At 42.0% G+C, this 229,840-nt stretch overlaps 5 protein-coding genes across 13 annotated transcripts; 1 reads left to right on the top strand and 4 right to left on the bottom strand.

Annotated features, from left to right (window-relative positions):
- Positions 1–14,309: 14,309 nt before the first annotated feature.
- On the bottom strand, positions 14,310–32,351 carry ghdc (GH3 domain containing). Of its 2 annotated transcripts, none has more exons than XM_061222921.1 (10): positions 31,694–32,351; positions 29,912–30,211; positions 29,372–29,568; positions 26,208–26,522; positions 25,444–25,741; positions 23,795–23,984; positions 22,760–22,831; positions 22,499–22,632; positions 20,744–20,832; positions 14,310–18,000 (listed from the first exon to the last, which is right to left on the bottom strand). In XM_061222921.1, exons 1-10 carry the CDS (start codon positions 31,839–31,841, stop codon positions 17,779–17,781), a joined length of 1,965 nt encoding a protein of 654 aa, XP_061078905.1. In that variant the 5' UTR covers positions 31,842–32,351; the 3' UTR covers positions 14,310–17,778. The 2 variants fall into 2 exon arrangements, with proteins under 2 accessions (XP_061078905.1, XP_061078906.1); XM_061222922.1 differs by lacking the exon at positions 31,694–32,351 and adding an exon at positions 31,484–31,663.
- Positions 32,352–33,873: 1,522 nt separating this feature from the next.
- Positions 33,874–112,032, bottom strand: stat5a (signal transducer and activator of transcription 5a). Of its 4 annotated transcripts, none has more exons than XM_061222915.1 (20): positions 111,914–112,032; positions 68,428–68,490; positions 64,043–64,180; positions 62,841–62,997; positions 61,765–61,854; positions 60,375–60,549; positions 58,698–58,828; positions 58,268–58,419; positions 57,577–57,732; positions 51,408–51,587; positions 50,304–50,391; positions 49,724–49,846; positions 49,352–49,444; positions 48,802–49,008; positions 40,831–40,925; positions 40,114–40,256; positions 38,733–38,888; positions 38,468–38,519; positions 36,220–36,327; positions 33,874–36,094 (listed from the first exon to the last, which is right to left on the bottom strand). In XM_061222915.1, the coding sequence occupies exons 3-20, from the start codon at positions 64,168–64,170 to the stop codon at positions 35,971–35,973; spliced, it is 2,358 nt and encodes a 785-aa protein (XP_061078899.1). In that variant the 5' UTR covers positions 64,171–64,180; positions 68,428–68,490; positions 111,914–112,032; the 3' UTR covers positions 33,874–35,970. The 4 variants fall into 4 exon arrangements, with proteins under 4 accessions (XP_061078899.1, XP_061078901.1, XP_061078902.1 ...); XM_061222917.1 differs by having other exon boundaries at positions 111,973–111,995; XM_061222918.1 differs by lacking the exon at positions 111,914–112,032 and adding an exon at positions 78,737–78,757.
- Positions 112,033–117,744: 5,712 nt separating this feature from the next.
- On the bottom strand, positions 117,745–148,753 carry LOC133112898 (signal transducer and activator of transcription 3-like). Of its 2 annotated transcripts, XM_061222919.1 has the most exons (24): positions 148,608–148,753; positions 142,075–142,224; positions 138,324–138,567; positions 137,453–137,545; positions 137,105–137,186; positions 136,810–136,907; positions 136,280–136,431; positions 135,045–135,203; positions 134,132–134,224; positions 133,415–133,474; positions 133,190–133,213; positions 132,961–133,054; positions 131,490–131,537; positions 129,330–129,413; positions 128,631–128,729; positions 127,716–127,851; positions 126,080–126,132; positions 125,883–125,977; positions 124,064–124,203; positions 123,282–123,491; positions 122,716–122,758; positions 122,099–122,179; positions 120,362–120,423; positions 117,745–119,270 (listed from the first exon to the last, which is right to left on the bottom strand). In XM_061222919.1, exons 2-24 carry the CDS (start codon positions 142,200–142,202, stop codon positions 119,215–119,217), a joined length of 2,334 nt encoding a protein of 777 aa, XP_061078903.1. In that variant the 5' UTR covers positions 142,203–142,224; positions 148,608–148,753; the 3' UTR covers positions 117,745–119,214. The 2 variants fall into 2 exon arrangements, with proteins under 2 accessions (XP_061078903.1, XP_061078904.1); XM_061222920.1 differs by lacking the exon at positions 122,099–122,179.
- Positions 148,754–155,031: 6,278 nt separating this feature from the next.
- Positions 155,032–177,391, bottom strand: LOC133122416 (caveolae-associated protein 1-like). Its single transcript, XM_061232377.1, has 2 exons — positions 176,566–177,391; positions 155,032–155,818 (listed from the first exon to the last, which is right to left on the bottom strand). Exons 1-2 carry the CDS (start codon positions 177,031–177,033, stop codon positions 155,039–155,041), a joined length of 1,248 nt encoding a protein of 415 aa, XP_061088361.1. The 5' UTR covers positions 177,034–177,391; the 3' UTR covers positions 155,032–155,038.
- Positions 177,392–183,595: 6,204 nt separating this feature from the next.
- Positions 183,596–216,547, top strand: LOC133116699 (V-type proton ATPase 116 kDa subunit a 1). 4 transcript variants are annotated; one of them, XM_061226586.1, is made up of 22 exons: positions 183,596–183,734; positions 186,526–186,704; positions 187,045–187,123; positions 187,252–187,349; positions 188,501–188,629; positions 191,709–191,791; positions 193,218–193,344; positions 194,748–194,830; positions 195,499–195,592; positions 198,284–198,496; positions 201,775–201,925; positions 202,353–202,492; positions 202,862–203,025; positions 203,145–203,235; positions 203,526–203,644; positions 203,852–204,068; positions 204,179–204,286; positions 204,743–204,850; positions 208,333–208,350; positions 209,662–209,779; positions 210,380–210,551; positions 215,076–216,547. In XM_061226586.1, exons 2-22 carry the CDS (start codon positions 186,588–186,590, stop codon positions 215,167–215,169), a joined length of 2,523 nt encoding a protein of 840 aa, XP_061082570.1. In that variant the 5' UTR covers positions 183,596–183,734; positions 186,526–186,587; the 3' UTR covers positions 215,170–216,547. The 4 variants fall into 4 exon arrangements, with proteins under 4 accessions (XP_061082570.1, XP_061082550.1, XP_061082578.1 ...); XM_061226566.1 differs by having other exon boundaries at positions 204,653–204,850; XM_061226594.1 differs by lacking the exon at positions 208,333–208,350.
- The last annotated feature ends 13,293 nt before the right edge of the window (positions 216,548–229,840 follow it).

Below are 229,840 nucleotides of genomic sequence, written 5' to 3'. Positions count from 1 at the left end.
GAGGAAAACCCAGAGAAACACAATGGAGATCATACATACATTCTCCAAAGAGACTCGATATTGAGACCTTCTTGCTATTAAGTGAGAGTGCTATCCACTGCACCACTGTGCCGCCCTTAGTTAATCATAAACTACACAGTCCGCCTTTAGTAAGAGGGACCTCTTGGTTGGGTTTCAATCGCTTCTGTAACGTCCCTGTCTTTTGACTGACACGTCTTTTGACTTTCATAGATGCAAAACACGGAAGTTAAATAGCAAACAGCAGAATTATAGTGGCTTTTAATTTATGGTGTCATTTATGGTATGGAAAATAAAAAGTCAAATGGACTTTACATTTAAATTTGTCAATTTGACAAATTATGTTTCAATAATGAAATCTGAATGTGCGATTACTCACAATTACAGGTTTTCACAGCTATGCAATGTAACATTTTAAATTGCATGATCAATGTGATTAGACGAGGAACTGCAAAATGCATAGTAACTCCTTGGGTAACTCTCACAGCTTGTAAACACTAACTGTAGGTAGCTAGTCTTTCAATTCTCACTTCTCAAATCTCTCCACATATTTTCAATAATATTCAAGTCTTGAGACTGTGGTGGCCATTTCAAAACCTTCATCTATCTTTCCTGGAGGGAACTTCATGGTTGGTTTGAGGTATGCTTTAGATCATTGTCTTGCTGGAATAGTCAACCTCTCTTCAACTTCAATGTCTGGACTGACCTTTAAGCCTCTATAATTTCTTGATATTTGGTGGAATCCATTCTTCTCTTGCACAATAATACCTCTGCCCCCAGCTGCCACACAACCACAAAGCATAATGTTGTTGTTTCTCCAAACATACTGTCTTTGGTGGTGGCCAAAAAGTTCCATTATGGTTTAGTCAGTCCAAAGCATATTGTTCCAAAAGGCTGCAGGTTTCTCAACATTTTCTTTTGCATACTACATACTACGCTTCTGGCAACTCTGCGTTCTTCTGCCAAGTTGGTCTTTGTTGATTAAAGTATGTCGTATTGTTGTCCTGTGAATACCTAGACCTGTGCTACTGTTTCTTGCAGCTCTTTTGTAATGTGTGGGTTCTTCTGATCATTTATCACCAGGCCTTGTGCCATTCTATCTGAAATCTTTCTTGGTCTTCCAGACCTTGCCTTGACTTCAACTGTCCCATTCAAGTTTTTAATAATGTTTCTGACAGTGGAAATGGGCAGCCCACTGTAAGAACATTATGGGTGTTACCAGGGTGATGCACTTGCTATGTAAAAAACTGCTTTTGTTACAGAGTATCTAATGGAAGATTTACGGTATACCTGACAAAGGTTATCCTTAGGTCGCCGGCCAGATATACTGAAAAACTGAAAGAGGGAGGTTCAGGCAGCACTTACTGAGGCACTGACTGGAATGTATACACCACAAAGGCCAACTGCCCAGAGCACCACTGGCAGTGACATTGTACTTTGTAGACCTGTGACAAGGAAGCACAGTAACACATTCAGCACACACCACAAAGCACATTAACACGCTCAATACTGACCTCACACACCACAAAGTACAGGAACACATTAACAACGACCTCACAGACTGGAAAGCACAGTAACACACTTAATACTGACCTCACAGACCGGAAAGCACAGTAACACACTTAACACTGACCTCACAGACCAGAAAGCACAGTAACACATTTAACACTGACCTCACAAACTGGAAAGCACAGTAACACACTCAACATTGACTTTACAGACTAGAAAGCACAGTCGCACTTAAGGCTGGGAATGGAGCAAATTCCATTCATGAAACTGCAACTCAACTCATACATTTTTCTATGAGGATTTTACAGCTTCCCGAACTGACTGATTGACTCGCAAGGCCTGACTCATAGACTGTTTTATTTCGGACAGCAACAACTTTATGAGGTCTACCCAGCTCTTCTCCAGCTCTGTCTGTGGCTGGTGCAAATCCTCAAATTGAAAACAAGGAATGAACATTGAGTTCAACGGGTCTCACAGGCGCGAGTGTGTGCACTCCGGATTAGTACATCTGTTAAAATGTTAAATGTAAATATCTACAGGTATATACAGTATGTCTATCAATGAATGTGTCTGTCAAAGGTATGTACTGTATTTACAGGAAACATCTAATTAATGTATTTGCCTTATAGTTTGTGGCAAATGTAGCCTGTAGGTACTATCTTATTAGAATAAAAAGAATTTTGCCCACAGCGTTTGTGTGTGTGCATGTGCACATGTGCGTGTGTATTCAATTATAGGAGACGTGTCTCTTAGATGTCATTAGGTTTGCAGAGATGGTCTGCTTAGGGGTCTTCAGCAGGCTGCAGACATCTGCAGGGGGAGACGGAGAGGCAGGAGGCAGTCAGAAAGACCACTTGAGATTAGGTATTTTGAAACTGGGTGCCCAGGACTGGGGATGGCAACCTATAGATTAGAACTTTGAGTAAAGCATTTCATAGAAATAGGACATTCACAGGAATGGCTTTTGACTTTTGCCTACTGTTATTTGAAAATGGTCTTGTTTAACTATTTCCCAATGGCAAAAATGATAAAAATAGACATACAAAAATTTGTAACCTTTATATTGAACTGATTATACTGATGGTAATACACATATGACATTATTACATAATTATCTTTACAAAGTCATTATGTGACAGGGTTGAATCCAGTTTAACAGGCTTAAAATTTATAAAAGGGTTGAAGGCACAGTCAACACTGTCAATTCCAAAAAGATTCAGTTAATTAATTACATTTCCCCAAATCTTTTGCGAAAACCAATATGAAACCATTGATAAAAATTATAATATTATGTCCTCACAGCCTTTCAACTAATTGAGTGAAAACACAATGGCCATTGTATTAACTCTCGTAAATGAATTTATATATCTTTACAATCTTTGAGATTGTATCTTATAAGATGGTATGAGGCAGGGCTGGGGGTGGCCATTGCTCATGTGGTGAACAGAATACTAAAATGTGCTTGGCTTAACGCCGTTTATTAACTAAAAGACACAAATAATCAACACAAATCCTTCAAACATAAAATAACGTTGGCTCGAAATCCAGTGGGGAAAAGGGAAGCAAAAGGTTTAACAAAAACAACAACCACAGAAGAGAAACCAGTTTTCCACTTCCAGTCAGTCCCAAGAATGTCTTTTTAATATAGAGTAAAAAAAAAGAAGTACTTATTCATGCGATTATCTAATCAGCAATGGTGTGGCAGCAGTGTAATGCATAAAATCATGCAGATTTGGGTCAGAAGCTTCAGTTAATGTTCACATCAGAACGGGGGAAAAATAGGATGTCAGTGATTTTGACCGTGGCATGACTGTTGGTGCCAGACAGGCTGGTCTGAGTATTTCTGGATTTGCTGATCTCCTGAGATTTTCATGCACGACAATAAACAGTGTTTAGTCAGAATGGTGCGAAAAACAAAAAACATCCAGTGAGCAGCAGTACTGTGGATAGAAATGCCTTGTCGATGAGAGAGGTCAAGGGAGAATGGCCTGACTGGTTTGAGCAGACAGAAAGGCAATGGTAACTCAGATAACCAATTACCTCCGTACAATTGTGGTGAGCAGAAAAACATCTCAGAATGCACAACACGTCGAACCTTGAGGTGGATGGGCTACAGAAGACCGAGTTCCACTTTGGTCGGCCAAGAACAGAAAGCTGAGGGTGCAATGGGCACAGGCTGACCAAAACTGGGCAGTTCAAAAACGTAACCTGGTCTGATGAATCTCGATTTCTGCTGAGGCATACAGATGGTAGGGTCAGAATTTGGCGACAACAGCATGAACACCCCAAACCTGCCTTGTGTCAACAGTCCAGGCTGGTGGGAGTGGTGTAATGGTGTGGGGAATGTTTTCTTGGCACACTTTTTATTCGCTTGAATGCCACAGCCTATTTGACCATTATTGCTGACTATGTACATACATGGCCGCAATATAACCATCTTCTAATGGCTTCTTTCAGCATGATAATGCACCATGTCACAAGTCATCTCAAACTGGTTTAGTGAACGTGACAATGAGTTCAATGTTCTTCAGTGGCCTTCCCAGTCAGTTTTTTGTATAATTTGTTGACAGTTGAAAAGTTGAGCTTGACAAGTTCAGTCTGACATGAAAAATAGTATAAATAGAACAAAATGAGAAAATAAAAAATGAACTTATTTCTTTTTAACCATTTTCTTCAAAAGACTTGAATGATGTAATTTCCTCAAGAATGCTCTCTAATGGGAGATGGCCTAAAATGCTTTTTTTTTTTACATTTAAGCATTTACATAAATGATATAATGGTTATTAAATATTACATTATGAGTTTTTATTCAAAGAAATTATTATATTAGGCCGTTGCTACATTAACAGTTCCTACAATGCAGGGGCATGTCCATGGGTGGACTGGGGTGGGATAAGCCTTGCCCATCCAGAGGAATCATCTGTCTATCCAATGAAAACACTGAAAGAATCTGTCACAACGGCGGAGCAGAGGAACCATGCGCAGACACTGGGATGTAGAAAAATGGCAGGTTTAATTGCAGATGAAGGGGCAGACAGAGCGTAATAAAAAAGTTCTAAAACCAGGAAGTCAGTCCAAACAAGACAGAGGTCCAAATGTATGATCCAACAAGAAGAGTCAAAAGAGCAGGCAGGGGTCATAAACAAGAAATCCAGAAACAAAACAAAAACCAACAAGAAAAACCAGGACAGAATGCCACAAGGGCAAAGGCTCAGGAGCAAGGAGACTAGAACAAGAGGGAAGGAATTCAAGGGCTCGGGACTCAAAAACAGGACAAGACGAACTAGCAAGGTGCAACTGAAAAGGACAGGTATAAATACACAGGAAGATGAGACAAACTAGGCGGGACATGGAAGTGAGGGCGGTCTAACAAATAAACATCAGGTGAGACATATGAAAGGGTAATAATACAATAATGAGGGGGAAACGAAAATGCGGACAGGATTCACAAAGACACACATGTAATACAAATGGCTCCGGACTAGGGAGTAGACAACCACCCGAATAGTGAAACACGCAGACAGGGGAGTGACTCGGTATGCGAAAACATTCAGACACAGACATCACAGGGGATGACGAGTACAAAGACTTCTGAATGTAAACAGAAAACCAGACATGAATATGGAAAATGAGAAATTTACAAAAATACCAAATAAACTTAACAGACAGAAATCAGGATCATAAGAGAATCACCTTTATAGCTATGTTTTGAGCGTTTATAGTTTTCTGTAATTTTGTCATTGCTCATCAAAATATGTACTGCTTTCCTATTGTCCATTTTGAAGGTGTGTGTGTGTGCTTAGTCAGTGCTCCTCCTTTACACTATCGCCAAACTTCTTCACACATGCAGTACAGACATGGTTAAGTGAACTGCAAAACCTGTTTGTAGCTAACTGCTCTGAGCAATCCAATTAAAACTATTAATACCTTTGATTCTTGTTCATTCTTTTCTCTGATTCTTATATGTTATATTAGTAGTCTTGTATAGTTTTACAGTTGAATGTGCATGTTTTGCAAGCGGCGTGTTTCTTACCAGCTCACTTGGTCGCATTGGTTTAGTCATTAGCCAGCTAGCCAGCCAGCTCCAGCCTATAGCTGATTTGTTGCTAGTCACTCACTGGAGTTTTGGCTTGTTGGGTATAAAATCATTTTACAGAAGGCTAACATGATGAGTTTTATTTAATTAGCTAGGTAAATCTTTCAGCATGAATAGGTGGCTCATTAAAAAAACAAGCACCCTCAACCCCAGTGCATGCTGCTTCCACTATCGAGGGGGCAGCTAACTTCTGTCCTCCACAAAATCATGCCATCTTCCAGCTCTGCTGTGTCCACTCCTGACTTAAATATGGATCGCCCATCCCAGCTAATTTTAATTAGTTAATATTATTCCAAGCGCCCATTTGGACAAACTGCAAGAAACTTTACTGCAGACTCGTACCAGTCTCGACCATGGCTAGAATATTCTGTCTCGCGTGATGCCTGCTTTTGCTTTGCCTGTTGCAAATTTGGTGTTTCCAATTCAGAATGAGAGGACTTATTCAGGAAACGTGGATATACCAATTGGAAGAGAGCGCTTGAATGAGACGGTGGTTTCAAACCCAGATAGAAAATAACAGTTACTATGTTAAAAGCAAAGCCAAATACATACAGGGGATGACAGTGCTCCTTTTGATCTCAGTACAGAGGCGTGTGGTCTTTTGACACAGCTAAACAGACAGAACTTCTTTGACATTGGCAAATTTCTCCTCTATGTGCTTGGTGTGCTGAAGCCAGCCAACTCAATTCTGCAGTCACAAACATTGCACTGCAGGGGAGGTGGTGACTGCTTCACTGGGGACATTGAAGGAGATGAGATGTGACTCTTTCTGGGAGGAGCATTTCTCTCAATGTGGAAATACCAATCCCCCCAAAGAGGAGGAGAACTCACAATTTGACAATAGTGTTGCCTTGTCAACTATTGGGCATGGTGACTCCAAATCAGTCTTTTAAAAGATGCTTAGCATTCTTGATTTCTTTCTACCAAAGAAATGTTGATTTCTCTCCTGAAGCAATTTCAGGTGCTTGCAGGCACAGAGCAAAATAGTATGAGCTTGCACAATGAAAGTAATGCTCAACAAACAACAAACTGCTCACTGATGCAGACCTTTCTACAGTATGCAAATGCATCAGGAGTACAAAGAGGCCTTCCCCATGTTGCATAGGCTGTATGTCACAGCATTCATCATTGGTGTGTCATCAGCTGCTTTTTCTACCTTGTCCTGCATTCTCACTCATCTCTGCAGATCAATGCTGCATTCATGTAAAAGATATTTAGTATTCAAGAAAAGCATTACAAAAAATCTGGACATGAATCAATTTGTTTCAGAATTTGTCAAGGCTAAGCGCAGACTGGTCCTGGAATTAATTTCTATACACTGGAATCCTAGCTTCCTATAGAAATTACTGCATTGAGCTATTCTTACTGTTCAAGCTCCTCATTGATAATTTACTTAACATCATCTTAGAGCTGAGTATTCAGCAAGTAGCCTGTGTGATTGAACATTTCTTTATACTGTCTCCATTATAGCTTACTCACCTTTGTCTTCTTTTACCTATATTGATGTTTACCTTAGCCAACTATGAATTGCATTCTAGAGGTTCTATATTCCTTTACACACACAAACAAAAATTTATTAAAAAAAAAAAATTAAAAAAATTAAAAAAATTAAAAATAATAATAAAAGGAATGCTGAGATTTCATAGGGGAACTCTAGGCTTCTTTGCCGGGCAAAATGGTTCTTGTCTGGGAGTTTTCACACTTCACACCTATAATAGTTCCATAAAGAACTAAAAAGCAATTGAAATTGTACTTCCCCCTAGGGTCTTTCAGCGCACTTATCCCTGGTTATGGGTATGCACTTTGTTGTACGTCGCTCTGGATAAGAGCGTCTGCCAAATGCCAATAATGTAATGTAATATAATGTATACTATCATTCAGCGTACTTACTTATGTGAGCAAAACATATGATTGATTTTGGGACATACTACAGTATTTCTGTGACAACATTCTGTAGTATGTCCCAAAAGCAATCATATGTTTTGCTCGCATAAGTAAGTACGCTGAATGATAGTATACATTGTTGTACCATTTACAATAACAGAAAAAACAAAAACAGAAAAAATATTTTAAATATAAATAAATATAAACTTTTTACTAAGCATAGTGAAAGGCTACACATATAAATACAATTCTTTCACTGCTTTGGCTTGAACTGCCCTCCATTATTATTAGTTGAAGTCTGGTTTCCTGGGTCATGAACTATTGGTGTGGGATACTCATGCGAGTTTAGTGTCCAGAGTTTGCATACAATAATATTTCACCAGATGTAGTATGATATCCTGGCATCCTATTTGCATCCTATTTGATACTTTCTATGATTTTGGACAGAGGACATTTTTTTGGCATAGTATGAGGTCTTGGATGCAGCAAAACAAATGTGAACTATCAGGCACTCAGAACGGGGGATCCAATAGCGAGACCACAATGAAAGTTCTTTAGAAAATAAGGTCTTTATTTTCTCAGGGTAGGTTGGTACAGCAAGGGTCAATAGCCAGCAAACAGTTATAGCAGGGATAAGGCAGTTCGTAAGTGATACTCCAGGCAAAGGGTCAGATCTTCAGCAAACAGATGTATTGAGGATAATCCAAAGAATAGTCGCGGTCATAGACAATGGGTCAAAACCAAACGGGCTAATTAAACAGAAACACAATCCAGAAATGAAAGTCGATAAACAGAAACAGGTCGAAAAACTACTGGTCAGAACAAGACAGAAGGAATAAGCTACACTCAATGGTCGGGGACGAAACAGGTATCAATACGAAAACGCTGGAGAGTATGGAATAAACACATAACAATCTGGCAACTAACTGCAGAAACAGAGGGGTTTTTATATGCAGGTAATGAGAGGGAATGGGAATTAGGTGGGGAAACAATCAGATGAAACAGATGAAAAAGGTGAAAAGAATGAATGAAGTGACAGGGAGACTACGGTGTGCATGGAGGTAACAAAAACACGAAAATGCTAACAACATAGGCATTCATTCATTCATTATCCTAACCCGCTTATCCTGAATAGGGTGGCAGGGGGGCTGGAGCCTTTCCCAGCATACATTGGGCAGGAATACACCCTGGACAGGTCGCCAGTCCATCGCAGGGCACACATACCATTCACTCACACACTGAGTGTGAGTAAACCGGAGTACCCGGAGGAAACCCACGCAGACACGAGGAGAACATGCAAACTCCGCACAGAGAGGCCCTGGCCGACGGGGATTCAAACCCAGGACCTCCTTGCTGTGAGGCGGCAGTGCTACCCACTGCACCATCCGTGCCGCCAGAATACAGAACCTGAAAAACACAAAACCTAACAGTAAACACAAAAGTTATGTGTCTGTTCAGCCCAGCCGATGTTCACCGGTCATGTCTGCTTTGTTTGCTTTCTTTTTCAGATTTGTAGTTTCCAGAGGCCTCCTTATTGTCCGGCTGGTCCTTCTGTTAATGAAATAAAACATCATACGAGGGATGTCTGCCTTGCTTCACTGACAATTCGTTTTTTGGCCACCCTTCCTTTCTCAATGACCATTTCCATCTTCTCTCTTTTTTCTATTTAGTCTGCACTGACAACATGACTGGCAGCTCCATACAGCTAATGGCCAGGGCTAGGTCCACAGTGCAGGTGATGGTAGCAAATGTCTCCTCTATGCAATCAATAGAACCAGCAGCTCTGTGCAGTTGATGGTAAGTCAGTATCGTTGCCAGAAATATTCATATTGTCCGGCCTGCATAGAACTAGGTGGGCCAGAACTACCAAGGTGGGCATTCATGCCTCCCCTGCACAGTAAAAGGCCAGTTGATAGAAAGTGCTGGCTGTGCTGAACAGTTTTTAGGGCCAAATCCTGCTCAGTCTTGTTGAGTCCATTGTTACTCACAGTGTAACGCCCGGGTTGATGCCAGTACAGTTGATGGTACAAGATAGCTCTCCGGTGTAGTCAATGGTAAGAACTGGCTTGTCCGTACAGTGCTCATGGCTGATACCTGCACTGTGCATTCAGGGTTTAGGGTCTATATCTGCACTGTGCATTCAGGGTTTAGAGCCTATATCTGCTCTGTGGAGTCAGGGTTAAGGGCCTATATCTGTCCTGTGGAGTCAGGGTTAAGGGCCTATATCTGCACTGTGGAGTCAGGGTTAAGGGCCTATATCTGTCCTGTGGAGTCAGGGTTAAGGGCCTATATCTGCACTGTGGAGTCAGGGTTAAGGGCCTATATCTGCACTGCGGAGTCAGGGTTAAGGGCCTATATCTGCACTGCGGAGTCAGGGTTAAAGGCCTATATCTGCACTGCGGAGTCAGGGTTAAGGGCCTATATCTGCACTGTGGAGTCAGGGTTAAGGGCCTATATCTGCACTGTAGATTCAGGGTTAAGGGCCTATATCTGCACTGCGGAGTCAGGGTTAAGGGCCTATATCTGCACTGTGGAGTCAGGGTTAAGGGCCTATATCTGCACTGTGGAGTCAGGGTTAAGGGCCTATATCTGCACTGTAGAGTCAGGGTTAAGGGCCTATATCTGCACTGCGGAGTCAGGGTTAAGGGCCTATATCTGCACTGTGGAGTCAGGGTTAAGGGCCTATATCTGCACTGCGGAGTCAGGGTTAAGGGCCTATATCTGCACTGTGGAGTCAGGGTTAAGGGCCTATATCTGCACTGTGGAGTCAGTGTTAAGGGCCTATATCTGCACTGTGGAGTCAGGGTTAAGGGCCTATATCTGCACTGTGGAGTCAGGGTTAAGGGCCTATATCTGCACTGTGGAGTCAGGGTTAAGGGCCTATATCTGCCCTGTGGAGTCAGGGTTTAGAGCCTATATCTGCACTGTGGAGTCAGGGTTAAGGGCCTATATCTGCACTGTGGAGTCAGGGATAAGGGCCTATATCTGCACTGTGGAGTCAGGGTTAAGGGCCTATATCTGCACTGTGGAGTCAGTGTTAAGGGCCTATATCTGCACTGTGGAGTCAGGGTTAAGGGCCTATATCTGCACTGTGGAGTCAGGGTTAAGGGCCTATATCTGCACTGTGGAGTCAGGGATAAGGGCCTATATCTGCACTGTGGAGTCAGGGATAAGGGCCTATATCTGCACTGTGGAGTCAGGGTTAAGGGCCTATATCTGCCATATGTGGTCAGTGTTCAGGGCTGATCCCTGCTCTGTGCAGGCAGTTTTCACATCATACAGATATGTAATGTGGCATCATTTTACCATACCTTAATATATCTTAATATATAGTTACCTCTGAGATTAGGAAATATACTCACTGTGATCTTGCTACAGTATATAAAAAACCTGGGGGTTGATGAAGACTCAGAAGATACCCTGATCTGCACTGCTGTACTGACTTGTGAACAGCATGTGTCTGGGAATTGCTGTGGGGGATTTATTGCTGACAGGCCCACCTGCAAACAAAGATTTCTTATAGTCTGACAGCATAAGAAAAGGAACAAAAGCCAGCCATCCTCAGTTGTTGCATGCGTGTTTTGAAGAATTGGACACATTTGTTTTTATCTGTATTACTGGCTCTTTGTCCTGACAGCCATTTTCTTTTAGGTTTCAAATTCAGAGAATGAGGCCAGCCTTGTATTTTTCATCAAAACTCAAATTCAACTTTTCTATTCCATGTGTGTTTCAGCATGAATGTAAATGAAGGGGTGGTGTTTATTAAAAAGCAACATACAGAAAGGGGACTTAAATCTTGCCACTTCTCCCTGCTTCGATTTTTGCTGAAATTTCAAGTATGGAAATATATCCATTTACTCATATCAAGCTTTAAACCTGACAAGGGAATAGGCACAGTTGCAGTGTCATTGGACATACACCGTAGCCATTGAATCAGTATTCTTCTAGCATTCACAGAAGCCATTTGAGGACACAGCTTTAAGCTTACAAAGGAATTCTAGGTGAAGCTGTGCATGAAAATAGTTTTTTATACGCTCCCAGGGACAGAAATACCATTTGCATAGGCTTATCAATTATGCCTATCAATTACTTCATATTGAAGTTAGTACACATTTCACAAATTGCCATTTATATTCCTTAGTTGAGAGGCTTTGCCTTTTGCTTTTGGTATTTGATTCATTTTCTAAGGTAATTTAATTTTCCAGTTTACTTAACTGGTAGTCATTCTGTCACAAGTTTTACAACTCTATTTTATAAAAGCAATCTTTCCACTTCAGTCTTTCCTGACTGTGGGTAGATTATTGTATATTTCATGTATTAAGCATAGCATTGAGAGGATAATGAGTTGTAAACGATACCCTGTGAAACACAACAGAAGACTAATATACATATAGTGGGTCCATAATTTTTGGGACAAAGACATACAGTGTCATGAAATAGTATTTTGATTTAGCATATTTGCATATTTTGCATATAATATAATTGCATATTTGTCACACTGAATGGTTTCCAATCTGCAATATTATTACAAAGGGAACCTGAGGAAACACAATACAATCTATGGTCAACTCTATAGACTAGTGTGCATGAAAATCCCAGGACATCAGCAGTTTCTGAGATACTCAAACCACCCTGTCTGCCAACAATCAGTACACAGAAAAAGTCACTAAGATCACATTTTCTACCCGTACTGATGGTAGATGTGAACATTAACTGAAGCTCCTGACCCCTTTCTACACGATTGTATGCATTGCACTGCTGCCACACAATTGGCTGATTAGATAATCGCATGAATAAGTTGGTGTAATGCATATAGTTTAGAGCAACAGACATATCCCTAGACTACACAAGACAGGCTCTGGTATGTGTGCGTGTATGTGTGTGTGTCTGTGTGCCCACACTATACCAGCTGTTTTCAAAGAAAGGGAAGCAAAGTCAAAATCTGGATCTGGCAAGAAGAAAAAGGCAACTAAAATAAGATAAATAGACGACTCATAATCAGAGGAGTGCTTCCGCCTAGTCTGTATGGAGCCATTTTCAAACAGCCACCCAAAAGAGACTTGGGTGCAGTGAGTGAGATGCAAGGGGGCCCATGACGTTTGTACCTCAGGCCAAGCAATTTATTTGTGCCAGAACTGTGGGTCTGAAGATGAGTCTGATTAGTCAGATACCGATAGGCCTATATTGCAAATCAATGAAGAGATTCATTGTGCATTAGTGTGTTTAAACACCATGTCTGTTTTGCTAAGACTTCAAAAGTTTAACACATTATCTGTGTTACATTACATTCCGATTCCAACAATTACCAGGGATCTAAGATTCAAAGTTGAAAGTATTTGTGCTCTGTCAACATTACTGTTTTGATTGAAAGGTATGATTTGCCAGATTCTCTAAGCATGATTGTTTTCATTTGGAGTTCTTTAATTAAATTTAATGTGGTTTTGAATGAATAAAAAATAAATAAATAAATTCACAATTAATTATTAGTGTTATTTGTTGATAATCCAATGTGACAATTTACCCACTGATAGGGTAAGTTGTCACATGTGCACACTCTCTATTTAACTGTCTACAACGCCATACTGAAATAAGATATCCATATGTATGAATACAAAATATGTGCCCAAGACTTCCTTCTTTCATTTCGTATGACATTTATACCATTGTAATGTATTGCAGTAAATGTAAGACAGTGAAAAGTGACAACACAGCCCGCTCTCCCCATTCAACTCCCAACCAGTTTGCAATCGCAAAATAATAATCCAGTTATTTATCTTGAGAAATCTTGCAATACCACTTGTCAAACTCAACTTGTCAAACACTTGACGTGTCATTTATCATTGTCATTTTTCCCTTAAAACCCATCTCTTGCTGTTTTTCATTTTGTTTTGCTTCAAAAGTAATAAAAAAGTGACGTTTCTGATTCTAATCAGATCTAAGATGAGCTGTGTTTTATTCGGCCATGTGCCTCTCATCTATGCTGTGAGCTTGCAGCACTGCTGTTTTAATTTCCCATCCATCAACATGTTACGGTCACATTACGGCCACCTTGCCTTGTAAGGGAGTTCAACTGTCGGTGGAAAAAGTAACGTCACAAACAGCCAGATGGTCAGATTTATCTTCCCAACTTTATCTTTGCTGTAGTCCGTTCCTTCCCAACCTGCGCTGTAATGGTGTGATGGTTGTCACGTGTTGGTAGTCACACTGCCTATATCGCGCTCCCTAGAAGGCGCTGTACAAAGATTTTTCCCTAAGCAGTACCTTACCTTATTGAGAATTTTGCTATGAAAGGTTGGTGATAAAACTGTTTCATTTAAACAGTCAGTGTGTTCTAAATAAACATCTTTGTAATAAATATTTAAAATTGCTACAAATGTAGAACTTATTTCTGCAATATTTATTTACATTTTTACTGAAAACTCTTTATCTTATATTAATCCAAGAGGATAAAATGTATGCATACTATTACCTAAGTCTTAAATGGTTGCACAAGTGTTGAAATGACTCTTATATGACATGCTGAAATTCAGTGAGTCACAAGTGAGTAAAAAGTGTGAGAACCATTGCTGGTCTATTCTTTTTTTTTTTTTTTAGATATTTTTTAGGCCTTTTTCAGCTTTATTGGACAGTATACAGTATAGAGAGACAGGAAGAATGGGAGCGAGAGAGAGGGGAAGACATGCAACAAATGTCAGACGGTCGGATTCGAACCGCTGACGTCGCGGCTCGCAATGAGCAATGATCTACAGGCTGCGCCACCGAGACACCCCATTGCTGGTCTATACTGCCTCAAACAATTACATGGGATCCAGAAAGCTTTTATTTAGCTGAACAAAATCATACAAGTCATACAAGTGATCATACATCATCACTATCGTTTTCCTTCATCGAGACACTTGTTAGTGTGCTTTTGTTGCTCGCTAAAAAATGTAATTGTTAAACCCAAGTTTCATGCTACATATTTTACACTGAATATTTGCAGATTATCCTCTTCTAAACATTTTTATAAATGTTTTTTTTTTTTTGGAGTTAAGTTAATTATAGCTCCAGCAGGTTTGGGTAAAAAAAGAAAAGAGAAAAAGATTAAGAAGTTGGCCATTTCGGTCAAGTGTCCATTTCATTGTGAAGCAGCTGCGTGTTCATTTCCGATTGATTAGCCTGAGCGCTAGCAAGCTTGTTAATCAAGGGAAATCAATGAAAACAGGTTGAGATTAAGTTTAGAAAGTTTTGTCAAAAAAGACCTCTACAGTTCATGAATAATAATTCTCAACATAATGAAGAAAAACCCCCAAGCAGCTGTCCGACAGATCAGAAACACTCTTCAGGCTGCATCCTGTGTGGATGTGTCAGTGACTACTGGCCACACTTCAAAAACAGAACTACAGAGGCTACACTGCAAGATGCAAACCACTAGTTAGCTGCAAAAACAGAATGACCAGATTAAAGTTGGCTAAGAAGTACCAAAAAAGTATTGTGTTGTTAAGAGCAAATTGTCGAGGCCAAAAGGAACTGCCCAAGATTAAAAGCATGTCCATTCATTTCTTAAATATGGTGGTGGGGCTGTGATGTTTTTTTTACATGTGGCTGCCAGAGGTACTGGCTCACTTGTCTTCATTGATGATGAAACTGTTCATTGCAGCAGAATTTATTCTGAAGAGTACGGAAGAATGCTATCTGCTCAAGTTTAAGTAAATGGCGTGAAACTCATTCGATGGCACTTCATCCTACAGCAAGACAATGATTCAAAACATACTGCTAGGAGAAGATTTTTGTGTGAAAACATTGTAACAAGACCATCGTAAATCCCTTCCTATCACCAACCAACACTCTCTACCAGAACACTGCATAGCTGTACAATAATCCAAGCTCATTGGTTGGAAATTGGTTCTAATTGCCAGAGCTAATAGCGTGTGTATGAGTGGGGGTTCACAGAGAAGGGGGAGGGATAAACAGTGTTGTGATTTGAGGGTGTTTGTTGCCGCAATTCCCTTCTTGACTGTTAGAAGTCTGAAATTACCTATTGTACCTTTAAGTCAACTACCCCAAAACCAAGCAGAAGCATCATCATCAGAAAATATACTCAACACCTGGTGATGTCTATGGGTCACAGATTTCAAGCACCAAACAGACTACTTTCACAACATTAATATGTTGCAAACAATACAAAGCACGCATGAATCCCAAAGTGTCAGTTACAGAGCCAAATCAAGAAAAATGTCTTTGTCCCAATTACGGAGCTCACTGCATTTTAAAACTTTGAAGTCTCCAAATTGGGAATCCCCAATTCTTATGTTAGTCCTCATCACTTCATTGTGTGGCTTGTGCAGACAGACTGCGGGATTGATCTCAGGGGGATAGCTGGTAGGCAGAGACAAAAGGTCCCACGAAATTAAAGGTGTCTATTCCTGTGCGATGCTACAGCCAGTTAGGTGCTACCCTGCAAGGCAGCCAGCCACAACCAGCACAGGCACTGTCCAGATTCGATAGCACCATAAGCACTAGAGCGGTGCATTAATAGGATGAGACACCCAGCAGCCTAGATTACTTTTTTATGGAAGTGCCAGCTGGTGAATGCATGTCAATTAAAAAAAAATTAAGGGTATCAGCCTTTTAAAAGACAGTGGTTTTTGTAACATTGCAAAAACACTGCAATTTAAAGCATGAAAATCCAGAAACATAAAACTTTAATTAACTCGAGCCACTCTGGCAATAGCACCATGACAGTGCCCTGCGGGATCGCCCTCCTGATGAGAACAAATCTGTGAAGACATTTCTGCCAAAGGACAGCTCAGGTCAACTGGCAGCTGATGCCAATCATCTGGGCAGGCAAGGCCAGTAAACTGGGGTAAAACCCTGGGGAGGGGGGGTTACCAAAAAGTGTGTGTGTGTGTGTGTGGGGGGGGGGGGGGGGGGGGTTAGCTTCAGGTAAGATTTAAGCTTAAGTCTAGGCGGCCATTGGAGAATTACTGTACTTGCCAGATTCATGACAGCAAACCTTGATTAAAGGGGAGTTCATTATTGTTTTCCACTTTGTTCTCATTTTCACAAAATCAGTTGTCAGCTCTAATTTAAACCACTTCCCTCAATTCTTTCCTGCTGCAGGACTGTTCAGAGATGTGGCAGAACGGGATGTCACAATTTGTGGCCAGAGAAAACAAATGTCTGGGAAAGACTACCCAACGGAAAACTGCTTTTACATCAGCAAAGACTACACTTCCCCCTCAGCAAATAATTACCGGTGTCAGCAAAAAAACAACAAAATGTATTCAGTGTGGTTGATGCCCACATTTGACTATCAGTCAATCAGCTGGGAAATATAAGAGCAGAGATCAACCTTGACGAACCTAAGGCATATTATCATTATGTGCTGTGATTTTATTGATCCATACACATGATTAATGATTGCTGTATTTGGAAATGTCATTATAAAGTTCAGCTTGGCACAAAAAAAAATTGAAAGTGATTGCAAAATAGGCAAAGTCCAAATTAAATCCAATTAATATTGGAATCATATGATGGAGCATGGCCAACGGGTATGACCTGAACTACGATCTTTAAGACCTTTGCACCCTGCCCCCATCCTGATTTAGGAGCTCAACCCTCTAAAATCCTCTGCGGTTCCCTGGGTCCTGCTCTTAACAACACATCCCCAGGGGTATGCTGTAACTTATTCTCTGCCTTCGCTGTGAGTCTGACATCCCTCTCCCTTCCCCCCGATTTCAATAAGCTCTCATCTGTAAAGACCTCAGGACTCCCGGGAAAGCATACTTAATACTCAAATATTTTTTTAACTGTGAAATTTAATACACAGTTCCCCGTGGCTGCCACTTTCCATTATCTTTGAACTTTCGATATATCCTTGCGTGCCTTTTACTGCATGTTGGGTATCATCTTTAAGGCGGAAGATGATACAGAATCGCAGATATTGTTGTCCCCATAGTAACCACTGAAATCGTGCCTGGCACGTACAGCATGCGATGGAAAACCGCGCTGCAGTCCTCAGCGAAGAGGAGGATGCACATTCCCGCCGCGAGGGTACGGCTTGACGACAACGAGAAAAAGGACGAGTCTGCCTTGCAGAAGTGCAGCGCGAATAAAAAGGCGACCTTAACAACTTGATTTAAAGGTGGCTGGGACCTTCAAAAGAGGCCCCCTGAGGGGGGCTTGGCGTGAAACCCACAGTCAGGGTTGGGCTCTCTCTTGTCGCTGCCAAGCTTACTTAGGCAGGGGTCCGACTGGGGCCGGTTCCCACAAAGAGCTTCAGAGAGCTCTTAGGAGATGATCTTTCCCCGCAGGAAATTGGCGTACTCCTTCCTGTGCAGCACGCGGTGCATTTTGAAGGTGTTGGGCGAAGCTTGGGAGAAGGCCAGCATGTGTCCGCGTAACTCCTGGAAGGCCCCGCCACCCACCAGCTGCACCCTCATTGGCCCAATGCTGCCTTTGTGCCTAAAAGATTTATAGACGGCCGAGTCTTCTTGGAGACAGTGATCCAGCTGGAGGAGAGAGAGAACGAGAAAAAAGAAAAGAATGGGGGAGAGGGGAAGGGAGAGAGGAGTGCGGAGGGGAGAGCCAGAGATTCAGAGAGGGAGCCCCCTGGTTCATGCATAATGCATCCTCAGAAATAATTCACACAATCTCCAGCTTTTAAAAGCCTCCCTGCCTCTCTGCCTGTCTGTCTCCCTTTAATGTGCAAAATACAGCCTGTCTTGTGGCACAGGAGGATATTAGTCCCAACTCCAAACATGCAGAGTCAGTATATAGAAACTACTGTGCATTTAGTTTTAACCCTATCCTGAACTCCTGCTTAACATAACTGCATGTGTTATATGCTGATCTCTGCTGACAAAGCTTTTGAAAATTATCATGGGAGGAATACATTAGTGTGCAGTGATGATTATACACTTAACACAATGAAGATAAATCAGAAACCAAGTACTATTCAAGTATTTATTTCATGCAATATTGGCTCATGTAGATGAAAATAAGAAAACAGATAACAATATATTGTGAAAACAAAAATAAGTATTTTTTGGAGAAAAACGTCAATATCTAGTGTGGCCACCCTGTGCTCTGATTACAGCATTTAATTGTTCACATATTTTTTATTTCTTCACTCGTTAGTTCATTCCAAAGAGATTCTTTCGATGTTACAACAGATTTATTTATCTGGGAATCCAGCAAATCCCAGATTTGCTCAATCAGATTAAGGTCTGGACTTTGAGCGGGCCAAGTCATAACTTTTATGTCACCAGATGATTCTTTTCATCAAGTGACCAACCGGCATCATGTAAGGCTACAATGTGGCTACGAACAATCTCAGAGAGCTCCTTCCGTCGTGCCATCTTGTTTAACACTGTGACACCGCTCAAAGTTTGTGTTACCTTAAATACTGGAACAATTGACCATCAGAAGTAATTTTGCAGAATAATGTTGCTTCAAACCAGTTTAAACAAATTGTTTAGCATCAAAAATGATGGAATGAGCCTTCAAACATGCATTCATGCTATGCAAAAGTTAAAAAATGATGTGTTCAGTGTTTCTGTTTCTTAGCCATACTTGTACCCAAATGTAATTTTGGGAATTATTTTTTTGTTCTCATTGCCTACAATAGTATTTTTCAATGCATTTTCACCCAATTTTTTTAAAAGAAGTAATATATTAGGACCCCTTTTAGACAAATGTGGTGGTGTATAATCATCACTGCACACAACTGTAATGTTAAAAAAATGGTCTGGATGCTAATGAGAAAAAAGTCGTAATACTTTACAATAACAGATATGCAATTCTCTACATACAAAGCAGTATAGTACATAGACATACTTGCAACATACATAATAAAACAAGCAATTCAATAATACATGCAGAGACAAATGTTTCAAATGTCAAACAGCTTTCTTTGACACGTCATATTGAGCATCATATGCCACATGTTGCCAAACAGTGGGCTCCAGAATTATTGGCATCCTTCATAAAAATAGCTTATGATAAACAACATAGATAATGATCTATATTTTATGTTCAAACATATGGGGTAACTATATACTATTATTTCAATACACAAATATTGTAAATATAATCAAACAAAGTGAAATTGGCAAGACAATTTGACTTTAATTTAGTTCATCTCAGGCTAAAGGAACTATATTGTGTCATTCCATCACTTCCAGTTTCACTAGAGTAATGGGGTAACAAGTAAATGAGCTAACAAGCATGCAAAATGCCTTTGTCAACCATCAGCATGGGAAAAGACTCATCTTTGCCAATAGTGTTTGCACAAAGTATTAAACCAGGGGTGCCTAAATGTGGAACCCATTTTTTGGGAAAATATATTTTTTATAAAAAAAATTAGGTTTCTTATCTTCGCCTGGAGCTTTGATAAAGAAACCATGGTAAAGAAAGTAGTAAGCTAGAAATAAAGACATCATGCCATTCAGGCAACTTTCAGTCTTAAATCAAGGCTGGCAGACTCATTTGCAGTTGTGTGACTTCCTGTGGCAGGAAGTGCAGTACACTTGAATGTTACTGTGAGCTTTCCTGTCTGGGCCCATCCCAGAGTGGCAGACACCTGTCTTTCCTGTTACCCGGGTGACACTCAATACTCCTATAAAACCACACCAAGGGGTTCCACTGGGGAACGTGTCTCAAGACGCTGGTCACATTCAGCTGTTCTGAAGACACTGAAACACTGATTGCGTTGTCATTACACCTGATTCAGGCACTGCCATAAGGATGTAGGAGGCTGGTAGAGCAACCTCTAATATACCTATTGATTCAGTGTTTTTTTTTTCCTTTCCAGGTTCCGAGGTTCTGGCTTTAAACACCCTCTCTAATAGCTATATACAAGCTAATAATATAAAGTATACGGCTTTAACTAGCAAATGTACTATTGTTGAAAAACCAGGTGACCATTCCTTCCTCTACAACAAGTATGACATTTAAAGAGTCAACTTCCTCCACACACATTACACAGCATGAATGGCCAGCGGAGGAAGAGAGGTTGTGGAATGTGCTGAAAGACATGAGTCAGCCAAGGCTTATTTTCAGAAACAGTGACAATCTCCTGCTCCATACTGACTCAGAAGGGTGGTGTCAAGGGCGTTGTCTGTTAAAACCCAGACCCATAGCTGTGGTCCTTGGTCATATGACCGAGTCTGAGGGGGAAGTGAAAGAGCCCCCCCCCCCCCCCCGGCAGGGTTGGCTGTGCAGTGCCTGTGTTTTTCGGAAAGACTTCCTCACCTTGTAGCGCTGCTCCTCAGTCAGGTTTCTCACCCCCTGCAGCTCCAGAAACACTTGATAGTGGGGGTCAGAGCCACCGGAGGACTCGCCTTTGACACAAGAGTTGTCAAATCAGAGTGATTTTACAGCAAAGAGTTAAAACCGTGAAACTGCGTGAAATCTACAGCTGGCACTTACATATCTTTTCTGCCCGAGCAAGAACGGTAATACTCTCGCATTCCACCACCTTTGAGTACTTTAAAAAATATATACAGTGCAGTATATACTCCAGCACATTGGATTTGAAATTAAACAATTAATACAAGGTTGGACTGTCACCTTTTAAGTTTGCAAGGTGCAGACTTAGAAGCCAACTGTCTAATTACTTTTGTTCCCCCAAGATGGGCGGCTATGTATTAAAAAAAGAATATAATTCCTACACAGATAAAATATGGATGTAACTAGCCTCAAATTAAAGGTGACAGTCTGCACATTAACCTCATAGTCATTGTTTCATTTCAAATCCGATACACTGGAGTACAGAGCCAAAATAACAGAAATTGTGCCACTGTGCAAATACTTACGGATTGCACTGCAACAAACATATCGAAGAAGTTTGTGGATATACTCATTCTAACATTCTAACTCATCCTAACATCAACAGCAGAGAAAAGGACACTGAACAGGATGCTGGCAATCATGGACAATGACCGCCACCCACTATATAACACACTAAACCAACAGAAGAGCATCTTCAGCAGCAGACTCCTGTCTCTGACATGCTCAACAGACAGGTCAAGAAGGTCCTTTGTTCCATGGGACATTCATTTATACAATACACAAAACGGGAGGAGATAACTGGACTTTTCACCATGAGTCTCTTTCTGCTCCTTCCACCACATCACGCTGTCTCTACTGTTTACTGTTTACTTTGTACTTTTTGCACTACCATCTTTGCATATTTATTGGATTGCACATTTATTTAATTTAACATAGCACCTTATTTTTTTTATTTATTACCATAGCACCTTATTTCAGATTTTTTTACTTTTGATCTTTATGTGTGTGAGATATGTCTGTATATATGTGTATGTATAAGCTACTGAATGACTAAAATTTCCCTCGGGATGAATAAAGTATCTATCTATCTATCTATCTATCTATCTATCTATATCTATCTATCTATCTATCTATCTATCTATCTATCTAACTCTAAAACCCAAGTCAAAAAAGAGCTGTGTCTGAACTTCCAGCATGTGCTTGTGCTCCAGACAATCTCAGAGGTTTCAGAAGAAATTAAATAAGTCTATGAAAACAACAGACAATCAAGTTTTTAGGACCAATTCCAAAATAACCGGGCTACATCCACTGAGAGTGTAAAAACAACATTTTCAGAGACAACATTTTTGACAGTTTAAATGTAAATGGTGTTTATGATATGAAGGCTAACCATGTAATGTTGTGCAAATAAGAAAAACTTTGTTCTGTTTGAATTGCTCATTATAACGAGGTCTGGGTAGAAAAATAATTTCGTTATGGTTCAACTTTATGATGTTTTTCTGCCAAACCGACTTGTAAATCTTAAAACAACCTATTCAGGAAGACTGCCTGCACATAGGTTGTAAACACTTCTCTAATTTTGTTGAGGTTTCCTACCAATTCCCTGCATGCTTCTGTGCAGACCTGTCACAGCCCTGTAGTATGAATAGAGTATAAGTCTCCTCACTTGACCTTTTTCTTCTTTTAACATCGAGCAGCCAACCAATTCCATCTTACCCAAAATTCCACTTTCTGCACAGCAGTAGTCCACTAGCTCCGCGCCGGGCCACTGACGGACTGCTCTCATCAGGGCTGCCAGAAACATGGCCTCAGACACTTTCTCCCCTCGAACGTTCAGCATTTGTCCACGCCTGTTGACATATCACACACAGACACAGAGGTCCAGACACCTGACACTGCATAGGCCTACAGTAGCTATAAGCTTTTATATACTGACAGTGATTGAGCCACATACAATAATTAAGGTCTGTACTATACCTGTACTGGAATTCCACCACTGGGCATTGATTGTGGAATCCAACCACTTTCACCACATCTCCTATGCGGTACCTAGGAAGACAATAGTAACAGCAGATTTGTAGTACATTTCTCTCCTTGTCCCAACTAAAATACTGGCGTTTGTATGCCTTCATATAACTCAGTTCTATTACATTAATCAAATATATTCTTAATCTTCCATTCTAGTAAGAGGAAGTTAGTTAGTCTAGTTAGAGCAAAGTGAAATAGGCTGAAGACCATGAAAACTCTTATGACATCTAGTGGCCACCAAATTAAATAAACCTAAAATGCTTTTTCAGACACTGACCCTCATCTGTACTCAGATTTACAGTGATTAAAACAACAGTGAAGTGTCAAAAGTCTCAATAATATAAGTAAAACTTACACTACTCAATAAGTAATTTAGAAAGCTTTATGATACTAAGATCTTTGAGGACATCTAATGTTAAGGTAGAAGCAAATGTTTGGAGAGCTGAAAGTGGGTAGATACTAGACACTATTGTGTATAATTATAATCCGAGTTGCTGTTCTGAGGCATCCTCAAGAGACAGTTAAAAGTATTCGCCCAGTTATAAGTTGATTGACACCAACAGCAGGGGATTCATGCCCCTGTCCAATCAACAGCTCAAATTAAGCAATGATGATCCAAGTTGGAGCAAGGAACAGATGCATATCCATATCCATTGGTAAATGGTCAAATATTTAGGCTCCCTGTGGTATGAATGCACAATCTACAACAGTTACATGTACAGTATGCAGACCTGGATCAAATGTGTAATTATTATAGATTCTAATATTTTTCTGTGCTCAACTGACCTTGCCTGGTGCGATTGAGCCAACCAAGAGGACCAGAAGGTTGGGGTTTGCACTTTTCGAGAGTATTTATTTGGTTTCAATACACCAGACAAGCTCAGGAAAGCATAGGAAAGCATTTGAATCCAAAACGGTTACATATTTAACCCAGCACAGAGACATTACTCCCAGTCTTCCCAGGAAATCATTAGGGTGTCAAACCTGAAGAGACCAGATGCGTTGGTGACCACCAGCTCGTACGAGAGCCCCTTCTGGACCTGGTCCATCAGCAGGGTTTGCGGCTGCTTCTCATCCAAACTGGCCTCAGGCAGGAACTCACAGAACATGGAGCGTGGACAGAGCAAGTACTGCCGCTGGTCCTTCTCTGGCCACAGGTTTACCCCAATGAGACCTGCTCAAACACACAAACCCTGAATTACATTTTCAGATTCACCCGCATGCACACACACACACACAATGTGTACACACACAGGCATGCGTGTACACAAACACATACAGTCATGGGGCACTTAATTCAAATCTCCATCGTAGAGACATATGAAGCACGTGTCCCCCCAAATACCGATACTTTTCTCTGCAATACATGACTGTATTATAGTCATAGCTATCACCGAAATATACTCCAGAGCCCTGTTACTCAAATCACGGGCTGGGTTCCATTCCAAATTGTATGCTTTCATCCTGATGTACCCTTCCTTCAAGGGGGGAATCCCCACGATGCCTGGATGAATATGCCTGGATATGGAGGCCAAGCCAAATCGGGTTCGCTTCTGAATTATGAAAGGGGAGGGGGCAATTATATTCCCTTTTCCTCCCTCCCACCAAGGGTATAAAATGCAAGCTTCCAGCAAGAGGGGAAATCCAAAAATGTTCTATGTGTGAAGTAGAGAGGAGCAATTCAGTGCGCTCTCAAACAGAAGAGATGTTATTTCTTTGTTGGAGTTTGGGAATAATTCATGAGGGCATATTCAGGAATGGAAGGGGGATTACGAACTGGGAATTTAACTTTGTCAGATACTTCAGCCTACAACATGTTTTTGTTTGTGTTTTTGAGTAAGGTTTAATAAATACTCACTAGTGTTTTATAAGACCGGCTGGTGTGTTTTTATTGCCACTAAAAATAAGTTATGGTGGTTTTTATTAATTATTCATGAACATTCCAAAGTCACCTGACGGAAAAAGAAAATGCTTGTGCACGGAGCATGCTCATCGCCTATGCTCCCTGGCAGAGCACCTGCTAAGTTTTGTTTGTTATACATCACACATTTAGTTGGTAAATACCTCCCTTGAGAGAACACAGCAGGGGAAGGGAATGTGTTAAAGTGGAATCAAACCCAGTCACAATCCTCGAGGGCCAAAAACTGCTAAAGTAGTTTTCCACCATCCCTATACCTGGGAGTGAGGTGTGAAGATACTCTGGCCAATTAGTCGCACTAACAGTTCAGTTAATTACCTGGAAAAAAATAAAACCATGCCAAATTTGGACTCAAGGGCCAGATTTGAGTATCCATTTTCTAGAGTAGGGATTAGCAACTAACGGGCTATGAGGTGCAGGTTTTCCACCCTCCCTATACCTGGGAGTCAGGTGTGAAGATAGTAATTCGCTTATTATCCGAACCAAGCAGGTAAAATAATTCGTATAAGTATAATAATCAGGTGGTGTAGCACACAGTTGAAACAAATTCCTGCAGACAATGCGGCCCGCAGGACGTGGAGTTGAGTGGCGCTGGTCAACACTGACACAGGGAATGGGCTCACGCTAAAGACGAAGTCATGAAACACTCTACTGCATGTCTATCCGTTTGACATTATAGTCAGACTGTGTACTTAAGGTGGGGACGTGGCCAGACCTTCAGTAGCAGCATAGAATGGGGAGTAGAAGGGGACGCCCCGGCAGTAGTGCTGCCTCAGCAGCTCTCCGTAGATGTGATTGGAGCCGGAGTCCACGGCCAGCACCAGGTTCAGCTGGGGCCACAAGCGGAGTGCGATGCCCTCGAAGCCCTGCTGGAACTCGGCCTTCAGCCGGGCCGCCCGCTCTGGGTCCTGCGTCAGCAGCCGGTCCAGGCCGCGCCGCACCCCGTCCTCGATGGCCAGCCGGGGGCTGACCCGGCCCAGCTCCACATCCTCCACCAGCTCCTGCCACCTCTCCTGAAGGCAGAGCGTAGACAGAGAAACATCACAGGGCTGCTTCGGTCTTTTTGTTCAACTGCCCCTGCCAGACATAATTCTCAACCAGCAATAACTGCTTTTATGTCTATATACTGTAGACCAAGGATCAGCGACTCACGGTCCGTAAAGGAACTGCAGTTTTTTTTCCTGATATAGACGAAGCATGGAATCAGTACACCCACAAAGCTTTCAACGGCATCCCATATCTTAGCAATGTGTTTGAAATGACCTGATATGACCGAATTCCCACTAGTGTTCTGCCTGAGCAAATACCACTGCATGATAATTTCGGTGAATGCCAGGTCAAAATGGACATATCCACAAAAGCACAGAGCCAAATTCAAATGAACTCCAAATAATTCTCACCCATAAAATTGAACTGATATACACATTGAATTTGAGTGTACAGCAATACTGCTCTTGGCTGCCTTCATAAGCAGTGTACCTGCATGAAACAGAAGGCGTAAAAGACAGAGGCGGCAAAGTTGGACTCCAGGGTGCCCACGCTGCAGTCCTTAAGGGCGAAGAGCAGGTGCAGGTAGAGAGCGTCCGGCTCACTGGACACCTGGAAGGCAGGCGCAGGGGTGGTGTATAGGGTTAGCATGTGGCGGGAGGAGGCAGGGGTGGAAGAGTTTGGTCCAATGGGGATGCCTGCTTCTGACTGGCGCAAAGTGGGTGTGTAGAAGAACTTGGTGGTGCGCTGTAGGCTCTCGCTGGCGGGAAAGGCCTTCCTCATGGCATCCAGGCACACAGCGACACCCTGCATGGATACGCAGGGCAAAACAATGCACAAAAATTAAACAATGAAATTATTCATATGAACTCAAAATGCCAAGATATGAAAAATACAGTACTTTATTCATGTTTCAATGGAAGCAACCAACATCATACATTAATTTAATAAAAAATAGATTCTCAAAATCAAGGTTTCATAATGCAAGGCGTCTTTCTCTGTAATGCTAGATAAGGTTATACATTTGGATGGATTTTGAACCATTCCTCTATGCAGATCCTTTCAAGATTCTTCACATTCTGCACACTTCAGTCCAGCGCACAGGTTTTCTTGTATGGATTGTTCTGAATCACGTGACAATTTCCTTGATGACATTTTTGGCTGTGTTGGAGGACAAGCGGCCGTAGCAACTGGTCGCAACTCGTTCACTTCAGTAGTCAAACACAGGAGTCAAACTAAGCCTAGATGAGACGGCTTCCATTATGAATTATTATGGTGGCGCCCAGTCAATATCAGTTTTTTTTAGTTTTTTTAAATAATGGTTTGATTGTGTAGGGGTCCTCGCACGGGCCGCCGAATAACGCAGGGATTTTACTCTCTACGAAACCGGGGTTAAATGTTAAATGTTGTGTAGCAGTATAACTGCAAAAAGTAATCAGTCTCATAAAATTACTATTATCAGAAATATCTAACCACAAATTTAGTATTTTAATTAATAATTAAAATAACCAATACTAATGATTAAACATACCGATAACCTGAAGGTTGGAAGTTCTTCGAAAGACTGCTTTAACTCTGCTCTCATGTCTATGCGATTCCAAAACGGACACCGGGGTTTAATAAAATATTTATTAAACAAACATACAAACACATAACAGATAAACTAACGGGAATTAGTAGGGGAAGTTAGTAGGTTAAGTTAGGGCGTGTATGTGTGTGTGTGGGCGCGCGTTGAACAAAGGAAAGGTGGGAGTAGCTAGCTTGAGTAAGCTTGAGTTCTGGCTGTGGTAATGAGTTAGAGTTAGCTGTGAGAAGGGACTACTTGCGTAGTTTTACTCTATATATGCGCAAAAGACGGCGAATCAATTCACGTACATATATGTAGCTAACCAAACACATTACAATGGTAGGATGGTAAACATCGAAAAACAGATTCACAAAAACAGTTAAGACTAAACTAAACACTGGCTATGCCTGAATGTTTGTTTTCTCACTGAGTCCATACGCATTGCTGGATCCAAAAGACATGCTGTCCTTGTAGAAGCGGCATGGTGCTGTGAATGGTGTCCGGGAGAGATGCGCAGGCTGGGGTGTTCCCGTCTTAGCAGCGCATTGTCGTCTGATCCGCTGGTCCTTTTCCAGGTGTAAAAGTTCGTTGCGGTTTCGTTGTTGAGCTTTATTGGGGTAAACTGATGTAGCGTTCCGCGTACAACAATTTCCACTCACTATAGGCCACGTAGTTACCGCGAGGTAACTGGGTGTGTCCGTAGGCCTGGTAGTGCGCTGTGCAGCATTCAGCCTCTGTCCGAGTCTCGGAGCAGATGAGCTGAAGCGAATGGCCAAAAAGGGTGCGTCGAAGAGAAGAAGCAGAAGAAGCAGAAAAAGCCGAAGAGAGATCCCAAGAACGTGTCTTGCTCTTATACGGGACCGTTTATTGCTCCCGCCATTACGGGATTGGCTGAACCAAGTTAGACGTCATTCGTGGTGGACGTCGCAGAATTTTCCTGTGAGAATGTGGAAGTTGTAGTCCCTACAATTGTTAACCTGTAACAGAAGAAAACAAAGATCTTCACTGCTGCAGCAACCATCTGTGTGCCGTCTGTAGGACTGGGTTGCACCGGCTGTAGGTTACTTCCATTAAAACATAGATTGAACGAATGTGCTGTGGTCAGATGAGCCCAAAATTCACCTTCCGCATGCCTTGTCCTTCCTCCTTAACCAAAGCTAGACACTCCCCTTCTCTGCTTCCTCAGCCAGCTCCCTCACCACCTTTCTCAGCCTGGGTCCTTTCATTCCATGCTCTTTAGGAAGCACTGGGTGGATGTTCCCAAGAAACCTCTGCATCAAATTTACATAGGTGACCACTCTCCACCCTGCTTCCCTGAAATCAGCTGCCAGCTCTGAGTACCTTTCCATCTTCCTCTTATAGGGTGCCTCAATCCCTTCCTCCCATGGGACTGTCAGCTCTGCTATTACCAAAGATCTGGATGTGGTGGACCACAGCACGATGTCTGGCTAAAGAGTGGATGAGGTGATCTTGGTTGGAAACTTGAGTTATCAGTGTCAGGGCAGTTCTCTCTCCCTGGATGATTTTCTGTACTGCATCACCTTCTGTCACAAAGTGGATCAGCCATGGTCGCGCTGGAGGGTGGCGTTTGTTCGCTTCCACCCTGCCTGCCTCCAAGATCTCTGCCAGCGCGGTCTTGCACATAGACAGGATGTGCTGTAGACTCGGATTTGTGGCTATTCTCCTTGGAGCTGCACCACAGGCACAGGTTACCGGAGCTTGGGAGAGTGTCCTAAGTGGACCTAATGAGGAAACTCAGCCTGGCTTGAGGCATCTTCCACAGTCTGTCCAACTTATGACCGTTGTCCACACATTCCCAGGTTGTACAGCTTCCTTGTTGGCACTGCCTGACTGCTTTGATCTTGTACTGCTCCTCTTCTGTCCTGACAACTCCTGATTCCATATCAGTGGAATACACCGAGAACCTGACAGACTCAGTAGTACCAAAATAGTATTAAAAAACAACATGCTGTAGTCTTAACTATTATGGTGCCATTTATTCATGTGGTAACTTACAAGAATTAGGAGACACCTGAGGGAGAAAAGACTGAATGTGAAATGCCATCTGGATCCCAGTTCTGACACTGACCTGTAAGAAGAACTCTGTGTTGGTATCCTTCGTGCTGAGCAGCATACTGCTGGCTCCAGATGTGCCAGAAGTCATAGCCAGGATAAGGGGTCTCCCAGCGATCAGCACCCCCTCTGCCCCTGCAGCTACACGCTTGACCAGGTCACGGTAGTGCTCATACTCCGTTAATGGGTGATGCTGGCAAAAAGCCACAGAGTCTAAAAAAATAAATTTTTATGATTATAGGCTTAATTACTTTTTTTTTTTTAATACAGTGGTCAATCACATTTGTTTAGTTTAAGGCATTCCATCATCTAAATGTACATTTCTGTCATTTCCAAAGGTCCAGGGGTCAGTGCGAGTTATTATGGAAACCATTAATCTTCAAATTATTCAGGGAAATATGGTGAATGGACTATGTTCCAGTGGAAAAACAAAGCAGTATTTTGTGTAGTCAACTCTGTCACCTGCTATTCTGAACTTAAAAAATATTATTTCTAAGCACATTTCCTCACAGATTCCCATGTTTGATACACATGCTCTGGTTAGACCTAACATTACCTTTGATTGCACTGAACTCGTACAGACGTCCATAGTATGTGTTTGCATTTTTGCGCAGACGCTTGAGTAGCGTTTCCTCCTGCGCTTTCCTGATGTCACACGTGTCTGCTTCCAGACGTTCCCTCTGTCGTTTCCCCAGCCAACCCACGACTTTCATGGCCACGTATTGAGTGAGAAGGCTGCCCACAGATCTATTCTGCCCCTTTACCCTCCAGTCAATGTCTCTCCACAGAAGCGCCATTCCACCCACAGAGAAAACTCCAACAACGATTGAGACAGGAGAGGGTATCCCAAGAAGTCCTGTTACACAAGGCATGAGATAACAGACACAATCATAGGAAGGCACTGATAATCGCTTCATCAAGAAACACATGATACAGTGAGCTCCATAACGTTTGGGACAAAGACACTTATAGCTCTGTAATGGAACAATTTACATGTGGTTAATGTGCAGATTTTCAGCTTATATGTCAGGGTATTTTTTATACATATTGATTTCACTATGTAAAAATGACAGCACTTTTTTTTGGACAGTGCAGTGATACTACGTATAGTGCAGACCGTAAGTATTTGGACAGTGGTACAATTTCTGTTCTTTTGGCTCTGCCCACCACCCATGCTGAAAAAAAACAGCCCAAGCTAGGTTAAAACCACCTACTTAAACCATTGCTTTCATGATTAAAAATGCTTTAAACTGTATAAACGTGTCTATAAACACTTAATATGTGTACTTATATAAGCAGATAATCATAAGATAATTGCATTGAAAAGTTACATTTTTTTATTCTTAACTTTTTAAAAGTGTTATGACATGTTATGATTAAAAACTGGTAATTTCTGCATAAAAATACAGTGTAATAAAGCAACCTGCACTTGGACCAGATGTGAATTGATTAAACATCTAAAATCGTGAAATAGCTACACAGCCAAAGAAAGATGAACATGTATTTGTCGCATGTATGCAGTTAGGCAGAAACATTTTCAGCATTTAGGACTTCAGCATTTGGGTGTGCACAATGACATTCATTCTCATTTATATATATTTCTGTAAGCAGTTGTTAAATAAACAAACGCTAAACTACCCAATCAAATACAATTAACATCGCCTGCCACGATTAGGAACGAGTTGCCTCGCTGTGGTTTAACTTACTGAGCAAGCGAGTAAATAATAAACGCCCTCAACAAAGCAACTTTTACGTTAGCTAACCTAGTAATGTTAGCCACTGATATCAGCGCTATTCTGATAGTCGGCTTTACTTTATTCTATTTTAGTAAATTGGTATTGATTGTGCAGGGTAGTGAGTGTATTTCAGAACACCTTCATTTCAACATAGTACCTACAATTTAAGTTGCCAAACGTTGTCGTAAAATTTCCTATGACCGTGAAGATTTACATTATGGACAGGTGTGACTGCTAGCGAAATCTATTTCCATCGCAGCAGTTTCGACACAAACAAAGCTGGTCCTAAAACGTCCTCATTAGCTATTTAGCTTCTGTGTGATCAGTGCGGCACGAGACATTACATTGCGTTATATGTAATTTGGCAGACGCTTTTATCCAAAACTACTTACGGTTGATTAGATTACGCAGGAGACAATCCTCCTCTGGAGCAATGCAGGGTTAAGGGCATTGCTCAAAAGCCCAACGGCTGTGCGGATCTTATTGTGGCTACACCGCCCCTACGGTACAGGGTTACGACACATACCTTACAAAGGTTGTTAGTTCAGCATAAACAGCTAGCTAGTAGTCTAGCTCATGTGCGCGAAGTTGTAATGACGTACCGTAATTATGTCCAAACACAATCAAGGTGATAACCAGTAGCGTGACGATAAAACATACATAACTGGTCCGTTTAATGCGACGTTGTACTGTTGCCATTGCAGCGAACGAGTCATCTAACCTCGTTTTTTCCAAGGTAATTGTTGCCATTGACAGGAACACGTTTCTTATCGTAATAGTAATGTTATGTTACGGTAGCTACTGTAGCTAGCTATCTTAGTCACAAATACAAAATATTGCATAGCTAGCTAGATAACTTCGCTAAACTAGCTAGTCTATAGTTACAATTAGCTAAAGCATTGTAGACTAACGGCATGCAGGTCGTGGCGTAAAATATCGTTTATTTAGCCAAATCCCAGAGGCCTCTGTCGACCCACTTTATAAACTTTTTCAGCCCTTCTCTATTGCTATTTAGCTAGCTAGGTAACATCAGCTAACTGGTTTTTTAATAGCGTACTTCCTTAGCTAACTTTAGCTTGTCAACATTGATGTCCACTGACACAAGTGAACTTTAACCGTTTCAAATTACGATGATGTCACTAATTGTGTAACGTTACCAGCAAAACCCCCCCAACGTCACGTTCTTGCAATAACGTGAAAGATTAAAGCAACGGTTAGGCCTACGAGCTAGATGTCAATGCGAGTGAAACGTTACAATACAGGCAGACATTGGCACTGTTCGCCTACAATTCGTCAAGATCATGCGCATTGTATGCATGGTAATTCGCAACTGTACCACAGCATTTCTATTGCAACAGTTGTTGTCACATCTTGTTTTGCACAGTAAAATAAATAAGTCGAACGTTATTTATGCAATAGGCTATGTTCTTATTTGGCATAACATTCTGCCACACTGCAATACTTCTCATACAGCACCATTTCTTCATTTTTTTTTTGAACACTGCTTTTATTGTTTTTACTGTTATATGAACCAACGTGGCTCATCCATTTGCATGTTTCTGGTATCTAAGCACTTTGTTATGTTCTGTAGTGTAATGTATTCACATTTATTTTATGTGCTACAAACGCCCGATAGAGCCACAGTAAAAATTCTACTACACGCTGATTGGCTTGACTGGCGGACAGACGGGGTCCAGACCAGGTCCAGACGCCTTCTGTTAAGGGCCAACCACAAGAACATTTAAAGAGATTGAATTCCTTGCCTAATCTATTCACAGTTCCCTTATGTTACGCAACATTACTTACGTTAATGTCACATGCTCATTACCAATAACATGAATAATAAATTATGCTCTTCAATGCCACATTCTCTAATATGAATAATTTAATCAGTGTTCTGCTTTAAATCAATTTATAGGTTGGTTATTAACAGTCATTCAACAATTCAGCAAGCAATCACCTGGCTCTTATCACGGTCTGTAGTTATTGTAGCTATTAATGTTATTAATGTATATTTTAAATGATGTATTTAAAGATACAAATGACCAGAAAATGAAAACACAGCACAGAACACAACATAGGTCTACTTCAGCCAGAAGATGGCAGGAGTGACCTTCTCAGTGCCTATCAAACAAGCAGAAAAGATGAATGTTTTTCCTCTTTTTGGCTTGGACAAAATCCCCAAAGGAAATGAAAACCTTAGGAGTCTAATTCTAGACAGATTTCAGCCCCAAACTCAATAACAACAACAAAGCTCATCTTCAAGAGAGTTGCATCTCACAGCGAGGGAGACTTTCTGCTCATTTTTTTCTGGCATCTCAACTGGAGATTTACCTTTTTTTTTTTGCACTTTGATCTCCTTTGAACAGATAGACGATGAACAGTAATACAAAATAATTATTGAGCCTGCTACAATATGAGCTTAAAGATAATTCTACATTCACATGGTAATGTTAAAATTTTTAAAAGAAAGCAATTTTGGTTATTGTGGTCAATTGTATAGAAAGGTACACATAATAACATGTAGTCATGTCTGGCTTTCAAAAATACTGCCATCTAATGAGCTGATGCTGATAAGCAATTTTTTTTACTATCAATATGTCACTCAAATTTGCTACTTTGAACAAATAAGGGGCATGATTTTCAGATCTTCTAACGGTATAACATGCAAGTGGTCTGCACATCATGAATGTTCAGCAGTCTTTTTCAACTAACTTTTTTCTGCAATTCAACTAACATTGTTATTGACCCTGACCAACATTTCATTTGAAGTATAATCTCCTTTTTAATGTTAAAATTATTTATAAAACTTTATTTCCAATTGTTTCCTCTCAACTTACATCCAGGTACTAAAACCAAACACAAATGAAGAACAAACATGAGACAGACTACACTCCATCGACAAGATATTTGAGATTACACATAGGCTAGGTGAGACAAGAGAACGATCAGAATTTAAAATAACAATAAAAGTAAAAATTAAAATAAAAGGCATATTCTAACTTCTCGTGTCACTTGACCCTCTTTCAATCAGCAAACAAAAAAAAAAAAATCCTTTACATGAAAGAAAAAAAAAGTTTCAACGATGTCTGTCAAACAAACAAAAGCACCAAATCTTTATTCTGCTACTGATTCCACATTGACTATCCCGCTGTTTTTATTTCTTTTGATGAAAATCCAAGGTTGCATTGTTGGCCATTCCCCCCTCATATTTGTAATCTTGCAATAGATTTACATGTTATTAAAATAGCATTATCTTAAAGAAAACTTCATATACACATTTTCTCCGTCTCCTTTTTTTTGATACATCCACCTGTCACAGTTCTGTCCAGAGCCCTTATGGCTTTTATATGATTGTGATCCGCAGCAAGCGGTGGGAGGGAACTTTGGGACGATTTGGACTCACTGAAATGTGCAATTGTCTTTGACGATAAGATGCAGGTGTTTTACACTTCAGACTCAGGCCAACAAAGGGTTCCAGCTACACATGCTCAGTATGAACTGACACAGAGATAAGTCCAAGTCCAAACACAGACCATGATTGCAAAACAATGATATCACCATCACTTCAAAGACAAAGAAAAAAAAAAAAAAAAACAAACAAACAAAAACAAACCTTACAGGTCAGCAAGAGAAGCAATGTTTGTAAATGTAGTCACTGCTTTAGACATTGTAAACACTGATGGATGGTAAAACGTTTGGCTAATATAGTCAAAAGGACATCTTTGCGTTTTTGAAAATTCAGGCAGTCACATGAAGATATTGTACAGAATGCGAGACGAGAGGCGTTAACAGCGCTGCCTTCACGTGTCATACTCCTTTGTTTACTTCACTTGTGTCTACTTTCTGCTCTCGCAGCTGCGTAAGGTAATCGCTGGAACTGGACGTGTGTTGGTACGGAAGGGGGGGGGGGGGGGGGGTGCACAGAGCAATGGGGCCACTGCGTAATTCCGGGTGCATCACAGGCCTTCATGTGCACATTTAACAACCATACAAACACAACACACCTCTGTTAACACTGACGGTGGCACAAACACGAACAGAGCAGACGGCGAAGGACATTGCCGTGAGGTGCAACGCGGCAAGGGGCCGAGGATACAGAGGAACACTTAACCTAGACGCGGTCAAGTGTTAGTGTACTACAGGGATGAGATGGGAAACACTGGAGGGGTCTGGTGCCAGAGCTCAGGTTGGCCTGAGGCCTCCAGTCGCGTGAGAGTCGCATGAGTCTGTCTCCACACAGGCATGGGCACCCTGGAACAAATACAGGATTTGAACACAAAATTCACCACCAAGTACTGAGCACTTGGAAATAATTGTTTAAAAAAAAAAAACCAAAAAAAAAAAACCAACAGCCTCAATTACATCACGTCATCATGACACAATAATAATGATGTCATCTATAAGGCAGTTTTTCGAAATTTTGATACAGCTTCCGAACCATTAAATTAAAAACATCGACCCACATTTTTTTCCTTTTTAGATAGCATTTTCTTTGTTGTTGTTTTCCCATCCCAACGTGTGCTTTTCAGTATAATAATAATAATATTATTATTGTTTTATTATTAGTTTCAAATTTGACTGGGGAAATATATTTAATGTTTTAGCAGTATTGTTCAATTAATTTTTTTCTGTTTATCTCTTTAACAGGCACATAGGGGATAGAATCTAAGACAAAGTCCTATCGCCACTTGATGAGCATGATTATAAGAGAAACCAACAACAACAAAAATACTCTGATTATCAACCATTATTAACATTTCACATTGTGGTTATTTGAAATAAACAGAAATAAAAACAACAATGGAATCAAAACATCAGAAAATTAAAGGGTGCTTTCTTTTGGTGCGGTATAGGGTCAGGGGTCAGAGGTCAAGGGTCATGACTGTTGACCGCTCCACTGGTTTTCCATTGGCCGACGTAGCAGTTCCTCCACGTGCCTGGCAACATCCATGGTGTCTTCCAGGTCAAACTCCCCATCTCCATCCAGCATCGAATCACCCCTACCGGAATACAATGCAGACTTTACACATAAAACAATCTATATGAGCTCGCACAGAAACCTGAGACAAACCCCAGGTCCAGTTCACATATGCTCAGGAGTATTCGCCGGTGTTATAGTACTCACATGGGAGGGTAAATGCCATAGTTGTGAGGGTGACTGACAGATGGGGAGGCTGCATGATCCATGTAGGTGGGGTTGGCTCCAGATGGGTCCGGACTGGCTGTGGTGAACCTGCATGCGGAGGTACAGACAGAACACCTTTTTAGTCACTACCCGCTGCATAGAAACTTGCACAGTCCCCTGAAGACACGTGATGTTACTGAGCTGAAAACAGACAGGACAGAAAACCTCCCCTTCAAATGATTATTGGTCTAAACCTGTTTTCAATCATTTTCTTTGATTAACAATACAAAATACTTCAAGGTACACTAAGTAAGATTTTTGTGTTAAAACATTGTTACAAGGCCATTGTAAATCCCTTCCTATCACGGAAAAAGGCTCACTGACATGTTGACTCTCTGCCTGCATTTATAGTCCTTAAATTCAGGTTTTAAAATATACAGTTGAAGGGCCGGCACTCTACCAAAACATTGTACAGCCGTACAATAATTCAAGCTCATTGGTTTAAAATTGGTTCTAATTGCCACAGCCAATGGCCTGGGGGTAGGGAGAGGGGGCTTATTCTGAAACATGCACAAGCATAAATCTTGCCCATCGACAATGGCTACCAGCACCACCAGAGTCTACCAGCTAGCGATCCTTAGATTCTACATCTCCTGTGGTTAAACCAAAGAAAATTGGACCTATGTGTCATGTGCATAGCGGCAAATCAAGTTCAGCAAACAAAATGACCTATTGTACTTTTCATACATCATATACAGTCAGTCCTCCTCAATTAGGCTAATATTTCAAAATTTCAAAAGTCTTTATTTGCATCGCCAAATTTTGCATGTTTTGAAACACTATTTCAAAGGATGGATACATGTGGCTGTTCTATGCACTCAAACTCAGCGAACATGCATGGCAAAAACCGACAATTTGTAGATTTTGTCATTGAAAAGATCTTGAAGCACACGTATTGTTAGATAGCTTTTACCATAACCTGCAATAAAGGCTAAGTGTGGGGCATCTTTTTTCTTTTAATGTATTTAGTAATTAAAACAAATTGTCTACATTGAATTCATCATTTCAATTCGTTCTACACAATGTGAAGACAATGTGTTACCTGCCAATTGATTATTTAGATCGCTGGTGAAGTTAATTATGGAAACTTGAAATGAAATGAATCAAAACGGGTCAAGACCAATGCAGTTTCCTGCCCTGTCTATTTCCAGCTCACCAGGCTCTGCTGAAAGGCCAGTAGTAATGTGATACTGTTGGTACCAAATTAAAATGCCATATTTTACTTCAGGAAGGTTATAACATTAGTTTACAAAAACAGCCTTTGAATCTTTCAGGCAAAGATTTGTTTACCCCTTATAAAGACATTTGAGGGCTTTAACTCACTCATGCATTTCATTCTATGTATGACGTAGACCAGGGCTGCCCATCTCTGTTCTTGGAGATCTACCATCCTGTAGGTTTTCACTCCAACTGTAACAAGTCGCACGTCATTCGACAGCTAGAGATCAGGTTGAGCTGTTTATTTAGTAGAATCAGGCATGTGAAATTAGGGTTGAAATGAAAACCAAGCGGACGGTAGACCCTCCAGCAGCAGGGTTTGGCAGGCCAGAACATAGACAGTGCTCGGTGTTGCTGCTGTCATACACGCAACGAGAGGGAGCCGAGCCGAGCGCTCCTTAGCAACAGCGGTCTCCCCGCCACGCTGGAGAAGGGGCCGGCGCTTTCCATGTGTTCCCGCTCCGCTAATGTGTTAACGGGCTGACGGTATTAATGCGAGGACAAGGTGCTCGCCCTTAATTGGCAATTAAAGAGGGGGCCTGCCATCCGCAATGCCCTCAGCCATTAACTCCCGGGCGTCGTGGCCGAGAAGGCCCGAGAAGAATTAACGCCCTGTGCGGAGAGGGGAGAGCGAGCGGGGAAGGGGCCTTCGGACGGCAGCTTCGGCGAAGGACGGCAGCCGCATACCGAGCCGCCAGTTAACGTCGCGCTAACGAAACAACGGGGAGAAGACTCCGCCAGCGTGACGGGCCAGGCAATCTTCCCATCGTCGAGCAAAGTGCTATTAACGGCTCTCAGGGTCGCTCCGGAGCCGACCGAGAATTTGAAGGGTGCAATTAGCGGTAATCAGCCCTTTCCTGTTATCCTCGGTCTCCGCGGCGAAGCGGTCGAGCAGGCCGCCGTCTCGGACGTGACGGCGCTCTCCACGGCGGGGGTGGCGGGTGTGGAGGAGGGGAGCGGCGGGACTTACTCTGGCACAACTTGTTTGATCTGCGGTTTGACGTAGCCGTCCACTGCTTTCGCTGGAGGGGAGGAGAGAGGTGGGCGGAGAGGAGGGTCAACATCCTACAATAGCCATCTGTTTAATCTTCCAAAAACGTTTATCTTCCGTGGGTGCACAGATAAAATTGGCAGAAGATATATCACTATAACCATCACAGCACTGGCTATACCACAGCTGAACAACGGCTGTTGCTGAGATGAAGGAACATGGGGCGGCGCATGAGGGTACATACAGTGAGGAGGGGTGTAATATTTGGAGAAGACCTCATCCTTGGGCCGGTCGGGGTAGAGGAACAGCAGGTGGTTGAGGTCGCTGATGCGGTCGGCCAGGGAGCGGATGGAGAAGTCTTTGGTTGTGTAGGGCATGAGGTTCCACACCATCCTCTCTCCTGGGCCCAAGGGGAAAACAGACATAGCTCTGTCAGCCAACAAGCCTCTGAGCTGCTATTCAGGAAGGGGTTGCCATTTCTGGATGGAATTCTCTGGCTAGTTTTGGCAGTCATAAGATACACATCCATACCCTCATACCCCATGCACACAATCAACAATAGAAGATGAGAGAATGTTCCATGTCTGTTCAGCAGAGTGAACAGAAATAGTTAAGAGCCAAGAACTGTAGAATCTTGGTTGGGTATTGGTAACAATTATACAATATAAAAAAATACATAAGATATTTTACTCAGACTATTATGTTAGTTAGTTAGTTAGTACGCTAACTGTTGCTACTTAAAATATTATATTATACGATTGATGACACATTTCGTATGAAGGCCTAAAGCAATTTATAGCCAAGAGCTTATTTTATTAATTTGTTTTACTACAGACAATTTCTCTACAATAAATGTATACTGGTTTAATACAGCCTAGCCAGTAGGGCTACTCCTGCCCACTTTCTATTGAGCGCATGAGAAAACACAGGAATCCATATAAGTTTAATTCTGAAATCAATGTCCTAAAACCCCCTTTTCAACAAATACCCTGCCACAAGAGCATACCTCCAACCCTGGTGCTAAATGCAGCAAGATATGCAAACTTTATTCAGACTAAGTTAGAATACCCAGACATTCATTTAAAAACCAAGCAGTAGTTTTAATTTGTCTTGTTTTAAAATGTCTAATTCATTTTTTTTGTAAAAAAAATACTGCTAAAACATTTTGTCTCTTGTAGGAAAACAACAGTCCAGTGTGCCCTGGCTTGTAAGGTAAGGAATGCTAATAAATCACCAAGAATTGCATGTTCGTGCTAGTTAGGAGCAACAGGCTTGATGAGCTGAGATAGCACTTAGGAAGAGTAACACACAAAAATAACCAATGACTCTAGCTAGCCTCAACTAAGAAAATCCATTGCAACCAGCCGGTCTAAAGCCAGATTCATGCTTGATGCAACAGCCTCTGCATGGGGTCCGTACGGTACTGCTCCTAGACTCCGTACGGCGGTTGCCAATCATTTCAGTCCATTCCGGAAAGCAGAGCTTGCAACAGAGACAATGAAATAGCTTTGTTCTACAATCCAGATCAATACGGAGTACACCGTATGGGTAAACATGAGTCTCCGTTTTTGCTCCGTACGGACCTCGGGCTTTAGCGGACGTGACCCTCGGTCGGTGGACCATACCTGGTTTGTTGGGGTTCTCGGCCACCCAGGCGATGGTGATGCCCCCGATCTCAGAGTCGCTGAAGCGCAGCAGGAAGGTCCCGTTGGGTTTGGACATGAGCATGTCCTGGGCCTGCTGCTTGTTCACAAAGCCCAAGATGGCCCTGCCACATCACAGACACACACACAGACACGGTCAGGCGGGCAGATAGGAGACACAGGAAGCAGGCACCCATAGAAACAAGCAACAACACAGAGGTAAACAGATGGACAACACTGATAGCGTATTGTTTGCTTTGCCGAATTAGATTTTCATGTGTCTGGGTAACACCCGATGTAATGTTAATTCAACTCCTCATGAATTAATTTAATCTCTGATCATCAGAACCTGTTTGTGATGATCACACTGTCGCTATGGAACGAGTTCAACATCAGCAACAAACCAGAATGTGATTCCAAGATAAAAACAACTGTCCCACGTACGACAGTGCAATCTTTTTTTCCATTTCAATTATTGCTGAAAAAGTAATATGCCATTTCCGCCCTCTCCCCATTCCTATTTTTACACTGACCTTTCTTGCAATGAGAAATTTTCAAAGCCCTGAAATGTCTTCATAGATGAAGATGAAGGTGTAAAATAATATAGTCACGACAGTAAGACGGTAATGACAGCCTTGCAAATGATCTTTCGTTTCCTCTGGAACACAGGGTGGATGACAGACAGCCGCTCTCTCCTACCCGTCGTTCCAGTGTGGCTTCAGATGCTTCTTCATGAGCTCCATCACCCCGTCAAACCATTGCCAAAACGTGAAGTTCCGACCGGGTAAGCTTTCCTGTGAAAAAAGAAGAGTTGGGGTAAAGACACTGGTCATTCACATTCACAATGTGCCTTTTTAATATTACATGTTCATTGTTCTAAGCGTATTTCCTTATCCTGGAAATGCCTTTACATTTGCTCAAGGGTATGAAAATAGTGCTCTGTTTTGGAACTGAAAACGTGGCAGCCAAAAACTCATAATTCATTATATGTACATGACTGAATATTACACTTACATTACAGACTGGTATTATCCAGAGTGACTTGCACAGCTTTTGCATACAATTTTTTACACTGTATGATCCATTTATACAACTAGATATACACTCAGTGACCACTTTATTAGGAATTTAATTTTTTGACTTCTGCAAAAAGAAGACTGCTTTACCAGTACTGGTCAGAGAACCTCATAGCTGGGCTAATCATGTTCCAGAGAGCCTATACAAAACATATAGCACATAAGATATTGTACATAGAAATAGCATTCCTATGTACACGTACCCAACAGTATGCAACAAAACAAAACTACAGAGAAATTCTAAGTAAATAATGGACATTATATCTGTAGTAGTTAGCATGTGTTTGGAATTAGAAACTATAATGGATTGAAAAGTATACCAAATGTACCCTGACTCATGTCATTCGTGGATTTGCAAAAAGCAGAGATGGTGATTTGCCCCCACACTTGTTTTGGCACCACGCGTTACAAAATAAGCAACGGTTGTCGATACCGCGAAAGCATAAGCATCGCGATATAGTTTACAGATAGAACCATGAGTTTTAATTTTAGCTTTCAAACAGTATATCCTGGGACCATAATGATTGAAAAATTCACCCTGCAAGAAAGGGAACAAATAAACCCACTCAGATCCAAATACGGGCCAGTGCGACTTGGGGTTAATGGTTTGTTCAACAGACACTGCATCAGGCCGTGGGAAATACTTATGCAGAGAGATGGGAGAAAGCGTGATATTCAAGACAAAGCAATTGTGTGTTTTGTGTACAGAGCCATCCCATAATTCTCTTATCAGGATGTGAAGGACATTTTGTTCCATCATGCATTTCAGTGCTGAAGGAACCGTGTGGAACAAGGACAGCAACATCCTTTAAATTTCAGTGACCGTAGGGCCCTTAATTGAACAAATGCCCCTAATTGAAGGCAGGCTACTCAAGTGCTCGCTGCCATTAGAAATCAGTTAAGGGTGACCTGGAATAGGAATCACTGGGGGCAGGGCTGGACAAACAGAAAAATTACGGCTGGGCTTTCTTGTCAAGGAAATGGGTAGCAGCTTAAAGGGGACGTTCACTGTGCAGGAGGAGTACTAGTAAGGTAGTTGTGACTGAGACTGCATTGCAGTACAATGTGTCAGAGACAATACTGTGTCTGAGATTATGGTCTGAGACAATACTGTGTCTGACAGTACTGTCTGAGACAATACTGTGTCTGAGAGCACTGTCTGAGACAATACTGTGTCTGACAGCACTGCCTGAAACAATACTGTGTCTGACAGCACTGTCTGAGATAATAACTGTGTTTGACAGCACTGTCTGAGACAATATTGTGTCTGAGAGCACTGTTTGAGACAATACTGTGTCTGAGAGCACTGTCTGAGACAATACTGTGTCTGACAGCAGTCTGAGACAATAACAGTGTCTGAGAGCACGGTCTGAGACAATACTGTGTCTGAGAGCACGGTCTGAGAGCACTGTCTGAGACAATACTGTGTCTGAGAGCACTGTCTGAGACAATACTGTGTCTGAGAGCACTGTCTGAGACAATAACTGTGTCTGAGAGCACTGTCTGAGACAATACTGTGTCTGAGAGCACTGTCTGAGACAATACTGTGTCTGAGAGCACTGTCTGAGACAATACTGTGTCTGACAGCAGTCTGAGACAATAACTGTGTCTGAGAGCACTGTCTGAGACAATAGCTGTGTCTGAGAGCACGGTCTGAGACAATACTGTGTCTGAGAGCACGGTCTGAGACAATACTGTGTCTGAGAGCACTGTCTGAGACAATACTGTGTCTGAGAGCACTGTCTGAGACAATAACTGTGTCTGACAGCACTGTCTGAGACAATACTGTGTTTGAGAGCACTGTCTGAGACAATACTGTGTCTGAGAGCACTGTCTGAGACAATACTGTGTCTGAGAGCACTGTCTGAGACAATACTGTGTCTGACAGCAGTCTGAGACAATAACTGTGTCTGAGAGCACTGTCTGAGACAATACTGTGTCTGAGAGCACTGTCTGAGACAATAACTGTGTCTGAGAGCACGGTCTGAGACAATACTGTGTCTGAGAGCATGGTCTGAGAGCACTGTCTGAGACAATACTGTGTTTGAGAGCACTGTCTGAGACAATACTGTGTCTGAGAGCACTGTCTGAGACAATACTGTGTCTGACAGCACTGTCTGAGGCAATACTGTGCCTGAGAGCACTGTCTGAGACAATACTGTGTCTGAGAGCACGGTCTGAGACAATACTGTGTCTGAGAGCACGGTCTGAGAGCACTGTCTGAGACAATAACTGTGTCTGAGAGCACTGTCTGAGACAATACTGTGTCTGACAGCACTGTTTGAGGGAATACTGTGCCTGAGAGCACGGCCTGAGACAATACTGTGTCTGACAGCACTGTCTGAGGCAATACTGTGTCTTACAGCACTGTCTGAGGCAATACTGTGTCTTACAGCACTGTCTGAGACAATACTGTGTCTGACAGCACTGTCTGAGACAATACTGTGTCTTACAGCACTGTCTGAGGCAATACTGTGTCTGAGAGCACTGTCTGAGACATTACAGTGCTTCAGTGACAGTCTCAGAAAAATACTAATAAAATAAAATGTAGCTCAAACGCTTTACATTAAGCCAATTACAAAGAATTACAATGACAAGACATTGTAGACAAAAGAATAAAGAAATAAACTAATAAACAATGTGATTGTGGAACACTTTGTCGCCACAAGTGGGATGACACAGTTTGTGGGAATATGTACTGTAATTCCACGAACTCCTTTCCCCTGTGCCTCCCTCAAGTGGGACCACACTGATTGTGGGAACATGCCATTCCCAACAACCAACTGACAAATAACAGTGTACTGTATACAAAATAGAAACAGGGAGAAAAGGATAGTGCTGCTGGACATAGCACAAAGTTAAAAGCAAGAAAAAGATGTTAGATATACAGTCAGGTCCATAATTATTGGGACATCGACACAATTCTCATCTTTTTGGCTGTATACACCACCACAATGGATTTGAAATGAAACGAACAAGATGTGCTTTAACTGCAGACTTTCAGCTTTAATTTCAGTTTCTATATGTGCCTCCCACTTTTTAAGGGACCAAAAGTAATGGGACAAACTAACAATCATAAATCAAACTTTCACTTTTTAATACTTGGTTGCAAATCCTTTGCAGTCAATTACAGCCTGAAGTCTGGAACGCATAGACATCACCAGACGCTGGGTTTCATCCCTGGTGATGCTCTGCCAGGCCTCTACTGCAACTGTCTTCAGTTCCTGCTTGTTCTTGCGGCATTTTCCCTTCAGTTTTGTCTTCAGCAAGTGAAATGCATGTTCAATCGGATTCAGGTCAGGTGATTGACTTGGCCATTGCATAACATTCCACTTCTTTGCCTTAAAAAACTCTTTGGTTGCTTTCGCAGTATGCGTCGGGTCATTGTCCATCTGCACTGTGAAGTGCCATCCAATGAGTTCTGAAGCATTTGGCTGAATATGAGCAGATAATATTGCCCAAATATTGCTTTTGTCAGCAGTCACATCATCAATAAATACAAGGTAACCAGTTCCATTGGCAGCCATACATGCCCACGCCATGACACTACCACCACCATGCGTCACTGATGAGGTGGTATGTTTTGGATCAGTTCCTTTCCTTCTCTATACTCTTCTCTTCCCATCATTCTGGTACAAGTTGATCTTTGTCTCATCTGTCCATAGGATGTTGTTCCAGAACTGTAAAGGCTTTTTAGATGTTGTTTGGCAAACTCTAATCTGGTCTTCCTGTTTTTGAGGCACACCAATAGTTTACATCTTGTGGTGAACCCTCTGTATTCACTCTGATGAAGTCTTCTCTTGATTGTTGACTTTGACACACATACACCTACCTCCTGGAGAGTGTTCTTGATCTGGCCAACTGTTGTGAAAGGGTTTTTCTTCACCAGGGAAAGAATTATTCTGTCATCCACCACAGTTGTTTTCCGTGGTCTTCCGGGTCTTTTGGTGCTGCTGAGCTCACTGGTGCGTTCTTTCTTTTTAAGAATGTTCCAAACAGTTGATTTGGCCACACCTAATGTTTTTGCTATCTCTCTGATGGGTTTGTTTTGATTTTTCAGCCTAATGATGGCTTGCTTCACTGATAGCCACAGCTCTTTGGATCTCATATTGAGAGTTGACAGCAACAGATTCCAAATGCAAATAGCACACTTGAAATTAACTCTAGACCTTTTATCTGCTCCTTGTAAATTAGATAATGAGGGAATAACACACACCTGGCCATGGAACAGCTGAGCAGCCAGTTGTCCCATTACTTTTGGTCCCTTAAAAAGTGGGAGGCACATATAGAAACTGTTGTAATTCCTACACCGTTCACCTGATTTGGATGTAAATACCCTCAAATTAAAGCTGAAAGTCTGCAGTTAAAGCACATCATCATTCATTTCAAATCCATTGTGGTGATGTATAGAGCCAAAAAGATGAGAATTGTGTCGATGTCCCAATATTTATGGACCTGACTGTAGATCAAAGTGATATCTAAAAAACTAAACAAAACAAAAAGGGAAAATAAAAACAGTGGTAAAAATAGTGCTGCTAGATATAAGCAGAATTCTAAGAATTAAAACATAATAAAAATAAGGAGACAATAATAAAAGCAGTGCTGCTAGATATAAGCTAGATAAAAAATTGTTTTCAGTTGCCATTTCTTCCGGTATTAATTGGCAGGGTGTTCCATAATTTAGGGGCATAATTTAATTATTAAAAGCGACATGCCCAATTTTCTTTTGCAAACCATGGGGAATAATTAATTAACCAGCTGCAGATGACCTGAGGGCTCGTGAAAGGGACATAAAACAACAGCAACTTTGAAATGTAAGGAGGAGCTAAACCATTAAGAGCTTTGTAGACAAGTAAAAGAATCTACAAGATACAGGGAGTCAAGGCAGTGCAGCTAAAACCGAAGTAATATGCTCTTGCTTCCTTGTTTTTTGTTCAGTCTCGCAGCAGAGTTCTGAATTAATTGTAATCTTTCAATTGACTTTTTTGGAAGACCAGTAAAAAGAAAATTGCAATAGTCCAGCCTACTTACTAATTTCTCAGAATCCTGACTTGATAAAAATGGCCGTACCCTGGTAAGGTGAAATCAGGCTTGGTCACCTTGTTAATATGCATTTTAAACTTACATCCAGGTCTAAAATTACACCCTGGCTTCTGACTTCTGCTTTAACCCGGGGAGCCAAATTTCCTAAACTGTTAAAAAGTGTGCGCCTTTTGGCTTTGGGGCAAACTAAATGTATTTCTGTCTTATCTTCATTTAACTTAAAAAAGTGTAGCTCATTCATTGATTAATTGCAGACAGACAGGTAGTCAAGGAATATAATGCATTCGGAATGCAACTGCAATATATAGTCATCAGCATAGGTGTGGAAATTAACATTGTGTTCTCTGATGACATGACCTAAGGGAAGCATATATAATGAAAAAATAAGGGGACCAAGGCAGCTCCCTTGTGCAACACCCAAAGATGTCATATTTTTCTGATGTGATTTATATAAAATTGTCTCCCTGTAATGTATGTTTGGAACTCATTAAGAGCGCATCCGGTTTTCAAGGCTATTGATTGGAATACTGTGGTCAATTGTGTCAAAAGCTGCACTCAAATAATAAGAACTGAAACATCTAAGATCTAAGATCATTAACTACCTTATTAACTACCTTAGTTAGAGTGGTCTCTGTACTGTGATTAGAATTAAAACCTGACTGGAACTTCTCTAAAGTACTGTTTTCATTCAGAAAGATGGTAAGTTGATAAAAACCTACCTTTTCAAGTATCTTGTTCATGAACGGTAAGTTGGATATACTGTAGGTCTGTAGTTGCTTAGGACACGAGAATCTAAATTTGATTGAGGTTTCACAACTGCAGTTTTAAAAGCCTTGGGAAAAATTCCAGTCTCCATGTGTTGACTATCTTTAGAGCAGTTGTGGAGACGCTCTTAAAAACATTTTTCAAAAATGTGGTAGGAACAGGGTCAAGATGACATGCTGAAGGTTTACTCTGTGCTACAATTTTACAGAGCTCTGCCTCAGAAATTTTTGTAAAGCTTCAATAGTGGCTGGCTTGTTACAGGGCAGATTATCTACATTGCCAGTGTTTCTAACAATAAAATGCTAATTCGTCACACTTCGAAGGGGAAGCTTGAAACGTGAGCTCAGTGTGTACACCATTATTAAAGTTAGTAATGCATTCCTTGCAATGAACCTCTAGTCTGGTTGTACTCCATTTTCTTTTGGCTCGTCTTCATAATTGCTTCAGCTCACGGATCGTGTTATTTATCCATGGTGTCACTTTATCACAGAGCTTCTTTTTAATCTTGACTGGGATCAACCATTGAATTTATTGAGCGGTTCTCAGCACATAGATCAGAGGATTTCACAAGCTCTGAAAACGTTTGTTCTGCTGTAGGATCTAAATATCACATTTGAATTATTTATTTTTTGTTACTTGATGCATTTAGAAGAACATCAAAGTACATACAGTAATGATCAGAAGCAGTATATCCCTTCTGAAGCTACCAAGTCAAGTATATTACCATGCTAATGGGTTGCTTTGGTGACATTTTGAATTAAGTCTAAATTGTCTAATAGATTCATACATTTCAAAGCCTTGGAGTCGGCACTATTATTAATATGAATATTCATGTCCCGATTCGGTCAAGAGCAGAATGGACATAAGCTCAGAGAACTCAGGAAGAAATACTGAGGATAGCTAAGGAGGCCTATATGATGTTAAAATAAGCAGGACTGGGTAAGCCTTAAGCACAAAGGCAAGATATTCAAAAGATGAAAATGTACCTAAATCAATCTCAGTGCAGCTAAACTGATGGGAGAAAATAGCAGCCATTGCACCCCCTCTTCTACTCCGTCTTACTGACTGGAAAAAGTTAGTTTGGGGGACAAGCTTCGAGAAGTGTTGCCACACCCTTGTTAAGCCAGGTCGCAACAAGAAACATACAATGCAAATTCTTATCAGAAACAATATGATAAATATTTGTGAGTGACTTAACATTAAATGATAGGGGGGGGGGGGGGGGGGGGGTATGTGCACCTGAATATGTGCTTTGCTGAGAGAGCTGAGTAGGATGCTAAAGTTTTCATTTAAGTTTAAGTTCAGATTGTTGCTTAGGAATGTCATTAGCCCCTACATGTACAATGACTTTGTTAATGGTTGGGTGATAAATCAAAATTTCATCTTGTGATAAAAAAAATCCAATTGAAGTGTTCTGCAATCCAAAGTTTGGCAATCCAAAAATTTGGCAGAGCGTAAAAAGGGAGAATAATTTAAATTAAATATAAAAATTTAAAATAATAAATAGAACTGCGAAAGAAGTTTGCGAGTAGAAAGTAGATCAAGTTGCAGGAGCTCACGGAGACACGTCTGCTCTCCCCAGAGTCCAAGCATAATTATGAAGCATGGCGAAGCAGATAAGACTGAAGCATGGTGCTCAGGCACTGTCCTACTGTGGAACCCAACTAAGACAGGACGTTTGGGACAGGGGCACAGTTGGCTTCCTCTGGTCGTGTAAAAATCACACCAGGAGTTTCCACAACGACTATACCGCTACGGCGTTAGTCCTCTGCAGCGCCAAACTCACCCTGTTGAACTGTGACCAGGACATGGTCATGTTGCGGTAGTCTTCGGAGTTGACGCTGGAGCTGCTGAAGGCCTTCTGAGCCAGGAAGACCAGGTTGTCCTCCGACAGCCCCCGGTTACTCTGCACCTCGGCCTTGTACTTCATGTTGAGCGCCTCGCACAGCTGTGGCCACAGCACCTTATCGGGAACGATGAAAGGAACCCGACCCTGAGGGAGCATAGATCTGGATATAAAACTTATCCACGACACTTGTGACCTCACAAAGCAGCCTATGCACATACCTTCATCATCCCAGCCCAATCTAAGCCGGAGATCATCTTCAAGGTTAGAACGCCTGTTGCCAAGCTTATGTTAACATTTAAACACCCTTTGTACCAGTCTTTGTATCAGTATGAGTGGATTTGCATTTCAGAATCTGGGATATCTGAACTGCTGGCCTGTTGGCCTACAACCAAAAGTAGCAATAAAGGGAGGGTAAAGCTGCAGTCGGTAGTTGAAGAGCCATTCTGAACTGATGGTAATGATAGGCAAATAAACAAATAACACTCACCGGCTCAGCAAAAGCATTGTCCCATAGTACTGTTGCTGTGGCATTGTTGTCTTGGCTACCGTGGACAATCACAACCACGGGAAGTGATAATGTCTAAGTGAGGAGTGTGGCAAAGACAGAAAATGCTTTCAGAAGTGAGAAAATGGAGGCTGAAACAGAATATGTAGCATACCCCACAGAACTGAGGAGAATGCAAACACAAGATCAAAAGAGTACAGAAAAATATTTTAATCCAAAACAATTACGTTACAATATGACTCAGGTCTGAAAGGGATGCATCAATTAATTAATTAATCCATTCATATATTCATTCACACTGGTATCTGCCGAAAACAGCAAAATACTGATTATATCCTCGCTCACAGTATTTACCTTGACTTGAAATACTAGCTCGTTGCCTCCCACACTGAACTGCGACTCGAACAGAATGGTGAATTTCTCCTCCGTGACCGACTCCGCCCCACGCCTGTCTGAGCGCTTGATCCGCTTCAAAGACTGCACCAAAGACAAAGGCAATCACGATGGGAGGAATACTGGAACAATCTTCAACTACGACTCTTTTATAGGCCCGCTTAGCACCTTCACTTTTTCATTGGTCTGCAGTGAATTTCCATTCATTTTTTGGAATTAATTCATTTCAAATAACATAACTGGCACCCAAAGTGGGGCTGAACATATCCAATTTCCACTGGAATTTGAAATGTTAAATTATCTGCAACCACTGCTATATTCAAATTCAAAGAAAGTTTCACTTGTCAAGTAAAAAATAACCTAAAACAAGCCGATATTTCCTACTTGAGAGAGAAAGAATCAAGATTGAAAGTCTTATTACAAGGCCAAAACACTTCTTTGTGTTTTGTAGTGTAGCTGGAGTGCTCACTTATCGATAGCGAAGCACAAAACCTTTGATCTTCAGTAGATACCCTATGAGCCAAGGATCCCCAGCACTCACCATGTTCCTGAAATGGGCGCTGAGTGTCCCAGTGGTCTGGTGGTACTCCATTACGCAGTTGTTGTTGAGGATCTCACCACTGCTGTCACTGAAGCAGATGGCAAAGACTGTGTTAGGTGGGCAGTAACCCAGACATAGAATGTGCCTTAGTCCATTTGTCATCACTGGATGTTTCAAATAGCATCTGCCTGACTTCTGAATTCATTCCTGCTATAATGTTCTGTGCTATCGGTAGGGCTGGGGCGATGTCTATAAAAATGATATCATGATACAGTCATGTGAAAATCGTGATATACAATACAATCCCCACTCAGCGAATCACCTCTGTTCGTTGGAATACAGTAGAGCCTCTACTATCTGGCAACCACAGGGAATCGGAGGAAAGTTGGAAATTCCAGAAAGAATGAGCCCCAAAATTAACAGAGGCTATACAGTATTGTTGTAGTTTAAAGCCAATGTATTTCTAAAATGTAAATTGGCTTTGCGTGTGCTTCTATATATTTAGATAAATAAAGAGCCAATTGTAATTAATGTATAAGGTAGAAGCAAGAATATGATTTAAAAGTTAATTAAGGTATAATATAGAATAAAGATAATATTATTGGAGTTCTCTCCACAGATGTGGTTGGTGAGGGTTTGGGGAGGGAGGAGGAGAAGGGCAGAGATAAAGAACAAAATAAAATAAAAATACTTATTTTTTGTCTATGTTTTTTGTTTTTGTGTTTGGGTGGTGGGTAGAAGGATTCATGCACACACATATGTAATCACTGAATTAACAAAGTTAGCAGGATTATAAAAAAATGAAAGAAAAAAAACCACTTCGAGATACCATGATAGTCCATTATTTTGGTATTCAACATCCTATTTTCCTTGATAATATCCTAATCTAGCTTCCTCAAATGTCGTCAACTGCCTTACAGATGTAACCACGACATGCATTCAATTTAAATTTCTGCACCATGCTTTCCCCTACCCAGCTTGTCAATATCCAGCACTCCTTAATATTCCACTACGATTAAAGATGAGAAAAATATTTTGGATCTACGGATCTAGGCCCGTTGCGTAACAAACTAAAAGATGGGGAGAGGCAGGGCCTGGACCTACTTCCTGGTGTTCTCGTTCTTTAAGAGCGCCTTGGCCTGCTGCTCGCTGATGATGGTGGCTTTAACCTGAGGGGGGTTCATATGGACGTTCAGCTTCCCCCCTACCAGGAGCCGCACGGTGGCGGCAAACTTTGTCTGCGTCTTCAGGACCTGCGGGGGCTGCTTTTCGATGATGAAGGTGCTGGGGAAGAGAGCAACATCAGAGGATCAGCTTCTTCAGTCCTGCGTCCAGAGTGTTCGGTGAGTGCAGACACACTCAGTGACCGCTATATTAGGCACGCCGTACACCAGCTCTTTAATGCAAATATCTAATCGGCCAATCATGTGGCAGCAGCGCGATGCATAAAAAAAATGCAGACATGGTCAAGAGGCCCAGTTGCTGTTCAGACCAAACATCAGAATGTGTCAATGTGACTTTGACCGTGTAATGATTGTTGGTACCAAACAGGCTTTGAGTATCTCAGAAACTGGTAATCTCCTGGGATTTTCATGCACAGCTGTCTCTCAAGTTTACAGAGAATGGTGTGAAAACAAAACACACTCAGTGAGCAGCAGTCATGTGGGCAAAATCCCCTTGTTAATGAGAGAGGTCAGAGGAGAACGGCTAACAATGGTATATGTCTCTGAACACAAAACACGTCAAACATTGAAGTAGATGGGCTACAGCAGAAGACCAGCCTAAGACTAAATGGTAAATGGTAAATGATTGGGCCTTTCTCCAAAGCACTGTACAATTGATGCTTCTCATTCACCCATTCACACACACTCTAATACCAACAGCATTTGGGGGTTAGGTGTCTTGCTTAGGGACACTTCCAACACACCCAGGGTGGGATCGAACCAGCAACTTGAAGTGATGCAATTGTGATGATAGGTAATCAGTGTAGTGGCCTTTACCTACCTAAGGTGAAGTGAAGTTTACTCTTATTGATTATAAATGGAAGGCCCAATGCCTTCTTGGTGATAATGAGATCAATAGGCTAACCAGCTAACTCTAGCAACACAATAAAATGGCAGTGACCGTGTTAATGCCAGCTAGTTAACTACCTAGCTATGCACACAAGAACACACAATCTTGCAAGGAAAGGTAACTTAATATACAAATACCATGTTGATGGCAGACAGTTGGCGTTTCCTTAAGAATTGACTGAAGAAATGTGTTTCAGACAGTAGAATTATTGTTGAAATGGAAAAGAATGACACAAACTGTACTTTTAAATTGTGCATCATTGTGCATGCTAGCTAACTATATAAACAAAACCTTTGATTGAGAACTTGCTTCAACCAATAAAAAAGAAAAATACCAATGACCACTTTTTGCCAGTAGATGACATCTGCGTATAACAAAATGGGGAAGGTTACATTTAGCTAGTGGGCCAAATATATTCTTTAAGCAAAGTTCCCAGCCTTTATTTTTAATGGATATCAAGTATTAATTGAACCTCCCATTGTAAAAACTAAGGAAATGAAACGTTCTAAGTGAAATGTTTGCATTTGCTGAAAGCCATTAATTAAATTAAATTGATCAGCCTGCTCTCCATTAAGGTATCAGCCCTGTAAGTTTATATTCAGTTTGTGCAGGACAAGACTTTCTCATTTATACCCAATTATTTACACAGCATTAACATGGCAGCATATTATTATCTTGATACATTTAACAGATAAAGAAAATAATGCCATGACTTTCTTTAATAGGTCAATTACTTTTGAACAAATATTAATAATGATGTATAGGCCCATATATGTACATACTGTAGGCTCTATATCTGCTGCTACACTTTTATCCAGAAGGACATACAGTAGGCATATATGAATGAGATCATATCAATATATACTCACAATATATACTTTATTGCAAGATCTATCAATTAACCACACTAGTTTAAAAACGGTATGCTATGTACCAACAGTTTGTGGGAAAGCTATGTTGAAAGAGTGATACAAGATATGTGGTCCCAAAGGATACATTGGACATGTTGGAAATAAATTGTGTTGTAGAAAAGTGCAAAATAATTATATTGCCTCTCACTTTAATAAGCAAAATTGCCAATACACTTTACAGTGCACTACTCTAAGTTTATGAATTCTTTGAGAGGTTTGAATCTTAAGCAATCTGCCCAGTGGTGAGCACGTTGTTTGACGTGGAGTAGACATTGTACATGGCTATAGCATGTTGTCAGAGATCTGTGCTGATACCTGATGTTAGCATTAAGGCTGATCAATTTCATTTCCTGTCTTTTGAGGCTTTCAGCAAATGCAAATATTTCACTTAGAACCTTTTTGTTATTAATTATACCATGAGTGTAAAACAAGCAAAAATAAACGCTGAAGCATAAAGAAACTCAATAGTTGGGAAACTGCTGACCTTGGTAAAAATGAAGAAGTATGAAGTTTGTCAAAAAAAATCAACCATAAAAACAAATATAACAAGTTGAGCAAGATAAATAAAAAACAAACTGAGAAAGGATTATCGTAGGCCACTGTATGTTCTCCCTTTTTATAGCCCACTAAAACAATATATACTTCTGCTTTTCTTTGCCACATACTGTAGCCCACAAAGCACAAGCACTAACTGAATGACTCAAAAGGGAAAAAAAAAAAGTCTGTTCAAAGAAGAAGTTGAGCTACATGGGAGGGAAACCCATACAGTACAGTTAATAATTGATATTGATTAGACAGATAAAATGGGGGTTATTTAGAAAACCAACAGTAAAGGCAGATTGTTGTCATAGAATTTGGCTTGTTTGGGAAGAGTTCATAGATTACATTATATGCTTTACAGGTAAACAAGCACTGATCCACGCTTCCTTTTGGTAAAAACAAAACTGTCAATGGAAGAGAACAGTAATAAAGCTTAATATTTATATTTAGTTCTTGTGGTGATAGGACAGAGCAGTATGCAGACCCAAAAAGAGTGGTGTTGTGCAGATATGCAGAGGAAGGAGGGTTTTGTACATAGGGAGAAAGTCGGGCTGTGTCCACACGGTGAGGTTATGCAGCTATTGACACATAAGGTTATGTAGATATGCAGTGGAGGGTGTGTCGATATGACAGTGGAGGCTCAGTAGACTGAGACTGGGGAAGGGTTGTGGTGAATATATATTTTTTAAAAGATCAAATATGCACAGTCGGCATGTGACTACAAGAATCCCTGATCCCGAATGGGGCATGGCCAGTACCTCCAAAAGGAAAATGAGTAATGCCTAATGTTACATGGCAGAAATTGTTAATAGTATTCTCTGTTGCTTTCCATTTTGGTTTGCCCTTCCCAAACAAACAAACCTTTACGGAAGAATCGTGTTAGTTCAAACAAACTAAATTGCAATTTATCCTCAACTTCCTGTTTAGCTGAAAGTACAGTGTCCCACAGTGCATTTCTTGCCAGCAACAATGATAATACTGTGCATGGCCAGTACCTGGGAAAGGGAGGCCAAAATATTGATGGTGATACAATGTAAATTGTGTAAAACATCCTGAACAACCAATGCACATACCAAGAAACTGCACTGCAACCAATTCAAAATGAATTTGTAAAACAGACAGCAAATGCCAGTGATCCATACAAATTAATTTCCGTCCACACTTTTACAAAATCAACATACAAACAATATACAGAATTTGCAGACTGCTATCCAGGTTGCAATGTCTTTTGACTGTTCTAATACATTAATCACTTCATATGGAGACTGAATTTCTGTAGTGCATTTGCATATTTTTGGACAAACTTTTCAACAAATTCAGGGGTGCACAACAATGGCTGATCAGTTTCAGGATTTCATGCCAACTATGTATTGACACCGGCTGCAATTGCAGTTTGCAAGCTTATACGAAAGATTGTACTGTGCTCACGTAAACCAGGGCAGTTCATAGAGCTGTCAGGAAACCAGGACCGGAGTTGTGCACCCTTACAGTTAGGCTGCCTTGTGTTCTTCACTATGTGCAAATATGTTTACACTCTATTGTTAATATTAGGAGATGGAGGTTAAAGTGGTTTTTGTTTTTAAAAAAGACAGTACAGATTTCAAACAATGAACACAAACTGGAAGTGAAGTATTTTTCAGTGGTAATATGAGTGCAGTAATATGTATACATGAGTTGCAGTACTGCAGTTCTGTTCAGAGCCTGTTCAGAGAACGTGTAGCGAGAGGCACCATCTATTCCCTCATCTCCAAGCTGGAGGCAGCAAAGACTGCAAAGACTGCATTGTTATGGCAACCACTTGCCCTTGCTCACAGTGCCTCCCTCTCTGTAGCAACAGCTAGACAGTCTGGGTATAATCTCAAATCTTGCGATTTAAGAGAGGAAAAAAAAAAAAAAAAAAATTCTATTACTTCTTTCTATCTTTGATAAGATAGTTCTATCTTTGTCTTTTATTTACTGTGTGCTCGACTGATTGAAAAAAATGTCTAATCTCATTCTGTGGAAAAAGCCCCCCTCAAACTCCTCCATCATCCAGAGCTACCGCCCGGCATCTCTTCTTCCTTTTCTACCCAAAACAACTGAACAAGCTGCTTCTAACCAACTCTTTTCTTTCTTTTCCAAGAACAATCTGCTAGAACCCCACCAGGCACAGCTCTCTCCTGGCTGGCCTTCCAGCGTCCGCAATCAGACCCCGCCAAGTCATCTAGAATGCAGCAGCTTGTCTGGTCTTCAACCTTCCCAAACACTCCCATGTCACACCCCTGCTTACTACCCTGCACTGGCTGCCTGTCATGGCTCGCATCAAATTCAAAACATTGGTGCTAGCTTTCCAAGCAGTTAAGAGGTCAGCCCCAGCTTACCTCCAAAAGATTATCAGACCCTACACACCAGCCAGACTTCTTCATTCAGCCACCATAGGAAGCCTGGTGCCTCCCCCTCTCTGCACTTCCACCTCCCAGTGGTGGAACAAACTCCCCGTGGAGGTCAGAACAGCCGAGTCTCTGACCACCTTCAAGCGCAGACTAAAAACACATCTCTTCAAGCTGTACCTCTCTTATATTTCATATGGAAGTGTATATCATTCTATTGTGTTGTGCTGTATGAAAACAGTTTTTAAATATAAATATAATATAATATTCATTATTGACTGTAAATACAAAACTCATTAGCTGGTGGCCCATTATTGGAGAAAACCTTTGAAACACCTCTGAGGTAAGTAAGATAGTCTACCCAAAACGACCACATAAATGGAGCCCTGTATGAGGAAAGTCAAGAATGAAGTGGCCAGCTTCGTCAACAAACCAATTTCAACAGACAAAATGAGATGTGTATTGAATAAATTTCCTCAGTTCCTCCATATGAAACTTTACTACAACGGCAAAAGCCAGAACACTCGCACACCAGGAGGCCTTCATCAGAGCAGCCCTGCAAGACGGACACATCCAGTACAAACAAAAAAAGAAAGGTTGGCAGAACTACAGCCCAAGAGTTTGGAAAAGTACCCCACTGACTGTTAAATTAGAGGACATGCTTGTGAATGCTACATGCTTGTGAATGCATGGACGGCAACATTTTAAAACGTTTTGAATACTATTACCATCATAAAATATAGCACAATGAACCGTTGATTATATTTTCTCTACTCCATCATAACTGCTATGGAAAAGTTAACTGGTTTTCACCTGCCTATTCCTCATGTTCTAAGCCAGCCATCATCAAATCAGGAGCTTGAATCCAAATCTAGTCCTGGTTTTGTTAACTGCCAGATAATTAGTTGAACAATTAGTGCTACTGGACTCCAGAGATCTCTAATTATCAGAATCATGTGTACCATGTATTTGGGGTTAAAATGAAAGCTTACAGCCCTGTTAATGTCCTGGAACAGGGTGGTGCTGGCGGTCTGGAACGCAGCAGGAACACGTTTTGTGCAGCGAGAGAGCTGTGTGTGTTCAGAGTGGGTAAAGCAGGGTGAACAGCTCCGGTCCTGGAGGGCCGGTCTGCGAGCTGGTTTTTGTTCCAACCAATTACCTTAAATGTATTTTTCGGACAGCTCTAGAAATGATGTTGGTTCACTCCTGTACTTGAGCACAATAAAATCTTTAGGATACACTTGCAGTCTGCAGCTGTAGCTGATGCATATACAAATGTCTGATCAAGACATTTGAATATGTCCTGAAGCGGATCGGGTGCACCCCTAACTTAAAGACTGAAGACCTGCGTACTGACGCAGGCCACACTTCCTCACAGACCTTGTGACCAGTGCTGAGATGATGTCTGTGATGGTGCTGTTCAGCTCGGTCAGCAGCTCCTCGATGGGGCCGGGGATGGGCAGCTGCTGCCTCAGATGCTCGGCTCTCCGGATCTGCTGCCGGTTCTGCCAGATCATCTCCGCCAGCTTTTCACACCTGGAGGCAGGAAGCGCACCCGGGTCAAATATGTAACCGGTTTGGATTCAAATGCTTTTCCGTGCTCGACTGGTCTTGCGTGGTGCAATCGAGCAAACCAAGATGACCACTTTCAGAGAGTATTTCAATATTACATTTCATTACATGTGTTTCTTATCCAGAGCAACGTACAGTTTATTAGACTAAGCAGGAGACACTCCTCCCCTGGAGAAATGCAGGGTTAAGGGCCTTGCTCAAGGGCCCAATGGCAGTGCGGATCTTATTGTGGCTACACCGGGAATCAAACTAGCGAACTTGCGGGACCCAGTCATGTACCTTAACCACTACGCTACAGGCCGCCCTACACCAGACCATTCTCCACAACCTTCCTTCTCATCAGTAAGGAACCTCTTCATACAGTCCTCTGCAACCTACAGATATGGCTCAGGGAGCTCTTGCTGCTATGGTTTGACCAAGAATCCCATCTGAAGTATTGCAGGGATGTCACATGATACCGGAGGACCAATCGTGGCTATTCTCTTTGGTGAGGACTCACCAGGACTGCAGGACGTCCAGCCCCCCCTCGGGCGGACCCCCGTTCCCTGCCAACTGTTGGCGCCTCTTCCACTGAATCAGCTCGTCATCCAGGATGATGGTCTGCTGCTTCCGGAGCAGCTGTAGGGTCTTTTGGTGTTTCTCTGCCAGGTCCTGAATACACACACACACACACACGCACACACGTTACCAGGACAAGCCCACAAAGACTGCGTCACCTGTCACCAAGCATTCCTCACATAGCTTTTCACTGACAGCGTACAGTATCTACGAATGCTCCAACTCACACTGAGGTCCATAACCATTCCTATGCAATACTATAAAAATGTTGCGCATGAGCATGTGTCTTTTAATGAAGAATATCTGAACTGACATCCTCTATGATGGCTATAATTAGTTTTTTTGGGGGTGAGAATTTGGGTGCAGCGTACCAGTCTGTATTTCTGTAGTGTGTTGGCCTCCCGGGTGAGCCAGGCCTCCACGGTGGCCCTCTTGCTCTGCAGGGTGGGCTCCCTCAGCAGCCGGTCGGCCGGGGGCAGGGTGGACAGACTGCTCAGCTGGGCTGGGGGAAGGAGGAGGGGGAGGCCGAGGAGAGCGATCAGCCACTTTCCGTTCACCCCGACCAGGGGACGCTGGAGCAGAACTCGGGCGAACCGAACTACGCACACAAGTAACACACGCATCCCAAACCATATGTACCTGAACTGCTGAGCCGCGTGGTTGAACTTACACTCGAGTTTCAGCATTTAGCAGATTCTGTTATCCAGAAATAAGTGCATACATAAAGGGACAGCTAGTGCCAAGCAGTAAGTGTCACAGTCAATTGTAGTTGTTAATACCTAAGCCTACAACATAAAGTTAAAGGTACAATGGATAATTTCGGACTTCTAATGGTCAAAGGAGGAACAGCGGCTACAAACACGCTCAAACCACAACACTGTTTATCCCACCCCTTCTCTGTGAACGCTATTGGCTATGGCAATTAGAACCAATTTTCAAGCAATGAGCTTGGATTATTGTACAGCTATACAATGTTTTGGTAGTGCCAGCCCATCAACTGCATATTTTGAAACCCGAATTTAAGGACTATGAACACAGGCGAGGGTGAGTCAACTTGTCAGTGAGCCTTTTTCAATGATAGGAAGGGATTAACAATGGTCTTGTAACAATGTTTTAACACAAAAATCTTACCTATTGTACCTTTCAATAGTGTATTACATTACATTATATTACGTGATGAACGCATTATATCCGAGTTTGTGTTATTGTGGAACTGAATAACGTTATTCAACCCAATGAAAGAAAGCAAACAAAACAAAGGTTAGCTAGCATCTGGGAACCATGTGCAAGGTTTCTGCTGTTCTGACTGCTGTGTGAAGCTCATTCCACCACCAGGGGGCCAGAACAGACAATAGACATAACCTGGACATGCAGGTATGCAGGGTCGAAGGTGCCAGACCACCAGAGGTAGCAGGTGTGTAGGGCCTGATGGCCACTTGAAGATAGAATGGAGCTGTCCTTGCCTTATAGTTGGTGAAAGATTGATATTGTGAATGTACAGATTTAAGTAGACGGGTTCGATGGTGCAGGATTAGACGTAACATAGGGGAGGATATTAAAGGCCCACACCCATGAGTGTCCTCTTCTTGGGTTTAGTATCAAAAGCCCCCACAAAACATTTGCAAAGAGCAGTGACATAGCTTTTTTGAAAAGTCCCTAACCCTGCCCCCAGAGCCAAATTTCCCCTCCCCCTCTGTCTCCTGTATACAACTCCCTGTGTTAAGATTTAGCAACATGATCCGATAATTACGCAAAAACACACGTTGTGTCACGCGGGAAATGGTTTCACAAAAAGCTTGGAAAAATTGCAGTTGGACCCTAAAATATGCATACAAAATTGCAATCGTTTTATTTGGATCAGTACGGAACACAAATCAGAACCTCCAGGATGAAATGAAAAGCTAAAAAAAATATGCGTTGTGGGCCTTTAAAACCATCATAAATGCTTGTTCTAAAAATGAAAACAAACATTTGGCTCTGCTGTCCTCAGTAGGGGCTCCGCAGGTCAGGAGCGTGGAAAGGAGAAGCGGATTTTGAGAAAGGCTCACCCTGAATTCGCAGGCTCTCCTGGTACTGGATGATGAAGTACTCCTGGTTGTGCTGCAGCTTGCGCAGGTCGGTCTCCGTGTCCTGCGTCATCACGCGGAGCTCCTCGAAGGCCTGGTTGATCTGCTGGTACTTCTGAGACATGGTGTCCAGCATCCCGCCCCCCGGGGAGTTGGACTGCAGACAAGCAAGAGCGCAGGGATCACGCATGAGCCCGCGTGCTCTCGTGTCAACACGTGTGAACCCCGAGGCGGGACGAGTTGACCGTTCCTTGTGACACGCCTATCGAGACATTTTAATGTTGATGAATCAGTCATTAGCTTTTGCTTGTGTTTCTGTTATATATGTGTGTGCGTGTGCTTGTATGTGTATGTGTAATGTGCATGTATAACAGCAATCCCAATATCGAACAAAAATGCATTGTCACCTGTTGGCAGGGTTTTTCCTGGCAAAAAATAAGGCAGAGACGGTACTTGTGAGCATGACCATGTGATCAAATTGACCAAAACTAGTTAGTAATACGAATTATACTTTTATTTACAGTCAGTAATGATCAGATGATGGCTCCACCTTGGTAATGAAAACAAAAACGATAATGTCTCCTCAATATAAGACCTGTACTGATGGCTTACAGAAGTTGAGATGCAGCATAGGAGCGTTCAAAAGAGACTAAAATCAGTGTGTCGAAAGCCCACTCTCATCTTGTGCACATATGGAAAGGGACTGAGCAGAACACATAGTGATCTATTATGTTTAATATCAACCAGAAAAATATTTTGGCTTCATTCTGAAACTGTTTTGGGGCAAATTAAACTGGTGGGCTGCCACAATTGAGTTAATGGGATTTTTTCCTTAAGTTTATTTTATCTAATTCAATTCATGTGAGCTTTTTAAAAAGGGACGCCTGACCTTCCCTGAGGGCACAATGGTTGCCATGGCAAACCAGTTGGGAGACGCTGTTCTACGGGACATATCTGCAAAGTTGAAAACATAAAACTACCAGGATGTAATTTCTGAAACTTTTTGGAAAATATTGAACCTCTTTGGGAACAAAACCCAAGATGTATCTGTCCGAATGCGGCGAACGTGGCAATGTCTGATCATGCGGCTGCTGTATCTTTCTTCTCTTCCTCGGTCGTGTCTTTCCAGGTGCATTGTGCTGACGCGTAATGGCACTACTGCGGTTACAAATCATAGAAACGCACTGTGCGCAACCCTTGTATTTATGTTTTTGGACACCGGTCAGAATTTTGTGGAGGCGGCCCAAAATGATAGAGGCAGCCACTTGTTGGTGGCTCACGCATTCTATCCAGCTCTTGATGAAACTGACACTGAAGGGCCAGAAAGCCACAGGTCACAGAGGCTTATTTTGAACAGGGGTTCTTCACTCACATTTGTGGCTTCCCGCACCAGCCTCTGCTCAGTGTACAGGATGTGTTTGATACACCGCACCAGCTCCAGCGGACACCGGTCATACGTGCTCTGCAAGAAGAAACGGCACATTTGCAAAACAAAACAGCTGAATGAGCCCACACACAGCAGGCACACACGCACACATACACACACACACATACACACACACACAGCGGGCACACAAGCGCGCGCACACACACACACATATGCACATATATACACACACACACATACACAAAGTCTTTGTTAGGGTTGGTACCGCCCGCCCGTAATAAAATTGCATTCATCCGTTCTGTGCAGAATCTTTAATAGGTGCATGGGGCAGACAGCCCTTAGGACACGGCCCCAAATCTGTCTGTCTGCGTCAGGCTCACACGCAAGTGGGACCAGACTCAAGATCGTATCTTCTGCAAGTTTTACAAGAGGGTTGGGATTCAGACTGGGATTTAGAGTGTCCAAGACCAGTTTCAAGGCCAGTTTATAATTAGGCGATGTATGATTGGCCGATGGATGTTGCCACACTGTCATACACATTCCATTTTGCTCGACTTATGTTGACACTGTCACTCAAGAACTCAGTACAAGAACGCATCGCTAAAGTGACACATGGAAGCTATAGTTGATGATGCTTTGCTGAAGATAATTACAAGAGATGAGAACATTCTATAAGAATGTTGTCAGCGATGGGGTCAAAGTTCAATACAATTTAAGTCTTCACGATGGCCACAATAACGATAGTGAAGACGATAAATCGTCCATCGCTCATGTCCAAGCCAAAAGTCCAAGCCAATCATACATCCCTTAACTATAAACTGGCCTAAAGGCAGTTTGTCGACCTAGCCCGAGGATTGCTTTCTCACCTCAACAACCTCTTATTCCCTTTAGGAAGCAGATGACCGTGAGCAGAGGGTGTGCGGTAGACCAGTCAGAAATATCACCACCTCAAGTGCTTTCCTATGACCGACTCCGCTACCTCTGCTTTCCTTCTCTCGGGGGCAGCTGAACCCACGGCGCACTTCTCCGGGGCAGCGGGAGGGCCTCCCGGGGCAGCTCACCTTCAGCTGAGTGGCATAGTGGCCCAGTTTGATTCTCAGCAGGAAGCCGTCCTCCCCCATCTGGTGCTCGGCCTTGTTCTGCAGCTCCTGGATCAGGCCGTCCAGCATCCGCTTGGCCTTGAACTCCTCCTGCGGGTTCTCCAAGTCGATCGAGTCCCTGGAGCGCGGCAAAAACACGCATCGGTTGTGGGCGGAATCCTCAACAAGCCTTCCTCAGCTGAAGCCAACGGCGGAAGGTCGCGGACCGTTCATCCCGGGGATGAACCGCATTTGTCAGGGACACAGGCTAGGGGTATTTCCATAAACTCAGAGCACCCCGACTAGTCACCTGGTCATGCAAAGTGTTATCAAATTCACAAACAAAGGCATTAATCCTTATGGAAACAGTAAAAGACTAACTCCTGTGGTCCGTAGCCGTTATCGCTTCAGTGCGGAACAGAAAATTGCTCTGAGCAGCAATTACTGAATGGGCTTGACTCAAGGTTACCCAAATTCGAATTCCAGGAAAGGTGTTGATCACATAGTGACCTGGCTGCTTCCAGCCAGGCCCTTCAGATTTTACCTTGGCATTTCCACTAAGGTGTGTGCCAAGGTTTTCACAGGACCCAGCCATAATCTGTGACAGTATGCCACGTCTCAGCCACAACTGCAGCAAAGGTTCTGGGAAAATCTAACAGCCAAGACGTGTGACTGCTATGAAAATGCAGGATACCTGCCTGCCAGAAGGATGTTATCCTCGATACAGCCTCTGTTACACAGGCCTGGTGCCATAGACTGGCTTATGCAACCAGCCAGCTTGAATTGACATACATTTTGCTAAAATCTCAAAACTGACAACAAATCAGAAACCACTCGTGATGGTGAAAGGCAAAAATGTTCGGGCCTTTTTGCTCCTTATAAGAAATCAAATAGACTGCAGCAAGGGTGGAATGTTAAACTGAACGAAATGCAAGCTTGGGAAAAAGGTTAATTTAAAGGATGTCCTGTTCAACTCCCTGATGTTGTACTCCCGTTGGACAGATCATTGGATGAATAACTAGTGTTTTATGCACTGTAGTCCATATGGAGAGAATGAGGCAGTCAAGAAGCTGGACACCTACGCTCCAGACATGCCTCTCTGAGAAATGTAGCATTAGCCTGTGAGAGCAGATGATGTGAGGGAGAGGGGAGGGCTGTGTGGAGGAGAGAAGGAGCTTACGCACCACAGCTGGCCCTCGATCCACTGGGACAGGTAATGGCGCACCTCGATGGGGAAGTGCTGGCCGTAGAGGGACTGCATCTGGTGCAGCGCATCCCCCTGGAGTTGCTGGGCCTGGATCCAAACTGCCATCTTCAGCACCCTGAAGACGAGGGCCGCAAAAACAGGAGAGAAAGAGACAGGCTTTTAAACAACCCCCTCTATTTAACAAGTGTCAGGTCATGACATGCAAACCGAACCAATAAAAAGTGTACAAATATCAGAACCAGACAAAACATAGACGAAAACAAGACAAATAAAAATGGTTTAATATAAACACGACATAAATAAATAAATAAATAAATATGCCACCCAACAGATTTAGGGAGGGTGAAGTTATGCAGTGTTCTGACATTTGGCATATATTTGATATAATGGTATTCATATTCGCTGCAAATAATGTTCTAATTTATTCTTTAACCTGCCAAATATAAACAAATGAATTATGATTCCATCCCCCTGCCAAGGTACATACTCAGCTGCGATCCCTTTTCTAACTGTAACTGTCTGAATTTAACTAACAAATAAAAACAGAGACAGCTCTCTTTTTAAAAAATAACATTTGAGCAGAAAGAAAAACTTCAAGCAGAGACTGGAGATTCGGGATACACTGATATATCAGTAGAGAATCGGAATCAGCTGATTTCAGCTTTAAAACGCATCAAGCATCGGATCAGCAGATTGTTTTCTACCATAGATAATTGAAACCGATTGTGTAATGGGCTACAAAGAATATGAGCCAAGTGTTTAAATTCGGCATTTCATTCCCAAGAGGGGGCCCTCCATCTGCCTAAAAGAAAGTTATAGAGCAGTATGGAATTCTGAGAATTTTTATTCATTTCTTAATAAAAGTCCAGTTAAAGGGACTGCATAACAAGGACAATTTCATTTATTACTGTGTTGCAATTACATTACCTCTTACATTCAAGGTGTCACTTTGTGTAGACATGTCTAAAAAGCTTAAGCTCTTCTATCTGAATTGGCACAAAAATTCTTTAAAAAATTGGCATCGGCAGATATGGGTGGGGGGAAATGTGAGATCTGCATTGGCCTTAAAAAAACGCATCGGGGCATCCTTTAGTTACTCAGATGCTCTGAGAACATTTGATCACTTTCCTGAACCAACCATATGCACAGTTGACTAGAGTGTAGGCATAGGGAAAAGAGAGACAAATAAACAGAATGTCAATGCAGTTAGTGCGTGTTTCTCCCATTAAGAATAGCTTTTTTTGTTTTGCTTTCAACCATAAAACTGCAATGGCCCCAAACCAGCCCGTCATTCTACATGCTATCAGTATCTAAACAATCTGTCATCAAACACAAAAACAATCTGGCCCAATGGGAAACACAAAGTAAATCTCAAATAATATAAAAAAGAGTTCAGAAAGCCGAAACCCTTTTAATAATGTGATAAATTCCACGTCCAGGACTCACGTTACTGCACAAGCATCCCTTTGCACTCAGGGTGGGGGTGAAGTGTTGTTTCAGCTGCCCATTTTTACAAGTTGCCAACTTGTAAAACCCCAAACGAGGCAACTGGTGGGATTTGTCATCTTGTAAACCCTGAAATAGGCAACTGGTTGGATTTGCTCTGAGAAGAGGCAAATTAAATGCTCCTGTTCCTTGGTGTCTACCATGCCCAGTACAAACCGCTGAGGCACGGGAGAGAGAACTGCGCGTGAGTAGAGCCAAAGTCGCCATGTTCACGCGAAGCAGAAGTGCACAGGGTGAAATGAGGGAAAGCAATGTGGAGCCAGATTAGGGAAAAAAAAGAAAGAATTGTAGTTGAAACTGAAAAATGATAACTTGATAAACCAAAAAATATTAGATGGTTGAAAACATGTGTTTGTAATCGCCCAAGTTATTTTTTTCAACGACAATTCTTTTTTGGAGTCTCTAACCTGGCTCCAAAAAAAACCACACGTGCAAGCAAATCAGCTTGGCCAGGTTCAGAGATCTTTGTTAAAGAAATGAATGAAATTGCAGACTTAGACTTAGAGTACTTGTGAGGCACAAGAAGAAATTCAAGCATGCATACCTACTGGAAGGTGTTCTTGGAACCCATAAGAACAGTGAAACCAATGAAGAGGGAATACTGATTGTAACAAACAATTCAGCTCTAAATGACAAATCCTCTTACTATAAAACATTCATGAACCAAGCAGAAAAAAATGTCACCAAAACCTATTGACCAGTGCCAAATCTATGCCAATAGTATTTCAAATAAATTGCAAAAAAAGGAGCATTCGATTTCCCACTTCTCAAAACAAATCCCACCAGCTGCCTCTCGCTAGAGCACCAACCGCACTCATCGAGCCGGATGGCCAAAGGCCTGTGGCACGGAAACAAACGTATCCTTTCAAAAAAAAAACAAGAAACGAGAGGCATCTTATGATACTTATCTGGAGTTCACCCGAGGCCGGAGAGGAGGACTGAAGAAGAAAATAAAGAAACAGAAGTGGCAGTCTTCCCCGGTCGGTTGGTTAAAACAAAGGAGGCCATTATACGGCACTGGCTACGAGGCTCTCCCGGGAGGCCCCGCTTTAAGTCTTCTTTCATCCCTTCAGTTCGAGCAGTCACTTTCACAGGGGAAGTGAGAGCCGAATGTAGTGTCTGGCTAACTTATTAACTTCCACTCCCCGTTTCACGGATCGGTCTGAAGCAGCCGCCGGTAGGACAGGCGTACGACCGATCCTAATGAAGGAGAAACGCCACCATACACTTTAAAACAACTAGAGCGCAAACCCGCTGACGTGCACAGAAAAGTCCAATACGGCATTCAGAACGGATGCATTTAAGGAGGACTTGTAACTTGTTTATTATCATTATTTATGTTTTATATACGAGGGGCAGACATGCGCATTGCGCAATTGATTTTGCAATATTGCACCGTAATGTTTCTAGCTTTTGCCAATTCTTTTTTTAGGGAAACTTTTCCTGTTCAGTATGGCTGACCAGATCAAGTTCCTTCAAGCATTGCCTTCAATGGAGTGTCTAATTTAGCACCGGGTTTATGCATGGAGGTGACCCTTCAAGATAAACCACAATAGAAATCGTAAATGGGAAAACGTTTGGACTGGCTAACTTACTTTGCACTTCTGCAAAGAAAAATGCATCATGATAAGAGAAAAGGAAGAAACAGGCCTTAAAAAACACAAACAGACGCCCACCTTCACGCAGCAAAGGGGTTAAAAATGCACATTAGAATTAGAATATCTAGCTGATAGTCTTGTGCACACAGTGTACAGTACCACATCATTTGCACCCCCCTGCAGACCCAGTGGGTCCTGCTCTAACCAACACTCAAAAAATGTTTGCCTTTTGTTACACATTAAGTTCAAAGGCGAGGAGAAATGAAAACAGAGAAACGTGACATCGAAGTTGAGCTCCGGAGGTGGAGCATATTTACTGCTCCCTTTTTCAGGGGTGACCAGAGAACGGTCAAAAAAAGCCAGCTGGCGTGAAGGGAACCATGCAGACGTACCAGACTCCCCCGTCACCTACAGCCCCCCACCCCTCCTCTGTCTGTCTGTCTCACTGGGGTGAGGGGCTGCTTCCAGCGCGATCGTGAGTGAACAGGTCAGTACCGGGCAGTGCTTTACACCTAAAGTCAGTAATGTCTGCAGCAGCAGCTGCCTCAGGCTTCACACCCTTTTCCTATAGAGCAGCGGTCCTCCTGAGCCGCAGGGTGTGCTGGCTTTCCATTTAATCCGTTTAGATCCACTTAATGGATCTATTACAGCTGTTAATCACACAGTCAACTCATCTCACCTGGAATCTTGGGTCTGAATCAGTTGCTGATATTAAGGCAAAAACAAAAACCAGCACACCTGCGGCTCTCCAGGCCCAGGAGTGAGGATCTAAGATGTGTTCTAAGCATATAGCCGGTCTGAATGCACTGTCCCATTGAAGCTGCAGGACCTCACAGGCATAACCACAGCATATAAAGCAGTCTTTACATTACTCTATAGAGCAACGCCAAGCCCCTGGGCACTACTACACTTTTCAGCCCCCTGGACATCCACATCTTTATTCCCCATACTGTCACTAAAGTGGAAATGGGAACTACTCAAAGGAGTTTTGCTTTATGGTTTTACATGGTTGTTGGCCATATAAATCTGTGATTGGTTTTATGCCTGCCTTAAATTAGCTTTATTGAAGCAGCACTTACATTGACTGGTCTGGGAATGTTTTTAGCTTGGTCCGGCACAGTTACTGATATAATGCATACTGTATAAGTGGATGCACTTATGTTCTCTTTCAATGTAAGTCGCTCTGCTAAATTAATCAAATGTACTGCAATATAATATAATGCACACAAAATGGAATACATAGAACTCCAGAGCTTACCTCTGTCTTCAGCTCTCTGTTACCATGTAAAAGCAGGATATTCTGGAGAGGAAAGCCACAAACCTGGAAAGAGAGAGACCATAGAATAAGGGTTTATAACTATTGAAGATATCAGAGAAGACAGGCAAAAACATTTCTAGAGGGATCACAGCAAAATGATATATTCCAATATCGAGCCTGGTTTTGACTTTGACCCAAATACACAACATCATTAGCCCAGTAACATACAAGATGCGCATTAAGTTAAAGCAGTATCACAGGAGCTTTTACAGCAGTTTTGAAACTGGATGCAAGGTAGACAATTTTAGAAGAGTTGTAGCGCAGCTCTCATCTTTTTAAGAACATCAGTGTCAGATGCACTGTTGGGCCTTTGAGAAGACCCAGAGCACAGGGGACAGAAGGCGTGCCCCAGACACGCAGGTACAGAATCATAGTCTCCGCTGAATCCTGCTGTTGTACAGACACACGTCTTTTGCACATTTTGAACGCTGATTCAGAATTCTTCACCAACAATCACAGAATTATTTTTCTGAAGACAATGTTATTGAAAATGTCAACAGTGACTAGCCAATAGTCCATACAGACAATATCCTCATGATTTCCAAAACAGTATCTGTTTCATATTAAACGCAGGAAATACAAAAAAAATTATTATATTCTCTACTTTATTTAAACAAATCTAAAGCTTTAGGAGAAACATCTCAAAGCTTACAGTAGCTCAATATGATGTGTTCTAAGCATATAGGTATATCCTTAGACGATAGCTTACTACCATATATCATGCAGTATAGCAATTACACCTTTTGAACTAAAACAGACGAGGGATATTCAACCAGGCTCCACGGGGGTACTGCTTAGGGACTGCAACTGTCTTTAGATGTCTAACAATTTTTTCGAAAACTAAAAAAAAGATATATTTTAGACAAAAAATATATATATTGAGTACACTCCAACCATGATGTATTGCAGCCTAAGATATGCTACGTGAACAACTGTCATCAAAAAAGAGTTTTAGTTGGCTATCTAGCAAGCCAAGTGTTGACTAAAATACAGCTAGCTAGGTGCTAAAATGAATAGCTAGCCCATAATAATTGGTGTTTCATGCACTGTAGGCAGAAATAACAATGAGACGTGTGTGTGTGTGTGTGTGTGTGTGTGTCTGTGTGTGTTTGTGTGCGTGTGCGCGTGTGTGTGTGTACTGTATTGACAGATTATCATTTTGGAGCATTACAACAAGTGTTTGAGTCATACTGTTTCACATATGATTAACCAGTTCGCTACAATTTAAAAAATGCATGACTCTGAACTGAAGGGCTACACAGATACACAGAAACCCTGATACTGTTTACTGTTTTTAGGTCCATCCTGACGTAACAAAGATTTATAAACGAGAGGCTGTACCTTTAACGATTCGATGTGAAAAGCAAAAGCAAAGGCGGCAGTTCGTAGGACCGTTTGAAAGGTTTAGGCCTACCTTACCCAAAGATGGCAGATTTAAGGAGACCATTGCTCTCGCTTTCTCTTCTTTTCGCACAGATGCCACTTCCTTTCCGTCTATATTCAGAGCTGCTTCTCTTTCATTTTCACTGGCACACGTGTACAGGAAAAAGAGGCGCAGAGACTTGCTGCGCACAGGAAGTGACCTCATGCCGCAGTCCCATATCTCAGCTGACATACGCGGGCAGGAGTTGGCAGGACTTGCCACATGCTCTTCCATTTAGGCCACTTCGGAGGCTGGACAACAATATGCCGGCATTTCTATTTTGCGTACTTTAGATCTCCTGAACACCCTGCCCTGGGTCTAGTAACAGAGAGGTGACACTGGTGCATAGTGTAAGAGTGTTCATGAAAAATAATTAATCACTGGAACGATAAAGATCATTAAAAACACATGACTGCATGCCTTATCGTAAAAACTCCAACGTATCTGAAATCATTTGATGACAGAACATTATCCGCACAAAGGTTAAGCTCAGGAATGTTTAAGCCAACTCATTTAATTTAATATTTAAATTCACAGTATCGCGGTTTTCTAAGGCAAGATTACAAATTCGGCCTACATACAGGTGAAATGCAGGGAATTTCATAGGAAATAAAAATGCGGCACAAACTAATTGACACAAACTAATTTGTTTCATACAGGAGAGAAGAGATGTCTGAGACCGAGGTGAAGAGCAGGACAAGTGGGGTGGCGAGAGGCCGTGGGAGTGAGATTCAAACAAAATGGAAGTTTGATGGGAAATCCCTCAGACCAAGGCGTAGGTAAGTGAACAGAACTGAGATTCTGAGAGACTGTGCGATTCGACGAACGGGAGTAGCCTAATGAACAACCACGCAACCACGCTCAGGGGCAGGGGAAATACGACATCAAAGCCACTCTGCTTCGTACGGCACCCCGTCCCAGACGTACCAAGAAGAAGGTAAATAAATACTGCAAATACAAAGAAAAGCAACAAAGAGAGACTGCCAAGACTGACAAATCAACCAGCCTGTATCTATAAAGGGAGGTTAAAGGGTGTACAATTTCACAGAAACGCAGACGATGTCTGCCGACCGGGAAAGTTTACAGCGATTGGAAGGTGACCTTTCATAAAGGAAGAAAAAGTGAATGAAAGACAAAAATAAATTGCTGAAGAAACCATTGCTGATAACTAAAGAGGTGGGCTGAGCGCCAGGCAGCCTTGACATGGGAGGCTGTCGGCTAGTACAGCTGGGGGAACTGCATATAGCTGAGAGGGCTCAGTCTGTCAGCGGAGCAGCGGTGTGTTATTTTAGCTTCGGCCACCGCTGCCGTCTCCTACGGTCATTCAGGGCTGTGCACAGCGGGCGGCGGGCTTCCGGCTGCTGGTGAGGTATGACCAGCTAAGATGTTTTCTGTCTGCTTTAAGAGAGATGGTCGTCAAAGGCTGGGACTCAACTGACTAACAAAGGCCCACACACACACTTTTGCGTTTCAAATCATCCTGGAGCAATTTGCATTTCGTACCGATTTGAGTAAAACAACGGCAATTCTGGGAGAGGTATTCGTGTTTTAGGGTCTAACTGCTGCTATTTTTCAGAGTTGTTCGTAAAACGATTTGCCACGTGACGTGACGTATGTTTTCGCATAATTATCGGATGATGTTGTTAAAGCGCTGACCACAGCAGACAGAGAGGGGGATTGGGCTCTGGGGGCAGGGCTAGGGACCTAAATTAAAAAATGTCAGAGCTCCCTAGTTCGTGGGCGTTTTAGATACTGAAACCTGGAAGAGAACGCTGATGCGCGTGGGCCTTTAAAAGCAATATATTTTTCCCCATTAACTTGGTATGAAGAATTCAGTGATCACTGAAACAAAGTCATCAAACTGAGTTCAGGAAGAAAAACGTGCAAAATATATATTTTTGTAAAGTTAAGGACAAATGTTGATTGAATACAGTCAAAAGAGGAAGCCAACAGTAAGCTGAGTCATTTCTGTAATTGTTCAGTTTGGATCTAGAACCCTTCGCTCTAGGGCTGGGTAATACAATCGTTTCATACTTATCGAATATTTTTTAGCACAATGACAGTCGTTGCCATTATGCGATGCTTTGCCTTGCCTTACTGCTTCCGGAAAACACCACTGACTTCTATTGGATGTTAATAAGAGAGCCAATCAGCAGCAAGGTCATACAGCTGTGATGTGTTTTTATCAATCATATCGAAGCCGCAAGGCCTTGCTGCTGATTGGCTGCCTTATGAAAAAGAACAAAAAAACACCAAACAACAAGCAATATATGAACACAACATTTGCGGAGCGAGAGATTGAGGTCAGTGCATCGACAACACATGGAAACTTTCTAAATGAAAAGGCGAACGGATCACAAGGGGAAAGCCCAGCCACTTCATCTCATTTCAACATTTATGTCACCTAGTGATTGGAATAGGCTCTGTCACCGTTTCCCCCACGCTCCGCCGAGCAGTGAACTCTTCAGACGCTTGGAACCACACAACCAAAATGGGTGAGAGGGTCGCCCCCCCTATCCCTTTAACCTCCAAACCCTGTTGCAAGGCACGGGGGCACTGATGCGCAAAGGAGAGGTGCTATAGATACCGCTTAGAACTAAATACAGGGTAGAAAAAAAAGGCTCAGTGAGTCAGAGCCAGAAGCAAACAGCAAAATGCTGTTGCACTTCGTACCAAAAAAGAAGAAAAATAACTTTCCCTCTTTTAAAGGAAATAACCTCACAAAACAAAGTCACCAAGGAAATATCAGGGCATCGAGAGAAACACAGCCCTGGTCTTTGAGAGCCAGAAGGTCTGCTGGTTGTTGAGTCCACCGTAAAATCTGCACCCAATTCAGATCCAAGTAACCAGGTGAAGCAGGTTAACTGCGCCATCAACTGTTTTATTATATTATAAACAGTGGGCTCCAGAATAATTGGCATCCTTAAGAAAAGAAGGTTATGTTCAAACATACGAGTGAACTATATACTTTCATTTTGATACATTTACTCTCATGTTTCAGTGTTTTTTATTTAGTAATCTCATTTTCCCTAAAAACCACAGGTGTAATAAAATCAATCATTGTTCATTTTAATTTAACTTAAATTAACTTAGAATGAACTTAATTTAGTTAATCTCAGTTTAAAGGAACTATATTGTGAACCAAATGTGTTCCCTAGCCTTATCACAAATTAGAGGAAAAGACTCATCTGTCATCTTTGCCAGTATTTATTTTTGGGGGAAAAATATGTTTTTTAATAGAAAAAGACTTTGGTTGATTCCACTGAATCATTAATAAAGCGCATTACTTCACGCTTGTTGGAAAATAAAGCTTATGACTGAATATATTTTAGTTTACAGCTTTTTTCATGCATATTTATCAAGGTGGAGCCCACTGTATTTATTGAGCGCCAAGCAAGAATGGAAACCAGCAGACCGTGTGAGTGTCCAGGGTAGCGGACCACTGGCCTACAGGTAATGGGACGTGTGCCACAGAAACAGAAAAGCCAGGGTTGAGGAGGCAGTAAAAAACGTGCATTCTGTTGGAAACAGGATGGACCTTTCTCCCCTTTTATCTCACATCCCTTTGATGCTGGTTAAGAGAACATTTCAGCCTTTGACAGGAGTCAAGATTCAGGGATGTTTTTCAGATGAAATGTTGTACAAAGTTGTACAACTTCCTTCAAAAAAGACAGCAAATTGCTTTTAGCTGCAAATTGTTTAAGACCAGCCTCTCGTTTTTTATAACTCTTATCGGTTTTGTCTGTCTGAACCTACAGAGAAAGCAGAAACAAGAGGTTCTTGTCGAGATCAGTCCAGTATCAGTATCATATTCCAATAAAACATGTATTCTATGTCTTTAATCATACATCTCCGCTACAGAAATAGTATAGATATGCTTTGAAATGTCCCTTACATCCACACTAGATTACTGTAGGCATTAGATCAGTGTAAGCATCACCACTATGATACCCACCCGCACAAGCTATCTATCGCATTTCTACAGAGCTTTGAAGCAAAGCAAGATTTCACGCTTTTATTTAAATGGTAAATGGTTGGCATTTATATAGCGTCTTTATCCAAAGCAACCCTTTGACTGCCAGACGACTGCTCTTACCGCCTGAGCCAAGTATTCATTAGAACATATGATATCAAAAGAACGGGCTGTTCAGCTCATCTTAGTCATCTTAGGAAAAAAGTTGATTCTTAATTTTACCTGACCACCTATTCCAGAAATGTTGCACGCATGCAAACACGCATACACACGCACTCACGCACGCACGCACGCACGCACGCACGCACGCACGCACACACACTCACACACTCACACTCTCACACTCTCACACTCTCACACTCTCACACTCTCACACAAACACACAGATACACAGATACACACACACATACACACACACACACGCACGCACGCACGCGCATACACACACACACGCATACACACACACACTCCTTTGGCAGCTAATAGCTGTAAACAGTTGTGCAACAGAATAGGCCTGGCAGCTATGCGCAAACAGTGTGAACCCTTCAGCAGGAGTTCAGTATGTACAAAGCCGCGTTAGACTGAGCAGCCCCCGCCCCTGTCTGAATCACATTTCTGGCGACGGTGTTTGTGCACTGTGTGAAGTGCAGCTGTGCATGTTGCTTTGGCTAAAATGACGAAGCTCTGAATCGCAGCTGATGGCCAGAGACTGCGCAGGGCTCTACGCTAACTGGCTCTACGCTAACTCTACGCTTGTTTCCCCAAGGAGCACATGTGCTCCGAGTTGAAATGTATAGGAGCAAACTAATGCATCCCAATTAGAAGATTATACATCCCAATTACACTTCCAGTTAGCTCACATCAATTTTCAGGAGCAAATGCTCCTAAAATAGTAGCACTGAAGAGCCCTGCGGTGTTGCAATGGGCAGCCCGTCTTCGCCAGAAGAGGCAGCAGATGTTGATGACTCATTTAGGTCTGTTATTGCTTTTCAACTGGGGGGCAAAGGCACTCTCTGTTTTAACACTACTCTTATGGATGCCATTTCTGGGCGTAGCGATGCACGCGTGATCCGCGGTTGGGGAGTGGGTCCCCCCGGCTCCGCACCGGCCGCTGGACCCAAAGTAATCGTAAAACGCGCCCTGGCCCTGGTAAGCTCGTGAGAATAAACGGCTGAGTCACGGGGTGCAAACGTTGTCGGGAAATATGTGGTGCCGCAGCGTTTCTCTGCAATGGGAGATTTCACTGGCAGGACAGCAAGTCCTATGAGGGTCCTGCAACTGTCAAATCAGGTAGCCATGCAAAATAAAGACCTACATTCTTCAGACGGCCTTCGACAAAGCACCAGACCGGGCGGGAATACCGTTTCTTCCAGACGCGACATTCACGAAAACTGGAGGGAAAAAATGGCATTGTTTTGTCGAAAGACCACACAAAAACGCAATACCTGCTTATCGGAACTAATAGGAGTGAGTACGAATTCGACATGGGCTGTAAACACCGTCCGCATCCACAACCGCAGCTTGAATAAAACGGAATAAGCTACGATTAAGGCAGCAAAACAAGTGTTTTACCAACTACGTGATAAAACAAGTCACGCTCGGTTTAGAGCCTGTAACTACCGTACTGTTTTCGATAATGGCTCTCGCCGCATTAGCGCCGGGGCACAAAACCATAAACAAGCCAGTAGGGGAGAGGCTGGGACAGGAAAGGGCTCAGAACCATTGTTTACTATTAATAAAAGTGCACAAAGTTCAAACCGCTACAGCGACACCCTGGGAACGGGCGGAGGGCGGCTGGGGTTCTGTTACGCGGCTGCCCTTTGCGCGAGGTGCCTGGTGGCTGGGGGGTAACCCCACCTCCTCCTGCGCCCCTCCCGTGGCCCGCGGGCTATGAATAGCTTTGGCTGTGTGAAAGGTCGAAAGGTTATTGCCTTCACCTACATCCCCAGCGACAGGCGTGCCGTTGTTTCACCCGGCCGCCCTCCCTGCCCGCGGTTCAGAGCACGAAGGGCGGGACACTCCACGGCGGAAAACACACCCGCCGGGCCCTTAGGATGGGGCCGCGGCTGTACCCCGAGTGGTTTCACCAGCTGAGGTGTCGACCTGCCCGTGAGGAGCAGCCCCGGGTCAAATACGTCATTGTTTCGGATTCATATACCTTTCTATGCTTTACCGAGCGCGTCTGGTGTGTGGGAACCTATGAAGTGCTCTCAAACCCCACCTTCCGGTCCTCTTGGTTTGCTCAATTTCACCTGGTCAGATCAAGCGAGCGCAGAAAAGGTATGAATCTGGAAAAGTGACGTGTTTGAGCCAGGGCTGGTATGCACTGAAGGCGCGAGGCGTCATGAAGCTATGCGGCTGGTAATGAGGTAACGGAGGTCAACTTCACGCGCACCCTGCAGAACTCAGAGCGCTTATGTTCCCGGCGCTTTGCAGCATGCCGAGAGAAACCCAACTCTTATGTGAGTCCGGGAGGCCTTCCCAAACGGCCGGGAGGCCAGTTCTGCGACCTGATTTGGACCCTCGTGGACCAGAAGCAGGGCACAGACCTCCACGTGCAGAGCATCGCCGAGCGAGGGGGTTTGCTGTGTTTTCCGGCAGCCTTGTGGAATAGTTTGGGCAGATGCGGCGCAGAAGCCCACCCCAACCCCCACCCGCCTTTTTCACACCAGATTTAGACAGGACCTATGAATAGAACTGAGACACAGAAACAAACTGGACGCTAATACTGTGTGACACGCATCACAGTGAGAATGAAAAACCTTGAACAAGCCTGTTGAGCAGAGGGCCGGTGGGGGGTTGTGGTGGGGCAGGGGGGGCACGAGTCAAAGAGAAGGCAGAGATTTGGGAAGGGGAAGATTGAGTGGGGGGAGGTGGTCGAATGGCAGTCTAAAAGGAGGCCTTTGCACCTTTCGACCCCAACGAATATGTTACGGTAATGTCAGAAATGGATGACCCTGAACTTGCACTGGCTATTTATATAAGGCATGAGAAGCATGTCCCGGCAACGTGTGGGCTTCAAAGGCCGAGAGCAGAAGTCAGCACAAGTGCGTGGCCGGGCTCCGTGGCCCAGAGTCCAGCGGCTGTCTGTACCGTGGGCTGGTCTGGGGAAATGTCCGCTGTAAGCAGCTCCTCAGGGTGATGGAGTGCATGGTCAGCCACACCTGTACAATCCTGAAGTTGTTTTCAACACAGATTTAATGTCTGACTTGAAATGTGTGTTATTATAGTTATTTGCAGTACATTACTTTGAATAGATACTGGGCGGATGTGGAGTGGATACATAAAAGATGATAAACCTTTAATTAATTTTGCTTCGAACATAAAATACTGAGGAATTCAAATTAAAATTGAAAAGTGTAAAAGTTTAGTTTAAATGCCCATCCCTGTTTGAGGGGTTGACTGCCACTTTGCCATAAAAAGAAAAACTCTTCCCAAATAAAGCATTGGCAGGAAAATGTACCACTCTGGAACCTTGGTCCCAAGGTTGCAGTCACAGCAGGTCATTGGGCAGTTTCCCTGTCACACACAATGATGGCTATTGGTGGACAGCCATTCACGTCCGTCACTTGAACACAACGCCCCACATTTGGTGCCAAAAGTTCTTTCAATCTGCTTTTTCAACATTACAGCTTTCTTTCAATTAGCTTTTTCAACACTACAGCTTTCTTTCAATTTGCTTTTTCAACACTATAGCTTGCAATTCCAAAGAGTACCGAGTGCATTGTTCAAAACGGGCAACAAAACCACTTGCAAATGTAAATGCAGGTCTATGCAGAACAGTATTTCTGGGCCTGATGTGCAGAACAATTATGGCAGATAAAAAGATGTTTGGGTAAAAAACAAAAAAAACGCTTCAGTTTCTGTAAAAAACGGAAGAGGTGCAAAGAGTTAACTGCAAGTCTCCTTTACATTACATTATTGGCATTTGGCAGACGCTCTTATCCAGAGCGACATACAGTTGATTAGACTAAGCGGGAGACAATCCTCCCCTGGAGCAATGCAGGGTTAAGGGCCTTGCTCAAGGGCCCAACGGCTGTGCGGATCTTATTGTGGCTACACTGGGATTAGAACCACTGACCTTGCGTGTTCCAGTCATTTACCTTAACCACTACACTACAGGCCGCCCCGTCTCCTAAAGAAACAGCATATTTTTGCTCCTCACCAGACGTATCGCTTAGATAATGGGCACAGATCGCTCCTGGGTTTTACGTAGAGGAGTTGGCTTGATGGCCCGTTCAATAAAGCCATGTCAAAGCTAAGAAAAATCATGCGCCACTTTTTGTGCCATAGAGAATGTGTATTAGCCTATCGCTCAAAGAAACCTGTTGAAAACCATTTATAAAGATCTAAATTCAACTTTAACAAGATTCTTAGGCCATTCAGGACCCCTGGTTTTCCTACCGTATGAAAGGCACTAAGAATTATTTTGATAATCAAGTATTCTATCGATTATTCTGATGTTTAATCGAGTGGATTGGATAAGGAAAAACTGTATGATGTATAAAAATACCAGCAGAGTAGCTGGCAGAAATATGCTCAGAGTACTGAAATGGTTAAAAAAAAAAAATATTTTATTGTGATGACACTGAAACCGATGCAAGTCAATGCAATGCTTAATAAAAAAAGAACACGATATGTTCAGAAATAAGTTATACATTTATTCTGAGTGCTTTATGACACCAACTGGAGCGATCTATCAGGGAAACACAGATTGTATTGATGTCTATGTCATGTAACTGGTAAGTTGTCAAAGGCTGAATCTTTCAAAAAGTCAGTGTAGGTATTCCTCTCACATCTCACTTAGCCTATTCGGAAGTTAGCTAATGCTCGCGGGTTAACGGAAAACTCACCTCTTGATATTGGTTGCCTCCATGAATTGATGCTTTCTCTTTAGCCTTGATGTTGCAGCACTGATGTTCTGCTTTTGCAGAAAGAAAGCTCAGCATTACAGTTGCGGTGCCACAATCAATGCACTTTCAGAAGGTGAGTCAAACGAAGCTTTGATGCAAAAATGTCTCATTTCGTAATCGAGAGATTCAAATTATTTGATGAATTGTGACAGCCCTAAACTGGTGAAGTCAGTGGAGGAGTAGAGATGGGTTTACAAGAGGAAACACGCCCCAGAAAATGACATTACATTACAGGCATTTAGCAGATGTTCTTATCCAGAGTGACGTACAATGAAGGGCAAATCAAACCCGGGGACAAGTGCGAGGAGGATCCGAGAGGAAAGTACAATTCCCAGTCCTACCACGATCACATAGATACAACACGAACCCTTGAAGAATACATCAACTTACCAACTATACATCAGTGCTATTATAATCTATGGCATACACAATGGTCAAGGACTCGGCTGTTCGGACATCCACAGGAAGGTCATTCGACCACCGTGGGGCCAGAACTGACAGCAGTCTGTGACCGAGAAGCGCAACAAAATAAAACAAGAGGCATAAAGAGCAGAATTTGGCAGTGTAAATTCCAGGCAATAACTCAATGTGCATAATATGCCACAATTTCAAGAGGTGTGGAACAGGGCCATTTTCTATCTGGGCCCAGGAGAAAGGGTCCCCTTGTGAGGCGGGCACCCTCATGATTCTTACGGGCAGATGCGATGTCTCCACGGACGCCACTGGAAAGGTTTGGAGGGGTGGGAGTGGGGCTGAGCGCTGGACCCATAAATACAAGTAAAGACACAAGCCCCACAGCACTTGACACTGACTAATGAGGAACCTGTAGCATGATCAGGGGATTTTCTGACCTGCTGGTCTAAAACAAGACACGGGCAGATAATACAGTGGGGAGAAGACAAAATGATGTATCACTTATTCTTTTCAAAAAATTCTCCCCAATTTTGAATCCTTAGTTGTATTCATAGGTCCACTTCATTCCACTTTCAACATCGTTAATTATATAGGAAAAAGAGAAACAGAAATATGCCCTCCTTATACAGAGCATGATGCCATGATTCATCACACTGTGCAGTCAAACAGCTGAACAGTGGACTCACGGCACTACAAGTCCTGGTGGTTTTTCAAGGTATACAACGTTGGTTTTTCCGTCACATGCTTTGGTATAACCCTAATGTACCAATAGTGAGATCCATGTATTGGAAACACTAATGCTTTTATTGATTTACTGGATGGCACAGAAGGGCTGAGATGGGATGACCAGTTGAAGAAAAATGTTGCACAATCAGAGAGCAAATGGAATTTATTTCAATTATACATTCAATTATACATGTTTTGTCTTAGCTACATATTGTACACATGGACAAGAAATTGATTTCTTAAATGTCCTTGTACATGTCCATTTACAATTCACAAGTAAAATTGTTCTTTTTTCTAGTAAAACCTACCATTGATATATTTAAATGTTGCTAAATCTGACAACAGCATAGTTTATTTGGGAACAGGGGCTTGCCAACTAGAGGACCTTAATTAGATCCATTCCTGTGAAAGACTGGCTGATTCAATGCGATAGCAAGACATCCTAAAGGCCATTGCTTTTTTGAAGTTTCCAGACTATTCTCCAGAAGAATTTTCCAGAAGAACTGGTGTTCATCTGTCTTATAGCAGACTGCATTGAAAATGTGAAACTGGCAGCCAATCAGCAAAGACTGCACAGCACAGTCAAACAAGGAGGGGGTATTATGTTAACAGTAACAGACAATATGATACACAATATACAAGAAATGTAAGAAATTCAGGTCAAGACCCTTACTCAAGGGTATAAAACAGCTATGCTCCATTTGGGAATTTAACCTATAACCTCAAAGTTACAAAACCAGTTGCCTAACCATTCAGCTATGCTGCCGTGCAAACATATTTACTAAAACATTTCATATGTTCTAATTATCCATGAAGGTACATTTGTTTCTGGGAAATGCAACCTGAACCATTGCTATTACTCTACATAGTATGAAAATATAACCACATATTCTAGGGTGCATGATATGAGACAAATGCAATCATTGGTCCACAACAAAATAAAAGGCTAGGCTATAGAAGAGATATTCAGGGAAGAAATCATTTCATATTAACAAAATATTAAAGTGGTCGGTTATTAATGTAAATTAAAGAGTACACATGCTTAGCCTGAGCCTAAATTCCGTGTGTACAAAAGCATTAAGGCATAAAAAATGGATTAAATCTGGGCTACTTTTTGCCAAAGCTGAAACCCAATGTTGCAAGGGAGAGTGTAGTATGGCCATTTGCTATTTGAGGACAATTTGCAAGCTGCAAAAGGCTACGCATTTTGATGCTACTTAGCGGTAGCCTAATGGATAAAAGTGTCGGGCTGTCGTAACTGTCACACTGCTATTGCTGTGAATCCCAATATTCTTCAACATCAACGGGTATTCAACAGAAGCAATCTCGCCCCATGCTGGAGTGGGAATTGTGTCATTTGTGTCTGTTGTTGCTGCAGGATGTTCAAAGACAACAACAGCAGTGAACGGAAAAATGCTTTCAGTGCATGCTGTCCTTTTACAAGCCTGTGTAGGCTGTACGATGAGAGGAGCTGAACAGATAAAAACATTGAAAAAGGACGCATGAAAAGATGCGAAAGAATGGATGTTGCAAAAGTTTTTCGGGAACATGACACTCAGGGGTCTATATGTGCACCTGCACACGCGCGCACAGGCACGCGCACATACACAACAAGCACAACAAGGCTATTGCCATTATCCTACAAGGCAAGATTCTATATCTTCTATAACTAGGAGGTTTGTGTGTTTTTGATTTTGTAAGGAAGAATCTTTCTATTCACTATATATACCCAGAGAGCTTTATTAGGTAAACCTGTATACCAGCTTGTTAATGCAAATATTTAATCAGCCAATCATGTGGCAGCAACTAAATGCATAAAAGCATGCAGACGTGGTCAAGAGGTTCACCTGTTTTTCAGACCAAATAGGGAAGAAATGTGATCTAAGTGACCTTGACTGTGGAATGATTATTAGTGCCAGACAGGGTGGTTTGAGTATCTCAGAAACTGCTGGGATTTTCACACACAGCAGTCTCTAGAGTTTGCAGAGAATGGTGCGAAAAACGGGAAATATCCATTGAGCAGCAGTTCTGCGGGAAGAAATGCGTGAGAGAGGTGAGAGGAGAAGGGCCAAACTGGTCAAAGCTGACAGGAAACCACACATTACAACAGTGGTAGGCAGAAGAGCATCTCTGAACACACAACATGTCAAACCTCTAAGTGGATAGGCTCCAGCAGCAGAAAAGCAGTAAGTCAAAAATAAATAAATAAAAATCTAATAGATACCTAATAAAGCGCTCAGTGAGTGTATATCTGACCTCATGACTTCAGTTGCTTCAGAAGGAGCCCTCAGTAAATAAGTGAAGTATGGCTGGACTCGAGTTTCAATCACACATTCAATGTGATAGCAAGGTTCGGCCCTTACCACCTTCAAAGCGGAGGAATTTAATCACAAAGGGGACGCAGGACGAATGCCGCAGGACCACTCAGGGTTGTGAGACACCAAGGCCATGGCTCTCTGAAGTCAGGAGCAGGTCTGTGGTTTAGAGCTCTGTGAAGGGCTACCACTGGCCTTCAGTGAGCCCGACGTCCAGGCAGACAGTGAGCGGACACAAAGCAGACCGCTGAGCTCTGCTGCTATCACAAAGATAGCTCTCACTCTGCAAGGAAGATGGCCTTTCCCAGTCAAGCTGGGAAACGGAGCGCAGGGAGACTACTCGACGTAACCTACCCTGCCAGTTATCATTGACACCGGCTTTTGTTCGCTTGCTAATATCATAGTCGAAGAATCCAAAGACCAAAGTCAAAAGAAATGCAGGTTAGGGACTTAATTAATGTGTTGATTAATGTGCACTGTCCCTGGTAATTAAATAAAATAAATAAAATAATAGTTGCCTATGGTCATAGATGCAACTGTTGACTGTCCACATAATATAATGATTAGTAGCAGATTGGCTCAGGAGGTAAGAGCAGTCGTCTGGCAGTCGGAGGGTTGCCGGTTCGATTGCACTCTGGGTGTGTCAAAGTGCCCCAAAGAGCAAAACACCTAACCCCCAATTGCTCCTGACAAGTTTGGTTGGCAGCCATTCGTCATTGGTGTGTGAGTGAGTGTGTGAGTATGTGCGTGAATGGGTGAATGAGAAGCATAAATTGTACAGCGCTTTGGCTAAAGGCTATATTAATGCCAGGCATTTGCCATTTTACCATTTACCAGATACATGAAACATATTTAGTGGCAATTACAACACAATATATTGCGCATACAACATACAACATATTAACAGCACACAACCAGCTGGAATTGAGGAGGATAACAAACAGCTGAAAAAAAAAATGACATGGATGAATAATTTGAAAAATATTTTCCATTACAGAAATATTATTCCATGTGATGAAATCAGTCAGCTTTCCAAAAGGAACCGCAGTATAAATGGACAGGATGTAATAACACGAGATGCACAGATGGAAAACTCTGCTAATCCAACACAAGCAAAACAAATGCAAGGGTTTGAACTCCAGAATAGCCTCTTTTGTATACAAGCGTATCACATTGGTTTTACACACAAGATGCTTAACCAAAACATGACAGACTATCTTAAGGTTAATTGTTTCACGTCACACTAATTACATTCTTTGCATTTCATGACTCATGTAAAGTGCTACAGCCTATCATAAAACGATCATCATGAAAAGGAGCTAGCAATATCACGGAGGATGAACCCACAAATGAAGTACAGCGTGTAAAAAGAAGTGTGAGGCTAAAAACCTCAACCAAAACCCCAGTCTAAAACACAAACAGTTCAGATTCAAACAGTGCAGACCTTCAGTTGAGTTGTATACTGTGCATCCTGGCACAACAGCCTGCCTTGAGTATTCAGAATAGAAAGCAGAGACACTGGTTTTATTGGATATTGCCTTAGGAATCCACACTAAGAGAGCTCCACTAAACCTATAAGGCAGGGATCTTCGAATGCAAAGCCAGCCCTGGTTTCTTTTCTCCTGGGTAATTAACTGAACACTTAGTGCCACTGATTGGCCAGACTGTCTTCACGCCTAACTCCCAAAGAAAAGGAGGGTGGAGAAACTGAGGGCCTTCATTTGATGATCCCTGCTAAAAAGGAAGCTGCCCCCTCCGCAGATGAAAACACACTCAGGACGGCATCCGCGGCCCATCCATGCAAATACCCCGGCAGAAAGGGAATCTCCGCCTTCGGACCAGCAGAGTGTCGTAACGCGCTGTAAATTCGCCACATTTGCGTCTATGACACTTCCCTCAATACAGATCAAAGCCTTGGGCCCTAACGTCAGTGGCGGTTTCTTCATGGCCCCGTCACCCCTCCACAAACCCCCCCACCCCCGGTCATGGTCTCTGCCTGCGTGACTCACGCTTCACTCCTCAGGTCTCCTCACAACCAACAGCCTTGCCGAGAGCTTGCTCAACTTCCTCTATCCTGTTTCATATGTTCCTGTAAATACCTTGAGGTGTGTCCAGCATATTTCTGGCCTATGGCCTCGGAAAATAAAAGAAAAGGACACAAGGAGGCACGTACGTACTGTATCAGCTAGCCAAACCATAGCGTAAGCCAGAGGGCCGCATTCCCGCTTATTAAACGCCACTGTAAAAACCTCAGGTTTATGTGAAGGATTTACAGAGTAAGGCTACGTCTTACTGTCTGTATTACCCTAAATCTTAAAATCCTAATGTACGGTATTCGAGGGAATTTTGCCAACACTCTCGGACCGAAAACTACTGACTCACATAATAAAATCACAGCTGCATGCACAACAAGAAGCCAAGCTATTTAAAGCAGAGGGGTGAAAGGTAAACAGGGTGGCTATTGGCAGGCTGCAGCTATAAATGCACCACGACAGCTCTGGATACGGCTTGTGTCCAGGGCTGAACAAAGTCAACTCTCTTGCACAATATTTCTGCAAAGAACAAACCTTGGATGTGGCTGGGATCATGGATCTAGCAGTGGAATCTGGGGGTCGGGGCATGTTCAGCCAAAAAGCAGTGAAATTTATTTCAGTTCGAAACCTTTGCTGATCCAGAACGCACACAGGCTGCACCACTATCCAACCCTTCGCAGACAATCAAGACAGATTATGTAGGTCAATTTCAACCCAGAAATTATCCCCCCTGCGTATTTCCCGCATATTCTCTATAGCTACCTCTTTGAACAATAATAACCCTGTCCATTGAGGATTTTAACCAATAACTGGACAAGTAATTCAGGGAACCATATAGGGAGTGTACAACTGGTCTCATAGCTCGCTCTCAATGAATGGTAGACCCAAATACACTGGGCAGGCTGGCTGCCAAATAATTAGTGGGAAAACAGCCAGTTCCAGTCAGTTCTCACAGCAAGTTCACTATGGAAGTTTAACGAGTAAAGGAAAGTTAGAGGCTTGTGGGTACAGTAAGTGCCTCACACCACTATATACAGAGTAGACACAGTAACAGAAAAAGCTCATCAGGCCAGCTTTAAAATAAGAATAATAAGCAAATTGGTGTTCGTTTATTGGTCCAGATGTGGCCAATCATGAAGGATTTACATTTTTCTGAAAGACGCAGCAGATCCTGTCTATTGTTGACAACTGTGACAAATGCTACACTTCTTTAACCCTTTCCACTTTGTCCACCTATTTTGTAATAGTCCTATATATGTGTCAATATCAATATATTAAAGAAGAGGCTTGTACCATTCAGACATTTGGACAGAACAAATTTATGTCAGAGTATGGACATACAGTATACATAAAAGATTTCTAAGTCAAGTACCAACCCAGAACTACTTTATATTTTGTGTACAAGATATGGTATGATATGGACAGGCATTGAAAAAAACTGCACCCAAATGTCCTCAAATGTCCCCAAATCTCTCCAAATACAAAACATCAGCTTCTCTTTTTGTTTTTTAAATTAAAACTGATGTATTGATAGAAAAACTGTTCTCACTAGTAGAGAGTCTTTTTATTTTTTTTATTCTATAAATATGAACACAACAATAATTTGGTACGTTGACTACTCAACCACAAGAGTTAATCTCAAAAACTAACACATTACAAACTGAGGGTTATCATAAATAATATAGCCAACTACAGAGAAACTGAAAGCTATCACATTACATTGCTTTAGCTGATGCCCTTATCCAGAGCAAAATACAGTATAGAATACATTAGAAGTTGCGTTAACACAGATAGCACCAACATATTCCACAACATATTCTACCACCTGCAGCCATCCCCCCTACAATCATCTCTCACCCCCTCCTTCCCCCTCAGGAATATCTCTGGCAGGCTGAGAAGGACCGTGGCGGAGCTGAGTGACATACTAGCTGATACCGCCATCGTCACTGACAAGAACAGGCACAACAACCAGTCTGCCAGTATCAAGTGATGCCGCCAGGGTCCCTGCCTATGTCACACCGGTTCCTCACATTTTTATATCGAGCCGGGACCCACTGAAAATCTCACTGGCTCCTCCTAGAGAACAGGATGTCCTACTTTGAACTACACTCACCTGCTCTCATTCTTGTTCATACTACGCTGTCGTACTGTGCCAATAGGTGGCAACACATCTACCAGCTCAGATTTCAAATAAGCTTAAGTGAAGTGAGCTTAAAGTTGGGCCTTTGTCCAACAAAGGTTTTATCAATGACGTGATCTCAGAAAGCAAATAGAAATGGGATATTTGTCATATGCAAATTTAGCAAGCCTTACTGAAGCTTCCCCACCAGATTTTAACTTCTTGACTTCTTGCATAGTACAAGAAATGGCAAAAGAAGAGGTTGGGTAGCATGTATTTACTCAAAGAAATTTGATTGGCATAAGATTGACCTCAGGGAAAATGTGTTCTATACCTGAACCACAATAACAAATAAAAAGAACATAGGCCATTCCCCACTGTTAGACTCCCTGCTGATGTCAGAGCAAAATCGCATCACATTCAAAAATGGATTAAGAGAGAAGTCCCCAATTTTCTCTGTTCTGTTCTGTCTCAATGTTTTCACCAATATGCAGAAATTCAGACTATCATTCATAAAAAAATTCAATTCACATGTCAACAAATCTGCCTTTTTTCCATCTCAGAAATATAGGTAAGACATTTCTTAACGCAGCAAGATGCAGAGAGGTCGGTACATAGCTTTGTCTTTAGCCAACCGTCAAGCTCTTTTAACTGGCCGTCCCAAAAAAACGAATAAACTGACTTCAATTGACACAAAGAGTTTTAACCAGAGTAAAGAAACAAGATAATATCACACCTGTACTACAAACCCTGCACAGGCTCCCTGTACCTTTTAGAAACTGTTTTTACTGGGTTTCTTGCTCAGGTTAAATTAATCTGGTTGCTACCCCCTCTTATAATAACAGCTAAAAGAAACACAGAGGCCAGCAGAGACTTCACAGAAGAAAAGGATATTCTGACTGCTGATCTACATTAAACAGCTTCAAAACCTTTGCCCTGTCACTACTAAACAAATTAAACAAGCCCAGAAATAATTACATTTATAACCCTGCAAAATAAAATCTGACAAATGAGGACACAGATGTAAAACTGCAGTTTTTATGAGCCGGTGCGTAAAATGCTTGGCAACAGTTTAGTGAGCAAGTATAATCAGACATGAAATATTAAAAATCAATTCAGGCTACTGAAAGAGCCTCAAGCCACGGGAAGGGAAAGCTGTGGCTATTTAAAAATCAATATGAATGAGCTCACTGAAAATGTATTTGAAGCACCATGATAAATACTCTCCTCAAATGCCACATTAGCACTGTCCAACTCACCCACACACTCGTATTATGGCACATCATTCTTCGTCACTTTACTGTTAAAGTTGGTCAGATAACATTAATAATCTTATCAAGTTCAAAATAAATAAATAAAATAAGGGCACTGTTCATGTCACCGGACAGCCCGGCCATTTTGGATGCAGAGCATGCAGTACAGAGATTAAGCACTGCATCGTTAAAAATGAGCAACAAAAATACGCAAAGCCAAAGATTTCATAGACATCTGGGTTCAAATACAGATTAAAAATCTGCTAAAACAAGCAGTGTATTTAATTTAACCTACAGTATGTCAACAAATGAAATCCTTTCATTCTGATTAATCCCCCTCCGTAATAAGTTGTCCAGGAGGTGTGTTGTAACAAGACAGGAAATAAATTGATTCAAGAAGAAATGTTGTGGGTAGCCCTCTAAACCCAAAGTCTGGCTAATTGGAACGTACACAGGGCAGAAAGCACATCAAGGTTCAGAACTCTTCTACAGAGCCGGATGGTTCCGTTTGACTCGACTGACTTAACTGTAGACGCCTGCTTTGCCTGAGAAGAGCGGTCTGACCTCATTGAGCTGGTGTCTGTGTGTGTCAATCAGTCTAAATCCCTCTCAGCCTGTATGTCTGTGGATATTCCAGGGGCCATCTGGCACAGCAGCTCAAACAATAAACAGAACAAAAGTAGAAGGATAAAGCAAGACCCACTTGCGTGAATCTTCTGTAAATAGCCATTATTTGTAAAATATTTTTTTTAGTTATGTGCATGCTTTGTGAACAGAATTCTAATTTACCATTCCTTTGTACCGGAACATGTAGTTGCGGCTCAATGACAAAAACGGCATGAAGCAAAATTGTTTAAACAAGCTACCCTAGTCTGCCGTCCGCATGCATAGCACAGAAACATAGCACAGAAACTGCCCTACTCATTGCTACTTATTGGATTTAATCATTTTCAGGTGGCGTATTTGTGTAATGAGGGAGGGTGTGGCCTAATGTGATTAACGCCTTAAATTAAGGTGTGGATAATCATTAGGCAGCTTCATTACCTCAGATAAAAAGGAGCCGTAACTGACAAGTCAAAAATTGTAAAATGTCTTTCAGATGAATGCAACACTCTTGAAATAGCTAAAAAATCAGGGTTTCAAAAAACACATGGAGAAGAAAAGGTGCAAATTAACTGCAGAAGTCAGTCACCAGCAGGGTGGAGGAGAGGTACTGCTATGGGCTGCTATCATTAAGGATGAGCTAGTTGCACCTTTTCCGGTTGGAGATGGACTGAAAATCAACTCCCAAACCTAACGCCAGTTTCTGGAAGATACTTTCTTCAAGCAGTGGTACAGGAAGAAGTCCAAAGCACTCAAGAAGGCCATGGCCTCAACAATGACCTGGCCCCCTCCTGACCTGGCTTAAATCCTATTGAGAACTTGTGGGCCCTTTTTGCAGTGAGGGAAGACAATACACCTCACAACAGCATTTGGGAGGCTGCGGTTGCTGCTTCAGCGAAAGTTGATCATGAACAGATCAAGAAACTGACAGACTCCATGGATGGAAGGGCTCATGACAGTTATTGAATAGAAGGGTGGCTATATTGGTCACTAAATATTTTTTAAATCCCAAAAATGTTATTTAATTGTCATTCTGTGTTACTTATTTGTTACACTTACTCTAAAAACTGAGAATAAACAAGAGAGTTGGGAAAAATTGTTTAGGATTTTTTTTTTTTATCACAAACTTTAACTGGTTAAGATTTCAGTCGAGTGTCTATTTCAGTTAACTGGTCAATCTATTAACCATGCCCATCACTACTACATAAATAAAATGTATTATTATTATTAATGCAGGATCATAGTTAAAAGTTAAAACACGGAAGCACAATTCCTTATGACACTCAGGCCAAAGTCGGTTCAACTCCCTACCATATATTACGCTTAGACGTATGTCCCCAAGTTTGAGAGTTAGATATAAAAGATAACCCTGGTGCTACACAATGCTTGTATTGAAGCATGCCCGTGTCATGCCAATCAGGAGTCAAGCAAGTCACTAAGCATGTTGATCACTGAAATACCCTACCACATATGCCTACAAATGTAAAAATTCAACAAATAACTTTACTTTATGTTGTCTGGGAACCCAGAGGAAGTGAGCGGCTTTGCCGTCACCCTTTCTAAAGCTGAATGTATGGAATGACCGCTGGAAGAGCTCAGGCAGTTTGACCCCCTTTGAGGTAACTCATTCCCCCCACCCCGTACCCCCGACTCAAACTCCGCTGAGAGAGAGGGAGGGAGGGAGGGGGAGCACAAGGGCTAGAGCGAAAGTGAGTCGAAAGAGCTGTTGGAACAGGAACATGGAACAGGAAGAGAGAGGAGAAAGAGAAGAGGATGAACAGAGAGAGGAGAAAGCAAAGAGCATGGAACAGAAAGAGAGAGGAGAAAGAGGGAGAGAGGAGAAAGAGAAGAACATGGAACAGAAGGAGAGAGGAGAAAGAAAAGAACATGGAACAGAAAGAAAGATGAGAAAGAGGGAGAGAGGAGAAAAAGAAGAACATGGAACAGAAGGAGAGAGGAGAAAGAGAAGAACATGGAACAGAAAGAGAGGAAAGAGAGAGGAAAAAGAGGGAGAGGAGAAAGAGAAGAACATGGAACAGAAGGAGAGAGGAAAAAGAGGGAGGAGAAAGAGAAGAACATGGAACAGAAAGAGAGAGGGAAGAGAAAGAGGGAGAGAGGGAGGAGAAAGAAAAGAACATGGAACAGAAAGAGTCAAGCTGTGCACAGTGGAATGAGGAAAATTGGTGGAAACCACAAGAGGGCAAAATAGAAGGCAAAGGCAGAGAACAGTCAGGAGAACCTTGTACAATACAAAAAGGATAGTGGAAAAATGCATTTGCAGAGACAATAATTCAGCCGATACCTGCATCCTATGAAACTACGCCTAGATCACAATAATTATGCCCATTTCCTGACTGGAGCACTAAGAAAGTGGATTGTGGTCCTCCGGGTCAAAACCAGTCCGGCAGCCACAGAGAACAGAATCCTGAATGTAGCTGTCTTTTTGCTCTTCAGCGGCAGTGAAGAGCTGGCACCATGCCGAGAGATGACTTCAAAAACCAAAACCAAGAGATGTCAACAAGGCGGGGGGGGGGGGGGGGGGGTGTTTTTTCTAAATTAATCAGCTATGAGGGAGCTTAATGCTTAACCTACATCAGAACTGGAAACAAAGGGCAAACCAAAAAGGTAAAGTAGTCTATGTGGGCTTACAAATCCGTCAGCTGCTAAAAAGGCACTAATCTGCTTGCAAAGGGTGGCCTCTTCCTACTGTCAGGCTTTTAAGCCTGAACTGAATGCCATCTTGGAGAAACTGAGTGAAAGAAGCACATGAATTGGTAGTTTTGGAGTCATTATGTTCATTCATTTGCCTTAAAAGCATTCATCTGCCCTCAATTGAGAAAAATAGATGATGAAAGAGCTAGACGCACAGTAAGAAGTGCTGTTGGTTATCCTTTGAACGTGAAGCAGAACTTACAGTCACTGAGCACTTTATTAGGAACATTTTTACTTTATTACACATACTAATTAGACTATATAATCAGCCAATTGTGTGGCAGCAGTGCATACTATTATGTAGATACGGATCAGGAGCTTCAGTTAATGTTCACATCAACCATCAGAATGAGGAAAAAATGTGATCTCAGTGACTTTGACTATGGAATGATTGTTGTTGGCAGACAGGGTGGTTTGAGTATCTCAGAAACTGCTGATCTCTTGGGATATTCACATGTACTAGTCTTTAGAGTTTGTAATGAAAGGTCTGAAAAATGAAAGACAGAAATGCCTTGTTAATCAGAGACATCAGAGGAGAATTGCCAGACTTATATTACTTATATTACTGTTGCCTTAATCATTAAAGACTTTCATACAGGCTAGCCATAAAAGTTTCAGTTAACAACCAATAAGCACATGTACGTGAGTCACAGTGTAACTAATATTTTTTCTACGTTGGTTTTCTGAAGGATAGGCCTTCATCTATTTAAAATGCCTTTCCCACAGTGTATTATAGGCATAGTACAAAAACATGGCCCTCCTCTAATTCTGTAATCGTTTTTAATGAATTGAATGTCTGAAAGAGTGTGTTCTGTTTGGAAAGCCACCTCTTTGCCCAAGTAGGCAGCTGCCTTCAAAGGCATCAAGTTAATCTCTCGCAAATTGAACAGCCTATGAAGTCAGAATCTACATTCAGCAATGTACCTGTGATTAGCTATTTGACAAAATTAATTATTTTGAATCAGCACTTTCTGCCCATTCTTTCACTCCTAATCATATTCACTCTTCAATGCTCAGTTCTCCATGTCTACAATGACACATTTGGGAACACTCTACTCAACATTAGGAGTGCAAGATATCATACAGCAGAGATCGTAAGTTATAACCGACAACCACACGTCATTACGTGTATAATCTGCACTCCAAACAATTGTTTTCCAATTTTTAGTCCAGTACGTCTAACTGAGCCTAGCCTTCCCCAATTCATACCAAACATATTCTGTTACAATATCCATCCACAAAAATAACATCAACCTGATCCAAACACTCACAGCCAAAGGTTAGTTACGATGATTCCATGATGACTGGACTCAATCAATGATTTACTGCCATGTATGTAGGCTTTTATGAAAGACCCTACACTGTCACAGGGAACATTATCCTACATTTTTTGCAGTGTTCAGGGCTCATAGAGACTTTCAACACTTTACCAAACAAATAAGCAAAACTGCTTTCCTTTGTTAGCAGCTAGCAATTATAAGAAGCTTCAATTCTGAAGAAAAGAGTCTGAAATCCAAAGCTTAAATGATTCATGACAAAGGGCGCATGGCCATCCTCTGACAAACAGAGTTGGGTAGCAACAGACTACATTTTATTACATCACGCAACCTAAAAATATGAATGAAATAATACTGCTGGCAGCAGTCTATAATGCTACCAGCTCCCATCGAATAAGATAGGGGGAGCAAACCCAACACCATGCCACCACAGGGCACCTCACTCCATATTCTTAAGCCACAGCGCAAGAGAGCAAGGCAGCTCCTCGCATGAATTGTAATGAGGCTGTTCCTTTATTTTGATGTTTCATATGAAGCTGCTCAGAGGTTCTGCGGAGGTCTGTGCTGCCTTCAAGGCGGGGGTGTCCTGCTGAGTAATCCGCTTCAGTGAAATGGACGGAGGCCTTCAGGAAGTAACTGGATCCATAAGCCCCTGACTGAACACGGCGGGATGCTTGCTTGCCCTGTGCTTGGCAATCTCCCATCTGATCCCCAGGTCACGATTTTCAGCCGCACATATGACGCACACCAGGAAACTTGCGTTGTACGTATTAAACCGGCGCACGGGGCTGGAACTGCAGCATGCGTGTGATCTAGGCAAGTCATCGCACGCTGCGCTTCTCCCATTAATGCGTATGCAATTAAAGGTGGATGAGCAAATAAAGGGTGTAGATATTATGATTGATCGTTAATGATTGCAGCCAAGGAATAATAAAGGCTGTGTGTTTGTAACAGGAAATATTTAGAAAAGAATTTATGAAATTAATCTCATGCGAAGCTGTGGGAGATGGCTGAAATAACATGCTCAACCATAGTGACAGTAACAAGTGTTTGAAGTTTCAAAAAACTGTTGCCGCAAGTAAAAAAAAAAAAATAGGCTGAAATAGGCTGAATGTATTGATATGTTGCTTTTAATCACTTTCAATCATGGAAAATAAACAGATTTATGTGACAAACAACCAGCCATACAAATAATTGTGCTTCTGGGTATGTCATGGAACCTTCAACACAACGTTCCCATTCTATCCTGGTAATAGTCAAGCTCATTGCAACGTTAGATCTCACATTTAATTAAAACGTCAATAGCTGCCACAGTTGGAATATTTACTAATTTTGTCCTGCACTGGATACGCTTTGATGTAGCAGTCGATACGAGGAATACGCCACAAGCAGTGAAGATATTCAATGCACTAAACATGTGTTTTAACTGCGCTGTTTAAGATATGAGTCTTTCACAAAATGCAGTCCCATTCGTTGATAGCGTAATGAGCTGTAGCCTTCATAAATAAGACATTAATTTCAGGCAGACAGCGACTGCACCAACATACCAGGCTGCATTTTGCGTTGAGAGTTTGATGTACGTAAATCTGGCCCTAAGTGTGGTCTAACGAGGGTATTGTATAAGATGAGTATAACTTCCTTAGATTTATACTCTATACTCTTGGCTATGTATCCTAGCATCCTGTTGGCCTTTTTTACTGCTCCCGCACATTGACTAGAACCTGAAAGGCTTTGATAAACTATTACCCCTTACGAATATCTTTATTCAACCACTGTGTTTTACACTGAGCATCAAGTATAACCCTTTTGAACCTGCCCCACTTTTCATTCACAGTCCTGTAATCAAGAACTCGCTCCCAGTCTATATTACTTAAATTTGATTGCAACTTTTTTAAATCCTGGATTTAGAGGAGCCCCTCTTAATTTGCCAAAATACATCAAAACGTACTGTGGAATGATCACTTGTCAATAAGCTTCATCCAAATATCCACACTAGGCAGGACTTGGCCAATTTCTGGAATCTCCTGCACATTAATTTTCTCTTAAATAAAATTCCACACACCGACCCCCACCTCTCTTACTGAATCTGACCTTCCTAATAAGTTTATACTCCTCAATATTAGATTCAATGTCATAGCCCCCACTAATAATAACAGCCTCAAGCCTCAAAATATTTATACTTAACAAAGACATTTCAGCCCGTTGCTTCTACACATCCTCTCCTGTTCCCTCACTCCCTGCTGTCCCAAGCCACCATTATTCAAATTTTGCTTTCCTCCCTGCCCCACCATGTCCCTAGTTTAAATAATCTTGTACTCCCCTAAGCATACGCTGACCCAGTGCAAAAGTTCCCCTCCACTTCAGGAGCAGCCCATCACACTTGTACAGCTCACCCCTGTCCCAAAAAGAGTCCCAATGCCCCATAAACCTGTACCCCTTTCTCCTACAAACATTTTGTAGCCACATGTTATGCCTCCAGATAAAGTTCTGCTTCCCTCTGCTTGCACGTGGTACAGGGAGAATTCCGGAGAAGACTACCTTGGAGGTAGTCCTAATCCTTTCTGCTACTTCCTCAAATCTGTCTTTCAGAACCATAAACCTGCCCTTACCTATGTCATTGGTCCCTACATGGACCATGACCGCTGGATACCTCCCTGCTCTGGCCAGGGACTGGTCCACATCCTCCAGGATATCTGAGCACCAGGCAGGCTGTGAAAGATTCCTTTTTGCGTGAGCAGACTATGCTGTCTTGATCTCTATTAATTGAGTCCCCCACTATCACTAACTCCCTTTTCCTGGAAAATGTGGCCATCGAGGTGCCCTGAGGTTCATCAATTCTCCCACTCTCAGGGACAGGGGCCAGGTCCAATTCCTGCAAGGGCTGGAATCGATTGGACACCACCACCTCTGGAGATGCCATCCCTATGTGGTGTGCACACCCTTTTCTTCGCTTGCGCCCTACTGTCACTCTATCTGGTCTGAAGTCTCTTACCCTCCCAGCTGTGGTGTGCACACTAACTGCTTAAAGGACGTGCTATGTACTAGTTCCTGGAACTCTTACAATTCTGAACTATGCAGTCAGCCAGCGAGCTGACTCTCCTGTTCTTGCTCGGGAGATGGTCGACAAGCTGACAATGATGACGGACAAACGGCTCAAGAAAATAGTTTTTCAGCAGAGTGATCATTCTACACCCCTCGCATAGCTTAGGCCACACTTTTACCCCTAACTATCACCTTCTCTCTCCCGAAAACAGAAAGTTACTGAAAAACAACAGTTTAAAAATGTGTGAGATGGCTCCGAATTCCACCTTTTTAGCAGAATTTGACTAATTTTGTAACAACTTAATGGTAAATGCTTGGCATTTATATAGCGCCTTTATCCAAAGCGCACTCACACACCAAGGGCGATTGGCTGCCATGCAAGGCGCCGACCTGCTCGTCAGGAGCATTAGGTGTCTTGCTCAGGGACACTTCGACACAGCCCGGGCGGGGGATCGAACCGGCAACCCTCCGACTGCCAGATGACTGCTCTTACTGCCTGAGCCATGTCGCCCCCTTAGATGAGTGTTGTGCAGCTTCAGGGCTAAAAGGTTCAAGGCAAGGTCAGCTAACTGAAGGGTTCATGCTAGGTGAGGTCAAGCATTTCACTATGAGTGATGTAGCTCAGTGGAAGTGGAATGTACGGTAAATGTAAAATAAATACTTATTCCTATGCTGCCTTTACCTTATTGTAAAGTAGGCCCATAGTAGGAGAGGACAGATCAGAATAGAAAAATAAATTCCACTGCACTCACCTTTCATTGCCCTTTAATTTGCCAAGCAATTTGTAAATGGTCACAACATCTTCTAAAACAAAACAATCACCATTTATCCAACAGTAAGGTGAATCTTCTGTCACAGACAATGTTTAGCCCATTATTAAGTAAACAGGTGAAAAAAACAATGCTATCCTTGGCTGGGCATAGAGCTGCATGCTGAATCTGGAGATTGCTCTTTAACCTGCTTGTACTGCAACATGCAACTAGTCTTCGTGAGGGCTCTGTGAAGCAAATGCTGCAGACAATTTTTTGAAGCTGAGCATATTTCAATTTATTTTCAGTGACAAAAATGTCAAAGAAATGTCAGAAGTAAGAAATTCACTGTAGAGAAAAGGTAACAATTTCTACAAGAAAAACTGAACTGTAGCCTAATTGCCTCTGCCAGATTATACATAGTATATCAATGAAACTGATTGCTTTGACCATCTAGTATGACAATCAATTGAGGCTCATACCAAATTTATATCATAGATTGTTGGTGGCATTTCCCTGTGCCCCAAGTAGCCAAAAAACGAGAGATTTCCGATTCCATTTTTTCCTTCCCGAAACCGATTCCGATACCTGAACTTGCGTATCGGCCGATACCAAGCACCAATCCGATACACGTGCATTAAAAAAAGAATGAATTATTATTATTCTTCTTTTTTTTTTTTTTTGCCTAATTGCAGGGTAACCTCACAGTTGCAGAAATCTGTAATTAAATCCCTGTGGTTTATGTCCAGGCATGCTGGTCGATCGTGTGTCATTTTTTCTTTTTTAAATGCATCGGTTAAAATGATAATTCCACATGTTTTCACCCCTTGGCTTCTGCCTGATAGACTTGATTGGCATGAAATCTGTTAATATGCTGCTGTTAAGAACTTTGTTACAGTGGGGTTGTGCACTCAAAATGTTGTGGTCACGTGATATTTGCCCGATATAATATGATAAAACCGGGTATATTTTATTTTAAGCTGAGTTTACCATTTCAGCTTCCGAAAAAAATGATGGTTATCGGTTAGCAATGTTTTGTAAACGTTTACAACTCAGTTTCCCTTTGCCTTGGTGAACTCATCGTGCTCTTTCGCATGATGCGGCTTCAAACGCTTTAGAAGATTGCAGGCGTTGAAAGCCTTGCACATCGCCATTTTACTGGTGGGATTTTCCAGGGTAAAATACTGCCAAATTGCTGACATTTTGCCAGCTCTGACTAACGTAGAACTCTCCTAGCACGTGTGTTGTTTGTCTGAGGAGCATAAATGATAATGCTATCATCACATGATAAATTATGTGGTATCGGATCGGTGCATCACTCGACATAGACTCACTTACTCGGCGATACCCAATCCAGCATTTTGGGCAGCATTTTTTGCAACCAGGTGCAACAGTACCCTCCTGATACACTGCACACTGACAAAGCAATTACTCTGCACAGTTTGCAACTGCAACATATACAAGAAAAAGATCACTTGCAGAAGAAGTGAAAAAGCGGAATTTCACAGCACAGTTGGTATCTGAGATTTCACAGAAGCTTTAAGTGCAAACTTTCTGCTTGGAAAAAGATGAAAATGGAAAATCTTTAAACATGCATGTAGGGGTGTTCCCTCTGCGAAACAACTTTTGAAGAAGTACACACAACTGGTTGCTGACACACATACTGAAAAGATAAAGGAGCTGGTCAAGTCAGCTGATGCCATGTTTGTGGTTACAGATGAGACAACAGATAGCACAGACAATTATGTTCTGCACACTGTATTATATTTTGCATGATAATTTGATTTAAACCTTCTTTCAGGCCAACACTTTGTACTTTGATGCTGTACAGCTCAGTTGCGGAAGGTATCAAACAATGGCTGTTGAACTTGAGGTTGATTTCAACAATTAGAGCGCACCTGTTACATGTTTGGAAGCATACAGCAGGGCTGCCGTTAATGTTGTGCCCTGTAATGTTTGCGATACGATATGACCACGTTGCTAGGTAGGTATGAAGCAAGATTGCAAGCTTGCTATTGTACAACTATGACTACTTATGCTCTTAACCTACTTAAACTCTTAAACTAGCAAATAGCCAATGCCTAGGAAGCACACTTACTACAATGACCTATTTCACAAGCAATTCACCTTGATAAAACATAAATTAAGTACCAGAAAAATCCTCTTCATTGAGACTGCTTGATCAGAACCGATTTGGCATTCTGAGCTAAGTTACTATTTTTCACAAATTGCTATCTATGTACGATCATGTATGATCATTTAAAAAAAATACCAATAAGGTTTTATTTGGCTGTCAAAGCAGCTTGATTTCCACATTGAGTTCAGTGGATATGAAGCTCATCTCAGCATGCACAGCAGAGCGTGCTTCCCAGGCCTTCCGTGTGCTTCCCTGAATGGCCCCTCCCACCCTCACCAGTTCCAATAGGCTGAGGCTCAAGTCTGGACCCTAACCCTAACCCTAACCCTCCCCCCCGTTTAGTTGTCTTTTTGTCCTGCCCTCTTTTTTCTTCCAATAGGTCCAAAGTTGCAGGAAATTGGTCCTTAACAAGACTGACATCTTCCTCACATGGCCCTGCTATTACCATCTATTCTCCAGCAATTTGTACACGACACAGGGGAGACACAGAGGAGGTACTGTAATGAGGGTGCGACACCCTGCAGAGAGACTTAGCAGGACTACCCTCATATCCGAACTCTGGCAGAACAGAGTGTGCCTGCACTTACGGTTAAAGGGCAAGTTGTTTATAGGAGCTAAACGGGCTGAACTGAGTAAGCCAAACACACAAGTATTATGGTTTCTGATCCTCAGCACACAGACTGACCTAATAGCCCACTCCAGCGATGCGAATGCAGCCCTAAGAGACCGAGTGGAAATGGTCACAGCTGCATTTTCTTGTGAGCGAAAATTGACAAGGACAATGAGAGGCTATGAAGTGGGGTAATGACTCAAAGAGCTAGGCGAACCAGCCGGGGAGATAACTAGCGACAGCGCCTAATAAACGCAGACTTGAGATATTGGAGTCGACCGTTTCTGAAGACAGACACTAATTCTCACTGATGAATGCAAGCTATGACAAGGCAGGAAACTCAGTGGCAAGATCAGGCTCACAATTATTTGAAGTGAGCCACAGTAAGAAAAGCTCTAACCATGTTAAGTACCAAAGCAATACAGACACTGGCAACAGTGCCGGGCTCAAAGAAAAAAGGCACAGGTGACAATCCAAAGGTGCAGGTAGCAAGCTCCAAGTCCTTCACAGGGTACGTGGGCAGTCTAAAAGGAAACCCGAAAAAAAGCAAGTATATTTCCGATACACTGCGACACATCACGACTGGAAGTATGAGTTGTTAACACTATAGACTGTTTACACAGCTTGACCAGTGGCCTGCTCTTACCGTTACGACCCCTTATCTCCAATTTGAGATTGGTGAGGAACTTCTTGTAAAAAGATTGGCCTGCCACAAAAAACAGAGGTGGATTTTTTATTTTTCCTATAGAAGTGAAGAGCCTGCACAGTGGCAGGGAAGTGCAGCATACTGTCAGCATCCTGTCAGTAACTTCCTTAAGCTGCTGCAAGCTTTTGCCTCGTCATTCAAATTCCGTTCTGGACTGTAATGTCCTCAAAGGACAGGATTTCTTCAGTGAACACAAAATACAGGCCCGGTGTCTACTCTGTGCTCAATTGTGTTTAATGTGATCATCCCTTCCCTTACGGAAAGTCCCTCAGAGAAGGTCAAGGCAAATCTTATTAGTCAAAGAAATATAGCATAGCACAGCAGACGAAAGCCTTTCAGAAGGCACTCTGATGAGTTACTGAAAAAATACAGACCTGCTCACAAACTGACCAGTGGTGGCTCTAGCTTTGGATTGCTTTATTCAAAATGCAGGCAATGAAAAATTGTGTTATGTCCAATTCATCTGCATTTTAAACAAACTATATATTAGTAGCCTAATATTTATCCGTTACTAATTACAGCATATACAGGGCTCAACAAAATAGTTTAAAGGTGCAGTACCCAAACATTTTTTAGGGTGTTTAGGGTGTCGCAGGCAGGCAGACTAGGATCAAACTTGAGTGGTGGTGATGGGATATGGTGGAATGAAAAGTTTTGTAGACTGAGGGCTGGGGTAACCACTAGAATGCTTTCTTCAGCATAACTTTGCGCAGTCATCCATTAAACAGTAACATTGTGGCATGCAAATCATAATTGCTGTTTCCACCAGTTTTTGGAAGCTTTTAATTTTTTTCATTTGCACAGCTAAAGCAAATTCTAGACATGCTGACATGGATTTGGGAAGTGAATCATGGGGAAACATGAACACTAGGATACCTATGAACACGGTGAATACGTATTAGTGTTTGTAACATTTCAATTATTCAAGCTGTGTCATATTGTTATTTGCATTGGCCATAATAGCCTGCTAGCCTTAGCTGAGAACACTTAAATACTCCCGCTATGCAGACACATACTGCAGTCAATAAATCCAATTCTATTTCTGGGCTTCGACATTCCCACTGGCCCAACAAAAATGTGTTTCATATCTTCACATAACAAATCATGCATTGAGAAATTCACTCATTCCAAACATGAGCAATTGATGGTAATTTGTCCCAGAAATATCATTATCTTGCAGGACTGCTATCAATATAGCAGGGTGTGCAAAAGGAATATTCAGTTTCTGGGGAACTTCACGAAAGTTACGTGCATGTGTTTTTTGTATGTTGATGATATATTTACCAATGCTCAGCTACAGTAGGGTATAGTCAACATCCTGAGAATGACAGTCACATCCACAGCTTTCCCTGGTTAGCCTATTTAATGCACAGTAACAATGGATTGCACATGGACTCATTACAGAATTATACTATACACAAATTCTGTACTTCATAATTTCAGTCAAAGTGTAAATAAATTCCACACTGCACACAGTGATGTAGATTATGAATCTCTTTGGCAAATAAGGGAAGTACTGGCAGGTTTAGCCTACTGCACTCAAAACAATCTCAAAGAAGAAACATGATATAATGTTAACAATGTTAACTTGGACTAAAGTTTGCCTGGATGAATCATTCTTGATGTTATATGGGGGTCTATATTGTGCTGTATATTGCATACATGTAATACGTTTAGGCCTACTTTCATGACTTACTTACTTATACTATGGCCCTAGCCCTTTTCAATTCTCTATGTGGGACTAGTGCATCACACGCTAGGTGCAGCATTTACATGGACCTGTGTGAACTGTGCAACTTTAGGACAAATGAAAATCTACAGGTCAAAACTTTAAATAAATATAACTTTTTCTTTGGAGCATAATTAAGAATGCAAGTTTTAATTCTGGATTACCTAATGCAACTGTCTGACTGTAAACCATATTATGCCAATAATTACTTAATATGGTTTACAGTCAGACAGTTATGTTTACTTTTATTCTCACATGGTGTTACCATTTGGCAGTAAAACATAAGAGGCTTTAATTAGCACTTTAGGATACGGTCTGGTGATTGATTTGGCCATTCTAAAACCTTCCACTTTTTCTCCCTAATGAAGTCCTTTGTTGTGTTGGCAGTGTGTTTTCAGTCATTGTCTTGCTGCATGATGAAGTTCCTCCCAGTTAGTTTGGACACATTTCTCCGTAAATTGGCAGACATAATGTTTTTGTAGACTTCTGCTACTACCATCATGAGTTACTTCATCCATAAAGATTAGTGAGCCCACTCCAGAAGCAGCCATGCAAACCCAAGCCATGACACTTCCTCCACCGTGCTTCACAGATGAGCTCATATGTTTTGGATCATGAGCAGATCCCTTAGTTCTCCACACTTTGGCAGAGGTTAATCTTGGTCTAATTGGTCCATAAAACTTTGTTCCAGAAAATTTGGCACTTTGTGGAATATATATTGCTGATACCTTCACCCCCACCCTGCAGAGATTGTTTGTTATGTCACTGACTGATGTTTTGGGGTTTTTCTTCACAGCTCTCACAATGTTTCTGCCATTAACTGCTGTTGTTTTCCTTGATGGACCTGTTCGATGTCTGTAACTCTTTTTTTTTTCAGGACATTCCAAGTTGTACAAGCTATCCTCAATGCTTGTGCAATGGATTTACTCTCTTTTCTAAGCTTCAAAATGGCCTCCTTCTCCCAAAGACAGCTCTCTGGTCTTCATGTTTGTTTATCTTTTCTAACACAAATGCAGTCTTCACAGGCAAAACCCAAGGCTAAAACCAAGAGTAGACATTCAACTATTTATTGTTTAACCAATCAATCTGGGCAATAAGGAATGTTCCAATACTTTCTCTCACCTAAAAATGATACAATATAATATATGTTCTAAGTTGTTTAACAAATGTAGATAAAAATACCAGGAAATAAAAGCTGAAGTTTCACCTCAAACTAAATTGTATTCAGTGTATAGCAAAAACAAAGGAATTGACCTTGCTGTTCCAATATGTTTGGAGGGGACTATATATTGCATCAAGTAATGAGATGACATTCACATGTATTGTACATTATTATTAAATATTAAATATTTCTACCCATATATAATATTTCATCAGGAGGCTAGTTAAAGGACATAACTTGCCTTATCCTGCAAGGGCCATCTCAGATGGCAGGTTCAAGTCCCAGAAGGGGGAATTGACCCACCTGAAACAGCTTACTGAACAAGAAGTAGCCCATTGCTGTGATACAAACTCCATTAATGCACAGATTTACAGCACTATTCTGTTTCTATTTGAACAGTGGGATGAATGCATTCTTCTGATTCTCCGCACAGATGGCTTGAGTGTTGAACGAGAAAGCAAGTTGGTACTTTAACAACTTTTGCAAGCTACCTCAGAAAAGGTGTTTATCACCTTTCACTTTACATTCTGAATGCACAAATGGAAACGAATAATTGTCAGATGAGCTGTAATTATGTGTCAACCCATGATATCGGAATACAATAATTTCACAGTTGGTAATAATTGTCTAGCAAATTTAATTTGCTTTAGTGCCTGCAACAGCAGCAGATACTGGCTCAAAGGTATATAGAGGAGAGTAAAATGTAAGAGAGCTGGAGGTTCTTAGCACTCTATTCTATATGGTTTAAGCATGGGCTGTCTCAGACATGGGCCAAGATTGCAGACAGAGGTGGCAGGGCAAAGCATGCACAACGTGGTTGACTTGAAACATAAATGAAGGGACCTGTGAATTGCCATTAAAAGTTCAAAGTTGGCTGGCCACGACATAGGTGGTTACGTTACAAAATTATACTACAAAATATGCGCCCCTTATACCTTCCTGGATTCTTATTTTTGGTGAATGTATTACTTCTGGTAATCCATTAGTCATTGTTTGAAACAGCACCTGTAGTCCTTCGCTAAACAGCTGCACATTTACAGAAAATTACTGTTAAATCAAAATCAAAACTAATAACATAGCTGATGGAAATCATTTTGGAACTGAACAAAATATCAATGAATTTGCTAATCATCATTATATATCATTAGAAATTAAAATACAGCCTAGTGTACATTATTCTCAGATTGTAGTGCACTCTTGCAGGTATACAAGGCTGGTGTATGGGTGGTAGTAACACTATGGGAAAATGCTGCCAAACAGCACCACTTTGGTAAGCAGTGAATTAATGCTCTAGGGATGACTTCCATGAGCAGACACTGGCAATGTTTTTTTCCTCCAGAGGGCACCAGGTCCATAAGATTATAAGGCAATGCACAAATGGCTGTGCAGGTAGTTATTTTTAAAAGGCAATTACGCCCCAAAATGCAGGGCATTGAGGGCAAAGGCTGAATTGCTGATTGTAATTAATGCCCTGTAACTACCAGCAATAACACAGAAATTGCAGGCTATATAGAGTTTAGATGACTAAAAACGTGTATGTGCGATGCGACAATTAAGAGATAAAGGGATTTTATTTTTTCCCCACTACTTAGACTACCCGACTCTGTTTAGGCTACTGTACAATACTTTCATAACCTATGGATGTCAGGAAGCATCTGTCTTTTCTCAAGCTCAATCTCACCATGGAAGTAATCATTTGTAAAACTGCACAGGACTGGTCCCTGATTCAATACCATCACAAATGTTTTCGCCAGAATCTTTGCACATAAAAAAAAGAAAAAGATTAGTTGGCAATTGCCCTTTATAGATTATAACTAGTCTAGTTGATGCCCAGAGATGCTTGTTGTTCACATCTCTAGTTTGCATGAGACTCATAAAGTATTAAGTACAGCAACTGTAATGCAGTGTTTCCCCACCGTTTTTTCCTTTCAGTTAAAAAATTTACTCTCAAAAGCAATTGATGTACTGACATTGATGTGAAAACAGTAGTTCTAAATGTTCTTTCTGGGTTTTAAAGTGTAAATATGAAAGATTCGCGTTTTGGGTTGTTTTAGTGACATCTAAAACAATTTAGATGTCACGAATTGCAAGTCAAATTAGCAACCGACAGTGACATGGTCAGAAAAAAGCCAAAAGCAATAGGCTTGTTTGAGATGAGCTATGGCTGCACAGTTTTGACCAAGTGCACTGCATGACGGATAGAATGTTGTCTGACTTGCTCTGGAAATCCGACGCGCTAGCCGTGGAAATCTCACGGGAGCAAGGTGCTCGCAGTTTTCAGGGCTCGGCCACACAGTAGCTCTCCACCGACTGCACAACTTCATGATGGGAGATGATTTGACACACCATGAGGAGAACATTCTCAACCGGTTGAAAATAGGATGATAGATAAAAAGCTTACTTGTCTAAAACTAAAGAACGGACATATTTAATACTTTCAATGCGTCTCTTCAATGCCATCTTGTGCAAATTTGTGCTAAAAAAGTTATTTACTGTCATTTCGCACCTACTGCACTATACCTAATCCCCACCCTAATTTTGAATGAAAGTAATCTGCAACCGCAGCCGCGTTCATGTGCAAACCCCACTCCACATTTCCGAGAGCGTTCTCCTCAATCCACGGTTCTTGTTCAATACACGCGGTGTCACCAGCTGCTTCATTTCACATGACCACCACAGCCCGGTCCACAGGTGCCCGATTGAATGGCAGGGGGTGCAATGAAGCGTGGACCCCAATCCGACTGAAACCTCCCGTGCCCTGGCAATGCAATCGGCAGCTGCCGCCCCTGTGCACTGGAACAGTCAGACTCGATGTCAGAGTGCGGGCCGCATCCCTACACCGCAGCGGAGTGCCTTAACCAGATGAGCCACCCAGCACTCCCGAAGGGGCTCTTTCTGTCTTGGGCTCAGAGACCGATCCTGGGCCCTGTTAGCACTGCATCGGGTCCCTGATCCTAGATTCACAACTGAATTCAGAAATAGTGAAAAAAGAACCAGATCCTGGGACTAACAATCTGCCAGTGCTGGCAGCTCGCCCAGAGATTCCTGCTCTTGCGAATTGCAACATTAATCCTGGGAAACAGGGCCTCCTTCAGGCAACTCCATTGGCAGTCTGCACCCGCCACACGGGGCAGGACGGATACCCGTTCCCTTTTTAACCAGAAAAGGAGTTGCGAAAGAAAGTGAATGAAGCAATCCACGGGCAGAAAAGATTCAAAGGCACAGGCTCGTTTCTGAGAGGGACAGACACATTACGGCTCGGGGTTTGCGTGTTCCAGCCTGCTTGCAAAAGTCAGAAATCTATCCAATGAAAAAACCGTTCACATACTGTATAAACGGTCTCCCAGCAACACCCCCGTTTGTGTTCCAGGACGGTACTTGCGGGCCTGAACTGAATGTGTGGTATACCCTCCAGAATTGTCCGATTACAGCAACCGCTCATGGGGATAGCAAATACAAGGTGAGAAGGCTTGAATGGGATTTTCGATTTCCCAGCCTCTCAACCTCTGAAATCCAACACTTGAGAGTCAGACATGGTCTTTCAAGGTGTCAACACCGACAGGAGTAATCCCCACGATTCCCTTCTTCCCCCAGTCCCACTGTTGACACAGTATGTAGACATATCCAAACCATTCCAGCTGGCACCATGTCCATGCAATCCAGCTGTCTCATAGCCACATGTTTATAGTTCTTCCTTCTGCACAGCAGTAGAAGGGCAGGTTACAATCCATAGCAGTTTCTATTCCCCAATCAGTTTTTTCTGCAGTACTTCTCTCACTATTGACTAACATTGTACAGAAAAATGAAGAAAGCAATAAAAAGGTTTGCATGGATATTGCAATAACTTTCCTGCAGCAGGAAGTCAGACACCAACTGCCCATTCATCATTTGTGCAGCAGAGAGGAGGAATGTCACGTGTCAGATTACAAACACATTATTATAGGAAATGACAATATACAGTGCCCTCCATAATGTTTGGGACATTTTTTTTTTTTCTTTATCCTCCACAATTTGAGATTTGGAAAAATAATCACATAATCACAACTAGTCAGATTTTAATAAAGGGCATTTTTTTACATTTTGGTTTCACAAAATACAGCAGTATTTATACATAGTCTCCCCATTTCAGGGCACCATAATGTTTGGGATACAGCAATGCAAATTATGCTGATACAGTATGGAACACATCTTGTATAGCAAATCTCAAATTGTGGAGTAGATGCAAATAAATAAATGATGGGTCTTGGGTCAAACATTACGGAGGGCAGGTACACACAAAGTTAAGAAACAATTATACAATTATAGTTCAAAACATTCAAGTTAAGGAACAACATCAATGGTTGTGTGAATGCAGAAAAACATGCATTCTGCAAATATTCCAAGGTCTTTGTTTAAGATTACGTGGGCGATGACCGTGAATTAAAAAAATTAATTGCTTTTTAATATTATTAGCCTGTGAGGCAATATATGTATCTTACAGTATTTCATCCCTCATCTGTGGTGAGTGTTAAAATAGCAAAAGACATACATTGTTAATGCCAATGATGATGAGGGAGAAATGGCTCAAGTGGACAATACCACATGATGAGCGCAACTCTGACCCTCTGCCACAGCAAATTACAAAACACAGCAACAAATCTCAGATCACATTAACAAGTCGGAAAACACAACAGCATATTCATACAACAAATGAAAAACAGAACACACAATATTTCACAAAACCGACGGCTGTGAAACAGAACATTTTACAAATCAAATTGGCAAAACCAGAAACAATGACAACAACATTTCACTGAACACAACGGAGAAACCAGAAAAGGTAGGAACAAGCGTCGTCCTTGCTGATTGGATGTCTACGATGCCACTCTGGGATAAAAAAGAAAAAAAAGAAGGGGGGCTGGCTCCATTAAAGTCATTGTGTTTTCACAGTTGCTCATTAGTTTTAAAATTTGTTGCTGTGTTATATAATTTGTTTCTGTAAGACAGTTGTATATAACACTTCTTGGCCACCGTACTCTATTTCTGTTGCAGTCAATCAGTTGGTGAGAAAGCAAGTCAAACCAACAGAGAACCATGTCAACATAGGAAATTCCACAGGGGCCTTTAAATTATTACAGTCGTTCCCTCCCCCCCCCCCCCCATTTTCAAAATGAAAATGGCATGACGAGCCTCCAGGAAGGACCTTTCGTCAAAGATCAAAGTAATCTGTGACCTCTGTTAATTCCTGCCGTGGGTGGGGAGGGGCCTTTAAATAAACTTCTGCATCAATGGAGCACTCCGCTCTGAGGCCCCTTCTCTGTAGGCTGCCTGTGGCTGGATACATACACATCAAAGAGGACCGACCTCTCTCTGCATTTCACGCAGTATAAGGAGGCAGGTGAAGATAACGCTGACCTAAAACAGACACAATACGCGGGAGAGGGAGTGCAATTGGCTTAGGAAGTAAAGAGATCTCTACCGAGGCTGAGCAAATCGTTTATAATCACACTTCTGGATCCTCGATCCAAAAGTTCAGGATTCTCGAACAGTAACCAAAGGTTACAAAGGTAGATCTAGATACGATACTCATTATGATAGCCTAATGAATGCAATATGACGCTTTTATGAACTGTAAAAAATTATACTGTAAAAAGTGCTGGTTGTGAGAAAGGCTTTATGTGTCCAATAAATGTATCCTGAATGCTTTGTGACAAACTCAAACTTAACTATTCTGAGGAAATTCTTTTAATATTTAAAATCAGATAGGTAAATATATTTCCCTATATTTGGTTTAAATTATTCAGTAATTATTCAGTTTTAGCACAGTGAGTCTGCTTGGAGAGAAAGAAGCCACACTTGGAGAGACATTCTTTGTATTTAGTGAGAAAACAGAGACAGTTTTATCTGGGAGTCTGTTATTTTCTATTTACCTTGGAAAATGTACAGTCAACAGGGAGGCAAACTGTATATTGATCAACCTGTCAGTTACTCAGTCATTACTCATGAAATTGAAGGCAGACTCAACTTTACCCTTGACATTAGGAAGACAGTTTTGTTACTTTCCCTCTGGTCAAAAAACCCCCCCAGTGCAGTGATGGGGACACTGTGCTGCAGGGGACGCCATCTGTGAGATGAGACGTTAAACCGAGGTCCTGACTCGCTGAGGCCATTAAAGATCCCACAACGCTTATCACCAAGAGTAGGGGGTTCCCTGGGGTCCCTGCCAAATTCCCAACCAGGCTTTCACAACCCGCCTCTAAATCATCCCCCAGATTAATTGCAAAATACACCGGTTCTCTCCCTCCCTGGTTCTGGCGCAAAATGACTGCTGTGCATCACCCAGGCGGGTGTTACAGACTGGTGGTGGCTGAGACGAGTTTCCCGCTCATCACTGTAAAAAGCGTTTCGAGTTTTGAGAAAAAGGCTACATGAATGTATGGTATTATTTTTAAAAAAAGGTTCAAAATACATTTGCATTGTATGGCCAAACGGCGATGCATGGGAAATGCACATTGCTTTGCCTCAGACTAGATTAGATTAGATATTTCAAAATATTGCAAATATCTAATCAGCCAATCATGTGGCAGCAACTCATAGTGAAGAGGTTCAGTTGTTGTTCAGACCAAACATCAGAATGGGATAGAAATGTGATGTTTGTGACCAGACCATGGAATGATTGTTGGTGCCAGACAGAGTGGTTTGAGAACATCTCAGAAACGGCTGATCTCCTGGGATTTTCATGCACAATAGTCCCAAGAGTTTACAGAAAATTTAAAAAACCATTCAATGAGCGGCAGTTCTGCGGGGGAAAATGCTTTGTTAATAGGTCAGAGGAGGACAGCCAGACTAGTTTGAGCTGACAGAAAGGCAGCAGTAACTCAAATAACCACGCGTTACAACTGTGGCATGTAGAAGAGCATCTCTGAACACATAAAACCTTGAAGCCGATGGGCGAAAGCAGCAGAATACTACACTGGGTACCACTCGTGTCAGCAGGAAACTGAGGCTACAGTGGGCACAGGTTCACCAAAAAATGGACATTTGAAGACTGGAAAACAGTCTGACTAATCTTGATTTCAGCTGCAACCTACAGACGGTAGTGCCAGGACTTGACAGACACAACATGAATCTATGGATCCATCCTGCATTGTGTCTACAGCGTTAGTGTAATGCTGCGGTGAATGTTTTCTTGGAACACATCATGCCCCTTAATACGACTTGAGCACTGCTTAAAAGCCACAGCCTACCTGAGTATCATTGCTGATCATGTGCATTACTTTATGGCCACAGTCTACTCTTTTTCCAATAACCATATCCAGCAGGCTGGTTCCACAAACATGACATTGAGTTCACTGTACTCCACAGTCACCAGATCCCAATCCAATGGAGAAGCTTTTGCATGTGATGGAACGGGAGACTTGCAGCCAACAAATCTGCAGCAACTGCGTGATGCTTTCATGTCGACATGTATCAATGCCACAAATTAGCCAGGCTGTTCTGAGCAGAAAGACAGGACGTACCTGATACTAAAAAGGTGTACCTAATAAAGTGGCATGTCTGAGTGCATATTTAATCGCATCACGTCCGTCTGGCCTCATGAGGTTTTGCAAGCCCCATCACAGCTCTTCATGAAATATGCAGGGTTCCAAAATATGTTTTAGTCTTACTCATTAAAGACAGATTTTGCAAAAACAAAGAGAAGTTGCTATGAAGATACTAAGCTTAGGCCTAGATGAGAAATAACTACATCATCCATAGCTAGCAATGGGATGTTCCATGTTCAGCACTATCAGAAATGACTGTGTAGGACAAAATCATCTGGACAATTACAAGCTCATCAGGTAACATCAGGGGGAATAACTACAATTTGTTAAACATTTGTGCTGAACTCTGAAGACAATGCACAAGCGCAAACTTAATTTCCTTTGCAAATAGCAATCAACAGATCTAGTAACAGCTAGATAAATACAATGACGAACATGTGAGAAAATGACATTTTATTTTACAACTAATTTACAACTACAAGCTAAAAACAAACTCTTGGTATCTCAATGGGATCTCAATTATGAGCATTGCTGTACTGTTTCCTGCACTCGAGAGTCCTGTTCCCGTAGCAAATATACATGAGCTATCTACAATATATAGCAATGTATCACTAATAAATAAAGCAATTAATGCTTGCAGGGTAAACGTTGGTGGCTACAGAACAATACATGTACCGTATGTCAGCTGAACTCCCTGAATAAGCAATTCAGCAGGAGCATTTCAACAGTAATTCAAAACCTCCTGAGACAGCCGAAGGTTACACTGAAATACTGTGAGAGCTATACAGTGTAGTGCTTCTTTTTGCATATGCAAAGATAACAGTTCCTGCGTTCCCTATTCCACACAACAAAGCAACTCAAATTTCGTTGTTGATTAAACGTATTCTTTATATTTTAAAGCACAATATAATGTACCAAGAGCGACATTATCCGTTTGAAATAGCCAAAAAAAAATCTGAAATGTGTAAAGAACTAGTCATAATTTCTTAGATCAGTCCCCGGACAACTGCACTAAGTATATAGCTTATAATTACGTAGCGGTTCAATGCACAATCTCCTATTGCTCTCCTGTCAAACGTCACACGTGTACATGACTAATGATGTAAACATGTGTCAGCAATAAGGCGCTCTCATCAGTTACTAGAAGTTGTGAAGGTTGAAATGACTGCAGAATTGGATTTTCTCTAATGTTGGCGACTCACTTGCTAGCTAACTTACCTAGCTATCTTAACGTTACTGTGAAAAAAGTTACTAAGCCTGAAATTTCGATGAAAATAAATAAATAAATAAATAAATACTAACTCACAACGTGAATAAACTCAGGAATCTGGACTTTTGCCAGCTTTAGCTGACTTTACGGTCAATTTATTTACTGCATCGTGTAAACTGCATAATAATGTGGCTAGCCAGGCAATAACGTTAGCGAATATTCCCAGCAGTGTCGCCAATAATTTCATATGAAAGTTTGTAGTTTTGTTATGATTTAGCTACCTATGAGAAAACAATTGTTAAATGGAATAACATATATTGGCGAACGCAACAATGTACTCAACGAAATAACCTTATAATTCAAATAATTAAAAACATCTTCCGACCCCGTTGTCACTTGACAGCGCAAAAAAAGAGAAGGTAACGTTTCGCTCGCTAACGTTAGCGAGCTTGCTGGCTAGCTCTTCGCTAGCTAGCTAGCTAGCAGGTAAAATAATACTCACTAGCCAACTGTTTGTGACGTTCGCAGCCTGTTTCACCCAAACCCCCCTTTATGCAGGAAATACCACCTATAGCAATAATATATTATAAAACATAAATTCAACAATATTCTTAAAAGTGACTTTAAACTTCATTAAACCAACAAAATGTAAACAAGTGCTCTCGTCTACTATGCACAGTAACTGCTGAACGGTGTCGTGCAGCGCGAGACATACTTTGTTTACAAAAAAATATTCGCTATAAACAGGACAGCAAAAGCACAGTGTGTCCAAAGTGACCAATTTATACTTTACCTACCTCGTCCGAACGTAAAATTTAGTTTTCTTTTAACATGAAAGTACAGGAAATATCCACACCGTGCATGCAACGCAGAGAGAGTTGCTCTACACGTCCCCTGTCAGATACGCAGTTTTCTCTCTCGTTCTTTCGGTCTCTCGCAATCTAGCTAGCTCCATCCAGCCGCCCACTTCCGGCTCTTAACGTGTGACAGATGCGCTTCAGTTTAAAAGCATTTTATCCGCTTAGATAGCAAGTTCAGTCGCAGCGACGAGAATCAAGTTCCTTTGTTTTCTTTCTAATTTCAAAGCTTACTAGAACTGCCTATTTCTTTATTAAGTTAGTTCATTTGAGAACATGGAGCCTATTTGTACATGGGCTTCAGTAAAGGGAATGCCCATCTGTGCCATGTTGTGTTAGCGACACTTAAACAGACAATAGCCAACCGTAGCAACACTGATTTATTATTATTATTATTATTATTATTATTATTATTATTATTATTAACTAAAATCAGTAGCATATTATAATAGCCTACTTGCTATCATCACTAACCCTCTGCGAGTCTATTCTACTGTACGTAGCCTAATTCTTCCTTTTATGGTTTTAAAATGTAAAGCAGGATATTAATTATCAAATCATTCGACTCGGTGCATGTTTTGTTGTAATGACAATATAACACACTCTGAGGCTGAGATAACTGAGGACACAAAATAAAGGCCATTCATCAAAAGCAGCTGGCTGTAACTGACTAAGGCATTTTCCTGACTTCGCCGTTTGTCTGGCGTTATTTTCTAACCGCGCTGCAATTCAACAACCTGCTATTCGTGGGAGGGAAAACAGGGATGTCCAATGATGGCTTATTTTCCACTGAAATGTCACAGGCATCTAATACATAGCCTACAATAGATGTTGCTCCTCAAAAGTCTGCTCAGCTATCCAGCAATATTATAACCAAACTAGAAATAAATAGCCTCTCAGAACCCTACTTTATGATCAAAAGAGATCAAAAGACCAATTATTTATAAATTTGATCAGTCAAAGAAGCAAACAATTTTTACTTAGCTGCTCCAACTAACATCACTTACAAAAAGACCTTGACAATCCATGTGGTTTCCCCTATTCTATAAATGTACCTATCAAATTCTATTCTGGTCTTGTTATAGAGTAACCAGAGCAGATGAGGGGGAAGCTGCTGAAAGTTAGCAATGTTTTTTCTCACTTGGATCAGAGGTGGAAAATATACATTAAGAAAGTAAAAAAAAAAAAATCCTCTGCAGTAGGAGGTAGAACTAGTTAGTGAAACCAACTGGCTGAGAAAAGTATGGAAAGACTAATTCCATACTTATTTATTTCTAACGGCTGGACTTTCTATCTCTCCTTCAGATGTCTGAAATGTGTTTTACTCCTTCCATGAGCCTACCCTGAATCATGGTATTGCCATGCTGTAAACACAGTTAATGCTCAAAACATGCCCCTTCTGTGTGCATTTACCAGTTTGATTTGAGTGGTTTTTAATTAGAATGTTTAAAAGATGAAAAAAGTTGCACCATACAAATACAGATGGGTATATCATGCTTTTGTCTTGTATTATTTATATTGATCAGTGTACCATACACTCCGGTGTTTCTTTAAGGTCATGTATCAGCTGTGGTGTGTGATGCTTTTAACTTCATCCAAGTGTATACTGCATTTTCTCACTTTATAACTCAAAACCTCAGTGGTGTGATGAATAGACAATATGTAAGTGAAAGCTACAATAGAAAAAGACATCTGCTCAAACATATTGAAACTGCTATTTCAAGATTTAAAATGGCGACACCAGGTGGTTAACTGGCAAACTGACATACATTTGGAAAGCAGTGAGCTAAGCTGCAGTATACCCAGCCAAGAAGTCATACTGGTAGACATTACATTACATTATTGGCATTTTGGCAGACATTCTTATCCAGAGCGACATACAGTTACATACATACTTAGATTAAGCAGGAGACAATCCTCACCTGGAGCAATGCAGGGTTAAGGGCCTTGCTAAAGGGCCCAACAGCTGTGCGGATCTTATTGTGGCTACACCGGGATTAGAACCAGCAACCTTCCGTGTCCCAGTCTTTTACCTTAACCACTATGCTACAGGCCACCCCTAGACTTTATGGCCAAATGATCTTAGATTAACCCTGGTATTCGAAGGCTGATTTTCAATGTTACTCACATTTAATTAATCAATCAAAGCATTAAATTAAACTATTCACCTGGTTGCTGATGAAGGTGAAAGCAAAATTATTCAAGACCAGTGTTTGAAAATCAATGGTCAATAGTTGGCGTTTATATAGCGCCTTTTATCCATGCGCTGTACAATTGATGCTTCTCATTCACCCATTCATACACACACTGACACACTGACGGCGATTGGCTGCCATGCAAGGTGCCGACCAGCTCATCAGGAGCATTTGGGGGTTAGGTGTCTTGCTCAGGGACACTTCAACACAGCCCGGGTGGGGGATGAAACCGACAACCCTCTGACTGCCAGACGACTGCTCTTACTGCCTGAGCCATGTCGCCGCCTAAGATCCTGTCTTGTATTCTACAGACAGAAGGGTTCTGTTGCAGTTTAGGATAATTACACAGCTTTGCTCACATTGTGACCCAACAAAACTAATTTGGATTCATGTGAAAGTCAACAAAATTCAACAAAAAAGCTGCATTATTATAGCAGAAAACTTCTGAACATGTGCATGTTGACCCACCCTTACATACAGTGTAGCCTGTAAGTATTTGAACAGTGGTACAATTTTGTTCTTGCATGTGAAATGAAAAAATGAATATGAAGATAAAGTGCAGACTGTGTCCGTTAATTTGAAGGGATTTAAACCCATATTACAGTCGTCGATCCACGTAAGGCAGCCTGTAGCATAATGGTTATATGCCTGGGACCCCAGTGGTTCGATCCCCGGTGTGGCCACAATAACATCTGCATGTTGGGCCCTTGAGCAAGGCCTTTAACCCAGCATTGCTCCAGGGGAGGATTGTCTCCTGCTTAGTCTAATCAACTGTACATTGCTCTGGATAAGAGTGTCTACCAAATGCCAATAATGTGTGTAGGAATGATGTCCCTTTTTATACATATACCCCCTTCCCACCAAAAGTAATTTGACAGTTGTTTCTGATTAGCCAGGTGTAGTAAATCATTCCTTAGTGCAGGTATAAGAAAGCTTTCAGTAACTAGTCTTCATCTAGGCTTTTGATTGCCTTTGAAGTCTGCTATTGGCATTTCTCAACATGAGGACAGAGTCGTAACAATCACAGTCAAGGAAACCATTTTGAGGCTGAGAAATAAGAAAGAAACATAGGACAGTGACATTGGACAAACAATAGACTTGCCAAAGTCAACTGTTTGGAACATCATTAAGAAAGAAAGCTCTGGTGAGCTCAGTCACGGCAAAGGGACTGGTAGGCCAAGGAAGACCTTTACAGTTAATGACCGAAGAATTCTCACCATAATGAAAAAAAAAAATCCCAATCACCTGTTGGACAGATCAGAGACACTCTTCAGTAGGCAGGCATGGATGTGTACTACTCCCCACATAAGACTTCACAAGCAGATCTACAGAGGATCCAGCTACAAGACTGCAACCACTATTTAGCCGCAAAAACAAGAGGACCCGGTTACAGTTTGTTAAGTAGTACCTAAAAGACCATGCAGAGTTTTGGGAAAAGGTCAAAGATGACTTGTATTAGAGTGATGTCAACAGCGTTTCAAGTGTGGAGGCTAAAAGAAGAGCAAAGTGTGGAGGCTAAAAGGAACTGCCCAAGAAATAAAGTAATCTGTTAAACATGATGGTAGGGGTGTTATAGTTTGGGCATGTATGGTTTTTTTTTTGGTAAGCCTATTGTTTGGCCTATGTCTTTTTCCCCTTATTTCTCAGCATCATTATGGCTTCCTTGACTGGCATTGGCACAACTCTGGTCCTCATGCGGACCAAAGCCAATCAGAAACAGCTGAGAAGCCAACTGTATGCACCAATTACTTTTGGTCCCCTAAGATTTGGGCCTATGTGAACACATACAGTAGAGTTAATTCCTACACAGATCACAAATATGGATGTTAATACCCTCACATTACAGGCGATGGTCTGCATTTTAACCTCATATTCATAGTCTCATTTCAAAGAACCAAAATAATTTGTACCTCTGCCCAAATACTTATGGACTGCACTGTATATTTCCATGGAATGAGAACTATTGTCATCGTATGAAAAAAATGAATGGATTTATCTGTCTCTGAGAAGACATAATAACTGAGGCAATAGGAGAGGAATAGAAAGCCTACAACTGAATTTAATGGACCAATCAAATCAGAGAGCTTGAGGCAGCCAGAAAGAACAAAACAACTCCAACAGGGAGAAATGGTAGAGAGGCAGAGTGCGCATGGTTGCCAAGGTGATTCAGGCTGCCTCTGTCCCAACTGACCTTTCTACACACAAGCAGGTCTTAAAGGTGAATCGTTTCAAGCATGGAAATCTCCCATTGACTTTATGTGAAGAGCATGGGTTCACACAAAATAACTGGTATTATTAAATTCAGAATAATGGTTACATCAAGATGGTAAGTTCATTTCTCTTGAGTACTTTAAAGAGGCATAGATTGGCTTTTAAGCTGTTGCAAAGATTACCTGTTCTCTCTGCAGAATTTAGACACCAAATTAACGAAAGTGGCTAGGGATATCACACCAAAACTTTGCAGCATGACCACACGTCTGTGGCCAAGGCAGACACAAGGCAGGATATTAAGACAGCTTATGTTCACCAGGCACAGCTGATTTGTTTGTGAGCATGCAAAGTTTGTCAGAAAAGCTACTAATAGCATGGCGATGGATGCACGCATACACCAAAAGGGAACTCCTTTTTCATTTCCCTTAAAAGCAGATTTCACAATATTACAGAAAACATACAAACCTTCCTTGCACAAACTTTACAGCTTTTAATTACTTTTAGCAACTTAAAAATAATGAAATAGGTTGACTTTCAGATAAAACAAAACATAAAAAAGCACTTCTTAAATGTTTTGCCTGCTTGTCAAAGCAGCATATCCGTAGTGGCTTTCTAGCGAAACCAAAGCCTCCTGAGGCTATTTGCCATGTTGACATTGTGTTTCAGTTGTGCTAATCTGGTGGAGGACCTGAAGGAGACCATAAAAATCTCTTACTGTACTTTAAACTCAGAAGGGTGACTACAAGTCTATAGATTGTCATTTGGTGCCATGCTTGTCAGACTTCATTAATTAATCCCATCCATTTCAACACATTCATTTGTTGAAGTCAGACTCAGTTTTCCTATGCTAATCTAGTGGAGGTCCTAGGTTGACCATACAATACATACAATTTAGCTGTTCTCTGGAAAGTCCCTGGCCTATACTATGACATGAGTGCCAAAGTCTGACTTTTATTTTTCTGACCACCCTGGAACAAATATAATATTTTTCTGAATGCAAATAATTGAATGAAATGTACCGAAACTCCCACACTTGGTGAACACACATGATCTGAGCAAGGGATAAAATTAGCTTACATAATAAGAGGTGGAATAGCCGTTTCAGTTAAATATCCATGAATAGAATATAACTATACTTTTTGATTATGGAGATTGAAATAAGTTATGGAATATGAATTGAGCATTACCATAAATATTAATGAAATAAATATACCATATAAGGACTAGCTATTGTTCTATGGAACATCAAAGCTTGTTATGTAGCTAATTAGCCAATTAGCTTTATGCACCAAACACTTTTTCTCACCCAGAAAATTGACTACAAGTCTATAGATTGTCACATTTCATTAATAAATCCCATCCAAGTCATTTCAACACATCCATTTATTTTTAATCATTAAACAGTGTACCCACCAGTTCAGGGCAGGCCAATACATGTCAGGTGTGAGTCATCTTTTATTAAAATTACTAGCCATTAGTTTGAGCATAACTTACAGAAAAATGAAATTCCATTGACACAAAAAGCATAAAGAAATACGAAACTCAGAAAGTCAGACTCAGTTTTCCTATGGCAAGTTATGGCAAGTTTTCATAAAATGACTAGCCCCTGATAACCACACATATATTAGTACCCCTCTTTATATTAGCTTACTTTGAGGTATCATCAGGTGCATGTGCTGTTGTAAGCATGTTTTAAATTATGCAGGGAGATGCCAGAGTGAAACTGTCCCCTACTCCTCATACTCTAGGTTTCATCTGCCTAGATAATTAGCAAAAGCATCTGTGCACAAGTTTTTCCAGATCCAGTATTCCGTATAGTATATAAGCTGCAACAGAGATTTAATTGATGAAGTCTCAAGGATCCATTGGAAATTTGAGTTGAATGATCAGAGATTTCAGAGCTGGCAACACAGTCACCAATACAATCCCATTTGTCATTGTAGGCACCACTTTTAATATCTTGCAGTACAGAATGAAAAGGAACAGCTTTTCTTAGACTTCTACTTCTAGAACAATTTGAAACAGAAACCTAATCAAAAGACACATATGGATTTAAACTTTACAGTAAATCACCAATGAGCGACAAATTACCTAAAAGAAACAAGTCACAGTGCTTGTTTTGAGAAAGAGCAAGCAGGTGAGATGTTGATCCTATTTTACAATTGTTATAAAAGTGCATATTACATCAGCCTATATTCAGCAAAAATGTATGTTTCCACTAAGTAATTTTGAGCTGGTATTTATCTATACATATACTATATGCAAAATATGTAAATCAGTTACCTGACTGTTACAATCCTAAGACTAAGCTTACCATTCCACATGTCTTCATGTTGACCATGAAAAGCAAAAAACCCTCATGTACTTTACCTATACATGACTGTACTCCTATTCAGTGGCAAACATTTCACCATTGCATCAAGTGGTTGGGAAAAGAAAGACACAGATTAAAGCAAAATACCACAGAACAAAAAAGACAAAACATTCAATGGAACAAAGGCCAACAACTTTTTGATGAGACTATGCTTCTTGGTTCTTTGATTCTGAGGGACAGCTAGTAAATACAGCTAATACTTGTGATCAGATAAATTTGCAACTGTCAACAGAAAATGATCAGTTTTCAGACTGTCAGTATATGTCAAGGAAGTAAGCTCCCGTGATATGGTGGCGGTGTTTGACTGTCCACAGGATAAAACAAGGTTTCCATTTGGGATCTGGTGGGTGGTGGGATGAAAGGGACCATCTCAGACACCTGCTTGTGGAGGTGAAGGTGGCTGATAAGTACGATGTGAAGGGCGGAGGGATAATGGCCCCCGCCCCCAGGCCCAACACTCCTCATTTGGGTGACTGAGCCACATCTGAGGTGTAGTCCATTTGCGAAGTGAAGGAATCTGGGAAGAGAAATGGCACACATAGAGAGTTGGATGTGAAGTCAGTTGCGGAAGGAAGACAATCTGCTAGGCGCCCCTTCCTGTGAAGATCAGGGCCTTTGAACCAAAATGGACACTGTTTGACTGTTTCTCATAAAGGCAAGCCTGCCCTTCCTTTGACACGTTTTCCACACGCTGTCACCCCCCGTCACCCCACACTCTTTTGGCCGCGCCAACCGAGCAGCGCGGCCATAAGACTGGACCGCACTTAACCACGGGACCTCATGTCACAGTCTGCACTGGCCAAGAGCACATGCTTTATCTGGTCACCCCTTGTAAACCCATTTTTATGACTAAAGAGTTGACAGTCCTGAAGTAGATGTTTAATATCCAAGGAGTAAAATTCATTCATGGAAATTAAATAGAATGATATACACTCAGTGAGAACTTTATTAGGTGTTTATCAGACTTATTAAGTTGCTGCTGCTGTAGCCTGATTTTTTGAAGGTTTGATGTGTTTTGTGTTCACAGATTCTCATCTGCATACCACTGTAATGCGTGGTTATTTGCGTTACTGTCATTACTGTGACTTCACTGTCAGTTCCGATCAGTCTGTCCTCTGACCTCTCTCATTAATGTGTTTCTGCCCATAGAACTGCTGCTCACTGGATGTTTCTTGTTTTTCACACCATTCTCTGCAAACTCAAGAGAGTGTTCAGAGTACTCAAACTACCCAAGTATGACACCAACAATCATTCCACAGTCAAAGTCACTTAAATCACATTTCTTCCCCATTCTGACATTTGGTGTGAAAAACAGCCGAACGTCTTGACCACATCTGCACGCTTTTATGCATTTAGTTGCTGACACATGATTGGGTGATTAAATATTTGCATTAACAAGCTGGTGTACAGGTCTGCCTAGTAAAGTGATCAGTGAGTGTACATCAGACAACCAAAAATTCAACAGCAATAATTTTAGACTTAACAAATAATATACTTAATTGAGCAGACTACTACTACTATACACTTTTTAACGAAACACATGCCATGCATAAACCTTGCCCTTGTGTTTAAACTTTTCTAATTAGGGATAGAGAAGAGCAGTCTTACCAATTTGGCTGAAGTCGATCTCTGGCCCATCACTGTGCATCAACAGAGAATCAACGTTGGTGCTGAAAAAGACAAAGAGCAGCCTTGAGACATACAGACAGCCATGGTCCAAATCATAGTCCAAAGATCCCCTTTAAGAATAAGACTCAAGTTAGTGGAAAAGCATAGGAATGGTTCTTAATGGCTAAAGCTGGAGACAATAAGCAGGGGTCTCTGTGGGGAAAAGTCCAGAAGACTGCTAAAGCCACATCTTTTCATCTTTTCCATGGCACAAAGTAGGCTACAGCAGAAGAACATTATTATAGTGCATGCATAACTGAAACATGCAAAACTCAATGCAATCATGGTTCAGCATGACATTTGAGAATGTAGCTGTTTCCCCTCTCCAGTGTCTTCTCTACCAGTTTTGGGTTTTCAGGTTTTCATAAAGCTGCCGGACCTCATGCTTATCTGCCTGTATTGTCCCCAGAGACTTTCCTGTAAATCTGTGCTATTACACTGTACTGTATATTGTTTATCATAGCCCAACTGCTATGTCTGTTATCAGTTACATGAAAGCAGAATGAGACTGCTTGGGAGTGATGCAATTCCATCAACGCTTGTTTGATGTAACATAGCAAATGTTTTTAAATATTGCTTTCCACATGCAGAACCATGTTGCCACTATTCAGATGATTCTGCCATCACCAGTACGTACTGTTATGAACAGGATATGAAAACAAGCTTGAATGGACCAGATAGTCTGAAATCAGACTGCATTAAGATGACATTTTAAGCATTTCAACTCTCTGTAATTTTAGTGTGGGCTCACTTTAAATATTAAAGAAACTATTTTTCCATTTTAATTCTAATCATATTAACATTAAACAAATGTATGAATACATAAAGTGTAAAATCTAAACTTTAAATATATAATGCATCCAAAGGATCCCTTGATTGTCCCAATTTTGGCAACTACTGCACCAAATCAGTCTCTGAAATTATTATGGCGTGTTAAACCAATGAAACATCAAAGGAACCACAATAATGTGTACCAGAACAACGACATAACTTCTACCTATGAGGATCCAGGGAGATCTATTGTCCTGTAGGTTTTCATTTCAACCCCAATTTGACACACCTAATTCAGCAACTCAGCAACTCAACGGGATCTCCATGGGCTGATTCCAATCCCATGCCCTTTTCTCCAATTCTTTCTATTCCTGGCTCCTGACCTGGAAAAAGTTCCACCATCTCTATGGACGCTACAACCTGTTATATGTTCCTTCTAGGAGCTAGAAGTAGAAGTTAGGAACTCCCAATCCTGCCTTTGAGCCATCTTTTGTGGAAGTACTTTTTCAGAAAGTGTGATGTATAAATAATCGACTTGTGGATCCACCTCTCCCTATCTGCCACGCATCTGCTACATCTGTAATCAACGCTGCTTCAAGCTGACATTTGAATGAGGAAGGAAATTCCATTCGCCTAATTCACAATCTGAATTCCCCCGTCTTCACTTCTTCTTCTAGCCTCTCACAAAAGGGAGCAAGGAAAAAAATGAGAAGAATATACAAGTGGAATGAGCCCTAGCTGTTGTTGCTTTGTTAGGGCTGGAGTGAAAACCTATAGGACGATAAATCTACAGGAACAGGACTGGGCAGCCCTGCTGTGGGTCAGGCCGTGCCCAGAAGACCACGCCAGCAGTCCACAGACAGGCAAGCACACCACTCTCCATGCCCAAGCCCTGCACTGCCCTACCTTGGATATCCATTCACCAGCAGCTCCGGCAAGTCTGGGAACAACAAGGGAGGACACCTCCGCAGAAAAGTCTGTTTCTCACTGCACAGGATTCCACACACACATACATACTTCCTTTAGCAGTCTTCTCTTTCTACTTCCTGTGAAATGGCCCCATCAATACCCATCGCTTTTATCAGTAGAGACTAATGAAGGGAGATGAAATTCAAACTAGGTGGAATTTGTTTAGAGGCATGGAAAGCAGGGTTGCTTCTTTTGGATTTCCATTTTAATCTTTCATCTAAAGGAACAGGTATGATTTAACTTCACGTATACTGTATTTTGCTCAACCAGCACTCAATCCATAATAGAAACAGGAGTTCTTCTTATACAACCTGACTGAGCAATTATGCAAGATGCAGCCAGTCACGTGAAAGAAACCGGAGCATACTGTAACAATGAAGTGGAAATTATGAAAAAAATAGTACTGTAGATACTGCAATCTGTATCTAATTCCCAGGCTTGAACCGAGCAATCTCTTTCACTACACTTCATAAAATAGCTAAGGCAAAGCCCTGGAAAAAATTTAATTGCTTTAGTCATGATCCAATCATCACTCCACGCACACAAATACTTACGGTGTAACGCAGATGAACCTTGTCTTCAAGTATGGTGCACTACCTAGTGCACACAATAAGACACAGAAACACACAGTGAGACGAATTGTCACCTTGAACGCACCATGAAAATGAATAATTCACAATCAAAGATTTAAACAAGAACATGAGGCTAATGTACTGTAGAGCAATGAGGGTGTAACTGCACGTGCTGGTACATTACAGATAAACTGAACTGCCTCTCATTACATTATATTACAGGCATTTAGCAGACACTCTTATCCAGAGCGACGTACAATGAAGTGCAAATCGAACCCAGGGACAAGTGTGATAAGGACCCTAGAGGAAAGCACGGTTCCGAGACCTAGCATGACCACATAGATACTGAACCCTTGAGGAATACATCAATTTGAACCCTTGAAGAATACATCAACTTACCAACTAGCATACCGTTGGCAGCTAGAATACCCTGAGAACAACAATAACTACATATAAGTGCTATTATAATCTATGGCATACACAAGGCATACACAATCTACGGCATTCACGAGTAGCTCCTTTTAGTAGGAAGGAAAATCAAAGACTACCTAGATCACTGATGTCTGGCTCGATGGCTTCGCAACGGCAGTACTTCCCAAAGGCCTCCTCCTTGGGTATATCCGGGAAGAGGTAGACCAGCGGCGAGACCAGGATGTTGGTGGCGTCCATGATCTTGTAACCCATGATGATCTCGGCAAACGACATGTTGCCAAGCTGCTGTTTGGTGTAGGGCTCCACTGACTGGATCTGTGTCTTACCTGGAGGGAGCAGGGAGACAAAGAGTGACAGAGGGAAGAGAGAGAGGGGGATAAGTGTGACAGAAAGAGAGGAAGAAGAGCGAACGGAGAGGAAAGTGGGAGTGAGGGATAGGATGGAGGGATGTTGGAAAGGAGTGAAAGAGAGGAAGGAGAATCAGAAAATGAGGGGAGACGAGCAGTAAAAGACAGAAGCAGGAGTGGTTGGGAAAAAGTTACCGGTACCTGTGCTGTTACACTGTGGCACAGAGGTGAAAAGTCCAGGGGTTAGATACTAAAAGTCCTGCCATGTTTTTCTCCCACCCATCTGCTCAGTTTTACCTGCTGGCTGAAGAACTTAGCTAAATTAGCCAGGTGACTGGAAAAAATGACTGGGGAGGATTCTTACTTTGTGAACCTGGATGTTCAACCGATGCTGGGCTAAACCTACTCTAGATTCGAAAATACCAGAATCCGTAGAACTATCCCCAAGCAGGGCTTCATCTGAATAACAACGATGTTCAATTCATGAAAAGACAGACACGACATTATTCTTTTGGAGTATGTGCAGAAACGGGCTTTCCTCCACGCCTCACCATTGATGTCCTTCTCCACCCAGGTGAAGGTGATGCCGCCCTCCTTGCTGCTCTCGCTGAAGCGCAGAAGGAAGGTTCCGGGGGGCTTGGTGCTGAGGATGGCCCTTTCTCTCTCCTTACTGATGAAGCCTGTGATGAACCTGCCAAACAAACGTCGATACCTCAATACCAGCGCCGTCTGGTGAGCCGAAATGCGGCGGGCCACAAAACATTGCTTCTTTCCAAAACACATCTCAACCTGTCGAGTAACACACATTGGCAAGTAACACACGGCTTCTTCATATTGTGTTAGGGGGATGAAATCATATATTCAATGTATCTGTTAAAATGTGTTTTAATCACTAAGTAGCCTACATAACAAAACCTGCGATTCAAGATGTTTTCAATTTAAGCACTGCAGATGTTTTCCAGTCTATTCTCCGAGGTTGTATGCGAAGAAAGAAGTCTATTTGTCCGCAAAATATAATGATGGAAATAAAACTAAATGTAAAATGTCTGTGCTACCTCATTTGGGAGAGCTGGTTATATCTGATGGTACTGGCTATTTTGGGAATTCATCTTGTATTGATACTCTCGACCATTGCTTAGTGAGTAAAACAGATTTTTCTAAATTGTATTTATTGTCTCCCTAAGACAATGTGAAGAAGCTGTGTTCAAATTTCAGATTGATTAGTCAGATCGTTGGCATGTCATTCGAAGAAAATGAATGAAAATCAACAATTAGTTTAAAGGAAATTTTTTTGCCTCATCAAATTTCAGTGCACCTGTTGCCACTGGTCAAGACACCATAACATTTACCTGCACAGAGACCTCCAGAGTAGAGTAAATCTTTATTGCCCCAACTGGCTTTGACTTCTCAAACATGTACCCAGTTCATTATGCAAGTAGGTTGAAGCTAGTTATACTAGAGGAAATAACATGCAAGCATAAAACCTGCCAAAATGTAGCCGAAATGTCAATTGGCTAACATAAATATAATTGTAAACCATTTATTTTACTTATTGAGTCCGCGCAGAAACACATACAACTTTGGGGCAGCTGTGCGGTTTTGTCTGTGTAGTGTGGAAACTGCCAGAAGGGATAAGTCATCTAAAGACATTTTGCAGGGACACTGAGGGTGGCAGATGCTGTTGCCTATAATAGGAGACTATTTTTTAAAAGAAAGAAAAAACTGCCTGTCGGTGTGGAAGAGATTTGAAATGCTTCAGGCAAACACACGCATAAATAAGATAGCTGAGCATAAATCACTAAATATTTCAAGCATGTCTGGAAGACGTGGAGCCGTACAATCCAAATGCATTAAAACGCCTGTGGCTTTTCCTGAAATTATTGCACACAACCTCTCAGTTCTCAGGTTTTTACATTACGAACCCTAGTTTGAGGACACAGAAAGTCTTTCACGAATGCAGTTAGTCATTTTGGAATGGTGCACAAAAAAACACAAGCCTATATTCTCCTCCAATGCATGTGAAGCCTTCTTATCACACCCCAGTACCACAGGATAGAGGCCCAGGCATTTGGTATCTGACAGATAGACCTGCAGGCACCTGATTGGGTTGCTAGTGTGTGACACTGTACCCAGCACTTGGATCTGCATTCAATACCAGACTGTGTGGCCCATACATGCACTATGGCAGTGCCATAGCAAAAACAAGTCTGATTGGCCAGTGCAAGGTCAAAGCGTTGACCCATCATCAACTCATTAGACAGCTAAACCCTGTGCGTCACATGCAGTGCCCTGCCAGTGTTTGTTAAAATGCCAATACTGATTCAGGCAGACCCCATTTTGATCTAGCACTAGCAATTACCAACTGCTCACCCTTCATTCCAGAGTGCCAGGATATATTTCTTCACCAGGTCGATGATGTTGTCTAACCACACCCAGAAAGAGAAGCCTTTGCCAGCCATGTTTTCCTGGATTGGTGTTAACAGAAATCACACAGTAAGTAAATATTGAGAGGATATTTGAATGATATATGAATAATTCAGATTGCTATGTTGATCAGAAACACATACTTTGCAGAACTTGGCCCAAGTGATTTGGCATCCAGAGTAGTTCACACATAGACCTGTTGAGATGATGGCAACAGGGAGATAGAAAATGATTCTGTGTGAAGTATGGTGAGAGGAAGAAGTGGAGATACAAATAGATTACATAAATCAATGGTATAAGTGAACAAGGGAGACATGGGAGCAGGTAACAAAAGAAGAGTGCAACTATATAGAAAATGGGTCTAATGAAGTAGCATTGTCAAGTTTGCTCAATGGCCTCTCAGTGGATTGAGTATGGTGACTGGGACTGTTAAGTGACACAGGGGGTATGGTGAAAACATGCAAACAGAGAGCATTGTTTTACATTACATTATTGCCATTTGGCAGACGCTCTTATCCAGAGCGACATACAGTTGATTAGACTAAGCAGGAAACAATCCCCCCTGGATCAATGCAGGGTTAAGGGCCTTGCTCAAGGGCCCAACGGCTGTGCGGATCATATTGTGGCTACACCAGGAATCGAACCACCGACCTTGCGGGTCCCAGTCATTTACCTTAACCACTACATTACATTACATTACATTATTGGCATTTGGCAGACGCTCTTATCCAGAGCGACGTACAACAAAGTGCATACCCATAACCAGGGATAAGTTCGCTGAAAGACCCTAGAGGTAAGTACAATTTCAACTGCAATTTCAACTACACTACAGGCCGCCCTGTAGGAGCACAGTCACAGTGTTGGATTGGAGCACAGTCGCAGTCACATTGTAGAGCGCAGTTGCAGTAGGATCACAGTTGTGGTCATAGTGTAGGAGCATAGTCGCAGTCACAGTGTAGAGCGCAGTCATAGTCACAGTGTAGAGCACAGTCATAGTCACAGTGTAGAGCACAGTCATAGTCACAGTGTAGAGCACAGTCATAGTCACAGTGTAGGAGCATAGTTGCAGTCACAGTGTAGAGCACAGTCATAGTCACAGTGTAGAGCGCAGTCACAGTCACAGTGTAGAGCGCAGTCATAGTCACAGTGTAGAGCGCAGTCACAGTCACAGTGTAGAGCGCAGTCATAGTCACAGTGTAGAGCACAGTCATAGTCATAGTCACAGTGTAGAGCACAGTCATAGTCACAGTGTAGAGCACAGTCATAGTCATAGTCACAGTGTAGAGCACAGTCATAGTCACAGTGTAGAGCACAGTCATAGTCACAGTGTAGGAGCATAGTTGCAGTCACAGTGTAGAGCGCAGTCATAGTCACAGTGTAGAGCACAGTCATAGTCACAGTGTAGAGCGCAGTCACAGTCACAGTGTAGAGCGCAGTCACAGTCACAGTGTAGAGCGCAGTCATAGTCACAGTGTAGAGCACAGTCATAGTCATAGTGTAGAGCACAGTCATAGTCACAGTGTAGAGCACAGTCATAGTCATAGTCACAGTGTAGGAGCATAGTTGCAGTCACAGTACAGAGCGCAGTCATAGTCACAGTGTAGAGCACAGTCATAGTCACAGTGTAGAGCACAGTCATAGTCATAGTCACAGTGTAGGAGCATAGTTGCAGTCACAGTACAGAGCACAGTCATAGTCACAGTGTAGAGCACAGTCATAGTCACAGTGCAGAGCACAGTCATAGTCACAGTGTAGAGCACTGGAACCGCTTCTACTCACCCAGCAGCCTCTCAGCCAGAGTGGTCAGCTGTTCCAGGTTCAGGCCTCTCTTGGTGGTGGAGGAGAACTGCCAGGTCAAAACCTCAGCCACCTGGTCCCATGTACCCACGGGTGGCTTTGTGAAAAAGTTGATGTTCTATTTGGGAGGAAAGCGAGGACAATTGTTCACCAAATGTTTAGCACCAACTTTTTTTTTTCATTTACAATAGAAACCCATTATTGGAGACCACTTACATTACCAACTCTGCCCTAATAGTAGCAGCAGCACAATACATACACTACTGAGCAAAAGTCTTAGGCACCTGTATAACATTCTGTACAGATATGATTCTTTCAAAAATAATTAAATGAAAGGATGTAAATAAACGTACTTTACATTTTACATTACATTTTAGTAATTTGGCGGAATACTTAAAAACTGAATCAAATGAATATTTTTGTGACGACCTTTCGGCGTTAAACCTGCAGTTTGCGCATGCTGGAGAGGAGCAGACTTTGGTTGGCTCCTTGCTTCTGATCTCAGACAGCCTTGATCAAGTTTTTATGTAAAAAGTAGTCAATTGCTTACAGTATTAAGTAACTTTTTAAAAATGAAATACAAAAATGTCTCTAAAATTAAATCTTTTGGAAAATGAATAGTTGGAAATCTCAAATGTGTTCTTTTATACTAACACACACAAATAAATAAACATATATATACTAAAGTCTAGGGTCCCTAAGACTTCTGCACAGTACTGTATAGTTTCATTAAAAACATTTTCTCTATGGAAGACAATATCCTTTTCTGAGAAAGTATGATAGTTTGTTCATTCATATCTTTGTTAATAGCCTCTTTAAAACATTTCATGATTCAAAATCCATTTTACACTGTCGACATTTCTAGCAGAAGACAGCCACCAGGGGGCAGTATGTTACCTTTGGATGGTTGGTGAGCATGTTATACCACAGGATAGAGGCCCAGGCATTTGGCATCTGACAAATGTTGGAGATCACAACCACAGGCAGGGAGTGTGTCTAGAGAAAGGAATACACGCTCACTGCCAATCCTTACTATTGTGCAGTCAATCTGCAAACAAGAACACTCAATGCAGTAACAGAAAAAACATGTACACAGGACACAAATAGCAAATAGATTGCAGCTTGGGGGGGGGGGGGGCGGGGGGGGGTGTTAGCATGACCCGCTAGAGGACTCCACACAATTGGGAATCCTGACTGTATTGTTGCCAAGTGCAGTGGGCAGCACCCCAAAGCAGTGTGTGTATTGGAGCCTTGGAGCCACTTGGGGAACCAGAGAGGGATTCAAGTGGCAGGGTACTCCTGCCTCATATGCTATTGTGTTTACGCATTGAGTAATAGCATGTTCAATGCTATGCTGAACGCAAACTCCTCACGTGGTGTGGATTGACAGAGAATTTTTAGCTGGTAGCTGGTAGCTGGTTGACTATTTCAGGCCAGATCCCAGCTTGACATGGTTTAGCTGGTCGACCAGCTCAGACAAGCTACCAGAACTATCAGCTCATACTCAGCTAGACCAGCTAAACAGCAGAAAAGTGTTCAAGTTTCAGGTGAGCTGGTTCCACTTTGAGAGACGGGAACAGCCTGCCACTAGCATACCTCCAGGTCGATCTTCAGGCCTTGATGGTAGACCTCCGTCTCAAACGTGATGAGGTGGAGCTCTTCTGTCACAATCTGCGAGGCCTGGGGATTGGGAGAGGGGCAGGGGTCAGAGCCAGAGTTCACGCCCACTTACATAATTCCCACATCTAGCATACTTTGACTGACAGTCAAATATTCTAAATACAAAAAAACTGCATACAAAAACAACCCCAACTTTATGTACACTACCATTTTAAATTTTTACATTTTAATGTACATTACCATTTTTCTTACCATTCTTACGCCGATGACACCCAACTCTTTCTTTCCTTCCCCCCCAATACCCAGGTCACCACACAGATCTCTGCCTGCTTGGCTGATATCTCTGTGTGGATGACTTCCCACCACCTGAAGCCATCCACACACACAGAGACTGAGCTTCTCTACATCCCTGCTAAATCGACCTCTCACTAATTGTTGAGGACTTTATAGTATCCTCCTCCCATACGGGCAAGAATCTTGGGATGACTCTTGATAACCGCCTCACCCTGGCTCCACATGTATCCTCCACTGCCAGAACCTGCAGGTTCTTTCTGCACAATATACGCCGTATCCGTCATCTCCTGACTGAGAAAGCCACCCAGCTCCTAGTCCAGGCGCTCATCATTTCCCGCCTGGATTACTGCAACTCCCTCCAAGCCGGTCTCCCAGCGTGTGCTATCAAGCCCCTCCAGCTGGTCCAGAATGCTGTAGCCCGCCTGATCACCAGTCAGCCCAAGTCGGCTCATGTCACCCCACTTCTCATTGGCCTCTACTGGCTTCCAGTTGCCGCACACATCCGCTTCAAGGCCCTAGTGTTGGCATTTCAGGCTGCTCACATACAATTACTCCCTTAATCACTCCCTACTCCCCAGCTAGACCACTCCGGTCTGCCAGCTCTGGTCGCCTTATGGTTCCCTCACTACAAGCACCTGGCAGTTGAGCTGCAAGTTCACGCCTGTTTTCCGTTCTGGTTTCTCGGTGTTTGAATGACTTGCCTACCACTGTCAGGACAGCTGAATCACTCCCCCTATTTCGATGCAGACTAAAAACACACCTTTTCAAACTGTACCTTAGTCCTCCCTCCTGATCCCCCCCCCCCCCCCCTTTCCGATATCCCTCTCGTCTAACCCCAAACCCCACTTAAGATGACTTTAAGTTTAAAAGTTTGGGATCACCTTGACTATTTCTTATTTTTCTGATTTAATATTTTAATTTCTGTTTATAATCAAACAATTGATATGTGGTCAAAGCGCATATTCTTTGCATGTCATGACTTTCTGATGTCTGTGACCTACCAACAACATCAGAGTATGGATTTCTTATTTTCAGGTTCCAACAAGCGAAATTAAAACTCTTTGCATTTGAATGCAGCTCAATAGGAATTGGGGGTGGGCCTAGATTCAGTTCATTCATTCATCCATTCATTATCCTAACCCGCTTATCCTGAACAGGGTCGCAGGGGTGCTGGAGCCTATCCCAGCATACATTGGGCGAAAGGCAGGAATACACCCTGGACAGGTCGCCAGTCCATCGCAGGGCACACGCACCGTTCACTCACACACTCATACCTATGGGCAATTTAGACAATCCAATCAGCCTAACCTGCATGTCTTTGGACTGTGGGAGGAAACCAGAGTACCCGGAGGAAACCCAGGCATACACAGGGAGGACATGCAAACTCAGCACAGAGAGGCCCCGGCTGACGGGGATTCGAACCCAGGACCTCCTTGCTGTGAGGCGGCAGTGCTACCCACTGCACCATCCGTGCCTAGATTCAGTTCAAATAATTTATAATTACTATGCTGATACAGTATGGAACACATTTGTTGGCTACATGGCTTTCAGTCATCAAGGGTCCAAGGTATCACATGAGCCTCAAACCATCATGCTGCTGCCAGATATGCAGTAGATACTACAATTATTCTTTCTCCTTACTAATCCTCCTGTTGAACTCAATAGAAAAAATATTCAGGAAAAACTACTTGTAGTATCTTTTGAATGACCCCAAACTTTTTTATGCTAGTGTATTTACAAGATTCAATATTTATATTTTAAACAACATTGAGCATTAAAAATACTCATGACAGAAACGGTACACTGGACTTGTACATCTGGATTTGTACAGTAAATACTCACGTCACTGTTGGTCCTGCCTCCATTCCCACACTTCTGCTCCCTCAGGGTCTGCAACAGACAAGCTCCATTAGACCATCAGCATCATTTACAGCAGTACTGACTACAAAGGTGTGTTATTAACAGGGCTATAGCATCAGGAATAATGAAACAGTACCGACTACAGAGATATGTTATTAGCAGGGCTGTAGTATCAGGAACACTGAAACAGTACTGACTACAAAGGCTGTAGCATTACATTTACATTACATTTACATTTTTGTCATTTGGCAGACACTTTTAAAATGCTGTTCTAAACATAGTTATCATCATAAGTGCAATTTATTTATTCATTTTTGCTTTTTTTTGGGGGGGGGGGGGGGGGTTAGACAAGGATAGGGATATCAGAAAGGAGGGGCAGGGGAAAATCAGGAGGGAGGACTAAGGTAGAGTTTGAAAAGGTGGGTTTTGAGTCTGCCTCGAAATAGGGGGAGGGATTCTGCTGTTCTGACAGTGGTAGGCAAGTCATTCCACCACTGAGGAACCAGAACGGAAAACAGGCGGGAACGTGCAGCTCGACCGCCAGGTGCACGTAGAGAAGGAACCATAAGGCGACCAGAGCTGGCAGACCGGAGTGGTCTAGCTGGGGAGTAGGGAGTGATCAAGGATTGTATGTAAGGTGGGGCAGTCGCCTTAGCAGCCTGAAATGCCAACACTAGGGCCTTGAAACAGATGCGTGCGGCAATAGGAAGCCAGTGGAGGCCAATGAGAAGCGGGGTGACATGAGCCGACCTGGGCTGACTGGTGATCAGGCGGGCTACAGCATTCTGGACCAGCTGGAGGGGCTTGATGGCACACGCTGGGAGACCGGCTAGGAGGGAGTTGCAGTAATCCAGGCGGGAAATGACGAGCGCCTGGACTAGGAGCTGGGTGGCTTTCTCAGTCAGGAGATGACGGATACGGCGTATATTATACAGAAAGAACCTGCAGGTTCTGGCAGTGGAGGATACTTGTGGAGCCAGGGTGAGGCAGTTATCAAGAGTCACCCCAAGATTATTTGCCCTACGGGAGGAGGAAACTACAAAGTCCTCAACAGTCAATGAGAGGTCGATTGACGGAGAGGACTTAGCAGGGATGTAGAGAAGCTCAGTTTTGGCAAGGTTGAGCTTCAGGTGGTGGGAAGTCATCCACGCAGAGATATCAGCCAAGCAGGCAGAGATCCGTGTGGTGACTTGGGTGTCGGGGGGGAAGAGTTGGGTGTCATCAGCGTAAGAATGAAAAGAAAAGCCATGGGAAGAGATAACAGAACCAAGAGACATGGTGTATAGCGAGAAGAGGAGAGGCCCAAGAACCGAGCCCTTATAGCAGTGCTAACTATAGAGGTGTGTTATTAGCAGTGCTGTAGCATTAGCAGCACTGAAACAATACTGACTACAACGGTGTGTGATTAACAGTGCTGTAGCATCAGGAACACTGATGTATTATTAGCACTCACCAAGTGTTTGAACTCTGCAGACAAACTGCCATTGTTAGACTCCTCCATGTTCATCACCTTGGTGTTGGTACCCAGTATGTTAAATTTCCGGGACCTAGAACAAAAAATAGTATTAAAAAGGAATTAATAAATGAAGAAATCTTTCCACCTTTGTCCATTGTCAGGATTTATCAAATAGGATAAACACCTGAAATCCTCAGTCAGGATTCAGGACAGAGAACTCACTTACCCCCGCAGCGAATCCCCTGATTCTCTGTAAAAACAATTAAGTCCAATTAGCCCACAGGCTCACGATTTCAAGGCAGAACAAGTTTCTTACTGACTGTGCTCAGATAGCATTCAAAGGTGATTCTCAGCAATTAAACCATTCAGCTCTTCCACACATGACTTCCTGGTCCTTCGAAAGTGATTTCAAAATAAACACAAAAAAATGTACAAACAAAAATAAACTCACTTGTCCATGCACACTTTGATTTTCAGCTGGTAATTCAGTTCTGGAAATTTGACTAGTAACCTGAAAACAAGAGAAAATAAAATACCCCAGTTTAAAACAAACACAATATATGCCCCTATAGACAAAATCCACAGAACTGTAACCATTCACGTACTGATGTCTTTTGCTCGTTAAACAATGAAGGACCAGACAGGTTAACCTTTATATCATGTTTGGGGTCAATTTGACCCCATTAAGTGCTTGAATCTCTTAAAAACAAGTCAGCATTTTTTTCATCTTGATACTGTTTGATTTTTAAAATTTTTCTAATTTGGTGGGATTAAATAGTAAACATGCAATAAACATAATGCTACGTGTATGTTTTCAGAAGTTCTGTACCACCTTTCCATTTGTGTTGTGTTGGGTTATACTGACCCTCTGTAACTGCATAAAAGGTTAGAAAATATGCAATATCTTTTATTGTTATCTCAGCTGTCTTTGTGGATGATTCTGGTTGAAAATGACATGTTTCTCACATATTTATCAAATTCATGGACAAAAGGCTACGTCATTTGGGAGACAATAAGAAGGCAACACATGAAATGTCAAAATATGTACATTGTAATAATGTTGGTATTTATTTAAACTGCTGGGGTCAATTGAACCCCATACATAAAAGCGGTCATAAAATCTTAACATGAGGGTTACATTTCCTGTGGTGCTGTGTGTGTTGCTCACCTGACTTTGTTGGTGAACTGTACACCAGTCTTGATGACCAGGGGCCTGTCTGGGTGCATTGGCATACAGGGCTGGCGCTCCACCACAAAGGCACTGCAATACCAAGTATACACTCAGTGACCACTTTAGTAGGTAGACCTGTATGCCAGCTTGTTCATGCAAATATTTAATCAGCCAATCATGTGGCAGCAACTAAATGCACAAATGAATGCAGAAGTGGTCAAGAGGTTCAGATGTTTTTCAGACCAAACGTCAGAATGGGGAGGAAATGTGATCTTTGACCATAAAATGGTGCCAGACAGGGTGGTTTCAGTATCTCAGAAACTGCTGATCTCCAGGGATTCTAGGGTTACAGAAAATGGTGCGGAAAAAAAAACCATGGACAAAAGTGTAGAAACCGATAGGCTGCAGTATGTAGGTATATATGGGCCTACCCTAGACATAATTATTACTATTAGTCCAAAAGTAATTGACCAATTAAACAGTCATGGCTAACTACTGTGCATTCACAGTCAACCAATGATGGTGTCACTCACAAATCACTTTGATTCTCATTGTGGGAATAAATATTATGATGTTGTATGTAATATGTGCAATTCATTTTGTATCTGTTGACTATATCAAAATTGTAATAAGCTGCCATGTTAATGCTAGGGAAGTAATTGGGTCTTGTTCTGCACAAACTGAATATTAATGGCAGGACTGTGACAACCAATGGAAACATATAGTGTTTCACGATAATGAAACTGGAATGTCCGTTCAAGTCACATTGATGGCTAGTGTGATTTCAGAGATAGACTGAATTTTTAACTTATTATTTCTGTTTCAACTGAACAGGAAAGTGGATAAGGCTCTGGTACTGGACGGGTGGTTATTCACTGCCTGTGGAATGGGAGGCGGGTGGGACGCTCACCTCTTCATGAGGTTCCTGAAGATGTTAACGATCTTCTCCTCCAGGGCGGGCCGGTGCTGAATGATGGGGTCCCCCTTGTAGGACACCTTCTGCTGCAGCTCTTCCAGCTTATTTATCTGCTGGCGGATTTGCAGCTGGGACTCTGCCAAGGATGTCATCCTGGGAGGGGAGAAAGTCAGGGCTTTAGCCCAACCACAGCACTGCCTAACAGAGCTACTGCCTAACAGAGCTATTGCCCGGTGGCAATAGCAAAAGTCCTGACTCGAACCCAGCAGAGATGCTGTGGGAGCACCAGAAACAAGCAGTTCATGCTCGAGAACCTGACAATTTGTATGAATTAAAGCAGTTTGCAAAGAAGAATGGGCTAAAATTCCTCCACAGCGATGTAAAAGACTGATATATAAACAATTAATAACAGAAAGTAAAATGAGATGCAATGTATGCAAGAAATGCAATGTATGCAATTTTCCTACTTGTGAAATTCATGTGAAAGACTAACTCAACAGCACACATGAAAAAAAAATTGCTTTTGAGTAGGCTGATCATGCATTATTTTGCATGCGAAAGCCCCAAAATAAGACCTGAAACTTGTGGCATAGAACTGGGTTCAGCAGCAGGTGGCAAAAGGGCAGATGGTGAACTAGTCTGACCAGAAAATTGCAACAAGCTACACCAAAATAGCAACAAGCTTCTGGCTCTTCACTGACACACCCCAAGCAGCTGCTCTCCTCCCATTTTGGCACATGGCGAGTCCTGAAATTACCTGAAAGGGCCAGGATTAGCGAAGTCGATCACAAAAACACGAAGTTGCCAGTACGTCGGCTCACAATAGAGACAAATATGCAATACTAGAAGAAATCAGCAAGGGGGCAAATATTTATCATTTCCATGGCACTGTATATAATAAGATGCAAGGTGTTGTGTTGTGATGAGATGAAAATTGAATTGAAATTCATTGAGTTGATCAGAAATATTAATTAATTCCTATTAACTACTAAATATTGTCATTATGATTTATTTATTTATTGTAATTATTTAAAGCACTGAGGAAACAAATTGTGAAAATGTGCAGGTCAAGTTGTGTGTCCAAACCACACATTCACTCACAAATCCACCTGTGAGTGAATTTGTGTGACAACAGGTGATCAATTACCTCCATCAAAAAACAGAATTGTGATTTAGTGCATTTCAAAGAGATAGTGTCTGAACGAAGGGGAAAGTTGGCTAGACAGTACCATGTCTCCAGACGGTCCAAGCAGGTGTTGGGTGTCCCTCCAATGCAGGCTATCTGCTGCCTCCTTTTCCAATCTGCCAGCTCCTCCTCAGTCAGGTTCTTCTGCACAAACTCCATGGCTGAGAGAAGCCCCGCCATCTCTGTTACGATTTGCTGCCAAGAGGGAGCGCAGTCAGTGCCTGTTTGCTCTCCGTTTCCATACTACACATATTTTTACAGATGGGAACTTCTATTAGTTCAGCTACACATGCTGGAACTGGAAAACAAAGCAACAGCAGGTATCACAACAGTAAAGAAGACACTAGCTGTTCCTTTGTACTAAATGGGAAGAGCTTGAACTTAAATCGGTGGTTCTGTTGAGAGTCTTCTCCAAATAATTTAGAAAATAATGAAATTGAATTAAAATTATATAATGAATTATATATACTAAAGTATATAATGAAGTATAAAAATGCATGCTTTCTATAGATTTGAGGAAAAAGTTACACTGAAGCTCCATGTGAAATGAGTAACATTTGCATAATGACCAACCCTTCTGAGCTGGTCCAGAGCAGTGAGCATCTGTTCCAGCTGGCCCATCTTCTGCCTGGTGGCTGCCTGGTTGTTCCCGTTCAGATCCTGGGACATGTCTGCATGAACAGGACAGATTCATTTTGCGGGAAGAAAAAAAACTGCTCTTACGGTAATGTGCTCAGCAGACAAAGAGGCCAGCCATCACTGACAGTCACATTCATTTCATTACAGCAATGAGACAGATATCTAATTTATACACTATACAGTAGTGAGAGCATTAGGATGTCCTGAACGAGCCACAATATAACCTCACCCCCTTGGTTTTTCAGAGTCTTGTAGTTGAAGTCAAAGTCATCCTGCAGGTTCTCTAGCATTTTCATCTTCTGTTCCATGTCCTGGGAGGGGGGGGTGACAGAAATATGTGTAGACATGACATGACAGTAGACATGACATGACAGCCAATAGTCAAAAAGGGACAGAAATCAATTACGCTAAAGCCACAGCAGAGCAGTATCTGAGACCCGTTACAATTACAAGCAGGAAGCTCATCTGTCATAGAAATCTGATACTACCTGTGCCAGTACTGTGGAAAAACTCACTGCTGAATTAGCCTGAAGCGATCGCACTCAATGCTAAAGCAGCCCACACACAGGCTCCTCACCTGCACCCTCTTCCTGACGTCCTGCAGGTTGTGCTCCAGCATCTGCTGCTTCTCCGTGACCACTGCCGCTGACAGGTGGGCCACCTGTCCCTCCTGTAGAGGGGGAATGTCGGTTTGGAGTCAGTCATATGGATGTACATTTAGAGACGTTCCCTAACTCAGAGAGCATTCCTTTTCATGTGCCCGCTTGTTAGTCTGCTGTTGGTTCATCATTTCAGAAGCAGAGTAAATGAAATTAGCATGGCAATGAGACACAGTACAGTAAAATGGAACAGGCAGATTAGAGACTAAAGACCTTGTACACTGCTTCAAGCTAAATTGAGAAAGGTAACCTTTGGGCAATGGCAGTGCATGAAATCTCTGTGTTGGAGAATATGGAGGCTTTACGTGATATTTGAAATACTGAGTTCTACACTGGTAATATTACTCAGACCAGCTTGATTCGAGCAGGCATCCCTGCCGAAAAAACAGCTCAAGCTAGGTTATGAAACAGCTGGTAGCTGGTTGACCAGTTCAAACCAGATCCCAGCTTTACATGGTTTGACCAGCTGAAGTTATGTTTTGAAACAGGCAAGCCACCAGCACTAGCGGGTTCACCTGCTCATACCCAGCTCAACCAACTTCATAACCAGCTTGGCCATGCTGGTTGACCAGCTCATACCAGCTAGAACAGCTAATTTTCAAGCCAGTCAAGCTGGGCAGAACTCAATTTTACAGCAGGGATGAAAAGAAAGAAAGATTACAATGAACTGAAAACTGAACTGAAAAATTCATAAAATACTTGTTTGTCATTTACAAGCAAGCGATGAACAGTCATTTGCGGGGCACGGGGCAGTGAGATGTTCGCACGGCGTCCTGTGAGGCCCTGTACCTGCGACTCGGTGGCGACTGACTGCAGCAGTCTCTGCTCCTCCCACAGGCAGCGGGCCACGATGCGGGCGATCTCCACGGGCTTCTCCAGGTACTTGCTCTGCAGGTGCTGCTTGATGCGACGCAGGTTGTGCTGGTACAGCACGTTGTTCTCCTGCAGGAAGCGACTGTACTGCTGGTCGATCTCCCCCAGAAGGTTGTGGAACACCAGCGTGGCGTGGGACTCGCTGTTGGTTGCATAGACCCTGAACATTTGGGGAAAAAAGACATTACATTGATGTTAAGATGCTGAAGCTTTTTACCTTCTCTATCAGGCAATGAAAGCAAACATTTTTTGTGGTCCTAAAAATTCCTCTTCATTATTTTGATATCTACTGGCAGAAGCACGGTGAGGCTCATTTGATACCCTGGACCCTGGATGACTGATGGCCATTTAGCCAACAAATGTGCTCCATACTGTATCTGCATAATGTACAGCTGAATCGTGTCCCACCCCCCAATTCCCATAGAGATCCATTCAAATGCAATGAGTTTAGTATTGCTTGTAGGACAACCTGAAAATAAGATATACAGACTCTGATGATGATGATAGGTGACAAACATCAGGAAGTCATGGCATGCAAAGAATATGCAACAAAATACTAAACATGACTACTTCAATCTACATAACATTGCTGTGTCCCATTTTGGTGCCCTGAAATGGGGGGACTACATAACACTGCAGTAATTTCTACTGAAACATCTGACACATTTAGCCACATGTAATCTATTTTTATTACAAATCTCAAATTGTGGAGTACAGAGGCAAATAAATGAATGACAGGTCTTTGTTCCAAACATTATGGCGGGCACTGTATATTATCTATCTCAACCACAGCTGGCCTAATCTTCTCTGAATCTGAACAATCCTCCTCAGATTCAATTTGCATGGTGTCATGAGATTCCAGGAAAATGTTAGAACATTTTTGAACGTTTACCAGAAAATTCCATCCCTTACAACTTTAAAGAAAAGACAAATGTGGTCAAATGTACTGACAACGAGGTCTCATAAAGGTTTGAAGATGCACTATAGTTCCATGAATGTAGCAGAGAGTACTTTATCAACATATATAGCATGTGAGATTTAAGCAAAATGACAAACAAATGCCGCATTATTCATAAATTGTTCCTGGTCTCAACTGCACTCTATTTACACTGGTTGCATCTAGGGCATGTTTCAGTTGCAATTGAGCCAAGACAACCTTGACTAAGTGGACAAAGGCCCGGTTATGTCCCTATTTCAGGATTCAGAACAGAGGGCAATGGTGCAAACTCCAAGAGGGACCAGTCTGAAAATGCCCTGAAATTTACAAAAACATTATCGGTACTATAGTGGGGTGCAAGTGGACACCCCTGGTTTACATTGTCTGTTACAATGAATCTGTAAACATGATACCTTTCTGCAAATTCTAAAGCAACATTCCTTTTTATGTTCATGTTTTACTGTTTATAAATTATAAAAAAGGGCCCTGTGCAAAAGTTTGGGAACCCTTTTAGATTATTCTTTGTTACTTAAAAAATTAAAGGGATTACTAAGGACCAGACCCAGGTGATTTACTTGTGAGGGCATCAATTGAGTAGAATTACAGGGCTTTTTAATCTGAAGTAGTTCCATGCCTTCTAAAATATCTAACTGCAGTGGTTGTTCTGTCTGTTGTTAACAACCATTCTCTAAACAGTTGTTCAAGGATTTCAGAATGAAGACGGTTCATTTCCACCAAGAAGAAGATCGCCACAAAAACTCTCCAAGACCAAGAAAGATTTCAGATAGAATGCCTTGAGACCTGGTTAGAAATGCTCAGAAGAACATCAATTATTTTGAAAAAAGGGCTGAATAAAAGTTTAGCAAACATAGATCTACCTATTCACAGGACAATAATATAACATACTTTAAACAACAAAGACCTACATGGCAGAGTTGCCCAAAAGAACGTCCTGAACACAAAATTAAGCGTCTGAAATATGCTAAATAAAACACTGAAAAGGCCAAAATTGGCCACCACCAAAGAAGGTATGTTTGGAGAAAAAAGGGTGAAGCCTTTGTAGAAAAGAAAATTTTGACAACTGTGAAGCATGGAGATGGATCCATCATGCTTCGGGGTTGTGTGGAAGCTGGAGGCACAGGAAATATTGTGTGAGTGGAAGGAAGAATGGATTCCACCAAATATCAAGAAATTCTAGAGGCTAATGTTGAAAGTCCAGACATTGAAGTTGAAGAGAGGTTGGATATTCCAGCAAGACAAAGATCCAAAGCATACCTCAAAATCAACCATGATGTACCTCTGGGAAAGACAGCTGAAGGTTTTGGAATGACCACCACAGTCCGCAGACTTATTATGATTGAAAATCTGTGGAAAGATCTCAAACCGTATATGGCAGGGGTCCACAGAATATTTCTGAACTAGAGGTGTTCTGCTAGGAATAATGGGGGGAAATTCCAAAAGCGAGAATTGAAAGACTTTTAGCTGGCTACAGGAAGCATTTAAAAGCTGTTATAGTTGCCAAAGAGTAGCCTACTAACTAACAAGGTTAAATGGTAGGAATTTATATAGCGCCTTTGTCCAAAGCGCTGTACAATTGATGCTTCTCATTCACCCATTCATACACACTCACACACCGACAGCAATTGGCTGCCATGCAAGGCACCAACCAGCTCGTCAGGAGAATTTAGAAGTTAGGTGTCTTGCTCAGGGACACTTCGACACAGACCGGGCAGGGGATCGAACCGACAACCCTCCGACTGCAAGACGGGGGATCGAACCGACAACCCTCCGACTGCCAGACAACTGCTCTTTCTGCCTGAGCCATGTCGCCCCTGAGCCATGTCGTCCCTGTTCCCAAACTTTTGCACGGGGGCCTTTTTCCTTATTTTATTACTTTGAAACTGTGAAAAATTAAAATAAGCCATGTTTAACGTTATACCATTTAGAGGTCAGGTTCGCTTCTCTTCACTTAGATATTTCTTGTAAAATTGTCACGTCTGTGCTCTTCTATTTTTCCCTTTTCTATGTTCTCTGTATTCTCACTCCAGTCCTTCTTTTCCCTCTCTCTTTATTACATGTCTCCACCCTTCACTTCCTATTTGGACTTCCTTCCTGTCATATATCAATTCCTCTCACCTGTTCCTCATTTTCTGTTCCCTAGCTCCCACACCGGTTTATTGTTTACTTAATTTGTTAGTGCATTTAAGCCTGCTTGTTTTGTTTTCTTGGGGCTAGTTCGTCAATTCTGTTTCCCTTGTCTTAGGTTGTTTTCTGTTTTGTTCCATCTGCTCTGCTCTATGACTCCTACCTGGCTCTTTGGACTGTCTTTCTGGATCACGTTTTTGTACTTTCGCCTGTTTTGGACTGACTACCTGGTTTTTGAACTTTGCCTGTTCCTTGGATTATGCTCTGTCCGCCCCTTATCTGCCTACGTCATTAAACCTGCCATTTTCTCATTACCCGAGTCTACGCTTGGTTCCTCTGACCCCCAAACCTGACAAAAAGGCTTCTTGACCAGGGGTGCCCAAATTTTTGCACACTAATGTACGGACACATCCACTGGGGATCAAAATAGACACAGATAAATAGAAGGATATAGACCTTCCCTTGTATCCTTCCCTCAGCTATGCAACTTTTCCAATGAAGTACATATTAAGGTGTCTTACTTGTGAGCAAATGATCTATCGGGGGAGTACTACAATACCGACCCAGATGTTTCGCTATACCCACCAGTCTTGGCTCTCAATCCAGTGGGCAAGGAACTGCCGCAACTCCATGGGGAAGCTTTCACTATACAGGTGGTATAGCTGCTCCAGGTACCTGGTGTCCAGCTGCTGCAACTGATTCCACAGGGCCATCCTGACTGGTACCTACTGAACCCTGCACAGAAACATGAGGAGAAGCAGAAAAGTCAGTACTCAGAATGGGTGGGGGACATTGTGGAGATGGGACAGGCCAAAAAAAATGACTGTATACATTGTATTTATTTATTTTGATGTATTTGTACATGGGAGAATCATCATATTCATACTGTTGTTGTGATATCAGCTAGCTGCTCAACTATAGAAATATCTTATATCCCATGTTCTCAAACAATATAGATAAATGCAAGACACTTGCAAGAGCAAGATCTGTACAACACAATCAATTACACACTGGGAGACGTCCTGCACTCAGTTGTGCTCAGTCAAAAAGCTAATCCATATTATGCTGCAGTTAAAAACAGGCAATTATGAATCTAAAATTTAAACGCTAATCGTACACTGCAAAATTTATAAGTAGGAGTTTTATTTTCTATAAACAAGGCTGCTGTCCAGGCATGTCAAAATACTGACTTTACCTTTTTTGGTTTACTTCTGCCCTCAGAACACATAACAATAAATATAACTCCTATGTTACATATATAAATGGCAAATGGCAGGCATTTATATAGCGCCTTTATCCAAAGCGCTGTACAATTGATGCTTCTCCATTCACCTAGTCATGCACACACTCACACACCAACGGCGATTGGCTGCCATGCAAGGCCCCGACCAGCTCGTCAGGAGCATTTGGGGGTTAGGTGTCTTGCTCAGGGACACTTCGACACAGCCCGGGCGGGGGATCAAACCGGCAACCCTCTGACTGCCAGACGACTGCTCTTACTGCCTGAGCCATGTCGCCCCATATATCAGTCCTCATTGTATAATCATTGGTGTATTTAAGGTGCATTGGGCAGAACCAACAGCATGAGCATTGAGAAATAATTGGTACCTCTCACCCAGTCTACCATGTACCTCAAAAACAAATAAAACAAAAGCTCAATCAAGACATGGATACCAAACTTCACAGGAAGGAGTGAAGTCCACCCTGTTGTGTAAGGTTTCTCAATGAAATGGCAAGCATGAGTCCATCAAGCGTTTTATATAACATAGAGATCTCAGATTTGCCTTGATCATATGTTTTGAATGACGGAAGTTTTGATAAAACCCTCTAACTAAAGACACTAATCCTGTGTGCTACTGGTTAGAGGTGTATAGCAAGTGGTTCATAAAATGTATGCTGCTGGTTAGCTGATTTCTCCCTCGAAAACATGTTAATTGCATCAACAGATCTCCATTACCTACATACTACACCTACAGCTATTTTGCATATCATATTGCATGTTAAAGACTTGACATTGCAATGGTCAAGGTCAGCTCTGGTCATGCAAGCATTGTTTTCATTACTCAAAATGTACCAGGCATCTGGGCTTCATCGTCAATGTTTCAGACAAGAAAAGAGGTTCTATGTCTGATCTCCATGAGAAGACGGCAAGACTGACTAGGCAGCCTATGTACTGTACAGCACCACCAGAACGAGTGGTGACAGACTGTGTTCATGCACCGTTAACACCGGCACAATGATAGCTTTGGAACAGGAGACCAGGAAAGCCTTGGCCTCGGGAGCTTTGAGGGTCTGTCCACAACTGCCACAGCTGCTCCAACGTGATCCAATTACAGCAGACAGGCTGTTCCACATTGACTGGAGCCCAAATGGGCAGATAGTGTATCGCGCCTTATAGAACACTTCTCGTAAACCTGAAAACAACTCAAGTGGTCCTTCATATCCTGAAGTCTGGGGGGAAATGAACTTCCATGTAAACAATCAAGAGCAAGAACACCTGAACTACCATGAAAAACAGAATATGAGGAATATGAAATTGCGCTCCTCCTAAGGCTAACAAAGAGACTGAATGGTCAAATATTTAACCAAATATCGGGACCACATTTCCCAGGATTCCACTGCAAACTTCCGCCATGTTTACAACACCACCAAGGCGTGACATCAAGTTACAGTTAAACCAATACTGCAATGCAGGCCATTCTGGTCGAACAGGAAGTTTTGACCTACGGGAAAATGCCAGGAATGAGCACAATCAAGTTGCCTGCAATATTCTTCGAACTTCCTTCTTCCTGGATGACCTAAATACATCAAAGAATATTGACTATATACTCATGATTATCAGTTGTACTTAGGACTAATTCACTGTACAATGATACACCTATATGATAACACCTCCAGTTCCAAGATTAGTTGCAAAAAAAGAGCTGCAAAAAACAGTAGCAAACACAGGTCTAGCTGTTCACAGGACAACAAGATAACATACTTTAAACAACAAAGACCTACATGGCAGATTTGCCAGAAAGAACAACCTCAACACAAAATTAAGCGTCTGAAGTATGCAAGGAGGCCAAAGAATAACTAGAGGTGTAACAGGAGGGCAGGGACGTGTCATTCTTAATGCAATCTGAAAAAAGCATCAGATAGCTTGTAGCTACACACAGTCAGTGAGCACTTTATTAGGTAGACCTGTACACTAGCTTGTTAATGCAAATATTTAATCAGCCAATAATGTGGCAGCAACTACATGCATAAAAGCATGCCGACGTGGTCAAGAGGTTCAGCTGTTTTTCAGACCAAATGTCTGAACAGGGAAACGTGATCTATGTGACTGACTGTGAAATGATTGTTGGTGCCAGACAGGGTTGTTTGAGTATATCTCAGTTTCACGCACAACAGTCTCTAGAGTTTGCTGAGAATGATGCAAAAAACAAAAAAAACATCCAGTGAGAAGCAGTTCTGCGGGCAGAAGTTGTGAATGAGAGAGTTCAGAGGAAAAGGAACAGAATGGTCAAAGGTGACAGTAATGCAACAGTGGTATGCAGAAGAGCATCTCTGAACACACAACATGTCAAACCTCTAAGTGGATAGGCTATAGCAGCAGAAGACATAAAAAATAATTCTAATAAATACCTAGTAAAGTGCTCACTGAGCGTATCCTTAGAATAATGTATGTAGATAACACATGTAGTAAACTTGCTATTCATATAGCATGACTGGTGCCAGCCTGCAGGAACTAGGGCGTAACCTTGGCCTTATCAGTCAGCCATACACAGCTTACCAGATTCTGGAAAATGAACTACTTCCTCAAAGAGCTGAACCTGGGTATTCAGGTACCCAAACAATGAAAAAGATGAAAGATATAATCCTGCCTGCTTCAGTTGTGCTTAAGATATTGTTATTACTTTTCATGATACATCAGCAAAAGATCAAATTGCAAAAGATCAAAATCACTACAGTACTGTACAATATGGTCAGTCACTTCCCTGTTCGCTTTGCTTTCCCTGTATGAAAATGGGAACATTGTGCTTTGTTAATCTTTTAGAAATTGCAGAATGTGACATGACAATAGAATTATGTTAGAGGCAAATACTCAGATTTCCTGTGCATCAGATAAACAAGCATTCTCAAATATCCTCAAACACATCATGCATTACACATATACTCATCAAGCACTCTATTAGGAACATTTTTACTTTATTACACCCACTTATTCATGCGATTATCTAATTAGCCAATTGTGTGGCAGCAGTGCAATGCATACAATAATGTAGATACGGGTCAGGATAATAATGTATCATTTAGCTTCATGTGTAACAATGTGATAAATAGATTAAAATATTGTTATACATACTCCACAATGAAAAGACAAATAGGGTTTTATTATTATTATTTATTTATTTATTTATTTTTACTTGTTATAACAGGAATGTGTAGACATTTTTATTTTCTTTTATCTGTACACCTACTTATTCATGCGATTATCGAATCAGCCAATTGTGTGGCAGCAGTGCAATTCATAAAATCATGCAGATATGGGTCAGGAGCTTCAGTTAATGTTCATATCAACTACCAGTATGGGGAAACTTTGACCGTGGAATGATTGTTGGTGGCAGACCAGGTGGTTTGAGTATCTCAGAAACAGCTGATCTCCACACATTAGAACAGTGATATTACAACGCATCATAACTCTAATTGGATAGGCTACAGCAGTAACTGTCTAATAAATACCCAATAAAGTGCTCGGTGAGTGTATATGCAAACAATTTCACATGAATCTCAATTGCAGTTCTAGTAGGTTGTCAGAATTGCACTTCTGTCATTAGTTTTGAGGTGTGACAATAATGCTATCAACCATCAGTCACCCAGCATAATCATATGGTTGCTGATCTAATACTGTACACAAAATGTTTGTTACAATTAATCTATATGTGAAAACCTGAACTCTAAATTGTTAAACATGAGACCTTTCTTTTATTTTTAATGTTTACCATTTTTTCAAAAGTTTTGGAACCCTTTTGGATTATTCTTAGTTACTTTTTAGAAAGATTATTACTAAGGCCCAGACCCAGGTGATTTACTTGTTAGGGCTTCAATGAGTCAGATGAGTATAATTCCAGGGCTAAACCTTTTATTCTGAAGTAACTCTATGCCTTCTAAAGTATCCAACTGCAGTGGCTGGTGTTAACAACCACAGGTTCCTCTAAAGAGTTGTCCAAGGATTTCAGCATGAAGATGGTTCATTTCCACCAAGAAGGAGAAGGCTACAAAAACTCTCTTAATGTTTCAAATTACCTATTTCCACTGTCACAAACATTACTAGAAAATGGAAGATACATGGAAAAAAATCTCAAAGCAAGAATAGAAGCTGGCTACAGGAAGCGTTTACAAGCTATTATAGTTGCCTTACAACTATAGTTACAAAGTAATAACTGACAGGGTTCCCAAACCTTTGCCCAGGTCCTTATTTTATTATTATTCTGAAACTGTAAAAAATGTTAATAAAAAAATCATCTTGCTTTAAAATTTGAAGAAATGTGTCATATTTAATGTTGTACCACTTAGAGGTCAGGTTCACTTCAGTTCACTCAGATATTAATTGTAAAAGGGTTTTTGAACAGGGGTGCCCACTACTGTATGCGGTATGTCTCAAGATACTGTTTAAACAAAAGAAGATGCGGCTAGAGAAGGTGGTGTAAGCCAGAAATAAAGCTATGTCAGTGACTTTCTTATGATACGGGCAGCTCACATTTTATTTTGTTTTAGTGGACTTTGTTACCTGCCAAATACAATCCAACTGTATAAATACTACATAATTTAATATTCAGAATATTGCAATGTCACAGTTGGACCATTAAAGATTTCCCTCCTGAGTACTGAACAAAATGACAAACTAGACTGACCGACGAGAAATACGAAGCCAGAAGAGTCACTTCACAAGTGTGACACTACAATGTCAGACATCAGGAGAAAAGTAGGATTACTAACTGTGTACGCTCTGCCAATACTGCCCACAAACTGTAAAAATAAGGGCAGAAATGTATTGGAAGAACTGCCTGGATGTCCATGTCCATCAATAGATGGAGCAGCTTCACAGGATGAAGTAGAGATAGTCAGTACTGTAGATTCAAAAAACTATAGACTATGAATCAGTGGACCACTGACTCTGCTTAAGTCTATGAGACACCAGCATGAACTGAAATGTACATTACTTACTCTAAACCTCACTGCATACCAGCCTCATGAGGCCAGCAGTTTCTGATACTGCAGAGGCTCTTCATATTACAGCTTTATATTGGAATTAATAACATTGTTTTCTCCATTTCCCTTAATCTTGGGAAATTCAACATGATGCTTGTAAGCACTCAATGATTTGGAAGCAGGAATGTATATGCACCACACATGTACATATACAGTGCTCAGAAATCCACAAAGGTAGGAAGGTTTCAGAGCTGTTCACTTGTAGCCTATCTGTAGGTACAAACCAGTCACTACACTCAAAAAGAGTTAGGCCACCTCCTTTACAAATGCAGGCATTTTCCACAGAGCTGGACTTCCCAGATGAGTATAGCTATAGTATTAACAGCATTATGAGTAATTTCCTTCCATTTGAATGTCATTGCCATCTTGCACATGAGTCTCATTAGGAACTGAGTTACTATCATTTCTCGAGGTTTTTTTTATTAAATTTTATTTTTTAATGAAATTTATATAACTGATTACAAAATGAGACGATTTAAAAATCTATATTCTCATGAAGACATGTTCTCCCGTGTGTGTAAAGTTGGCCAAGTAGTTCACCATTAACACAGCTCTCATTCTTTCACGAATAGCTGGAGAAAATTTAAAATATAATAATAATAATAATAATAATAATAATAATAATAATAATAATAAAAGCAGCACAGAGAGCTAGCAAAATATACACTGTTTGACACCTATCGTTGTAATATAGACAGCTACAGAATGTTAGGCTAAAAATGAGCTTTTACTTCACACAAACAATCTAGCTCAAGATCAAGATCAACAAGGTGTAACAACTTCAAACTTCAACAAATTTAACTACATTGTCACACTGTTGCTAGCTAGTGTAAAGTGTAAATGACAGAAATATAACTTACTCTTCTCTCTTGAAATTCCCGTGTGATGAAACGGGGAGAACTAACACTACCTCCAAGACCAGGAAACTACTGCCAATACACCGAGAGCCTCTTCAAAAGATATGTTAACTTTATGACACGCTCACTATCACAAGCACGCAGATCAACCCAACTGAATACTGAAAAAAAATCATAGACAGCTCGACAAAGCAATGATTTAACAGAACAGAGCATGCCTAATTAATTAATCATTAGGCTTTGAAAGGTAAGCCAATCGGCGATTAAAACAAACCAGAAAGGGGAGGGTTCGGGAGCAAAAGAGGTTTGTCCTGTGCACTGTTTATTGCTTACGCCCCCATCGCTGTTCCGAGAAAATACTACTCCCTCTGCTTTAAATGGAATCTGTCCTTCATAATGCGATTACACGGAGGGAGGAGGTATTTGCTTTAAGAATAGCTAGGCTGGAAGTCATCTGAATTACCGGCAAGGATTGCGTCACCAGCAGTTTTTAATAAGAGAAATGTAAACTGCGGCGGTGTTCTTGAGTGCATCCGAAAGTACCAATTTCCAGGAATAAAAAGAGAACTCAATAGATAGCTTTGAAGTTGGACTTAAGGTTCTTAAAATATTGCACAATTTGAATAACAGTAAAACGCATCACAGCTCAGGGGCGCTCTATTTTCACAGGTGTCCTGAACTTTGGAGCAGGCCAGTTCACTGCACCATAATTTATAATTTAGCTTCATGTGTGATAATGTGATAAATAGATTAAAATACTGTTATACATACTCCATAAAGAAAAGAGAAAAAGGGTTTTCTTCATTTCTTACAAGATGAAATGCTAAATTATTTTCACTTGTTATAACAGGAATGTGTGGACATTTTTCAAGAGAAGGCATTCCAACTCTTATAAAGTATATATATATTTGTTTAATAGACTTATTTTTTAGACTTCTACTGCTGTAGCCTATCCACTTGGTGTTATGATGCGTTGAATAAGTATGAATAAGTATGTGTAAAAATGTTCCTAATAAAGTGCTTGGTGAGTATATATACACAAAACAATATTGCATGCTTAACCAATATATACAGTCCCCTCCAAAAGTATTGGAACAGTAAGTAACAGTAAGACCAATTCCTATGTTTTTTTAATACACTGAAAGTGAAAGTAAATAACACTTTTTCTAGCATATCACTTGCTTGCAATAATTGCATCAAGCCTGCAACCCACTCAAATCACTAAACTGTTGCATTCTTCATTTGTGCTGCTTTTCCAGGCCTTTACTGCAGCCTCTTTCAGTTGTTGGGTTAATTTGGTTAATGGCCAGTCTAAAACCTTCCACTTGTTCTACCTAATGAAGTTCTTTGTTATGTTGGCAGTGTGTTTTCGGTCATTGTCTTGCTACATGATGAAGATACTCCAAAAGTTGGCAGGCAGAATGTTTGCATAGACTTCTGAAATGTTTCTGTCATCGACTGCTTTCGTTCTTCTTGATCGACCTGTACGCCAGTCGTTTCTTTCTCTTTCAGGACATTCCAAGTTGTTGTACAAGCAATCCCCAATGCTTGTGCAATGGCTATGTTCAATTTCCCCTCTTTTCTCAGCTTCAAAATAGCTTTTCTCAAAAGACCGTTCCCTGGTCTTCATATTGGTTTATCTTTTCTAACACAAATGCAATCTTCAGAGGCAAAACCAAGGTTGAAACCAAGAGCAGGGTGCTGAACATTTCCCCCCAAGCCAAAATAAAGCAAATATTTTATTTATGTGTTAGATAGAATTAAACTGCATCACTTGGCATACATACATGTGAGCCTCAAAATTAATTAATTAATTAATACTCTATTTAATATATCCACAGACTATTTACACTAAGTAAACCATGTCAGTTTACTTTTTTTGTTTTGTAAACTATGCCAGCAAAAAGATATTGCTCCCAATATAATTTGTGGCTGACAGTCTGAGTTTATCATACGGTTACGTAGAACGTTTTAGGAAGAGGTGTAGAATCTTCAGCAGTAGTTGCATAGGCAGTATAAGGATAAGAAATTGCAGTGATGGGAGGAGTTGCAGATTCACAATTCTTTACAGGACTTGTTTTGTCTATCACTTCAAACTTTGACTTTTTTCAATTCCAAACCCAATCTTTATTGCCTAACTATATTTGTGAGAACTTTAAAGTTTGCTAAAAAAGGCCTGCTGTCCTGTAAATGGTTGCATACTCAAATGTCGACTGCACATATGACAGCTAGCGTTACGGACTATGACTCATGGACTATCTGCCGATGTCACCCGCAGCTTCCACACACAGTGAGATGAAACTTCCTGTCATCTTTTAAAATGTCACAGCAGATCATATTTTTAAGAGACAGCCAGAAAGCCTGAGTGTGAATCAGGTTGCTTTTATTGAAATATTAGTGGTTAGGCAATGTGGCATTATATGATACAGAAAGCAAATGGCATGGTTTGGGCTACATTACATGCAGTATAAGCACAAAACACTTAAAATACATGGTCAGTGTGGATGGATTTTGTACACCCTCTGTATTTCCCCAAAGGGTTCTCTAAATCACAAATGAATGTCATCCTTTTTGTTTGTTGTGGCTGCAGATAGTTGATATAAAGCAATATGCACAAACAAAAATGAAATATCCCACTGTTGTGAAATCAACAGCATTGAACAGACAGGACAAAGGGAATGAGTTATGTCCCAATCACAGCAAGAACCCTTCACCTACCATGTACAGCTGAAGGGAGGCATTATAAACCAGATTATGTGCAGTTACTAGGTCAATATGGACTCAAATAAGGATAGTACAGTATAGCAAAGATAGTTGCTTTTTGAGATAATATAACCACGCTTAACAAAAGAAAGTCAAGAAAGAGATGGACTCCCATATTAGTTAGATTGGTCAAGTTTTAATGGGGCAATTCACCTAAAAATAAAATAAAGCTATGGTTTCACTTATTCAGACTGCCCTATCCATCCAGATAGATTTGCTGAGATTTGACAAGTTTTATGGACAGCTCAGCCTGATGTAATGGATGTAATTTGTGCCAACATTTGTGGCACTCAAAGCACAAAAAAAGTACATAAACTTCAACAGCAAAAGCGACCAAATATAATGACAGTGTCAACATTGTTAATGTTGACACTGTGCCCCAGAATACTTGCGTGCTTTGGTTGATACTTTGTGCAGATATACTCAGTTAACATACTTTGGTAAAAACTATGCAGAAGGTCTGTGGATGAGTAACCATGTCATTATATTTGGAAAGAGGCATTGCCAGTGAGTTTTTAGAATATATGTTTTTGGTGCTTTGAGTGCCACAAACATTGGCACTGTTGAGATCCCTTATATCAGGGTAAGCTGTAAAAACAACTTGTCAAAACTATCTGGATTGATGGACACTCTGTGTCAGTTGACAATACACACACACACACACACACACACACACACACACATATATATATATATATATATATATATATATATTATTTTTTTATTTTTTTGTGAACAGCCCCTTTAATCTTGATCAGATGGACTGACTTTCAGATGTGGTAATTGTTGGGTCATAACTGTCTATTAATACAGAGTGTCAAAAAAACTTCAGTCACATATTATGGTTTCATGTAGCCAGGTGTTCCATGAAGGGTGGACAGTCAAAGAACATGTTAATCTTTACATATTTACATTAGACGTGAGCAGCCCATGTAAAACTCATTGCTACTATTGCTCTAAAATCTCAGACAAAAGCATTTGATGTTATTATACTAAATTGATTCTGCATTATTAGGTATGGCAGTGATTCACAAGTACAGATACAAATGTATGCCTAAAAATATAAATGATAAAAAATGCAACAAAGTGATTTGCCTTTCTACTGTCATAGCATTTTATTTGCAGCGACTTCAGTGACACACAAAACCTTTTCCTCTTTGCTTTCCGGAGGCGTACACTTCCGCCCTTAAAAGCCATGTCAACATCCTCCTGATTCTGCAACAACTCTTCTGTTGTCCTCGCCTTAAGATCTTCAGTTTCTCTGGCTCACTGACAATATTCTGTCACTTTAACTGGATCATATCGCATATACATATCTTCACCCAGTCCCTACCTACGGCTTTCCAGCTTGTGAGCTGGTAAAAGAGGAATGACTCAGGTGAAGCTTACCGTAAACCTTGTTCTTCTTACCGAGTATTTGCTATTTCCCCGTAAGATAGAAATCGCTCATAGACCAACTTCCTCTTTGGCACTGACCACAGTATGGGAGGGGAGCTGGATCCTCCACTCTTACTTTCTGTGTAATGAGAGCTGAATGAGAGTTCTCATGCGGTAAACATGCTCCGCACAAAAGATGGCTGTCAAATATGTGTTTGTGCTATTTGTCACTGCCCTTACTCTGTGACATAATTGGAACTATTTTGCACAGCTCAAACCTGCTTCAATGAAACAAAACATCTGGTTTTCTCGACAGGACAAGCAGCACCTTTTCATATCGGGAGATGCCATGTCATAATCATTGGCAGTTTGCCTCAATTCAAATGTACAGTATCAGACTGCACAATCATTATATTCTTTTTCTGCAGCATTGAGTGTTGAACATCAAATAATGTGTTTATTGGTTGCTCTACCTGTATACGTAAGGTATTCTAAACGGATTTCCATGTGCATATAGAATAATAATCATTATGGTGTTTTTATGAAGCTGTTAAGCTGACCATTCATGGGACCTTATGTTGTCATATTCTCAAGATGTCAAAAGTGCACTGTAACCAACAGGTCTGGAAGAATTCACATCAGTTAGTGGAACAGCGGAACATGATATCATGATAAGTGTGTGTCTAACATATGATGTTAAAATGTTCTATACTGACAAATGGATGAGGCTTTGAAACTCTGCCATTAGCCATTATTTACAATAGAGCAAGTGAGAAAGCACAAATCCAATGTATGTCTTTTTCAATTAATGCAAGCAATGACTTGCAAGCAAAAAATGACTGACAACAGCCTAAATAACTTCTTCTTTGTTTTTCATAAATTCAGACCAACATTCTTTCTCAAACTGTAAGTTATGACTTTGTGATGTTTTAACAAAGCCATTAAAAACAATATTTCCAGGAGATTTCAATTACCAAAATGTTCCATGTGTATTATTCTATACAAATGGTAGTTGTGTCATCAGTCTCATACAACAATGGCTTCCAGCACACAGACAACATTATTTTCTGTATTCTGTTTATTACACTATATCGTATGTCCAGCGTATAGTAAATGCACGCCATTGGGAATGCATTGCTGTGATTGGTTCATTAGGGCTGTCATTGATCCTTCATTCTTTTCAAATGTACATTCATTTTTTTGTTGTTAATTATTTTGTGAATACTGCATGGACATACATATGACCATATATTTCTGGAAGCTATATGTATGTAATGCCAATTCCAACTTTTGAAATCTCCAAGATTGTGATGTCATTATGATTCTTATTAAATCATCAGTTTCTTCTCTGTGAAACTGAACATAACCAAAACCAGCACAAATTGCATTTTCTTTTGTTTACAGAGTGGCACCAAGGTTGAATAACATTGCATTCTGCTTTAAACATTCAATTTGCAGCTAAGCTGGATCATTTGTTTTTTTGGGTTTTTAATACAGTATATCTGTAAACTATATCATCTACGTATATTATCCATCATATTCTCGCATATATTCCAAATTCTCTTCTTATATTTATTAATCCTGTCATTTAACTGGCAGGAATTCCATATGCTGTCAATCCTCCCAGTCAGAGGTTTACTTTAAGCTTTTTGACGTTATGTCATGCTTAGAGATACAACCCTCATATAATCATGTTTCTATGAAAAACTATTGAAAATATATGATACCTTCACAACCGGGGTAATCTGATACCAAAAAGGAAAAAGAAAGACTGATGTATAAGAACAATAAACCAGAGATACTCACAGTAGTACTGTTGGCTTTCATTCTTCCCCTCGAATCAGCACTCATTTCAACCTGAGAAACCAGGTGAGTGAAATCTCTGGCTATCAATGAACTATTGGGTAGAAAGAAAAACTAGCAGTACTACCAGCCTTGAAGTCCAGATTTGAGTGTGCCTGCGATAAACCATAAAATGCCAAAGGATTTAATATCTTTGAAAAAAGAAGCTTAAAAGAAGCGATAAAATCGACAGAAAGAACAATAATTCGGGTGCATATTTTTCTTTGCTCCTCTGTGGGACTCGGTATGAAGTGAACTTAGGATTCACATAGATTGTTGCAAAGTAAATGGAGAAAGAGTTTTCACTCTAATGAAAGGAAGCCCCGCCCCAACCTGAACCTGTCCTTTGTTCGTATTATGATGCTGCGTTCCCTTCTTCCCGTTTTACCACCCCAACCCCAGCCCCAGCCCCACCCCACCCCAGCCCCCACCCCAACTCCTCCCGGGCTGCACTAGTCGCTGTCTCTGTCGTGGTCCTGTTCTACCAGCACCAGCTCAGAGTCCTCGGCCATCTCCAGCAGCGCCTGCATCTCGGGGCTGTCCTCCGTCAGCATCTCGGCCTCCTCCCCCGCATCCTCCAACTCCTCCTCCCCATCCCCGGCTACCTCCACCATTTCAGTGCCCTGAACCTCCATCTCCCCATCCCGGATCTTCTTCACGTGGAAGGTGAAGGGCGGCACTTTGTAGACGGCCGTCATGGAGCGGGCGTAGACGACGTGGTCGGGCGTGAAGGACTTCTTCACCTTGTCTCGGGAGGACTTGAGCTTCTCTTTGCGCTCGGGGTTGACGCTCATGCGGGTGCCCAGCTTCCCCATCTTCTTCTCTATGTTCAGCCGGGTCTTCTCCAGACTCTCTTTCGTCTTCAGCTTGGATTTTTCAAAGTTCTGCTTGGTCTTCAGGCGCGTCTTCTCCAGGTTGTCCTTGGTCTTTTGCCGGGTCTTTTCCAGGTTATCTTTGGTCTTCTGTTTGGTCTTCTCCATCTTCTCCTTGGAAAAGGCCTTCTTGATGTTGTCCACCCGTTGCATGCTGCTGCGCTTGATGAGCTCGATGCGCTTGGCCCGCGACGGCTCGATGGTCTCCTCGATGTCCACCTCCTCGTCAGAGGAGAGGTTAATCTTCTCTGTAGCCTCCTCATCCTCCTCCTTCAGCTCTGGCTCGCCCTCGCCGTCCACAGCCTCCGAGACCTTCATGGTTTTGGACACAGACACTTTGGAGGGAAGCTTCACTTCGTCCTATAGGCGCAAAAGAGGAAAAACAGGAGGCGTTAGGATCAAATTAAATTCATGTTGATCTACTATTCATTATCAAGTCATTATCAAAATTTTGGAGGCTTTTGGTATATACCAGAGGTGTAATTGTTTGTGTGTGTGTGTGTGTGTGTGTGTGTGTTTATAAAACATTGTTATTTCAAAATAATTATATTATTAGAAAATATACATGAATGCCAAAAGAGTAGTATGCTGAGGCCTGTGAAGAATCATTTGTACTGAAGAATGAGCTATCCCTCTGGCTTTCATTTGAACGTGATACATTCATTTTTGCATGTTGTCAGTGGACGGCGCCCTCATGTGGACAGATCTAAAAAGTTACTCAATAAATGTCTCGACAGGGAAACTAATACATTTCGGTTATTGCCATTATTACAATAATTAACTGTATGTTTACAGTATGTGCAGATGAAAACAGTGTTCCTTACACATGCATTATTTTAATAATCAAGCTAACTTCCATGCATACAAAACCATATCTGAAGTCTTTATCTGCTATATCACAATATGTGTTGAACCAGTTGTATTATTAATTAGTGGTCACAAGCTTCATTGTGGTTTGTATCAAATTACATTGTGCAGTTGCCATGTTATTCTGGTAATTACTCTTTCTAAACCTACCCAAAGTGTCATTATGATGAATGAGTCGATAGAGCATACAATGCTAGAACAAGAACAAACGTTTTACAAAACAAACGCAGCATACATAAGTGTACAAAAGTCAATACTGCAGTACTGGTTGAATGTACTATTGTGTTGTTGCCTAGAACCTGTGGGACTTGGAAGCACATGGGCTCAACAGAAAGAAAGAGTGGCAGACAAGAATGAAGGGGTTTGGGGCCTCATGGATCATCTGTGTGTTTTCAGAAGAGGGTCAAATAAGTAACAGGTAAATAATTTATTTTATGATCAAATTAAAATGTGATTGAATGTGTATCATCTGAAATAGCATGTAGGTTTTAGAAACCATTGTTTGGCCATCTTATGATCCAGCTAGTTAGCTACACACAAGAAGACTTGAGAAGCCTTACTGTTTTTTTTTCCGCAAAGTTGATACCACATCAATGCCTATTTGGTGAATAATGTTGTCAAACGCTGTCAGAGAAAATGCAATCTCGCAGGATGCAATTCACTCTCTTCCTCATTATTTTAAAAATTATTTTTATTTATGATTTTGAAACCCAACATAGGGTACAGCATGTCCAATTACCACCCTGATTTAGAATGAAACCACAGCCTCATCCATGTGTGGACCCCACTGCCAGTCGGGGAGAATGTGGACAACCGTGGTTCTCCTCAAAAACACATAGGCTGTGTTCGAACACACATACTTGTGTTTTTTTGTATGAGTAGAATGCTGGTATGCTGATTCGAATACAGCAATGGTTTGGCTAGTCTGCTTCTTTCCACACTGCAGACTACAGCTATGGTTGACCAGCCGAGGTCGCTAGATAGCAATGAAATGTGGACCCCTAACTGACTAAACCGTTCCATACCCTGGGCAGCTATGGCACATCTGGCTGCAGTTGGCACTAGAAGTCTTGATTCGATCCCAGAATATGGAGCTCTTCCATGCCACAGTGTGGCATCTGATGAGTCACCCAGCAGCTCATAGGCACCATTACTGATGTTAAAATGATTCATAGTTTTTGATTTTTTCATTTATATATGGAATTTAATTGAGTGGATTACGTACATCCATAGTGAGACTGACATTTGCATGCGTCACTGTTTTGAAAATGTAACCGAAAATAACAATATTGTTAAGCAATGTGTCAGGGAACTACTTTGTCAGGGATTGTTCTCAATACACGTCATAAATCTCATCTGCTATGCTGGAAGACAACCTGCCCATCCAACTGAATGTATTTTTCTGCCAAAAATATAGTTTTTAATATTCAACTAAGGTCAACTAAGAAGCATATAAATACAGCGATAACACAGATTCATTATGGTTTATTTCTGCACAGTTCATGGTTGCTGAAATCCAGCTGATCGTGAGAGACAAGTCATTTTTTTGTTTGCCAAAGATTACTACCCACCAGGGAGAAGAGAAGCAAAGGTTGTCAGCAGAACGAAGAGCAAGGTGAATTTACAGTTTAAGTACGCAAGATTTTACACCAGACAAAATGAAACACATACAACTTTTTACAGATCACTTTATCACTGGTAAGTTTACTTTCAATGCATTCTACCATATTCCTCACATTTAAGCTAGCATGAGTCGCCAGTTTAAGTCCAAACTAGCGAGCTACGAGGTACTTTATAACAATATACACTAGTAAATGTTGTGGCACCAAATGTCAGAATGGGGAAGAAATGTGATCTAAGTGACTTTGACTGTGGAATGAGTGTTGGTTTGAATATGTCAGAAACTGCCAATCTCCTGGGATTTTCATGCACAACAGTCTCTATACTTTGTGTCAGGGCACATATTAGCACAAAAATGGCACATATTAGCTTTAAAAAAACGGTGGGAAACATGGAGATTATCTGTGACCCATAATTTTGCCAATGCCTGATGTGGATTTGAGAAATAAACAGTAGAACAAGAACAAATTGAAAATTGAATGTCTGTGCCTCTGTGCCATCTCTGTCTGTGCCAAAGTGTGCCTGGGCCACACAAAACATCTGGATGCTCCTGCAAAGCTGTTGTAGCTCTTTTGGGAAAGAGGAAAGTGAGCTACCAAGGACTGTGTACCTTTTCTTATGGGTCAGCCCAACCTTCCATGGCCCTGTCCCTCCATTTCTCCACCCTGCCCCTCCCCTCCTTCCTCCTCCCACATCATCACTTTTTTTTCCACCCTCCCACCTCCCTCTGCCAAGAAATTAGCTAACTTTTACCGTCCAGGCTCCTTAATGGATCCCAGGTCTCCTCTGCTTTGCCAAAAACAATCAAAGGCCTCTATTTATACTGCCTTAATGGCCCCATTGTTCAGCGTTTCTGCTCCTGATAACAACGCCCATCATGCACTTCACCTGCCCCTGCCCTCTGCCCAGCGAGCATACAGGAGGGGGGAAGCCCAACCTCCCCTTGATTGATAGGGGCTTGCACCAGGCAGGAACTCTGACACAAGGAAACCCCTCACCTTGCCATCCCCAGCTACGACGCGACGATGAGGGTAGTGTTTTCCCAGTCATGTCTTATCTGATTTCCACTAGGCTAGCGCTCCACCACAGGATCGCAGCACGGAAAACTAGCATTTTGTTGTCGTTTCCCCGGCCCCGCCCTTTCCTCCCATGGGCACTTCCCTCGTTCGGCGCATTCCAGGAGTGGAAGCCCCGTTAGGTCTCGTGCCTGCTGCGGGCAGCCGTACACAATGCGCTCGCTTGTTTGTGGAAACGACACATTTTTTCCACCATCCTGAGACACTGAGTCACCCTTCCCCTGCATCCCCCCCCCCCCCTGTGGGTCTCAAGCCCGTATTATGCATTGTTCCCCAAGAAAACAGGAACACCCAAACACATAATTATAAAATAATAATCGAGGCTGCAAATGGGGATACGGGTCTGGAGTGAGTTGGCTGGTTGTTCTCTATTGTCATTTTTACAAAGGTAGCACCTTTAATCGTAGACCGCAATCTGCTTCCACTCCTTTGAGAATAGAAAAATAAAGTTCACAAGGAAAGGGGAAGAACTGAATGACCCTGGAGGACAGTAACCATGTACATTGATGTGTGTGTGAGTCTGTGCACACTATGCATGCCTGTGTCTGTGTGCATGTGTGTGTGTGTGTGCATGTGTAATGTATGTATGTGTGTATACCAGAGTGAGTGTGATTATGCGGGTGAGTGTTTTCATGTGTGAGAGAGTGTGAATGTTTGTGTGTGTGTGTGTTGTGTGTGTGAGTCAGCAGAGATGGGTGGGGGGTAGCTTTTCACACAGACACAGCTCAAAGAATCCCCATATAGCAGCTGCCTAAACACCATTCATGCTCTGAGCTGGTCACTCCTACTTATTCTCCATGAACATGAGGGCAGGGGTCAAGCACAACAGGGGCGAGAAGATACTAAGTGGGAGAGGTGCTGGGATGGTAAGAGAATACAGGATTGTAAAGCATCATAAATTGGTCATATATTCTAGACTGGGGTACCGCTTTCCTGGAAACCACATCACTGCTGATTATGTGTGTTCACTGTCCTGCAGATTATGAGTGAATACTGATATTAGAGAAATTGTTACATTATATTGTAACATTAGCCCATCAGGCTGAGATCAGTCAATAGTTTAGAGAATTAAAGATTTCACGGGACACAAGGGTTATAAGTATATGTTTTTACATTGACTTGAGTCGAAGAGCAAAAATCAGTGATCCTGTCTCAACAGGATGAGAGAAAAACCTCTGACAGGAATGATAAAATCATCGTTTATCATGAAATAGTAAATCTACGGGCAAATGACATGTGTATGTTGCATTTGATGAATGTTCAGCCATGCAGATGGATGGATTTGCTTGGATTTGCTTCAAAAAATATTTTCCTTATCACCCTGGTTACTGTTTTATTTGTTATTCTGTTATGTGTGTTTCTGTTATTTAAGTTCTTATTGATATCTTGGACAATTGTCACCAATTATGAAATACTATTATTATTATATTCTTTCCTTACACAATGAAACAGTTTATCATCAAAAAAGGAAAGAAAAAATAAGCTTACGACTTAATATTTCACTGAAACCTCAATTTCATATAACCGGGTGATATGAGACCAACTTCATCCAGCACTCTTAAACTGTACTTTTGCTTTCATATTTGCTCAGCACCTCAGGTGTCATTATTCAGGTTGACTTAAAACTCTCAGAAAGAAAGTGACGATGATACATTTTTTTTCTTCAAGGATCAAATTTCCCGAATGTACCCTGAAAGTACAGTGATGCACTCTTTGGTACAAATAAGTACAGTAATTTCTTACAAAAAAGGTACAAAATTAATTATATATTGTTTGCTAGGCTTACAATTTTATGTACCTATAGGGTACCACCCCAGCGACAAGCATTTGTATCTTTTTAGGCACAGCCATGCATAGCCATATTACAATTAGCAAACTGTAAAGAACACCATTTCTATAGATAAATATGTACTGAGGCAGTTCAGGGCACATTTATTGCTGTTTCTCTGGCTCTTGAGTGCCACCGCAGAGAGCCACCTGGGGTCCAAGCCTGAAACTGTATGACAGCATTTCTCTAAACATTACTCTCCACAGTTGGCCTGAGTGTGAGGAGCGATGTCATTATATAACACAAATGGCAGAACAGGCAGGAAAATGGAAAAGGTCGGGCATGGAATGGAATCCCGCAGGATATTACATGTTTGGCCTGCTCGCCACCGCTAAACTGCCTAGAATAATTTCCCTTCCCTACTGTTTGCGTGTTGTCATTGTTTGCGGAGGCAAAGGGTGGGCCGGAAAGGGAACTCCAGAGTGGACGACAAAGATATTCGCGCTTTAGTCAGGGAAGGTCTCGGGGAAGGGAAGCCGAGCAGCCAGAGACAGGAAATGCCCCGGTGGACAACAAACCCAACTTTCCGTTCTTTCTGTAAGACTGGGTTGCATACGGCGCAGGTGCTTGAAAAGAGGGAAATCCTTCGTTACAGCCGTGATAAAGGTCAGTTTCAACAGATTACAACGGCACTGAACCATACAAATACAGTGGCTTCAGAAAGTATTCAGATCCTTTCCCCCCTTTTTGCACACTTACCCAATAAGACTCAAAGCTGTAATTGCTGCCAAAGGGGCTTCCACTAAGTACTGAATTATAGGTCTGTTTTTGATTCTGAATACATTTGCAAAAATGTATAAAAAAAGTTTTTACTTTGTCATTATGGGTTATTGAGTGTAGATTGATGGGCAACAATTGCCGTTTTAACCATTTGAAATGAAATCTACAACACAATGAAGTGCGCAAAAAGTGAAGGGGTCTGAATAATTTCTGAAGCTACTGTAACTTGAACTAGAACAGCCTTGCTTAAACCATGTACATCTGTACTAACAGAGTTCTAAATTGGCAAAATGAATATTTTTATGACTCTCCTTGAATTTGGTTAAAGTTTTAGAGAATTTTGGAGCATTACACCACTTAATATAAACAAATATAATATTCATGTAATGGGGACAATGTATAAAATGAGCTGTAATTCCTACATGGTTCACCAAATATGCATGTAAATACCTGCAAATTAAAGCTGATTGTCTGCACTTTAACCTCATTTTCATTGTTTCGCTTAAAATCCTGCTGTATAAAACCGCAAAAACTACATAATATCACAATAAAGGTTATTGCTGTGAGTCAACTGTTTGCAACTTGAGTACACGTGGTAGCATAGATTAACAGCGAGCTGGGAACTACATTAAATCATTCCTTTCCAAAGCCTAAACGATTCCTCTCCAGGAGCATAGGCAGTTGATGCTTGTTCTGTCTCCAGGCACTCTCCAGGCCTGTGGAACTCTCTATAGAAAGGGCTTTGCTTCCTTATCTGGTGCTTTGTGTCATTCGGGCCTGTGGGGGTCACAGTGTCTGTTTATTTCGGGTCCGCCTTCCCTCCTCCAGTCCGGATTCCAGCCAGATTCCCTGGCCACCATCCACTGTCACATTCCGCTCTCCCCTGCGGCAACAGATACAGTACACAGGGCTTGCAGTTGCCTGTGGTAACAACTAAGGTTTTAAAAAAGCACCAGACATAATGAGGCAAGGGCAGCAGCCATGATAGGACTGCCACCTCCTCTCGTTCCTCATAGGCCAGAAATCAGCTCGTCGGACGGCAGTTTCCCACGCATCTGACGGCTGTTTCCCATGAACTACATCCCATGAATTAACAGCAGATCAGATGGGAATCGAATCTACTCTCACAACAATGGAATGCATGCGTATAGCTATTCCCTTCCATTCATTAGTTTCAAGCAGATTTTCAGTTATTCACACACTCCACTGTTTATAAAACAAATCATTTGTTTTCCTGAGGCTTTTATCCAAAGGAACTTAAAGCAATGCTGGTTTAAGGGCCTTGCTCAAGGGCCAAACAGCTATGATCTTATTGTGGCTGCACCAGGGCTAGAACCACCAACCTCCCGGGTTCTAGTCATGCGTCTCAGCCACTAGGTGACAGGTTGTTTATGGGGGATGATCTGTCCAGACCAAGGGAGTCAGTCTGATGCCCCCACATCACTGTGATATGTTCACTGGCCACTACTTCCAGGAGTAGTTTCAATTTCCACCTTGAGGTCATACTAGGGCTATAGCGAGGCATGGCTACTCACCTCATGCCACTCCTAACCAGTGCAGCCCCACTATGTAGCATATCTGGAATGACCCATGCAGTCCTAAACTGTGTCAAACATGGTGCACCAGGTGATTTTTATCATCCGGAAAAAGGCAAACTGTTTGAAATAATGAAAGCCACGTTTGCTCAACCCGTTAACATTTATATAATTTACTTCCCTGTAAAGGTGTGAATATTTCTTCACAAAAACGGATAGCCAAAACCCACAGTGCATGGTCTTCATCAACACTCGAGTGAATACACGGAACAGCTAGTGGTGTAAATCACTGATACTGTACACTGTGTCGCTGCCATGCGGAAACCCTGGGTCTGCTGCTATTGTTTGCTCAGGAGACGTGTTTTCCCACTCACTGTGTTTTTAATCTACACTCAAAAGCCCATTATGTACATGAAAAATAGTTAGCGTGAGGAGCAAAAGGGCCGTGCGGGCTGGTGGAAAGGCAAATACAGAAATGGGAGCTGCAATCAGCACGGGATATGCCTCATTCATCCAGAGAGCATACATCCCTACCGCCCTGGTAATCAAATTACCATCAGGAGGAAGTGATGTCACCTGTACACTTCACTTTAGCTGATTAACAGACAGTGACAGATGACCGAATGGGAGGAATCTACAGGGTCTCTCTGCCGCGCCTATGGAAAAGGCAGGTTTTGGTTTTGGAAGATGGCTGCTGATGTCTTAAGGGTTCCGCTCTCCCTCTCTCTTAGCCTGAGTTTGGAATCACGGCACGCGGAAAGAACCGCCAATTTGTGTGGTGTTTACAGTGCACGGTTACTGTGTCTGAACACAGCCTCTCACTGTGTGTGTCTCTGTGTGTGCATGGTACTGAGACCAGCCAAATTCTGTCAGAACTGCACAGCACTGAGACACCACTGGAAAGCACCAAATAAGGGAATATCTAAAGGAAAATGCTGATAGTGTTCAAAGAATGAAACAAAGCAGCATTATTACATTATATTAATGCATTAGTCATGTATTATATTGTACAAAATATGAAATACTGCTTTACACTCTAGTATACTTTTGTATAATATATAGTTAGTAGCCTACTAATGTATACAGTATATTGATAGAATGAGGTGAAGTTAATAGCATAACAGCATATTATTAAATTGGGTGACTTGAAAGTTGAACACTACCAACAATGAAAAAACATTTCCAGATGAACCATGATTTAATGCATCCATGTATATATTTTAAAGTTTCAGGTATGCAGGGCAAATCACAAAAACTCCCCTCCAAATGAAAAGGTCAGTATATTCCACAGAATTTGAAAAGGGCAGTGTAGAAATTGATTGAGAGTAGAGTGGGGGTGCCAGTTCAGCCTTCACAGGGCTCAATGTGTAAGAGGAAAGGGTATCCATTGTAACCACTCTAAATCCAGCAGTACAGTGCTTTCCTTTTTTATGAAGCCTTTTTTATCAAGTAATTTTGGTTCTGGTTGTTTTTTGGTTTCATTCCTCCACTCATTGTCAGTGGATTATTATCTCTGTTGCTAAAACAAACCCGATCCACCCCTCCCTCCTCTTGTGCTTCCACTCCAAAGCCAATCAAATCTCTCTTTCCCAACCAAAATCCCTTTCAGGGTCCCACATTACTGTATAATAGACGATGTCAGGCTCTTTCCAATTTTTTACAGAAGCTATTTAACCCCTTAAGTATCACCGCTCTTCTTGTTTAAAAATGACAGAACCAAAATCAAATGGTTACTATTTTTGAACCCTTTTGACTTGGATAATCTTGATCTCTACTGAAAGGTAACCCTTTGGGAGTCAGAATCACTCCAAATATTACTAAAATAAAGTTACAGAAGCTCAAATACAGTGAAAGTGGAAGCTTTTTTCCTCACTGAAAAGATTTTCTGTTTTTGACTGGAAACCGATAATTATAGCTGTGGCTGGTGCACTTATAAACAGAATGGAGCCAACACTGCACAAATACCCTTTATATCACCAAAAATGTGCATTCTGCATCGTTTTTTCTAATCTATATCTAGGCAGTTTTCCAAAAAATGATTTAGATGTAGGCATCACAAAATAAATGTTTTGTTGTAAAACGTTGACCTTTTTTAGCATAATATCTCAAGAATCGTTTTTGCCGAAGCGCAACAGACTCCATGTGTGTATTGGAAACACTACAGTTTCATTACGCAGGGAGAAAAAAATGCTGCTTTGTTTTATGCAAGCCTAACAGACTATACACTGTTGGAAACCTAATGTTTCTTACACATGGATGGGGGACATGGATTTTCTCTGCAACTACATTACAAATACTAGTCAGAGACAGTTATTCTTGGGCTCATTGTATTTGAGAGAGCCTAAAAAAAACATAGATAATAGATATTCTCTGTACAATTACTTTTGTAGAACTATACGGAATGGACAGCAATGATAAATTATAAGTAAACAATGGACATTCTATCAATGTTTCTCCAAGTTATTACATTTATTGAATGAAGGCGGCCTGTAATGTAGTGGTTAAGGTACATGACGGTGGTTCGATCCCCAGTTTAGCCACAATAAGCCACAATAAAATCCACACAGCCGTTGGGCCTGCATTACTCCAGGGGAGGATTGTCTCCTGCGTAGTCTAATCAACTGCATGTTGCTCTGGATAAGAGCATCTGCCAAATGCCATTAATGTAATGTAATAATGTAATAATGTAACTGTTGTCACTAAAGCAATGGCATCTTAAAATAGGTTTTACAGATAGAACCGTGAGTTTCAACACTTTCAACGGTATATCCTGTTACCACAGTGATTGAATATTGCGAAGAAAAAAGGAATCAATGTAAAAACAAACCTCCCTTTGACCCAACAAATTGTTACAGTAAGCACATCGTGTGACAGTATGTCCCATGGTATATTGTAATCAAGGCCGTCTGGCAGACTTTGGCACACAGTGAAATGTTCAGTCTATTTCAACATTTTTCAACTTTAATAGTGTTTATACAAGTTCACAGGAGATCAAATGCACTCCATCAAAGTTTATTCAACACTTTACTAATTTGTTAAATAATTAACAGCTTTAATAATTTGGCTTGTACCACCAGATATAAATCTAAAATATCTTCTCCCATCTAATGATAACAGCATACTGGTTCCCGGACTCACAACAACAGTAGAATAGTAGGAAGTAAGAAAGAGTTTCAGAAAGGGGCTGAAAAAGGAGATGAAATAAGAATATGGTTGCATGTATAGACAGATATCATGATACATGCCTCCCAATTATTATACTTTAGGGAGAATGTTTCACCCATCAGTGGGAGAGGATATTGTAATTACAACCTAATTAGAGGAATTAGGGGATTGGTCAGTGGTAGTGTCATGAGCCTTGCAGCTTTTCCTTGTGGCTATAACACCTGGACATAAAAAGTGATGCGCTTGTAATGTGACTTCTTTGGAAAAAAAGTGGGTTAGGACAACAACTTTAAAATATTTATTGAACCACAAGACGCTAACACATTTCAGAGACAAACTTCTTCAGAGCGTAGGTAATGTGACTTACGTCATGTGAGCTAATATGTTTTGCTCAAACTGCAGCCTGGTCGCTTTAACATTAAACATCATACCAAGCACATACAGAGAACTGCTACTAATGTGTACTACTAATACTATCAAACACTGGTGTTGCTGGCGACCCAAAAACAATGGAAAATGCCTGGCATCTGAGAGTGAGACTGGCCACAGGATACCTGCTGTGTTTCTTCCGCCCACTCCACGCTTAGGAAGTATTCAGCTGTGATGAATAACTTTGAGCTCGCTTACAGCACACAGTAATATAGTCAGTGTTAAATCAACTCTTAGAGTGCACATAAAGTCCCTATTCGACTCATAGAGTAAGAGTTCACCGGACATTTACTGTTTGTGATAGACCCATTTACACTGTATTAAGGACGTCTACCCAGCATGGTAGGACATTGTGCGGCCCCTGGCATTGTGTTCTATAGGGATTTGGCCACATAGACCAGGGGCCAGTAGCTGCTTTCAGCCGGCCTGTGCACTGTGTGGTCAGCAAAACGTTGGCAGGCATTTTCAATGGACATGTGATGTTTCTCTCTGTCTCACATCCGCTTAAGCAGCTTCTATGCAGGCAAATATCATAATTCCCCCACTGGTATTCATTATATAGGATGATTGATCTTATTACAACCTCTAAATATGGTTTCAATATTGGTTGCTACCAATGGTGCCACTGGATATTTAACATGAATAATTTTGTACTAAGGTGGAAATTTGCCATATTTTTAATTATGGTTGTGGAGAAAAAAATGTCATTGTGTGACTCTTCAAAAAAAATCACACAGTAAACGTTGGTTTTAATGGTACAATAAAAGACTTTTGAGCTTGTAGATGTCAGTGTCCACAGGTTCCAGTGGGTTATCCATGGAAATTTCTGGTTGCTAAGCTGAGCAGTGCATTACGTGGGCACCCACAGCGTCAGACCGGCGTAGGACATAAGGGGGTAGTGTTTGACGTGGCGAGGAAACAGAGCCTGGGGCTCCCCTGAAACACTCCATGGAAGATTTCCACTAGGCTTCGGCAAGCCTCCTCATTAGTCTCATGTGTGGAGCTCATTCACAGCTGTCTGCTTACTGAGGAATCCCCAAGAACACTGTCTCCCTGTTTCTCTGCAAAGCCCTGCCCTGTGGTTACACAATATTCTTGCTGGAGCCTGAATAGAGGGGTTTTCCACTAAAAAGTACACAGGGAATCCTCATGACTTATCATTTGATACTGGCAGAGAGCGAGGCATGGAAACATAAACAAGCGCCATTGTGTTTAACTGTTATTTCCGTCGTTCACCTAGCCTGACCCCTCCACTTCGATTCAGACAAAAACGTCTGTAAAAGCACCGCCCTCTCAAAGCCAGGCTGGCGCTTCTCTGTGGACACAGTCAAGCAAGGGGTGGCATCGCCATGACACAGGTGGAGAGGCCAAATAAAGTGGACTCAGCTGTTGCCATATGCTGAAAAGAGCAGAATTGAAATGAAACTATTAAATAATAATGAACACAGGCATTAAACACACCCTGGTTTCCTGAACTTTCTAGCTCAACCCAGATGTGAAAATGTGTAGGCTCCAAGCATGGTGCCAACAGTATATGGTGCTCAGTCCTTCCCTGTAAAAATGGCATCTCTCTGCGACAGTGGGATGACAGGACGAACACAGAACACAGAACAGTCCTGGAGCGCAGAACTGCGGAATGGGAAACACATAAGGCCTCCAAGAGAGGGGGGGATGTTAATGTCTCCATGATGTCTCCAGCTGCTCTTTTTCCCCATAATCATTGGGCTGGGAGAAAGGGCTGTTTTCAGTTACGGGATGCCATGGCAACCTTGGGGGACTGGTTCCCCTCTCCCTCAAACCACGGCCCTGTTATTTGGACACCTCATTTGACCTCCACCTTCGAACCCCATGCCTGGCTCTGGGGACAGTGCAATGATGTCAGAGAGATACTCAAGCTCCTGTACATGCAGGCTAGGGACTGCAGATGAAAACTCTGGCTCGTTTACATTGATGTGGAAACTGAAAATGTTGATTAATGTGCACTGTCTCTGGTAAATAAATAAAATAAATATTGCTACCACAGGCAAACAAAGGAACCACCCAGACTGCTCGTAGGTCTCTACTCCCAAACATCATTCCAAGTTTAATCTGCTTTATAGTTTACTTTGTCTTTTTCTACAAGACAGGGCGTGTCACTGTGAAAATGAGCTTGTCTTTGTAGAGAGGTGGATACATTACAGGAAATGATGCCACTTCATGAATTTATATTTGTCTGCTTTTCTTCCAAGGTATGATAGATACCTTGTAAGAAAAGTAGGATTGGGCCCAGCCATGCCATCTGGACACAGTTGGTTGAAATGAGAGAATAATTTATTTAATTTGAGGTGTAAAGTTCTGTTCCACAATCCACAGTCCCACCCCCCTGCTCAAGAATCAATCCCAATGTGCCTGGTTTCCAAACTGCGCTAATTTACCTCATATGCTACAACAAATAACACGCTACAACATATTACCAATAAATTACATTTCACATAGACAAAGTCTGAGGAACAAAGTTCGTTTTAATATTTCATGGAAATGTTTATATTGAAAAATTATTCATTCAATAACCAGTGAAATCAAATATTTTGGTCATAAATATGCCTTTTCAGTATTGTTGAATGAATTCATTTTTGCATGTTCACATTTTGAGATTGTATCAGCTGGCATACTTATTTCACTTTTTACAGGTTTGTCTGAACTTTCATGTATCCAATATAATCTTGTTCCGCTTAAGATGGTTATTTGGGTGTTGTAATGACAAGCAAGAAGCCAAAAGTACCCTTAGTGTACAGGATGTTGTATAGTCAGGACCGATAGTTTACATGTTTGTTTGGAATGCATTCCTAGTTGCCATGGCACTGTGGTTGTGTTTTTTCCCCAAAAATGAGGGAGTTGTGTGGCTTTTGCTTGAGGGTTTACAGCTTCAGACAACGTGTGGATATCCTTTTTTATAGCTGTGCTCAGTGATTCACCAGATTACTGGACACCAAAGGATTCCAGCTGTTCATGTCAGTAGAAATTATACAAATGTTGCATTCCTGCTATTCTAAATAATTAGATAGCCTATTGCATTTCGTATATCCAAAGGTTAAACTATAGCATTTTATGCACTGATTAATTCATCCATCTGAAAATGATATTGAGCATCTAAGAGTTTAACTGATTCCACTGTGCTCTGGAAAGGTTTACCATCTTCCATGAACACGAAACTATCCACACTAAACGAAGCGTCTTTGCTAATGCTGTTTCATGTTTGACCTACCTGTTGCGTAACAGGCACCTTTTCTCTGTAGCCCGAGGCGATGTCTGAATGGAAATATTGAGGCACTGTGCCTCCATTGTTCTCTGTTTTTGTGCAATCGTTAGAGTTGGGGATGTGCCTCAGACTGAAAATGCTCCTGCATTCTCCTTTTTCAGTGAACACCTCATCCCTGGCATGTCGGGGTGTACAGCAAAGCTGGCCAACAGCAGCTCCTAGATTACTTACACCTGGTAGAAGGTAGCATACCAGCAGCCTGTGTGTATAAAATGAGCCTGCTTCCCCACCTGTATCACACATGCAAGTTAGAACTCATTAAACTATGCCAGGTACATAAAGTTCCTGCGGCAGAGCCAGTAAAAATGCCACTGTCATTGAATACCTGGAACGGCGTTGAATTTCTGTTTACATGCAAACGTATACACTGCACGTATTGGAGCATGCTCACTCAAGCTACAATTGGATGTCCAAATCCAGCCCCGCTGAATGCTATGGGATGCTATAGGTGGCATCCTAGACTCCACAGCAGTGGACACTTCTTGTTTTTATAACTGTATGCATTGGCCTGGCTTGGTCCCCTGATTGTGGCTGGCCACAGTTGAGACTGAAACACTGAGAGGGCGCAAGCCCTGCGTTTGAATGTTCTCTCAGTCTGTGAAATGTGAATGCACGATTGTTGTCTTCCCAAAGTCAAGGCCGGCTGACAACATCGCAAGGCATGGCACACATGGGTTTATCTTGGCCTTTATAAATCATGCTGGCCTCTGTCCGCTTGAGCCCATTGACTCCGTTTGAAAACCTGTCACGAAGAGACCAAGGCGGCCTGGAGCGTGTTCAGCACACGACAGCAGGGAGCGAGGAGCGGGATTAGCTAACGGTTACAGGAGGCAGTAGTGTGCGAGTGTGTGAAACAGCACAAGCAACGGATGCTGTTTTTCAAGGAGGGCCCAGGGAGACGTGCCTCAACACACATTTCTCACAGTCCTGTCTGCACAACAACTAGTGGAAATTTACCCTGCCAAAACCTACCCGAAGTGCATAATAGGAAACACTGGAGGGAATAGTGACCTCATAACTGACATCTTTAGTCATAAAGATTGCCCCTTGTGAGACAGCTCTAGGTCCTCACTGTTCTGGGCCGTGGTCCTGTTTTGCTCTCCCATGTGGACCTCTGGCAGAGACCAACAGGAGGGAGAGAAATAAACACCTTTGCAGCGCGGACACAGAATTATTTATGGTTCTGCAGAGAAACCGATACACACGTGTGCACGCACACACACATACTGTAGCAGCATAAACATGTATAAAGACACACACATAGTGGGGTGATTGTGGTGGTGGGACAGTGCAAGGTGGGATGGGAAAACAACTTCCTAATCATCAACTAATAATAACAGTTCAGCAAATAAGATGTACTGCCTGATTCTACTCTTATGAGTTTGCACTTAAAATAAGCTATAATCAGTTTCTGTGAGTGCTAAGGAGGCCAATGAAAACATTTATAATGTAAATGTATAATTTCACCGAGCAAATTTGCCATGTTGAGTTACTGAATTCACACACACACTGTATGTTCCCAGTTCTTTTCTGGTATGTGCTGTGTCTGCCTGACATAACTTTACATTGTGTAACTGTGAGTATTAAGCTTTTCCGATTTCCCAAAAGGGAAAGAGAATAAAACAGAACATTGTTCAAAGGTCGCAAATTATCAAATAAATAAGCCAAAAAATTTAAGAAGAAGGGGTTGTCCTGCTGGAGCACCTGACGCCAGAAGATAGTGCTTGTTATGGTGACTGGCTCCAAACATGGTCACCACACAGCAACACATGACAGAGAGACTGCAAGCAAAACCTCAATCCTGGGTTAAGGAGAGGCCCTCATCAGAGGAATCACGAAAAATGACTCCCAGAGCTTTGCAAAATCAAACAAGCATTTGGGACTTCCTATTTTTAGAGCTCATGCTCCCTTTTCCCCTCCTTGGTGCAAGCCCAGCTGTCTTTTTCTTTTCTTATTTGGCTTTTTCCTCCCATTTCTCTAACAAGCTCTCCCTGGGTATGTGGGGTGAGGCCCTTGAGCTGATTTCATATGCTGGCCAGGACAGAAACCCCGGCATGTTCACTTAAGTAACTTGAGTAATGGGGGTTACGCAAACTGCCTATAAAAAGAATATTTGAGTGAAAAATGAATTTCTGTAACTCCTGCCCTATATGGTCTTGTAGAAAGAAGATACTGGACATGATGAAGAACACTGAAACAATTGCATCTGGCAGTGATGAATGACGGGCAAGAATAAGACTACAGTTTTTTAGGAAGGAGATCCTATGCCCACATATTTTAGTGGAAAAAATGGCACAACAGCACATGCCCCTCCCTAAAAGGGTAACATTCTTGCATGCCCTTATTTGGAGATGGTTGCAAGCCACAGCTGCACGTAGCTGCTTCTGAAATCATGTGCCTAAGACTTTGCTATGGAATCCCATGGACTAAATCCCATGCAGGTAATTTATTTGAGTAAGTAAAGTGATAAGGTAAAAGTAATTACCCTCGGTTTAGCCCCTTGGTAAAATGCTACGTGGATGCTGATATGGCAATGATGAAATGTTCAACCTGTTTAGACTTTGCTGCCCTGTGCCTGGTCCAAGTGCGGGGGCGGGCAAAGGGGAGTGAGGCTGAGATTCGGGGTGGGAGCGAAGGGCGAAGATGCCAAGGGAATGAATCAGCACGCTAACTTGGCTCTGCCGTTTATCAAAAACGCCCAATTCCCTGGAGCACTCCGTGCAAGAACGGACTCTGCCTTCCTCAAGTGGGCTCCACACAGCACGTGGACATTCCTGACTGACCGGACTTGACTGGGAGATGAGTGACTACAAGCAAGGGCTCATGGGTGCCACCTAGGTCAAGGCTGAGCCCCAGGCTGGTGGCTGTGACCGCGGAGAGCGGTGCCCCCGGGCGAGGGGTGTTGCTCGCTGCGACGTCACGCTGGCTAACCACGGCGGGAAAACCCCAGGCTTCCGAGGCTGGCATGGGCAGGGGAGGGCACGGCGGAAAGAGCACGTGACCTTCAACCGGGGAGGGGCCTGGCATGAGGGAGGCTTTCATTTTCATGTTCCCCAGGGGAGGAGAGGGGAAAGGGGGAGGGACCACACCTGTTGCAGTCCGGGGCTTCGGGGGATGGGGAAATGGTGAACGTCAGGTCAACAGCCACTTGCGGGTGAAGACAAACAGCATGTGCTTGCTCATTACAAAGCCCACCAGCTGTGACTGGGGCCCTGAAAAGCCACCTCCCCCTCCAACTTAACAGTCCATACAGTACGTGCTGAGGGATGAGATGACATGGAAACACAATGCTGGTCTCTGCTGTGACTCATGCTTTTGGCTGCACTAAGCAGACACGCTACAGAGACGGCCACGGTTCTCCTTTGTGAGTCATGCTTTTGATCTCCTCTGGGGAGGGCATTCCAGCTGCCCAGGAGAGAGAAGGGAGGGAAAGAGAGAGAGAGAGAAAGAGGGAGAGAGGGAGAGGGAGAGAGAGAAAGAGAGAGAGAGGGGTGGGCATGCCTGCGCTTTGGTGTTCGGGTGAGCACTGTGTGGTGCCATCTTATGCGCTCTGTGAGCTCGGTTGCAAAACATTCTCCTCTGTGAATTAGCGATTTTGGAAGCGTGCTGCTGTTCCGAGCCGTTATGTCATAAACAGCAGAGCAAATCCGCCCATGGCAAAGGCAGGCATGCATTGAGAAACCCTAACCCGAAACCCCCCGACTGCCACACTTTGTCACATTCAGCTCCTTGCTTTGTCCCCCCACAGCCCAGGGTCACCCACTGCTGCAGACAGAGTATACCAGGCCCATCCTTCTGTGCCCTACCCCGCCCCGGCCCCACCCCACACCACTCTACCTACCGCAGGGACAATCGAAACCTGACTCTGAGCCACTGTTGATTCACATTCACTCCTCCAGTGTAATTTAACCTGACACCATGCAGGCCTGGGACAAAAATATCATGGGTCTGTGTGCCCTGCAGAATTGAGGCGGTAGATTGGTCCATCAACTGAAACTCTCACTCACTTCACGTGTGAACACATTGAGTGGGAATCAATACTCATACCACTTTGCTGGGGAGGTGAAGGTGTGCATGCTAATAGCCTAAAGATACAGGAGAGTGCTGTCCTTTTTTTACTAAATAAATATCTAATCTAAGCAAAGAATGTAACCCCCTTTCTCCCTTTTCTGCATGCCGTGACAGCCCTCTGTGGCCAAGGGCTGTTCCCTTTTTGATTAGGATTAGGGCTCTGTGGTTGAGTTACAGGGAGACAGGAGCTCTGAAACGCCTCTGAGCTACTTAAAACAGCCACTCATCACACAGCTGCACTGCATGGGGGATGATTAACTGAAGCAGCTCACAGAACAGCAGTTACACAATCTGCGTGATGTAAATGGAACTTGTTGCTCACCGGCAGCGGTTCTGTTAGAATTCGGCCTCCCAAGAGATTGCACACGGAAAAAAGATACACTACAGCACAGCTCTTCTGTCGTAATGAAGACGTGCATGAAAGATTAGGTAAAATCGAATTCCCTCTCTGTACTTCCGACATAGCATTGAGAAAAGAGTGCTTCGGTTTGGATTTCTGTGAAATGCCTTGTGTAATCTATGATCACTGAATGGGGTTCCAGAGAAGCCATGCATATGAGCTTGCATAAGCATGTCCATCCCAGAACACACCAGCAGGGATTCACTGCCCTGTTAAACTGTTGGTCTGCACTGTCGACAGAACATACAGCCGTACTCAACTGTATAATTGGTTTTGGAGTGAAATGAGAGAAAATTTATTTGAGGAAACTCAGAAGAACACTGCATTCTTTCGTACCCTCGTAAAGGTCTCAACTGCCAGGAATTAACAGCAGCGGGGCTGCCAGCTTATCTTGGAGGGCATTGGAGAGAGATGAGCCTGAGTCTGTGAGTGTGAAGCTACAGGGGGACAGTGGCAGTATAGCCTGCACAGAGCCCCCACCCCTGCTCCCCCTCCCTCCCTGATGACTGTACTGGCTGCAGGGATGGATGGGTGTTGGAGGACTGCAGAAAGCTTTCCTGTGAGCCAGGGTGGAAACTCTGAATGTGTCTCACCACCGCAAAAGCTGCAAGCTATTAGACATTACAGCACGCAGGGCTAAAAAAAGCACAGGCTCTGGAGCCATAACTACAGAGCGTCTTTTCAAACCAAACGTCTGCTGTTTCTTTCTTTCTTCTCCCCCCTGCTCTTGGTACCACCCCCAACCCTACCTGAACCCACTTTTAAACGCACAATCTGCCCTTCTCATGGTATTTTCCATCTTTGTAAAGACTGACTCACAAATGTATTCCTTATGACATTGACGGAAGTACTGCACAGAAATCTGGTAAGAGCTTTCGATTCATTCACGGCAATAAGCAAGTCACACACCCTAAACATTTCCCCCTCTAATAGATCCAACCAATTACTTTTAACTGTGTGAAATGCAGGCATACTGAACACTCATGAAATGTCAGCCTTACAGTGAGACAGAGCATGTGAAAACAAGAAAAAATATATACACATACTTTGCAGCTATGGAGTTGCTATGAAGAAAAAAAACCTTGGGATGACTGGATGACAGTAACCACAATTTAAACTGAATAAACCCATTTACTTTAAATCATAGCTTAACTGAACATTCTTATTTCTTACAATGGTTCTTAGCAAGCATATCTTTCTCATGGACTACAATATGAACATTAACTGCAAGCTTTTTGATGAATTGGACTCCAAGCTGCACACGTAAAATAACTGTTTCTTGCCCCATCTTGTGAACATGTTTACTGTCATTGAAATAATTTGCTGCTGGCGATTTCACTATAACTGATATAGTGGTAGTATATAACATGTGATTATCATTACAGTTTTATGATTATTTACTGAGCTGTGCCTTATTTAAAGCACTGCTTTTACACCACACTGAAGTTTATGGTAAGAGATACTGATTTCGCTATTAATCCACTGCCACAGGGCTCAGTGGTCTGAAATTGCCCGGATTTCCTGTCACATCCACAACCTGTCCTGATTAACCTCAGACTGCTCTGTACACGTGACCTTTCCACATGAGAGATGCTTCATTAACATTTATCAAGTTGCGTTTCAGCTTCACTGTCAAACACATAAGACCTTGTTCTTTCACATGCAAATGAACAACAGAGAGTTTAAACAAATTAACCAAGACGCCTGACAATGCTCACACTGTACAGAGCTCCATCCCTGCTGGAGCTGTGAGGAAGATCAGAGGCTGCCACATGGACACACATCAGCCCTGCTGTCCACATCAGCAACGCGGAGCAACTCAAGTGCAGCAATGACATTCCAACACGACAGACTGCATAGGTCACCGCAGAATGCAGGCGTCTGTATCTGAAGCTCTATAACAACTGACCGTTGGAGGAAACATGAGACGCATTCACAATGCTTAATATAGGGGGAAATACTGCAGCCCACTGTGAAAGGGCAGTTAAAGGCACCCCCTTTCTTTGCCCCAAGTGCCCCCCCCCCCACCACCTCCCACGCCAACCACTCGCATGCCACACCCCACACTCCACGCAAGCGGCCATGTCATCCCCCTGACCTGATATATCATGACTTTGAAGTTGCGCCTCTTGAGGAGCTCGTTCTCGTTGCTCTCCAGCTTCTTGATCTGGCCGGCCTGCTTCTCCAGGGTGGTGCGCACCGTCTTGACGTTGACGCTGACCTTGCGCACCTTCTCCAGCATCTTGTTGACGGTGTTGGAGGTGGTGGTGTGGCTCTTGGAGAGCTTGGTCAGCTCGCTCTGGATGCCGGTCACCGAGCGCTCCATGTCCAGCTGCCTCGTCTCCAGCCCGCTCTGGGTCTGCTGGATCTGGTCCACAGCGCCGATGATCTTGTCCAGCAGAGCCAGCACCATCACCCCATTCATCTGTCCGTCACCCTTCTCGTCCTTCTCCGCTTCCACCTCCGGCACCTCGTCCTCATCGTCTGACGGCGCCAGCGCCACCTCCTCGTTGTCTGACACCTCTCCCAGGGCCACCGGCTCCAGCTGCAAGCTTAACTCTGCCATGGCTGTCAACGGCTTGTTGAAAATTGGGAAAAAATGATTGCACAAAAACAGCACTTAAGGGCACCTGAGGTCCAAATCCAACTTGTTTTTTTCTCCCCTCAAAGATACCTTTTCTCTGCCTTCACACCCACTTCCCGCTCTTGTTCTCCTGTCTAGCCTTCTGCTTTTCTCCCCCCTTCTTTCTCTCCCTCTCTTGCACTCTCCTTCTCTTTCTTTTTCTGCCCTGGGTTGCTGGCCAGCGGACGGGAGTGGACACCTTTGACAGCTGTGGACTGCGCGCCTGGACTCAAATGCCACAGCTCCCCGCGAAACCATCCAGTGAAACTAGCCTGCTGCTCTTCCTTTCCACACCCCTTCACTCTGTGCCTCCCTTTCCCCTCCCAGGCTGAGGTTGACTCCACCCAGCAGTATAAAAGACCCTGGCCCTAGCTGCCTCCCTGCCTGGGCCTGGAGACCCAGCCCCCTCAGCAGAATGGTTGGAATAGTTAGAGTGGAGCTGCCGGAGCACTCTTCACATGCAAGCACAGGCACAGCTAGGAGAGGAATGTAAAGCCAGAGCTCCAATCATTTTTTCCAAGCCCCCCCCCCCCCCCCCCATCCTTTCAGGACATTTTAAATTAAACCAAGGGTGAGGCTGCAGAGAACTGTTAACTGTTTCTCTTGTAACACTGGCCAAACACTCAGTGAAATGCTGAACAGAAGGTCTGGGTAGATGTGGTACTTATTGGTTTCATCAGAGGACCGGATCAGAACTAGGAAGGGCGAATCATATAGAGGAAGAGAGAGAGAGGGAGGGAGGGAGAGACAGAAAAAGAGACTAGGTAGAGCTGAATTGGTTGGATGTTGTCCAGTAACACCTCCCCACTCCATTGTTTTGCAAGAACAAAGGAAAGGATTATTTGCAGAGGCGTACTGGCATCTGGTCAACAAGCACAGATTAATAAAGATTTATCCTGGGTAACCCTGACATGTAGAATTGGGTCAGCCTACAAATACCTGGAATACAACTTTTACAAAGCATCCTAAGAGAACAGCGAGAGTTCTATAAATCTTCACACAGTTTGCAGTACAGTCTGTAGTAGTACAACAATTGAAAATATATGGACTGTAAGTGTAGTCAGACAGTTTTTGATCATTAATATTTGTTTCAATTGTTGTATTCCACAAACTGTATTACATCATTGGGCCAAAGAAGGCACTGAAGTTAAATGTTGAACTCAGCCCCCCAGTGTTCCATCTGTCTTGAACATAATTCTGTAATTCCATGTAAATAGCCTTATTTGCAGTGTGTGTAAATAAGCGAACAGAATTTATGTTCTGCTATTCCCAATGCCTCCAGCAGATGGAACATTTTATAATCCAAGCCTGACAAATGGAACGCTGCGAAAAATGTGGCTTTAATTGACTTAAGTCTCATAACCGTAAGGCAGCCCTGTCGCACCAGTTCAGTATTTCAGTATGTGGTCCACTTTGGCCTTTAGTGTACAGCCTGATACTAAATATACCTTCAGTTAATTACAATGTCGGTGATAGATTCTCTTCTGTTGGCCACTTCCCTGCAAATGCTCTCACATCAGCTCTTAAGGCCCTTAAAGTTATGACACCTCAACATGCCAGTTGTGACAACCTTGGATCCCTCAACAACACTGACAAATAAGCTTCCCATAGTTTTATCTGAGCTGTGTGCAGATTGTGTATCTCCCAAATTACATACAGTATTCATACTGTGTACAGTAAGTGGCAGTTGAAAATTGAGGAGGCAGAAGCATCCCCTTAAACTGACTATTTTTCACATGACCTGTTTTCAATCACTTTAATGAATTAACAAGCAATTTATCTGAATAATCCATTGGCAGGAAAACACAGATTTTATCTTCATGACATGTTAGAGAGATTAAATAATAAATAAAATTGAGAAAAATATGTATTTGAATATTTTAATTATAATATATTTTATACACAAGTACATGAAAAAAGATAGACTGCTCTGTTAACTACTGCACTGCATTGCAAGAAAGCCTATTCAACCTGTGCTTCAAGATTGTTTAAAGTGACTGTAATGGTAAATCTGTGAATAGATTCAGATTACATTGTAAGGGGTAATTTTATGTACCTATAGCCTATAGAGTACCACCCCAGTGACAAGCATTTTTTTAAGCACTTTTCTTACCTTTGACTAGATATTTGGTGAATACGGATATGTAGTGGATAATTTATGGTTATGGCAACTAATCCAAGCTCATTTAGATTGAATGACAAATAATTGCATACTGTAGATCTTTGTCATGAATATTCTAAGCGCGCGGAAATCAAAGAGTAGCTACATGTATCCACAATTTTGAAAAATAACAATCTAAATGTGCACAATTTTGCGTGTAAATAAAAAGGGACCAGGCCACAATCATGGTTTTCTATTATCTAGTGACTGACTTACCTTTTTACAATGCGTATGCATGAGATAGCTTACATAGTACAGTGGTTTCGTGTTTTATTTGGGTGTATGGTTCTTGCTAAATTCCGACAGTTGGCGCAGTCGCGTTGCATTTCGGCCTGTAACAAGCAGAGCAGTCATTTGTAGCAAGAATGCCCATAAGATTGCCCAATCAGAGTCGTAGGTTGGAATTTCCCAGTTGAAAATTCTGACCTCCATACACTCCAGGTGCACTACACAAAAAGCAAACAATGTGGAAAGTGTACAACCACTGCCAGTGTGCATTCAGCACTGACCCAACGACAGAAATATACCAGTAACATTAGGCTACTCTTTAACTGTGCTCACATCTAGCTCTTAATTTGCCCAGCTAACTAACAACATCGGTAACATGTTTTCACATCCATTTACGTACATTTTTATCTTTCTAAAAAGCAAATTGAACGCATTTGTTGGCTAAATGGCTTTAAGTCATCAAGGGTCTGCGGTATCAAACCAGCCTCAAACAACCGTGCTGCCACTAGATATACAGTAGATAGTTCAAGGGTTGTTTCTCCTGAACAATTCTTCCATGGAGTTCAACAGGAAAATGTCCCTTGTAGTATCTCCAGCATATCTGGCAGCAGCAGGATGGTTTGAGGCTCATCTGATACCTTGGACCCTTGATGACATAAATCTAGTCCCACCCCCCAATTCCCATAGAGATCCATTCAAATGCAAAGAGTTATAGTATTGCTTGTAGGACAACCTGAGAACAAGATATCCAGACTCTGGTGATGTTGATAGGTCACAGACATCAGGAAGTCATGCTATGCAATGGATATGCAACCAAATACAAAACATGACTATTTTATTTGACATTATGTTAAATTGTCTCACATTGAAATGGGGGGCTATGTATAAAAAGTGCTGCAAAAAAAAAATACTACATGGTGCAACCAAAATGTATAGAAACATGGTTTAATAAAATATGAGAATCTGCACTTTGACCACATATGAATTGCTTGATTACAAACAGTGGAAATAAAACATTAATAAAAAAAATCCAGAAAAGGGCAAGGTGTGTCCAAACTTTTGACTGGTACTGTACATCATACCAAGCTCATATGGAGGCCGGTAAAAGTAAACAACACATCAGCACTCACTTCTTGTAAGTTTTATCCCATTACTGTTAAGTAAAAAGATGGACAAACTATGTTTTCTGTGAGAAATGTATTGTTGAGTTCACATGCACACAGTGTGTTGAGTGTTGAGATGAGTGTTGAGTTTACAGTGTTGAGTTTACATTCTAAAGCTCCATTTTGCCCTCCCTAGATGAAGTAAACAAACTTTATAATATATTGGTTGTAACATTATATCTGGCTTCAGAACCAAATATCAACAGCTAACATTGGATAGCTAACTTGTTTTAACATTTGTTTACTGAGTATTAAGTTAATGTTTGCAGGCCACTGTTGAGCTAATGTAAACAACATCCTCGTTTCTATAACACTACTAGTTTCGAATACATTGTATTGTGGACTATAAATTGCAGTCTGGACCAGCTCCATCCTGTACCACACGTTTACAATGTAACATATCATTTAAAAAGTTTCAGAAAGAGGGTCAACTCATAGCCAGTACCAGCTTTCTTGGAGTGGCACATAGCAAAGTTGTAAACAGAGAAACTGAGTTGTCAGCCAATACAGAGAGCAAACAGCATGGCTGCATCGAAATGGAAAAGTCTGTCTTTGAATTATACTCGAGCTTATCTGTATATTGTAGTAATCGCTGGGTAGATTTTTGTGGTAGAATGGAATTGTGAATGAAGCAACTTGAATGCATTAACATTAGCTAGCTAGAGAAATAAACATTATTCTTTGGGATTTCTTTGAGATATTTTAGACCACACTTCTGAGTAACGACACATGCCCCTGAAAGTACTGTAGTGAAAAGTAGGGTATGTTTCTATGAAATGTAGCTGAGTGATCACCAAAACTTGAAGATTGAAGATTAGAAAAATATTGCCTATTTTGAGAAATTTCTACTGCAACATGTGGATGGTAGGGTCAGAATTTGGCATAAACATTATGTGGATCCATTCTTATGTCAATGGTGCAGACCGGGGGTGAGATGAAATGGAATGGGATGTTCAGAGCATGATTTTATGACCAGAAATCTGCAGGAACTGTGTAATGCAATTGTGTCAGTGTGGACCAAAATCCCTGTGGACCAAAATCCTGCACCTTGTTGAATCCATGCAATGAGGAAATCAGGTCAATCTTGAGGCCAAAAGGTGTCCTACTTGGAACTAGATAGGTGTACCTACGTGGCTACTGAGTGTATGTCCTGTGTCCTTCGCAAAAGTAGTCCTTAGCTACAGTATGAGGATGTTATACTGCCCCCGTCCCCATTTTCCGGAAATTTCCCCAGCTCATCCACTGCCACCTTCTCTATCACTGCTGTAGCACTATCTAGCACTGCTGTAGACCGTCAAGTGTCTTGTTCATCACAAAGTCCCCGAAGCCTGGCGTGCCATGGACCAGCTGCAGGACCCGGAGCTGGAGGCTACAGGGTATGATCAGTCGCAGACACTCTGTGTTCCCCCTGGGGTCCATCAACCTCCAATACAGCAGGCCCTAGCATAGCATCAGGCAGTCCCACTGGCTCACCAACACATTGGTACCTGTAGAGAGAGGAGAGAAAATACCTGCACCCACTGGGGGACTGGGCCAGCCTCCAGGTCTCCCAACTGTATCTCCCTGAGCTGGGAGAACAGCAGATCTTCAAGGACTGGAGTGGCGGCACAGGTGGTGGCAATGGCTTATAGTGATTTTCTTGCTTCCCCTGCCTTTCCCATTCTCTCCCCCTTCACCCAGTCACAGTGGCAACAGAAGCTGTTTGCACAAGGGTGGCAAGAGAGCCCCATTGTTGTGCTTGGCCCACTGGCAGTGCTCCAATGTGAAGTGCTCACTATAGCATATAGCATATAGCAGTTCTATACAAATATTACATTATATTACTTTTTGATGGATGGGGCTCGTTTGAATTGCTTCTTTCATCTTCTTGGATCCTTACCTTGCATCCTTTCCTTGCTTCCTTGCTCCACCCAAAAAACGACACAAGGACACGAGGACGGAGGAATCAGGGAAACATTATTGTAAAAGTATTTGCCAAATGCCCTTGTTCAGACTCAACATTGCTATGATGGGGTGGGAGGAATTGTCCACAGGTCATTTACCTATATGTTGTGCATTCCAACAAAAATAAAAACTTCCAAGGATGCACTTGTATTTTCTTGCTCAAGAAATGAGCCTTCATGAGCCCTTCAAGAATAATGGATAGGAATGTCCTTAAAGATGGACACAAAGGCCATGTCCAAAACAGCGTACTTACCTACTATTGAGTATATAATTTGAGTACACTGGATGAGAAAGTTTAGTAGGTAAAATGTTCTCTAAATGCAGTCATAAAATCCCTGGATACTCATTTCCTACTATACATTTATTTTCAACATTTCAGTGTCTGAAACAGCCTCCTAACTACTCAGTCCTCAAAATATGCACTGTCTACTAATCATATTGTCTGTTTAGTGGATGTTTTTTAATAGCTATGTGATGTGAAAAATATAATCCACACTATTTTCCAACAGTATGGTGGAAGTGTCGTAAATCATCCACCCTTAACTTTGAAAAGGATCCTAATGACAGCAAATCTTATTTAATGGTTCTCAGCAATCAAACAGGCCTAATGTAGTTATTTATTTTACGGTCGAAACCAAATTCTAAAAAAACTGAGTTAATCTTGCATCATATTTTTTTAAAAGAACGGAATTCTCGACAAATTAGTCTACTCTGACAATTCAGTCGGCCTGTATTTTTCTTAGTCTACGTCGGTTCAACAAAGGTAGGCTGCATTGGATTGTATTTTTTATTATTACTTTATTATTACTTACAACACACATAAATACAAAATTATAATATTGCCAATGTCGGACCGTTTTGGTTTTAATTGTTGAGTAATATTTTATTTTGTGATTTCAAGATTTTACAATCGTGGATGAACAGTTTCACAAGTATATTAAGGTAATTACTCAGCCCACTTGCAGTGACAGCATCATGTGATCAGAGCTGGGAGGATTGCTGACGTCATGTTCGTGCACAGTCCAGCTGATATTTCCTGAGGAGGTTGGAAGGCTTCAATTACGGCAACCGGTTAATAAAATGACAGAAAATTAGCAAGGAAAATTTAGCGACGTTGAAGATTTTTTTTATTGACCCTGGAGCTGTAGGTATGGATGAACGAACAATTTATTTTATAATCGTACATTTGCTTGCTACAAAGCTAAATGAGACATCAATACTATCGATAGTAACGTTAGTCTATGTATTTATCGTTCTAGCGATATAATGTATACTAGCCTGTACATGTGACCATTTGATAATTTGTGTAAGTGTTCATTTTATCGACGGGGAATGCATGCGACCTACCTTGCATATTAAGGTAATGCCGATGTCTCTTACAAGCTAAAGTATTAATTATTTAGCTCTCTTGGCAGCCGTTTATTTTTGGCTACAACTGAATTAGCTGAAATCCCTTATTTGAAAGCTGCTAAACACCAATGCGCAAATATGCATGTTGTCGAACATACGATTTCTATATATGGATGCATCGTTAGCTAACGTTAGCTACATTTGAGGATGCTGCGAATGATCTGAAGCCTTTCTCTGTTGTGATGATGATGTTGGTTTTCGCTTCATAGCTAGTAGGCTATTGATTTAACATAGGCCTACCAGTGTAGTCACGGACAGAATGTGTAGCCTATAATTTATATTTTGTGTTAGGCTTCTCATTCTGTTATGCTTTGAAATTGCAACCAAGAATATATCACAATAAAGCCTAGAGCATCAATAATTTCTGGGTGTAGGCGACTCTACGCATGGGTGACGTCGATATCAAGAAAACGTATTTGATAAATGCTCTCACGTTAATACATTCAGAATTTTCCCATTTAATACATTCCCGTGCATACATCAACGATATATCACACATATTAATCGTGTAAGGTGTTTACATTGGCAGCTTGCTGCACGGTAAAGAAAGCGAGTATAGATTTTTTTATAATGGCGTCCTTGAAAGGTTGAAGTCAGTGCGGCATAATGTCAGGGATGCAGGTTCTCATTCATGCATCAGGGCTGTAGATTATTCGCTCAAGCGAAATTAATGGTATGCTATGTGCAATATATTCTCAAGGGTAGTCAAAGATTTTGCAACTGTTATGCGATTACTTGCATTAAAAAAAAATTTGTTTCGAAAAATGATGCATTTAATGCAGGCCTAGCTGTGAATATCGTACGCATAATCTCTTGGTATGATAGACCGGAAGTCCACATAATTAATTAATTTGTGGACAATATATGTTCTGCATCTTTAATGAGCTTTACATTATTGGAATGTATTATTTATCTTTTAATTAGAATTTAGAGAATTAGAGCCGTTCTCCATTGTCCCTTGACTAACGGAGTCACATAACTATAACCCCCAAACCAAGCCATTTTCACACGGCACTTGGCGCATGTTTCCATACGTCCCTCAAAATATGATGTTAATATATGTTAATAATAAAGTAAATAACGTAGACAGTGTACGCAGTCGGAACAAATATTATTTCTTGCAGGTTAGTCTGCATTTTTTTTTTGATATTTAAGTTTGGTAAAATTAATTAAACGGATCACATTTCATACTTCACTTATAGAGGAATCTTATATTGTTTGGAAATTAGTCCCCAATCACTATTTGTTTTACATGTTTCTTGTCAAATGCAAAGTTTCAAGCGAGGTGATGTTCTTTCAGACATATCACTGTATGTGTTCTATCTTTCAGCCAATTCCATAGCAATTCTTGTAACAGTACATGGTCAAACAGTGATGTACATTGACATTCTTATTTAAACCCTGTGGGGTTAGCACAGGGTTAGTATTTGAATACTTTGTCCCAACGATGGAGAGAGGACATTATACACCCATGACTGCATGGCCACTTCAGACTCTAACATCATTGTGAAATTCGCTGACGGTACAGCTGTGGTGGACCTGATCTCAAACAATGATGAGAATGCCTACCTGATGGAGATCAACCACCTCGAGAACTGGTGCCAGGGGAACAATCTCCTGCTGAACGTCAGTAAAACCAAAGAACTGATAGTGGACTTCAGCTGGAAGCAGCAGAGGAGCTACCACACACTCAGCATCAGCGGGGCTCAGGTGGAGAGGGTGGACATCTTTAAGTACCTTGGAGTACACATCACGCAGGATCTATCATGGTCCTGCCACATCAACTCCCTGGTGAAGAAAGCCCGACAGCGTCTCTACCACCTCAGACGTCTGAAGGACTTCAAGCTCCCCCTCAGGGTGCTCAAGAACTTCTACTGCACCATAGAGAGCATCCTGTCGGAGAGCATCACCACCTGGACGGGCAGCAGCACCAAGAAGGACTACTTGGCCCTCAGGAGGGTGGTCCGCTCAGCCGAGCGAACCATTAGAACCACTCTCCCCAACCTGCAGGACACCTATACCCAACGGTGCAGCTCCAAGGCCAACAAAATCCTCAGAGAGCCCAACCACCCCAGCAACAGACTCTTCTCTCTGTTGCCCTCAGGGAGGCGTTATCGCTGCCTGAGGGTAAAAACAGAGAGGATGAGGAAGAGCTTCTTCCCTCAGGCCATCCGCCTGCTGAATGAGGACTGTGCTTAGCACATACACACACACACACCTACATATCAGCAAAAATGGACTGCCACTGCACTTTGCACTTGCACTTGCACTTTGCACTTTTTATCCTGCACTCACACATGAGTAATTCATCTTTTAATTGCTTGTTGTCTGTGTCTTTTAATTTTTGTCTTTTAAACACCGGACGAGTGCACTAAGCATTTCACTGCACATTGTACCTGTATATTGTGTATGTGACAAATAAAATTTGAATTTGAATTTGAATTTGAATTTGAGGACAACGGAAATTGAATGGAAAAGGGGGTCCTCTGGAATTTCAGCATTTCATCTTCTGTTTCTTGTGTCTTGTAGGGCTTTAAGGGCAATCACATTTTATTTCACCTAAGAACTGAATCTGTACATCTACTGCCACCATGGGTGAACTCTTCAGAAGTGAAGAGATGACCCTAGCTCAGCTCTTTCTCCAATCAGAGGCTGCCTACTGTTGTGTCAGTGAGCTAGGAGAGTTGGGAATGGTCCAGTTCCGTGATGTAAGTAGCTGTTCTGTGTCTAGTGGTTCTCTTTTTAATGATGTGCCAAGAAATTAGTGGGTCCGTATGAATTGCAATGAGCCCGCTTTTATCTACATTGTTTATTTTTGTTACTGTACTTGTTCGTAACATCACAGACTTTGTATAAACAGTTAACTTCCCCATACAGAATAAGGCATACACATGACTGCAGAAAGCCATAAATTTACAACAATACTGCAAAATTGGTCATATGATATCCTACAGTTTTGCTGAAATTTAATCTTCTAGGGGTTGCTTAAAAATTTGACAGTTAATATTGAAAATAATTAGAATGGTTTTGGGTTCTTTTTGTTTGTAGCTGAACCCCGACGTGAACGTGTTCCAGCGCAAGTTTGTCAATGAAGTGAGACGCTGTGAGGAGATGGACCGCAAGCTGAGTGAGTATCTGACATGATAGTCCTAACTAGCGCTTCACACACATTCACATTTGTTTTGACATATAGTATTTACACCTTCGACGCAAGTTAATCCATTTTGTTGGCTCATAAAATGCATTTATCTATAGGGTTTGTGGAAAAGGAGATTAAAAAGGCCAACATCCCAATTGTGGACACAGGGGAGAATCCGGAAGTCCCCTTCCCAAGGGATATGATTGACCTGGAGGTGAGTGAGCAATTATTTTTGTGATGTGTTATGCCGGGGGGAACAGAGGAACCAGAAGCAGACGGGGGTGCAGAAAAATGGCGATTTAATATCAAAAGGGGCAGACAGAGCAGAGTCAAAAAACATGCCAGGGTCAAAACCAGGGGGTCCGTCCAAAAAGGCAGAGGTACAAAAATCCAAAAAAGCAAAGAAGAGTCCAGGGAAGCAGGCAGGGGTCAAAACCAGAAAACCAAACAAAGTAGGGCAAGGACTCAGGAACAAGGGCAAGGGCAAGGCAACAAGGAGGCTAGAACTGGGGGACAGAATCAAGGGCTCGGGAACAGAGACAGGACAAGACGAACTAGTACTGTGCGACTGAAAAGGACAGGTATAAGTACACAGGGAAATGAGACAAACTAGGCGGGGCATGGGAGTGAGGGCGGTCTAACAAATGAACATCAGGTGAAACACATGAAAGGGTAATAGGACAATAACGAGGGGGAAAACGAAAACGCGGACTGGATTCACAAAGACTAGAGAGTAGACAATGCATAGATTGAAGACGTAGTGATAGTTAAGAGACAGGTGTGAACACTTTGCTGAAACAAGCGAGTAATAAGGGATAGCATAGGAAGGCGGAGTTATAGAACAGCGCAGAAATGCTAAGAGATGCGTTAGTGAGTTAGTAACGTGAATATTTCTAAACTACCCAATAAAAGTGATTGTTAGTTAGTTAAACAGACAGTAAGTGTATTCATTGGATTAGTACTGTACAAAACCTTGATTAGTAGTGGTTAGTAAGAATAGTGCTTTACAACATTTAACTACCAAGACAAAGCAGGAAGTAAGAAACGCGAGTGAGGAATTAATTGGAAACCTGAAAATACCGTAAACACCTGAATAGTGGGGCACGCAGACAGGGGAGTGACTTGACTGGAAAACATTCAGACGCAGACATAACAGGGGAGGACGAGTGCAAAGACTAATGAAAATAAACAGAACCAGACATGAAATATGAAAAATAATAAATTACAAGAATAATTAATACTAAACAATGATACACTAACCCACAGAACACAGGAACATAACATGATGGTCTGAAAGTTAGAATGTATCTACTGACAACTCCCTGTGTGATGAACTTGCTGACTGTTTCTGCCATTTTGTCATAGGCAACATTTGAGAAGCTAGAGAATGAGCTGAAGGAGATCAACACCAACCAGGAGGCTCTGAAGAAGAACTTCCTGGAGCTGACTGAGCTCAAGCACATCCTTCGTCGCACTCAGCAGTTTTTTGATGAGGTCGGGTGCTCCTTCCATCCATCGGGCCAGTTTTGCTTCCTTTTGACTATAAGCTGCCTCACTCAAACTTCCTGTTTGTCTGGTTAGCTGGCTGGCTTCCTAGGTGCCCATCATTCCCCATGCTCTGTAGCCATCAGTGGTGATATCACTTTTATTTTTTAAATTTATTTATTTAATTTAAGATTTTTCCCTTTTTCTCCCAATTTTGTAGGAAATTGTACTCTATCTAATCCAATTAGTGTTAGCTGGGGGATACACTGCCCACACCCCGTCCCTCGGCGGCCCGAAGGAGAACAACAAGCATTCTTCACCCGTCTCATGCTCATGACTGTGATTCCGAGGCGCCCGGGGTGCTGTTGTGCGTGGCAATCCGCTAACCCTGCCAACAGTGTAGTTCTGTGATTGCTCTTTAATAGTTATTGTTCTTACTTCAGATTTGCCTGATCAATGGAAGTACATAATCTGCACCTGTAGTAAACCCAGAGACGAGTTAAAGACGGGACCATTTGACTCATTGGCATTGGCAGTCGTGTCTTCAGTATTTATAATTATTTATAATTATACTGTTGTGAAGACCAGAGGGAGTTTGAGCGGAGTGTGTGTCCTTAAGTTCAAAACGCTTTCCTCGGACAGAGTCTGGGAAAGTAGTTGTTATTTGCATGCGGCACCCTCCCCACATCACATCAAATCCCTCCATTCCCTCTCTCCATCCACCCTTCCCCCTCCTTCTGACACTTATTTTGACACCCTTTTTGACACTCTTCATCCAAAACTTTGTGTTGCCCTGCTCTATGGATGGAATCCACACTGAAGTTATTCACACATATAAGTGTGGTGGTCCTACGTATGTATGAGTTGAAATATGCAAATACTGTATATTAATTTGTGTCTATGTTATGTGTTAATAATATTTCACATCCTTTCATGAGACTGCTGTTTAATACTGTGGGTGGTCTATCAGTAACACTGTGCATTGCCATCTAAGCTGTGTTTACATTCATGAGGGATGTGATTCTTTCATTTTAAAATGGTAATCCGTATTTTCAGACCCAAATCAATCACTCGTGTGAATCATGGAGATCCGTAAAAAAATGTATTTGCTGTATATTAATTTCCCCTCTCACTCAAATACCGATTTTCACTCTGGTGTTTTGACTTCCACTGCTCTGATATTCATATTTCTGCTGAAAGTGGCCTATAATTTTATTAACTTCTTGAACCTGGATTAATCACTAGCTTTAATCTCGCATAATTCTTGTAGGTTAGAAATAATCATTTCTTAATAATTATTCGTTTTTTCTAAGCTATGTCTTGGCAGTTTTCCAAAACTAACATTTGGAGTCTCAAAAGGACACGTGGAAACAAAATGATATTATGCGCCTTTTGAGGTGTAAAATAATGTATTCAGCTTACTAAATTGTACAACACTTTTTATCCTGAAAAAAGTGTTTGCACTTCCCCCCCAACCTAAAAATAATAATCACAGTATTAACAATAATAACATCGTGTATTTATTGAGGCCCATTGATTGGTTTTTGTCCAATACCCAACCCCCATCAACACGTCAAACACAATTCCACAATTTCACATGCTATTTATTATTCATAAGCAGGCTAGCTCCTTATTTATAAGCGTACTGAATAATAATAAAATATTTTGGAATTTATTTAGATGCTCACCAATATAAAATGGGGTCACGTCACTGAAAATGCGCTCTATTGTGGAGTCAAAAGTGTTTTCACTGTCTTCCTCAGAAATATTCACTTGAGCGATTCCTTGGAAATCCTCCAAAGGAAGTCTTCTATTTAGATATAGTCATTGTAAACACAACCTCTCTTCAACTTCAGTGTCTGGACTTTGAACATTAGCCTCTAGAATTTCTTGATGTTTGGTGGAATCCATTCTTCCTTCCACTCGCACAATATTTCCTGTGCCCCCAGCTGCCACACGACCCCAAAGCATAATGGATCCACCTCCATGCTTCACAGTAGCAAAGGTGTTCTTTTCTACAAAGGCTTCACCCTTTTTTCTCCAAACATACCTTCTTTGGTGGTGGCCAAAAAGTTCAATTTTGGCTTCATCAGTCCAAAGCACATTTTTCCAAAAGGCTTCAGGCTTCTCAATGTTTTATTTTGCATACTTCAGAGGCTTAATCTTTCTTGGTCTTCCAGACCTTGCCTTGAGTTCAACTCCTTCAAGTTCCATTTATCTTCCATTTTCTAATAATTCTTCTGACAGTGGAAATAGGTAGAGTGAGTTATTGTAGCCTTCTCTTTCTTTATAGAAATGAACCATCTTCATTCTAAAATCCTTGGACAACTGTTCAGAGGAACCTATGCAGACAGAACAGCTATTGCAGTTGGATACTTTAGAAGGCATGGAGTTACTTCAGAATAAAAAGTTTAGCCCTGGAATTATACTCACCTGACTCAATGAAGCCCTAACAATGAATCACCTGGGTCTGGGCCTTTGTAATAATCTTTTTAAAAAGTAACAAAGAATACAAAATGGTTCCCAAACTTTTGCACGGGGCCCTTTTCTTTTTTAAATCATTTATAAACAGTAAAAAATAAAAATAAAAAGTTTTGCTTAAAAATGTGCAGAAAACTCTCAGGTTTTCTTTTAATCACAGATTAATTGTAACTAACATTTAAACCAGGGGTGCCCACATTTGTACACCCCACTGTTTAATTTTTCACCCACACCCCTTTCGGTCTCTTTGATTACACTGCAAAAAAAAAAAAATGTTTGCCCATCAGGTATTTTAGTCTCCTTTCTAGACTTAAAATTTCAATTACTTTTTTTCTAACAAAGACAAAATATTGCTAAGTCAGTGAGACAGTTTTGATAATTTCAAGATATACCAATGGTGTAAGAATTTCAACAGTAATTTCAAACAAGCTAATATTTTCTACGAATGACAAAAACTCAGATTAAGAGACTAAAACACTTGTCAAGACTTTTTTGCAGTGTAGTCCCCTTTGCATGCATCCTCCGATGGCCTGCCGCATGTCACTAACAGGTGATGAGTGGTGTGGTCAGTTTGTGAATTCAGGCTCAATTGCATTATCATCATCAGATGGAGGACCCAAATCTGCTGGAGGAGTCATCCTCTCTGCTGGATCCCAGTGAGGCAGGACGGGGGGCGCCGCTGAGGCTGGGGTGAGTCATCATGCTTCATTAATCTTTTCTGTTATTTTGTTCTTGCCTACAAGCAGTTAGTTCAATTTGTCTCACAGAAGTTGCCTGCAGATTTGTAGGCCCTTAAGGATGTGAGTGGAAAATCGGAGCCCCCTATAAGGCCTGTTAATAAAAGCTGTCAGTTTTGCAGTTCTCTGGAGCTGTAACCGTACAGCCGGTGAACAGTTGCACAGCTACACAGCTACAAACAGAGCAAAATGCTAACTGCATACGCTTCAGTGGAAGAATTGACAGAGGATGACCTGGGATGGCCCTACAGATATGATTGGCCATTTAAAATTGGTCATCAGAAATAATCACAGATAATAATCCATCCTGCTCTCACAACATTCAGAGATTTTTTTTTTTTCATTCTTTGTCTTGAGGTGGTATTTAAAGATCAATCTGGTATATTTTTTATTTGAATTCAGTCAAATTCAGTCAAATAAACACCTGCATGCCCTGCAAGCAGGTGTTCTTCACTGTGGGAAAGGATCAACCCGTGTGTGTGTCTGTGTCTGTGTCTGTGTGCGTGCTTGTGCATGCGTGTGTCATTTCAGCCAGCACTTGGCAGCCCCAGTCAACCTTGCATGCCCTGTGGGTACAGACGAGCTATTAACAATGACAGAGAGAAACTAGCAGTCAATGCATTCAGATACCAAATATTACACACCAGGCAAGTCCCACTGACTTCACTGCAGGGTAGCTCAGGATCAATGCCTCCACATATAATCAATGGGAGCGTGAGCTGGCTGGATTCAAGCTTGGGAGAGTGCCACCATGTTTATTGATAGCCATGGCATTGAGTCAGTAGTAAAGCTTGGAGTGAGATTAGTGAGCTTCCCTTGTGTCACGCTCATTTAATTCCCTTCATACAGGCTAGTGGACTTTGAAGTCAATTTGCTATTGATTTGCTGGGAGCAAAATGTCACACTCGGCCGTATGGCACGTGACTACAGTTCTGATTATAGTGGAACATGGCAAACTGACATGATTTTGTCAATGTGGTAGACCGGTCAGGAGAAAAGAGTACTGAAAATAGTTATTTGAATGATCTAAAGACAGTGTTTGGATTTACAGTATACAGCTCTTGTCTGTGTCTTTACAGTTATTTGGCTGAATATTTTATCCAAAGCAAGTTATTGTTCATTAGACTAAGACTATGATTAGATTTAGACTGGGACAAACAACTGCCTCGTTTTGGGGAGTACTACTGGGGCCCCATTTAAGATCTGAGCCCATAACATGAACACTAATATGCCTCCTGAAACGTCTTGAGCAAGCTAGTTTCAGCAGTTTTGCTCTTGTACAGTTACAGCCATATATGTGCATTTGTAGAGACTCGATTTGTTAGGGCTTTGATGCTGAGGGTTAGTGAACTCTGAGAGGTGTGTTGCTGACCCCACAGGTTCGTCGCTGGGGTTATCAGCAGGGAGCGGATTCCAACTTTCGAGAGAATGCTGTGGAGGGTGTGTCGTGGGAACGTCTTCCTGCGTCAGGCAGAGATTGAAGACCCTCTGGAAGACCCAACCACAGTCAGTATCACTTTATTAAGCCTGCCTATGAGCTGGAACTGGTAGTGATTGAGGTTTATGAGTGTACCGAGAGAATGTATTTCTGATTAATCCTTTAGCTCAGAAATATGGAATTGCATTTTATATCTAGTTTACTGTAGCTTCAGTTTCTTTACTTTATCTTTTTATCTTAGCTGGACACTCATTTTTTGCCACTTATTTGCTATATATTGGTTTTTATAACAAAGAAAGAAATTGCAGTCTTTGTCATCGAAACCATTACATTTTTTGTAATCATTTTTGTAAATCTGTAGTGCCAACACAACACAGGTTTAATTGCACCAATGCTGTGTTTTATGAATCTTGATAAGAGGTGATGTTGTGTATAGCAAGTTATGTTACTTCCTACATGGTTCAAGATAATGTATTTTTGTGATAACCTACATAACCTACACCTTCTATACAATGGCAAGAAAAGTATGTGACCTCTTCGGAATTTCCTGGTTTTCTGCATTAATTGTTTTTTCTGCAAGTATAGACAAACCCAATGTACTGAAGCTAATACTGATAATAGCAAGCTGTCCAGGCCCTGAGGCAGCAAAGCTGCCACAAAGCATGATGCTCCCTCAACTGTACTTCACTGTTGGGATGATGTTTTTGATGATGTTGGTTTGTGGTGCCTTTTTTACACCATACGCAGTGCTGCATGTTCTTCTCGAACAATTCAACCTTATTTTCATCAGTCCACAAACATTTTCCCCAGCAGCGTTGTGGAGTGTCAATGTGCTCTTTGGCAAACTTCAGGGATTTTTGGAGAGCAGTGACTTCCTCTGTGGCGTCCTGCCATGGACACCATGTCTGTTCAATATTTTGCGGATGGTATGAACAGAGATGTTAACTAGTTCCAATGATTCCTTCATGATTCCTCCTACTCTTGGGTTCTTTTTTACCTCACTGAGCATTCTGCATTGTGCCGTTTGGAAGAGTAGCCAGAGTACTAAATCGTCTCCATTTATGGACATTTATTTTTCTTTGTGATTACTTTGTAACCCTTTCCAGCCTTATGCATATCAACAATTCTTGATTGTAGATCGGAGATCTCTTTTTTGCAATGTATGGTTTTCACATCAGAGATGCTTCTTGTGAATAGCAAACTCAAAATGTTGAGTGTTTTTTTGAGTGAAAGTAGTGCTAACCTTGTTTCATTGATTGGACTTCACATACTTTTCCAACCTGTGAATGTTTGAATGATGTATTGAATATGGAAAAGAACAATACATTGTGTTTGTTCATTATTGTAACTTGTAAATAGTAAATGCAGGTCATGCTAAAGGTTTCGCTAACTTTTTCTTGCCACTGTAAGTTCATTGGGTCATAGTGCATTTTATTTTAGACCGAAAGATCTTGTTTTTTTTTCCCTGCAGGGGGACCAAGTTCACAAGTCCGTCTTCATCATCTTCTTCCAAGGTGACCAGTTGAAAAACAGGGTTAAGAAGATATGTGAGGGGTAAGGACCAGTGTTCACCCTCTGTTAATCTATATGTTTTCTGGCACTTGTAGAAAAGCAGGTCAATTTAGATGATATTTATTTAGGACCTTTGATTGGGTGGTGCTGTGCAAAGCAAACCTGGTCCAATTTGGAGAACATAACCTGTGAATGTTCTTTTTTCGTGGCTTGTTCTCATACTCAATTACCCTTTTCCCTTTTTACCCTTTTCCATTGAATCTTTAAAATTACATTTTACTGTGCAGATTTTATTTTCTGATTGGTCTTAGAACAATGAACATGTAATGTATTGCATTTCAGTTGTTGCAACCATGACATTTATACAGATTCGTGTTTTGAAATGACCCTTGCAATGACATGCATATTGGACCATATATGTATTATATTTTTTGAGTCTGAAATTCTTAGTTTTGTATGACATACCAGACAAGGATTAAACTCTTGACTGGACAAAGTTTAGCTTTGCAAAATAGATCCACACAAATGTACTGCTTTGCAGCTTTAGGGCATCCAATGGCAGACTCAGCAGTATGTCAGCCCATTTCTGCAAAGCGGATTAAGCCCTGGCCACTGACTGAGCAGCTGGTGTGTGGGAGGGCAGTGTTTTCACGCTGTCCTTCTGTCATTACATCACAGATCCTCACTCCCGATCACCTCTTGTTTCTTAGATTCCGTGCTTCTCTGTACCCCTGTCCTGAGACACCTCAGGAGAGGAAAGAGATGGCAGCGGGGGTCAACACGCGCATCGATGACCTCCAAATGGTATGCACCTGACTGTCTTTTCATACCACAAAATAAATGCCAGAGGTTTCTCATATTTGAAAACTTTATTATTAATATACAGATTAGCAGTGCATTGTTATCACTCATTGCATATACACAGCATATCAGTACTAAGATGGGGCAATCAGGAGCGCTTGAGGCAGAAACTGAGTTAGAGGGAACCTCGATTGGTCTGGTTGATTTAAGAGTGTCAGCATCTTCATTGTTTTTTTTTTTTGTTTTTTTTTGTTTGAGAAAGACATCATAGACAGTTGAAACATTAGTATTTTCCCCTGTTCATTGAACTTTTTTTTTTTTTTTTTCTTTGAGCTCTGTGTGCTCCAGCAATCCTTATTTCTTATTTCAGAATAAGATAAAATAAAATTTTTCAATTGTCCGGGTGAGGAGTCTCTCACTGAAGCTTGGTGTCCTTGTTTTCTCAGTTTCCCTGTGGCAGAGTGGAGAGTGATAGGGTTGCTGTGGGTTTCATTTTAGATAATCCTAGAAGGCACAATCATCTCCACTGCTGCTGGGGCCTAAGCATTCAGTTTTGAAATCTGAAGCCGATTGGCTGACTGGTCCTTTTCAGAGCACATAAAACACATACTGCATTAAGCTTTGCACCGTTTGAAAGTTTTATGAGGCACCAAGCCTCTGGGTATGTGAGAATGAAACCCAAAGAAAGCAGTTGGCTAGATGTGTGTCATACAGCTAGCAATTAGCCTCATGCCAGTCACTTGGTTTGTCCAGCCAGACATCTCAAAATTTTCATTTAAGCAATTTCACAAAAAGATTGGGGATTTTGTCATTTGGAAAGGTAGAAAAACCTTTGAAAAAGTACATTATTTCCATTTTAAGAACTGTTCGTCACTCCTCCTCCATCTGGGGGGTATGCTCATTCCCTGGCTACTCCCTGCTTAATGGCCATGATATGATTAGATACAATCTTTATAAATCTTACAATTAATAATTTAATTACATGATGGGGAGCTTATTACCTAATTATTACCTTTGGATTACCTCCAAATCTACAGAGGCTACCAAGATCCTCAGTGGAATACATTCAGAGACGTCAAAAGAATACATTGCCCAACTTAAGTGACACATTATCAACCTGAAATTAGTAGGAATCAAACAATTATTTGAAGGAGTTCCAAAAGGAGTTCCAAAATTAGCTCAATATGCCAAATTAGCAGAATGTGAACACAATAAGAGTCAGAGTAGGGTGTTTTCATAGTGTATCTACATGGAGATTAGTGTAATGAAGCACAATCCAATTATTTGTAGTCTTTTTAAAGTTGGATCTCTTCGGTTTCTGTGGGCCTTTAAAACATTGTATTCTTTCTGTGTGTGATTATACTTGAAATATGTATAGTATGTGTGAAGTCCCCCACACACTGTTTGTAATGAATAAAAGAGGAGGGATATCTGAGTACCGAGTTTGTTTTTGGCACCTGTCGCTGGCCATGAGTTCAATAAGCTGTTATTCTGCCAGCCAGGGTTAGGCACTCACTGAAGAGTAGTGTGGGACCGTGGATAACACTATCTACCCTCTGCATCTGGGCCAAATTGCACCAGGGAGGCTGGCAGTCCTGGCCACTGACTCAGGGGCTATTGTTAACACTCCACTGCCACAGGGATGAAGGCCTTATCCTTGTATTGTGTTGAAGTCTATTTCAAATTAATTCCCAAATCCCTACCACTGATGTAGTCCAGGAACCACAAATACACTGCATACAGTGCTAATGACTTACTGAATGTCAGATAATGCATAATATTAGATTGAAAGGCTTGTGAATATAAATAAAGCGATATCTCTAAACACTGTTGTGGTTAACAACAGAGAGCTGAGATGGGCCTGTATGCTTGCATTTGTCTTTTCCTGGATCATAATCATGGCTCATAAAATCACTTCCTTATTAGGGTAGGAAAAAAGAGACCGTATTTCATTCCTCTCTTCACCCCAAAAGGGGGTCGACTCGACCCAGTGGGGCTACCTCTGCCTTCCCACGCACCCCCACGCCAGCAAAGTAACCACATTCAACCGCTTCTGCCCCACGGGTAGCCCTGCTCGACCGACCGGGGTAGTGCTCACTAGGCCAGCTGCATTTCTTCCAATGCACCAGGCCCCAACCGGGGGTGTCGGATATCGAATGCCTGACTCTTCAGACCACCCCCTTGTGACTGTCGATGACGAGTGGTTTCATCACCCGCTTGGGCGCAGCTACGCTCACGTGTGTGTGGGTTGTTGTGGCTGATGATATGGATGGCTGTGTGAGTGGGTGAGCCTGTTGGTGTCACTGTGGCATCTCATGCTCTCAGAATATACTGTACAGTAGACCCTCACTGAGTTGGCACCCTTATGTTGTACTGCACGGACATAACCCTCTGTAGCCTTCCTGAGGGGACTGAAGCATGTCAAACTTTTCTTTTGTCAAGCTAGATTTAGTCTAGTAAATCCCTCTAATTGAACTAAATCCAGCAACACTCAAGCCAGGAGATAAAGATCAAATATTGTTGAACTGTTGCTGGGATACCTGATGTTAATATGTAGACCATGGCCAAATATGAAGCATGGCTAACAATAGATGTAGCATGTGATGGTCTTGAAGTGTCATCCTATTGGCCTACTGCCACTTTCCTTTTGCCCAAGTCCTCATTTGCCCTGACCATGTCTCTGTGTATTTGTAGGTGCTAAACCAGACAGAGGATCACCGTCAAAGGGTCCTCCAGGCTGCGGCCAAGACGGTGAGAGTGTGGTTCATCAAGGTCAGGAAGATGAAGGCTATCTACCACACCCTCAACCTCTGCAACATTGATGTCACCCAGAAGTGTTTGATCGCCGAAGTGTGGTGTCCAGTCTCTGACCTAGACTCCATCCAGTTTGCCCTACGGAGAGGCACTGTGAGTTCACCAGCCCTCTTAATTGATCTGTCGGTCTAATAATGATGAATAATAATGTATTACCATGTCTCATATAGCCTTGTAATGGACTTTCAAATTTCTCTTTGTTAATTAGTCATTTTTTCAACCAATCATTGTCAACCTCTCTGTGGAGAGCAGTGTTTTCAATGTTTCCAGACTGAGGGCCATGTCATTACACCCAATTCCAGTGCTTTACCAAAACAAGTCAGACTACAGGCCAGTCCTTTCTGATATAATCCTCTTACACACAAGCAGTACAGCATTAACACGTCTACACGTCTAGCCCTTGGCCAAGCACAACAGAGTGACTGCCAAGTCTGTTGAACGCCATTGTAGGACTGTTGTGCCAGCCTGATGCCATTTCCTGTTTTTATTATGAGTATTAGTCACTTAAGGGGTGTATTGCCAAATTTCCTAAAAAATACAGAACTCAGATGGGGACACCTTGTGGCACAGTCCAAAGAGCAGTTTACTCTGAGCCCTTGTTCACATCCGCCCCATGGAACTTTCTGTTGCTTGGTCTCATCTGTAACTGTAAATCTTTCTGCTGTCCTTCCGTCTGAGGTGGAAAACAGAGGAGGGCAGGTTGTCCTCTCTGCTTTAAATGAAAATGAAGGGGAAATGAAAATACAATGAAAATGTTTTACACACAAGTTAAAAACATACAGCGTTGTTCAATAAGGGGAACAGAAATGCATGGAAAGAGTGTGTTTGAACGTTAAGCATTTATACCATACTGAAGTCACCTGTATTGAAGTCAAACTGATTCAATTGATTCAATTTCCACTTCTTGACGTCAATTTCCACCATACTGGATTTTCCGAACAAATGTCAAAGATTTTCACAGGCCACAAATTTTGTCCAGTCTTCATCAAATTTTGCACAGATGATATTCAGACCAAGCCTCTCTTATCAGATGGATTTTTGATTTTTGAAAGTGTTCATCTGTTACAGCCAATCGAATTCAGAGGTGAAGTTGTGAAACGGGAAGTCCGGTCATGACTCAGCAACACTTGATGTATCAAAACCAAACTCGGTACATGGACTCGGGACCCAATTCTGAGAAAGCACCAAAACAATTCTGTCATTCGACCACTGGGGGGCACTACAATAAGCAAACAATGTGTTTTGGCTAATAACTGGTGATGTGTTTGCTTAAAAAAAAACTTGTGTCTGGTGATAGCATAAGAGGTCCCAAGGCCGAGACATGGCAAAAAATTTGGCACAGATGATCTTCAGACCAAGCCTCATAAAAGATATCAGGCAAATGTAACAGCTGCATGGCTGCTAGGCCCTATGGGAGCAGAGACTGAGAGGAACATTTTGACTCATTTACTCTGAGGGAGGGACTTTTCCCTCTTCTGACCCCCTGGCCTGTTTGGACAACACTAGGGCTGAGGACGGGGCACCCTTTACCATGCTTGTCAAAATCTAATCCATGGGTCAGATATCTGGTGCTACTACCCTCCAAGAGCCCTCTTCCAGAAAGGATGGAAGTGTTCACACAATTTTATTTTTGCATGAACAATCCCATCCCTTCACTAAAAATTAGTATTATTACTTAATAATTCCAGGTGCAATGCGTCATCCAAAACGTCCTTAGATACCAAAAGGTAAACCTTCTCAGCTAGCTATTGTCATATTTATTTCTGTGTATCTCTGTATTGTAGCCAGGATGGTTCACAGCCTATTCCATCCACCTCTAATTTAATTAGTAAACAATAAAAAATGCAGATTTACAGTAATAATTCATGAAGTGAATGATAGCGATGTAGATTTTACAGTATCTGACACATACTCTTGCGTACCTATACTTTTGCAGTCTGAGGCTGTCACAGCTGATTGGCTTGGTTTGATGTTAAATCTACCTTCAATCCAATGGAATGCTCAGAGTTAACATAAAATATGAGCCATTTGAAAGCACACTGGACTCCCCCTGTTTGTTGTAGGACTTTATGGGTCTCTGGGAATAATTACACAGGCTGTGGGTTCATAGAGCTCTGGGAGAATTGGAATGACTAAGTGTTGAATTTGGAGCTTTCATAGCATTTGAGTCTTACCTTTACATAATTATAGTCAATATTTTCATATTTAGACTTAGTGTGCCCTGCCGTTTTCAGTGGCACACCCACAGCTGTCCTAACAGTCATGCGCAGCTGTAGCACATTCCATGTTTGTGAGCTTACCCAACAAAGTTGCGGCTTCTGGGAGTTGTGTGTTACTGTACCTTATATTAATAGAACCGGGAACTTCCTTGAGCAACTCCTGAAGGACCGAACCTGTCTGACTATCTTTTCATCTACATCATTAAACCCTTCCCCTCCATCAGAGGTGGAGCAGTAAAGACACCCCAAACTCCATGGCTGCTGACAGGGCGTGTGCCTTTTGTGGATGAAGGAGCATTCACACCCACACAGAGGCTGTGATATAGTGGCACACAGGGAGCGCTGGTCTCTGTGGTGGAATGCCTCCAGGTTAAGGGTCAGAATGGGAGAGGGTCCTCGGAATCTTAACCCAAACTTTAACATAGATGCGAGAAATTTGCAGCCCACTCCACATCTCTCTCACAGTCACATAATATGCTGCATTTTAGGGCCGAGTATAGCAAAGATATAAAAAGTAGTATTCACAAAGGCTTGGGAAGCAATGCTGTTTCGATGAGCATAATTAAGCAACGGCTGTGCAGCGCTGAGATTCCTTCCTAACATTTTGTATCATTAGGTTTGGACATAGTCCCAGGAATTTAGGAGTAATCGAGTATAGATTAACCAGAAGAGGATTGATAGAATGAAACAAGTGAGACTGAGAAGGGTGTGCCTGTTTTGAGAATCTCCTACTGCTGTTGATAGTGTGATGTGCAAAATATGAACACCTGTGTCTCCCACTTGTGAATATGCTCCGCTTGGCATGTCCACTTATGGAACATTCTTCCTCTTTATTAACTTCCTGTTGTCCACATTGCTGGATGCTGAACAGTTATTGTCAGGAAGTTTTTAATGAATTGTTATTCAAACCAGACTGTGACAGTAGAAGCATAAAAGAAGGAGAATGGATTTTTCGGTGCTTGTTGTGTGGTTTGTAAGGGTTCCGTGTGTTTTTCATTTTTAAAGCAGAGTGGGATATACCTCCCTCCTTTTGAATTTAATTTCTTTATTTAGACAGGTAGAATGCAGAGTAGGTAGCAGAATGATAAATGATTGTAAATTGTATGCTGTTCTGTTGTGGTCATGTGGTGAATCCGTTCTCTGTGTCGGCAGGAGAGAAGTGGTTCAACAGTGCCCTCAATTCTCAACAGGATGCAAACCAAGCAGACCCCACCCACATACAATAAGACCAACAAGTTCACTTCTGGCTTCCAGAACATTGTGGATGCTTATGGGATTGGGACCTACCGGGAGATCAACCCAGGTCACACATTTTGCTTGCCTATTAGCACACCTATCACTTCACCTCCATGTACTTGGCAAGGTTGTACTTTGTATAACCGTTTTTAATTAAAACTTCAAATTAAATTGTTGTGCTTGTGACATTGTCAGATTTTTCTGCACTGTGTACTGCAAGTGCAATTGTATTGAATGCCATTATTATTATTATTATTATTATTATTATTATTATTAGTCTCCCTTACCATGATGGTCATGAAACAAATCTAGTTTTACAAGTTAGACTTTCAGGTGAATGCAGGCATTAATGTCATTCCATCTACAAATGAAGTAAATGGCCATTTCCAACAGACCACTTGCCTTCCAGCAGAAGGCCTAAAATGATCTGTTATTAATACAGGGATCTACTTATTTCTCTATTCATAACAGCTGTAATGCATTCCTTCCTATAGCCCCCTACACCATCATCACCTTCCCTTTCCTGTTTGCGGTCATGTTCGGGGACATGGGCCATGGGGTGCTAATGTTCTGTGCCGCTCTCTACCTGGTCCTGAGGGAGAGCCGGCTCCTCTCCCAAAAGAGTGACAATGAGGTTGGTAGAAACCCCGTTAAGATGTTATTTGAGTGTTACGCATGAAATACTGATGTTGCTTTTCCTCTCATTGTACCTTACATTACACCAAATATCTGAGGAGAGAATAAAAGGGCAAGATTTAGAGTCAGCCATACTGTTTTGCCTGGAACTTTGCATGCCTGGAAAGCTTCACAGAGTCAAAGTATGACTTGACAGTTTAAGTAAATCTTGTGCAAGAACAAAACCTTTCACATTGTGAGCTATTGAACTGGGAACGGAGAACATAGTGTCCTTCAAATGTAATGATTCTTTGCTCTCTTACCTTTGGTTTGTAAATCCGGACTGGTTTTCTGAGGGGCTTGACACCACCATCTGTTCCCTGTGTAGATGTTTAACATGATCTTTGCTGGACGTTACATCATCCTGCTTATGGGAATTTTCTCTGTCTACACTGGTATCATCTACAATGACTGCTTCTCCAAATCACTCAACATGTTTGGCTCTGGTTGGAGTGTAAGACCCATGTTTGGGCCAAAGGGTGCAAACTGGACGTAAGTGGATGCCTACTAGCTTCTGGTTGAATGCTTTTAAATATGCTTTCATCACTATGGTAACTGATTGTCATAAGTATGGAAGTGACCACCAATGTGATTCAATTATCTGTCTTCAGGTTTGACACGCTTGGTACTAATACAGTTTTACAGTTGGATCCAGCAATACCAGGAGTCTTCAATGGGCCCTATCCTTTAGGGATTGACCCGGTAAGTGTTCAGTTTGTGGGTATTGCAATATGACAACAATCTGCTCCTCTTGAAAGCTTCAGAAAGCATTCAGTCCCCTTCACCTTTTGCACACTTTATTTAAAAATTGCCATTTTTGCCCATCAATCTACACTCAATAACCAATAATGACAAAGTGAAAATATGTTTTTAGAATTTTTTGCAAATGTATTAAAAAATCAAAAACTGAAATATCTGTTAGTGAATACTTTCTGAATCAACTGTATAACAGACAAGATAATGTTTTTAATTTAACCTATTTTGTGCTGCAGATCTGGAACATTGCCACTAACAAGCTGACCTTCCTCAATTCCTTCAAGATGAAGATGTCTATCATCCTGGGTGTTATCCACATGCTGTTTGGTGTCAGCCTCAGCTTGTTCAATCACCTGTAGGTACCAGGCAGGTCCTGTGTTAATTCGTAATTGGAAAATTTGGTTGGTTCAGACAAGCTGGTGATTGACAGCAAAGTGTAGCTCCACCTAGTTGGCCATACCTCATTTTCCTATCACTAGTAGTTTGTCTATCCTCCTTCTCATGACATCAGTTGACCTTATACCTGCAGTAGAACTGAGCTACCATGGTTGGTTTTCCCCAGGTACTTCAAGAAGCCCTTGAACATCTTTCTGGGCTTCATCCCTGAGATTGTCTTCATGAGCTCCCTTTTTGGCTACCTGATCCTGCTCATCTTCTACAAGTGGGGAGCGTACGACGCTCTCACCTCTAAGGATGCGCCCAGTCTGCTCATCGCCTTCATCAATATGTGCCTCTTCAACTACAGCGACCCCACTAACAAGCCCCTCTACAGAGGACAGGTGACGGCCACACCTGACCCTCTGCCCAGTGGCACCAGATGTGCGGGGAAAGCTACTTTTAGCCTCCTCTGTGTGCCTGCTATCTAACCTCTCTCTGTTTGACTCTATAGATGGGGATCCAGTCTTTGTTGGTGGTGATTGCCCTTGCATGTGTTCCCTGTATGCTGATAGTGAAAACAATGGTGCTTCGGCGTCAGTACCTTTGGAGGAAGCACCTGGTATGTCCATCTGCACTGTATACATGCCCATGACTTCTCTGACCTCTGTAGGACTCCTCAAAAAATTAAACTTGCACCTGGATTTGTCTCTTAAAATGAAGCACTTAATGCATACCTTGGGTTAGCTGAAAACTATTTTTATCATGAGCTTTGAAGAAAACACTCGACATTTTGCTTGAATTGAATAACAGATGTGTGAGCAGATTTAATTCATACCATAAACAGAGGGTTTGCCTCTGCCTGACCAATGCATCTGTCAAGCCTTCAAGTATAAATTATGACTGTTTGGCATGTGCTTCAAGTACCCAGTCAAATAAACCCAAGGCGTGCTTTAAGCCAAAAAAGTCTTGTGGATTTTGCATCTAGTCACAGAAGATAGAAGAAAGGCCTGCTGAGAATCTAGAAAATTTAGAGCAGACAGGCGTGTCTTCATCATGCACCGGACTCACTCAACAGGGCACTCAGAAATTTGGTGGGATCCGGGTTGGTAACGGGCCCACAGAAGATGAAGCAGAGATAATCCAGCATGACCAGCTCTCTCAGCATTCCGAGGACGAGAATGAGGTGAGTGCCTGGCTACGCGGAACCACGCCCTTTTGAAACATAACCTTGCATGAACCCCTATTTGACCGGCTTTCAACCTGCATCTAATCTGCCCAAATTGTGCATGAGAAATTTAACCTCATCCCTTTTAAAATTCCTGGAACCATGCTAACATCTTTAAGTTTACAGCAACATTATGTATTCCATCTATACCTTTATCCATGGTGTGCTTCTGTATCACTCTTAATTAAAGGATTACCACTTGAGTTGAATATGGCTTGCTGTTGCTGTTGTAGGTGGTAATTACAGCCCAGCTGCTGGTTTGGGCCCAACGTACACTGTAAATGAAAATGCAGCAGGCCATGATATCAACTTGAATGGATCCACCTTGAATTGTAAAATTGTCATCATTCATTTGTCACATAGCCATGGTTTGGATCGAATGTACATAGATCTTCAGAAATATTTGCATATGAGAGAGATGTAGCAGAGACAGAGGGGGGTGAATGGAAATAGACAGACAATTCTTTATCCATTTCACAGTGATTATAAACAGATACAATGAAGCCAGTCCAAAGGTTATATCCAAGCTGGTATGCTGCAACTCAGGGCAAAGGTGAGCACCCAGAGCTCAAAATGCCTTTGTGAGGAAGATGCATACACAGACGGAACAGAGTTTTATAGTTCTTTTCAGTGGACTGTTCCGTTTATTTTTCTACAGCCAGTGCCTAGTTTCTGAAGTATATGAAACAATGTGGCTTGTACTCCGCCAGCCAGACTTCAAACCAGTGTCTTTGTTTTTCTTTAATTCCACTTTTTTTCTGACATTCTCAAACAGGAAACACTACAATGGAGCTTGTGGTGTTTAAATTCAGATCTATTGGTTTAAGGGAGGATTTCATTATGCTTTATATATCGGCTTATATAAAGCCTTTCAAACAGTCTCCAGTTATATAAAGTTTAATATGAATTTTATCTCAGTATTGCATTATTGATACAAAACCTCCTTGCTGTTATACATGTACTGTCCTTCCCTTTATAGATGCATAGACAGACCGACTTGATTATTCCCCAAATGCTGTCAACAACAGCAGATATCCATAGACAGCATTGACACAGACATGGAACTGCAAGCACATGCCTCACCTGCAATGATGCTAATACATGGTGGATTGGCTGCAGTGCACAAGCCAAAATACTTAATAGTAGATAGATTAAACAGTTCAGCATTATACACTCACTGAGCACTTTATTACACCTGTACACCTACTTATTCATGGGATCGAATAACTGAATCCAATAGAACACCTTTGGGATGTGGTAGAACGGGACATTCGCAGCGTGAATGTGTAGCTGACAAATCTGCAGAAAATGCGTGATGCAATCATGTCAACACGGAACAGGATCTCAACGCAACGTTTTCAACATCTTGTGGAATCCATGCCACAAAGAATTGAGGCTGTTTTGAGAGCAAAGGGAGGCCCTATCCAATATTGGATTTATGTTCTTAATAAAGTGCTCAGTGAGTGTATATAGACCAGACACTTACCTCATTATGTAATTTAGATTGATATTCTATTTATGTCTATTGTAGGTGGGAATTGGGGACCAAGTTTGTTCAAAAAGCAGTATAGCACAACACATACAGTAACACCATTAGCCTACACATGATAACAAGGATGTTTTGTGTTCATTTTAGAGTTATAGTCTCAGTTGCTGAAAGGCTTCCCCATTGCTTTAAATTAGTGTATGATTTCTGGAAAATATCTCACTTGAGCCTAGGTGGAGCAGAGTGCTACAGGTAAAATGTACGCAGTGAACTGAATTACCTGCTAGAGCACAGTCAGCTTAACCATCAGGGTCTGATCTCCTCAGTGGTTCACTGAGCAGACCACCTTTTGTTCTCTCTTCACCTGACTGGACTGAGTTATTGCCATGCATGTATTTAATCCTTTAGGGACGCTTCATGCATCTGACTGTGCCACTCACCATGTGTGAGGGTGCAGTCCATGCACAATAAGGACTGTTCTGGGCAGCTGGTCTCAGGCCACGGGTCCTGCACTGTGTCACTGCCTTCTCTCACCATCGCCTTGTGCGGATGATGGCTGTGACAATGGTGCTTATGTTCACTTCCTAAATTCTTCCTTTGAAAGATATCCTCGAAAAGCAGTATATGCTGATTGGGATGGAATGGAGAAGTGAATAACTTAGTGTCCTACCTTAACAGTGACAGACTAATTGTATTCAGCTCCCTGTTGGAGTCTAAGGTTTGATCTTTGGACTCCAGTATGGCTTGTCAGATGCTGGGCTGTCCACACGCACCATGGTGAATTTCCACAGTCTGGCCAGCCAGGTTGAGCCAAAACTTTGTGCAAGTGTGTGCCTAAAGCCTCATACTAAAGGCATGGTCTGTTTTCCTCTATTGTGTGTGGAGGGACGGGGGGTGGCTCTGAGGTACCATTGTCACTCTAAATTACCTCCCCTCCAAATGACACCTTAGTTTTGAAAGATAAATGCTAACTCATTTACTCTGATGAGCCATTCACAATAACTTTGTCCATGACTATGACCATGCCTTTTACCTTGACTAGCTTGATGAGGACCAAAGTATTCTGAAGGGCTAAAAGAGCATGAATAAAATTGGCTGACAATCAGGAAGCACTTGCACACAAGGCTGTAGGAATGGAGCTAAGAAACAGGGCTTTAAGTTAAATGGCTGCAAACTGCATTGAATGAAGTTATTATGGTATGTATCAATGTCAACTTCTATCAGTGTAAACATTCCCATCTATTCCTATGTGGGGATTGAATGAGTGGTTATTTATTGCCAGACTCTAAGCTATTGGGTCAGGGTCCTTGATGACATCAAGAAATCCCTGACCTAATGGCCAATAAAGGTTTCAGCATGGGTTATGTTGCTGCATGGTAGTGCAGTGGATAACACTATTCAACCTCCAGGGTTTGAATCCCGACTGTGGGGCCTCTGTGTGGAATTTGCATCTTTCTGTTTTTCTTCTCTTAAACCCTCCACTGACCTTATCCCTCTCCCAGTCTCCCTCCTTCTCTAATACAGAGTTGAGGAGGGATGTGGGGTGGTGAGGCAGTCCAGACCACACCCATACAATCCTGTTTTCAATGCAGAATTTATGTCTGACTTGAAATGTGTGTTATACTTATTTACATTACTTTGAACAGATATTTGGTGGATGTGTAGTGGATATATCCCTCTGTGATAATTTATGGTTATTTGAAAAATTTCCAGCCACTTTACAGTCACTTTAATTCTGCTCCAGCAAGAACTGCCCACTGAATGGAAAATGTGTGCAGCCCAGCATGCAAACCCAAAATTGGCGCAGCTTGCCAGGAACGGTTCTTGAATCTAGAACAAAGCTCGCTGCTCCGAGCACAACAAACCATTTTGCATCAGTTCCCTGTTTTTTAACTGGTTATGAGCATTGCTTTGTGGACACTGCAACTAAACCTAACCTGTGATTATTTTCAAGCCCGCTGAGGAGGAAGTGGTAAGATACAACTGCATGTTCCCTGCATCTTGCTTGTCCATCCATCTGTTCCCCATGCCGTTGTCTGTCCCCATCGCCCGTGTATCCATGTACCTCACCTGATTCCGCCTTCACAATTGTTCTGGCTGTGGCTGGGATCTCTGCGCTGCTGGGTCTCTGAGTCTTGTGTGGCAAGGCATCTCCGTGCAGCAGTGGTGATTGCCTCGGCCCTTGGTCTTGTAAGTCAGAAATTCTGAATGAGGGGTAGACTCTGCCTTCATATTGGATGGCTGGGCTTTGTGTGGTAATCCAAATGACAATCAACTGAGATCGGCCCCTTTAATAAATTCTAATATCTGAGATCCCTGTGCTCACGCTTTGTACTTTCATCCAGCTCACAGTAAGTCATCACAAATGTGAAATACCATTTCCACCACTCACCATCTGCATTTCAACTTCTTCAGTTACAGTCATGTGTTGAAGCTGTAGCTTGGCAAATAGGCTGAGGGGGTTTTCCTGGTTTCAGAAGAACGTGTTCTGAACTTAACTGAAGCATCATGGACCATGACTATTCATTGTTCTGTTTCCACCAATGAGTGTTCTTGCTGGTTTGTCTGATAAGTTATTAAGCTGTCTGCATTGGCGTTTGAAGGCGCTGGATGGAAAGTAGATGCTTGATCCAATCCAAACAAAATTTAAAAGCATGACCACAAGCATGACCGCTTTCCTTTATTATTGTCAATGTCCATGGGAACCACCCTTCTCGTACACGACTGTCTGCACATGAAGGCCCAGTTAGGTAGAAATGCCCCAGAAATACATTGAGTGCATATGCATGTGCAGGTCTTTCACAAGCTACAATCAGGGTTGACCTCGATAAAATATGGCCTTGAGGGCCTAAGATATAATTCTTTAAATGTTTTGGATGTTAAATAAACAGAGTGGATACTGTAACGACAGGCCTTCTGATTTCATTCACAATGGAATGCACTTTTTTGTAACTCGTTCAAACATTTTTTGGAGCTCAGATATTAAACCCAAACGAGATATGAAAGTTAGAAAATTTGTCCGATGTTTAAAATGTAAGGTTGAATGAGGAAACCTGTTTGAAAATGTTGGCAGGTCATTGATATGATCTCATAATGATAAATAACATTGCTTTTGCACAGTATATGATGAATTTTGTTGGAAAAAGTTAATTACACAGACAAACTAGGACATTTTAAACTGTTCACAATAGTGGCACTTCAATTTCAACTTCTCTAAACCTTTACAGGGAATTTTGTGTATTAGCAAACTGTGGTTTCTTACCCTTTTCTCCTCTTCCATCAGTTTAACTTTGGAGATGTAGCAGTCCACCAGGCTATCCATACCATAGAGTACTGCCTGGGCTGTATCTCCAATACCGCCTCCTACCTGCGGCTGTGGGCGCTGAGCCTAGCCCATGCACGTGAGTGTTTCCACCTACCTTTGGACTCTCTGGAGAGGGACATTTATTCATGAGTCTAATTTCCACTAAAAACCTGGAACCTTGTTACTTCTAGCAGGTTTTAGGCTGATTTGAGTAGGTTGGTAAGTGAGTTTAAGGATGCATCACCAAGGGCTTTTTATGATTTGAATGACCATCACTAATTGGAGCACCACTGGCGCCAACACAAGATAATGATTCATCAGAACTGTCCAATGGTTTTTTTGCAAAGTACAGTATATCCCCAGGCAGTTGAGTGGACCTATTTCGCATCAGAATGTCAGCCTGGTCAGGCTCATAATTAAGCTGTGAGATTATAAGCCTTACGGGTGAAGCTACCCACTGCATGTCAGCTCTCTAGCTGAGATCCCAGGTCCCAGGCCTCTCCAGTTGGCCTCTCCTGTCCCTCCTTGGCATGTCTGGCTTTGGAAGAGTACTGTTATGTCAGTTGAACATGGTTGCCTATCACTAGTTGCGCAACATAAAGAGTTTAGTGACATAAATTGCTGTTACAGTAATATCCACAGGTAACTGAACTCTGAATGACCTGATGACCTTTCTCCTGCCTTTCGCGTGGCACAGAGCTGTCGGAGGTCCTGTGGACCATGGTGATGCACATTGGCCTGTCGTCAAGGAGCTACGGCGGGTTCTTTGGCCTGTCCATCATCTTCGGGGCCTTTGCCACTCTCACCGTGTGCATCCTGCTGATCATGGAGGGCCTGTCAGCCTTTCTGCATGCGCTCCGTCTGCACTGGTGAGTTTGAGTGTAGGTGGAGGATAAGATAAATATCCTTATATAGTAGCTATGGTGGAAATATTTGCTTAGGTTCTATAGCTGCAGGCTTATGGACAACCATTTACCCATATTTTGTCTTCCTTGATCCTGTCAGCATATAGTTATGAATAGTAATCATTCGAGGTGGTTCACAATCCATTTTAAGAAGGAATTGTCTTTGCACTGGGTGTTTAATAGTTAAATGGAACCTGAAAAGTAACTATCAAAAGAGCTCAGGGGAAATCAATGAGGATGCCAGTGTTGTAAAAACTTGATTTGTAAAAAAAGTCCACTGGAGAGAAAGCTGCCTGTATTATACCTTTTTAGCAGGGGCCATCGGAATGCGGGGCTCCAAAGAGCAAGGTTTATTTTCTTTGACCTCCTTTGTATGCTAAGCTATTAAGAACTAATGGCGACCTTACCTCATGGTTGTGAAATTAACTTCAGAAAGCATGTTTATATTGGAACATGATGGAGGCAAAAATGCTTGTTTTTTTTTTCATGTTTGTTCAAATACCACTGTTTCCTAAAGCATTCCTTCGTATCAGTCTTGGGTTTTTGAGATAATTTAGAACATAGATCACTTGTAACAATGAATGCCTATAAAATCGATGCATGGGTGTTTTACCTCAGTTATTACTATAGATCAACCAGATGGGTGGGTGCCTCTGTATTATTAAAAATTAAAAGTACTTTGTCTCTTAGGTTAAATCCATAACATTACAAATGTTCTTCACATTCTATACATTTCCTTACAAATATAGTATAGTTACAATATAGTTACAGGAAATACGTGAAATAAACTTGATGTGCTTAAGTTTTCTTTTTTTAAATGCACTGCTTTTGTGAAAGAGCTGTTATAAGCTAATACAGCACTAGAAACTCCTGTTACTATCCAAAAGCCTCCTGTCATTAAGAAAAACTGAACAAGAAAGGAATGTGGGAGTAGTATCTGTAGTTTTACTACTTCAGTGTTTATTCAGAATAAAACCTGAACAATGCTATTGGACTTAAAAGAAGTGGGCTGAAGATCTGTGAGATCCCTCAGGTTCTGTTCTGGTTCTTCTCATGGTTAGCTGCACTAAAGAAACACATTTTAAAAAAAGAAAGATATGAAAAAGTTGGTCCTAGTAACAGTGTTAAGTGTCCTAACACACACACGCATGAAGGCAGGCGAATCAGTGTGGAAACCCACGCACACCCAAATACGCAGTTATCGGTGTGTGTCTTGTTCTTTTCACCGTTTGCTCTCCCTAGCTGTGTGCAAGATTGATGAGAGCCCTTGACAGGGGAGCACATTTTCCATGGCCTCTCCTCCTCTTGTTTAAACTGTTCTCTCGACTCCCTCACAAAAATATTTGCCATCGCTGTGAGACATTCCCGTGGTCTTTCCATGCTCCGCTCTGACTCAGGTTGCTGTCTATTGTTGCCATGCCAACAGGATGAAGGGTCAGAACAGCAGTGTGCGCAGGGCCCAGTTGGGGTTTCCCGTCTTGGGCTGCTGTTGGCTGTGCACCGGCTGATTGATTTTTATGTGGGTGGAGAATGGAAGCAGAAGCAGGGTTGATTGCTGGACAAGACCCTGTTGCTCTCAGATATATCACCGACCCCAATCTCCCCTTTCACCGAAGATGCTGTAACAAATCCTCTTGACGTTCGTTTATAGTATTCGGTCACGTGGTGCTTTAACTTTTACCAGCTAAAGCAACAGACGCTTAGTTCCTGGGTTCCTGCGATGGAAAAGGGGCTTTAGTTATTAATCTCATTTGCTGGTTCTGCCTGTGTTTATGCACCTTTGTGTGTGCATGTGCATGGCAGTGTTTTCATTCTTGAAAATGCCTGTCAGCAGTTGGCACTGGAGCCAACAAGATCAGTATCTGTGTCTGGGGTGAGATATGACTTTAAACGGAGTTGAAAGAAATGCTTTGAAACAATAGGGCTCCATCCAAACCCTGAAGCGAGAGTCAGAGGTACAAGGAACACAGGACACAGGAAATTCTGCATCCTCTAGCTACCCACATTCAAGGGACCAAAACATGATAGAAACCAATAATTTAGTCATAGGGGGTGGGGGTCTTATAGATCTACTGTCCTGTTGGTTTTCACTCCAACACAAACAAAGCACATCTCATTCAACAGCTAGAGATCTCCTTTAGCTGCTAATTAGTAGAATGAGGTGTGCCAAGGGTTGAAATGAAAACCCACAGGATGGTAGATCTCCAGGAAGAGGGTTGGCAACCATTGATATAAACACTAATTGTTTCAGCACTGAAATCTTACTGAATAGCATAACCATACTGACACAATGTCTGTTTTTATATAGAAGTGTGGTTTAAATCGACTGCAAATGTGCCTTGAGAACACAACTCTGGCAGTGCCCTGTGTGATGAAAATATTCGAGTTAAGCATTTAATAAAATTTTCAAATTTGCTCATGTTGCTCAGTCAACCTTTCAAGACCAAGTTAAATTGACTTTGTTTTTTGATGCAATATAAACTTCCACACTTTGGAAAATCTATAAAAAATGATCAAGACCAAGTTTCATGACCGAGTCTTGAAAGTGAATTTGGTATAATATAAATGCCTGTTTACTTGAGCAAACCGAGTGAGACTGCAGCTCTATGGCTCCTCCTATGGGTGTAGCTGTGAAATATGAACAGGTGGGAGAGAAGTGTTCCTAGTCGGAGAAGTCTGGTCTGACCTCATTCATGGTCAGAGAATCCAGGGCGTGTCGCTGTGGGGAGAAGGGAGGGAAGGGAAGGTATTTCGCAGATTGGTAGAGTTGGAAATTGTGGCTGGACATCACTGTTTTTCCTGGCAGGATGCCTGGAATTTTTCACTGTGTGCTTAGAGGAGATGGACTTTTCTCTAGTGTTCTGTCGTGTTCATAAACATTTGACCTAAAGCTATTTTCAGTGGAAAATGATGTCTATTGTTCATCAATCATTAAGAACCAGTTTGTTTCAGTAAATTCTGGGGACCTCCCAGCTAGATCATTTAATATCTTGTATATTCAGGCATGATTGGTGCCTCATTGGAAGATTAACACAACTAGAATCAGCCAAAATTATGTCAAATATTTGTATGTCTAAATAACACATTCACATTCATAATAGGCATTTTAAATTAGCTACATTTCGGCAAGAGCATCAGCACTGTCTGAATGTTGTGCAAATTATTTCCAAGCCGTGGGCCAGACTATGAGTGCAGCCATACCCTTCAAATTCAGTATTGATTAAAGAGTTTCTCTGAACAACCTTTCCTCAATCAACAGCACAGTTCAATGGCTTATCAGCATGGATAGTTCAAACATGAGTCATACCCACATATATTCCACCCACTTCTAGGCATGGAATTGTAGCCTCATTACAAAGTCATCCATCTAAAATACAATTAATGGCAGAGAAGCAACAGAAAAAAACAAACCTCCAGAAAATGGCAGGAGAATGCACAAAGCTAAATCCATTCTCTTTTGTACCTTAGTCCTTGTCTTCTGAGGTTATTTGTTTATCTTTCATTTGACCACAGCTTGAAGACAGAAAGAGTAGTAAAAGGAATATGCATTCTGAGCTTATAGGGGGATTGATTGAGCGTGAAATATTATTTGATTTTACTTACAATCCTCCATTTTTATCCTTCATAAAATAACACACTTTTAATCATTTTAAAGTGGATCACACAATTGCTGGGTTTTAAAGCAGAGGTGATTGGACAAAGGAATTTGTGACAAAAGAGCAGCTGTCTTGAGAATTTCAAAAGCACTTTGTTGAAACTCATGGACTGGGGAGGTGGGAATAAGGAGGAGGGGAAAAAAGCGTACAGTAACAGTGCAGTCAAAAGTCAATCCATTATTCAGACCAGACAGTCATATCTAAATTTATATTTAAATGTCCGGTCGGGACCACAAACCAGACCTGTACAAATAATTTGTAAAACGGACATTCCGATACAAAACCGGGCATCTGGCAACCTTAAGTGCTACTAGCAAAAAGGCTTTTTCTCTCTTACAAGGACAATGCCAGTGATGGAGAAACATTTCCACTCTCGCTTTAATCAGAAGTGAGATGAAGGATCTTTATTCACAGGAGACGCCTTAGCTTTTCAGTCCTTATTTGGCTGTGCTGCTATGGGAGGCTAGTTTCTGGCAGATGCCCATGTTTTCTCCCAGAATGCTCCCTGGTTGAGCCCACAGCTGGGATATTAAAACTGAATTTCAGTTATGGAGTACTGGAGGTGGAGTTTGGCAGAACAGACACCCTAACCATCACAAACAGGTTGTGCTTGGATTTCCATGAAAAAAAGGTACACACATGCATAGGCACGCACGCACACACATATACACACACGTTCCTTACCGCGATGCATTGTGGTCTCTAGGGCTGTGACTTCTGAATTACAACTATACAGTAGACGTACTGAACTTGTTAAATCATTGGCTGCATCTCTGAGTGTGCAGACTCCTTGGACTTTGTTCAAAGACATGCTCCTGTGTCCTTCTTGCAGGGTGGAGTTCCAGAACAAGTTCTACACGGGCCAGGGCTTCAAGTTCATCCCATTCTCCTTTGACAGCATCCTGGAGGGCAGATTCGACGAGTAGGCATATCCAGCGTCCCCCTCCAGCTGTGCCCCTCTCTCTGGTTCTGTGTAGTATTTGTGAGCTATGCCGTAGTTTCCTGCCCCATTGTGGCTCAATGTTGTAGGAGCTGTAGCCCTGGGTTGGTGTTAGTTTTGAATGACTTTGTGTCTTTGCTGAACCCCCCAATCAAATCCACCGATCCAAGTTCTCCACAATTCATTTTAAGCCAGTGGTCAGAAGTGAATGTGTCTGTGTTCTGGTCTACTGTAGTTATTAACCAATAAGGCTTTTTCAAAGTTCTCAGTGCTCTACTAATGAAACAAGCAGCACATCAGAACATGAAATAAATGTACTTTATTATCTTTGGGGAAAAAAAAATAAGTATCACTTAATTTGGTCAACAATGTCTGCTTTTAATTTATTAAGTTGTCAGGACAGGTACATATATTGCTAGTTGATTGCACTCTTGTTAAATGTTATTTATTTTTTATCTGATAAATTATTGGTTCTGTACTTTAAAAGAGGACAATAAGTAATTTGGGTGAAACCCAGTGCTACATGTGTATTGTTAATTGTAAATTGCACTACTGTCCACAAAAAAATATATAACTGACCATTATCTAAACTTAACAGAGCCAGTACCTATTGGTCAGTGAGTATCTGGTGTATTTCAGGGATCTGTGAAAGCACTGAAGTAGCAATGAAACCTGTTTTGGGTTGTCCCTAATACCACTAAATGGACAGGCTTTACTTGCCTGTTTTGAGACACGTGTTACCGAGCTGTCCTGCTCTACCATTTCCAGGGTACAGTAGCCTAAAGTGTCCTGACCCCAATCAACACACCTCCCCTCTTGCACCAGTGACAGTCTACAAAATTACGCCTGTCAGCTCATGAGCTCTTTTCCTCACCAAAACCTTCCCACCATGATATTCCTCTCTGTGAAAAATCTGCCATGTCATTATTCAGAGCCTGCCCTCGACACCTTACTTTAACCGCTGAAATGAAAGCAGTAAGGCTTGTACTGGATTAGGTTTGTCAAAATAGTTCTTCCTGCAGAACCGTCAGGTTTTTTCTGGGGGGGGGGGGTTTGTAAGCGCAACAATCTTAGCGTACCCACAACTGTAATACTAAGGTTTTCCAAACTGCTTCTGTAAGTCTCCATAGAAATGATAGGGGCCCAGCTTGTACTGTATGTGTTGAATTCCATTGGTAAAATTATCAAACAGCACTGGAAAAAAGTGCCACCCCACTTTTCTGTGGAAATTGAGTTGTCATTTAAATCTGTGAATATTATCTATAATTCATGTATCTATTATTTTATTTAAATAAAATATTTATAAAGTGAGCTTTATAAATATTTACCAAAAAAAGGTTTTGGATGAGTGGCATTACCTGACAAGAGACTATCATACAGGTCTTACTGGATTTATAAAGATCTGTTATACCATCCCAGAATGAACACTCACCTTTAGAGGGATTATATATCTCCCTCTTTGACTTCAGCATACAATTCACATTGTATAAGAAGCCAGTCAAGACATCTTTGCATTATCATTGTCATTAGTTTTTCTATGCAAGTGGAATTGGTGTATTCTCTCTCCATTTTTGTTGCACTCTTGAACTTCTAAGGGAGGTTGCTGACAAAGCAGGCATTTAGACCAGTGCAGCTTACAGAGCTTTACTGACAAACATGTGTGTAAGATTCATTTGACATTATTCACTAGAGGACCATCTCAAAACAACGTCTTTAAGGAGTCCCAAGAACGTTGTTTTTTTGATTAGATTTGTTATCCACCACAGCACACAAGCACTTCTCTCACTCCGATGGATTTTGACCTACGAGCAGAATTCACAGTACAGCATTAGGGTTCAGAAATGATAAAACTGCATTTTATAAAAGCTGCTTCCTCATTTGTTTCACATTAAAAATGCCCTGCTGTCGTGACCATTCTGGAAGTAATGTTTTCACCACCACTTTCTTGGTTTTTAGCATGAATTGTGCACTGCTCTGTTATGAAAACATATCTTGTAGTGAACTAGGTAGAGTCTGCTATTGTGTCACCTATAACAGTAGGTAGCATTATGTTAATGGTGTGTTCTGCAATGATCCAAGTAATGATGTTCGACCACCTGTTTTTGTTCATGGTTGACGTGTTGATTTGTGAATGTTTACAGTGTGGGGGAGGGGGGGTTATGTTTTTAATCAAGCCAAAACACTGTCAACTGGGGGATCAATTGAATTTACTGTGCTGTGTGAGAATTATGTGAAGTGTACATTTTGAATTGTGACTGATGTGTATGTGTATTTAAGTATTAAAGGAGGAAATGCAGGGAAATGCTTTGTTGTGACTCTTCTCTTGTAGCTGTCAATACAAAACTAAGCAAAAATCTAATCACCTATCAGCTGTGAAGCCCCTAGGCTATTCATTATTTACTCATTTTACATTTGCAGCATATTCATGTGGTTGTACATGGCAGCAAAAGCTTATGTGATATGTCCAATCCATAAAACACTGGGATGTCTATTGAGAAAATTCAGGTTAGTTCTTTCTCAGGCACATATCACTTGAGACTCATCTAGAAATCAACCCACAAACTACTAGGCGAATCCAACTTAATCCTGCAGCAGACCTGGGTCAAACACATAATTGTTTTTATTCTAATACTTTGCTGTGTTTGCTTGATCTTGCCTGGAACAATTGAGCCAACCAAGAGGACCAGAAGGTGGGGTTTGTACTTTTTGAGAGTATTTCATAGATTCAAATAGACCAGGACATGCTCAGTAAAGCGTAGAAATTATTTGAATCCAAAACAATGACTGCCCTGCAGTGCTGCAGAATGTACAGTGCTTTTAATTCAGCAGACTAAAAGACAAGACTGCGGGCTTACGCCGCCTCAGACAACAGCTTTTTGAGAGGTTTGAGATTTCTCCTGGTGATTCCCGATAGGCTGATTGGTGTGTGAAGTTATCAGAAGAACAGGACCCTGAGTGCTGTTCCCACCCTCTTCCCTAATCTCAGTCGCCCATCTTTCCTCTGGAGAAACTGGAAACAATTTGGACAATGTGTTGCTTAATGCAGACCTGCAGACCTTGGCTTATCCATGTTTCCTGTGCAAAATTCTTGGTAATCAAGAATTAGTGGCCTTCAGAGATAGGGAAAGGTAAAGATCCCATTAGCACAACTTAATTCACCTGCCCTCACAGTGCCCATCTGCTCAAATCACTCAAGAGCTCAGTATGATCCTTGATCACCTCTTAGGTCATTGTGTTCTCTAAGAATATGATTCAAAGCTATTTGACACCTCACAAAGCCAAAAGTCCGTTGTTATTCCTTTGCTGAGAAGGCTGACTGTTCCTTCAGTGTGAAAATGTGTGAACATCTCCACAAACTGGCAAAGAGTGGGGTCTAAAATGAGTCCTTACAGTCCTCATTCAAGGTGGGTGTCAGCCCAGAAACAAAAACATGCGGTAAAAGTTTCCCCTCTTCCTGATCACTAAATACTACTTGCTCAGAATTTCCTAAAGAGTGCACGTAGACCTTGCAAAACAATCGGCCACCGTCAAGCCGCCAATTAACGGAGCACTCCCCTCATTTCCCCCCGATACGCAGTTTCCCTCAAAGTGGAATCGCAGGCTTGCTATCTGCCTGTTGTATTTCCTCCCAGAAAAACACACCGGTGAGCAGGCCACGGGATGAGGCCTCTTGTTCCAGGCACCAACTGCTCCGTTTAATTATTTGGTTGTGGAATGCAGCCATAGTCCAGGTTTATGTAAGAGCAAGGCGTTGTCTCTTCAGAGGGGGGGATGCAGAGCCCTAGAGTGCAGTGGCATTACCTCGCCCTTTCTGGAAGGAGGGATCTCCTCTCTCAGAGCTTGGCACGAGAACGATTGACCCAGCTTCCTACTTTAAACACAGCAGGAATTCCTGTGCTGGTCAGTACAAGGCCCCCTGTGCTTTCCTACATAGGTTTATTTATTTATTAAAGCCAGATAGCTAGCCTGAGATCCCCATGTGGGAAAGGAATTACAACAAGCAGCAGGTTTTTTTATATTTACTATTCATGCACTTGCTGGGGAGACTTGGACATCGAAGGTACAGAGCTGCACCCCAGCCTGGAATCCTGTGGTATTCCTTTGGTAGTAGTCCTATGGTATTCATTCCTTTCTTAACTGTACCGGGTTTCAGTGAAGAAATACATTTTTGAAGAATCATTTTAGTGCTGTACTGTTCCCTACAACATGAAAACCCTGCACCAACCGATGCGTTGTGTTATCTGTTGAATAGTACCACAGCACTGCCTTTAATGATGCCCATTTCGCTCCAAGTTAGTTTCCGTCTACTTTCACGTATATAAGACAGTGTAGTTATTTACCCCGTTTCTCCTCCTCGCACCATCCTTGACACTCTACATTTTTTGCATTTTATGAAGAAAGAAAGAAGTGAAAAAAGCTAAGAAAGGCAAACCTACATGTGCAACAGATGTATCAACAAAGTGCTTCTAGTGCAGAGGTGGGCAACAAGGGTTGTATCTGTTTCTAGTTTTCATGCCAACTTCTGGCCTCAATTACTTAATTAGTGCTAACATGCCATCTGACATTTTAGCTACATTATTTCATAACACATGAATGACAGCTGAGGACTGTTCTCGTGTCCCTGTATGAAACATTTTATGGTGATCTAATCTATGAGTCGACCACTGCTGGTGTGTACAGTAAATTAGCTCATTTGGCCAGGGTGGAAACAAAAACCTGCATACACATTGGCCGTCCTCAGCTGGAATTGCCTGCTCTAATGGCAATAATTTTTTCCACTCCATTGACACCAATTATAAAATGTAACTTCTTTTCTACTAAAAACAAAGAAGTACTGATCACATTTTGGACATTTCTGTTAAGGACATTTTTAAATCAATGTAATCCAATAATTAATTTGCTTATAAATGGTTGGCATTTATATAGCACCTTTATCCAAAGCCCTTACAATTGATGCTTCTCATTCACCCATTCATACACACACTCACACACCAACGGCGATTGGCTGCTATGCAAGGCGCCAACCTGCTCGTCAGGAGCATTTGGGGGTTAGGTGCCTTGCTCAGGGACACTTCGACACAGCCTGGGCGGGGGATCGAACCGGCAACCCTCCGACTGCCAGACGACTGCTCTTACTGCCTGAGCCATGTCGCCGCCAAATATATATAAAGCATATAAAGCATGATTTTTATGATTATAAAGCAATCATGAAAAATATCTGGCCTCTATATTACCAATTTTTCAGCTGATCTATGGTCAAATGATTGAAACTGAAATTATCATTTTTATTTACATTCAGCAAATTAATTGGAATTTAATCAATTGAAAAATACAAATAATGCACAACAATGTAAAAAGTTAATTAAATATTTTTCCTGAACTGTGTGAAATGACATCACTCAACTCAGTTATAGACTTCTTAAAATCCTGAACAATGGCTCCCTCTGGCAACCATACATGCAATTACATGACCCCTCTGGAGTCACGCAATTAAAGCTTTGAGTCTTCTTGGGTAAGTCTCTACAAGCTTTGCACACCTGGATTTGTGCAGTTTATCCAATACTTCCTGGTAGATCCTCTGAAGCACTGTCAGATTGGATGGGAAGCATCTGCAAACTGCCATCTTCAGGTCTCTCCACAGGTGTTTTATGGGGTTTAAGTCTAGGCTTTGCCTGGGCCACTCAAGGACAGTCAGAGACTTGTCCTGGAGCCACTCCAGGTTTGTCTGTATGCTTCGGGTCATTGTTGTGCTGAAAGACAAACTGTTGCCCCAGTCTGAGGTCGCATGCACTCTGGACCTCTCTGTATTTGGCGGCATTCATCCTTCTCTCAATTCCGACCTGTCTCCCTGTCCCTGCCGCTGAGAAGAATCCCCATAGCATGATGCTGCCACCACCATGCTTCACCACAGGGATGGTATTAGCCTGATGATGTAATAAATACTAATGTAATAGGTACATGATTATTACATCATCAAAACATAGGCTAAATGCCCAATTGGTCCACCATGAATAAATACATGAACAGTTTCTACTCCAATAGACTAATAGTTAACAAAAAATATTGATGTACCAATACAATTTTAAATTTCAGATTAGCTTTTCATTATTTAGTAGTTACATGAATATTATATGTCATCAAAATATAGGCTAATTAGTTAACCACTAACAAATAGCCTACCTGGTTTATATTACAATAGGGATACCTGAATGGACATCATGCTGTAGTGATTTACAATTAAGCTATCATGGGTTCAAGTCATCCCTAGTTGAAGTAAATAAGTTAACATTTACATGAATTAACTGATCTTGTAGTTATCATGAATTCATGATTTGCAAGTAAATTCATGGCCTATAGTTCAGTAGTTAACAGCTACATTTTCAGTGATTTCCATGATTTAATGAGTTATGAATGTAAAAACTACACATAGTAATTATTTGCTTACATCTAGTTCAGAAATACCTGATGGTTGGTTATTCCAATAAGGGTAAAGCATCTTACATGTGTACTTAACACAAATTAATGACAAAGCAGGTCATAATTCCCTGTGGTTGATTACGCTTTATTATCACTTACAGTGGGGTGCAAAAATATGGGCACCCCTGGTTTCAATGTCTGTTACAAGTAATCTGAAAGCAAATTGAAAGCAAATCAGGGCGTGTTTCCCGATTACGGTGTCTCTTAGTGTTTTATGAAGACTTGAAAGGTTACTTACTAAAGTTGTTTACTTTTCTAAGTATCAAGTAGGCAGTTGCTTAAGGGATAGCTTCTACGTTACTAAGCCCATCGACTCGCTCTAAAATAGATTAGGCACTCCATGCAGCGACTGTTTGTAATAATAGAATAAAAAAACTTGCAAACTAAGTTATCCAACTGTATATATAATTTTCAGCAAATTATACATACGGTTAGTGATACGGATTGCCATCGAGCAATACGCCTTTTCATGCAATAAGCCTTCTCGGCATGTCATGTTTTATTTACATTATTTTAATATCTATGTCATGGTGCCTTAAATGACTTTGCAATCACAGTTGATTTGCCAGAAGCACCATCACATTACTGGTGTAATTCACTATTTTCTCTGATTAGCAGACATTTTCAATAAAAGCGCACCAACAAGCAAAACGCACCATCATGAAAACAACATAAGATATAGCGGAAAGAAATAAAAAATAAATAAACTGTCCCACAGCCTCACAGCAAACGAAATGGAGATATTGTTAGACGTGGCGCTGAATAAAGAAACATTATTTTCCAGTTTTAGGGCTACGGTGTCCAACAAAACAAAGAAAGAACTATGGTTAAACATCGCTCCAGCCAACCGAGAGAGTGGGAAATGGTCAGAATATCATTGAAAAGGCCCATTAATGTGCTATTTTAGTAATATTATTAGCCAACTACAACTGCAGAATTATTCGTGCACATATTGCTTAACAGATTGAGATGTAACTAAGTGCAACAGCTTATTTCAGAGACTTGCAGTCGTAGCAGTGGTGGCCATTAGCGGAGTGAGCTGACAACATCACTAAGGTATAGCTAAGAGTGGTCCAGACCAACCTTACGAAAGTACGACGTACAGAAGGTATGCTTAGCTAAGAACGTTTCAGGAAACACGCTGAAATGTTAGGGGAGAGCTTAAGGTACAATTCACGAACGACGTAGCGTTAAGAAGGCTTCGGGAAACGCAACCCAGAGCTTTAAATGGTTAAGCATGAGACCTTTCTGCAAATTTTAAAGCAAGATTCCTATTCCTATTCCTATTCCTATTTTTCACAAGGGGCCTGTGGAAAGGTTTTTGGAACCCTTGTGGATTATTCTTTGTTACTTTTTTAAAAGACCCAGACCAAGGTCATTAAAGGCCTGGACACACCAAACCGACGGTCGGCCGCGGAGCGCCGACAAAGATCGCCTTGCGTCGATACGCGTCGTTAATGTTGGCTGTGCCGAACACACCGCAACGACGGTCCGCCGACAGCCGAGTTCTGCACCTGCGTGGTGGTAGTCTGTATTTGTCTTTCAAAAAATGGAAACCGGAAGACCGGGGAATACGTTTGCATTGCGTTGGACCTAGAAGCAGCCATTGTCTCGCTCACAACAAACAGTTTGCAGCAATTTCCTTGTTCTCTCGCTATTTAGTAATACTAATCGAAAATTATGTCTGGTAGTGATAGTAACTTTGGAATGGCTTGCTTTTGTCGCTTCCGTTTCTCTTCTCGTGCACTGATTCGCTAGCTGGACAGCCAGTCAGAGAGCTCTCTCTCATCGACGGCTCCGGGGGCTTCAACATGTTGAATCGGTGTCGGAGCCGTCCAAAACACGCTGATGGAGTGTCGGTGTGCGGGACACACCGGAAAGACTCGGCCGACAGGGCACCACCGACGTCCGACGACCGACCGTCGGTTTGGTGTGTCCGGGCCTTTACTCGTTAGGTCTTCAATGAGTCAGGTGACTATAATTCCAGGGCTGAAATGTTTTTAATTTTTAAGTAGCTCCATGCCTTCTAAAGCACCCAACTACAGTGGCTGTTCTGTCTGGTGATAACTATGAGTTCATCCCAACAGTTGTACAAGGATTCCAGAATGAAGTTCATTTCCACCAAAAATGTGTCTTTATTCGGTTTGACAATTCTTTACATGATGAAACTTTCGTTTTTTTTTTTTTTAGTTTGGAGCAGTCATGCTCCACTTTACAAGCACAAAATTGCCAGCAGTTTAATCTATAAACAAAAAGAAAACAAAAGGAAACAAAATTTCAAAAAGATATCTTGCCTGGGTTTCTCTTTTGAGGCCTCTAAGAGCCTTCTAGAATAAGTTCTTTCCAATGCTCCACCCCCCCATTCTCTCTTGCCAGCATCCTGTTTCTGTATAAGTCCACCACAGCGCTGTCTTGGAGGAGATTTTGTATTCTCCTCCTGAGAGTGACAAGGTCCACTGTTGTCTTTTGGTAGACCTTGATGTTTCTTGTCTCCCACAGGACCTGCTTTACGATGTTAACAATCCTCCACTGATGCTGGAGTCCCTTGGTTGGCCCGTAGAGGATGCCCTCAGCAGTCAGGGAGGATCTCGGCAGCAACCTGTTTTGGGATACAGAGGAAACAACAAGGCCCCAGACCCGCCTGGCCACGGAGCACTCCCAGAACAGATGGTTTACATGTTCCAAGTCAGTGCATCCATGGGGACAGTGCTCCGTCAGAGTCAGATGCCACCTATACATGAAGGACCTGGTGGGGAGGCACATGTTAGCGGACATCCATGCAATGTCTTTTTGTTTATTGCTTAATGTGCTATGACAAACATTTGACCAAATGATTGATGGGTCCAGGGCTGGGTTTCCCCTTGGGAGCGTTACCGTTTGGCCTGATCTGAAATAGGCCATAATTACCTTATAGCTCCACGGGGGTAGTCCAGTCCCGGACAGTCCGGTCCTGAAGGCAAAGTCTGCATTTCCCAGCTGTATGGGACTTTAAGGTCTAGCACACACAGGCCCAGCGCTCTCAGGAAGGGAGTGGCATAGTACCTTGCAAAGGTACCAGAGGCCTTCTCAACCTTCTGGACATTCTGGGCCAGTGTGGCCAGACCCTGTGCCAGAATGATGTTAACTATGTCTGGGACCCCCTGGCCAACGTTCCTTTCTTCCTTCAGTATGACAGAGTGCTTAAGCTTTTCCCTGGTGCTCCCCCAGACAAAATGAAAAGCCACCCGGTAGATGTATTTACTGGTGGCTTTGTCTGGGGGAAACACCCTGCTCACATATAGCAGGATAGGAAGGACTATTGCCTTCAGGACCAGGGTCTCACCCATCATTGTGAGGGCTCCCTTCCAGCTTAGTGTGCCCTCTCCGTCCGCCTGGAAGGTTACCCCCAAGAGCTTGATCTTATTTCTGCGCACAGGGAAGGGAACAGTTAGTGGCTCACAAAAACAAGACAGAAACAATTCACTCTTAGTCCGGTTGACAAGGGCGCCAGTGCCTGCACAGAAGTCATTCAGTACGACGGTAATGTCGTCTATGTACGCCATCACACCCAGCTGCCCTCCACGGGGCCCTGGCAATAGGTAGCCAGTAATGCCCGGGTCGGTCCTGATGGCCTGGAGGAATGGCTCAAGGTAGATGACATACAGGAGGGATGTGAGGGGGCACCCCTGCCTGATGCTGGATCTGATGGCAAACAGGGCAGAGGGTTGCTGGTTGACAACCATTCTGCCTGTGATGTCTGTCATGCAGATTTGAACCCAGTGTAGGAGGGGGCCAGGGAAGTTAAACCTCTCGAGCACCCTCCTCAAGCACACGTGTCTAATCCTGTCAAAAGCCTTCTGTTGGTCTAAACTGAGAAGGCTTAAGGGGGACCTGTGCTCCCCCGGAGTGGATTATTAAATCCCTCACAAGGAGCAAGATGTCATTAATGGACCTTCCGGGGATGCTACCAGTCTGGTCCAGTCCGATCACCAATGGTATCAGGTCTTGGAACCTCCTCTTCAGCGCCTTCGCCATGATCTTGTAGTCCATTGAGAGGAGGTTGATTGGCTGCTAGTTCTGGAGGTCCTGCAGGTCCCCCTTCTTTGGGACAAGAGCTACTGAGCTCTGTCTCAGTGAGGCCCCTAACTTCCTCTCCCTGTACGCCGCTCTAAAAACCTCCGCCATGTCCTTCCGAAGGAGGTCCCAGAAGGCCTGATAGAATTTGGCCGGGATCCAGTCAGGGCCTGGGGCTTTATGTTGGTTTAGAGAATGCATGGCCCTGGTGAGCTCCTCGGTGCTCAACTCTGGTTCCGTGTGCTCATCAACCAGGCGCCTGTCCAGGCAGCCCAGGAAGGTGTCCATGAGGACCCCGTCAGTGTGTTTAACACTGTAGAGGTCCTCATAAAACTGTCTGGCCACCCCCTGGACTTCAGCCTCTTCAGACACCACCACACCCAAGCTGTTATATAGGGAGCAGATGTTATTGCTTTTTGACCGCGCCCTGCAGAAGTACCTGGTACATTTCTCATCCTCCTCAAGGCCCTGGAGTTTGGAGCGGAAAGTGTGCTTCTTCCGCTCCTCCCTGTGGAGGGCAGTAAGGTTCTTAGGTGTTTAGGACCTAGAGAAGGAGAGATATACTTTGGGGTCCTGAAGGTGACTGGTGCTCATCCTCCAGAGACCCCTACCAACGGTTATGGACTTCTCCCAGACCAGGGAAACGGTCAGCATGTGGTGGTCTGAGAAGTGCACCGCCCTGGTAGAATAGGAGTGCACCCTCAGGCCTGGGGAGAGCAGGAACAGGTCAATGCGAGAAGAGGAGACACCAGTGGAACTCACCCATGTGTGTTGGGGGGGAGAGGTGCCCCCGGCGTTGTGAAGGGAGAAATCTTCTATGATGGACTGCAGCAAGCCCTGTAGGGACCGCTCCAGCAACGTGCTGCGGTTCATCATAAAAGATTTGTTCCTGACCTGGTCCTCATCCCTAAGGACACACCAAAAAGGAGAAGGGTACAAAAACTCTCAATGTTTCAAACTACCTGGTTACAACGGTTACTGGTAAGGACCCAAATGCAGACGCAGACCACAGTCAGGTTAAGCACTCCTCACTGGAGGCATTTATTAAGGAATGAATAGAGTGAGCTGGAGTTGTGAATCCCCAGACCGGCCACCAGGTCAAAGAAGATGGCAGGAAACAGGAGGGTGAGCAGGCAAGCAAACTGGCAGGGACCAGCAAAGATTAATTAAAGAATTAAGCTCCTGGGGATCCAGCTCCTCTCCTCTGGACTATATCCTTCCCAGTCCACCGGGTACTGGAACTCTCCTTCCCTTTCGGCGTATGTCCATGATCCGGCGGACAGTGAGGGCAGGGAATCCGTCGATGACCCAGGGGTGTGGACGGAGATTGGCCGGAGGGCACTGGTTTAGTTTTGGAGACATGGAACATGGGCTGAATTTTAAGTGTGGCAGGGAGTTTACACCTTACCGCTGCATAACAGGAAGGAGGGAGAATGGCGTCGGTTTCCGGGGAACAAGGCTCAGAGGAGAACGAGTGGGACCAGGGACAGAGCCGGTATGGGGGCTGGAGACAGGTCCTGGCCCGAAACGGTGCAGGGGCTGGGGCCAGATGGGTTTTGGGATCTCCTCTCTGGGGTTGCCAAAGTGGAGCAATTGCCTGGGCTTAGTGACATGAGTGACGCAGGTCTTCCCATCCAGGTTCAGAGCTTTTATAGTCACTGTGAGTGGCAGGATAGAGATGCCCAGTTTGGAAACAAGGCTTTGATCAATAAAATAATCTTCTGCCCCCGAATCAATGAGCGCATCCAGTGCCAAGCACTGGGTTCCCCACAGCAAGGTGGCTTTGAGGCGGAACCCAGAGTAAGGGTTATTGAAGGAAATAGCTCATCAGAGCCCCTAGCCTCACTGGCAAGCCCTGTCTTTTGGGCCGAAGGGGACAGGTGCCAATATGATGCCCCTCCTGGCCACAATATAAGCAGATGTCACCCTGGATTGAGTGTAGGCGCTCTTCCAAGGTTCGCTGCATCCTCCCAAACTGCATGGGTTCCTCCATGTCTGGGACCAACGAGACAGGAGAATGCATGGGAGGGTTAGTGGAGTCATGAGAGGAGTAAGCTGTGCCGGGTCGTGCCACTCTCTCCACGTCATTCACGGAGGCGGTTGTCGACCCGGATAGCAAGAGCGACAAAGTCACTCAAGGTGGGGGATTCGTCCTGCACAGCCAGCTCATTCTTGACAGCCTCCCCCAACCCACTATGGAAGGCCTCCTGTAGTGCCACATCTTCCATTGTGAGTCCGCCGCTAGGGTGCGGAACTCCACTGCAAACTGAGCTACGCTGTGGGACCCTTGACACATGTGGAGTAGGTACTGAGAAGAATCCTGACCATGGGCAGGATGATCAAAGACAGATTTGATGAGCGATGAATGAGGGGTAATGCTGGCTTAGCTGTCCCAGATGGCTGTAGCCCACTCCAGGGTGTTTCCTCCCAGTGATGTGATGTCATGAATGCAATCTTATCTCGGTCGGTGCTGTAGGAACTAGGGTGCAGCTCAAAGATGAGCTCACACTGGACAATGAAACCCTGGCACTTCCCCATCTCCCCCTAGAGTAGCAAACACAGGTCGAGCTGTTCACAGGACAATACAACGTACTTTAAAAAACAAAGACCTACATGACAGAGTTGCCAGAAAGCATGACCTCAACAAAAAATTAAGCGTCTCATGTATGCAATAGAAAACAGTGAGAAGCCTGAAGCCTTATGGAATGTGCTTTGGACTGGCAAAACCAAAATTGAATTTTTTGGCCACCACCAAAGAAGGTATGTTTGGAGAAAAACTTTGTAGAGAAGAATCCATTATGGATCCATTATGCTTTCGGGTTGTGTGGCAACTGGGGGCACAGGAAATATTGTGTGAGTGGAAGGAAAAATGGATTCCACCAAATATCCCATCAAATATCCTACCAAGAAATTGGGCTAATGTTGGAAGATCAGTCCAGACATTGAAGTGAGTGTTTTGATTGAGTGTTTTGAGAGTTTGAGTATTCCAGCAAGATAATGATCCAAAGCATACCTCAAAATCAACCATGAACTACCTCCAGGCAAACGGATAAATGGTCAACACAGTCCCCAGACTTGTAAGGAGGCCGAAAAATATTTCTGAGCCAGAGGTGTTTTGCCAAGAAGAATGGGGAAAAATTCCAAAAGCGAGAATTGAAAGACTTGCTGCAGGAACCTTTTGCAAGCTGTTATAGTTGCCCGAGGAGGAGTTACAAAGTACTAACTAAGTTTCCAAACTTTTAAACCTTTTTCTATTTTTATTATTTTGAAATTGTAAAGAATTAAAGCACTGTCACACTTTCAATTGAGAATCATCACAAAGCATCACAAAGAAGAATTCAACAGTTTTGTGATGTCACTGGGTTGCAGGCTTGATGCAGTTATTGCATGCAAGGGATATGCTACCAAATAGTGTTATTTACTTTCATTTACAAATACTCTCTGTTCCTCACCTAAAAAATTTATTAATATAAATATAAATACCATCTTTTCATCTCATCCCCTAATGAATTCCATGTATTTCAAAAAACAAAGGAATTGGCCTTGCTGTTCCAATACTGTAGGCTAGACTTTGGAAGTAAATAGATTTTCTGTTTGGCAGGCAGACATAGCCTGGCAGCCAGCCAGCCAGCACTATCAAACTACCAACTTACAATTTTCAGTGTTCCTCATGAGAGACGTTGGCAAGTTATCTAGTAACATTAACAGACATTCTGCTTATTAAAAACGACAATTTTGTTCAACGTGTTGTTATGGAATATGTGTTATTTGGTAGTCCCGCAGTAAGCTATATATAGCTCTTTGGTCCAACTCCAATAGAGCTCAAGGTACTTCCCTCGGTGAAGCCTGGAAGGCAGCAGGTTCAGGTCAGCCAACCACAGATAATGTGTACATACATCTTCGCAAGCAGTTTTTATTTAATGTATCTTTATCAAATAACTATATCCATGTTACTGAGCTAATGACTGGTGACTTATCTTTACCAATTATTAACTAATGTGAAACCAGAGCTTGTTTAGCATTTACTGATGATAATGAAAATGGGGGGTGGGGGGGTGGGGGGGTAGGCGGGACTATGGATTCGGCTCCATTATTAGTCAAGCCAAGTTCGGACTCAGTTAAATAAA

Source organism: Conger conger, chromosome 2, assembly GCF_963514075.1.
Source record: "Conger conger chromosome 2, fConCon1.1, whole genome shotgun sequence".
Lineage (NCBI taxonomy): Eukaryota > Metazoa > Chordata > Actinopteri > Anguilliformes > Congridae > Conger > Conger conger.
Note: the sequence above shows the minus strand (reverse complement) of the source record. Positions and strands in the feature narration are given on the sequence as shown.

What these genes read in the sequence shown, in the direction of transcription:
- ghdc (XM_061222921.1), bottom strand. Translation starts at nt 31,841, where the DNA reads ATGGCAACAATTACCTTGGAAAAAACGAGGTTAGATGACTCGTTCGCT. An exon ending in CGAGTTCAGTGCAATCAAAG is followed by an intron (nt 29,569 to 29,911) that starts GTAATGTTAGGT and finishes TTATTTTTTTAG; the next exon opens with ACTCTGTGGCTTTTTGCCAG. An exon ending in ACGCCTTCTGTTTCATGCAG is followed by an intron (nt 25,742 to 26,207) that starts GTACACTGCTTA and finishes CTCTGCCTTCAG; the next exon opens with GAGAGGTGGCAGGAGCTGGT.
- stat5a (XM_061222915.1), bottom strand. Translation starts at nt 64,170, where the DNA reads ATGGCAGTTTGGATCCAGGCCCAGCAACTCCAGGGGGATGCGCTGCAC. An exon ending in CACTACAGAAATACAGACTG is followed by an intron (nt 58,420 to 58,697) that starts GTACGCTGCACC and finishes GTGTGTATTCAG; the next exon opens with GACCTGGCAGAGAAACACCA. An exon ending in ATCAAACAAGTTGTGCCAGA is followed by an intron (nt 36,328 to 38,467) that starts GTAAGTCCCGCC and finishes CTCCGCATGCAG; the next exon opens with GTTCACCACAGCCAGTCCGG.
- LOC133112898 (XM_061222919.1), bottom strand. Translation starts at nt 142,202, where the DNA reads ATGGCCCTGTGGAATCAGTTGCAGCAGCTGGACACCAGGTACCTGGAG. An exon ending in GACTCTGAAAAACCAAGGGG is followed by an intron (nt 136,908 to 137,104) that starts GTGAGGTTATAT and finishes CTGTTCATGCAG; the next exon opens with ACATGTCCCAGGATCTGAAC. An exon ending in CTGCAGAGTTCAAACACTTG is followed by an intron (nt 131,538 to 132,960) that starts GTGAGTGCTAAT and finishes TGTCTGTTGCAG; the next exon opens with ACCCTGAGGGAGCAGAAGTG.
- LOC133122416 (XM_061232377.1), bottom strand. Translation starts at nt 177,033, where the DNA reads ATGGCAGAGTTAAGCTTGCAGCTGGAGCCGGTGGCCCTGGGAGAGGTG. An exon ending in TCAAAGTCATGATATATCAG is followed by an intron (nt 155,819 to 176,565) that starts GTCAGGGGGATG and finishes TTGCGCCTATAG; the next exon opens with GACGAAGTGAAGCTTCCCTC.
- LOC133116699 (XM_061226566.1), top strand. Translation starts at nt 186,588, where the DNA reads ATGGGTGAACTCTTCAGAAGTGAAGAGATGACCCTAGCTCAGCTCTTT. An exon ending in CTCAGCAGTTTTTTGATGAG is followed by an intron (nt 188,630 to 191,708) that starts GTCGGGTGCTCC and finishes TATCATCATCAG; the next exon opens with ATGGAGGACCCAAATCTGCT. An exon ending in AGCCCCTCTACAGAGGACAG is followed by an intron (nt 204,069 to 204,178) that starts GTGACGGCCACA and finishes TTGACTCTATAG; the next exon opens with ATGGGGATCCAGTCTTTGTT.